Source organism: Abramis brama (genome assembly GCF_963993115.1).
Source record: "Abramis brama genome assembly, chromosome: 15".
NCBI lineage: Eukaryota > Metazoa > Chordata > Actinopteri > Cypriniformes > Leuciscidae > Abramis > Abramis brama.
The window spans coordinates 13,168,702-13,412,494 of record NC_139977.1 but is presented as its reverse complement, the minus strand read 5'-3'; the positions used below and the strand labels follow the sequence as shown (position 1 = coordinate 13,412,494).

Here is a 243,793-nt window from a genome sequence, read left to right as displayed (position 1 = left end):
TGGGTTGAGGAGTTGTTTGTGAGCTATCTCTCCCCTGGCACTGCATCCTCTTTGAAGGCTCCCGCCTTGCCAATGGGAGTAGAGCGAGCGTGTTCATCTCGAGGGAGCTGAATTCACTCACTGTTATGGACGTGGAGAGAGATCTCCGCTCTCGCTTGGCTCTTTTCTTTAGGGATGAGAGTCAAGTGACTGCACCTTGCAATCCAGACCCCGTGTAGGGTTGGGCTCCCTGACAGGATAATGAGCATAGCTCAACAGGTCAGTCTGAATGTGGACTATGTCCATTCTCTCACCTGTCGCCCCCTCCCCAATCTATCAGATTGGGTATTAAAGCAAGGCAATGCTCCTTAGGAATATAAATAAGATTGAGCCTAAATAATCTGTTGCCCTGCCCAGTTCATCAACTGGGAGTTGAAGTAGGGCTGAGCTCCCTAGCATGGACTAAGCACAAGTAGAGCTTGAGTATGGAAATGGAAACTTCTCCTCCCTCACTCCTCCTCACCAGTTTGTTATATTGGGGTTTGAAGTAGGATTATGCTCCTTGTGAATGGGTTGATCCCCAGGCTACTCGAAGGTTGGAACGGGGATTTAACAGAGCAGAATGGTATTTCACGGATATAGATCCCTTCTCTATTGCCTCTCCAGCTCCCTTTGGTACACTACTGCCATAGGCTTGTGTTCAGGTCTGGTTTAGATTAATTGCTGTGAGCAACTCCGTATTTCAACTATTGGTAGAAGCTTGTACAAGCATTTTTTTTTTTTTACAATAATGACCGACTACATTAAAAGTGTTGAATAGTGTAATTATCAAACTGTAATAAGCTTTCAAAATTCTTTTGACCCAAAAGATGAAGATGTGAAAAGATGTGACCGCTCAAGTTTTAGTCATATAGAACAGTAGGCCTACTATAAATAGAGCTGAAACAGGCAATGCAACTGAGCCTAAATTACATAATCAATTTCTCTATTGATCACTGTGCCTGCTTTCCATTGTTGATCCATTGGTCATTCACATGTAATGCGTTCCTATTTTCTGTCCTGGCATCCTTTATGGAAAATGAGAGTGGAAAAGCATGTGTAATGGACAGGACAGTACTACGTATGCATGTATGGATGGATTCGCCACAATTACAGCTTAGATGACACATAATTACCTTGTAATGAATTCCTCTTTCCCTCCTAATCAACAGCTGGGTCCTCATTCCACTTCATCAGTAAGCAGTGATCATCATATTCTCACATGCACACTGACACTTGGTTACAGTGGGCAATCATTGCTCTTGTAGTCAGCTTTGTTTTATGTGCATTAACCAGCCAGCTTGAGGACCAAAGACACATGGTGTCCAGCACAAAAAGCACTAAAACATATCATCACACATCAAATAAAAGATTGTATGCAGAATAGTGAACACTGTTGATTAACTACACACCATGTTTCCAACTCAAAATACAGTACACTTGCAGCCTCTAGTGGCTTTATTCTGCAAGTACTTAAAAAGCCTAGTTACTTCTCACCTTTATAAAGATAGACAAATCTTTTAAATTTAAGAACCTGAAGTATTACAGATGTCAAATTTCATGATATATTACGGTTGATATTTCCATACAAACAATAACTAAGACACAAACACATAAAATGTCCTGAGATTACATAGTTTAGTAGGCACGTAAATAATGCAACAGTTGCAGAGCCTTGCATCTGCTGTTTGGAGAAGCCCAAGGAGAGAAGGAATCGGCTGAATAAATAATACATGAAGACACAGAGAGCGTGCTAAAGTCTAACTTCTCACTGAGAGAATGCAGAATGTGCACTTGATATAAAGAAACTTTCTGAGAAAGTTCATACGGTAGAAATTTGAAAGCATATACGATTTTTGAAACGAATGCAGCTCAGTTAAACATCTGACTGAGGAAGAATGCATGTGGTACAATTATTCAAGTGGATTTGTGTCAATTATATTTATTACAGTATATATTTCACTTGTTTTCTTAATATTTTGTGCTATATTTACAGTGTTTATTCTTTTTTGAAATATCTGATAAATCAAAAATCATTTTCCATTTTCTTTTGTTTAATGAATGAATGAAACCCTAATCAGAATAAAGACTTTAATTTGCATACAAATATTTAAATGTCACAGAAAAGCACACAGATGCGTTCATATTACATAACGATTATGTAAGGATTGCACGGCACTGGCATTAGTGTCTTTATTTCATGAGGCTGTGGTCTCTGTCAAATTCTTATCTTCTCAGCCAGAGACAGCAGCTGCTTCCGTCCTTCAAAGAGCAAAATACTTGCAGCCATGGCCGAGTTCAGGCTGTCCACACCGTGTACCATGGGGATCAGTAATCTCCGCCCACCAGTCCTCTCAGCCACTTGCAAAGCCTCCCGGCTCAGACCGTGCGTTTCTCCACCAATTATGAGGCCTGTGTGCCTAGCAACCCAGTCAATGTAATAATACCGAGTCTCAAGGGATTTGCGACTATCATAATCCTCAAAACCAGACAAATCGCCATCCTCATATTCCACCTTCCTTGGGTGCTGATGGCCTCTGACCCAACCGTAATCAGATGGCTTTTTTAGTTTTTTAGGGGTTACAGTATGGTCATCTTCAGTCATGGTGGTACTGCAGTTGTCGGCTACGTGAATGGTTGCTGTTTTAGGCAGGTGACTTGGAATCTCGTCCCATGTTAGGCTTGGGATTATAGGGAGACGGAAATGAGCGCCCATGGCTGCCCTAAGAACTTTGGGCTCCCAAACATCCACACATCCTGAATTATAAACAAAACATTTTTTTAAAAACAATATCATGTTCCTATTGTTTTAAAATAAAACATTATTATCACTGTAAAATACAATATAAACCATATGTAAACATAGAATGTTTAAGGTCCAGACCTTAAATTCATTGGAAGTCTTTGTAATGTGCTAGGAAGATTTACAGAGTGCTTGACTCTTGCACATAAATGTTGTGATGTTAATTCCATCAAGAAGTGCATAATATTTTGGTCAAGATCTTGTATTGACAATGCAAGAGTCGATCACTCTGTAAAGTCTTCTCCAGCACATCCCAAAGACTTTCAATGATTTTAAGGTCTGGACTCAGAGGTGCCGATTCATGTGTGAAAATTATTCTTCATGCTCCCTGTCAACCATTCTTTCACAGTTTGAGCCTGATGAATCTTGACATTGTCATCCTTGAATATGGCCATGATGTGTCTTCTAACATGGTTGTTTAAGAAATGAAAAGCTACACACTCCATCAATTAGGGTTAGAAGAACTGTTCCCAATATAACATGCTAGAAACATCATAATCACTGCAATAATAATCCAATCATAGACTCTTAAGCATTTGCCCATTTAAATCAAAAGAGCAACTTTTGTATGTATGTATGCATGTATATATATATATGTTAATAACAAAATATGTTATTACTTTTTCTCTCTTTTTTAACATTTTTAGAATCACTAAATTTAAACTTTTGATATGAAAATTGAATAAGGTTTTTCAAAACCATAAGAAAGCAACATGAACACAAAGGGCCTTATCTTGCACCCAGCGCAAGTGACTTTGTACAACGACGCATGTATCATTCCTATTTTGCACCCAACGCACAGCGGACTTCTCCCTCCACAGACGCACGTCGGTAAATTAGGGAATGAACTTGCGCTTCCGGGGGCAGTTCAGCGAAAAGAGGAGGCATGTTCCGGCGCATACGTTCCCTGGTGCTATTTTGCAGTTCCAGAAAACAATTCCGCCACAGACCAGGAAAAACCTAGTCTAAAGTCAGTGGTGTGTTTTCAGTGGCGCGTTCAGATGCTATTTTAAGGGCGCATGTTTGGCCATAATGTAGCGTGTGCACAACGCGCATACACTTTGCTTCTCTCATCTACACAGACGCAGCAGTTGCCATTATTTGCAAACCATACTTACAAGGAAAAATATTCCACATGAGGGAAATCATTGTGGTGTCCATGAAGATGTGAAAAAATAGGCATAGATCTAACTTACACATTTACCCAAATTATTATATGCCTTATTGAGCTTATTTGGGTGGGTTTTCCCATTCCCAATGTCACTTTTCTGTCTTTTATGGCCCTGACGAGAACGTTGGTCTCCTCGGCTGTGAACTGCTCCAAATCCGCCTTTATAATAGCAATCCACCATGGAACAAGCGCGCCTGCTCTTAAAGGGAATGTGAGATGATGCTCTGGTCTGGTTTATTTCACGTTACGCCCAAACCACACCTATGAGTAATGTAGCTACTTCAGACCAACCCATTTTAGATTTGCGTTGGGCGCAAGAGTCATTTATCCTGCCAGTATAATAGCAACAGCGCTGGAGATCCGCCCACAAAGTTACTTGCGTTTCAGATCGTTAAAATAGGGCCCAATGAGTAAATCCCTAAATCTTGCCACGTGTGTTTTAAAGTAAAATTTGAAAAGATTTTTTTATTTTCTTTATCATGGACACTTGTTTGTCATTGACCCTGATAAAACGAGTATGTTTATATACTGTTAGCTGTTATTGTTCAAATAAAGGAATACTTTATGTTAAAGGGGTGGTATAATGCCCTTTTCACAAGATGTAAAATATGTCTTTAATGTCCCCAGTGTGTGTATGTGAAATTTTAGCTCAAAATATCCCACAGATATTTTTATATAGCATGTTACCACAAGTTGTCACTTTTTGAGGGTGAAAAAACATACCATTTTGTGTCTGTTCCTTTAAATGCAAATGAGCTGCTGCTCCCGGCACAGGGGGCGGAGCTTCAACAGCTTGTGTCCTTTTACCTCACACACACGCACTGAAAATGTCTAAAACTTTTAGCCTTTTATGTTCAAACCGGACTCAGATGATGTCAACGGAGTCAATGATGGAGAGACAACATGTAGAAGCAACAGGACATTTCTAGTTTCTAGGACAGGTTAGTTGCTGAATTTATGTTGCTGATGTGTAGTTATCTTCTAGTCATTGATTAGCATATTCTGTCTTGATAATCTATAAATCGCGTTCCCGGGGCCGGGTTTATGTCAATTTTAGGGTTGGTGATGTCACTAACCCAGGAGGAATGTTGTGCAGCCCCTACCAGCCATTTGCTGTAGTCCTTAAAAAGCAATTTATTTTAAAGAAAATATCTCCCTTTGCTTTGAACTTTGAGCATTGTAACTTTGCAGATGTCGTTAATGTTCAAACAGCAACATTACACACTAACTAAAGTTAGAAAAGTGAAATCATAATCAACCACCCCTTTAACTGCCCCTTAAAGAAATCACTCTAATTCTAATCCTTTAATTCTTTGGAAGAGAAAAGTTTCAAAACTTCAGAACAAAAGCTTTGCTGGTACCTTTAGTCAGCAGTACAGTTTGGCACCCTGCGGCAGCGGCGGAGCGTAACACTGCGCCCAGGTTTCCTGGGTCCCTCATGTTGTCACAAATCAATGTCAGAGGCACAGGCTTGCCATACTTTTCTTGTGAGAATGTTAAATGGGAAGCCTCAGGCCGTTTGAATATGGCTGCAATTAGAGAATGTCACGTCACACATGGCTTCTGCAAAAACCATCCTTCAGATTAAGGTGCTGCAGTATAAGCAATACAATTTATTTTTTATTGATAACTAAGTTACATCTTCTTACCTATTATGTCTTGCGAGGTGTCAAGATCAGACCAGATTTTAGGATCTTCCATCCTAACTTTCACAATGCTGGTACGTCTGAGTTTATCTGGGGGAAGCTCCCGCAGTGCATCCACAGAACTGAAATAAACAGTTTGTGCTATAGCCCCTGCATCTAGAGCACTGCAAACAAGACGCTTTCCCTCCAGAACAACTTTACCTTGCTGCTCACGAAGCTTCTTAGATCGAGCTATGTTGACCAACTTCCTGTATATGAAATGGAGATTAAATGCAACATTATTTGTAGTAAATACGGGGACTATAACACTTACTTGCACATTTGTTGCATAAAAACTAGTTACTACTAGTATTATTAGCAACTGAGTCTTTTTTAATTAAAGAATGTAGTATTGCATAAAAACAGGCACCAAAGTCGGTAACTCCAAAGATGGGATTAAACAAACAACAACGGCATTCACAAGATGCCAAATACAGATTCAAAGTACTTTACCATACCTTTTTTCTTTTTCATAACCTTAAAGGGATTGTTCAACCAAAAATTGAAAATGTCATAATTTACTCACCCTCATCAAACCTTTATGAGTTTCTTTTTTCTGTTGAATACAAAAGAAGAAGTTTTAAAGAATGTTGCTTACCAGAAGTTGACGGTAGCCATTGACTTTTATAGTATTTTTCTTTTTCCTACTATGGAATTCATTGGCTACTACCTTCAACTGATTACCAACATTCTTCAAAATATCTTCTTTTGTGTTAAACAGAAGAAAGAAATTCATACAGGTTTGGAACAACGTGAGGGTGAGAAAATGATGACAGAATTTTCATTTTTAAGTGAACTATTCTTTTAAGTGGCTTCATTATAAGAGCAAATTTGTTACATTCTGCATTTATGAATAAAGAATTTGCCATTTAGAATGATAAAGTTTACAAAATTGCCAATACTTTTATCTTCATGCACATAACAAATAATTTACTTAATATTCAATGTTATCTTTAAATTATTTTTTGCAGAAAAAGTAAAAAAAAATATATTTTTTCCAAAAATGTAAGCACAATTTAACATTTTTAAAAAAGTGATATAAAGAATCCTCAATATTTAGTAACTGAGTCAATTGCATGACATTGCTGAACTTGATATCAAGCTCCACGTAGAGCAAAACAGCTTTTTGTGTCATTTTTTTGTTTCATGTAAAAATAGTTTTATATATCATTGTAATGATATTTGTCAAAATTGTTGCTCACTTCTTTCTGTCTTAAACTTTAGCCAAAAACATAATTAGTGCACTTGATATTAGACTAGTCTCTGTAGGCTGCTCTCAGGCACAGGAAGTAACAATATCAATAAAGTCTGATAAAGAGTATCACTCACGTCAAACATTTGTCGCCAGGCTGTGATTTCTCAAACAGCAAACCATCAACTTCTCCGAAACGGGAGAATGTGGATTGAGCAGCGACATGGCGGTCTACATTAATTACCCTTTCCCGACGTAATTGTGAGAACTGAACTGAATGCGAGTTGTTGTCACTTTGGCTGACATTTGTAGCAATCTCGGGTCGTTGAATGCTCGCTTTTTCGGGGTTTCTGAAAATGTTGTCTTTTAACGAATGTTCATTGGTTTGACTGACGACTTGTTTCGATTTTTCTATCGACTCATTCACTGAAATTAATCCAGATACAGATGTGCGTCTACGTACATATCGTTTGATATTTACTGCATTGCATCGCAATGTCAAAGCTGGTTGAAATATTGGATACAAGAATCTCATGCTTGCAATGCGCGTCGCCATTTTGACAACTGAACTTCCGGGATGCGAATTTACAAATATTACTATGGCGAAGGCTGAACGGCGGACGCTTAATATTAATAAGTCACGCATTTGTATTTGAACGACAAGCAGTATTTACCTAATTAATATTCACGAGCCATGCGTTAGCCATAGGAAGGGTATATTGTAGTATTACCTATTCATAAAAAATAGACTAGAACTTGGGCAAAATTTCCTTTAATAAAATATTCTAAAATATCTTCTAATAGAAATGTTTGCTTCATGACATTGCCACAAAACTTTTCACTGATTCGATTCGATTCCCATTTATTGTTGTTTGCTTAGTGGTTTAAAATTACAAGAGTGGGGAAACCTTAATCCTATGCAGGGAAAAATGCAAAGTTTCATAATGTAATATTCAAATTAATGTCATTATTGAAGATTATATATATATATATATATATATATATATATATATATATATATATATATATATATATATATATATATATTCATATCACAAATTGTATAATAAAGCACCTTTTATCCAAAATATTGGAATATTTTGATCTAAATTATTCATTTATTCATGTTTTAGTGTGTATCGTTTAAAGAAATATTGAAATGAAATATCAAGAGTGAATCAGTTAAAACAGCATAGCCTAGGCCCAGTTGATTAAATTTTTGAGTAACAACACTGTGTAAATGTTGCTATTTAATATTTCCTCTGTGCCTCACCTGTGGTCTAAAGGGGCCACATATGGTTGCTCTTTGTAGAAGAATGATTACAGCATTGCGTTCATCATCGTTCATGCATTATGGGCAATTATGCAGCTACTGTTATAATCTGTTATTCTGAAGCATTTGACTTGTGCATGTATTTGTGAACAAGAAAAACAGAGACAGAGAGAGGATTTAAAGCTAAACTGTATCATGAGACTGTGTGACGCATGTTTATTATTTGTCAAATTACCATAAAACTGGTATGTAAAAAAATAAATCAATTGTATTGTCTTTTTTATTGTAGTGTACTACTGCTCTTTTTGTCATCAATAAATTTAAGACAACAAAACATTAAAAAAAATCTAGGCAATGAATCAGAAATAATGTTAAAAATATATTGAAGGTTCATAGACAGCATGTTTTCATAAACTCAGTCATACCAACTGTTCAGTCGTATACCAACAACACAGAGATAATCCAATCCCTTGTCTTATGCAATCTGCTGAACAGATCAGTTGTCACAGGACATGAAAAAAGCATTGTCAGTAACTGACAAAAACGCAAATACAATAATTCAGAACCATGGGTTATTATAGTGATCTAAGTTTAAAACCTAAACATTTTTTTTTGTTAGGTCTACTTGAAATAAATTAACTGAACTAAAATAAAATATTAAAAAATAATTAAACTATAGGCAACATTTTCATATAGGCTTGTTAAACTTGATGTAGCCTACTAAAATAACTAAAACTGAAATAAAGATGAAATAAAGTTTTTTTTAAAAACAAGAACTAATAAGAATTTGAAAAATGCTAAAACTTTAATACATAAAATTTTTAATTAATTCTAAATATTAATCAAATCTTTCTCAATTATACTAAAATAGCAATGTCCATAATCTACTCCTTGAGCACAAAGAAATACATTTCAACATTTATCTTGAGTTTTATACGGCACAATTTGTAGGTATAACTTTAAATAAGCTCGCCAGGAAAGCAACTAAACTGACTAGGGGTGAATTCAGGTTGATTGGGACAATGGCAAAAGTGTCCCAATCCTGTCAAAAAAGATAGACATAAAAATATGCAGTGCTGTGGCTCCCCAGAAACAAGATTAAAAAAAATCAACAAGTAGCTTATACGCTAATGCAATAACAACACAGTCATAAAACTGTAAATTAACTGGAAGCATGATCCTATATTGTTTAATGTTTAATAGCGTCATGTTTCATCACTGGATGTAACTAGGCGTCAATAATTCAGCCCGGACTGCTCCTGATACTATTTTGAGAGGTCGCTCGAGTGGGCGTGGCCTAAAAACTCAGCAAAAAATATGATTGGGTGACAGCAACGCGCGTGGGAGGATGCGCAGTATTCGTCGACTCCATCGGAGATTATCTTGTTTTTGTCGCCATATCTGTCAGACCGATAACGCTTTGATGGAAAATGAGTTCGACTTCATAGTTCAGTGTAAGACACAATGTAAAAGCCATTGCCCTGTCCATACTTGAGCGATTAGAACAGTTATGCACATAGGTAGTGCTGTCACTCACTGTCACTGAAACTACAGGCGACAACATGGATGAACACTAGATTCAACTAATGTTTCACGCTGAGCGACAAATGTGATGGGTGCCGATGCTAGCAAAAACAGCAAGGTTAGTCTTTTTATTATTTTCTTATTATGAATGGTGGAAAAAAGTTACTTTGCTGAAAGAAACCATGTGTTCAGGATGGCTGCTCACTGTGCATGTGTTAGGCTACTTTTATGTTTGATCTCCAGTTGTAAAAGTATAGCAGTGAGTACGTTTATTTTAAAAGCCAAATCTTAATAGGGCAATGTAAGTCACACATTATAGGCTACTGATAAGTATGTCATATAAATGTATATATGTATAGTTATTTTATATACAACTAAGGTCTTATGAAGCTGCAGAAGCTGTTTTTTATTGACAAGCAGGGCATTACAGTGATTTTAAAACATTTATTTACCTACTGTAATGACCAATAAATTGTGTCCGTGTATGAACTGTTTTCTGAATGCACAATAATTTCATGAGTCATTTCACATCTGTGTGGATTTGAACTGAAAGCAAAGCCAAAGGACAAGCTGTGGCATTGGAGTATGACTAACATCCTTTAATTTATATGAATATTAAAGTGATTCCTTTACTATAGGCACTTTTGAATTTATACACACACACACATTTAAATGCATGCCATAATTATCTGTTTCAAACTAACTATACACATTTGTTTTTCTTAAATTCATCATTACAACTAACTACACACGGTCACCGTCAATGATGCAGTAATGACACAATTGAACCTTTTTGGGGTAATACTGACTATTTGATTTTGCCATGGACTGCATTATAATTTTATTATTTAATGTTGTACCCATGAGCATGAGTTTAAAATCATTTTGTTGTGGTAATGATGACAAAGAATAAAACATCCCACGAGGAGGTGGAAATTTTACACAAGCGTATTTTATTCACAAACACACACACACAGACAAACTGGCTTATGGTTTATGGGGACTCTCCATAGATGTAAAGGTGCAATAAGTGATTGTCTACAGAAAACGTTTTTGTTATGCTGGTTGAAATTCTCCTCATATCCTGATAGCAATCACTATGTTAAGCGGTCTAAATGTATTTTTATAAATATATATAGTCTGTGGAAGGCGTAGGACCATAAAATGTACGTTCAATCATCGCATTCGGTCCGAATGAAATGATAGCATGTGTTCTCTATCAGTCAACGTGTGTTTGCATACCACTGCGCAGCCTGTTAACGCAGACATCATACATCATCAGCGCGTTCATGTACGCAATTTGCGATGGCGATTTGAAGTGAGTGGATTGAATGCTAAGTTAGCATTTCTCAGATCACCTATTGCACCTTTAATGATTTTTATACTGTACAAACTGTATATTCCTCCTACACTAGCCCTACCCCTAAACGTACCCATCACAGAAAACATTCAGCATTTTTTTTTTGTAAAAAAAAAACACAGTTTAGTATGTTTTTTAATCCATTTTGTTTTACAAGGGCACATGAAGTGTCCTCATAAACACTTCTGTCTTCATAAACCACATATGCCAGATCACACAAAACACACTAAAATCATTTTAACACTTGTAAATTGAAAATGTAAGAAATGTTTCCATTTTTATTCATCCATAATTGACGGGTGTTGGGACATGAAAAAAACAAAACAATTAATTTTAACCATGAAATATGTATTTTTTCCCTTAAATGATGTTGTTTATAACCCATTATTTTCTCCTAGTACGTTTTTTGTTATTATGTAAAATTAAAGATGGTGATCTATAATGACTGCTGGGATTGCAAAGTGTCCATACAGAAACACCAATGAGCATGTTGAAAAATAGGTCATTGCTGGAATATGAGTAACCATGTAATGATTATTTAATGACATTCATTCACAGCAGAACACAGGGTTGGAGGAGCAATCACAAATATCCAGATGGAGGGGATTTCTCTCTGCTGTGGGTATTTCTCTCCCAGCTGGGCTCTGCAAAATCAACCCATTACGAATCGGATCACATAGAATGATTTGTGACAAGGAGCCATCCATTCCTGAGCACCTGGTCTCCTCATTACCGGGTCCTGAGAAACTCTGCATGGAATGGAGTTTGCCGAGCTTTATCAACATGTTTCTGCCTGAATTCCCCCACCGCAATGTCCCAGGACATGAACATTTTCAGGTGAGAGATGCCAAGGGCAAAAGGTGAAAATAACCTCACTCATTAGTCATAACAGTTTCTTATTTATTTTATATGTTTTCACAGTATTTTATCTTATCGTCCAACCCCTAGGTCCTGGGTTACATAGCGAAAGGATCTTTTGGTCCCATTTTAAAGGTCAAGGATAAGTCGAAGCAAAAGACCTACGCAGTTAAGGTAAAAACTTTGTCTATAAGCCAATCAAACATTTGTACGCACCTACTCACTCATTGTTTCTACTATTTTACACTTTTAAAACTAATAAATATAACAGACAATTACACAAAAAATGTCAAACAAATCAAAACTATCTTATATTTGAGATTATTTTCAGTTGCCAACCTTTAGGTTTATTATAATGTAAAGACATTCATACAAAGGACATACATAGTAATGAAGGGGTAACATCGCTGGTTTTGAAGTAATTAAACTCACAGCTTTATTGTTAATAGGGAGAGACACTGAACAGACGCAGGTAATTCGCACAAGCATCATCGCTCTCTCTCTCCTCTCTCTCTTGATAATGAATTCAAATAAATGTTATAATTCATTAATTCAAATAAATTGTAACTTACGCACTACTTGATCTCTGTGTCTGATTCAAAGCGGGCAGAATGCTAGATGTAACGAGCCGTAACTTACGAAAATAACCATTAGTTTTACCTCTCAAATGACCATGGTATAAGCGGGATAATCCACGGGAAAAAAAGAATATCTTGAAAAAGGGGGGATGTCTTATAATCAAGGTCGTCTTATATTCGGAACAATAAATGCCCTTAAATGCCCTTCGCGTAAGGTGGTTATTTGCTTCCATGTCGTGCTTCCAAAATCTTTTATTGCACAGCTAGCCGTGGATTATCCCTTACTTAAAACTAAACATAAAGTTAAGGCCGTTATTTGAGGGGACAGTCATTTGTGGTGTCCGAAACCATAGTGGACGTTATTGAGTGCACTCATTTAATCCCACATTGTCCTGCAATAACGAGTGTACAACCGATGTACGCTCAACAGCTGTCCGAATTCGCTCATTCGTTTTCATTCACTCCTTCAAGTGAACAGTATTAGTGGACTAACGTTGGGAATAGTGAATGAGGGTTTAGGGGGCGATTTCGGATTCAGCTCTTTGTCTGGTCTCATCAAGAGCAACGACTAACTAACTTACTTTGATACTCACCTTGTGAAGACTTACCTGCTTCAACATAGCAATCTCCAAGTCATCTCAGTGTCTTCTACAAGTGAACTACAAGTGAAGTCTATCCCCATTACTACCTCCAAGATTCCCAGCTTCTCACCTCCTTCATTGGTTGTGTGCATCGTCTTGTCAGCCTGCAACAGATAACGCCTAATTCAGACGGGATTAGTTTAACATGGAGAGGTGGGGGAAAGTAATTATTACAAGAGCTTCTTTGTTATTCTAGTCCCGTTCAAATGTGCCATCTCAGTAATCATTATGGACAGTGTCAATAAAGATTATGGTGACTTTTACCTTCTGTAAAAAGGTCCGGAAAAATTACCTCAGGTAATACTAATCCTGTGCGAACCCGCTGTAAATATGTAAATACTCAGTAAAACAGTAAATATTCCGTCATTTCCTGTTTAGAAGTACTTTTCCGTGGTTTTTCCAAGTATGGAGGTGCTTGAAAAAGCATTCAGTTGCGTTATAGGCGGTGCGACGTCAAGTCTGTGGCAAAACTCAAGTGTTTTCCGCATACCATTCAGATCAAAATAAGGTCGAAAGCACTTGTCAGAGGCACGAAACTTCTTTTAGCTTTAGGTAAGTGCTTATTACCAACAGAACCCAATTAGAATTTAATAAATATAATTAATAAATCGTTCGATCAGACCTTACTGTTATATATATACTTACGGTTATTTAGATTATATGTGTTTGTGCATATTATATCAGGAAGGTGACGGCGGTGCGTAAATCGAGTTGCCCCTCCCACTTCTGCTAGTTTTACTGAGATTTCTTATCCTGGGCGAATTGGCCAATTATATTACAGACGTCCTGTGGTAAAATTACATTACTCCATCTACCCTTGTAAAACTAATCCAGTCCGAATAGGGCTTAAGAAACCCAAATTATCCTGTCAACCATTGCTTCAAACTGCCAAAGTCAATACACACCTGTTCTCCGTTGTTCCTGCTGGATTTCAATAAACTTTCCCGTTGTGTCCATATTCCATCTCTCTCATTTCTGTGTCTGAGTATCCCTGACACTTATGCTCACCAAGGCAGCATTTATTTGATTAAAAAAACAGTAATACTGTAACATATTAAAATTTTAAACTTTTTATTTATTTGAATATAAAAAATGTAATTCATGTGATGGCAAAGCTGTATTTTCAGCATCAATACTCCTGTCTTCAGTGTCACATGATCCTTCAGAAATCATTCTTATATGCTGCTTTGGTGCTTAATTAATTTTCTTAACGTTTTTATTGATGTTGAAAACAGTTTTTGCTGCTTAATATTTTTTTGCAGAAACCATAATACATTTTTCAGGGTTCTTTGATGAATAGGGAGTTCTAAAGAACAGCATTCATTTAAAATAGAAATACTGTCAGTGTCACTTTTGACCAAATTAATTCGTCCTTGTGGGATAAGAGTATACATTTATTTATATATATATATATAAAAAAAAAAAAAAAAACGTACTTACCCCACACTTGTGAACGGTAATGTATATGACCTGGGCCTCATCTTCATGAGAAAGAATAAACAGCCTGTCATAGTAACACAGTAATGGTCATTTGCCATTTGTGATTTATTTTGTCTAATGCAGGTTATTCCAAAATCTGAGATTTTGCGCTTGGGTGTTTTGGAGCAGTCAAAGGAGGAAGTAATAGTCCAGGTGAGCCCAAGTCCTCACTTTTCAACGATGTCCTCATTTTCATTAGGTTAAATGGTCTGTGTCATCTTTTACATGCACTGACTTCTAGCTTATGTCATAAGTACTATGGAGATTGAGGTGGTGTGTGTTTTAGTAGCAACAGAAAGGGAATGAATGCAAATTCACTGAAAGAGAGCTAGGATGAATATTAGCAGGTCTCTTTATCACTCTGGTACATGAAGAGGTCGAGTTCAAAACCCACGGAGGTTTGTGACTCACTGTGCCTGTGCTCTTGTTGTCAAACTGTTACCTTGCAGCGTCAGGTCCGCCACCCTTTTGTCCACGACCTGCAGGACTGCTGGCAGACCCAGCGACACATCTACATTAGTGAGTGAATCAGAACACACCCCTGCCCCAACTCTCCTCCTGCCTTTCCCACCACTAAATCAGTCTTCCCTCACGTAAAGTGCCATGTGGCCCTGTCCCCACCGAGACACGAAAATCTGCCTGGAGCTCTCACAAACTGCCATTCCACTTCAAATCTGTGAGCAGCTGTGAAGAGGACATGTAATCTGAAATGATACACTACTTTTCAAAGTTTGGGGTCGGTGAGATTTTTGAATGTTTTTGAAAGGGGGCTCTTCTCATAAAGACTGCATTTATTTGATCAAAAATAATATTTTTAATTTACTCCTGTGTCATATGATCCTTCATGAATTAATTCTAATATGCCGATTTTTGAGCTAAGAAACATTTCTTATTATTAATATCAGTGTTGGAAACTGTTTTACTTCATATTTTTGTGGAAACCATGATATATTTTATTTTCAGGATTCTTTGATGAATGGAAAAGATCAAAAGAACTGCAATCTTTTGTAACACTGTAAAATCTTAAATATCACTTTTGATCAGTTTAATGCCCCCTTGATAATTCATTTTTTTGTTGTTTTTTTTAAGAAAAACTGACTCCAATATTTTGAACATTTGTGAATGATCCGTGTTAAAATGTTTACAGGCATTTTATTGTAGAATCGATGCACCTAATAATTATTAATATTAAATTAACTAAAGAGTTTAAAAATGCTTCTTGTCAAACAGGGTTACCAAACACCCCCCACCCGACATAATTTGGCCAAACAGGTACTTCCGCCCCCAAACTCAATTGGTTGAGCAAATGTTGCTGTGTCTGGATGCTCAAAAACCAAACAGAACAATAGCCGCGTTTCCACTGTCGGGCCAGTGCGAGCCAGGGCTTTAAACGGGCCGTGCCGGGCTAATAGCCTCGGACTAATAGCACCGGGCCTGCGTTTCCACTGTTGGGCCAGAAGCTCCACAGCGCTTCACTAAAACACGCCCGTAACACGCCTCTCTGGAACAACGTCACACTAACCCATCATTTCACCAACAAATGGAAGTTTTATCAGAAAAAAACTAATCAGAAATCACTGGAAACAGCGTTGAAAACAAACATGATAAAAGCGTCCGTTTGCTGGCATTTTTTTGTTTACTTGAATATTTAAAACCCAAGCATCGATGTTTTACCACAGGTTTACAATAAAAAGTGATAGCCTACATTGATCATAATTAATTAATTTTTGTCAAAATTGCACATTAGTCACTCAGAAATAAATTACAGCGTTAGGTCTATTTCACAAAAGAAAGAGGACACACTTACTTCTTCAGTCGCGTCTGTTTCTGTTTATCTGGTAGTTACAGGACATATTTACATCACATTTAGAAAGAATGATAATTTCTACAAATATATGCCACCAAAAATACGACCTGAGGAGCTTTAGCACTCTCTCGACTCCCATACAGATATTTTCAGTCAGAGAAACAGAGGAAGTTGAAAAAAAAGTTGCTTTATTTTATGATAGTCCGGTATAAAGAGACGAGACGTAGGCTACCGACAGATAAAATAAAAACATGACTGTGATAGCCTTTATGATCTGTCTGATTTCTTCAAGCGTTCACTATTTTTTTTTACTATGCATATCTTCAAGCGTTTACTATTTTACTATGGTAATGGTTAGCGCGCATAGTCTTTTGCATCACAAACAGAAGGCATTCAAACATGAACGCGAGTTAAATCATTTTAAAAGTCTTCAATGCTGACAGAATCATCCGGCGCTGCCGTCTCCCGACTCAGGTGAACTCCGCCTCTGTTCGTAACCACTCCTCTAGCCCGAGCTGGCCCGCTTTGGCCCAAGGTATTCGACGGGCCAGAAATCCTGGCCGTTGGCCCCGAGTAAGCCCCGATCAAGCCCCGGAAGTGACAGTGGAAACGCGACTGGCCCTGGCACGCACTAGCACAGCCCGGCCCTGACCCGACAATGGAAACGCGGCTAATGTTTTGGAAGCGCCACTTTATTTCAACCTTTGGAATGGCTGAACTATAGTTGTCTCAACATACTATGCTGGAGGAGAATGTGTAAAATAAACCATGCACACTTTACAGTTCAATTACATTTCTTACTCTGATTCTGTCTGCCACACTGTCTACAAAGTATGAGACTGAGAACTACCCAAACTACACTTCATGTTGCTGATTTCATGAGGTTCCTGCTCCTGGAAACCCACTATCTCACTAGTCCACTAGTTCCAACATGCAACCTTCAAGTCATCCTGAGCACATTGTTGTGAGGTTAGCTGGTTCAGGTGTGTTTGATTGAGGTTGGTGCTAAACTCTGCTGGACAGTGGGTCTCCAGGAGCAGGATCCAAGACCTCTGCAACCATCTATAGACCCACAGACTGTTGTTTATTAGATCAGTTCGTTTAGACTGGCCAGAATGCTTGAATTCTAGAACGGGTTCTCAACTCTGGCCCTCGAGATCCACTTCCTGCAGAGTTTAGCTCCAGCCTGGATCAAACTCTCCTGCATGTAATGTTCTAGTAATTCTGAAGACCTTGATTAGCTTGTTCAGGTGTGTTTGATCAAGGGTGGAGTTAAAGGTGCGTTCACGCCATGTCGTAATTACGTGATTTCAACTTTTTATAGCGTTCATGTCCTCGAATAGCTTGTAAATACAGCTTGTAAGATGGGAATTGTTTGAGAGCTCCTACTTGGTCGCATAGAAACGCATAATTCAGAACAGCTCAGGATATAACGTCATGTGTTGTCATCTTGAGACCACCCAACTTGGGATCTTGGGTATCAAAATTATCCCAGATCTTTCCAGTGGTAAATACTAATTGAGATACTTTTTATCTAGGAAACTCATATTTACGATAAATCCCGGTAGCACGTGAAGGCAGCATTAGTAACACTCCTATTTTTTAGGACACCTCAATCCAAACCTCAAGTCCTTTTTCCCCAGTGTTTGATTTCCCAGTGATCCTGACTGGATTTGTGAAAGTGAATTTTCTTCTTCTACTTTGATGTTCAGTTCACCCCTTGAATGCTTTCTCCTGGCTAAAGCTACGATGAACGTGTCACTTCCTTACCACCACTTGATTACCACCTGATTCCTTCATTCACAGCTTGCACTGTTTTGACACTTTATTCAGTCTAGATCACTATTGGGATTTGTTTAAATCACTGGGATCTTAAAGCTTAAGATCCTATTTAATAACGCAGATGCTCGGTTTCACAGACAAGGCTTAAAGGCCAATTGAAGTGCAGCATTATTCAATGTGTTGATGTAATTTAAGACAGGGCGGGACATATCCAACAGCTTCGACCCTTTTTTAAAATAGCCAATAGCGTTTAGTTTAGACGGCTCGCTGAGCTCGCTAAAGCTGCAGTTTCCTCCTAATCTCTGGCCGTTTCTCCCCCATATTGCTTTAAAATATAGCATTCTGTGCAGAATTCAAATGGGTCTGATATGTTTGTGGTCTGTGCCGACTCGATCATATGATCCACTGTATCGTGTCTCTGGACTGTGGCGGTTCACGTGACACTAACGTGAAACCAGACTTCATTCGCTCCAGTGTTTACACTGTCTAAATCATTCCCTATCCCTTATATAGTGCACTATGTGCCATTCACCATGTAGAAAATTGTAAAAGTGTGAACAAATGACCGATTTTAGCGATTTTAACTAAAAGCAACTTGCATTGACATATCTTAAACTATGTCAGTGCCATTGTTTTATCTCAAGTAAACGCCAGTAATGTTTTTTTTCTAAGGCATGTTTATAAAAGCTACTTAAATGTCCTAATTGAACTAAGGCCATATCCTGGCTTAATCTAAGCCCTGTCTGTGAAACCAGGCCAGAATGTTCTGTACTTCGTCTAAACCATGATGTTTTACCAGTCAGTGGTCTGGGTGAGGGCATAACTGTTAGAAACAGATGGTCTTGACTGATGTATTATGAATCTGGTCATCTCCCAAAGTGACAGATGTTTACTCTGTGTTCACTTGCCCTTTCCATGTATCAGTTGGATGTTTGTGTTCATGTTTATCTCTATTTGGGATTTGCACATTCAGGCACTGTTGATGTGATTTGATTCTGTTTATTCCCTCTCTAGTGTGTGATTACTGCAGCACAGGAGACTTGTACACATACTGGGTGATGATTGGTCAGTTCAGAGAGGACGTGGTAAAAGTGTTTGCTGCTGAATTGGGTTCTGCTTTAGGTAAGCAATGACGCTCATCTTGGATGCTTAGTGTCATGAACCTTTAGAAATCATTATAATATGCTGATTTGGCGCTCAAGTAACAATTATTCATTTTCTCAATGTTGAAAGCAGTTGTGCTGGTTTTTGTAGAAATCGTTCTAAAGGCGATAAAGTTATAGTTCTAAAAATCATTCTAAATGTAAAAGAATAGCAGAGTCCACACCACAACTATAAAGATACTGAATTAAAAAGTAACGGATATCTGTTGAAAGTTGTATTTTTAAACAGTGAAGTATTGCTAATACAACTCATTGTGTTTTTCCCTAGACAGTTACATGTGGGAAACATGTTGACGTATTGTCTTCCCTTCAAGTTATTCCTTAAATTTTCTTTACTTGATCGTGAAAAGTTCTTTAAAAAGTCTTACATTTACCTTTTAAGGAAACACTTTAGGGTCCAAATCTCACTATTAACTAGTTGCTTGTTAGCATGCATTTTATTAAGATATTGGCTGTTTATTAGTACTTATAAATCACATTATTAATGCCTTATTCTGCATGACCATATTCTACATCCCTTAATCCTACCCAATACCTAAACTTAACAACTACCTTACTAACTATTAATGAGCAGTAATTGGGAGTTAATTGAGGCAAACATCATAGTTAATAGTTAGTTAATAGTGAGAATCGGACTCTAATCTAAAGTCTGACCAAATTTTATATTATATTATATTATATAGATTTTTACTGATCCTGTTAGTAAAATTTTGTGTCAAGCACATAAATACAGTTATTGTTCAAGTACAGTAGTTATGAATGCTCATCACAATAATCATGTTGTATCATCTCTGTTTATAGGGTTCCTTCATGACTGTGCAATCATCCACCGTGATGTGAAGGTAATACACTGTTTTATATAATGATGTAATGATAATAAATATGATCCCTAAAATATCAGAAGAATGTCTTAAAATCATTCACTGTTGTATTTTTAACAGATGGAAAATGTCCTTCTAACAGATCAGGGTAAGGCAGCCTGTGTTCTTTAGTCACTCCAGTAGAGGGCAGTATGTGTCCACTTTTTTCATGTAAACATGGAATCTTCCAGAACATCCAGGCTTCACGCTTTCCGAACAGGCCTAGAGTATTTACACAAATATGACATCGTGATAGCAATACAATATTAACAAATAATCCAATTCACAACATTTCTATTGTAATATTTCAGTTATTTCAATATTTGTTTGTTAAAATGCTGAAGAGAAATATGACATCAAAGCTTATAAAAATTCAAAGGTCATAAGACAAACATCTAATCATAAATATATAATATGATATTAATAATAATAATTAACAGTCTTCTACAACAATAATATTGAAACCTTATAACCTATAATCTTAAATGATCAATAATAAACGTCTGTCTTATTACAGGCCACCTACGACTGGCTGACTTCGGTTTGTCCCGGCGTCTTGAGCGTGGAGGGAGGGCATTCACTATTTGCGGAACAATTCAATACATGGGTAAATTAAATCAAGAAATGAAAACAAATAAAGAATTACTTTGAATTATATGTGGAATAATGTACATGAATGCCAAACGAGTCACTAAATGATATTTATGGCTGAGCAAATGAAAGGATGTTTATGTCTAGCTATGTGTGGAATGTATGCAAGATTCTCATGAAATCTGTCTCTTCAGCTCCTGAAGTCCTTAGCGGTGGTCCCTACAACCACACTGCCGATTGGTGGTCTCTCGGCATCCTCCTCTTCGCACTGGCCACTGGAAAGGTGAGGACAAATGCATATATATTTGCATATTGTGTTTTTTTTTTGTTTTTTTTTGTGGGGGAAATGACACGTTTGCGTGTGTGTGATGTGTCTTTTCTGCCAAGTCATTCTTAACTCCCCCTCCCTCCTCAGTTTCCAGTGTCCCCAGAACCGGATCACTGTTGCATGCTGAGGAGAGTACGCTGCTTCCCTTATGAGATGCCAAAAAACTTCTCTCCTCCTTTTGCTCTGCTGCTTACAGAGGTGAGACCTGGACACCTGATGGGGAGCTTTATTCGCCAAAATGATCTAAGTAGTATCAATTTTGTCTCTGAAATTCCCTAAATATTAAATATTTTTCAAAATCATTCAAAAAATCCCTTTAGAAAATTGATTGCTTAGATTAGTTTTTGATTTGACAGGTTGAACAGATGATTCTGAACAGTTTGAGACTTTGAGATCCCTTCTGAAATTATGGGGGAAACGTATGAGATTACTCTGTATAAAATTAAAATAATTGTTTTAAGATTATTGGAGCAAGTTTTACTATTTCAGTCTTTCTACTTCAAAATGTCATCTTTAATTCAATGTGTTACTTGCAGTTTCTTTTTCATAGCAATTTCTAAGTAAAAAAAAAAAATTCAAATTAAATCCTACATTTTATTTCAGTGTGCTAATAACTTTTTCTCAGGAGATACACTTGAGAAGCAGGAAAGTCTATTTGCTCTCTATTTAAGCTCAATAATTTCTCTTTTTTGTGATTCTTTACAAGTGAGGACCTTTAAAAAATTAAGGCAGAGCACTAATTCCTGGTGTTGAGATGTCACTTTTTAACAAATCACAAGTCACCTTTAAGTAATAACTGCATTACTTCAATCATTTAAACCCATTTTTTCTCTCCTCAGCTTCTTTGTAAGACTCCAATACGTCGCCTTCGGACACTGGAACGCTTCAAGCGCCAAACCTTTTTCCACGGCACGCCATTTGATTCCCACCTGCTCCAAAAGACCCCCATGGAGCTGATCTTGGAGCTGAAGAACCGGCCTGACCGGCCTGCCAAATCCCGTCGAGGCCTGACCCTGGAGCCCTTCGCAAACTTTGACTGCGACTTTCTCTTAACCTCACCCTGCACACCCACAGTCCCAGACCTTTCCCCAACTCTGGCCAACATGGAGCGGGTAGAAGCGCTCATGCAAATCCATGTACCTCAGGACGATGCTTCCCAAAGAGAAGTGTTTGTTTAACGTTTTTAAAAATCACACACTTTAGAGTGTGTTCACACTTGCCAGGTTTGGTTTGATTAAAATGAATTGCTCTGTTAGTGCGGTTCAATTGTATAAGTGTGAACGCTGCCATCCGAACCTTGGTGCGCACCAAAAAGCAGAATCAGACCCCTGAAAAGATGGGTCTCGATCCACTTCCAAACAAACTAAATATGAATGCAACATGGACCAAAGACATGTAAATGAACCAAAAACGGGACATGATGTCATAAACGGGACAAAATATGTCATAAAAGCCATTTATTGTTTTGTTTTGTATCTTTAGATTTGGTGTAAAATTAGTGTGAACGCTAAGCAAACCAGGACTAAATGTCTCATTTTCTTTTTTGGTTTTCTTATCAAAAGAACCAAGAGAACCGAACTACAAGTGTGAATACACCCTTAGCATGTGGGGGAAAGTTCAAACCTTAATTGTAGGTTATTCTTCCGTGAAGGAATATGGTTAAGTGCATTTCATTTTTATTGAGACACTCTAGCTCTTACGTTGAATTCCATACCTTTTGTTGAGACATTTAGTGAAATGTGGTTCATAGTTCCTCATATCCTTTGACGTTATTTGACTATTTTGTCCTTATTAATGAGCCAGCACTGCATTTTCTTTAAACAAACATACCATAAATTCAGTTCTTCTCGGTTTTATGTTTTGAAAGCTGTGCAAACCCTCAGGGATATACTTTAATGCTAAAAGGACCAAATCATCACTCATTTCGTAATTACTAAACCTAAGCCTCGTGAAAAAGCATTGTTAATAGAAAAATAGTAAAATCCCAAAAGTGGACATCTATACTTTTATATGAAAGAATATGCTTAGCACTGTTCATTGTATTTGCATAATGCACTTGGGACTGAATGGAAAAGGAACTGTGGTTATGTTGTTATACTGATTTTCCTATTGGCTTTATTGTTCCTATTGTTGTTTTAACCAATGCTTTGGGCCTGGTTGGATCAATGCCCATGTATGCATGAATAACCTTGTCTTCCTGGGATGACAGTTCTTGTTTTACGCCCAGAATGCCTGACACCAGTGATCCTTTATTAAATACTAAGCAAAGAAAAGGGGAAATAATGTAGTAAAATGTTTCTTTTTTTCATTCAATATTGTAATTGATGCTGTATGTGGTCATTTTTGAAGCTCCGCCCAGCAGGGACACAGCACTGCAGTTTCAGCTACTGCTATTATTGAGCTACAATAAGATATTCCTCAACACTTTTTTTTCATACTAGATAAAATAAGCCTTTTTAAAATATAACCAATCATTAATTGGTTTATCTAATACCTATAGTGGATATTGCATATATAATTAATAGACGTGTTCTGTAAGAAAAAAGAAATGTATGCAAATGTTCTCATTTTCTTTCTTTTTACATTGACTAACTAGCTATTTATTCTGAAATTTTTCATTTGACTTTTTAAAAAGCCTACGTGCTCGTAAACACACCTCAAGCAATGTGATGTCGACGTGCGAGGTCACTTTAAGGGGTCATGAATATTAACTATTATTACAATAAGGTCGTGACCAAAGCCACGCCCCTACGTGGGTTGCTTTTTTTAAGCGGTCACGTTGCGTTGCGGCATTGAAACTGGAGGCTGTCGACATCAGGGCATCTTTTGAATCACTCTCCTTAGCTGGCAAGTGAGTAAATTCTTTCATTTAAATAAATATATAAATATGTGTGCGTGTAATTATAGTGACACTGTAACTTTCATAGATGGCATGTCATTTTATCAGATAATTTTTGATATTGAATATAATTTTGTTAATTCCTTCTGAATTGTACTTAAAACGTATGTGCGTGTGTTTAGATTTACTATTTAAAAAAAAAAAAACGTTTATTTGCTTTGATGTCAAGTTAATGCGTCATCTGACAGGTGGTTCTCATTTCGTTATCAATGGCCTTCGCCATCATGGTATAATGATTAATACGTTTAGCAGATACGCCCAACGTATAAAAGCAGGGTTAATTAATGTCGGTGTGAAATGTTCATTTTTGACTCAAAAAGTAATTATATAAAGAGACAAACATCATCATGTCGACATGCAATGTCATTCTTAGCATGGGTCATCATCGTCACACCATCATCATCTCTCTCTTCCGTATATGTAACGTTAGTATAGCTAACTGACAAACCGAACCCGAACAGTGTTTATTTCACATACGCAAATAAAAACATAGTATTCATGCGTAGGTCTATACCATAGACTGTAAAAAAAAATCTATACAGCATCACGGATGAGACTGGTGTCTGCAGAAGGGAGCGTGGCCGATATGCACGTAGGCATTTCTTACATCAGTGTAGCTTAGCCTAGCGGACGTGAGCTAAAAATAGCGTTTCCTAGTGTCCTTCAGATTTAATACACATCCTCACGAAAGCGCTATTAAAACAATTTTCATCCAATTTCGAATCTGTCAAAGATGTCCATCACTCTAAATGTTCCTCTCGGTCGCTTTAACATCCCATCTACACTGCTAGCGACGCAAGTAGAACGCGGCACGCGCGCATGGCGGTGCGTCACAGCCGTGTGGAATGTTTGAAATGAATCACGCGAGCTGTGTTCTCTCTCATCATCCTGTCGGTGACGTGTATACGTGCTGAGGATGGTGTCTCTCCTCTCTGAGGACACAGGTACATGTATCAAGGTTAAACGAGCTAAGCTGATGATGAAGACTAAGCTCGGGATGTACGGTTCTCTAAACGGTGGCCTTTGACGCTTATTTTTTTCTTTTATGTAATATCTTCTATATTTTGCATGACCATTGTAATTCTCCATGCATAATACATCTGTTTGAACATGTGATACGTTTCTAGGCCTATTGACGCAATAAGCGCATCGTGTCATTTTTCTCCATTTGACAAGTCAGTGTTATTTTTATTTAAAATAAATAGTTTAGTAGTCAAATTACTCTGTAAAGAACTACACTACCCATGCTCCTGAAGTGAAATCCACCAATCAGAGAAGTCGGTGTTAAAATGGAAACTGAAATAGTTGCTAAGGAACTAAGCAGACACTCTTAACTGCTATTTGTAAATTAAGGAATATTTTGCAATATTGAACTTGATGTCAAAATCAGAATCGTCAATTCCTGTTTTTTATTTATTATAAATGATTTATCTGCCCTCATAATCTTTAATCAAAATAACTTCTCACCCTTGCAACGACTTCTCTTCTCTGATGACTCACTTGAGATCGACCAATAGCAAACCATAACCATCCAATAAATTCCAGATGGACAAAATTATGTCCAAATACATATTTTTTTCCTGTATTTTTGTCTGTTCTGGGCGTGACGAATTGTCGCAAAGACTGCCTGTTAGGGTGTGGGGGGAGGGTTAGGGGTTTGTATCTGTTGTGGCGTTTCACCCATTACTCCAACCTGCAGATATCCCTGTCTCGAAAAATGGGCGGTCACTGTTGCGCATGATGCGGTGCAGAGAAACCGATCCTGTCAAAGAGATACAGACTGAAACAATCAGCTGTCACTTATGCCTGAAGTATTTTCTTTGAGAAGCATCTTCTGCAAGGCCACCCAATCCCTAATTTAAAGATTTGTTTGAATAAAAATGTATTTTCTTTTACACTGGTAAAAGAATATTTAAATTTTATTTTCACTGGTAAAAGGTGTCAGCAACAGTCGGAAGGGGTTGTTCTCCACAGCCGTAACTGATTATAGATGGGTTAGCTCCTCCATCCTGCTATTTTTAGCTTGTATATTCAAGCATTATATCAGATTGATGCCTTGATCCACTGTGTGATTTTGTTTAAAAACAGTTAAAAATTAATACTCTAACTAAATGATTTAGAAGCACAGTCAGTGTCTAATAAACAGCGACATCATGACTCATCAAATATATTCACGTGCATAACATACACTGATGACGCTTTGTAATTGAATAGCTAATGTGCTTTTCTGCAGAAGCTGTTGTTTAAATGGAGCTCAAAATGTCTCATAATAAACTGAAATTAGCAAGCAGTCTAAATAATATCGTATAATAATAAAAAAAAGACTTTCTATAGATTCTTTATCTCAAAGCAATTTACAAAAATAAAGTAAAGATGCATAAAGATGCAAAATAAAAACATGCTATCAAGAACTCAACATAAAATAACAATTACAACGTAATCTCATAAAAGCTACCCAGTAGAAGTGAGTGTTAGGACTATGATAATATTACATTTAAATGACAATAAAAAATACAAATAAATGAGAATAAATTAGTTCAAACAATGATCAAATATGTATCAATAATATTTAATTATAAAATAATAATGTAATTAATTAAATGTAATAAAAATTGAAATATGGACCTGTATTGAAGTACAGTTTGCGTCTTGGAAACATGAGGTTTAGTACACAAAGATTATCCCATGCTTTATGTGACAACAATTGTCAAGCAAAGGGCAAATTAAGGTCCCTTTAAATTAGGACCAGTGGACACCTATTCATCATGGGTCATTGACTGTGGTCATACATCAAAATGACCTCTGTTTGTCCTTTACACACAACACATTGCCAATGAAACCAATACAGCCTGGCCTATAGCATTAGCATTGCTCAAACTAAAGCCAGACAGTGAAGTTTTGTACTGAAGTATTACAGAGTGAAGAAGTGGAATGGTAAAAGCGTGCCGTAACACATCCCTCGCAGAACTCAAACGATTTGAAATCGCGTGATGAATGAGGTGAGCGGCAGCCGTAGGCTGTGTTTTCCAGTGGAAACTTCCATTGTTCGACAAAACCAATGAGTTGGAATCATTCACAGAGCTTCAGAGATGTGTGCTTTCCTGTCTCTTCAGTAATGCTGTGATAAACCATCTGCTAGCACAGATATACAGCAGTAGCTGAGATGCTAGATGTAGAGGAACAACAACCGGCTTGAAACCAATAACTGATTTGTTTAGTCTCTCATTAAATCCCACATTAATTCATTTCAGTAAAATCTCAATTAAGGACAATATGTGAAGGGTTTCTCTTTCTGTGTGCATAAACTGGTGTGCTTATAGCCAGAGCGCATCCAACTGTGATTTACATCGACACAGACCAGCCAGTTTGTGCCGGTTTAGGCTCGTTCCATTCAGCATAGAGATGGGGGAGCACTCAACCGGGAAGACTATTAAGACATACAAAGAGATTTAGACAAGAGAGCCGTGAACTGCACAGTCAATTTAAAATACAAGTCATAAATATGGTATGTCACTGAGAGTGAGAAAAGAACCTTTGTGAAAAAGAAGTGCATTCAATTTCATTGAATCTTTGCTTGTAGTGTACCTTAAACCTTAAAAGTATAACTGTACTTGTTGATAAAATAAGTTAAAAACAAAATTATTATTATTAAAAACAATTATTTTCAAGCCTCATTCTGACCCTCTTTCTGAAATGATCCGTTTTTTAGGGGCGGCTTAACCAGAGACTATAGAATAACACAAGACGCGTCACTCGTATTGTTTTGAATGGGGAAAAGTGCAACGCTCGATATAGAGACAGAGCGCGACGCGTCATAATCTGAAGACCACACCCACCGGGGGGGAAAACAATCCAACCGTCTCCATTGACTTTGCATTGTGAGAGGCTGCCTCCTTGTCATTTATGACTTATAACAAAAGACAGAAAAATGCCTAAAAGCTGCTGTGTGACAAGGAGTACAGCAAACAAGCTAAAAAAAAACAGAAATAAGTTTTTATAATCTGTCAACCCCAGAAAAACGAGCGTTTAAGGACACAAAAGTGGGTACAGGCTGGAACGAATGGGTGCAAAAAATGCAGTTTTGTCACTAGTAAGTCAAATATCCAAATGTCAATTTTATATATTATATTTTTGTAAGCTAAGCTATACTGTCACCGATTACGTTCCCTGCTCCAGTGGACGTAGTTCTCAGAGTAATATGACACCTTGCGCTCTGTTTCAATTGCCTGTATCCACTTTTGTGTCCTTAAATGCTTGTTTTTTGGGGTCGACAGATTATAAAAACTTATTTCTGGGTTTTTTAGCTTGTTTGCTGTACAACATAGCAGCTTTTTGACATTGTTTTGTTTTTTGTTATAAGTCAGAAATGACAAGGAGGCAGCCTCTCACAATGCAAAGTCAATGGAGATGGTTGGATTGTTTTCCCCCCCGGTGGGCGTGGCCTAAATACGCTCTGTCTCTATGGTGGAATAAGTCCCGCCTTCTAAATAAGAGGCAATCGCCAATTGTTGAAGTCATCGCGTCACTGCAGCTGCCGTTAGAAGCTCCGGTTCCTATAGAAACAGTCAGATGCGCGCTTCCACCTGAAAAGTGACGAAAAATGTTGAAACAAAATTTGAGACGGTTGTTGTCAGATTTCATTGGTAATTTCAATTATGAAGTTTAATCGTAAGCTTGTCGAACAGTTTTGGAGAATTTGATGTTTCCCCATTCAAAGAGATAGGAGCTGCACTTGCATGCCCGAGAGGCGTTTCAAAGATGGCCGCCGAGTGAAATGACTTGTCTCGAAAAGGACTTTGGCTTAACTCTGTAATGATTGGCTAACATCATTGCATAGTATCAAAGCCCATTCACCATTGCATGCGAGTACGTATTTTGAAAACATTATGTATATAAAACTATAATTTACAAACAAAGCATCATAAAATCATTTACCTACTATTTGCGATGCAGTTGCTGGCGATCCAGGACGGCATTAAAAACAAACCATCTACTTGTTCCTGAAGCTGGTATCCTTCTGAAGTCTGTACAGAGAAGCAAACAAGCTGTTTAAACTGGACACGTCAAAGTGAACAATCCTTTACCCTTCAATATACTCTTTTCCATTTGTCCTGTTGTCGACAGACTCAAGCGCGTAGATCCGTCAGAAAGTGAATGGGCATCTGTATACTGTATCCAGTGTAGACAGAATCAGTGATTATAATGGGTTATATTTACTTTTGATGCAACGCTCATATCCGGTGAAGGCAACTGTCAGCCGTTAAGCGACGGAACGCCAGGGGGCGGGGCTTATGGTGCGATGATGTATAACTATTTGTCGATGTCTTGTTCTGGAGGCAGGCAAATGCATTTGCCCATGTGGCGTCACCCAATATCCAGACGAGCCGTTTTTGGAGCTTGATTAAATAAATGCTTTGTTTATAATGACAATTAGTTTACCACAAATGCTTGTAAGTACATTCAGTAGTACACTTTCAAAGATTATAGAAGCAATTATGATATTAAAGATGCACTTATGTGGGTCAAAAAAAGCACTCAAGTTCAACTAATTGCTTTATTTAAATTTCAACTAGGCCTATAATACAGTTTGCAATTTTTTAATTGCATACAGTTGAGTGTCCGAAAACATCACATTCAGGTCGCACAGTAGGCTATATTATTTAAAATGTATATATAAGTCTTTTAAAAATTATGCTAAAGTAATAATCTGTGCCCTTTAAATGAAATGCTGTGTCTGTCTGTTGCTACTCATTTTTAGAGAGCTAGACTGTCGCAGACAGTGGGGCAAGTCTAATGGGGATTGACAGCAGAGATTAGAGAGCTGTGATTGCATAATCATGGCTTTAGTCTGCATTATGCAATTCAGCCTCACTGAAGAGCTGTGAGGAAGAGTGGGCAGGAATATTAACCAACAGTTTTAGATGGACTGAATAATGGGACACAGATTTGTTTATTCATAGCCAGCAGTTAGATGTTTCCAGGAGACGGATTGTTGTACGAGACTGTTTCTAAGCCGCCGCGAGCGCTGCCAGCCAGTTTCACATTCGAGTCATGTTCTGCTTCTGACTCTCAAATTAAGAGCTGAACAACTGTTTTCCACATCTAAAATAAATGTTTCTTGAGCAGAAAATCAGCATATTAGACTGATTTCTGAAGGATCATGTGACACTGAAGACTGGAAAATTCAGCTTTGCCATCGCAGGAAGAAATTGCATAATTACATAATACATGATTGAAAAAAAGATAACTGTAATTTTAAGTTGTAATAATATTTCACAATATTACTGCTTTTTTATTTACTGATATTTGTTTATTTTATGACTCTACAAGTTCGATTAAATATGAGGAAAATATTAAATGGTTTTAAATTTGAAGGAAAAAGTAAATGCTAAACTTGGTTGATGTATTTATCTGACAAAATTATTTGGCAAATAAAAGTCAAACTACAGCTACAGGTTTTATTTTAAAATAAAATAAAAATGCATAAAAAGCAGCTCTTAGGAAAAAGCATTGACTACAACATAATCAGTTATTAATATTTCGTTGGTTCTCTCTTGTTTTTGCATGTTCATAATTTCATAAATTCTTGAATGACAGGCTGGTCAAAAATGATGTCCATACAATTGATTCAAAACACAACTACATAATATAATTACAAAATATTTAACAAATTGTACTATTTAAATAAAGGATGAAAATGTACATTTTCCTTGGCAGGACATGAGTTTTGGCCACTACTCTGTGTGTGTGTGTGTGTGTGTGTGTGTCTGTGTGTGTGTCTGTGTGTGTGTGTGTGTGTGTGTCTGTGTGTGTGTCTGTGTCTGTGTGTGTGTGTGTGTGTGTGTGTGTGTTCTATATAGACACAGATTTGTTCCAATATGTGAAGTTGCTGGTGAGAAGTGACAGTCGTGTCTCCTCTTCCTCTGTTGCAGGTTGCTTTGAGCCACAGACATCATGACGCACCAATACCCCGCACTCACTACTGAGCAGAAGAAGGAGCTTCAGGACATTGCTCAGCGTATCGTAGCTCCTGGGAAGGGCATCCTCGCTGCAGATGAGTCCACAGGTCAGTGACGGTTGCACCGTATATGAATGTAACGCATTCTGTCATTTTTTGGAAAATGAGACATTCTGCAAACAGTGACTGAAACACCCACGTCTGCTTTCTGCCAGTGCCAGTCTAACACAATGATATGTATGTCTGCGTCTATATAGGTAGTATGGCAAAGCGTCTGAACCCAATCGGCGTGGAGAACACAGAGGAGAACCGCCGTCTTTATCGCCAGCTCCTTTTCTGTGCTGACGAGCGCATTGACAAGTGCATTGGTGGTGTTATCTTCTTCCACGAGACCCTCTATCAGAACGCTGATGATGGCACATGCTTTGCCAAATTGATCAAGGACAGGGGCATGGTTGTGGGAATCAAGGTACAAGAACAATAGCAGTGGTGTGATTAGAACGTTGATTAGTGCGTCACGTGATCAGCTGCTAAATTCAAATGTGCTTTAAATAGCTCACAACTATTCAGTATTTACAACCAAAGATATATAAATACACATAAGTACTAGCAAAAAAATACATTTATAGTGCAAAATGCACACCGTTGGAAGCGGCAATAGTAATCCTTTCAATTATAATTTGACGATGTGTTTTATTCATATCGGATACACATTGTGTTGGTAACTGTAAATTTTACTCTATTCTTCTCCCAGTTCAGTTTTACGTAATGTAAATCCAATTGCAGTGCAATTTAACACATTTTTTATTTATTTTAGCAATGTAACACATCCTTGCTGAAAAAAAGTATTAATTTCTTTCAAAAAAAGAAAGAAAAAGAGTTCTGACCCCAAACTTTTAAACGGTAGTGTGTATTGTTACAAACGATTTCCATTTAGATAAATGCTGTTCTTTTTAAACGTCCAATTCATCAAAGAATCCTGAAGACAGTGTCACAGGTTATACAATTTTTTTAGGAAGCACAACTATTTTCAACATTGATGATAAATCAGTATATTAGAATGATTTCTGATTCTGAAGATCTGATTCAAAAACATTAAAAGTAGTAATGTTTCCAAACTTTTGGCCGTGTGTGTCTGTGTGTGTGTAAATATATTTATATACACACATGTATGAGGGAAGATTTTTAGATAACACGGTAGCAAAGGATTAGGGTAAGATTATCAGGTTAATGGAGGTTATTCATGTTTGCCTCAGCCAAGTATTCTAATTGGTACAAGACCTTATTAGCTGATTGAAGATGTATTTGTGTAAATGTACATTTGAAATATTCTTCCAAATTATACTTCTGTTATTGCTTTGTATGTATAGTTTATAGGTGAATAAAGCAGTTTCAGCAATTTACTTTTTTAGGAGTGGATTAGTAGCAGTGCAGCCATGACAGTTTGATCCTAAAGCAGGTTGTCCTCTTTTTCAGGTTGACAAAGGTGTCGTCCCTCTGGCAGGAACAAATGGAGAGACCACAACACAGGGTAAGCTTACAGTCACCACTATTTTATTTGTTTAAAAGGATGGCAGTTATGGTGTTATGTCAATGGGATACCTGTTTGTCTTAAGGGCTCGATGGCCTGTCAGAACGCTGTGCTCAGTATAAGAAAGACGGTGCAGACTTTGCCAAGTGGCGCTGTGTGTTGAAGATCAGTGAGACCACTCCCTCAGAGTTGGCCATCATGGAGAACGCTAACGTCCTGGCTCGCTACGCCAGCATCTGCCAGCAGGTGAGCTTCTTGAGTCTTTTCTCTTAAAGCAGTGTTGTTATTGTTCACTAAAATTAATACTATTAATGGTTTAGTTCATGTTTAGTTACCCAAAAATGAAAATTCTGTCATTTACTCACCCTCATGTCGTTCCAAACCTGTAAGACTTTCGTTCATCTTCAGAACACAAATTAAGTTATTTTTAATAAAATCGGAGAGATTTCTGTCCCTCCATTGGCTGTCTCGCTAGACAGTACTGGCTTGACGCGTGAGGAAAAACCTCATTGGTTCTTGCAGAAGCTCAAACGTGCTGCGTAACATAAGAATGAACCTCATTGGTTCCTGAGGAAGCTCAGACGTTCTGCATAACATTAAATCTGTTCATCATATAAAGCGATCGAGTCTCTTCAGAAAATTTGGACTAAACCGCTCAATTCATCTGGATTAGTTTAATGTTCTCTTTATGAGCTTTTAGAAGCGTCAAAGTGGTAGTTGCGTAGCTGTCAATGGAGGGACAGAAAGTTTCATTAAAAATATGAATCAAAAACTAACCCTTTAAAAATCGTTATCTAAATCGTTAATTGAAAAATGTTGAAAAAAAAAAAAATATATATATATATATATATATATATATATATATATATATATATATATATATATATATATATATATATATATATATATATATATATCACTAAAAATGTTTCCTTTAACTGAAAATAAAATAAGCTGAAGTACAAAAATTACTAAAACTGAAATAAAAAATAAATTAAAGCCAAATAGAAATATCAGGAAAAAAATGATAATGGCAAAATCAAAAACTTTAACTAAAATGAAAATATAAAACAAGTTAATTAATAAAAATATAAATATATACAACAATAATATATAAATAAAACTAAAATAACACTGAAATACAAAAATACAAGTTACAAAGGTTTAAATGTTTATTTAGATATTTTGTCGAAGCTAATGAATGGATATGAGAGATGTAGTCAGTGGAGTGACGGGCGTTTTGTTTTGTTTTTTACGTAATATTGTCTTTGTTTTTCAGAATGGCATTGTGCCCATTGTGGAGCCAGAGATTTTACCTGATGGTGACCATGACTTGAAGCGTTGCCAGTATGTTACAGAGAAGGTACGTTAAAAAGTGAAATCAGATTATATCATTCAAACCAGACTTGTTTTAATGGGTTGTGGCGTGATACATGGTTACATTTACTTGACCTATTTCCCATGTATTTCCAGGTCCTTGCTGCTTGCTACAAGGCCCTGTCTGACCATCATGTCTATCTGGAGGGAACTCTTCTGAAACCCAACATGGTGACAGCTGGTCACTCCTGCCCCACCAAGTACAGCAACCAGGAGATTGCCATGGCAACAGTGACAGCCTTGCGCCGCACCGTTCCCCCCGCAGTAACAGGTGAGTCTATAGGGAAACTACCAGCTGTTTGATTCACTGGTTTTGAGGCCTAAAGAATGAGGTTGCTGGGTATTTAAGAATACGAAGAGCGCAATACGTAGTTGCTTCTGGAAACATATTTTTAAAAAGTGTGAGCAGTAAACATTATGTGCTGAGATCACAGTCCCATTTTCCTGGCAGGTGTGACCTTCCTCTCTGGAGGTCAGAGTGAGGAGGAGGCGTCCATCAACCTGAACGCCATCAACACCTGCCCTCTGAGCAAACCCTGGGCCCTCACCTTCTCTTATGGACGTGCCCTGCAGGCCTCTGCCCTGAACGCCTGGCGCGGGTCCAAGGACAACGAGAAGGCCGCCACAGAGGAGTTCATCAAGCGTGCTGAGGTCAGTTATTCAAATCATTTCCTCATTAAGGTGTAGTCAAATGACCCAAATTTCACAGGCAAATAAGGTCCATTGTCTGTTGTCAATAGTGTCAATAGAGTCGCTTTCAAACCAAGCAGTTTTCTGTTGGTCAATGTGGCAAATCTGCATTACCAACTTGAATCTGTGGAGAAATCTTTCCCGCTCATGCAAAATTCCTGATTGCTTGGATTCCTATTGAAATAACTGGATTTAGCATTAGTAAATAAAAACAGTAATAAAGTCAAGTATTTGATCTTATTTTATCACAGACTGTTTAATTAAACTACATGCAATTGCACAAATAAACTAACTGCTTTTCAGGTAGATCTAACAGTTAGATCTACCTGAAAAACCTGAAAAGCAGTTATTTAACAGCAGTTAGTTAAAGATTAGGTACAGAAATCGAATAATCAAATGTAAAATAACACTGCATAGTCTCTCTTCACTGTATAAATTAAATATAGATGAATCCTTATTAAAGTTACAAAAAGTATTTTATTTTTATTTTTCCCTGTGAAACTTTGTTCGCTTGCAAAACATTTGTGTTCTTTGCAAGTGAATGCAAATTTTTTCAGGGAAAGCAAAACATTTGCGAGTGAACGCAAAAACGTTGTCATAATTTTCCCTCCCGTCTCATATTTTTTTCTGGGCTGTAAAAAAGCGCTGATGATCTGACAACACCGACAAACATGCAAGTGGAAGTTTAGCCATGTCCATTGTGAAATTCTGTGCGAATGAAAGTGTCATGCGTGTGCGATTTGCTCCTAAACTGTGACGAACTGTAATAAATCCAAACATGAATCTCGTCCATATTGTTTGCGATCATAGTTGGTGAATAAAGGCACTTATGCAACCTCTATGCTACAATAGAAAGTAAAAATGTAACATTTGGAATTATTGGAATTAATATTATGAGCCACAGTTTTTGTATTGATTTTCCGTTTGATGAAGCCATCATAGTCCATGATGTCCATGCGCCACCTACAGGCCGATTAGGTGAAGTGAAATATGAAATGGCCTTTATTAGTTTACCCTTTTTTGTAATAATATAATACAACAATATAATATTATATAATAAGCGCATATGTGTGTTAACTTATCTTTCTCTGAAATAGCTTGATATTATTTAAACTAAACTATTTATCGTGAATAATAATCATGATTGTAATTTTTGAGCACATTAATAATGATTCTCACTTCAACCATTATCGTGTAGCCCTAGCTTTTGACTAAATGAAAACTTTAATTTCTCTTTTGCTGTTTCGGTACAAAATATTGCTATATCACTAATTTAATGACAGTTTTCTAGTAAATATATGGATTGACAAACATGAACTGGAAAATAATATAATAAATGTAATGTATATAATATACAAAATATTATAACAATAGAGCTATGTGAATCTGTTTGTAATTATTGGATTACTATTGTTTTGTTAAAGTTAATGTAAGGCCTGTCTGAAACCGCTGATTCAGGCAGCATAAACTGACCTTTGTGAACTTTCCTCAGGCTAATGGATTGGCTGCTCAGGGCAAGTACGTCTCCAGTGTAACCGGTGCGGCAGCAGGACAGTCCCTTTACGTGGCCGATCATTCCTACTGAACATCCAGCTTCCGCCAGCCAATAGTATAGTGCACAGCTGCTACCCTTCCTGTCACCAACCAATCACAGGCCTGCGCTGTCTTCTGTACTTTAGGGTTGTCATTGCAATGTCTTATATATCTATTTAAAATGTATTACACTTTTGAAACAGAAATGGGGTAAAATAAAGGTACACTTAAAGGTACACAGGAGATTATTTTTGTTTTTGAAGAGCTCTAGGCGTGGTTTCATGCTAAAAACAAGGAAACAGTATTTTTAGCAAATGTATGTCAATGTATGTCAGACTTTTTTTATTATTATTCCAGTTTAAGTCATTCCAATTCAGGCACCAGCCACTCGAGTTGACTTGTCACATTCCTTTCAGTGCAGTATGGCCTCACCGGTCCTCATAATGATGCGTGGATGATGCGAGTACTGGAGTTCAGATCAGTGTACCCAGCAAAGGGCAGTTTATCATATTGAAAATGAAACAAAGTAATATATAGTTGCTAGTTAACATTATTAATTCCTGACTCTGAGGAATATTATTTTGTGTTTTCACATGTAATATTAATGCATTGTCTGGGATGTGTGATTACGGTTCAAGAAATTTAATATAAAATGCTAACAATATTAGTTTGAAAACAAAGACGGTTATTTTAGAATTGTATTCTGTTGTGTTGTGTGCTTGAGTGTATCATGCTCTCCCTTTCCTCCCCATATTTGTGACAATGCTACATGAATAATAAACTTGTGTTGGTTGTAAACGGCAGAGCAGACCAAACTGTGGAGCTTCTGGGAAGGGGAGCACTCCCTTCTCTGTTGACAAAATGTGATATTGTGATTTGATGTTGTTCTCTGAGCACTTTGTCTGTCAGATAGTAAAAACTAAAATAAAAATACTGTAAAACCCCAGATCCTCTTTGTCCATTATTATGGAGATATTTCATACACCACAGTTTACATTTACACATTCTATTTTACAGTTTTCCTCCACATACCCCCAGCAATTTGCTGAATTTTACGCATGTTTAGTTCTAAGTAAAGAGGCACAAATCCAATGTTTGTATGTTCTGAGACCTATTAGATGTTTGATAAAATATTACCTAAAAGAGAATTAACCTAGCATGAAAAGTTTTAAACGCATCATATCCTCCACATTTAAACTGTGATTTGCCACCTGCTCAACTGTATCTAACTGTTCCAACCCCCTAAAAAACATCTTTGGCAGACAAATAAGAGCTTTTTGTCCCTCCATTGACAGCTACGCAACTACCACTTAGACGCTTCAAAAAGTTCTTAAAGAGATCGTAAAACTAATCCATATGAACTGAGCTGTTCAGTCCAAAATTTTCTGAAGAGACTCGATCGCTTTATATGATGAACAGATTTAATTTAGGCTTTTATTCACACATAAACATTCATCAGCTCACATATCAGTTGTGGAAAATGTAAGCTCAAGCATGTTCGCTTGACGTGTGAGAACCAATGAGGTTCATTCTTGTTTGAGCTTCAACAAAAACCAATGCGGTTTGTTCTCGCGTGTCAAGCATGTTCGGTTGAGCTTCTGTTCACTGATCAATGTTTATATGTGGATAAAAGCCTACATTCATCTGTTCATCATATAAAGCAATCGTGTCTCTTCAGAAAATGTATGTCTAAACCGCTCAATTCATATGGATTCGTTTTACTATCTCTTTATGAACTTTTTGAAGCGTCAAAGTGGTAGTTGCGTAGCTTTCAATGGAGGGACAGAAATCGCTCATATTTAATTAAAATAATCTTCATTTGTGTTCCAAAAAAACTAAAAACTTATGACATGAGGGTGGGTAATTAATGGGAGAAAATAATTTTTTGGGTGAACTAACCCTTTAAGCCTTGTCTGTGAAATTAGGTTTAGTATGTATTAATATTTAACCCACGTTTTATGAATGACAAATAATATTTTTATATAGTGAAGCAGACCATTTGTTAATTTAAAGTGATAGTTTACCCAAAACTGAAAATTTTGTCACCATTTACTGACCCTCATGTTGTTCCAAACTTTTATGACTTTCATTCTGTGACTGTAGGAGGCGCTGTTGTCGGGCCTAGCCCAACCTTAGCCTACCGCCACTGCAGCGCATGATACGATCACAGAAATCGGTGTTTTATAACATAAAATAATATATTTTTGCCTCCGTGTTTTTTGTCCATACAATGGAAGTCGATGGTAACCTAAATATATTGGTTGCCAACATTCTTCAAAATAACTTCTTTTGTGATCTGCAGAAGAAAGACATTTATACAGGTTTAGAACGACACCATGAAGGTTCTGATGACAGAATTTTAATTTTGAGGGTGAACTAGCCCTAAAAGTGGATATAATTTATTAACTGCATGCATACCGGAAGAAAAACGAATACGCTTTTTAAGGGAGAGTAAAATGACACTAAACCCGCCCCTTTTAACTCTGATTGGAAGACTCAGTGCCTTCTAGCGTCTGATTGGATAGAATCGACCAATCGCGTGCCATGCGGTAGTCATTTCACACACAGCAATGGCAGTACTGCAGCTTGGTGAGTCTTGTGCATTCATTCAAAACGATTTCCTCATTTTGCTCTCTGTTTTAGTGTTCACGTATTTTTCTCACGAGTTTCCATTTATGAGTACATTACACTAAAGCCAAATGTCAGCGTCTCGTTAGCTTAGTTATGTTAAGCTCTGGTTCATGTTGACATGGCAGTGTTGGGTCACTGACTATGTTTTCTGTGAATGTAAATGGCATGCCTGTGTTTACCACAGTTTGAATGTGCAGTCCCTATTTAGTTTCATTCCCTGATATTTCCTTTTGGTTATACCAGAAAAGCAGCGAGGTCGATATGCTGCTCTTGCCATCGCTGCAGTGGTCACTCTTGTGGGCATCCCACTATGGTGGAAGACCACACAGACCTACCGTGCCTGGCTGCCTTTCTCTGAGATCAGCGAACTCGACAGCCTCCAGGTGACAGACACTGCATCCTTCCTCAAGTCAGAATCAGCAGACAAGTCTTAAAGGGATAGTTCACCTAAAAATGAGAATTACCCCATGATTTACTCGCCATCATAGGTTTATATGACATTCTTCTTTAGTTATATTAAAAAATGTCCGGGCTCTTCCAAGCTTTATAATGGCAGTGAATGGCCGTTTATTTTTTTAAGTCCATAAAAGTGCATCCATCCATCATAAAAGTGCCCCACAGGCCTCCAGGGGGTTAATAAAGGCCTTCTGAAGTGAAGCGAAAGAATGTTTGTGAAAGAAAAATATCCATATTTAAAATTGTATTCAACGATTTACAGCGAAAGTAACTTCTGACCTGACACATGACGCATTGATGAACGCAGAAGCGCCAAGGATAGAGCAAAACAAAACACCACTCACGAATTAGAAATCTAAAATTAGAATTTTTAAATGTCAGAGGAGCTTGAGTTTGTTGCCCAGCCCTGTTTGTTTGAACTGCGAGACACGTCAAAGCTTACGCTACACCTAATATCCTACGTCCTACGTCCTACATCGTCAAGTGTTATTCTTTTGGCGTAAGTCAACTTGCGCAGACCGTCTGCCGGAAGCTGGTTATTTTAGTCGATAAAGCTTTAAATATGGATATTTTTCTTACATGAACGCTTCACTTCAGAAGGCCTTTATTAAAGGTGGGGTATGTAATTCTCTTTTTTGGCCATTTTTTCAAAATCACTTGAAATCCTATTCCTAACCCCCTTACAGCCACTGAGTTAGAAGCACTGAAATGAAAATTAAGCAATTTAATCATCTGTGGAACGGGCAGGACTCGAAAAACTCCAGCCAATCATTTCCAAGACCACCTAGAATCATTGGACAGTAAGTGCGTCAATCAAACGGTCGTACCATACCCCCCTCCCCCCATCCCCCTCATGTTCTTTGAATGGGTGGAGTCAAAGGAAAGAAGGTAGGACCATCTGAGTTGTGTATTTTCAGAATCTGCCGGCCGTTTTGCAAATCACATACCCCACCTTTAACCAGAGCCGGAGCACTTTTATGGACTTCGAAACAGAAACGGCCATCACTGCCATTAAAAAGCTTGGAAGAGCCAGGACATTTTTTTTATATAACTCCGATTGTATTCGTCTGAAAGAATTAGAAGTAAATCATGGGGTATTTTTCATTTTTGGGTGAACTATCCCTTTAACTCTAGTCCCAGACTAAAACGCATGTTTGAGCTGTTTTAACTGAAATCATCTTGCATTGATATAGCTTAAAATATGTCAGTGCCATTGTTTTGTCTCAAGATGCACACCAGTAATGTTTTTTTTTTAAGCATGTTTATAAAATCTACTTGTCTGTGAAACCGGGCCTATAAATTCATAAATTATACATTATCATGTCACGTGTGTATTTAACAGCTCCAGCTAAGTGTTGATATCGAGGTGGTCTTCTCTCGGGGAACACTGACCCCAGAACAGCAGAAAAAGCTTCCACTCAGTCATGTCAATGAAAAGGAGCACCAGATTGATGGTAAGTGATGTGTTTCTGTTCGGAAGCTTCATCATAAAAAAAGCAATAAACACAAAGAACTGAGATTCTGATATCCAAAATGCATTTTTCATCTCCAGCTAAAACAGGTTTGCGGTACAAGTATGAAGCCAGATATCGCACTGCCACTATAATGGAGGAAGACGCCTTGAATCAGCCCACTGCTGCAGGTTGAGTGGATTTATTGTTGCTAGTTATTTCTCTGGGGTGTACAAATAAACACTTTTTGTGTGAGGGTTTATTATGGAAGCTTGCTTTCTGCCACAGAATATCACACAATTGAGACCTTTTTCTTGAAGTTGCGAGTTTACATTTCACAATTCTGACTTCTTTTCTCAGAATTGCTAGATATAAACTGACTTTTTTTTCTCAGAATTGTGAGTTTATATCTCTCAGAATTTTTTCACAAAGAATTGGACATTATAACTTCCACAATTGTGAGTTTATATCTTGCAATTCTGAGAAAAAAAGTCTGAATTGTTAGATAAAAAGTTGCAAGGACATGATTATTATTATTATTATTATTATTATTATTATTTTAAATGTGTGTATGTATATATGTGTATATATATATATATATATGTATATATATGTATGTCGGAGCTGCCCATGATTCTATCATCTCTGACATTTAATCACTTAATTATTTACTTATACCATTTTATTATGTTAATGAGGATATATTGACAGATTACAGAATTAAAAAAAAGAAATTAAGCCTTTATTTTGTTTCAGCAATGCCAACTGAATGAAGAACAATTGTAATATATATTATTATTAATAATAATAATATTTGTTGAGTTATTCTAAACAATGGCTAATTTAATTGTTATTCTATATTGGTCAATATATCACTGAAATTTCTATCCCATTTACTTCTCCCTTCATAGAGGCAGATCTATCCCTACACATGCTCACTGAGAGCTCTTGTGGCTCTGTGGTTGTGTATGTGATCCCCGAGTCCTCCACTTTATTACCAAAGGTAAGATTCAGAGCATTTATATACAGTATTTATTCACAGAAAACCTAAACCGAATCACCTTCAAAGCTCATTCTGGCCTTTTACTTTCAGGATGTGAAAGTGTACGTGGGGCAACGACGCACTGCGTTGCTGCGTTCTGCTCCTTTTAAAACTTCGTGGAGTCTGAAGGAAGTCCTATCAAATCTGGACCCGCGAGTGGAGCAGGTAGTGAGCACCATGTCCTTCAGTCACCAGGATATTGTAGCTGCTCTGAGCGACCGTGTCCGCATGCCTAAAGTGACTAAGGAGAGCATGGCAGACAGCATGAGGGCCATCAAATCTAGTCCAGGTGAGTATTCGCTTTCAGTTTGGCTTGTTTTCTTAATGGCATATACTCATTTAAAGCTTCATAATCTAATTTGGCTTTCTCTTAGGCTACGAGATCACATTCAGTCTGCTCAACCCAGACCCAAAGTCGCACAGTCTTCACTGGGACATCGAAGGCGCCCTTCATAGCTACATTCAGCCTTTATTGGACAAACTTGCCCCTATAGCCAACTTTTCAGTGGACTCTCAGGTACTTGTTGTTTGCCTGGAGGGCTGGGTGATATGACCGTTAGGGTTAGGGACGGTATAACCTCCAACCCATTAGGGCTGGTCCGAATACCATTTTTTGAGCTTCGAAGCTTCGGTAGTAATGAACATCGAATATTCGAAGCTTCGGAGAGAGGGGGCTGAACATATTCTTCTCCCTAATAAAGGCAGGAATCTCTATGTGTCGGTATGTCCGTTTGCATTTTTATTATTTCGAGAACCGTTCATCCAATCGACTTCACAAGGGAGTGCATGCAGAGTCGCATTTGGTGCAATATATGGACACGCGAGACGCGACACATTCAGAATTAATAAACTTTTAATAAACTACAGAACAGCGCGACCGGGAAGCGGCGCACCTCACGCGGCAAGGGAACGGACACTGCACTAGTGCTATAAAACGCACACACACAGGTCTGTTAAATTAAACAATACTTTTAAGGTAGTCTAATATTTTTCTGACTAACAAATTACTGACACAGTAAAGGGTATATATTTTTTTTTATATATACTTTTATATAAAAACGAAATTTAAATAAAGAAAAAACGAAATTTAAATAAAGAAAAACGAAATTTAAATAAAGAAAAACGAAATTATGTTAACTTAAAAACGAGATTAATTTAGATTGATAATAACGGGTAAAAAGGCTAATACATTTTGTTTCTATTATTCTATTTTCCACAATGTCAAAAGCAACGCAGCTTAACCCAAAACACAAGCTCAGGCATACGCGTCGGTTCTATTTCTATCTCGTTTTCCGCGTGGCTCGAGACGCGTGTCTCACGCAGGCAGTGTGCAAACTCCAACCTGTTAACATGGGAGCCGAAATAGGACACGCCACGCAGCTGAGACGCTCACGCCACGCAGCCAGTGTGTCGCCGGCCTTATTCAAGCGCGAATGAGAACCGTTTCGCGGGGGATCCCAGGTGTCAATAATTTTTTTTTTTTAAACCGGATATTCGAATGTCAAATTTTCAAATCGAATACCAACCCACCGAACGAATATTCGGATATTCGAATATTCGGGTCCAGCCCTACCATAGAGAATTTGCTTTACTGTTTATATCACAACGGTTTTATTTTTGCAGCTTTTAGAGCTGCCTTGAGTTTTTTTGAACAATGGAGTAATACAACATATTTATAACAGCTTTAAAACTCATCCAGTCATCATTTAGAGTCAGAAATCAGCATATCAGAATGATTTCTGAAAGCATATCAGAATGATTTCTGAAGGACACTGAAAACTGGAGTAATGATGCTGAAAATTCAGCTTTACCATCACAGGAATAAATTACATTTTAAAATATATTAAAATAGAAAACAATGACTGATATTGTAATATTTCAGAATGTTTGTCTTTTACTGTATTTTTGATCGAATAAATGCAGCCTTAGTGAGTAGAAAAGACTTCTTTCAACAATATTAATCTTAATTATTTGACCAAATCCTTCAAATATTTCACATTTTGCACTGATGCCAGATTTATCATTCCTTTATAATAAATATGAAATAATATTTGTTTTATTTCATCAACTTTCAAATAAACATTAAAGCTTTTATTTATGGTAGCACCTTTTAAAAACAGTGTTCACAGAAGAGAAATACATGTGTGCATGTAAAGAACAACATATGTACACACACACACATAGAAATAAGATCAAACAATTAAATAGAATAAAAAAAATCCATTTGGTTTAATTTCATTTCAATTCATTTACAGCTAATTAAAATATAGGTGTTAACTGTGTTTACATAATGCATAAACATTTTCTTTCCTTGAGTGTCCAGCAAAAATAATTGTCATAATATATATACCTTAATTTATTGTAATTCGTGATATAATATTTTGGACATACCGCCTACCTCAAACTCTCAGCTGCTATTTGTATGTTTGTTCTTTTCAGATTCTGTATTATGCGGTTCTGGGTGTGAACCCTCGTTTTGACAACAGTGTGTCAGCCTATACACTCAGTGCAGACAGCCTGTCACATGTTATCAACCCCGTTGAAGCCAGACTAGGTGAGATTTGACCTTTTCATTGATGAGAAATTATCTTAATGGACAGTTTCTATGCTTATTTACATTTACACAAATTGTTCTTGTCTTTCACGCAGGTTCCAATGCTGCTTCCTCTAACCCTGTCCTGAACTTCCTGCTGTATGTGCCCGATGCCCACCACTCTCCTCTCTTCATCAGAGACCACAGCAAAAAGGAGGTTCCCTCGAACGCCTTTCACAGCCCTCGTTGGGGAGGCATCATGGTACTGTCCACATTAATTCAAGGGGTCATGAAATGCATTTTCATATATTTATGTTTCTGGAGGTTTTTGCATCAAAATGGTTCAAATATTTCTCTCATTTTCACAAACTCTTTATTTCTGGGGTGCATGTGAGACGTGTGTTTTGATGCTTGTGATAGCCAGCGCTGTAATAGAGCCGAACAGAGTCAGATTAAAACGAACCAATGCAACCACAACGATTCCCAGTCGACACTCTTGTGATTAATGAAAAGGCATGAGTTGTTTAGAACACATCCTTTTGATTTACGTAGACATTAAGGGCCGTGTAGAGGACAATTGTCATTTCGAATCTTGACGTTTCAGAAGGGTTGAAAACCTGTGTGATATGAAACTTGTAGTATGTTTGTACTGTAGATTAACCTCTTATATGTGTAAATATCAAGGACATTTTGATTTTCCATTTCATGATCCATTTAAAGTCGGCATGAAACGGAAGTTGCAATAGTCTTTTCTTTCCTATTGTGACAGTAAATATACGAGGGAAACAGCTTCTCGAACAAGAAAAATGTAGGGCGGGACTTGATTTTGTCCATGGGGAATTAATTGGATGGTTGTGGTTTGCTGTTGGTCGATCTGCCCCGCCCACATCATCAGTAAACACATTATCAGAGAAGAGAAGAGATGTCGCTGCAAGATGGAGAGGAAGTTACTTTGATTAAGGATCATGAGGGCACATTGATTTAAAAAAAGAAGGATGTGCATGGATAATAATTTATTATGAAACACTGCAATGTTTCATTAAAAAACGAGTTTTGACTTCATGGTGACTTTAAACATTGTGTTGTTCTTGGAAATATTGTGTGTAAATGTGCTGGACATTGCGAACAGGCCTATATTTCAGGGTTGATCATCTACCTGTCATCTACGTCCTCAGGTGTACAATGTAAATGAAATGTATGGACCTGAATCTGAACGTCCCGTCGATATTACCATTGATATGGCTAAAGTGATGGGTGTGTTCTTGGCACAGTTACGGTTAGTGCTTGACCATTTGACTTTACAAATTTATGTTAAAATGCCTAGTTTGCCAGGTGAAGGTATTGCATTACACTTTCTTTATCATTTTTTTTCTGTCCTTCTGTCCCTTTTCAGGCTCATGCTGGGGCTGCAGCACACTCGTCCTCCCACAGGCTTTGTGCTTCAGAGTCCCGGCAGCGCTGGACTGGCGGATTGGGAGCTGGACCGACTCCTGTGGAGCCGCAGCGTGGAGAACATCGCCACCGCCAGCACCACCATCACCTCACTAGCTCAGCTCCTCGACCAGATCGGAAACATCGTCATCAATGACAACATTGCAGAGCAGGTGCGCTGTCCAGATGTTCATAGTTCTTCACATAATGAAATCATTCCACTGTAGCGTTTGTCCTGAACGGTAGGAATTGAAAATGTGCAATTTTGCGATCATTTCTGCGCAGGTTTCCAGCGCAGTGACGTCGCTCCAGTCTGCCGTTGCCGAGTTAGAGACTGGGAACCTGGCTTTTGCGCTCCAGTACAGCAGGGAGGCCATTTTGGCTTCAGAGAGGGCCTTTTTCGACCCCTCTCTTTTGCATCTTCTTTATTTTCCAGACGATCAGAAATTCGCCATCTACATTCCTCTTTTTTTACCCATGTGTGTACCTATTGTACTCTCGCTGCTGAAAATTGTGAGCGAAGCTAAGCAAAGGCGAGCAGATAAGCAAGCCAAAAGAGACTGAGAAACAAGTGTTATATACACACATTAACGGCTGCACCTGCGTGGCATGTTTAAAAACACACTGAGTCATTAAAAGATGATGTGTGTGTGGTGTATATTTAAATCTTATTTATTAGACCAATAGCCTAGCAGTCATCGAGTGAAAAAAAAAAATGGATGCTGCTTAAATTTACAAAAGCAACTGTACTGAACAATGATTGGATGACATGGTTGAATCTGTCTGAGAGGAATTTATTGTTTTCTATCTGTGCATATTGTGTTGTCATATTGTATTGTCCATATCTTGTTTTAACACTGTAACACTCGATCATGATCTGTTTGTTAGGGTTTATTTGGCATATTCAGGTTTGTTTTTCAATGGGTTCATCTTGAGTGGCACGTTCTTTGGGGCAACGTTCATAACAAAAATAACTTCTACACTGTAAAAAAAAATAAAAAATATTGCGGCATTAACGTTTAAGTCATTTAAATTACATTAAACTTACTTTAAAAAATGAGTTGAAGCTTGTATAACTTAAAGTTGAAAGTTATTTTGATGAGTTAAAGCAATGTAAAAACATGTCATAACTTACTGATCATCTAATTTTTAGATCTAAAAAGATGAGGAAGATGATCTGGGTCTGAAAACCAGTCAGTATCTGGTGTGACCACCATCTCCTTTGCATAGAGTTGATCAGGTTGTTGAATGTGGTCTGTGGAATGTTGGTCCACTCCTCTTCAATGGCTGTGCGAAGTTGCTGGATATTGGCAGGACTTTGAACACGCTGTTGTATATGCCGATCCAGAGCATCCCAAACATGCTCAATGGATGACATGTCTGGTGAGTATGCTGGCCATGCAAGAACTGGGATGTTTTCAGCTTCTAGGAATTGTGTACAGATCCTTGCAACATGGGGCCATGCATTATCATGCTGCAACATTAGGGGTTTGGTCGTGGATGAATGGCACAACAATGGGCCTCAGGATCTTGTCATGGTATCTCTGTGCATTCAAAATGCCATCAATAAAATGCACCTGTGTTCGTTGTCCATAACATACGCCTACCCATACCATAACCCCACCACCACCATGGGCCACTCGATCCACAACGTTGACATCAGCAAACCGCTAACCCACACAACGCCATACACGCTGTCTGCCATCTGCCCTGTTCAGTGAAAACTGGGATTCATCCGTGAAGAGAACATCTCTCCAAAGTGCCAGACACCATCGAATGTGAGCATTTGCCCACTCAAGTTGGTTACGACGACAACGAACTGCAGTTGGGTCGAGACCCTGATGAGGACGACGAGCATGCAGATGAGCTTCCCTGAGACGGTTTCTGACAGTTTGTGCAGTAATTCTTTGGTTATGCAAACCGATTGTTGCAGCAGCTGTCCTGATGGCTGATCTCAGACGATCTTGGAGGTGAAGATGCTGGATGTGGGGGTCCTGGGCTGGTGTGGTTACACGTGGTCTGCGGTTGTGAGGCCAGTTGGATGTACTGCCAAATTCTCTGAAACACCTTTGGAGACGGCTTATGGTAGAGAAATGAACATTCAATTCACAGGCATCAGCTCTGGTGGACATTCCTGCAGTCAGCATGCCAATTGCACACTCCCTCAAAACTTGTGGCATTGTGCTGTGTGATAAAACTGCACATTTTAAAGTGGCCTTTTATTGTGGCCAGCCTAAGGCACACCTGTGCAATAATCATGCTGTCTAATCAGCATCTTGATATGCCACACCTGTGAGGTGGATGGATTATCTCGGCAGAGGAGAAGTGCTCACTAGCACAGATTTGAGAAAAATATTTGAGAGCCTTTTGTGTACATAGAAAAAGTCTTAGATCTTTCTAAGTTCAGTTCATGAGTTCAGCTCATGAAAAATGGGGGCAAAAACAAAACGTGTTGCATTTATAATTTTGTTCAGTGTAAATACCAGAATAGGGACATTGGTTTTAAGAAAACTATTTCCAGCTCATTATATAATGTAAGAGGAGTTGTAAATCCACCCCCTTCAAACTAAATACATAATTAGATTTTAAAAGAATAAATTAATAAAAAATGACATTAAAATTAATTTAACAGAACTATAGTGAGTAGAAAAAAAATCAATAAATATTTTACAAATAGCATGTTAAATTGGTGTAATATAGTACACCAAATAAAATTGGCCTAAATTGGGTCTTTTAACATGAAAATGTATAGTTGCCTTTTAAATTTCAGGAATTTTGCAGTCCCTCGCATCATATCGCAAATCATATTTGGGGGTCCATGGCATCTAAAAGATTGAAACCCCCTGAACTAGATAATAAAGAAGCAGCAGAAATTGACGTGTTTTAATATTTTGCCAGAATATTCTCATGATGGTGTCCAAAAATAAAGCTGTTCATCATACAAAATGATAGAATAGCCGTATCTAGATAGGCTAGATATACTTCATACCAAGGATGAGTTGAGCAGTTTTATCCTTATATAACGTTACATACGCCACACATGGGGTTCCAACCTTGGATTAGTAAGCACGGGTTTATAAACTCGGATAACATTGATGCTGATATACCAATTGTGAAGTCGATCAAATTCGCTCTTTGCAAATGCAATGTAAAATAATCTGCACTTTTAAAAGCTGCCGAATTACTGCCACGCGCTTTTATCCTTCCGCGCGGCGTCGCCCCTCCCCCTCCGCGCAGTCGCGAGCGTGTGGTGAGTGAAGGGACGTCGCCATATTGTTAAAGATCTTATTGTTTTTTTATACTTGAAAAATAATAGTTTTGAAGATAATCTGGCACTTTAGTTTGTGAATTTATATAGATCCAGCAGCGCTAACGGATTTCTTTCATATCACCTGACGGACAAATTATCAACGTCGTTGGCGTAACTTCTGCCTAAAGATGTCTGGCGGTGTAATTCGAGGGCCTGCAGGGAACAACGACTGTCGGATTTACGTGGGTAATTTACCCCCCGATATTCGCACCAAGGACGTAGAGGATGTGTTTTATAAATACGGAGCCATTCGGGATATCGATCTTAAAAACAGAAGAGGAGGTCCACCGTTTGCATTCGTGGAGTTCGAGGACCCGAGGTAACGTTAACGTTAAACACGCAAACCCAGCTTGCCCTGAATCTGCATGTTTATGAATTTGGCAACAACAATACAAGACGATGCTGTCGCTTAACACATCATATGCTTTAAATTCGTGTTTATACGCAAACACTAGTCCTCTAAATTAAGGACTCGTATAAAGCACGCGAACTTGTCAGTCAGGTCATAAGACGGGAAGTATATGGATGGAGGGAGGGTTAAATAATGTATCTAATATCAGCTCAACTAGAATTCTGAGAGGTATGCAAAACTCTCAAGTATCCAGTGTACTTAGAAGTGCTCTGTAGAAATGCTCAGCAATTTTGCCTGAAATACCATTTCCAAATGTGTCAACTGTCAAAATGTTCTGATCCTGTGAGTATTTCTGCGCATGCGCACACGATCTTCTTGCGTGAGAACCATGAGGATTATTTGTGCATAATTTTTCTATCCACTGATTATTTTTTTCTCTTATGTCTGCAGAGATGCAGAGGATGCTGTATATGGACGAGATGGCTATGACTATGACGGCTATCGTCTTCGAGTGGAGTTCCCAAGAAGTGGCAGGGGAGGTGGAAGAGGTGGAGGTGGTGGTGGTGGTGGTGGTGGCGTTGGAGCTCCCAGAGGCAGATATGGCCCTCCATCCAGGCGTTCGGAGTACAGGGTCATAGTGTCAGGTGAGGGAATGGGCAGTACATCTTTGTTATGTGACATAGGGTGCGTTCACACTTGGTTCGATCGCTTGGTCCGAACTTGAGTTTGATTGCTCGCACCCTCTGGACTTCACACAGGGCTCCAGACTGCGAATAAATGATCACATTTTGTGACCTTTTTTCCTAGCGGTGCGACTAAATTTGGTTAGAGTTCGCACTAGCATTGACCAACTGATAAGAGCTGCCTTTTATGTTGCATATGAGAAACACAAAACAACAATCAAAACAAAACTGAAACAAAACTGTGCTACTCGTTTGAGCTGCGCAGCGTGGACCTAGACAGCGCATCGCAAACTCAGAGCCGGTTTACTCACGGGCTGATCTCGATCACGCGACACCGTTACTACACAGCGCTGGGAGATCCAGAGAGAAATTGTTTGAATTCGCCGCAGAATTAATAACATCGCAGCGAGATCTTCCAATTCGGCGCAGAAACAACGCTGATGTGGAAACCAGGAGAAGCATTGTGCCATGAACGAACAAATTATAGAATTATAGAATTATTTATAATAAATGTTTTGGAGAAAAACCTTCATTTTATAATGTGTCATATTTGCCAGGGGTGCCATTAATTCTGACCACAACTGTATGCACTGCAAATGTTATAAAGAACGCTCAAGGTGAGCAGAAATTAGATATACATTCACTAGATACACACTTGAAGTGCGTCAGTCCCGCTTGTCAGGAAAGTGAGTGAGAGAACACACAGGTTTATGAAATCATACGTCATCGGTAGTGGTTTACTTCCACGGTTTAGTACGATTCTATTTAAATAAGTCGTACAGGATTTCAGTTTTTAAAGCAGACTGGTATAGTTCATAAAACAGTGCCAGTGTTCAATTGAAATATTGGCAAGCTTGTTTCTCATGTTTGGCCTTGACTTTTATTTTGACAGCCCAGATTTACGTGAGCTCCCATTCTCCATCTTCATTAGTTTACCGTCTTAGTTTAACAGTTCTGTTTAATAACTGAAAGACAAATGTTTTTTCATATACTGTGAGAATTTTAAACAAATCTTTGAAAAATGTAATGCCATGAACCTCACGAAACTCTGTGAATCCCGCTGATAGATGATCTTGTGTGCATAGCCTGTGTAAAATGTGTGTACTCTGTGCGTGTCGGTCTGTTTGTGTGGAGGATTCAAGCCGTGTGAATTGGATGCACAGGAGAGTTCGGCTGTCACTGGAGATGCAAGAGCAAGCGACTTTAAATCTTTGATTTGAAACTATGCTGTGCTACATCTAGTTTTCTGCTATGTCATATTTACTGTGTACTGTATTTGATTTACTTTTACCTAATCTTTGAGAAAATACAATTCCCAGTGCACACGACTAATTTCATTAGCGTTTTAAATGGAAATTTTGCAACCTGAGGGAAAATTAAATGATTTTGTTTTCCGCTGCAGATATACACTTTACAAAATATGCTAATTTCAAGATGTAACTAACATGACAGTAATTTAAACGTAAAAATATAAAGCAAAACAATAACAAAAAAATGTAAACAACTAGTATAGTCGAGCAGTATCGTAACTAGTCGGCTAGTCTGGCATTCCTAGTGCACACCAGATTACTGCACTTTTGGTTACAGTGTTTACTAGGGCTGGGTTTCGACACACATTCCACAGTTCGATTTCGAATTTTGATTTTGGATATATATCAGGTACAGTACATAGTAAATCTTGTCAAGGGAAAAGGGAAAAAAATCTCTAATGTTGTAAACTATACAGTCAGTTGATACTACATTACTAGAATATTGAAGGTTAAAATGAACTGATTTGTATGCAAACACTTAAATTACACACAAGGAAGTTTTTATAATAATAAAGTTATAATACTAACTTTATAATTACATAATTATGTTTCTACTCCAATTCGTCTTTTGAAATATAAACATTTAAATGGTGGCTGTGACATGATACAGATTTTGGTAAGTTGTACTGTATCTTTCAAGATTTCAACAACCTTCTGATGTTCATTCATGTTTGTTTCGTGCTGTAACTAGTAGTAAAGCTGAAGAGATGATCAGTTCACGTGCGCTCCACGCTGCCGCTTCGCTTGAACTGAGGCGCTACAGCATGACGCCACATTAAAGAGCGCCAAAACGGTATTTATTGTTTGAATTTCATAATAAAATGGACCAAATGTGAACACTGTGACTTTGTTTCATATCAAAAGTAACACAGCATAAAGCGTATTGCGATTTATTGGATGGGAGATGTGCTACAATGTTTTGTTCATTCATCAACTGAAAACAGCATAGACTAAAAGATCCCAGCGCTAGTGTTATGTTTTTCTAGCACTTCTTTATTTGTAAAAAAATACTATTATAGGATTACAGAATCAAGAAGTTGCTATCTAAAATATATATATATATATATATATATATATATATATAATTTTTTATTTTATTTTTACAGATTTTCAAATTATGTATTTGTAATGATTTTTACGAAATATTATGTAAAATTAATATAAATGTAGTTTCAGAAATTGCTACTGTCTTTAAATGAAATAGTGCAACATAATAAAGAACCGATATAAAGCTGATATAGACCTATAAGATATTGGAATTGGGTAAAAAATCCATTTCGGTTGACCACTAAACAGCATTCACATCCAAAAAGAACTGAACGGCGCAGTCAAACAAACCCAGGTGCACAGGAACAAGCATTTCCTGTCCTACTTCCTCAAACTGGTTTATTCTAAACGATTCCCTTTCATTACTGAAGGCAGTTACTTGCGTTATGATTCTTGTGCTGTTCATAAAAAGAAAGATCTACTTATTTAATGGTTACGATTGTCTTTTTTTCCCCAGGACTTCCTCCAAGTGGCAGCTGGCAGGACCTTAAGGATCACATGCGTGAAGCAGGTGATGTATGTTATGCTGACGTTTTCCGAGATGGCACCGGCGTTGTGGAGTTTGTGCGCAAAGAAGACATGACCTACGCCGTTCGAAAGCTGGATAACACTAAGTTCCGGTCACATGAGGTAGGTGTGAGTTTGTAAACATAGACCGCCATTGGACAGGACAGGACAGGGCATAGCTTAAGGATTTGGGAACATCAAGGTAAGCTTGATGTCAGAGACCCATGATGGAGCCACATGGACTAGGAGGATCCATGGAATGGATCTTTTGAATGTAAGTGATTTTGCCAGTGGCCACATATAGAAGGAACTGTAATTTGATGTTGCGCTAAATCTGAAAAAAAAAACTAATCTATCTTAGATTGAGCCATGAATTAGGAGTAACCTAACATCTGGTAGTTCGTCTTTAGAAAGTGTTGCGTTATGTGTTTCTCAGGGGGAGACGGCTTACATCCGTGTAAAGGTGGATGGCCCGCGCAGCCCCAGTTATGGGCGCTCGCGCTCACGCAGCCGCAGCAGGAGTCGCAGCAGGAGCAACAGCCGCAGTCGCAGCTACTCTCCACGCCGCAGCCGAGGATCTCCACGTTACTCGCCCCGCCACAGCCGCTCCCGTTCCCGCACCTAAACATCCACATTCCAGCTAGTTGGCTGGCCACAATCATATACACCCTGTGTCGCCCTCTATTGGACCCACTGTTGTACTTCATTGCTCTCTTGACTCGTTTCGTCTCTCCATTTCCCCCAGTTTGCTATCTCTCATCTTTGGTTTGTTAGCTTTTTGTTTGTTTTTTATTTTTTTATTACTTGACTGTCATTTTGCTAATGACAGCTACATGTAGCTAAGTGGATGTTCCCCTTTCTCTCCTTTCCTCCCGTCAATCTTTTTTTTGTTGTTGTCGTCTCCTATCCCATGACCCCATTGTTTGTTTGTTTGTCTTGCATTCCCATTTTAACTGGATCTTCATACTCATCCCTTGTACTATATTTGACACAAGGGAAATGTTGAAATGCTTTAAATAGTTGTATTTGGGATGGATTAATTGCTACTGTTTTATTTTGTTAACAATGCTTCATTGTTGGCTTTTTCTGGGGTGGGAGTATTTTGTTGGAAAACTGTTCTACTTTTACCTTTTCATGTCTTTCTATAGACAACAGAAGAGCAGGATTAAAGAAAGCTTTGGAATAAAGGATTTTGAAGCACAGTTCATTCATATTAGGATATTTGGAGGAGGAGGAGCAGGCATTTCATTTAAGGAGGCAATGGTATGACGGCAAGCGGCTTTAGTCACCTTCAAAAAGGCAGTTGTTGTTTTTCAACAGACTTCCAGTACCCTGGACTGTCTTAGTTCAGTAACACATTAGTTTTGCTTTGCCATTCTTCCTCTTTTCACGACACTCCCCTTCCCCATTTAATTTACCTTTTCTTACTGGTCATTGCTGCTAAGCATGCATGTGTACTGTCTGGATGTTGCAATGCTTGTGCGTACATTAAGACAGCATTATTTTTTTTGTTGTTGTTTTTTTGGGTGTTTCGTTTTTAAATCCAAAAACATTTTTGCCTGTTGTCCAAAATGTACTGGGATTTGGCCACTATTGATCTCCTATGTAGACTTATCACTAGACAAGATAAAGGCTTGCCATGTGCAGTTGTTCTCATGTAAATTGTGTATTTGTCAAGAGAAAGTGTCTGTTTTAGGTTAGTTTTGCTCGTTTTTTCAATGAAATAAGCACAATTTAATGTGTTTAGGAGGTGCTTTAAATTTCTTCCGGAGCATATCATAGTCTGGTATCCTTTTTTTGTAATTTACACACAAAAAAACGGAAAAATAAATAAATAAAATACCGCTCCTATGATCAATTTATAGAAGCTTTAAATGATAGAAGCTCTTTATTTAGCTGTGATTCTAACTTGTTACCTCCCTCTTTTTGATTTTGCTGGTATTTAAAGGTTTGGATTGGAGGAGGGGCTCACTGTGTCCCGGTCCTTGGAGCCGGATCATTGGATCAGTTCAGGATCAGGAGCAGAATTAGGCTTAGGATAAGGATGGATACATACATGGAGCGGGATCAATTTACCGGGAGCGGGAACCATAGGAGAGGATCCCAACCCCAGCCCCGCATTCCCCCCACCAAACCACAGTTAAAGGATACTTGACGTCGTAATTGGCTTCTCTAGAACCAAATTCATTTTTTTCTTTTTCCGTGGAGCCCAAATGATGCGCGCGCAGAAGGGATCCAGGTGCCTCTTTTGTTTTTGTGAGATGAGTTTTTCGGTATAAACAGGAGCAGAGCAAGGAACCAGAAGGCTGGATCAGTTTGGATGGAATCGGCATGAGGAGCGTGGTAAATAGAGGGGAATTAGTGGGAGGGTGGGATAATAGGCACTTTTTGAGGGGGATGCTGTAGTTTATTTAGGGTTTCAAAAAATTACTTTTCAAATAACATTTGTTGGCATTTGCTGTGTTGGCGGTGGTGTTTCTTTGCCCCCACAATTGACTACTTTATATTTCTAAATTGAAGTGTTTTTTTTTCTCTCTTTAACCCTTCTTTAAATAAAGATTGAATGTTCAATTAAAGTGTTTTGTTCTCTGCTTCATTTTTTCTAGAAATCAGTAACTTATCTTAGCGGAATCAGTAACAGTAACTCTGAAACAATGTAGTATGTAGTGTCTATGAAATATCTGACACACTAGATTGAGGTAATTTATACAGATGTACAGATGGAGTTCCTTTTTTGTCAATAAATTTGATAAATCAAATTCTATTCATATGTGTAGTGGACCAATAAGGGTTTTTCAATGGTAGTACTAAGCTAAAGAGCAACACAACAGCCGATATATATATCGGTACATCTAAGTAGTGCCACATTAAAAAAGCAACATTTTTTAAATTTGTCTTTTCATGTAGCCGTAGAATATGTGCTCTCATAGATGAAATGATGAAATTGTCCTTGATTAATTCCGAAAGTGAACAGTCTACACAATATTTAAGGTAGGGAACGTCACTTAAGTAACCACTAAGTTACATACAAACTTGACCTCATATAGTGTGGCAAGTAAATCCAGTAATAATACCTCACAGGAATCAATACCTTTGGCCCCAGGATGTGGGAGCACTGGTGCATTGTGGGATGAAATAAAATGCGGGCAGTGAGAAGCTAGTGGAAAACGCTCGTAACACGCGGGGAGAGGCTCTACGCGAGCCAATCAGAGAGCCGGTGCAGTGCGGTGGGCGGGGTCACCTCGGGTCTAGTGACGCTAAGTTGGATGTGAGTTACGAGCACAGCCGCATGGGTAGAGTTACTTACGACTGACATAGTGGTTAGTGAAGTCAAGCGTGAACGCAGCGGCTCAAAAAAAAGCCTGAGCTAAACAGTATTCCAGTGTAAAAGCATCAAAAGAGGGTGAGCAGTGTGGATTTATTTACTATGCATGCATCCGACGTGTTGACCATGTAGCTTGTGAGAAAAAGAATGTGTTCAAACATCTAGATGCATGTGGGGAAGTTTAGTAATTAGTACTGTATTCAGATGAAGCATCATCATGGACGCAGCACGAGCCGCTAACTGTACTTTGCAGCAATTCTATTAGACGTTCGCATTTTAAATGATTATTATTATTATTGTTGGATGCGGAGTTCATAGACGCTTTTGAGAGGAAATATTCTACGCAGATTGTTTTTATCGAGAATAATTAGGGCGGTGGCGTGAAATGAAAGTTACAAGTGCTCGGCGTCTGGAGAAAAATATTACGTAATTCTGCCAATCATATGAGAGCAGATGCTGAGGGCACATCACCACCGTATGGCTTTAATGGACTCATCTGTGGGCACCAGAGTCCAGCCAAAGCCTGTTTTATGGCAGCACTTGGGTGAAAGTTACTCCAATTTTGCCGTGAAAAAAATAGCTACAGCTTGCAACAAATATAACAAACCATCAGCCTTCTGTGATTCCCTCTACATGACCTTATCAAAGGCAGACACCTGTGCTGTGTGAATTATTAATTGTGCTTTGCAGCATAATTTACTCCCACTTTCATTCTGCCCAATGAAATTTAATTCTTAACTCATGCATCTTGTTACTTATGCAACTGCTTGGGGCATTCAGCCTTTGTACATTTATTGTTTTAATAGCCCGATAATCGGTTTGGCCGATATTTTTACAGATAATTCACACTTTTCTACTTTGGTTATCAGATCTGCCAAAAAGTAGCAAGTCTCATTACAAGTGAGTTTTCTTTTTTTCTTTTTTTTTATAAGCAGAAATCAAAACTAATTTAAAAATTATACATATATCAGTTACTTGAGACTCAAATGGGCAGATTTTTTTTCGAACATGCCTCCCATGTGCCATTGGCCAGTCAAACAAATAGTCCCGCCCCAAAGGCCCAAACATGTGATTGGTGAGTCACTTTTGACAGTAACAAATTGTTTAAACTGTTGAGGGAAATTAACCTACAAATAGATTCGAGGGTTTACACGGCAACAATGTGCTAAAAACGGAAAAGTTTTTCCTTTGCTTTTTTTTCGCGTACAGGCGACAATGTTGTCAAAACTATCCTGTTCACACAGATCTGCGAAAACGATCACAGTATTCTGCCTGGCCAGTAGTTGGCGATGTCACTTTGTAAAGAAACAATATGCGCCTATCGAGTGAACATATAATGTGCATGCGCTTGACACCGTTTTCACAAATTCGTGTTTTTCGTTGTTTACGTGGGGACGATACCTGTGTTGTTGAACGTGCACTTTGAAACCCATTTTCAAAAGTTAGCGTTTTTATGCCCCCAAAACGCTGTTGTTGCGTAAATGAGTGGCCAAAACGCATAAAGTTTTCCGTTTTTAGTTGAAAAACGGTGTCGTGTAAACGGCTCTTAAGTTTTATCTGAATACTATACAGGGATAGGAGAAAATTAAATTACGCACTTCAGCAATAATTATTATTTTACAAATACTAATGTACAAATTGGTTTTGTTTTTTAGTTATTGTCTAAAAAGCAGAAATGAAACTAATATTTAAATTCTACTTATAGGTTACTGGCCACATTTTTTCAAACACGCCCCCATGTGCCATTGGCCAGTTAAACAAATAGTCCCACCCTAAACTTATGCGATTGGTTGAGACAGTTTTGTTTACTGAATGCAAATGATTTGAAATGTCTCTGATGTATCTGACCTCTCTGTTGCATATGCATTAGGCCTTGGTTTAGTTTATTTTCAGTAAATCGAGCTGGATACAGATCTGTGCTTTCTAATACGTCCTTCTCACTGAATGGATTTCATCAACCTCCACCCTCTCCTGGGCCCAACACTGAGTGCCTGAGAGTCTTTTGTAGAGGGAGCTGATTGAGGTGGCCTCCTTTTTGTCAAATCATGACTGCACGTTTTCATTTTTAGTAGATGCACTAGTTCCTTTATAAGCTGATTGGAAAGATGGATGACTCCGTAAACTCAGACAGGTCCCAGAGGTAGACCGTTTACATCTGTATTTGCCATTAAAAGAACTGGCAAGCAATTATAGTGATTCAGGCCCATTTCTATTTATTTGTAAGTGAAGGCCTTGTGCGAAATATTTCAAATTTTTGAAGTTGCTGTCTTGGCCAAGAATAAGAGCAGAGCTTTTGATGCAAGCGAACATTATGAGCTTTAAAAATAATCATCTTTATTTATCATTATCAAGTTTGTCCTTGTCAACATAAAAAAAACAAGTAATTTTCTGATATTAAAATACTTTCTCATCACAACTTAATAGGCAGTCAACTATAATAAAATTAAACCGTCAAATATTATCCTTGACTTGTATTGTATTTTATCCTTATTTTGTAATCATTATGAGCACAAGTTGTAATTCTGATTAACTGAATACATGACGTTAACTAAGAGCATACATGTATTATTATTATTATTGCTGTATATTACTGCTATATGAATATATTATATAACATTTATTATACACTCATCTCTGGTTGATAACAGAATACTTCCTAATTGTAAGATTTGAAACAAGCATATTCTGTATGCTGCTTTGAAACTATATGTATTGTGTAATAAACTTAAACTATAAGTAAGCCTTTGGTTGGTTATGACAGCATTATGTTCAACCAAAAATGAAAATTGTCATATTTACTCTCCCTCATGTTGTTCCAAACCTGTATGAGTTTCTTTCTTCTATTGAACATAAAATAAGACATTTTGAAGAATGTTGGTAATCAAACAGTTGAAGGTAGACATTGACTTTCATTGTAGGAAAAAAATACTATTGAAGTCAATGGCTACCGTCAACTGTTTGATTACCAACATTCTTCAAAATGACTTCTCTTGTGTTCAGTAGAAGAAAGAAACTCATACAGGTTTGGAACAACATGAGGGAGAGTAAATGACACATTTTTTATTTTTTGGTGAACTAGCCCTTTAAGATTTGTTGACATCCTGAAACCACAGCATTGGCTAAACCAGTTGAGGGGCGGGACTATCTGTTTGTCTGACAAATGGCAGACAAAAACAAGGTGTTGGGAAACCTTTTTTTCCCCAATTCTGTTTGATGATGGTAGGCACTGTTAAACGAGAAAGCTTTTGATTTAAAAGGCTAACTCAGCTTGATGGTCCAGGTTCTTCCTTGTTCTTCTGACTTTATAAGAGATGGTCAGTGAATCTCCTTTGCGTTTTCTCTTTCTTCATATTCACAGCCATCATGACTGACAGGAAGGCAGTAATAAAGAACGCTGATATGTCTGAGGACATGCAGCAGGACGCAGTGGATTGTGCCACACAGGCCATGGAGAAGTACAATATTGAGAAAGACATTGCTGCATATATCAAAAAGGTCATCCACAGAACGTTTATGATTGACACCTCCACAGACTTCATCAACAATATGTTATCTTTAAGATTTCGTTTCCTATTCTGTCTTGCTTCTTAGAAATATTCAGTAAAGCAGGGCTCAGTTATTGTTTGGTCTCAAATTATTTGTATACATCAACGTAAGTTAAACTAGAGTAAAACTTTGAAGCTAATGTTCAGCTAAATGTTTAAATGCCCCTCACATTAAAATGTACTGTCAAATTAAATTTGAATGACAAGTGTATGTACATTATTAATGATTATTTTAATGGATTTGCAATATAAGCACCATAAAGTATGTAGACATTAATATGGTACTATACATGTTATAGATCTGAGCAAGTTTGAAGACCCCTGCGGTCCTTCTAGGGATCAGTGGATCTCAACATTTTACTTGAAGGCCACAACAATAATAGAAAGCTGTATATTTGTTATAAAAAATATGAAGAAATACCTTGATTTTTAGTTGTTTTAGCTTATTTTCATGCTTGTTTTGTCTATCATTTTAAGTAATCTTGGGGCCCGTGATTGAGAACCACTGTTCCAGAATATTAAGTTCTGTTGGTCTTACTAAAGTGTACATTACTGTTCTTGCTTTTCAACAGGAGTTTGATAAGAAGTATAATCCAACATGGCATTGTATTGTGGGACGGAACTTTGGCAGTTACGTGACGCATGAAACAAAGCATTTCATCTACTTTTACTTGGGTCAAGTAGCCATTCTACTCTTCAAATCGGGCTGAGAGGAAAACTGTCGTTTGTGAAAGTTGGACATCAACTCCAAACCTGGACTGTGACGCACTTATGGCTTGAGCCACACTCAGATTACACACACAAACACACACACACACGCGCGCTTTCATTCTCTTTCACATACATGAATTTAGCTATAGAGGCTGTGCATAAATGCATGGACCGTGTACATTTAATTTGTATATGTTGCAATACAGTAACCTTTTTTGCTTTCTGTAGTTGCACGAGATGACGCAACAAGATGACTTTTGTTTGTTTTTTCCAAGTCCAAATTTGTTTTGCACTGAAGTTGTACAAAATGCTTTGACCGCTGCCTTTAAAGTATATTAAAAATTGATATGTCATACATATTTTGGGTAAGACGTGATTTTTAATTTATTTATTTTGTAGATCCAAACACAGGATTGTCTGCATTTGGTTTCAAGTTAATGGCTGTTCCTAACTCCTCAGTTATATGATGTAAAGTTTACCCAACAGGGTTTTTTTGCACCATAATGTAACATGATCAATTGTCTTTATCTGCATCCTATGAAGTGCAGCTGAAGAATTGAACAAACTTCACTATCTCAGCAGACAAGGGCACTCACTGCATGCATTTTTGCTGAGGTAGGGAGTATTCAGGCTGTTCAGTTACTAATGAGCAGACCTGTCTGGAAACAAGGGGCCATTAATGGGATACAGTACCTCTCGAATTTCAAGGACACACATTTACTAAAGGCTTTGCTGCTTTTATGCCCCTCTTATGAAAGTATACATTTAAAAATGTCAATGATCGCCCTCGCAATCTCTTTGTCATGACACAAAAGAGTGGCAGTCCCACTCTAAATATTTTATACAGTGATGAGTGAAGTCTTCTGTAGCTTTGCCTATTGAAGATAATGTGCCGTTGTTCATGGCCAGACTCCTACCACCTTGTTTGTCACTTCAAATGTAGCGATGTAGCCGATCAGAGGAGAGACATGAAGCGTTCAACAACATAAATGACACACCGTCACACTCATAAATTGAACACCGCCGTTCTACAGTACAAACCCATTGAAAATTCCTGAGGGAACCCGTCTTGGCAGTACCATATAGCCTTATATTACTATTAAGAACCCATGTCAAGCTTACTGGTTGTCAAGACATATCAAAGGTATGTCTTTTAAGTTGCTTTTTCCAACATAGGTATTTTTAAAAAGTTTACGTTTTGGAGTTAAAAGCCATTAACCAAATCAATCAGCTACGAGGTCAATCACATTACAAACTTTGATTCTGAAGAAATATTTATTTTGAAAATCTGACAACAAGACAAAGGTCCATGAGGGAGGGAAAGAACTACAATCCCATGAAGCATTGACAATAAAAAAAAAAATTCACAGTGCTTCATGGGAGAGTGTGGGCATAGACAGTAGGGGGCGCTAAAGTGTTCTTTGGGTGCATTTGTTTGACGCGATGGCCTGATTGGTGGAGATTTCTCTGTAGAATCATGGGTGATGTAGTTTTTCACCAGAAATCCCACTTCAATTCCACACAATTGTTTACGTTGAAATAATGATGGCTGATTTTGCCCCCAAACTATATAATTACTAGGAAATTATAACACATGCCACGTGCCAATTACGTGACAATGTGGATTTCGCAGTGTAACGGTCTGGTAGCCTAGAAGATAGTTTCATTGTCAATTAGTTGAATATGTGCGCCACTGTGGTACGAATAACCTGTGTGTATAACGTTACAGTAGTGGAAACGCGTTTTAAAAAAAGGTAGAGAGCAAACTGCCTTGAGAAAGTGCACAACCCAAGTTGTCTTGAACTTCAAAGAGGCTTATTTGGTAGAATTTAATTTGGTGGTCCGCATCAGATGCCGACAGCTGTGGTTGTGCTGTCAGATGAGCGCAATAATATAATTTATGCATTTTCGTGCATAAATTAAATTAAATCATTAAATTATTTAAATCATATTAAATATTTTAATTTATGAACAGTAACAGTCTTAATAACGAGTCACTTATTTACAGGGGGGGAAATATAAATAACATGTTACTGTTGTTCAGATAAGTTGTGTTCCTGCAGAACATTCTGCCTCTGACCTGCTTTACTAACGCAGTTTATTGTAACATTTATACTATACCTTTTTGCCACACAATGTAGAGCATGCAAAAAATTAATTTAGCATGACTGACGAGTAGGGGGAGGCTGCAGACGTGAATGAAATGAATTGATATCTACCTAGCTCTATCAAGCTAATCGTTTATAAATAATAAATGTTGCATCATTGCTAAACAACAATAACTTTAGCAGATTATTTATTATACCTCAATTCGTGTCGCTGTACAGTCTCCCCCTACTGGACGCATCAGGAACAGTAGGGGCGTAAAACTGCCTGGGGCGTAAAACTGCTTGGGGCGTAGATCTACCGGCTCCAGGTCTGCAGCCTCCCCATATAGTGACTGACTGATAAATTACCTATAGATAATATTAGGTACCAGCATAGATGGTATGGGAAGTTCATAGGAAACGTTTGGAATAAATTGTAAAAGACTTTTCATTTAAAAATGACGATTTCCGATTGACCGCGGAAGTGGTTCATGGTTACCATAGTAAAGCCGCTATTTTGACCCCGTAAAGATGGCCGGTAAGGTAACGTTTTTTGATACGAACTTAAGTTTTCCTTCTAATCGCAACACACAGGGATTTCAGTCCGCCTCGCCCGATACATCCAGGTTTGTCCCTCAGTCAAGGTCTCAGCATGAGCTGGACGGTTCTGCGCAGGCGCAGGATCAGATCAGTCGCTGCTATGAGAAACTCCGCTCTCTGAGACCGTCTGACAGCGCGACTCTGAAAACTGAGCTCAATTTACTGTTCGACCAGCTCATCTCAGAAAACTACAGCAGCAGCAAAGATGACAACATTCATCCAGAGGTAGGATCAGACTTATGCTGTTTTTCTTAAAGCTGTCAAGCTCAGACAAGCTCCCAAAACATTGTAAGTCCCCTACATAGACTACATGTCTGGGCATCGCTTGGATGTCTGCTTGAATCTAATGGCCTAGGATGCTCAGACATGCTGCCTAGGTAGACAGGTTTTGAGACACACAGCCTTTGCAAATTATTATTCCAAAATGTATCATTATACAAATAATTACGCAAAACAAGATATAAACTTGCACGTTCGAAGAAATGAGCAGACAGTTGTATATCAAGATAAATATATGCAAATGCATTATTCCTGTGAAGACAAAGCTAAATTTTCAGCATCAATACTCGAGTCTTCAGTGTCACATGATCCTTCTAATAGGATTTAGTGCTCAATTATTAATTAATAATTGTATTATTCTCAGTGCACAAAACATTTTTTTTTAGGATTCATTGATTAATAGAAAGTTAATTGAACAACATTTTATTTGAGCTAGAATGCTTTTGTAACATTATAAAACTATTTACTGCCACTTTTCATTAACTTAATGGATCCTTGCTGAATAAAAGCACACACACCCACACCTATAACATCTATAACATATATATATATATTATTTACACTACCATTCAAAAGTGGGGTAAAAGTGGTTTCTAGTTCAATAAAAATATGAAGCAGCACAACTGTTTTCAACATTGATAAAAATAAATGTTTCTTGAGCATCAAATCAGCATATTAGAATGATTTCTGAAGGATCATGTAACATGGAAAACTGGTTTTGCATCACAGGAATAAAATACATTTTAAAATATATTAAAATACTAAACAGTTAATTTAAATTGTATAATATTTTACAACATTACTGTTTTTACAGTATTTTTTTAACAAAGATAAATGCAGTCTTTGTGAGCATAAGAGACTTCTTTCAAAAACATTATAAACTATTTCAATTTTTATGTATATTTGAACGTGTACATATGCATATTTCCATGCATTAAATAATAGAAGATTTTATAAAATAATAAATATAAAATAATATAAATAAATAAATATGTACAAAAAATAGCTCATTCCTACAATTCCCACTAATCTCAATGAGTCTGTGAGAGGGCATAAATCATTGGTAGTGTTTGTCCAAAATGGCTTTTTAAATGACCACTTATCCTCTTTCACAGGTTGTTTGTGAGATGCTTATGCAAGCAAGCCGTCTGGTTCCTCTCAGCCAAGAACATCTCTTCATCAAATTGTGCCAATTGATTCATCAACTTCTAAACCAGCTACAGGTATTTACACTATCAAGAGGCACACTATCTTATCAAGAGGCACAATCTTCTGAAAAATATCCTGCTTTTCTCCTTCCAGGTAATAGTGGATGAGCATACACTTGATGTGTTGGTGTCGTACTGCTCTCGGGCCCTGCGCACATGCAGCTCATGGACTCACCCGGATGTGTTGCTCGCCCTCTCGTCACTGGTCTATGGCAATGGATCCAAATGTCAACGGGTAGGAGCGACAAAACTCGACAACTCAATTTTTTGTTGATGATGTTAATAATCTAATCATCTTAATTTTGTAATCCTCTCCAGCATCTTCCAGAACTCCTTGGATTGAGTGGTTTTCTGGTGAGCTATGGTGACCCCGTTCAGCCCGACATAGAGCTGCGCCGTTCTGCTGTGCATTGCATAGCTAATCTGTGTCTCAGGTGAGGCATGTCCCGTGTCTTGGGAATGAAATCATGTCATGAATCAAGCCTTATAACTTGCTGCTCTTTAATATCCATTTAAAATGTAAAAGTTCAACTAAAGGCTGGAATACACCACACAACTTTTCGACGCAAGTTGCCGAATGTCAGAGACAGTGTGCCGATTTTGGGCAATCGGAGTCGACAGATTTCACTGAAAAAATGTAATCACATAAACTTAATTGTTTTAGCTTCAGACTATGGTTCCATCCAGTCGGAGGAGATCAAACGTGTTTCATATTTTCAGCTGATTTAAGAACACATTTTGTTTTCACTATTTTACTTTGGTGACTTCTTTGAAAAACATTTAAAAAAATCATAATTATTCCTAACTTCTGACTTCAAAGTCTAGTAGTATGTGATCCTCAGTCGGCAAGTGTATGATACCCAGTGTTTTTCTTTAACCATTTATGAAGTCGACAAGTGTGTGATGTCTAGTGTTTTAAAATCTGTTCAAATTTTAGTTGTGTAGTTTATTCCAGCCTCAAGTTACAAAAGTATTGTGTTTCTATTGGCATTTTCTGTTTCATATTAGTATTTGACTTGTGTTCCTACATACACCCTAACAAGCAAAACATATGCACTGTCTTTAACCTTACATTGGTAAGAAAATGTAAATGATTACTAATGAATTACAGTACACTATTTGGGTTATTGAAAGAGTCAACAGTGTAATTATAGATGTAATTACTGAAATTAATTATAGCTGTGATTAATTACTTGCAGTTATTTTTCAAATATAAGTAGTACATTGTATCAAATGATTCATTTAAATGTTAATACATTTGGGACAAGTGACACTATTTTATTTAAATAAATAAAAATAATTTGTAATTTTTTACATTTAAATATTAATGATGATAAGTGGATATTCATTTTTTAGATTTGCTTTTCATAATATTACATTTAACAGTGTTTAATACTGTATTTAATATTTATTATATTTATTATGTATTATACTGTTTTTTAAATATGAACTTTGAGTGTTAGATGATGGCAGTCTCAATGTAAAAATAGATTAAATGAGCATGCACAATTAAATATTAAGTATCAGCTGATATCAATCAAAATAAATAAAAAATCAGCTCAAATATCAACTGATTACTGATATGGAACCAATATATCATGCATCTGTTCACTTCAGTTTTTTCAACAATCTGTTATTATTGACTATTACTGGTAATACAATTCTAAAAAGCAGAGAGACTCGTCTGCACAGTTAAAGGAATAGATCACCCAAAACTGGGTTGTTCCGAACTTGTATGTTTTTCTTTCTTTTGCTGAACACAAAAGAAGATATTTTGAAGAATGTCTGTAACCAAACTGCTGACGGTAGCCATTGACTTCCATAGTATTTTGGTAACACTTTACAATAACATGAACATGAACTAAAAATGGACAATACTTCTACAGCATGTTTTAATCTTGGTTAATATTAATTTCAACATACATTGTTAAAATCAAAGGTTGTATTTGTTAACATTAGTTAATGCACCGTGAACTAACAATGAACGGCTGTATTTGTATTAACTAACATTAACAAAGATTAATAAATAATGTAACAAATATATTGCTCATTGTTATACATTAACTAATGTTAACTAATGAACCTTATTGTAAAGGGTTACCATATTTGTTTTCACACTATTGAAGTCAATGGCTAACCGTGGAGTTATAATCGTTATTAAAGTCATAATCGTTCTTTGTGTGAACAGGCCTTTACAGTGAAATGTCGATTTGGTTGTGTGCTAGTGTTCCCGGTCAGCCGTATTTAGAGGAGCCCTATAAAGGTGTATGCTATGGAATCCTCCTGCGGACACTGCAGTCTCCCAAACCACCTGATGTGGAGGACATTGTCTTCTGTTCAGTCAGTACTGCATGTTTTCTGACGCTGCTAGAACTCAAGATGCGGTCACATTAGCCAAAGTAGACAAAGTCCAATTTCTATTGTCAATAGTGTAACAGTGTGTGAAGCAAAACTCACACTGTCACTTTCAAACCAAGTAACTTTCTGCTGGTCGATGTGGCAAATTCATGGCAACTTGAATGTGTGTAAAATCTGCGTGCGGAAAATTTTTCGCCCTCGCGCATGGATTCCTATTGAAATTAATGGATTTTCTCTGCAAAATTGTTAATGTGACCACATCTTCACTCAAGCCACTTTGGTTGCTGTAGACAAACTGTTGGTTATTCATCTTTTCTCTTATTTGTGTACTATAAAAAGTTTCCCATTGCTTCTGTTTCAGTTATTGCAGAGTGCTCTGAAGGGAATGCAGTATTTTCTCAATGGTGGAAAATGGAAAGCCGTTCCAAACCAGGATCTGGGCACCTTATTGGCTGTGCTCAAAGTATGCATTATGTTCTATTCATGTTTTAAAGGTGTAGATTTACAGATTGGAAATACAGTTCAAAAGGGAGCTGAGTTGATAAGTGCAGGGAAGCTGATTGTATCATCGCTGATAATTGTCTCATTGTGTCCTTGGCAGAGATTCATGTTCTACGGGCTGCCAGGAGTAAGTGTGGAAATGCCACAGGTGTTGTACCCCGCTCCTCTCCCTCAGTACGAGACTGTTTCCGCTGCGAAACCTGAACCCTCACAAGACTCAGCCGTGCAGAAAAAAAACGCAGGGGTAGGTGGCAAGAACATTCGGGTCGTGTACGTGTGTCAGACTGCAACTGTATGATCTACCATAAAAGAAAAACTCTAAAATTCTACTTTAGTCCCAACAGAACAAGAAGCGTAAGTCTCGTGGGAAAGGGAAGAAAGCTGGAGCCGAGGGAAAGAGAGATGCTGAGGAAGGAGAGGGTGATGAAGTTAAATCTGCGGGAGGTGGAGGAGATCAGAGCGGTTGGTCTCTCGGCTCTCAGTCCTCGAGTGTTACTTCAGCGTCAGGAGTGACTCCGCAGCTCTACCCTTCCTGGAAGAAAGGGAGCTCTGACTCTGAATTCTCCGACCCTGAGGGAGGAATGCAGTCCAAACTCAGGTATGACTCTCGGACCACTAATGCCAGGAAACTGTTTTTACATTATTAGGTCAAATAATACATTCACAGGTGGTAAATGACCTAGAAAAAGACACAGAAATGTGTCAGTTCTTCTTTTTTTTTTACATGCCTTATGAAGAGAGGTTTTTTTTTTAAGACTAATACTGATTATGTGTATGTGATTTAGTGTCCAGTAACAGATATGCTGATTTTTCTTGTTTAATTTTGTATGTATGTATTTATAATTATTAATTTAAAATAGACAATTTAATTAAATAACAATGCATAAGCTTTTAATTAATGTTTAATAATGTATAATTCACATTAGTTATCATATTACATTATTATTACTATTAATTATGGTTGTAATTATATTAACTTTTTAATTGTCCATTAACTGATACTGTATTTGTGCTCTGACACAACTGTAATAGTAATTGAAAAACTAAATAGTACTTACAACAATAAAAACCTATGCATTTATGATTTTTTTTTATGATTATGCAATTGTATATTGTACAACAAATCATTACCATTTTATTATTAATAATTAAAATAGGCCATTTAATAACAATTGAATCATTAACAGTAATTGTAATCAATATTATTTTATTATTGTTGTTATTATAAATAATTACTTTTTTGCATGTCTTAAGTGTCTGATACTGTGTTTCTTCTCTGACTCAACACTTTTTTGACATGGATGTGAATGTGTACGTGTTTATGTTGGTCACTCTCTCTCGTCTAGGTTGTATCAAGCACGTGTGCGGCAGAGTGCGCTTCAGTGCTTCCTGGCTGTGGTCAAATGTGTTGAGAAACGAATCCTCTATGGCTACTGGTCTTCCTTTGTTCCAGATGCTCCTGGGATTGGAGGCCCTCCTTCTCTTACCCTGCTGACCATAGCCCTAAAGGACCCCTCCCCAAAGGTAAAACGCTAGTCAACTGCTGCCCATTTAGTTTCTGACATCAGCCATATTTGGCTCTTGACGTACTCCATTTGCTCCTAGGTGCGAGCAGGCTCTCTGCAGGTTCTGTCTGCTCTTCTGGAAGGTTCTCGACAGTTCCTTTCCACCGCTGAAGACACCAGTGCACCGCGCCAGGCCTTCACTCCTTTCTCGGCCACATTAGCTGCCAGTGTCAGAGAGCTGCACCGCGGCTTGCTGCTAGCGCTCGTAGCGGAGTCCTCCTGTCAGACCCTCACACAGGTCTTAAAGGTAACAGAACACACACTCATGCCAGTGTTGTTAACTACAAATAAAATGATTAACCCTGTACAGCCGGACATAAGAAATAACAGTTTGGAAATGTAACAGTTTACTGAAACTTGGAGAAAAAAAAAGGTTTTGTAAGGCTCTTATAGTATGATATAGGAAAATATGGAGGTCATACTCGAGGAGGAAAGAAATACCTCAGTATTTTTCAGAGGCTCAAACTGAGCAAAAATATGCTTGTTGATATTTATTCAGCCAAAAAGTAAGATCTTTATAACAGTATTGCATAAAATGCATGTAAATATCAGTTGTCACTATATCTTCCCAATATTATGTTTAATAAGATGATATTTAAATGCTTAGTTTTATGATCAAAGCTCTGTAGTTTTTATTGTTGGGGGCAAGGCATATAATGCAGTGCAATGCAAAATAATAATGATTGAGAGATGTACAAATAAACGTTCCTCAAAAGCCTGATATATCATATTTGAAACTCACATTTTAACATGAAAAAAAAAAAAAAAAAAAATGATGTATGGATAATCAAGCAAACCTAATTTGGTTCAGTCCAGTAAATGTTCACATTCAAAATTTCCTTTATAAAAATCAGAAAAGATTTCACAGCAAAAAGGCACGTGTACCACGACCTGGCGATGGACAGTTTTAAAATGACACTAAAAGGTCTTTTACTTGCTAAAAAATGTATAAACTGTCAATCAGACGACAGAAGGCATGTAGTAGATTATGTACAACAGGATTTTCAGCAAAGGTTTGATTATGTTAGAATTGGCCTTAGAAATGTGTGTATCAAATTATACAGTAGACTTAATGGGGTTTAAAATCACTTTCAGTAATTGAAAGTATATTAAATATTAATATATGAAAATAAAAATATTAAATGAAAAACTTAAATATGAATTGTTGCCTTGGCAACTAGCGGGAATAAGTTGAAGTACTGAAATTATTAAAGCTAAAACTGAAATAAAAATAAAGCTATATAGAAATATGAAAAAACCTATTAATAATGACAAAAGGACATAAAAATTACTAAAAAATTAAACTAAAACTAAAAGAAAAATACAAATATTAATAAATACTATAAATAATAATATAAAATACAGACCGTATACAGTGCCCTCGGAACGATGCTTGAACTGAAAACTTACTTCAGCCATCTTGCAATTACCAGTTGCTCCCATATTCATTTGACACAGATCAACTACACCTAAAACATCACAACTATATCATTACTATGAACATGATCCATACAAAAATATTCCATTGGAGGAATATAAGGTGGTTTGGTCAGCATTTGCTGTTTTCCCAGGGCATGCAAGAGTTTTTCCCCACAAAGAGTTTGTGAACAGGGTTTGTGTTTTGTCTTCCAGTGTCTTGCACACCTGGTGTCCAACGTGCCCTATAACCGTCTCAGGCCGGGCCTGCTGAGCCCACTGTGGAAACAGATCCGTCCATATATACGCCACAGAGGTACTGTTACAAGACGCTTCAGTTGTACTATTAAAGGCTTAGTTCACCCAGATTTTCAGACCAGAGTCTTGATTTTGTTTTTGGGGTGTACTAGAGTACTTTTTCATGCTTGATTGTTCAAAAAAACCCATTCTTTTTCACATATTTGACATTATTACGGCCTCTCTCCCCAGTCTGGTTGATTGTCGTTTACGATGAAGCCAAAATACTAAATCTGCTGTGATTGGTTAGCTTTTAAGCGCGTGTTCGGGAAATGTCACGGCCCTTCATAACCGCGAGCTCTACTCAGATGTAAATATTAACGATGGCGTCAATTTCAAACCATCTCGAGCACGATTCAGACCCTTACAATGTTAACGAACAGGAGGATTGTGCTGAACGGATTTTAAGCACTGAGTTTGCAAGCACTGATTTCACAGGACGTTTCAGAGTGGTATGTTTTTTTTGTAATTTTCTTTTAGATACGAATACGGTGTTATCCACCATTTAATCCTATTTGTCGGAAAACTATAATAATACAAACAGTAATCGATCACAAAATCATGGATACTTTTCCTAAGGGCCAGTGAACAGTCTTACAAAAGCTAAAGTAAACACTACATCAATACTGTAATGTTAGTTAGCAGGCTATCGGAGACAAAGCTTAGACCTTTGTTTACATCTATCATAGCAACTACATAAAGCTTATAATTGGAACTGTTAAAAGAAAGCACAACTACAAATAATAAGACATACTTACAAGTTGTGATCCGTAAACAACAGATTATCCCGACAAAATGTGAATGGCTCCATCTTTCAGGAGAAGCTTTTGTGCGTATAGCCTGCATTATACTCTCTTCTGGAAGCTGCTCTCCGTAAAATGTGCAGCGGACAGACAAACGTTGAGGTTATAATATTCAGGAACAGTGTTAAAAATAAATGTTAACTTCTCTAAGTTTATAATCCTTAGGACAAACTTTTTCCGACAACAACAGCTATTCCTCTTCTCTAAAACAGCCCAACATGGCCTCACCCCCTTTGTTGCGTGTTTACCGGGAGCAGGGTTTATGTAAATTTTAGGTTTCGTGATGTCACCAACCCGAGAAGAAGCTCGTTGTAGTCCCTACCAGCCGTTTGTTGTAGTCCTTAAAAAGCGATTTCTGTAAAAGAAAATATCTCCCTTTTCAATGAACTTTGAGCGTCATAACTTTGCAGATGTTGTTTATGCTAAAACCGCAACATTACACACTAACTAAAGTTAAAAAAGTGAAATCATAAGCAACCACCCCTTTAACCAAAGTCTTATGGGTTTGGAACGACATGAGGGTGAGTAAAATTTTAATTTAGGGGTGAACTAACCCTTTAAAACTGTCCAGATGTTGAGTGCTTTCCCTGATAATTGTTAAAAATCCAGCCAATTCAAAGCTTCCCGTCTCTTCCTCTCATGTTAGATGTGAATGTCCGTGTGTCCTGTCTCACCCTCTTCGGTGCATTGGTCTCAACACAAGCCCCCCTCCCTGAGATCCAGCTCCTCCTCCAGCAGCCCGGATCCACATCGGCCCTCAACACCCCCGGCGTCAGGACCCCGCAGGAGCTCTCTCACAACTGGAGACGTCCCGGTACCTCGTCTCCCGGAGGAGGGGTCGAGGGGGGTCCGGAGGGGCCGTGCTGGCTGTTACAGCTGTGCGTGAGTCTGGTCACGCAGCCTCGTGAGGAACCGTACTCTGATAGTGACGCGGGGGGGTCTAGCGGAGCATCGCTGGAGCCTTCACCTGTTCGACTTGAAGCCCTGCAGGTGAGTGGTCCGTTCGTGGAGATGTGAAGCATTTGTGCTTCTTGAAATTTTTATCTTTGATTGTTCACCTGTGGTTTATTTCAGGTTTTGGCTCATCTGGTTAAGGGTTACTTCTCATTGGCTCAGACGTCTCTGTTGGAGTTGGGGCAGCTCAGCGCCCGCTGTCTCGCAGAGCAAGAGCCATCCGTGCAACTTCATGGCGCTAAAGTACCAGATCTTTGTCTTTGTCATTTCCTGTTTCATAACTGGTGCTTGCTAAGGGAAACATTGCTATTATTATTATTATTATTATTATTATTATTATCTGTTCCTTTCTCAAGCTTCTGGAAGAACTGGGAACAGGCATTATCCAGCAGTACAGAGCTGATGCCAACACTCCACAAAGTGCCAAACTTGTGCCCGTATGCCAGGTAGTAAAAAAAAAATTGTTTTAAACGGTTTATGTGATGTGGTAGAAAACAAAACTGAATTCAAAGATCATTATCTTGATGATTTGCAGGTGGTTCAGTTCTGGTCGGAAGTCTTGAGTGGTCCACTGATCAGTGCCTTACAGAACGAGCAGCATCCCACCCTACAGACCAGTGCGTGTGACACCATCTCCTCCATCTTGCCACAGGCTTTCAGCCAGCTGCCCGTGAGTGTGTTTGACCTCTTGAGTTTCCAGGTGTTCAGGAAGTCTTTCGATGGAACATGGAGTTGAGTTATAAAATGTGTTTGTGATATTCATGTATATGAATACCTGCAGGATAAGACACAAGTGCTGTGTATCACGTTACTGCTGGGACTGACGTACAGCGAGAACTCTCTGGTGAAGTCGGCAGCGGTGAGAGCTCTAGGTGTCTACATCCTCTTTCCCTGCCTGAGAGAGGTACAGGATCAGCCTACTCGTATAATCAGAGCTTCACTTCTCATTTTTAATTATTTATTTCTGTATCATTCATTTTTATTTATTTTTATTTTTTTACTTTATTTTTAATAATATTTTTATTTTTTACAAATCATTCACCCTCATCCTTCCCTCGGGTCACTCCTAGACCTTTAGGACTTTAGTCGCACTTGAACCACGAATACACACACACAAAAAAAAAAATGGATTTGAGGAGTTTTGTAGTTGAAATTTAAAAAAGTAACCAATCCCTCCCTCGCAGGTCAATTTGACCCCCTTAGGAATGAATGTAATGCGAGGAATGCTTCAGTACACAATTCAAACTAAAAATGCTAAAACTTTAGCAAAAAATGATTTTATAATGTCTACATGTGTATCTGAATGCATACTGAAGAGAAACTGAATTTAGGACCCAGCGGAAGAGCTCATTTGCTCCAAATACATCTATAAGGCCATATCTACTGGATAGAGTCATGAAATATGATGTAATATTTATTTATTTTCCACAAGAGGTCAGCAAAAACACCCAATGTAAGATATTTTGAGCTGAATTAAAAGGGTTGTGCATGAAATTGAGTTATTTTGAATTTAAGTTGAAATAATGTGAGGAATGTGCTTAAATTACTATTTATTTATTATTTATTGATCAGATCTAGTAATGTAACGGTAAATAAAAGAAAAAAGAACAAAAATCTCCAAAAGAAATTGCATTAAAAAATTAAGTATAATTTAAGGGCTTCGGGTCATTTTGACCCGCGAGGGAAAGATGTGTTACAAAGTGAGAGGGAAGGATGAGGGCTAAATGTATACATTTACAAGTTTAACTATAAATAAATCCACCTTCATCCAACTAAAAAAATAGTGGGCATCTCAAAAGGATGATTGATTAAACTTTATTTTTTTGACGACCACAGGATGTGATGTTTGTGGCAGACACGGCTAATGCCATCCTCACCGCTCTGGATGACCGCTCACCTAACGTCCGTGCGAAGGCGGCCTGGTCTCTCGGCAACCTCACCGACACACTCATTGTCAACATGTGAGAGCGGTCACGTCTGTGTGTATGTGTTTGCTCCATAAACCTCGCAGACTGATGGTTTTCCTTTGCTCATCTGTTGTTCAGGCAGTCGGTGGGGCTGGAGTTTCAGGAGGAGTTCTCTGATATGCTGCTGCTGAACATGTTGAGATCTGCCACTAAAGCTTCAGGAGATAAAGACAGGGTGGGTACTTGTTTTCAATTTTTTATTAGTGATGCCAAACAGTCTTTTACACGTACTTTATGTTTAACTTTCTACAAGTATCAAGGCCAAATAAACTTTGTGACTATGCTAAATGATACAAATTTAAGATTTTGGGACTAGGACTGCCTGACATATACTGGGTTTGGAGAGAGTGAGACATTTGTTAAATTAAGATGTTTTATTAGGGCAGATAATATCAGATAAAATAACGTTCTTCACCTTGAAAGTTATCAAATTAAATGTCAAATATATTTAGTTGCTTAAGATGAATTTCTTATTATTATCATCACAGTTGTTTTTTTGTTTGTTTTTTTTCCGTCTGGATTCTTTGATGAAGAGAAAGTTCAAAAGATCAGCATTTATATGAAATATTATCTTTTGTGACATTATAAATGTCTTTACTGTCACTTTTGACCAATTTAATGCATCCATGCTGAGTACAAGAATTCATTTATTTCAAAAACAAAAACTAATTCTTACCCAAACTTTTCTCCAGTAATGCATATTTACATATAGTTTAAACGGCTTGGCTATTGTTGTTACTTTTAGTGTAGAAAACTTTCAGAAGAGTAGGTTGACTACAGTTAAACTACTTTAAATTATGTGTAGCTTTTAGCTTTCCAAAGTGTTTTTTATTGTCATTATTTTATCAGTTGATATTGGATATGTATTGTTCGATTTTATTGACATTTAACTGGACATTTACCTAATTTAACCCATTAAAGACCACCTTTCCTTGAAGATTGCTTGCTCTGTTATAACACTGTCCCTTTAAGAGTTGTTTTGTAAATGTAAATCTGTGCATTCATGCATAAAGATGAGTTTAAAGGAATAGTTCACTTAAAAATGAAAATTATGTCATCATTTACTCTCCCTTAAGTTGTTTCAAACCTGTATGAATTTCATTCTTCTGCTGAACACAAAAGAAGATATTTTGAAGAATGTCTACTATGGAAGTCAATGGGGTCCATCAACTGTCTGGTTACCGACATTCTTCAAAATATCTTCCTTTGTGTTCAGCAGAAGAAAGAAATTCATACAGGTTTGAAACAACTTGAGGGTGAGTAAATGATTTAAGTGAACTATTCCTTTAAATTCATCACTTGAAAGAACTTTACTAATTACTTCTGTAATTAAAACACATTTCAGTTCTTAATTACTATTCTAATGCTCATTTATCGCTCTATGGTGTTATCAGCCATAACATTTACTTATCAGCTTATCAGTTACATTTTGAATATTGCTGCATCCTCATTAGGGGCAGAAACAAAAGCCATCTTTTCATAATGTACCGTAGAGTAATGCTGTACAGTAAGTAGAATGAACTCCTAGAAGATAAGAGTCTCCTGTGTCGCAGGTAAAGAGCAATGCTGTCCGTGCGCTCGGGAATCTGCTTCACTTCCTGCAGCCGGTGCACCTGGGAAAGCCTGTGTTTGAGCAGCCTCTGCAGGAGGCCATGACGGCACTGATCGAGACGGTTAGAGGAGATGCTACCATGAAAGTGCGCTGGAACGCCTGCTACGCACTGGGCAATACCTTCAGAAATCGCAGTCTGCCTCTAGGTGAGTGAACACACCAAAAAAAATCATTTTGCAATGATTAGTGGTGTTTTCTAAGGAAGAAGTCACAATTATTATCGCTTATTCTTGGGTTAAATTTCAGGAGGCATACATTTAAAATATGTCAGGGTGCTGTAACTAACTGTCCTTGAAATCAGAATGAAGAAAAAACATTTAAACTAATCAAATTCTTGAAAGGAAAGCATTTAGTTAACTCCTTCACTGCTTATTAATATTTGTAAAACTTTTGTCCACCCTGTCAAATGATTTTTTTCCCACTGAAAACAAAATAATTGTGAATTAATAATACATAATAAAGTTTTTGCCTTGAAAAATATACATAAACATGTTTTTTGAAAATAATGATAAAGATGTGTACAGTCACATGTTTTCAAAGTGTAAGGAAGAGTGTGTGTTACTTTTTACTTGGTTATATCACATGATATTGAATTAGTTTTTTTAAAAATGATCTAAAAAAAAATCTAAACGTTTTAATAAAAAAAGTACATTTACTTTTTTATTATGGCCACTCTTAAGCCCAAAGTATACTATTTTTACCAAATGAATTAGAGCTGCACAATTAATCGTTAACCGATCATAATCTCGATTCAAACACCCACCTGATCATATTCATAAATGACAGCGATTCTGCTATGTCCATTAACCATTAAGCGGAACATTCAGATCTGTGTTCATGCTGCCGCTGATCCAGAGAGAACATTTGTCATGTGTAGGTATGGCTGTTTCTGACACAGGTTCACAAAAAGTCTTTTCAACCTCACAGTATCATTATTTCTGTGTTAAAATAATGAAAATTATTACAGAAGTACTGTTTATAAAAGTTTATAGTTCAGATTGAAACAGTAGCGATCAAATTGGAGCAAATCACCTTTTGAAAGTAACTTGACGCATTAAATAAAGATTGTATCAATGACATAGTTACACCAGTAGGTGGCTACAAGTGACTTAAAAATTTTTTTTAAATAAATAAATTGTGATTCTCAATTTATCCAGAATCGCGCACCTGTAGTAAGCGTACAGTGTGTGTGGCGTAAATTTTGTCCAAAGCATAGTATGTGCGCATTGTTCACCAATTTTCTAACCGTGCAAACTCTTCTGCATACTCTTTTCGCTTAGCTTACACGTGCAATAATTAGTTGGTCCACAAGGTGGCACCCCTGACCCGGCCCATTGTTTCATGGTTAAAAAATCAATGGAGAGAAAAAAAACAAAAAACTACTGGAGACTGCAGCAACAGTAGACGCCCGCGTTGAGCACTTGTGTTACCCACAACTCTAGTTTAAACGAGGACAATTTTTATCATTCATAATTAATAATTGAGAAACTGGGAAAAACTGAGATGAAATTTTCTAGTGTGCCCTTTCAAATGAAGTAAACATTTAAAGGTTTTGCATTCAACTGTACTTGTATGCTAAGTGTTTGCGTGAAAATTGAAGTATACTTTGGGCTTTATTTGTCAATCATCATCTAGAGATCAGAATATCATAGAGGATTGGTGTTGGGTTCATTTAGCCAAGTAAGTAACCACATGACATTGAGCTAATGCTGCGGTCATGCCATGTCATAATTACCGTAATTACGAGATGACAACATGATTTTCTACTCAGAACCGTTGTAACACATTCTCACTCCCAACTCGTCACATATTGACGGTTGGTCGGGACCCCTCGGCATCACTTTTTAATGCACAGGGAACCCCTTTAGTGCCATTTTTCAATGAGAAACCTGGTTTCTGGTTACGGTCATAGAAAACAATGTGTTCGAATTTTAAGGAAGTGGCGCTGCGCAGCTTTTCTCTCGGTGTGCGACCCTTTTTACACATTGTTTTGCTAATGTTTGAGGCTCCTTTTAAGGAACATCATTTACGAATCACAACCTGAACCCACCAAATTGGCAAGTGTGATGATATGCGTTACCCGCCACTGTGGACTTTCGCCCGCATTTGGCATGTTGGCGGGTGTTCATTTCAAACCTTGGCTGAAAATGATCCCGTTCCATGAACGCACGCAGTTATATATAATTCAAAAGATACACCCGGCTCTTTAGCATGATGTAATTGGTCACGAGACACACAAGAGCCAATGCCATTTCACAATCAAAGCTTCTTCGAGCGGCAACTTTTTAATGTGTGCACTGGATCTATGGCGGATGGACACAGTGACCACTTTTGAGCCTGTTCTTCACACAAATCAGTTGTTTTGGCCTCAGAACACTTTGTACTTTTCGCACTGGGTAGTTCTAGGAACTTAGTTATAGTAACTAGCCACCAGGGTGGTTCCCTGATAACTAAATGTTTCATTTTCCTGGTTGCATTCCCACTTCCAGTAGGAACTCTGAAGTGATGTAAGCTGCACTTGTTGTGACTTTTATTTTGACGGAGCAGCAGACTTTTATTTTGACGGCACTGAGAACGCCAGAGCCTGAGCACACAGTACTCACATTCTCCGTGTTCATTGGTTTACTATCTGTCTAACAGTCCACATATCTGTGTGTGTACACGGCTTTTTTTTTTACAAATGGCAGGTGCCGGTGTTTCCTATGCGTTCATCCAATCAGCATACACTAACGTCACTGGTAGTTCCTATTGTTTTGGGTTCGACCAGTGGTTCCCAATTCCAGTCCTCGTGACCCACTGCTCTGCACATTTTGTATGTCTCCCTTATTTAACACACCTGAACCAGATCATCAGCTCATTAGGAGAGACTCCATGAACTGAACTGAGTGTGTCAGATAAGAGAGACATACAAAATGTGCAGAGCAGTGGGTCACGAGGACTGGAATTGGGAACCACTGGGTTAGACCCCACTCTGAAGTAGGTGCTAATTAAATTCCCACAAAAAGCGTTCCTAGAATTAAAATCATTCCTAGTTCCTGCAGTGCGAAAACGCCAAAAAGCGGGTACTTCCACCAATAGTTCTAGGAACTATCCCCCTTATTTGACGAGTTGGTAGTTAAGTCAGAATCTGGTAATTACAGTAATTCTGACATGTTGTGAACGCACCTTAACACACACCACTTCCCTCGCAGGTTCTGCTGTCTGGTCTAAGGAAGCTTACTCTGCCCTGTCCTACGTCGTCACTTCCTGCAAGAACTTCAAAGTCCGCATCAAATCCGCCGCTGCACTTTCTGTTCCCTCAACGCGAGATTGCTACGGTGATGTTCACCAGTTTGCAGAGGTGTGGCAAGCTTTGGCTCAGGCCCTGGAACACAGTGAAGATACGGAAGACTTCCTGGAGTATCGATACTGTGCTAGCTTACGCTCGCAGCTCTGCCGTGCTCTCCTGCACCTCCTGTCCTTATGCCAGCCTGAGGACCTTCCAGCGCTGAGGTCATCACTGAGCGACCAATCCAGGCCAGTTCTACAGGACCTCCTGGTTCGTTACCTTGGTGATAAGGACGTGGCTTTGGTTGCCGGAGTTGACGGTCCTGCAGGGGAGGAGGCGGTGGATCACGCTGCGCCTGAAGATGGGTTGATGGTGCTCAACGAGACACTGATCAGGCTGAAGGCACCGTTAGAAGAGACTGTGTTGGACCACAGTGAGGATCTGAAGACTGTGCTGAGTTTCCTTGAGGATGTAGTGAGGAACGTTGAGGAGATAAAAGAATCGGACTGCAACGAATCCTCCCTTCAGCTCAGCAAATCACCTTAGTGAAAGTAAAAATGCACCGATGAAGCCATACGGATTGACTGTCTGACGTTATAACCAACCTTTATATTTTATTCAAAATGTATATTTTAAAATATATTATTAAAGTATCATAAACAAATTCCTGTTGAGTCTCAAGTTACACTATAAAACTAATTTCACTTGAACGATTTGACGCAAATAAAAACCCGCTTGCAGTATATGAGTGAACAAATAAAACAGTTTTTGTAAACTCAAGTGTTCCTTTTTTCAAGTTCTTGATATGAAATATTCATTTCAGAAGGAGATCATCGTTCTGAATCAAGATGGTGAGAGCATGTCTGCACAGAGTAGGAAGTGATTAAAAAATTGCTTTAGTGTGAGTGTTTGTTTCGCATTATACAATGTTCATTTAAATACAGTGTTATTACTGTATATTGGACTAATGCAGATATTCAGTTAGCAAAATACTGTACATGCATATAGCATTTAAGAAACGTTTCAGACATTTTTTTTATTTGCACATATCCCATTGTAGCAATTTTGCAACGCTTTGCTTTGCATCTTGACAATCTCATGGTTACAACCTCTAAAAGTAGTGCTCAACATTTTCTTTCAAAGCAATTTACAGTCAGTAGCTCCTGTCCCTTGTGGCAACTTTTACTTAGTCTTCAGTTATACACATATAATTAAGAGGAACTGGTCTTACTGTAACTTCCATTCCTAAGTCTGTCATTCTTGGGATTGAATCAGTAATTTGTATTAGCAGCCATTTGCTTAATCATTAGGTTACCACTACATCTCGTTATTTTTTTATAAACCAAGAATATGGACACTTTCTGGATGTCAAATCACACAAATTATGATTTTTCTAATCCCGCTGGCAGATATTTGTTCTTGTTTAAAACATAAACTCACTTCATTTTCATCAGTTTCACAGAAAACAAGACTTCATATTTTGTCAACTTGCACCTCCAGTAAATGCATCTAGATTTAATAATCTTGAGACGTTTTCACTGGGAAAGACAAAAATACCTTCACTTTTGTGCAGTGTGATCAGAAGGTACAGTAAAATACATTTTCATATTCTAGTGGTTGGGAGCAGAGCGATTCAAGCTACTTTTTCGACGAATGAAACGGACAACTGTTGGGAGTTGTTTTTCAAACCATGAACTGTTTCTAATACAACGCATTGTGTTTTTCCATAGACAATTACATTTAGAGAACATATTGAAATATTGTGTTCCCTACAAATAATTTCTTTAGTTGGACTTTTTGTTTGTTTTGTGTTTGTAGTTATGGGACGATCTTAAATTGTCAACCCAGTTACTATGATATTGTATAGTAAATAATTTCTTAGTTTTGGATCAGAAGTGAAAATTTACAGGAACAATGGGATCAAATAATCTTTATAAAAAGCACATATGATAGATAAGGTAGGTATGTACGTAGGTAGGTAGATATACGTAGGTATTTATATATGTACGTAGGTAGGTATACTTGTGTAGATGGGTACGTATACGTACATAGATAGGTAGGTACTTACATAGGTACACTGAAAAAAATTATATGATCAATAAGTTATGACAACATACGTTTTTTACATTGCTTTAACTCATCAAAATAAGTTAAGCAATTTTCAACTTTTTATACAAGTTATACAAAATAAAATAAAAAAAGAAAGAAATTTGGTAAGTTTAATGTAATTTAAGTTGAAATGACTGAAACATTCAAGTTGATTGTACTTTAAAAAAAAATTAATCAGCAACTTTTTTTTACAATGTAGGTAGGTATATACTAGGAAGGAAGGTATGTACGTACATTCAAATGTCCCCACAACATGGCATGACATTTTTTTGGTCCCCATGAGGCAAACAGATTTTAAATCACATTAAATGATTTTTATTTTTTATTTTTAAATGTAAAACTGCAGAGTTTTCTGTGACGGGATAGGTTTGGGGATATAGTGTTAGGAGATAGAATGTACAGTTTCTACAGTATAAAAATCACTATATCTATGGAATGTCCCCATAAAACATGAAAACCCAATGTGTGTGTGTGTGTGTGTGTTATATGCATCAATTTAGCTTGAGTGCAACAACACCTAATTGCCAGGAAGACCGTTTTGAAATCTTTTGCATTTTTAAAAATGTTCAATAACATATTTTGAATTATTATTATTGGATATTATAAAAATTGTGTTTACATTGTAGAAAAGTAACATTAAATGGCTAGAGCAATGACAGCGACTAAAAAGCTGTAACGAAATTAGCTGTGAGTTTTAGATTGACCTGATACCTTGATTGACTCTGGCCCTCTGGGGCCCCGGGGTCACTGAGGCATGAGAGAGAAAAGCGGCAGGAGGAGTGCAATCAGGATGAAGAAGAGGACGAAACGTTTGATTCCTGCGAAGAGCAGAGCAAGCGAGCATGAGGTTCAGCGGGGCAGAGTCCACTCATCTCTAACAGGAGGGAGGAACGCTGATTCAGGCACGTCTGTCCCTGAGCGCTCACCCTCATCCCCCCTTCACACTGGGGGTCCCGAAAAATGAGGGACAATTAAGATATAAAGCACAATAAAACCTTTCTGAAAGGGTTGGATGAGTCTCTCCAAAAGTCTAATGAATGTTAAAGTAAATAATTTAAATACTTATCTTTATTTTTAAGTCTTATGTAAAAAAAAAAATAGAAATACTACACTTTTACTTTAAAATGCTTTTGTATATACATATTGCGTAGAAAGATAGTAGATGTTAACATGATGTTTGTGTTGGTTGAAAGATTTGCAGCGCGTTAAGCAATACCTGATTAACCCAAGTAACCATTTAGCTAAACGACTGTCGGGATGGGTGAGCGATGGCCCTCCTATAGAGAGTAATGAGTGAAAGACAGAAAAAGCTGAAGGACATTTTTGTGATGTTGAATCCCTGCTGAATTTAAAGAGTTTACTTCAGATTTGCTGTAGATTTAGATGGCATACATTTGCAGTGTCTGGTCCTGTGCCAGCATCACATGCTCTGCCTGTATTTATTCTCCTCCTTACATTTACGGTGGCCATTTCTTCAGATTTTGACCCCTCGTGAGGAGCCATCAAAGTCTTCTTTTGAACGTTGTATCCATAAAAAGGTCATGAAGTCTTTACTGTGTTGTAAAAGCGCAGTACGGCATCATAGCTGTTGGCTGATATGTGTTGTAATGCTGTTAATTGTTCTGCGTGTGCAATTTAAACGAAATGTCAAGTGATTTTTGCAAACTCTGAGTGGGGCGTCAAAAGTTTGTAGATTGAAAGGGATGGCGTTCAGCATAATCATGTAAATGTTATAAGTTTGCTTGAAATTAATGATGAAAAGTTTGGGAAAATTGAAAAGTGGGAAATCAATCTAATCTATTTATTGTACTCCTGAGACCCAGAAAAAAAAGTTTTTTGAATTTAGTATTATTCGTCATTACATAGAGTTTAGACCATAATAAACAAATTGGAGAAAAATATATATTTTATTATGTTATGCTATGTCCACTGTAGTCCACCAGGATTAAAAAATAAAATGAAAAAACAATGGGATTTTTGTTTTATTCACCAATTAATTTTTAGGTTTCAGGATTTTTTTTTTTAACCAGACTTTGTAAAAAGATGATTCTCAACTTTATCAAATATATAACAGAATGAACTGATATATCATTTTACTTTATGCAGTATGTGGGTAAAATGGCCATGTGTTGTCCCATTCAATACAATGATACACTGTATCTAATCTGCATAATGTGTTCTTGGGGCATCATGTAATGAATAAAGACGTGTAATAATGGGAGTAATAATTGGCAACATATTCATAACGATATCTAATATTTCATAGGAATATTGATATATAATTTCTTTCCCTATTCACTTGGTGTGTCTCCCAAAATGCCTGATAAACATGCTTGGTGTCCTCTACAGTGGACATGTATGAAATCAATGCCCTGTTCTGTAACAGCAAGTCATATTTTGATTAGAAACCCCATAACATTTTCCTGAGATGTTGATTTTTAACAAACTATTTGAAAAGTAGTCAGATTTAAATTATATTTACAAAATGTCATATTTCCATAAGAGTGCTAAATTTGATCACTAAATCTATCTATCTATCTATCTATCTATCTATCTATCTATCTATCTATCTATCTATCTATCTATCTATCTATCTCACTGTAAAAAGTGATCAGTTGACTTAACTTAAAAAAGTGAGGAAATCTGTTGCCTTAATAGTTTTAAGTAAATAAACCTCAAGCATATTGAATAAATTAAGTTATGTGAACCTGAACCTGACAATTCCACATAACTTTACGCATGAAGTTTATTTACTTAATTTTAATGCAACAGGTTTGCTCACTTTTTTAAGTTAAGTCAACATCACTTTTTACAGTCTATCTGTCTATCCATTATCTATCTATATGTCTATTTGTCTATCTGTCAGAGAGAGAGAGAGAGAGAGAGAATCTTAGACTGTAGAGTTGAGAATAAAGAAGGCCGTTGTGTGAATATGAGATCTCTGTAAGGGGGATGTTTAAATCAGCGGGGGCTTCAGAGCTGCAGTCGGTTCTGGGAGAGTAGCTCCACTCACACTCCTTATTTCCTCTACCACTGATCTCATTTGCTCCTCTGCCTCCTTAAAGGAAATGAGTGTGATGTCTTTCAGTCACTTTAATTTTGACAAATGCGCGGAGCTTGCGGTCAGTTGTAGTATACCTCACGACTCAATCAATAATATATAATGTCAATTATATGAAATTAGTCAAAATTATTGTAAAATTTCTAATCATTTCTCCATCCTTGAACATGGAAACAAGAATGACAATAATTAGTTAGTAAAAATAAAAAAATAAAATAAATGATGGTATAGCTTTAACAAAAAACATCTGCATGCATTTTAAAGTAGTTTCTAATCCTTAAATTGGTCTAATTCATAGCTTGTGCAAAAGATATAGGGAAATGTGTTGTGTGTATATTCACACACCTAGGCTGTTTTATAACACAATCATAATCATTGCGCATCATCATGAAAAGGAAGCTCGTGAAGGTTAGATTACTGTGGTTAATGTCTAACAGGGTGATCAACGGAGTCTTTATATGCGTAACACCTGTGGCACAGTTCTGTCACGGCAAACACAGACAATAAATGCCTCGAGACCTTACCTATCTCTCAGAACATGACAGAAATAAACTCTGTGTGTGTGTGTGTGTGTGTTCTTGTGTTTATGTGTCCTTTTGAGTCCAAGTCAAGGTCCAGCTTACTGACCGGAACTCATCTTTCTGGTCACTGATTCCCCAGCTTACCCATCATCTCTAAAATGTGCGTGTAAGTATAAAATTTTTACTAAATGCACCTTTTTAGCATATTTTAGCCATACTTATAAAAGTTTAATATATCTGTAAACGCCTCATTTAAATCAAATATCTATATGGATGCCTATCGATCAACACCTTTTTGTTCAAACTGCAGGCAAATTAGCCACATTTACAAAAAGAAAAAACATTCCAGTGGTGGAAAGGGAAGGGGCTTTGATACACAGACAGCAGAGCCTTTCATAGTGTGAATAAACCACATACAAAACCTGGAAGAGAGAGAGAGAGAGAGAGAGAGAGAAAACTAACAAATTATTCATCCGATACAGTCACACTCCAGTGCAGCTTTCACAACAGAAGTAGTTTCACATCCTGGAAAAAAATATGTAATTTCTGTAAGTTTGTTATTAACTGCTGTTAATGATTGAGAACTGACCAGTCCCCAAAATGTGTGAGAAAGGTTGAAATGCAGCGCGCATTAAAATTCTGTTCCAGCAGCAGATTTGATCTTGAAATACTCATATTGTGTCTACGATTTTACATTTTCATAATGATTCTTTTTATGTAGCATTTTGATTTCAGTCTATTTATGAAAAACATGAATGCTGAATTTTCACACACATTTACTGTTGATGTGCATCTTATCACTGATCAACATTTTTGCTCATTAAAAAGTCACATTTTGCTTTTCAGGATCAAATAAATGAGAAAATGATTATATACAAAGAAGAAAAGAGGGGTCTACGAATGATGAAAAATGAGGTGTTTTTCTACACTGTAAAAAAAAAAGTTGCTGCCTTAAATTTTTAAGTACAATCAACTTAAATGTTTAAGTCATTTAAACTTAAATTACATTAAACTGACTTTATAAAAGTATTTGAATCTTGTATAATTTATAAAAAATATAGCAAATGAAAATTGCTTAACTTATTTTGATGAGTTAAAGCAATGTAATTGTCATAACTTATTGATCATATAATTTTTATTACTCACATTTGAGTAATGATTATCTCATAATGAAGGCATTATGAACACAACAAAAATTAACCAATTATAACAAATATAACGATTACTAAATTATATTTTTTATCAGAGGGGGGTGCCACCTTTCATTCTCAAGTAAAAAAAGAAAAAATAGAAGTAATTTAAGCTTATAACAATATAAGACATACAAAGCAAATAAATGAAATGAAGAAGTAGAAATAGATTTGTGACTATTTAAATCACTTTTCAGAAATGTAATGTAAAATGTATTAACCCATTGTTATTAAATGTTAGTAAGTTCGTATTAATTTATTTATAAATACATTTTAATTACAATCAACTTGGATGTTTAAGTCATTTCAACTTATATTACATTGAACTGACTTTAAAAAATGAGTTGAATCTTGTATAACTTATTTAAAAAAAACTTATTTTGATGAGTTACAGCAATATAAAAACATATGTTGTCATAACTTATTGATCATATAATTTTTACAGTGTACTATTAATAAGCTGTAGGCTAATAAGGAGTTTATTGAGGCACAAGTCGTAGTTAATAGTAAGAATTGGACCCTAATCTAAAGTGTGACCCAGAAGTAGACTAATACAGAATTGTATTCCTCCAAATTTCTCATTTATATTAGCATTATTCATATAAATGTAAATCATTTGCATAAGGTGCAACAGCCAATGACCATGCAGTCAGCTCCGCCCACCGGGAACGTGGAACGACTTCCTTCAGCAGGTGCGCTCGTGCACTGGACAACTGCAAAACTTTGCGTTAAGACACTTTAGTCTCATGTGCTTGCGTCCTTAAAACACTCTTCGTTTCAGTTAATTTCGCACGTCTATTTACCGAGGCCGCGAGGATTTTAAACGAGACCGGATTGATGTTTACTGACATGGTGTCCAAGTTGACATCGCTTCAGCAGGAGCTCCTGAGCGCCTTGTTGGACTCGGGGGTCACTAAGGATGTGCTGGTCCAGGCGCTGGAGGATTTATGCCCGTGTTCCGCCGAATTCGGAATAAAAATGGAAAAACCCTTGTCCCCGTCGAGCGTCAACGGCGGCAGCGACTCCAATGATTCAAAGCCGGTGTTTCTGACTCTGACCAGCGCGCAGGGGAAAGGCGGTAAGCTGTCCGGGGATGAAGGCTCTGATGACGGGGATGACTTCGACACGCCGCCGATCCTGCGCGAGCTGCAGTCTCTCAACACGGAGGAGGCGGCGGAGCAGCGCGCGCAGGTGGAACGCATGTTATCGTGAGTTATTCACATACGGATACTTGACTTTTCAGTTCATTACTTAAATGTCACCTTATTAAAATATTATATGCAAACAATGCAACATGTTAAATTACAATGTAGGCCTACATACTTTTTTTTTTTCAGTCGCAATAAGAACAGTGCGCAATAATGAGCAGCTCTATAAAATAACCGTGAGCCTGTAGGCTAGTTCTTCTAAATTTTCTGTAGAAACTTGTCTAATTTTATCCTATATAATTTATTTATTTTCTTTTATTAATGATTTTTTTTTCTTTTTGCTTGCCCAATTTTTTTTAAATAAAATTATCTAACGAAACCAATACCAAAATTAACCTATTGTGATGAAGCAATTTTTTTTTCTTATTTCAGTATTATTTTAGTATTGTTTTAATTAGCCTACTTAATTATGCAACTTTAGGCACAAAAAAAAAATCGAATACATTTTAAATTTAGGCAAAAAATATAAAAAAATAAAAAAATATCGAAATGTTCCTGTGCAAAAGTATAAAGAGGACAAGATATGTATATTGACGTAAAGTCAAAACGAAACCACGTGTAGTTGTTATTAATTTATTTCTATAAATCATCAACAGAAAGATACACAATGTCGTATGAATAGAGGGAAAAGATATCTAGTTATTCATTGTCCAAAGTTATAGTCTTAAATCAACATCCTCGAGCACACTAATGTGAGGGGTTATTTCCCCAAACAAACATTAGCGGATCCGTCAGACATTTTCATTTGCTTTTTGCTTTTTTTGTTTAAACGTAGGCTATTGAACCGATCACAAGCGTTTTACTTGTATGCTGATTGCTGTTTTTGTTTTTGTTTTTTTCTTCACAAGAGGCCTACAATTAACAGATTTATTATGGCATTTTGTCGGCTACGTCAAATTAGAGACATTTAAAATGATATAGGCTACAACCAATGTCATGCAATGGGGCCTATTATTATTAGGCCTATTTATTATTTTATTGTATGACTATATACAGTTCGTCTATACAATTATTATTATAGCCTACAGTTATTTATCGCATATAATCAACTCAGTATCGATAGGAGGAAAATATATTTTGGGGGGAAATTAGCTAAACAAAATTAACCTATGAGAGTAGGCTACTAATACTCATTAGACATCATTAATTGTTTTGATTATGTCTGAGTTACTTTTGAAATATTTGTTTTTTTTTATGTTTTCAATTAATATTAAATTAATATTAAATTTTCATGTGTCGAAGTGTTATGTTAGGTTGTGTAAAAGTATGCCTTTTGTTTTGAAAAGCCCAAATATGAAAAAAAAAAAGGCTGAAACGTCTAAATTGACATGACATGCAATAAGCATGTCATGTCAATTTAGATGTTTCAGCCTTTTTTTTCATATTTGGGCTTTTCAAAACAAAAGGCATACTTTTACACAACCTAACATAACACTTCGACACATGAAAATAATGTGGAGTTGCTGGTGAATCTGCTGATGGTGTGTGTGTCGTTGTCAGCGAGGACCCGTGGCGCGTGGCTCGCACTGTGAAAGGCTACATGCAGCAGCACAACATCCCTCAGCGCGAGGTGGTGGACGTGACGGGCCTCAACCAGTCGCACCTGTCCCAGCACCTCAATAAAGGCACGCCGATGAAGACGGCCAAGCGAGCCGCGCTTTACACCTGGTATGTCCAGAAACAGCGCGAAATCGACAGACGTAAGTCAGCATCTCAATACAGTCTATAGCATATGTAGACTGTTTTGTTCCCTTTGCAAGCTTAAAAGTAAATTCATCTATTTGCATTATTTAACAAAATATCATACAAGTGACATTTATTTTTAAGCTTTATTATTTATTTCATAATCTCTCGTTTATTTATTTATTTTTGCATCTGGTACTGATTTTTTGTTATATAAAACAATGCAGTGAATAATTTTTTATATTATTACATTTGTTTACATATTATATTACATACTTGTAAGACATGTATTGTAGCCTTTTGGTGTTTGTTTTTTTATTACAGTTCAATTCAATTCACGTTTATTTGTATAGTGCTTTACACATCATTTCAAAGCAGCTTTACAGAAAGTGCATGAGTCCGTATTACAATTTAGAGTGATCTGTTATTTGAGATAAATGTCTAAGTTAAGTATTTCGGAAATGTACATTTACAAAGATTCAGTGTTTGCGCCATCTGAAATCTTCGCAGAAATCTTCACAGCGCATGTAAAATAGGGGAGAGCGGGGCACAACCTAACACTTTTTGACTTTCTCAGTTTGTGTAAATTCACTTGGGGTTCAGAGTATTTATTTCCCCCCCTCAATTAATTCCACACGTCTAGTACAATAATGTGGTTTTATTTCATTAATACAAATAAAGTGTATCCTTTTTCTTGATTTCCCACGAAAGAATGGAAGTGAAATGTGACAACATGCCCCATAGGTGGGGTCCATTGTAACTTGACCATATGACCGCTTCAAATGTTATCTGATCAAATAAAAAAAAATATACAAGACACACTAAAATATTTTGTCAATAAAATACAATTCTTAAATTTTTCAGATAAAATAATGGCATTTTGTTGTGTGTAATTTTTGAGTTTGACAACAAACACACCACAAAACACAGTTATACAGCATAGTTCAAAACATAATAATAAGTAATGACTCTCAGTCTTTATTCACCTTTTTCTCATGGTTTCTCAATAGATTTCTTAAAAGTAAAGAATAGAATAGCATAGTTCTATAGAAGCACATTGTAGCGCAGTAACAACATTGCCCCATCTGCGCAACTGAAACCCGAAGCATTAAAGAACTATCTCAACTGTTAAATAACAGATATAAGATTCAAATAATTTCAGATTTGTCTAATTTTAAATAAACACAATAAACAGATGAAAAATGAACTTTTTCTATGGTTAAAGTAATGTTCAGTGATATCTTCCAAAGATTTTTGCATTTTGGCAAAAAAAAAAATAAATCTATATGTGACCCTGGACCACAAAACCAGTCACATGGGTCAATAAAAAAAAGAAAGCTGAATAAATAAGCTTACCATGATGTATGGTTTGTTAGTATATGACAATATTTGGCCGAGATACAACTATTTGAAAAGCTGGAATCTGAGGGTGCAAAAAAATCTAATCATTGAGAAAATCTCCTTTAAAGTTGTCCATTTATGTTCGTGATTATGCTGCATTCACTCACAAAAATAAATGTTTTATATATTTACGGTATGAAATTTACAAAATATCTTCATGGAACATGATCTTTAATTAATATCCAAATGATTTTTGCCATAAAAGATAAATCGATAATTCTGACCCATACAATGTATTGTTGGCTATTGCCACAAATATACCCGTGCGACTTATGACTGGTTTTGTGATCCAGGGTCACATATAGTGTTGATATGGCAACTAGAAAATACAGTACATTTTGTCATGCTGGCATGTGTGGAAAGTTTTAAACCATGTGTGTTACAACAAGTAGCCTCGTGTTAGTTTGTGCCCCGCTCACCCCTACACTGTGTCTATTATAAATGACCTACAGCACTTTTGATTAAATCTATATAAAAAGCCTCTTTTGTGAATGTTTTTATCTTGTCAATTGTTATACACTCTTGTTTCTCAAACTTTGGTCAGATAATTTAGAAGATCATTTATTCATATTTGTAGACTGCATAATACATGTTCTTTACTTGCTCTGAATAGCCTACATTTATGAAGGACATTCATTTTTCAAGGTCAACATGTTAATTTTCATATAAATTGGTGCTAATTACTTATGTATGTATGTATGTATATATGTATGTGTATATATATATATATATATATATATATATATATATATATATATATATATATATATATGTGTGTGTATGTGTATGTGTGTGTATACTGTATGTACTTTCATACAAAGTGTAATTACTTGTGTCTGTGTGTCTGTATATATATATATATATATATATATATATATATATATATATGTATATATGTGTGTGTACAGTGTGTGTGTGTGTGTGTGTATACACATATATATACATACTCCGTTCTGTAAGCCCCATACTTGGATCTATTATTATTATTACCACCATGGGCCTCCCCATCCAACACTATCTATCATGATTCTGCCTTACTCTGCCCCAATCGTGTCCCCCTCTTATTTTCGCAGAGTTCGACCGTGTTCAGGGCTCTGACCTCAGTGACTCAGGCAGTCAGGATCAGGTCCTGTTTTTTTTCCCAGAATTCAATCATAACGGACACAGTTCGGGCGCTCCGGGAGGTTCTGGAGGACCAATCGGAGACGAGGGGGAGCCAGGCTCTAAGAGGATGAGACGAAACCGTTTCAAATGGGGTCCGGCATCTCAAGAGATACTTTATCAGGCTTATGAACGCCAGAAGAATCCCAGCAAAGAAGAGAGGGAGGCGCTCGTGGAGGAATGCAACAGGTAATGCTCTCTCGCTCTTCCGTTGCTGTGCGTTTCAGTGAAATTACAACTTGAACAACTGCATTCACAGACATCTATTTTTATGTTTTGCATTTTATTATATTACATACAATATATACTATATCTTTTTTTAAATTACCGACACCACATTAATTTTCATGTTTATAAAATCTATGTATAAAGTCTTTTGTTTTTATTTTTGCTCAATTTTCATATTCTCTTGTTTCTCAGACTTTGGTTGGATACTTATTTATTTTATTTATGCTTTAAAACACAGTGGCACTCATGCATTCGTTTTAGTTTTATTAAAAATATGTTTAATTTATCTGTTAAATTACATTTAATTAATTACATCATCTGTTTCTTTTTTTCTGTTCGACATTATAAGATAGATATTTATTTGAACACATTTGATCTATAGCGGTTGGTTATTTTTGGGGATGTTCTCAGGGCAGAGTGTGTGCAGAGGGGTGTGTCGCCCTCTAAAGCTCATGGACTTGGATCTAACCTGGTCACGGAGGTTCGTGTGTACAACTGGTTTGCAAACCGGCGGAAGGAGGAAGCCTTCAGACAGAAGCTGGCTATGGACACATATCCACCCCACAGCATGAACCCCCTGCTGTCCCATGTGTCTCCACACACCCAGCACCATCACAGTGCCTCTGATTCAAGTAAGTGCATGTAACAATCACACAGAAAACAGAAGCGCAGACTCTGTTCACACCTGCTATTAACATCTGTCTCAGACGATCCGATATCATGCTAACCGGAAAAGTTGGAAGTGTTATTTTAGTATTATTTATATGCTATAAATAATGCTAAATCGATCTTGGCAACGATTAATTGCATCCAAAATAAAAGTTTGTGTTTACGTAATATATGTGTGTGTACTGTGTATAATTATTTTGTATATATAAATACACACACATGCATGTATATATTTAAGAAAATGTGTTATTTATATATACAATATTTATATTTATATATAATATAAATTATGTATAAATATATATACACAGTATATACATGCAAATGTTTCTTAAATATGTACATGCATATGTGTATATTTATATAAAAAAAATAATTATACACAGTACACACACATAATTACCTAAACACAAACTTTTATTTTGGATGCGATTAATCGCGATTTATGTTATGTGCTTTTGTCACTTTTATTATTACTTATTAATATTGCTATTTAGGTTTAATTTAAAGGTTAAAGATTTTAGTTCAGTTTTTGTTTTTAATGATTTATTTTTGCAGTTACTAATTTCAGTGTTTCAACTTAAACTTAAGACAGCATTTCAGATTTTCTTTCAGTTTATTTATCTAATATTTATTTCAGTGAACACAACTGTTTTTAATAGTTTTAGTTAACGATAATAACCCTGGTTTATCGCTGTATTTGAGCGTTATGGCCTGGTTTCACAGACAGGGCTTAGATTAAGCCAGGATTAGTTCTTAGTTCAATTAGGACATTTAAGTAGCTTTACTGACTAAAAAAACATTACTGGTGTGCATCTTGTGACAAAACAATGGCACTGACATATTCGAACACAGTTTAAGATATGCCAATGCAAGTTGCTTTCAGTTAAAACAGCTCAAACATGCATTTTAGTCTGGGACTAGACTTAAGCCGTGTCTGTTAAACCGGGGTATGACGAGTGTTAGTATCAGGTGTAAACAGGGTCACAAAAGCAGTAAGAGCGTGTTTGTTTCATTGGAATTCTTCCCTCCCATTGGTGTGTGAACAAAACACACAGCCACACCCGCAGACACATGTGAGATACAAGGACATAAAATCTTTAGGGTCAAACCAGGGTCAAGTCAAGGTTCGAGCTTTGTGTCTGGGAGGGTGTGTTTTGCTCCCTCAGAAGATCGATAGCTTGTTGGGAAAAAAAGTGTTGTAAACCCAGAAGGATCATGCAGTGGCTTAAAACGATCATATAATAAAATCAGAATGCTTCAGCTTAACTTTTGGCAACTAGAAAAGGGCACTTTTCTGTGGAAAAGCCGTAAACTGTCAGCCTGTGAAATGGACCGAATTCCGCAGAATGTTTACAAATGGATTAATATTACGTCAAGAGAGTGAGTCAGAGGACAGCGTGTTTGCTCAAGCTGTGTGTTCTGCTACAGTCACTGACCTCCAACGGTTCAAAAGCTCTTTGATTGTATTTGTTTGCCCCGGAGCAAGAAAATGCACAACATTTAGCATAATCAGTTTTCAGGTATGTTTACGAGAACGCGTTTAAGGAATAGACGGCCTCATAAAGGCCTTTCAGTGTTTGGACTGCATACTCTTATCATTCGAGCTGCATTTACAGCTCCGCAACTAGGTCAAATAAAGATAGACGGTATCAGGTCAGCATGTGCCGACTAGCAGCTTTCTCTTTTTCCCAGTTTGACAACACAACAAATCGCACATTTTTGTCTTCAAAGCATTAACTGCACAATACTACAGAAGTGTTTCTTGTGTTTTTCGGTGCAGAGCTCAGGTACAGTCAACAAGGAACCAGTGAGGTCACTTCCTCCACAACCATCAGTCACCACGGCAGCAGCCAATCAGTATTGCAACAGGTGTCTCCGGGTAGCCTGGACCACTGCCACGGCTTGTTATCGCCGGACGCCAAAATGGTAAAGAAAAAACCGTCACGACGTGCACGCTTTGACAAGTACGGGTCTGCCGGCCCTTTTTTTCAACCGTGTAGTCGCAGAGATCAATGTACATTTTACAGACATGATTGATAAAGTCGCCTTTATTTGGAAACTGACTCAACTAGGTCAAAGAGAGCATTGATCTAGCATGTGAAGGCAGTATGTTCAACACAGAAACCCTGCCTTTATTCACTTTCATTCACTTTTATGCTCCCCCCAATAAACATTTGTAATGTTATGTTAGTGCGCTCTCACAGTTCAAAAACGACGTTTTTCACCAGAGGAAAGGAACCACGTCCTTACTTGCAAAGTGTTTGTGTACCTTATATGTATTGACATTGTGTGTGTGCGTGTGTGTCCAGATCTCGGTCTCTGGTGGAGTCTTGCCTCCTGTGAGCACTTTGACCAACATTCATAGTCTGTCTCAGTCGTCTCATCATCATCATCAGCAAGCACAGAGCCTCATTATGAGCCTGGCCGCTCAAAGTGAGTGTATCGCCATTTTTATTTACTCCTCCTTCTTCATATCTTACATCGTAAACTGTGGTATGTACTGTACACTGTAAAAACATCCTATTAAATTTACGATAAAAACTGCTGCTGTGGTTGCCTAAAATAAATACAGTGACTACATTTCAGGTATTTCTGGATGGCATATTGGTGACTGTATATATTCTTATTTTCCACTGTAATTATACAGCACATAGTTTTTCTGGCAAAAACTCAAATGCAGTATTTATTTACATATAATTGCTATGTTAAACCATTTCCAGTTTTTTTTAACGTATATGTAAGGTATCTTACAGTTAACAATACAGTTTTACTGTAGCATTTATTTTTTCATTTTTATCACACATTTTGACATCTGCGGTATTATTAAAACTATTATGTTTTTCTGATGTGATGAAAGGTGGTATTTGGCCTGAAACGTTTAAAAACCACTAACCTACACTGTCATTCATTTTTTTTATCAAATGGAATTTCAAAAATAATTCAAACAGGTTCTCTCAACACTCCCTCCTCTTTCTATTGGTCAGACAAACAGATACCCACGCCCCCAAACTCATGTCATTGGTTGAGACACTGCATTACTGGTAGGGATTCTTAAACAGAGCAATGTTTTGATAGCAGGAGCAACAGCATCTTGCTGATCTAGTTAGATCATTAAAAAAACGTTTATAGCTAGCTACCTGAGTGATAACACATCTGGTTTAATGACATTTGAAGGTCACTCTATCGCCCTCTTGAGTGCTGGAGTGTCTGACTGCCACAGTAACACTAAAACAGGGGTGCCCAATCCTGCTCCTGCCGATCGACTGTCCTGCACAGTTCATCTCCAACCCTAATCAAACACACCTGAAGCAACCAATTAAGGTCTTTAGGATCACTTGAAAAGTAAAGGCAGGTGTGTTTGATTAGGGTTGGAGATGAACTGTGCAGGACAGTCGATCGGCAGGAGCAGGATTGGGCACCCCTGCACTAAAACATTTGATGAGTAGGTCAAGCATTTGAGTCCTTGTTTGCACACTTGCCTAAGCCAGTAAACATACGACAAGCTGATCCTAACAGAGTTCATTTACAGGTTAATAAGGTACAATAGCAAAATCATCCTGTTTAATTCTAAGGATCAGATTCAAATCATCATGTAAAACTAAAATTTGACAGTTCTGGCGCAAAAAGAACATTATAAATGGACTTGTGTAGGATGTGGCCCCTTTAATTCTTTACATTTTTTATTGCAACGTAACGTAACACATTTTTACAGAAATATTGGAGAATGTAAAAGAATACTAACCGGACAAAAAAAACATAGATAGACGAACATTTCAAAGAAATTCCATATCATCTCTATATGTGAAAAGTACTGTGTGTGCGGTCATAAATATCAGTGTTATTTTAGTATAACTGAGACTATTATGACAACTATTACAACTATTATAGTTGTATTAATATTTTCAATTAGTTTTTATGTTAATATTTTTCATTTTTATGTTAGTTTAGTGCTAAAATTGTAGTAATTTAGTTGTGTATTTTTGCCAGTAAATTTTTTCTATATGTCTATATGATCTTTATTTAAAAATATAGTCTATAGTGTCTATATATAATTTTTATTTCAGTTTTAGGTTTAGTTTTTTTTAGTACATCAAGTTAAACTAAATAAAAATAAGAAAAAATGAAAACAGTTTAAGTTTTTTATTTGATTTTTGTTAACGATTATTTCATTTTAAGTAACAAAAATGTTTTCTTTTATGGTTTTAGTTTTAGTTAACTATAATAACCCATGTGTGTGTGTGTGTGTGTGTGTGCGTGCGCATGTGTGTGTGTGTGCATGTGTGTGTGTGTGATTTTAAATAATATATATAGTCTAGTATAAATTATTATTATTATTTAAATTATTTTCATTTTCAAATCTTTTAGAACAATTTGAACAACAAGTTCTGACTTTGACACGTTTTTTTCGTTTCGCCAGGTCTGGCGTCGCCTCAGTCTCAGAGCGTGCCCGTCATCAACAGCGTGTCTGGCCTGGCCACCCTGCAGCCGATGCAGTTCCCACAGAACACCAGCCTGACGCAGCTGACCACAGCTCACCTCTCCCAGCAGCCCTTCTCACAGTCGCACAGTAATAACCCCTGCTCATTAATGCAGAACGTTCTGTGATTCTGAACGACAATGTGCAAAAGTCACATTTCGCTTGTCTTTTTCAGTGTACTCGACCAAACAAGAAGCCGCCCAGTTTTCCCATCCATCTCGATATACGACCATGGACACCAGCACTATCACACACCTCGGCTCCAGCAAGCAGGTCAAACTTCAGTTTCTTGTATTTTCTATCCACCTTACTTCTAATGTAAGAGCGGGTGCAGCCATTTGTAACTTGAATGTGCGAGTTTTTTTTTTTTTTTTTTACTTATTGTATACATAAACACTGGTTTGTAGTGTAAATAGTTGTACCGTTTATTGCACTTTGTTATTTTTCTAGTTATTTACCTATAGGCCCTGTTTACACCTGGTATTAAGATGTGTTTTGGTCGATCGGATCACAAGTAGATGACGCTAAATACAGGTGTAAACGGGGTCTAAAACGTTTTGAGCTTGTCCACTTTTGACCACTTCCAGAGGTAGTTGAAAACACATTTGACCGGATTGCTTTCGTTGTGTAAAAGCCACAAAAGACCGTCTACTCTCCGCTTACTGACCTAATGCGTAAACATTATGGGAAGAGCTCTATCCAGACTGGATTTAAACTTTGTCGGCTGAAGACCCAAGTTTGGTTTGAAGATGAAAAATGTACCAAGCACAATGTTCTCTCTCACCATTCCTGATTTCTAACACACACTCACAGCATTCATCGTGTCTTGCGTCTGTCAGAGCAGAAACCAAAGCTGATGCTCTCCGTATGTTTTTCCATCGTCTCCGTGAGCTTATTTTGTCCATTAGAACGAAAGATCTGAAAAAACACATAGACCCTGGCCTCAAAGAAATCAGGACAGAAGTGGTTGAAAGTGGACAAAAGAGACAGATTAAAACACCAGGTGTAAACGGATATGTGTCCCTCGTCTACTCGTGAAGCGATCAACCAAAACGCATCTTAATACCAGGTGTAAACAGGGCTAATGAATCTGAACAGAAAGTAACTTACTTCCGCATTGCAAAATTAGGTGTATAAATTTTTATAAAGTGGTCAATGTTGATATTTCTCTCTCTGTACATAAACAGTGCCTATCTGTATTTGCGGTCCTGATGGATAATCGTTACTCTCTGTTGTCACTGCAGTGTCCATTGCAGGCCTGGTGAACAAACGCAACCGAAGCGAGAACTTCCTCGGCAGCTTAGCAACAGCGGTCCGTGACCTCTGCGTTTCTCAGTTACGCTGGTAACCTGTCAGCATGGAGAAACAATAGGAGCAGAACTGCCTCTGGATTCTGCAACAAATGAAGAATAATGATTGATATATTACAGCTTTAAGCCATATGACAGAACAAACTGGCGGAACTTGCTAAGACGATTGAATACTGAGCCGAAGCTTTCACACCCATCGGTTTTAGGGGATGAAATCTTCAATGATACTGTACATACGATTTAATGAGGAAATATGGTTTGTTATTAAATACAAGGTCAAGTCTTCAGGCAAAGCAGCAACAACAACAACAACAAAAATAGTCAGTCGATCACGGATGAGATTTTGTTTTCCACACGCATGTTTGAGATTTGAAATGTATCCCGTATTCTTAAAGAAAATCATCACATTACTGTGTAAATTCACAACATCAGAGTGGTCTTTCCATTTCAACGCATGGACTTGCACATAAAAGTAATCCCAAAAGATGCTACAATTATAATTGCTTCTCAGGGATTGATTTCACACTACTCCATTGTAGCTAATATTATGAGAATGTGTATAACTGCCTAAAGGCTTTGCTATTTTTTATATAAGTTTTGGAATCACTTCAATCATATTTATATTTGTGTAAATCGATAAATAATACATTTTTGAAGAATACCTCCTGGCTTTAGTGCTCATTTTTATTAGTTTATGCCAATGATGTGTTTATTTCTTTGAGGATTGTTTTGTCAGGTAATGTGCCATAGCAGAAAGCAGGGCCACACTTTGCATTTATAATGTGTTCACACACTAATGGAAAGTCAGAGGTGTGAAGGAGGGGTGGAGACAGGACAGAGATGGGCAATAAAAGGGTGTGTATTTGTTTTCCATGCCCCATTAGGCCTATTTCCCTTGTTGTCTCACTGGTCAAAGGGCATGAAAGTATCATCTGAGTTTACTTTTAGGAAGTGAACAGGTGAAGTCATTTCCTTTCCTCTTCTCACATGACTTCTCTAGCATGTGATTACAGTTTTTTCAGTTTTTCCCCATGGAAACTAAACTAAACTAATTAAAATAGCACCCTGGGGATTCGTTTCTTAATGAAGCAAGTGCATGACTGCAAAAGTGAACTGTATCAGTCTTTGACAGAAGAAAACAAGTACTGATTTATTACTGAAATTGGCAGTGGTTCTGAATATTTACGAAGTCCCGTTCAGGTTCAGAAATGAAATGATAGGAAAATATGCAATAAATGAATGTATTAACGTGTAAAGTATTGCAGAGTATTGGATCACTTGTGCAAAGTGAAGATAAAAAAATGTTTCTTGAGCGGCAAATCAGCATATTAGAATAATTTCTGAATGATCATGTGACACTGAAGACTGAAGTAATGATACTGAAAATTCAGCTTTACCATCACAGGAATAAATTACATTTTAAAATATATTTATATAGAAAACAGTTATTTTAAATTGTAAAAAATATTTCACAATATTACTATATTGTATTTTTGATCAAATAAATTCAGTCTTGTAATAAATATATAATATACAAAAATTCTGCTGTGCTAGGCAGATGCTAATCAAATGGCTTTTCATTTTTTAATTCAACTTTTAAGTGTTTTTTTTTATGATTCCAATGTAGTTTCTAATAAAAATTATTTAGAAAAAAATTAACAAAATACAATTGTATTTCCACTAGTGGTTTCAGACATTTGAACTACTTTATATCAGATTTCAAATGGAGGACAGTGAGGGAAGAATAGACTATAGCAAGTAAAAGTTAAATTATGTATCAGTCATAACATTAAAATAACAGTAACATATTTTACATTCCCTCATTAAAGTCTAAAAAACACAAAAACAAAGCCTACAATTATGTGACTGTCCATACATGTTTAGATAAATGTTGAGACTGAGATGTTCTGAAGCACTCATGTTCTGGCTCCTTCATTTAACAATACCAACAACAAACATATTATCGGTAACAAGTTTATTGTAATAGCTATGCTAAGGTTCTGGGCTGGTCTGTTCATGGACAGAATCAATATTGTAATTGTAACATGTTAGCGATTAGCATACTAGCTTCTCCTGTAAAATCCAGAGGCAGCAGAGGACACATGCTGGGACGTGGACAATAGAGGACAACGTGGAGGCGTGGAGCAATGAATGTGCAGACGTCTTTCAGAGCAGGTCGGCAGAAGTGATCTTATGTCAGCTACTGCTGGGGTCAAAGGTCAGAAAGACAGGAGACAGAAAAGCTGACTTTTCCCCTGTAACCCTCTGTTCTCTGCCCACACTGCCATAGCTTGTGTTGAAGGAATGTTCCAGATTCAAAACAAGTTGCTTTATCAACAGATTACCACAGAAAAATAATGTTTGAAGCATTCCTTATTTTGTAGAAGCACACTTTTGTAGCCTAAATTTTATTTACAATAATGCATTTACATGAGGCAAGACATTCTGGAGTGTTTAAAAGCATAAATATGATGCGTATTTGTGTTTTTGTTGACAAACTGATATATTATTATTAAACTTTATTTTCAGACCCAGAGGGATCCATAATACAATACATAGACACATACATAGCAATACATAAATATATAGCATAAATATAGCTTCTTCTGTTTAAAAATGTGGGTTTTTTTAGCTGTAAGGCTTCAATGGTGTTCTATGTGGTCGATTTCTGGTCATGCATAACCAACATAACTCTTGTGAGAGTATTTTTCTCTATTTTTGCACCTGTCATGCAAAGGTTACATACTTTACCTGCTTTACATGGACATCACAGAGGATCAAATATGATGATGGCTTGATGAAATTAGAGAAAGGGCCATTATCCCTTGACCATTTCCACCCCCGTGTCCAGCTATCAGGGGTCAGTGTGTGGGCCGAACATCAGCCCAAAGTGACCCCATACCGAGATCTTCTTGACTTGTTGACTTAGTTTTTAACATGCTGACTAGGGATATTGTTCATTCATTATGGTATTCATACACAATCCAAAAAAAACACATATATACACTCTATTCAAAAGTTTGGGGTTGGTGTGATTTTTTTTTTTTTTTAAGAAACTGTTAGGCTACTTTTATTCTACAAGGACGAATTAAATTGATCAAAAGTGACAATAAAGGCAGTACATTGTACATTACAAAAAAAATTGCCAAATGCAGTCCTTGTGTACTTTCTATGAAAATTCAACTTTGCATCACAGGAATAAATTACATTTTTCTATCTATCTATCTATCTATCTATCTATCTATCTATCTATCTATCTATCTATCTATCTATATGTATGTATTCCACAATGCTACTATTTTCACTGTATTTTTGATGTAGCCTTGGTGAGCATAAGAGACTTCAAAAACATAAACAATTCTTATCCGCCCCAAACTTTTGAACAGTTGTAGTCAGTAATAGCGCATTGCTCATTTCACCAAGCAAATAGCTGAATACTGTGAATAAAACGCATGATAATCTACTAAAAGCCAACTTTACATATAATGGATTCATTTACACTTCAAAGAATTACAACAAAATGTTATTCCAGTGAATTCGCTCCACAGAGTCTTTTGGGAGAAAAAAAAAACTTTTGCAGGAAAATACCCATAGTTTTCTCAAAGGTGATAGTGTACTGTACCATATTGTTATAACATCCTTGTATAATTGCTTTCTGATTTATGACCCTCTTTGGTTTCTAAAGCCATTTTTAGCTTTTGCCAGAAGATCTTAGTATCTTCTCCAGGTTTGGGCCAGCGGAGGTAAGTTCGTTTCTTTACCAGCTTCCGCATCCTGTGGTACGGAGAAAGCTGATGTGCGGGAATATCCTCCAGGAACACCAGAACCAGCACATCCTTCTGCTCATCGAAGAGTCTGAAGCTCGCCATCTGGACCTCACTTGAACACCAGTTGCTCTTCAGGTAGTTCCTAGTGATCAGGCAGATGGTCTTGCGGCTGCTGTATATGCCATCAATGATGTTGTCTATTATTGGCCTTCCTGGTTCAAAGTCTCGGTGGTGAAGGCACAATCTCCAGCCCTGTTCTCCTTCTAATTTGGGAATGAGTTCCTCCAAGACCCAAGGCTCATCTTGGGTGTTGTAGGAAATGAAGGCGTCGTACTGGAACCTTGAACCGTTCCGCTTCTTCTTGCTGTCGTAAAAGAAAGCTAAGAGGAGGTAGTAGGCATAAATCACCTGATAGCGCAGAAACTGCCAGACAAACGAACAGACGAGGGTGAGAACGACCACAATACTGCTGCAAAGAAAGCAGATGAAGTCGATTTTGAAGGTGCAGGTATCGGCGTCGAAAACGGACAAGCTCATGTCTCGTAAGGAACGAGGATAGCTACACATGTACTTGTTGAAATAAAACACCTGAGTAGAATTACTTTTCACGGCCCACTCAAAGAAGAACTCATTGTGACAGTCACAAGTGAACGTGTTTTTCCGCAAGTCGAGGACTTCTAGTCGAGGCAGTGACTGAATCAGAGTTTTGTTGATCGCGTCAATCTCATTGCCCTGGGCTCTTAAGGTGGAGAGTCTGGAGAGATTCGCATTCAACAGGAAGTTCAGTGAGCGAAGCTGCGTTCTCGAAAGGATGAGTTTGGTTAGCCTCGAAATGGGGTGGAAGGTCTCGGCCGGGATGGAGTTGTCTTCAGACAGTGCGTTCTTGGAGAGATCCAAGAACCAGAGCTGGGGGCTGAACTTGAATGTATCAGGATTTAGATGACAAAGATTTGTGTTTCCAGCGTAAAACATTTCCAAGGAGGATAAACCTTGAAGCAGATTTGAGGGTATTTTGCCGATTCCACGGCGTTGACTGTGAAGCGTCAATACCCTGAGTTTCTTCAGCTCCTTAAAAGGAGGGTGTCTCAATTTATCATCTGTAAATAAAATGCTGTTGGCATATAAATCCAAATTTTGGAGGTTGGGCATGCCTGAGAACACATTCAGGTGTCTGATAGTTCTAGCTGTTATTTTGTTTGATGACAGAAGCAGAGAGGTCAGGTTCTTCAGTTCTTCAAAAGCATGGGCCTCAATCTCTGAAATCTGATTATCTTGTAAGGTCAAACTGGTTAACTGTGACAAATTTCTAAAAGTGTATTTTTTTATTTTGCTTAGCTTATTAAAATTAATTTGCAGATGCTTCAAGGAATGTGGCCCTTTGCTGAAAGCATCGCCGATGCTTAAAATATTATTTGTTCCAAGCTTTAGGACTTCAAGACTCGTGAGGTCCTTGAACAAACAGGAATTAATGAGTGAAATTTTATTACTATACAAGTACAGAGTCTTCACCTGTGTTAAATTGGCAAAGTCATCACAGGTGAGCTCTTTGATGCGGTTTCTACTGAGATCTAGGAACTCAAGAGTGGAGAGAGTTTGAAAGGAGTTTGTTATTCGAGTCAGATTATTGATTTGCAGAAGCAGTTTTTTTAGTTGGGTAAAACCTCGGAACATGCTCTTCGATAACTCGGATATTTCATTTTCTCCTAAATCCAATTCCGTCAGGTTAGAACAGGGATCAAACATGTGGTCGGCGAGGTGTTTTATTTTGTTAGCATTTAGCCGTACAACTCTCAGCGTTGGAGAACATGCGTTCAGCAGAAGCTTGGTCTTGTTGAGCTCAACGTTTCTATTAAGTCTGATTTTATTCAATGAATTCTTGAAGCTCAGAAGCACATCATCAACACTCTGGGGTGATATATGAACACCCATGAAGTATAATGTTTGCACTGAGGTCAAATATATCTTTTCTGTAACATTCCATGTCATGGTCCCATTTTGACCGCAATAGGATAAATCAAGGTGATCGAGGGATGGAAATATATTGTCAGTGAGCTGAAATGTTGTAAAAGGGTTGTTGGACAAATCAAGCCTTTTTAACGACAAGGGCTTTGTTGCCATCTCATACGAGTTGAAAACATCAAAATGGTTGCTTCCGATGTATAGTTCCTCCAAACATGGTGGTGCAAGAACCGGCTTCACTCGGTCTATGTAGTGGAGGTGGTTTTGTGTTAGGTTTAACACCTTTAAATTCTGAAGCGTGCTGAAAGATGACTCTTCAATGTCTTTGATATTGTTGTCATCCAGACGTAGCACTAGCAGGTTGCTAAGGCCGTGCAGCATCCATCTTGAGACTGCTTTCAGTCTGTTGCGGGCCAGATTGAGATGGGTCAAGTTGGAAAGATTGTCAAGTGCGCCCTCTTGAATTTGTGAGATCTTATTGTTGGATATGTTCAAGTCCTGTAAGTTTGACAAATGCCTGAAGTCTCCAATCTGGATCTCTGCAAAAGCATTGAAGGAAATATCTAAAATCCGGGTCTTTAGGGGTAGGCCTACCCACGGAATCCTGAAAAAGCCCATGTTGTAGCAAAGCACTTTCGGCTGCGTGTCTTTAAGGGGAGTGCTGATAGTGCAGTTATTTAAGGAAAATGCACTACATGGGGAAATGAAACCACAGAAGGCAATATATAATGTGATTTGTTTTAGTGTTCCCATGTTTTTTCTTGTTTCTTTTTTCATGTCAAACAGGAGATACATTGGATTTGCCTTGATTTTTTATTTATTCTGTGCTCTTCACGCAGCAGTGTTTGGCTTTGAATTTCCTACAAATAAAAAATAAAAAATTAATTATTTAAAATTACTACATAAAAAAAACAAAATAAAAAAAAACAGTGCTGTCAAACCGATTAATCGCAATTAATCACATCTAACATAAAAGTTTTTTATATGAGATATATGTGTGTATATATATTATTATAATATGTATACCCAAAAATTCTTCATACAGTGGACTACCAGTAAAATTGATACAAATTTGGGACCAAAAATTATTCAAACACTTTGACCTGACCATGTTTTTCTTACGTGTTTTTTCTTGAATTGCTAGTGCGACCTTTTTGCACAGACTGAACAAAATGAAGCATTGCTTTTGGTAATTTGTTCACCAAAATTGGTATTATCTAATTGTGTAGTTAAATTTAACAGCTGACAGCTATTCAACCTAATTCATTTGTAAGACAGTCTTACAGAAGGATTGCCAAATCCAGTGAAATATCAACTAATTTGATAACTCTGAGATCTTGCCATATTTTATTACCATTTTCAAACTATAGCGAATAAACTGTGATAATGTGAGAAATGTTTAAGGTGTCTGAATACATTTTGGGTTTGACTGTATATTCACACACATATATTATGTAAACACAAACTGTTATGTTATATGCGATTAATTGCGATTATTCGATTTGGCAGCACTACAAAAATTACATAAATGATACATTTAAAAGTAATACACAGTAGTAAAAACTGAAAGATAAGTTAACTTTTGCATATATAATTGTGAGAAATTACAATGAAGTGAATCAGTAAATAAACCCCAATCTATCAAATTATATATCAAAAGGTTGATGTTATCATATTTGCTGTAAAATGGCAAGGCAACCTGAACCTCTCGCAAATATAACAGAGAAACACAACCTGCAATACTTCATTCCATCAGCATAAGCACAAGAGAAAGTCTAACTCTCTGTTTCCTGCAGTTTTACTTCAGTTTACTTGCAGTTTTCCTGCAAAATTTATCAAAAACACACCAGTCTGTGATAAATATAGCCATATGGAATATAATTTACTTACCAAAATCATTATAATCTATAAAATCAATGCCTTCATTCATTCCTATGAAGGTTAATAGAATAGAATAGAATAGAATAGAATAGAATAGAATAGTAAACTTACAAACATGCCTCCAACCGTACTGATATACAGAAATAAAACATTGTACTCACTCACAAAGGTTCATCTCTTCATTGAATTCTTGTCTGCTAAAACCCAGAAAAACAACAGGCTGATATTGTGTGTTATGTTGTCTAGCAGGAAGTAAAGTTATCTGTGGGAGGGAAAAAAAGCTGAAGTAAACCCTTTATATACATCCACACACCTAGCTTCACACCTGCAACACCTGTGGCATATGAACCTAACTGGATTCTAATCAGACAAGTGTTTCATATCATTTGATCATGGTTTGAGTGCTTCTGTGTTGTCTTATGGGATACCCCACAGCCAGTGTTATCATGTGATGTCTCTGTTGTCAGTCATGAAATAGTTATGCTTTGGATGTGACCAACTTGAAGACAATGAGTCACACAAACAGTGAAGTGAGTAATAGTACTTATCTCAATCACATGAGAAGTTGTTCTCTCTACTCTATTTCCTCCATGTTATAGGAAGAGTTTTATTTAAGTTAATGATTTATTACACTGGAATGTTGTGTTTAAACTCTCTTTTGCTCACACTCTTCTTGACGGTCATTACAATAAAATCGTCTCAGGGTATTGCAACACACCTTTTGTTTTGGTGCCCAGCAACATAAGTTTAGCCTAATTTTAGATAAGATGATCTCCAAAGAGAATAAAAAAACAAAATCACCTGTTCAATGCTTCAATTAATTTGTTACAAGATCATACAATTTTACCACCAAAATAATTGTAAAACAAACACAGACATCTGTATTAATATTGTTAAATTTATCTTTGTACTATTATAATAATAAGAACTCACGTATTATATTGTCAATTTATTATTTGTAAAAAAAAAAAAAATAATAATTTGTTTTATAAATAAATGCATATTCTTACATTTGTTGATTTATTTATTGGTTGATACTGATTCCTGTTACATTGAAATGTATTATAATTGTACAATAAATGTAGGATTTATAGAAGATTTACACACAAAAAATGGATGTTTAAAAAAACTTTAAAAAAGGAAACAGCGCTCTCTTGTGATAGACTAAAGAAACAAAAAAGGCGTAATAGTTGAACGCCGAGAGCGTGTTAGTTAAATCTAGATCGATTATTCACGTCTTTCACTGTATCAATGGACGCCGTAGACTTGTTTAGAAAGCTTGGGTCTGGAGCAAAGTTTGATCTGAAAAGGTTTGCTAAAGATGCAGAGAGGTTTAAGGTAGGTTTTGATGCAAAGTACATAATAAATTTAACGTATGCTGGGCTGCTGTTTTATAAAACAAAAGAAATACGTAAATTTCGACTTGAAATGCTGCCACATGGCTAACATGTGTTTCCATTTCCCATTGAATGTCTCTGGAAGTGCTAGTGCTAATCCGAATGAACCCAAACAACGCTAATAGAGTGCTTTAACAAGTAGTATGAGATAGTAATGGATATTTTCCACATTTTAAACGTCATTAGTTTAGTTACTGCGTTGCACAGCCAGTAGAAACAGGAATGTTGGTTGTTACTGTACTGCAGTACTAAATAAACACGTTCATTTGATCACTAATTATTGTGCAACTCTCCTCTCAGGTAGTGAAGTCTCAGAGCAAGAACAGCTCACAACAGCTGGCTGAAACCAGCTTTTTTGGCACAGAGACACAAGAGAACGCTTCTCTGGAGTCCAGACTGAGTGAAGATGACGGTGAAGAAGAGAAAGAAGGGAGTGATGAAGAGCAGGCCTTTGGTAAACGGAAACGTACTGAAGTGGATGAGCCAGTGAAGGCTGCACGCAAGAAAAAGAAAGGAGCTAAGAGAACATCTGAAGGCAAGTCATCTTTCAATCTCTTCAGATTGCTAGCATGTCTATTATGGTTTTCCGACAGTTCTCTCTTTTTGTGAAACAGACACAGAACCTGAAAAAAGCGGGGAAGAGGGGATCCAGTGGATGTCATCACAAGACACTGTGAAAGACCCCAAGAAAGAGTCGAAAGACAAGCTCTCTTTGAAAAGACTAAAGCAGCTTCATCAGGAGAAGGTATAATGTGTTAATATTAATCTTCTGTGGTCAGTCACAGTTGAATATTTTTGTTTAATACGGCTGATTAAAGTTCTGACCGATGCTAATAATTTTCATAATATGGACAGTATTAAAATTTTAAACTCTTTTGTCTAAATAAATTAAAACACTAAAATCTAAAATCATTTTTAAATGCTAGAGGTGAATTTAGACATCACAACATTATAATGTGCAGTATTAAAAATGGATATTCATTTTTATATTTGCATTTAACAGTGGCTTTAAATAATGAAGCGGTATTATTATTATATATAGTAGAGTAGAGAAATATTTACTTTGTGAAATATGGGGAATGAACATAAAAATTTTATATATATATATACACTCACCTAAAGGATTATTAGGAACACCTGTTAAATTTCTCATTAATGCAATTATCTAATCAACCAATCACATGGCAGTTGCTTCAATGCATTTAGGGGTGTGGTCCTGGTCAAGACAATCTCCTGAACTCCAAACTGAATGTCAGAATGGGAAAGAAAGGTGATTTAAGCAATTTTGAGCGTGGCATGGTTGTTGGTGCCAGACGGGCCGGTCTGAGTATTTCACAATCTGCTCAGTTACTGGGATTTTCACGCACAACCATTTCTAGGGTTTACAAAGAATGGTGTGAAAAGGGAAAAACATCCAGTATGCGGCAGTCCTGTGGGCGAAAATGGCTTGTTGATGCTAGAGGTCAGAGGAGAATGGGCCGACTGATTCAAGCTGATAGAAGAGCAACTTTGACTGAAATAACCACTCGTTACAACCGAGGTATGCAGCAAAGCATTTGTGAAGCCACAACACGCACAACCTTGAGGCGGATGGGCTACAACAGCAGAAGACCCCACTGGGTACCACTCATCTCCACTACAAATAGGAAAAAGAGGCTACAATTTGCACAAGCTCACCAAAATAGGACAGTTGAAGACTGGAAAAATGTTGCCTGGTCTGATGAGTCTCGATTTCTGAGACATTCAGATGGTAGAGTCAGAATTTGGCGTAAACAGAATGAGAACATGGATCCATCATGCCTTGTTACCACTGTGCAGGCTGGTGGTGGTGGTGTAATGGTGTGGGGGATGTTTTTTTGGCACACTTTAGGCCCCTTAGTGCCAATTGGGCATCGTTTAAATGCCACGGCCTACCTAAGCATTGTTTCTGACCATGTCCATCCCTTTATGAACACCATGTACCCATCCTCTGATGGCTACTTCCAGCAGGATAATGCACCATGTCACAAAGCTCGAATCATTTCAAATTGGTTTCTTGAACATGACAATGAGTTCACTGTACTAAAATGGCCCCCACAGTCACCAGATCTCAACCCAATAGAGCATCTTTGGGATGTGGTGGAACGGGAGCTTCGTGCCCTGGATGTGCATCCCACAAATCTCCATCAACTGCAAGATGCTATCCTATCAATATGGGCCAACATTTCTAAAGAATGCTTTCAGCACCTTGTTGAATCAATGCCACGTAGAATTAAGGCAGTTCTGAAGGCGAAAGGGGGTCAAACACAGTATTAGTATGGTGTTCCTAATAATCCTTTAGGTGAGTGTGTGTATGTATATATATATATATATATAACACAATATCAATACCAGCCAATCTAGATAAATAAATAAAATCTTTAATAAAAAATATGTCAAGTATAATTGGACTTTTTTTTACCCCCGCAAATAAAGGATGTGTCTTATCTATGCCACTGATTTGATGTGATCGTCTGATGATTAAATTAAAACCCATTATTGTTTTAAACTGGCTGTGTGCGTTTTAGGTGAATCGGGTACGTAATCAGAACCGGATTAACGTGCACGGGACAGACATTCCAGATCCCGTTTCCACTTTTGAGGAGCTGCAGAAGGAGTATGATCTGGACCCGCGAGTCATTCAAAACATCAAGACAGCGGGTTTCCAAACCCCCACACCCATTCAGATGCAGGCCATTCCCCTCATGATGCATGTATGACACGTGTCTGTTGGGTCAGATATAAATGTGTTTGTTTTCCTGATCCTAATTTGAGTGTTTTGATTCCATTGATCTGTTTGGTTTAGAAAAGGGACATCCTGGCATGTGCTCCTACAGGCTCTGGTAAGACTATGGCCTTCTGTCTGCCCCTGCTGGCCCACCTTCGCCAGCCCCTCAACAAGGGTTTCAGAGCCCTCATCATCTCCCCCACCAGAGAGCTCGCCACTCAGGTAAACGCTCAATAAGTTAATAATTGCTGTATACCACATCAAATAATCTACATGTCACCGACTGTTTAAACAGATTGACTGACGTACTGACTGCGATAAAGACTTGCATCTTTTTTATCTATAGACTCACAGAGAGTTGCTCAAACTGTCAGAAGGAGTGGGCTTCAGAGTACACATGATCAATAAAGGAGTTGATGCTGTGAAAAAATATGGGCCCAAGTCAGCTAAGAAATTTGGTATGTTTTGGCACAAAGGCTCTATGAATTCTCATATTTATGGTATATTTCTATCATTATAACTCTCGGAAGAGTTTAGTCAAGTGACAAGTCAATGTTAAAATATAAAAATGTAATTAATGTAAAAGCTTTATGTGCAATTTACATGTTTGCATACTTTTTTTTTTTTAGTGTTGATTATTATACATAAAAACTTTTAATAAAAAAAAAAATTTAATAGTTGGGCTTTGTTGTTAATTGTAGCCTTTATTATAATCATCTGCAAGTAAATGTGCATATACCTATATAGTTTACAGCATTAGCTGAGAGATTTTTGTTTATCTTTAATTTTCCTTTTTAATCATTTTGTTTTCCAGATATATTGGTTACGACTCCTAACAGATTGATATATTTATTAAATCAAGACCCTCCTGCGATCAACTTAAGTAGGTGAGTGATTTGCAAAAGCTCTGTAGTTTAAGTAAATCTCTTCAAAATAAATACATTAATAAAGTATTAATTCTGTGTGTCGATTTTCAAGTTCACCATCAAACACAGAAAACCAGTAGCTTCCTCTCTAGCATGAATGTGTGTTTGCTGTCTGTAGTGTGGAGTGGCTGGTGGTGGATGAGTCTGATAAGCTCTTTGAGGATGGGAAGAGGGGTTTCAGAGAGCAGCTCGCCACCATCTTCTTGGCCTGCTCTTCTCCCAAAATCTGCCGGGTTCTCTTCAGCGCAACCTTTGCCATAGACGTAGAGAAATGGTGCAAACTCAACCTAGACAACCTCGTGTCTGTCAACATTGGACCCAGGTATCGAAACACATCATGTCATTTGCGTTGAGTTACTAGCTGAAGTTTTAATGCTTATTTTGTAGTAAAAGTTCTAACTATTTTGGTTGGAAGCTTGTAAAGACAGCGATAGGACAAAATACATCAATAAATAACAACATGTTGAAATGAAACTAGTAGGGTTGAATTAAACGCATACCTGATTGTCTCCGTCCACAGAAACTCTGCAGTCGATACTGTGGAGCAGCAGCTGCTGTTTGTGGGCTCAGAAAATGGAAAGCTACTTGCCATGAGAAACCTTATAAAGCAGGTCAGTGAAGTTCTCACTTCAGTTATTTGGATGAGCAAATATCAGGTCTTACCTCATAGCAAAAAATAAATAAAGATCCTGAATTTCGTCAGACGCATCATAAGGAGAAGTGTTTTTTTTAGCACTACGATCGTCATAACCTCACAGAATTTCCTTTCAGGGTTTTTTGCCGCCAGTGTTGATCTTTGTTCAGTCTATTGACCGTGCCCGAGAGCTCTTCCATGAGCTGGTGTACGAGGGGATAAACGTGGACGTGATCCATGCGGATCGTACACAACAGCAGGTGATTAAACCGAACCAGATTTTCATTCAAATAATGGCATTATTAATAATTTATTAAAATGTTAACATTAATTATGCATCATTTGCTGTTTCTACTATAGGAAGTACATGTAACAAAGACACTATAAAATAAAGTGTTACCTAGGGCTGTCAGTAACAAATTTTTTTGGTAATCGATTATTTTGACATTTGACTTGAAAAATGACTTAAAGTGCCCCATTATGCTATTTTAAAGTTTCCTAATGTTGTTTTGGAGTCTCCTACAGGTTTACATGCATCAAAGGTCAAAAAACTGTTTAATTTTCTCATAATATACATTTGCACATCACCACATTTTCAATGATTCTCAAACGACTCGTCAGATGAATCAATCTCTCTAAATCCCTTATTTAAAAAATGCCCATTGCCATAACAACGTCAGCTCTGCTTATCCTGAGGCTTCCTACACCGTAAACTAAAGACAGCAACAAACAATGATGTTGATTTTACCATATGCGAGTCCGATGATGAAGCATTGGAAGAACTAGTTATTCAACCCGAACCTCCCTTGCAAGGACGACTCGAGCAGGACGTTTCTCAGTGATTCTCAGAAATGTCTCAGTTTCTCAATTTGAGCCACATTATGAGATGTTGCAACTCCTCACCATCAGCATTAACAAGTGCATGTCCATCAACAAACCGACTATTTTACTTGTACTTATTTATTTTCTGAGTATTTTTCTAATTTATTGCGGTGAACACGTGGAAACCGTATCAATAACAGTGCATACATTAGCCGAGCTCTAGCGTGAATGACTGATGTAACATAAATGTTGGTAAAACAAATATTGCTCCATACTTAATCTTTCCTCAAAGTAGTGAGAACGACAGACAGTCTGCATTAATAGACGGTTATAGGTAATAGTGGCCCACAACTGATTATCAGAAGTATTTCAGTAAGACTACAGTAATGTGAGTTAACCAGTTAGCAGGAGACCTACACAAAACTCAAAACTAAGGATTTTGAACACCATCTTTCAAGAGTTTGTGAATCCTGCATTGAACTGAACGAGATTTGAGAAGCAGTCGTCAGTGAAATAAAGGGAACACCGCTAAAGTTTAGGATTATACTGCTGTGATATCATGGTAAAGATGAACTTTAACCACTGATTCTTCACATGCTTGTCCTTAGGCAGTGAAAAAAAAAAGGCTTTACCTTCACACTGTAGAGCACAGCGCCGTCTTCTCGACATGATGCAATACAGTGTCCACAGGAATCAGCTGTTGGCTTGAGGTTCAAGTTTTCTCTGATGTCTGCGCGTGCAATAAGTGGGCGGGCAATATGCTAATGTTTCGTCTTGATGTCACAACGAAACGGCTTATGACTCGTTTGAAAAACGATTAATTTCATTAACTCAGAGTCGACTCTTACTTTTGAAAGACAATAACTTTATATACGGTGCACTTTCAGATTTAAAACTTTGCAGGATGTTTTCATTCACTATGTTACACACTACATGAAAGGTAATTTTCAAAAATCCATAATAGGGGCACTTTAAAATACATATATTAACAATGAGGCAATAATAGATGGTTCAAATAAAGTATCAAAAGCAAGTAATCATATGGTTTAATTGAACAACACTGTTAAAATACATAATGTAATATACATGTAAACATAATCAACTTTACATATGATAACAAATGCCTGCAGAGGGCGCAAATGGCTTGGTAATTACTTTTACACTTTACAGCATGATCAAATCCTTGTTTAATTTTGGCTAAACAACATTTAATTCAAATGTTCACGCAATCTTTAATATTTGGCCACTACTTTATGATAGGAATAGCCACTGTAATTTCTTGAACAAGAATATGTGGACATCAAAACTTTCGAAAACTTTTTTTTAACTTTTGAAATCGCAATAAACAACAATTTGTATATTTAGAAACATATTGATGTATGTGTTGATGTATTGATGTATCTCCTGTGTTGGCATAGGTTTATAAATGCTTTACGTTACAAATCTGTTGAAATGGCGCACGTTGCGTTCCCAGATGAACGTTATAAGCAACCCAAACTCACAGCATATGCAGAGATGGAGTTTGTTAACTGAGCTGCTCCACGCTCGTAACAGTGCAACACTTGAAACACAAAGCGCGACTGACTTTATATGCGTTTTCAAATGCACGTTATTGAAAACCCAAACTCCAGCACATGCAGAGACATCAGAGAGCATTTACTGTGAATGGAGACGCTGGAAGGAAACTCGTAACCTGCAAGCATGTAAATAATAAAGCATAATAAACCCGCCATGCATATTTATTTAATTGAATCACAGCCTTTGTAATTTCACAATAGCACTGTTATATTATGATTTTTAAATGTTTTTTATACATCATGCAGTTTTATAGGTCTAATAATGCGTTTCATGGATTCTTATCTGTGGAATGCGGCTCTCCCGGTTAATCGACGGAAAATTGCAATCAACTATTTTGTCAAATTGAGCACTCAAATTTAATCAAGGAATCATGACAGTCCTATTGTTACTGTTGGTTCATGTTAGCTCAGGTCTGTTAAATATTAACAGATACAACTTTTGATTTTAATAATGTATTTTTTAATAATGTATTGCTAAATGTTAAAATTAATAATAAATGCTTTAGAATAATTTTTCATTGAGTTTAACTTGCGTTAACAAATGGAACCATATTCTACTTTGTTACCTATAGATATATACATTTTAATTTCTCTATTTAGTTTATGGCCATTGTCATGACATAAAAAGTAATGTTTCTCCTTGTGTTTCTCATCAGAGGGACAATGTTGTGAGCAGTTTCCGTTCTGGGAAGATCTGGGTGCTGATCTGCACGGCTCTGCTGGCTCGTGGAATCGACTTCAAGGGCATCAACCTGGTTGTCAACTACGACTTTCCTACCACTGCTGTGGACTACATTCACCGGATCGGTGTGTGTCTGAGTAGAGGATATGAATTCATGTTGTGGAACTTTATTATACTCAGCTCGGTGCTTTTTCTTTGTAGGGCGAACAGGAAGAGCAGGACACAAAGGAAAGGCAATAACTTTCTTCACAGAGGATGACAAGCCTCTCCTTCGCAGGTAATAACAGCACTGTTGAACTAGTTATTACAAGGTTAAATCATCATTTGACATTTCAGGGGCATCAGTTTTCTTATGGCAAATGATGCAATAACTTCTCACTTTTTTGTTGTTATGGATCAGCATTGCTACTGTCATAAAGAAGGCTGGATGTCCTGTCCCTGACTACATGATCGGGTTGAAGAAAATCAAACGGTGGGGTTACGCCGTTATATTATAGGCTATAGGCGTGTGTTTTCAGTTTATTTACCACCACATACCACTTTCAAGAATCTTTCTACTGTCAGTTCCTTATTCATTACTGTGGTTTGGAGATAAAGCATGTTTAGCACGCCATCAAACATCACACTATCATTTTTCACCACACAGGAAATTGAAACGTCAGCTCGTGACAAAACCACCCAGACGCTCAACTATTCGCACAACGCCTCGCATGCTCTTCGAGAAAAAGATCGGCAAGGGAAAAAGGTTTGTTCAGGATCACGGTGCAGATTGTGAAAAGAGTTTGTTTTAGCCTCACAGAATGAAAAGAACAGGACCAGAATGTAATTGATTTAATTATAATGGTGATTTTTGTTCTTTTACTTTCACTGTTCATTTTCAGGAAAAAAAGAAAAGTTGCAGACAAAGAAGCAGAAGCAAAAGGCAAAGCATCAGAAGTTGTTTCTAACAGCTGATGTGGCACACCGTACAGACTGCTCATTTTTTCTATCCATCTTATTGTCTTTAATAAAATGAATGTTTACCAGTGTGTGTGAAGATCTTATTGTTGTGACATTCTGAAGTTGGAACAGAGCTTATTGAAACCTGTAGTGCTACCAGGTTACAGCACATACAACATTTCCACGAGGTACTGAAAGAGGGTCCATTCAGAATGATTTGGTGTTTATCAGATGAGACAGGCTTTTAAAAACAGGCCAGAGTCATAGGCCTGGTTTCACAGACAGGTCTTAGATTTAGCCAGGATTAGTTCTTAGTTCAATTAGGACATTTAAGTAGCTTTAATAAACATGCCTTAGAAAAAAACATTACTGGTGTGCATCTTAAGACAAAAGATATGCAAGTTGATTTCAGTTAAACCAGCTCAAACATGCATTTTAGTCTGGGACTAGACTTAAGCTCTGTCTGTGAAACTGGGGGCTAATGTCTATCTCTGATTTTTCATACTTGATTCAGAGCCAGCTCAGAGACTTTATATCGATTTCGTCAAAACTATGTATGGCACGTTTAAGCATAGAGTAATTCTTCTGTTCGCAGCGAATCAGATGTTGAGTGGGATTTAGAACAGTGAACTTTTCATTGCATTCATGTGTCCATTAGGACCCTGTTCAATGAAAGCATGTAAAACATTTTAACTAAAACCATATTGTATCTGATTAATAACTTTATTAACTGGTGAATGCACAAAAAGTTTAAAACTTTTGTAACTGTGTTATAACCCTTTTATTACTACATTTCCCCTGTTTTTCTTTAAAGAAAAAAAATTACATGAAATGTCAAATTTTAAATAAACTACAGAAAAAAAAAACAGTGTTGGATAAAAACTTTTTGTTTTTCAAAATTTATGAGAAATTCTTTTTGAAATGTATAAGATGTGCAAATTTGTACAAACATACTATCTGAGAATTACATTGATATCAATGGATTTAATTAAATTCATTTGACTGCTCAAAAACTAAAAAAGTGAATAACATCATGTGTAAATCCTCAGCCTGGACCAAATGGACCAGAAAAGTAATATCTTATTTTGATAGTTTTGGTTCATTTGCACTAAAAACTATGCAATAAAATATGCATTTCATTGGTTATAGGGGAACTCCCTACTTTGTGTGTGTAGCAAGACCATATGCTGGGCTGCGTTCAGCCCCGACAAAACGTTGCACAACGTTTTTTAAACAGAAACGGTGATGCGTTGAACACACTGTTCTGATGACGCAAGAGTTGCAATGGCAGCTGAGAAGGCCATTCTTTGTGTTCTTTGTGAAGAATTTTCGGAGCCTGATGAAGTCGGTATAAATATGTGTTTAATACTACAAAATATGCCCGATGTTACAGTTACTGCACTTGTCGCCCAGAACAAAAGAGAACATCCCAATCGAGTGAAGGGATTGCTGAAACTGAAATGGAAGCACACATCTTACCTAATTCAGACTAAAACACATCTATTTAGCCTCACATACTGACTTTATTTGTATTTCATACTGTTTTTTCTGTATCCCTGTATTTTCTTTCTCATTTTTAGAAAAAGCACTTAATTGCCATTGTTTATTTCTATACCAAATGTCATACACTTGCAATGAAACTAAAAATATAAACAACTACATCATTATGTTGATATCCTATATTTTTACAATAAAACTTACGACAAACATGTCTTCTAATATCCTCAGTTGTTGCGTATACCGAGCTGCATCGAACACATTTGTAAATTACTTTCCTTGAACCCATTGTGCGAGTTCACTTTAATACCGCGTGCTTTATATACATGTTGCTGCTGATTGGACGGCAGTTCTGACACACCCACCAAACAAGAGAAAACGTATCTCAAACCCCGTTGCACACCGGTGCACGCCGTTTCCAGGAAACAGAACGTTCAACCCAGAAACCGTAGCAAAACGTTGCGCACCGTTTTGAACTTGAATGTGCCCCTGGTATTGAGACACTACTACACTCACTCACCTAAAGGATTATTAGGAACACCTGTTCAATTTCTCATTAATGCAATTATCTAATCAACCAATCACATGGCAGTTGCTTCAATGCATTTAGGGGTGTGGTCCTGGTCAAGACAATCTCCTGAACTCCAAACTGAATGTCAGAATGGGAAAGAAAGGTGATTTAAGCAATTTTGAGCGTGGCATGGTTGTTGGTGCCAGACGGGCCGGTCTGAGTATTTCACAATCTGCTCAGTTACTGGGATTTTCACGCGCAACCATTTCTAGGGTTTACAAAGAATGGTGTGAAAAGGGAAAAACATCCAGTATGCGGCAGTCCTGTGGGCGAAAATGCCTTGTTGATGCTAGAGGTCAGAGGAGAATGGGCCGACTGATTCAAGCTGATAGAAGAGCAACTTTGACTGAAATAACCACTCGTTACAACCGAGGTATGCAGCAAAGCATTTGTGAAGCCACAACACGCACAACCTTGAGGCGGATGGGCTACTACAGCAGAAGACCCCACCGGGTACCACACATCTCCACCACAAATAGGAAAAAGAGGCTACAATTTGCACGAGCTCACCAAAATTGGACAGTTGAAGACTGGAAAAATGTTGCCTGGTCTGATGAGTCTCGATTTCTGTTGAGACATTCAGTTGGTAGAGTCAGAATTTGGCGTAAACAGAATGAGAACATGGATCCATCATGCCTTGTTACCACTGTGCAGGCTGGTGGTGGTGGTGTAATGGTGTGGGGGATGTTTTCTTGGCACACTTTAGGCCCCTTAGTGCCAATTGGGCATCGTTTAAATGCCACGGCCTACCTGAGCATTGTTTCTAACCATGTCCATCCCTTTATGACCACCATGTACCCATCCTCTGATGGCTACTTCCAGCAGGATAATGCACCATGTCACAAAGCTCGAATCATTTCAAATTGGTTTCTTGAACATGACAATGAGTTCACTGTACTAAAATGGCCCCCACAGTCACCAGATCTCACCCAGAATTGCATTATAGCTAAATTTATGTTAGAATTTAACATATTACATTTAAACAAGCCAAAAATGGTTTGCTACCATGTTCTTATTGACTCTTGGGGCAGAATCAGACCTTCACTTTAGTGTTGGACTGTTCGAAAGGCACAACGTTTCAGGAAAGAAACAGTCTAGCAAATAAGTCAGAATTCCTGAGTGGCTCTTTATTTTCTTAATTTATTTTCTAAAGTCATATTAAAGTTAAAAAGGCCTTTGTATTATTTTTTTCTCATGTAAGACAATAGAGAATTGAAAAATGATATCTACTCAATTCTCAGAAGGAAATGATACAAAATATAATAATTTCAGTTTCAGCCTCTGCTTGAAATGAAATGTTTAAAATGGGTTTAGCTGTTAAACTGAAATAATTATAATGTAATAAACCTACAGTTAATCCTCCATTTGCTGTTATAAGGTTATTATATCAGAAGTAACTGTTCAGATGTTGTTTGCTTGGTCATTCGCAGTAGGTTGTGCAGTGGGTTTTGGTTTTGCTGATCAGGGAATCCTGCATCCTGTGTTTTTGCAGGCTTGTCACAGTTTCATTTACAGCTAGATAACCACCACAGATGCATTTCATGGACCAATCAGTCATTTATTTTTTACAATGTTCACATTTGTCACGGTGATCTAGAGACCAAAAATAATGGAAGAAAATTCAGAAGACCCTTGAAGACCAACTAAAGGACTGAAGCCTCTTCCCTCATTGAGTTCAAGAAGAAAAGACATAAAACAGCAGCAAACTGTGGTGAGACTGACTGGAAGTGATCGACACCGAAGACGAATCACAGATAAGTTTGATTAAATTAAACATACAGCTTTCATTCATTTCTTTATTGTACCTGTAATAGGCATGTAATAAATGTGTTGTTACAATATTAGGCTAGTTATTTTAATAAAAGTTTGTGGCTTTTATTATGATTATATTAAGGAAAAACTATAATATATACATTCATTATATAATTAAACAATATTTGTATAATTTAAAAAGTAGCATAATGATTATTTTTTATTTGCTAGTCCTGTATTTTTTGTTTTTGTTTTATTAGTCTTTGGAGGACCTTCGTTAGGCGGCGCACTTGGCGTGATTTGTGAAACAGCACCGTTGTCATGGTATGTATAAATATTGCTCACGAAATAGTTAATATTTCCATCAAAATCCATTTTATTATTCCATTTTTACTAATAAAGCAGATATTGATAATATTGGGTAATTACTGAAGCTTTTATTGTATGTGACAATGAGAGCAGCGCTATGTTTAGGTGACTGCAGAAAACAAAATGGGGCTGTTGCTACACTATTAGCCTTGTGGCTTTTCTACGCCGCGTGTTACGTGTGTGTTTAGAGTCAGTCTGGCAAAATCTTATGTTTACTGTCATTATTATTTATTTAGTTGCAAATTTTTTGGATTCTTTTATTGTTTCTTGGACACTTGTTCATCCTTCAAGGGCATCAAATGGCTTTAACCACTTAAATCAAGGCCTAGTGATGCCCTCTCAATATTACAGTATTGATTTTTTTATTTTGAATATTACTTTATAGCACATGCAGTATCAAACATGCTTTTTTTTAACTTGTGGTGTAAGGGTTTAAGTTCTGGTCTGAACACTGAAGGCTGGAAACCCACAAAGCCCGATGCACAAGCTATCGCCATTGCATATGATAAATTAAATAATATTATAATAATTATTACTTGAGCAACGTGTTTTTTTAAGTCTTAATTGCCTTTTAACTTCCTTACAGTTCTCACTCTGAATTTGGGTCCTGCTAACTACAACATGTGTTTCATTTGCATTTGTCTGCAGGGTTTGAAACTCAGTTACCCCCATCCACCCACAGTGCGTCAAATTAAGGTACTGGAACTTTTACGAACTTTTACAGTATAGTGATTGTTTGTGAAATGGTTCATGTTTTTATATGAAGTCAGCAAAATGGCATAAATCATTATTTTAAAAAAATATAACAGATCTGGCAATTGTTACACTCCTTATTAGTAATAATGTTATTATTATAGAAACCATAAAACCATGGCAATGAGGTAATATAATAAAACTCTTGTTTGTACAAGAACTATGGTTACTTTTATTTTGGGCAACTATAGGATAATTTATAAGCTTTTTAGCCTGGATCCCATTAATGTGTGATGAAGCTATGACCTTCTTCTTCTCTGTAGATATGTTCAGTTGTAATAAACTAAAATAAAGTAAAATATTAATTCAGAAATGAAGAGCCTGCAATATTATTATCATTTAACACATTTGCAGTATATTCAAGAATATAGTTTATTTTAATTATATTTATTATTTATTCCAACTGAAAGGCGTGGCCGAGAGAGCTCAACACACTGAAACTGAAGAAAATTCAAATTCAAACACCAGCAAACAGAAAACATTTTCATCAGTTTGACAACACGAGTGTTGCAAATACTCACGATGCAACCAAATACAGAAACGCTCTGCAAATACTCAGAAAATAACCAAATACAGAAACGCTCTGCAAATACTCAGAAAATAACCAAATACAGAAACGCTCTGCAAATACTCACAACACAACCAAATACAGAAATGCTCTGCAAATACTCACAACACAACCAAATACATAAACGTGCTGCAAATCCTCACAACACAACCAAATACAGAAACACTCTGCAAATACTCACAACAAAACCAAATACAGAAATGCTCTGCAAATACTCACAACACAACCAAATACATAAACGCTCTGATAATACTCACAACACAACCAAATACAGAAACGTGCTGCAAACTCACAACTCAACCAAATACAAAAACGCTCTGCAAATACTCACAAGGCAACCAAATATATAAACATGCTGCAAATACTCACAACTCAACCAAATACAGAAATGCTCTGCAAATACTCACAACTCAACCAAATACATAAACATGCTGCAAATACTCACAACTCAACAAAATACAAAAACGCTCTGCAAATACTCACAACACAACCAAATACAGAAACGTGCTGCAAACTCACAACTCAACCAAATACAAAAACGCTCTGCAAATACTCACAAGGCAACCAAATGCATAAACATGCTGCAAATACTCACAACTCAACCAAATATAGAAATGTGCTGCAAATACTCACAACACAACCAAATACAGAAACGTGCTGCAAATTCTCACAACTCAACCAAATACAGAAACGTGCTGCAAACTCACAACTCAACCAAATACAAAAACGCTCTGCAAATACTCACAAGGCAACCAAATACATAAACATGCTGCAAATACTCACAACTCAACCAAATACAGAAACGTGCTGCAAATACTCACAACTCAACCAAATACAAAAACGCTCTGCAAATACTCACTAATCAACCAAATACAGAAACACACTATGAAGGACTGAGAATAACAGGGTCTTTATTAAAATATATATACACAAAGAAGTAAAACACTGAAATACAGCACTCAATCACCTTAACTACTACTAATAACTAGCACTGTGTGGGAAAATGTAGTCATATGCTTTTCAAAAAAACAAGTGGTTTGTTTTATTTATTTTAAAGCTTAAGCTTGAGTAAACAAACTGTACTTTTTATGTAATGTATGTAATAAATAGAATAGTTGTGTGATTATTCCAGCAGTTAGGACATGGACATCCAAGATTTGTGTCAACATAGAAAACATTTCATCACTGTATAGTTTTATTTCGTTTAATTAAAGTGTTGTTTTATGTCAGCTGAATGTCCGGAACGCTTTTCAGAGAAGATAAGGCAACTTATTTAGCACAATTCACACCCAGCCCAGCGGTAATTCAGGAAAAAAAAAAATCTCAGAATGCTCCACATGAAACTTTTGGTCTTCCGACCTTTTACCACCGTGTCGATTTATTTTGATTAATATATGCGAGGGAGAGAGAGCAACACAGCGCCTAGTTTGGAGACGGTGAAGTCTTGTTTACACTTTCGCCTGGCTCTGAAGAGAGAGAGAGTGCGCGCGCGCGACCGGGTCTCCCTCTCTCTCTGCTCGTTCTTTCAGTTAAACATGCACTGTGACTCTGTCACAAGCGCGGCAGTTCATCTACATTACTCACCGATCAAATAAGACTTTGGCGGGGACAAAAATTCACTTTGGCGGGCGCTAAAACAAGTTCAATGCAGGAAAATTCATGCGTGAATTTAACTGAGTAGTACATGACCATGTACTCGCACAAATGCGACCACATAAAATTTTAACTCGCACATTCTCAAAAAATGGTCGCAGTCTGCAACCCTGATGATGATCGTTCGTTTGTTATACATCACAAACTCACCTTTTCCGACAACGTTGAGTCGTCTCACCCGACAACCGTGACAATCTCCTTCTAGGGCCGCTCATGCAGGCTCAGCGCAGGTGCGCGTGCAGCGCAGCAGCCAAACAGAGTTTGCCCTTTCCCTACTGACTTTCACTTTCGGTGCCCGAATGGAAGTGAATGAGGCTTTGCGATTTTTTTTTTATCTAGGCCTACGTGAAATTCTGCATCCATTGTAGGCTATTTTTTTTTTTTTTTTTTTTTTCTCGGAAGGGCAACGTGAGTCGAGAAGGGCATATGGGCAGTTGCCCGGGCAACCTGAGCAACCCCTCTGTGCACGTCCCTGCTGCAAATACTCACAACACAACCAAATACATAAACGTGCTGCAAATCCTCACAACACAACCAAAATCAGAAACACTCTGCAAAAACTCACAACAAAACCAAATACAGAAATGCTCTGCAAATACTCACAACAAAACCAAATACATAAACGCTCTGCAAATACTCACAACACAACCAAATACAGAAACGTGCTGCAAACTCACAACTCAACCAAATACAAAAACGCTCTGCAAATACTCACAAGGCAACCAAATACATAAACATGCTGCAAATACTCACAACTCAACCAAATACAGAAACACTCTGCAAATACTCACAAGGCAACCAAATACAGAAACGCTCTGCAAATACTCACAACGAAACCAAATACAGAAATGCTCTGCAAATACTCACAACACAACCAAATACATAAACATGCTGCAAATAATCACAACTGAACCAAATACAGAAATGCTCTGCAAATACTCACAACTCAACCAAATACATAAACATGCTGCAAATACTCACAACTCAACCAAATACAAAAACGCTCTGCAAATACTCACAACACAACCAAATACAGAAACGTGCTGCAAACTCACAACTCAACCAAATACAAAAACGCTCTGCAAATACTCACAACTCAACCAAATACAGAAACACACTGCAAATACTCACAACGAAACCAAATATGGAAACGTGGTACAAATACTCACAACCAAATACAGAAATGCTCTGCAAATACTCACAACAGAACCAAATACAGAAATGCTCTGCAAATACTCACAACGCAACAAAATACAGAAATGTGCTGCAAATAGCACAAAGCTCAACGTGCTGCAACTGAAGACAACACATGCAAATAGAAAGAAAACAGCAAATGAAGAAAACATCTTCATCAGTTTCACAAAACATGCACTGCAAATACTCACAACACAACCAAATACAGAAATGCGCTGCAAATACTCACAACACAACCAAATACAGAAACGCGCTGCAAATACTCACAATGCAACAAAATACAGAAACACACTGCAAATACTCACAACGCAAACAAATACAGAAATGCCCTGCAAATCCTCACAATGCAACAAAATACAGAAACGCACTGCAAATAGCACAGACCACAACGAAAATGTTTCAAGGGGACCCCAACAACATGTGACGTGTGAGCCACTGTACCTAAACCTATTAAAACATTAATGGGGAAACATATAAGCCAGATGGGCTGAAATGTATCCCCAGGCCAGCCCTGATTCTCCTCTTCTAGGGCCAGCATGAATACTAATGATAAAACTATTTAAAGAAAACCTTGTATGCACAAAAGTTGTTGCTGTGTCTGGACACCTGTTTGCTTTGATTTTTTTTTAAATACCAATTATTCCTGTGGTAGAAAATGTTGTGGCACCAAGATAGGCTACAATGAAGGGGGCCCTTGGGTTTGCTATAGCCTCAGGGCCCTATGTGTTCTTAATCAGGGGCCTGTGAATAACTCACAAACATAATTTGGATTTCTATCATACTTCTTTTGTAACTTTTGCATTTTACTTAATGTTTTTACATTAACATGATATTAACAAATAAAACTATATATTTAGACCCCTGTCCAAAGTGTGGAGAACCCTAAAGGATTTGGTGGCATGATAATATACGATCAAGAGACATTCACCATTAACAAGCCACACTTGGTAGGTTAACATGCTTTACTGTATTCACTCCTAATATTGAATGACTAGCGACTTAGTAAAAGACTTGTTTTGTCTTCTGCAGGTGGCAGTTCCTGATCATAGAGCCATGATTAGGTGAGATATTATATATACTGTATCTCTTTGTAATATATATATATATATATATATATATATATATATATATATATATATATATTTCTGAAAAAGACGTTATATTAAATGTATTAAAAATGTACTTGATAATGTTTTTAGTACAATACAAATATACTTTAATGCAATTTTATTACATTTAACAGTGAGTACACCCCTCACATTTTTGTAAATATTTTATTATATCTTTTCATGGGACAACACTTAAGAAATGACACTTTGCTACAATGTAAAGTAGTGAGTGTACAGCTTGTATAACAGTGTAAATTTGCGGTCCCCTCAAAATAACTCAACACAAACCGCTGGCAACAAAAGTGAGTACACCCCTAAGTGAAAATGTCCAAATTGGGCCCAAAGAGTCAATATTTTGTGTGGCCACCATTATTTTCCAGCACTGCCTTAACCCTCTTGGGCATGGAGTTCACCAGAGCTTCACAGGTTGCCACTGGAGTCCTCTTCCACTCCTTCATGAGGACATCACAGAGCCGGTGGATGTTAGAGACCTTGCACTCCTCCACCTTCCATTTGAGGATGCCCCACAGGTGCTCAATAGGGTTTAGGTCTGGAGACATGCTTGGCCAGTCCGTCACCTTTACCCTCAGCTTCTGTTTGGGGTCGTTATCATGTTGGGCCCAGTTTCCTTGCTCTGCTTCAGAATGTCACAGTACATGTTGGCGTTCATGGTTCCCTCAATGAACTGTAGCTCCTCAGTACCAGCAGCACTCATGCAGCCCCAGACCATGACTCTCCCACCACCATGCTCGACTGTAGGCAAGACACACTTGTCTTTGTACTCCTCACCTGGTTGCCGCCACACACGCTTGACGCCATCTGAACCAAATAAGTTTATCTTGGTCTCATCAGACCACAGGACATGGTTCCAGTAATCCATGTCCTTAGTCTGCTTGTCTTCAGCAAACTGTTTGGGGGCTATCTTGTGCATCATCTTTAGAAGAGGCTTCCTTCTGCAGACCAATTTGATGCAGTGTGTGGCGTATGGTCTGAGCACTGACAGGCTGACCCCCCACCCCTTTAACCTCTGCAGCAATGCTGGCAGCACTCATACATCTATTTTGCAAAGCCAACCTCTGGATATGATGCTGAGCACTTGCACTCAACTTCTTTGGTCGACCATGGCGAGGCCTGTTCTGAGTGGAACCTGTCCTGTTGAACCGCTGTATGGTCTTGGCCACCGTGCTGCTGCAGCTCAGTTTCAGGGTGTTGGCAATCTTCTTATAGCCTAAGCCATCTTTATGTAGAGCAACAATTCTTTTTTCAGATCCTCAGAGAGTTATTTGCCATGAGGTGCCATGTTGAACTTCCAGTGACCTGTATGAGAGAGTGTGAGAGCAATAACACCAAACTTAACACACCTGCTCCCCATTCACACCTGAGACCTTGTAACACTAACGAGTCACATGACACCAGGGAGGGAAAATGGCTAATTTGGCCCAATTTGGACATTTTCACTTAGGGGTGTACTCACTTTTGTTGCCAGCGGTTTAGACATTAATGGCTGTGTGTTAAGTTATTTTGAGGGGACCGCAAATTGTACAAGCTGTACACTCACTACTTTACATTGTAGCAAAGTGTCATTTCTTCAGTGTTGTCCCATGAAAAGATATAATAAAATATTTACAAAAATGTGAGGGGTGTATATATATATATATATATATATATATATATATATCATAGGACAAATAATTTTCAGCAGTTTTCACAATAACAATGTTAAGTTTTATATGACTTTGCTTCTATTTGCTGCTTGTAATCATACAACTTTACTAGTGAATAAAAAAATCTTCCCTTAGGGAGAACAGCTCTGTCAGACCAGGTCTGTTTTAAAGGCAAGTGAAGACAAGCGAGAAAAATGCCTTCCAAGACATGAACATTTCCGCTTCCTTTATACTTCAAATAAAATAATTGCATTTTCACCTGTGTCTGTTAATAGTAATTTCCCACTGAATTTAAACTGTCCATATTTGTCTTTCAGGACGTAGTTCTCAACTGGTGGGTCATGACCTAAAAGTGGGTCGCAAGACCGTTGTGCAGTCAAAGAAACAACAACAATAAACAATTCTAATTTTCTTTTCTTTTGATGAGAGACTTTTATTTTAAAAGACGTGTGTGAATGCTGTTGACCCTTCTGGGGCTACTTAGGGAAACGTTGCCATTTACCACAATGCAAAAAATGGTAAAAAAATAAAAATAAAAATCTATAAAATTATGATTTTCTTTTCTATTTAAATGCATATTTATTTTAGAAATGTATAGATTTATATACTTGGAACTCATGCAAACCAAAAATAAGTAGATCCCTATCATTTAACCTTCAAAATGGCTAACTCCATAGTTCGAATTACAGAAATTTCGGGACAGAAATATCAGTTTTGGGGGGGTCAGATAATTTTTCTGATATTGTGAAAAAATATAATTACAGTTACAATACAAGTCAGCTCCTATTTTCACTGTAGGAACATTTTAATGTAAAGCGATTTCAGACACCCCTATTGTGGACTGTACCATTTTTAACCACCGTGGCTAGAAGCAACGGAGATAGAGAACGACTTCAACTTCTCAAGCAAGTGTCAACGCTGAATGACAAAATGCTAGTTTCATAAAGTATCATTCTTTTCAACATTCCTTATTTGTATATTTAAAATAATCTAATTTAATACAGTTATAATTTTTCAATGTAAATTATTTAATTTTATTGGTAACAGCCTAGTGTCTAATTATTTTAATTGAATATATTTATCAAATTTAAGAATTTGAAATGAAAGATGGAGCATACATTTAATAAAATTAGGGGAAAATGCCCTTTATAAAGGTACAAAAAATTATTCTGAGTGTTTTCAAACAGTGATGTAATGAAACATTGACAATTTAAGCTTGAAGAGAGTAAAGCCTCTGTTTAGGCTATTAAGGAAATGTAATTTTGCCAAAAGAAGAACTTTTATTTTAAATAAATGTTCATTTTAAATCAGCCTACTTCAGTGTGATATGTTACCATATTATCATGCTTAACACTAAGAATTTGAATAATTGTAATGTGATGATCAGATGCAGATATCTAAATCAAAGAATATGGGTGGTTTGCGGGTGGATTATTTATTTTTAATAGTGGATTTGGGTGACTCAAAGTGCACCAGATTAATGAATTTATCTTTAAAATGTAAAAAAAATTCCAAGCTCCACCAACAAAAAAATGTGGTAAACACATTAGGCTATATGATGATCTACAAAAAAATACAAATTTAATTATCTTATTATTAAAATACATTATTATGATTTTACCACCTCCGCCTCATTTTGAGCCAGGGAAAACCCTGAAATAGGCAATAGGCTTCTTGTAAAGGTATTACTTTTACTAGTAATTAGAATGGTATTTCAGTGCACTTAACTTCTAACTTTTGGGAGTTGATCAAAACAGTTCTCTTTTGGATATATAATAACAATGAGATATTCTGTAGCCTACTGATTATCAGTTTGTCGCATGTTTAGACCTTGTATGTGTGTTGCACAACACATGTTGCACTTGGCGATCACGGTGGGGATTGATATGGTAGTGGACCATGATGGTCATAGAAGAAGTGAAGGGGCAGTACCCCCCAATTATGGTGGGGTAATTCGCACTCTGGCTAACTCATCCTCACTCTCATCACATTGAAGAGCTAAATCTGCACTCTTCCTACTGCCCTTACTGTAAAATGTTGCTGTATTCATTTTCTGAAAAGAATAGGCCTAAATAATTTTGTCATTTATACATAAATACAACTATACTACAATAAAACACTTCAAATAAATAAGTAACTGCAATCATATTATTGTTGCTACTATATATATAAAAAAAAAAAAATCCCAATGGGGAAATACATTAGGCTACTGCAATTGCCGTGCAATTGCCGTATGGCAACAAACCTATTTTTCCGTAGTGGTACAGCGTTGCCATATGAAAACATTGATATTTTCTCAATTTACAGTAAAACTATGTTAGACAAAGTTGATTTGTGAATAAAAATATCAAATTTACTTACCATAGAAGTTTAGAAATTAGGTTAAAGCTACAATATGTATATTTTTTTCGCTGCTAGGGGTCGCTAATGTAAGACTGAAAATACTGGTTGAGGCCTGGTCTAGGACAAAAGGGCCCTGCTGGCTAATTAACATTCGACCTCCCCCATCCAACCTCACTTCTTCTCAGAAACAACTAAGAGCTCACACAAGAACATGGTTTAATGTGAATGTTTATCATTGACTGTTATGTTTTTGGTGTCATTTGAAATGTCTCAAAATGAGTGGTACAGATATCTCATATCCAGATAGATAAAATAAAAGGAAATAAGGTTTATAGAAGTTTAGAGAAAACTGGTTAAGCCATTTGAGGGTGGTCTCCCCCATCCCCCATGTCACCTGGTCAAACAGGATAAAGGAGGGTGTTCGCCCTCTCTCTGGCCTCTTCTTTGCTGGACAGGAATGGAATAGGTGGTCGCTCTCTCCCTCTCTCTCTCTTTCCCTTTCTCTGTCTCTATCTCAGGTACAAGCTGGGTAAGATTATTTGGTGTAACCAATGTATAACCATGTTCTAGATATTTGAATTGATTGTGGAATTGATCTCTGATATCTGAAATATTAAATTGTTACATGTGATTATTCTAACTGATTTTGACATTGTTCATTTAATAGTTAAAAGGAATAATCAAACATTCACTCACTTTTAGTGAAACACAGATATTATTAAAACCTTTAATTTATGGAGTCAGATGAAATAACGAGAGAATACATGATTAATGTATTGCAAATTTAACCAACCAATACTTTGCATGAGTGAGGACAGAACACGTGATAACCTTCCCCATGTATTGGCGAACCGGCTTTGGACCAATATAGCGGGCCTTACACTAACCTCTTACAATAACAAAAGCGTATATTGATGACGCGTAAGCGGAATTATGGAGCTATATAACATTGATGAGTTTTATGTACATTTGCGCGTCTCTGTCAAGTCGAAGTTTATCATGCACGTGGAGCTCTCGGCATCTTTAAAACGCCGCGCTGATATTGATCCTCGTTTTAGTTCTCCTTTTGTCCCAAAGTCTGCTTGCCATAGTCCATTATGTTTGAACGAAACAACAACAGCGTGAGCGTGCTGCTAGACGTAACGCAGTTGTCCATGTATGTCGCCATGGTTACTATGGCAGTACGAGCGGAAACCAGGAATAACGCGGATATTACGTTGTTGACTGGACAAGTGGGACAGGGTCATGTTACTTAAAGGGGACATTTCATGAAAAGCTGACTTTTTCCGTGTTTAAGTGCTTTAATCGGGTCCCCAGTGGTGCGTCTACCAACCCAGAAAACGTGAAAAGTGACCCAGTAACTTTGTTTTGTTAAGCCTTTCCCTGCAAGCATGAAAAAAAAAAATAAGCCAATCAGATTTCGCTCCACTTCTGACGTAGGAAGGGGATCTTATTATAATATTACCGCCATTTGGTTTTCGGAAGCGACAACAGTGTAACCAGTTCTAACACAATGGCAAAAGTTTGAACAAAGCAAGCAAACTGTTCTGTCGTCAGCTGCACAGACGAGCACAGAACACTATTTGACCATAAAATGTCACAGCTGTTTTATAAAGACCAACTTTCAACTTGTGTAAAAGTTCAACATGAAGGTTCATGCAAGTCGATGAGATGAATCAATGTAACTCCACAACAACAACTGCATACAGTACATGTATCCACTAACCATTCAGAAACGTCCAGGTTCAGTCTAAAAGTTGCAACCTCTTCCTGAGTCTCTCCATCAGGCTGCACTCCGCTACTGGTTATTTTTTAGATTTTGGATGAGTGAGATTCGCGTGTTATGTTATTGCCGGAGTATCCGAAGCTCGTGGAAAGGATCGACCCTCTTCTGAACAGGGGTGGGGAGCAGCAGCTCATTTGCATTTAAAGCAACACACAAAAACAGCTTTTGTTCACACCCAAAAAGGGGCAAATTTTACAAGCTATAATAAATGATCCGGGGGGTACTTTGAGCAGAAATTTCACAGACACAGTCTAGGGACACCAAAGATTTAGATTACATCTTGTGAAAAGGGGCATAATATGTCACCTTTAAAAACAGCACATCATTGGCTACCTTAAGGCTTGCCCTTTTAATTCCCATAGTGCAATATATTGTATTTTTTTCTGAATAAGAAGGAAATTAGTAGAAATTAATTCTTGCCATATGGCAACTCTGTTCCAAGATGCGTTTGGTCGATCTGATCAAAAGTAGATGAGGCAGACATATGCCCGTTTATGCCTGGTGTTTTAATCCATCTCTTTTGTCCACTCTCTGTCCTGATTTCTTTGAGTGGAGGGTCTATGGGTAGGTAAATGTATGGTTTTTGTTAGATCTTTCGATCTAATGGACAAAATAAGCATGCGCAATTTACATATGAACGTGATCAGAGACTAACCAAATTTGGGTCTCCAGTCAACAAAGTTTAAATCCTGTCTGTTTTGTTTAAGCAAAAGGTCAGTAGGCCGGAGAGCAGGCAGACTTTTGTGGCTGTTCGAACACATTCGGCAACATGAGCGTTTACACTACGAAAGCAATCCGGTCTAATGTGTTTTTGACTACCTGTGGAAATGGTTGAAAGTGGACAAGCTCAAAATGATTTTGACTTAGTTTACACCTGTATTTAGTGTCGTCGACTTGTGATCCGTTTGGCCAAAACACATCTTAATTCTCTGTGTAAACAGGGCTAAAAAGATAAGGTGCTGATGTCAGCTCTTATGCAAATGACCGATGACTTCAAAGTGAAGTGAGAGATTACCAAAAAGTACTAATAAATTATGTAACTGGTACGTTGTGTGTCTGCTGGGAAGGATTTACATGCAGGTATGATGTTCATTCTGTTCATCAGGATCAGTGTCCATGTTTTATTAACAGTTCACGAGTTCATACGTACACATAATTAATTAGACTAAAGGTTATGCATATTTGGCGTGCTGTCCGAGGGGAGGGCTCCGAGTTTGGAATTTGGCCTGAACCCAGAGTACTTCCCCCATCCCAGGTTGGGATATGAGTTAGAAGTGAGGAGATGGGGTGGTAGCGGGATGCTGGAAAACTGTCATGGAAACGAGGTAAGTTTGCTGTATATATACACCTCTTATTTTGCTAATTGAGTTGATTAACTGAATGTGCTCCTCCCATGTTAATTAGGTTGATTATCTGAACATGCTTCTCCCAAAAATTGTTAATAAAACATCATTTCATGTTAGTAGTTTCCATAACCTTAACCCAAAATACCACTTTATTTTAACTTTGTGTGATTTTCTATATTTTTGATGACTGTGGTGGATCATACCAGCTTTATTGTAATAATAAAAACTACTTTGGGACTGCTGTTTAATAACTTAACCTTATACTGTTTATTCATCAGTTTTTGTGATATTCTTTCAATTTATGTTTATGTTAAGTAAAGTGGGATGGTACTTGTGTGTGATGCAATTTTTGAGAAATAAATTAGCTTGGTCCCAAGTCCTAAAAATTTGGTTCGCAGCTTAATTATCATGGAAAGAAATGTGGGTCCCTCTCCAAACCAATTGAGAACCACTGACCTAAAATAAATCATGTCCCCTCCCGAATGAAGGAACAGTAGATCAGAAGAAATTAAACATCCAACACTCAAACCACACTATCAGTACACTATATAGTCCAATGCACACAAATATAGAGCAATAGTGAGTACACTACAAAATGCACCAAGAAGCAGAGAGATTCCTGCTTGCTACATGCTAACACTCTTCATTAACCCACTTACCTTACTCTAAACAGGGAGTGTAATGTAATGTAATTTCTATTGAAACTTGTACGTCATGTATTTAAAAATATTTTGTAATTACACATAATGATAAAGTTGCAATTTAGAGCATTTAACATACTTTGGGCCCTATCTTGCACCATACGCATGTATCATTCCTATTTTGCACCCGACGCACAGCGGACTTTTCCCTCGACAGACGCACGTCAGTAAATTAGGGAATGAACTTGCGCTCACGGGGGCAGTTCAGCGAAAAGAGGAGGCGTATTTTTCTTCCGGCGCAAATGTTCCCTGGTGCTATTTTGCAGTTCCAGAAAACAATTGGAACCACGTTCAGATGCTATTTTAAGGGCGCATGCACTTTGCTTCTCTCATCTACACACAGACGCAGCAGTTGCCATTTTTGCAAACCATACATAATTACAAGGAAAAATATTCCACATGAGGGAAATCATTGTGGTGTCCATGAAGATGTGAAAAAATAGGTATAAATCTAGCTTACACATTTACCCAAATTATTATACGCCTGTTTAACCAAAGCTAATTTGTGTGGGTTTCTCCCATCCCCAATGTCACTTCTCTGTGTTTTACGGCCTTGACGAGAACGTCGGTCTCCTCGGCTGTGAACCGCTCCTGGTGTGCGCCTGGAAAATCCGCCGTTATAATAGCAATCCACCATGGAACAAGCGCGCCTGCTCTTAAAGGGAATGTGAGATGATGCTCTGATTGGTTTATTTCACGTTACGCCCAAACCACACCTATGAGTAATGTGGCTACTTCAGACCAACCCATTTTAGATTTGCGCCCGAGATCCGCCCACAAAGTTACTTGCGTTTCGTGTTTGATACAACGTTTCAGATCGTTAAAATAGGGCCCATTAACTTTAAATGTAGTATTGAATAACACACTACAGTTCAATTATAATCAAGTATTTTACATGTGTCTTAGTATGTTATTCAACACATCGAAATAAGTGTACTTCTTTAAGTACACTTAAGTTGTATTTTATTTCATTAATATTATATTTGGTGCAATTACAGTTTATTTTAAAATATACACTTAAAGTTGGTATAAAACGGATGTTGCGATAGTCTTTTTTTTTCATATTGTGGTGTATATCCGTCATTCTTGAACAAGAAAATGTAGGGCAGGACTTGATTTTTTTCATCGGGTATTGATTGGATGGTTGTGGTTTGCTATTGGTTGATTTCATGTGAGTGACAGGTTGTCCCGCCCTTGCGACAGTAAACACATTATCAGGGTAGAGATGCCACTGTAGGAGGGAGGGGAAATTATTTTGATTTGAGATGACAAGGACACATGATTTAAAAATAAATAAATACATGATGTGTATGGATAAATAATTGGTTATTAATTTGATAAATTATTTGATTATTTGATATAATTGGTTAGCATGGTAAGGCCTTTTGTAGTTTTGCCACATCATTGTGAATCAGTGACAGCTGTAAACATTTTCACGGGAAGGCAGTTTCATCATGGTAAAAATTCCCAAATACGCCATTCCCATAATAGCTTTCTAAAAAGGGAAATGTAACTTTTTTGTGCTTGTTTGTTGCTTAGGAAGTTGTTCTGTCTTACAAAATTATGAAAAGAGGGAGTTTGACCAAAAAAAAAGAAAAAAAAGAAAAAACATAATTGGAGTCATAATGACTTGATGACACTAGGACATTTGAACTGATGTTGTACAATTTATTGGTTCTTATAACTTTCTAAAGGAAATTGTTGGCTTGTTGGAGCAAGTTCATACCAATGAATTACTGAATCTTTGGGAGGAGTCCTGTTTGCTTCCAGATCATTGGGTTGGGATATAACTGAAGTCTGTCAGTCTTTTCCAGGCAGTGACACAGGAAACACAAATCATTTTTCTTTGATTTGCTTTATTTTTTATTGTACCATTTTCATTTCTGTATTGGATTACTTCTGTATCTTTTTGGCAATGGCACCACTCCAATATACAGCTGATCACTGCAATGAAGGTTACGGGTGATTCGAACATCAAGCTCTACAAGGTTAACCAAAGTCCACGAGGACTTAAAAGGTAATGCAAAACTCAAAGTGGTTTGTTTAGCATGCTGAATATTCATTGGAAGCAGTGTATGAATTGAGAAGACAATCTTCAAATTACACATTGCCACATGCAGAAAGACAAACATGTACAAACACTTCAAGCTCTCTATCGACATCTGTGGTTGAAACTTAAAATTGCATGTTACTTCACAATAAAGTATAACATGCAGAGGATAAACAAATTGCTAAATTTGCTAAAATCACAACACTGGGGCAGTACCGTCAAATGCCCACCTTTCTGTCGTAGTGGCAATGTAATTTTTGAAAAATGTTCTCACAATTTATCAGATCTCACTAGCTATACCAAGAAAGCCCTACAAGATCTATACATGAAATATATGCTTGAAGAAGTAAGTAGCATAATCTAGCGGACATGACATAAGCACGCAAGGACAAGATCCACGTCTTTTACAATTTTGGCGCCGAGTTGACCCGGAAACAAGGAAGATTTCCAAGATTTAGGGAGATTACAATCACAGATTTGTAAAAGTAGAATAGATGTGAATTACAAAGAGGTAAAGTCGGATACACCCATTTTTGAGATCCAAACACACCTGTTCATCTAGTTTTAGTTGGTTCTTCGACATCTCCGTCACTGAAGCCATGGTATGTGAATCATTAAAGAAACATCTTTAAATCATTGTTGGATGTATTATAGGGTGTGACACTAGAAGAAAACAGTTCACCCTGAAGTCAGTTTTGATAATACAAACTCATCCGGATTTAGTAAATAATACCTATTGTTAGTTATACATGCTATTATTAGATCACTGTTATTTGTTCTGTTATTATAGTTAGAGGTTGCAGAACACTGATAGCCAACTCAAAAGTTTAATTAAAATTCATTTGTATTTGCAAAAAGTTTGTGAAATGTTGTGATTTTTTTTTTTTCAGTTCTGTTGTTTTTTATTTTAAGGGTTCTTTCCGATATGTGGACAACCAAGAGGGGAATTCTGAAGACACATTTGAGGAGGCTAATATATTAATTGAACCTACTGTAAAGGTAATGAGGAGAGAGCATGGATCATGATTTCTCTAAATGATTTAAGATTCATTACAAACAATTACACATTTTCAGCTTTCAGTGCAGTGCGTGGAGAACCAGAGAGGCTTTTGTGGGCAGATTGTGTATGATGATGTGTCATACTCCATCAATCTCCAACCTCAGCCAGATATTGATGATGAAGGCATTGTAATCGACATGGGAGAAGATTGAGGCCAGAAGTTGGATTAATGTGCACCTGATGTCAACTATATCATGAGGACGATCAGGGGAGTAAAAGCATGAAGGGCTTTTCACACTATGCAAACCACTGGTTAACTGCTTTCAGCATAATTTCACAAGTCATGCAGGGCTGGACTGGGACAAAAAATCGGCCCGGGCATTTTGGCCCAGACCGGCCCACTATATGATCATAAACACCAGCCATCTTTGCACGCCCTTAAATATATACAGGGTGGGCCATTTATATGGATACACCGTAATAACATGGTAATGGTTGGTGATATTAAAGTCCTGTTTGTGGCACATTAGTATATATTAGTACACACCACCCATCTTGAGGAGTTTGCCCCCTCACATATACTAATGTGCCACAAACAGGACTTTAATATCACCAACCATTCCCATGTTATTATGGTGTATCCATATAAATGTCCCACCCTGTATATAGATCTCGGTGCTTCTAGGGGGGTTCGGGGGCATGCCCCCCCGTGAGAAAATTTTGTGCATTTTAATGTTAAATTCATCATTCTGGTGCACTTTCAAAATTAAAAGCTCACCCATATTCAGTGTGCAAATTAAACAAAGAAAAATTCAAAACTCTTTTAGTTACAGTGTCTATTTACATTACACCTACTACATAATAATAGTTATAATATTAATCCAATGACAGTAATTGCCATATTTTGTAAAAAAAAAAAATGCAATAAAAAATAAAAGAAACTTTCATAATTAGTTTTGTACCAATTTCTATACTTGAAAGAGATACAGTAAGCATATGATCTTTTATTTTGACACAAACTGCATCAAGCTTTTATTTTGGCGGAAAACATGGTTCTCATTAGATTTCTAGTGAATTGCGGTAATCGTCAACTATGCAGATGTGGAAATAATCTGTAACTGGGTTATGGGTTCCTACACTCATGACATGGCCGAAGTGTTTTGAAAGTAGTTCTACTTACCGCGGACTCTACACTCTCTCATCTCTCTCCTGATCCTCCTCCTCACTATCATCATCTGCCACTGGAGCTGATGAAGGTCAGAAAACATATATTTTGACACATAAAGTGTCTGCTTTAAGGGCCTGGTTCTATTTTTCACGCTATTTCTCTGCTTATTCCTTGCGTTTCTTCTCCATCTCGCTGACTATTTTGACAGATACACACTGACACTGCTGCACGCTCGCTCACTCGTTTAAAGTTGTGATTGGGCCAGCCCAGTGTCAATCAAGAAAATAACCAATGGGCCGCTGATCTACGTGTTTCATGTGCTGGTCTGTCAGAAAAAAAAAAAACTAACGCTGACTTTTTTGGACCAATGCATTAAACAGGTGTTACAATATATTCGGTTCCTGAAATATTTGGTTCCAGTGGGTGGAGCTACCATGAATATTCACGAGACCATAGCGTGGGCGGGACGACAAATACAAGCGAGTGGAACGGAAATTATTATCGTGAGCGCCTGCTCGTTTTGTTTTATGGATTATTTATTTAAAACAGGTAATAAAGTTGAACGAAGTTAATCTTAAACTACTCCTATATATATTATAAATAATTCATCGTTTTGTAGCATGCGTTTCAGTACTCTGAGTTTACCTGAACTGAACTAATCCTGTAGGAAGCGTTGCAAGACCTACAATAAAGGCATATTTCTCCAAATTTTCCCAGATTAGTTGTTGCTGACATTATAGAACTGTTGGGGATTTTTAAAGGTGTGTGATTGATGTTTAAATAAATATTTACAAATATATTCTTGTGTTTTTATTCTGTCTTCCAAAGTTGTCTGCATATTATTAAAATAGCCTTTAAATTATAGGCGACATAAGAACTTGGAGTTGCATGCTGTATGCTTTGGATGTTGCTTTATACTGACTTAACTGAAAATCTTTTTGATACACAACCTTTACTTTATCAAAGGTTGTCATAAATGTTAAGTTTCTGATGCATTAACAGTTGTTTTCTATAGCAATGCTTTAGAACAGTTGTCAAATTAATTGATAATAATGACTAACCATTAATCATAAAAATTAGGCCTACATCTTATCAGTTTAGTAATGTTATCATTCTTATGTAATCTTTTTGTAAACATGTGAACAGAAAATCACACTGGTGTAGAAGGCATGGGTATACCAAAATGTATATTTATAAATACATATTTAAATAATATAGTAAATATTTTATTAGTCCTGCTGTATTAATTTTGTCCTTGATCCCATTTTTTCTCTTATCTAACATTCTTGTTTTTACAGCTGAATATGAATAAAATATGTAATTTTAAGACACTGTATCTTACTATAAAAATAATTCCGAATTAATGAATGAATGCTTTAAAAAAACCAGATGTTTTTGTTAATCAAATTTAAACAGTCTAGATCATATTTAGGATAGGTATAACTTTATGCATATAGTTTTATATTATGAAAATTATATGTATTATATTCTTTAAATGAGAATACTTTTTAATTATATGTCCATATCCCACCACACCTGAGAAACTTCTTTTCTGACCTCTATGTCTGTGCAATTTACTATTGTACACATTTTTGGCCAATAAATAATTGGTTCAGTACATATAGTTTGTGAAGCATTCAACATCCAATTAGATATGGTGATGTTTTAAAAGAATAACGAGTCTCAACACTGTAAAAAAAAAAATCAAAGTCAAAAATTTCTAGTGACTGGTCACATCTAAATTTTTCAATTAGTCTGATGTATTATTTCTCATTGAGCCAATGTTAACAGACTATTGCAACAAGAATTGCACTTGGGCCAATTTAAAAATTTAGATGTGACCAGTCACTAGAAAATTTTGACTTGGAGAGGATAGATTTTTTTTACAGTGAACCACAATTCATATAAATAAACCTACCCATCTTTGTTGAATTTGTCACTTGGGCTGTCAATATAGATAAGGAAATGTTTAAAACCTTGTATGAATTGAAAAAATCTGGAAAGGTTCCTCATGGTGTTTCTAAAATAAATGAAAGATATGTCCTTCTTAGAAGGGCACAGAACTTCACAATGAGAGGTGAGTTATTAAGTAACACTTAGTGATTTCTGTCTCTTCATGATCAAAACATACTACTTTTAAATGAGGTCTTATAATATATTATAGTGAGGTTTTTATTTGCCCTAGATGCAAACACCCTTAATTTTGTACTTCCATGCATGATATCAATGAAAGAAAATTTGAAATTTTGAAAATAGAAAAAACTAAATTAAATGAATCAATTTGCTAGAGTTTTGTCTCTGTTTTATTACAATTAAGTGCACTTACCTATGGAATGGTACATTCAAAACTACAAATAGCGCAAACTGAGTAAAAAATTACTTTAGTTGGACCTTGCTATGTATACATCAATACAATTGAAATAATTATCACTTAATTTGACCACTGTTCTAAAGCATTGCTAGAGAAAACAACTGTTAAAGCAACTGAAACTTAACATTTATGATAACCTTTGACAGTTGTGTATCAAAAAGATTTTCAGTTGAGTGTAAAGCAACATTCAAAGCATGCAACAACATGCAACTCCAATTAGCCTATGTTGTCTTGAGCTATCATCCTATAAAAGCTATTTAAAAGCAATAATATCCTACAGACAACTTTGAGACAGAATCAAAACACAATAATATATTTGTAAATATTTATTTAAACATGCAATAATAGACATTTAAAAAGCTTTATCTCAGAAAACGCGATCTGAGGCGCTCACGCTAATAATTTCTGTTCCACTCGCTTGTATATGCCCCGCCCATGCACGCTATGGTCTCGTGAATATTCATGGTAGCTCCACCCATTGGAACCAAATATTTCAGAAACCGAATATTTTGTAACACCGGCACAAACCCAGCGCCGCCAATTAGGCAAAACAAAACCAAACGAATGGGCCGCCGATGTACAAATTTCATGGGCCGTTAAAAAAAAAAAAAAAAAAAAAATGTATATGAGTAGCCTATGAGATGTATCGGCCCAAAAAGCACGTCGGCCCACCGGGAAAATGCCCGGTATGCCCAATGGCCAGTCCAGCCATGACGTCATGGCACCTCTAGGTTATGAAGTCCTGCATCAGAGTAAAACTAACATGGAATTGAGATCAGGATGAGACTGATTCCTGGGATTGACTTTGGTAATCCATGTTCAGTAGTGTTGAAACAAAATATTTCACAGACACTTTTATGTACAATTGTAAATAAACTGGACAGTGCAATGTATATAAAAAAAACATATAGTGCAAGCATGCATTACTTCAAATGCATCAGCACCACTATAAATGGTAGAAAACAATATTTGCATGAAGTCATTACTCCTCCTCGTGGCAACAAACGGGATAAATGTGCATGTGATGACAAGACGCTACTTCTGAAATGAACCAGTAGGCCTATTACTGGTGTAGTGTGTTATCTAGTCATCTTCTGCTGTCTGTAATATATCTCTGTGTTTTTTGTTTTACTGTTGCATTGAAGCATTTGAATGTTTTAGATTGTTTTGTTAGATGATTTAAAAAAAATAATGTTTTCACTCTCCTGTTGTTCCAAAACTTCTCTTTTTCTTAAGTCATAAAAATATTTATGAGAAATTTAGTCTGAACAATTTGTAAGAACATATCTGAGAATTACCAGTATCATTATTTATATCAATAGATAAAAAGAAAAAGAAACAAACAAAAAATAAAAAGTCTTTAAATCTTATTTTAAGAGTATTGGCTCAAAAATTATGCAGTAAAATATGTATTTCGTTGGTCAGGGAATATCCCTAATTAGGGAAAGTCCCTAATTTTGAGTGTGTAGCAAGACCGTATGCTGGTATTGTGACATACAGCTATGTCTTGAAACCACGTACACGGTTGCAAGTATTATAGCTGAATTTATTGCATTAGAATTTAACATATTACATTAAAACATGGCAAAAATGGTTTGTAAACATGTTCATACTCAAATCCTTTATAGCTTGACACAGCAGCTCTAAGTATTGGGGCAGAATCAAGACAGAATTCCTGAGTGGCCATTTTCTCCTATGTATTTATTAGCCATATCACCACATAGCCCAAGACTGGTTGCCCACTGAACGGACCTATAGGCAGGGTTGAGCCTGGTCAGTGCCTGGATGGGAAAACCCTGTGGTCTGTGTGTGTCCTAACACCCCAGTAAAGTGACTGGGACACTATACTGTAAGAAGCATTGAACCAAGGTCCTGACACTGTGGTCATCCCATGGTACTTCTCATGAAGATTAGGGGACTTCTCTGTTGGAAATGTGATGTTTGACTGTTGAAAATGGGCGTAGCTCAGGGGTGCCTACTCCTGTTCCTGGAGATCTACCTTCCTGCAAAGTTCAGCTCCAACCCAGATCAAACACAACTGAAGCAGCTAATTGAGTTCTTCAGGAGCACTTGATCATTACAGACAGGTTTGTTGGATCAGGGTTGGATCTGAACCCTGAAGGTAGATATCCAGGAACAGGATTGGGCAACCCTGGCTTAGCTGTTTAAATGAAATAATTATTGTAATAAACCTTCAGTTAATCAGGCAGTTGTTGTTATAAGGCGATCATTAGCATATTAAATGTTATTTAATAGGAACTAATCAGAAATGTTCATATGTTGTTTGCATGGTCATTCACAGTGGGTGTGCTGTGTGGTTGGTTTTGGTTTTGCTCATTAGTGCGTGCATCCTGTTTTTTTTGCAGGCTTCTAATAGTTTCATTTACAGCTAGATCACCACCACAGACGCATTTCATGGACCAGTCGTTTACTTATTATTTACAATGTTCACGTTTGTCACGGTGATCTTGAGACCAAACATAATGGAAGAACCTTCAGAAGACCCTTGAAGACCAAGTAAAGGATTGAAGCCTCTTCCCTCATTGAGTTCAAGAAGAAAAGACATAAAACAGCAGCAAACTGTGGTTGGACTGACTGGAAGTGATCGACACAGAATACGGGTCACAGATAAGTTTATTTCAATTAAACTTTTTGCTTGATCAGTTTTCATGGTTGTTTATTTATAATGCCTGTAATAGGCATGTAATAAATGTGTTGTTACACTTTTAGACTATATTAGTTTCAATAAAAGTTTGTGGCTCCTAATTATTATATCCAGGAATAGTCATATATAATTATATAGGTAAACAATATATGTATAATTTAAAAAGTGGTGTAATGACTATTATATTTTTACATTACATAGTCATATATTTTTATTCGTATAGACTTTTATTGTTAATCTTTTCTTTGGAGGACCTTCGTTAGACGGCGCACTTTCTTGTTGTCCTTTGTTGAACACAAAACACGGATGTTATGGTACGTAGAAATATTTTTCATGAAATAGTTTATATTTCCATCAAACCTATGTTCTTATTCTGGTATTAACAATAAAGCAGATATCGATAATATTGAGTAATTACTGAAGCTTTTATTGTGTGACAATGTGACAACATTTATGTGACTGAAAAAAATAAGGCTGTGCTGCATTAGCTATTAGCCTTGCGGCTTTGTAAACCGCTGTATGTTGCGTTTGTGGTTATGTGTTTAGATTCTATAAACTAGCAAAACAATTTCTGCCTTTATTATTTATTATTATTATTATTATTATTATTTAGTTGCATTTTTTTGATGACTTTTTTTTATCATTTCATTGACACTTGTTCATCAAGTTCAGGGGTGCCCAATCCTGCTCCTGCCGATCGACTGTCCTGCACAGTTCATCTCCAACCCTAAACTGCTTTGACCACTTAAATCGAGGCCTTCTTAATATTACAGTATTGATATTATATTTTGAATATTACTTTATAGCACCTGCAGTATCAAACATGCTTTATGTCAAACTTGTGGTGGAATGGTTTAAGTTCTGGTTATGAAACCGAAGGTTGGAAACCCACAAGGCCCGATGTACAAGCTATCGCCATCACATATGATAAATTGAAAAATATTACAATACTAATTACTTGAGCAACATGGGTTTTCAAGTCTTAATTTTCTTATAATTCACACTCTGGACTACATCATCTGTGCTTCATTTGCATTTGTTTTCAGGGTTCGAAATGCAGCCACCCCCTTCAATCCACAGTGCGTCAAATTAAGGTATTTGTCCTTTGACAGTATAGTGTCTGTCTGTGAAATGGTTCATATTTTCAAAATGGCTGAAATCATACATTTTATTATAGTGCTTACAGCATCTAACAGTTATGGCATTGCGTTATCCCTAATGAATAACTCACTATTAAATAATCGTTTTTGTCACAGTGCATCACATTTAGTCCTTGTTTCACAGATGGGGCTTAGATTAAGCCAGGATTAGTTCAATTAGGGCATTTAAGTAGCTTTTATTAAAAACAAAACTAAAAAAACATTACTTGTGTATTTTGAGACAAAACAATGGCACTGACATATTTTAAAATATGTCAGTGCGAGCTGCTTTAAGTTAAACCAACTCAAACATGCATTTTAGTCTGGGACTAGACTTAAGCCTTGTCTGTGAAACCGGGGGTAAAGTTTTAAGTTTTTCAAAGCCTTCCTTTATTCATGACATGCTCTCATGACATTAACAAATAAAACTGCATATGTAGACCCCTGTCCAGTGTGTGGAAAACCCTAAAGGAATAGGTGGAGTGATAATGCATGATCAAGAGACATTCACCATTAACAAGCCACACTTGGTAGGTTAACATGCTTTACTGTTTTCACTCCTAATGAATGACTAGCGACTTAGTAAAAGACTTGTTTTGTCTTCTGCAGGTGGCAGTTCCTGATCATAGAGCCTTGATTAGGTGAGATATTATATATATATTATATTTCAGCCATTTCAAAGCCATTTCAGCAGTTTTCTCAATAGCAATGCTTAAAGGGATACTTCACCATTTTTTCATATTAAACTATGTTATTCCCTTAACTAAGACGAGTTGATACAAAAAGTCACGTTGGTTCTAATGACAGAAGTGAGAGGATTTTTCAAGCGTGACTTTTTACTGCGCCGAGTCGAAGTGCTTCCAACTTCAAGTGCTATTCCGCCATACATTATAGTTATCCTTTTTACCCGCTTAGAAAAGCGCCACGTTTTATTTTCTGTCACCATACTTGGTCGTGTAACTACTCGTGTAACTGTATTTAAATAGGGAAAACGTGGAGGTGTTTGGTCGCTTCTAACTTCATCTCAGTTTGGACCCTAATGAATGAACTGGGCTAAGCTAAGTGCTATCAAAGTGACACCGCGCGCTAGAGCGATTGAGTGCACGCACTGAGACGAGAGAGGTAGCCTATGTATCAACTCGTCTTAGTTAAGGGAATAACATAGTTTAATATGAAAAAACGGTGAAGTATCCCTTTAATTAATTTTGCTGCTGCTATTTATGTCTTGTAATCATATAGTACAACTGCACTAGTAACCATATCTTCCCTTAGGGGGAAAAGCTCCGTGAGACCAGTTCTGTCTTAAAGGCAAGTGAAGACAAGAAAGACAAATGCCTTCCAAGACATGAACATCTCTGCTCCCTTTATGGCTCAAATAAAGTCATTTCATTTTCACCTGACCTGTGTCATCTGGTTCCCATCATTCCCACAGAATTGAAAAGTGTCCATATTTGACTTTCAGGAGGTCTACAGTGCATCCGGAAGGTATTCACAGCATTTTTTTTTTTTTACATTTTGTTATGTTACAGCCTTATTCCAAAATTGATTAAATTCATCATTTTCCTCAAAATTCTGCAAACAATACCCCATATTGAAAACGGAAATAAGTTTGTTTTAAATCTTTGAAAATGTATTAAAAATAACAAACGAATGTTGTCATTATGGGGTGTTGTTTGTAGAATTTTGAGGAAAATAATGAATTTAATCAGTTTTGGAATAAGGCTGTAACATAACAAAATGTGGAAAAAGTGAAGCACTGTGAATACTTTCCAGATGCACTGAATGTAGTGACCTAGAATATGTCATGTCCTCTCCTGAACTGAAGGAACAGAAAATCAGTCACAATTAAACATCCAATATTCAAGTACACAAAACAGTCCAATGCGCACAAAAATAAAGGGCAATAGTGAGTACACTACAAAATACAGGACATCAATGTTTTTGATGAGATCATCAAAAAATGAGACACTTTACATTAAAGGGTTATCAGTCCTATCTACCCTTGTGAAAAAAGTAGCATACTTTTACAAAGAGTAGCCTACTTATTACAGAAGCAATACACTGTAAATAAATCAACTTATGTGCAAACTGAATTTCAGTTTACATTTATAATAAATACAGTTAGGTGAAATTAAGGGGGCTTTTTGACCCACTTATAGGACTTAATTACATCTTTATATTTAGTTTCTAATTACTTATATTGTCTGAAGTATGTTTAAGTGTACTGTCGAATTAAGTGACAAACATATATGGTAAACAAAAATATACTTTAATATAATTTCTATTGAAATTTGTATGTCATGTATTTAAAAAAAAATATTACACATTTGTAGTGATGAAGTTGCAATTTAGAACATTTAACATACAGTATATTAACTAAGTTAACTTTAAAGGGTTAGTTCACCCAAAAATGAAAATTCTGTCAGTAATTACTCACCCTCATGTTGTTCAGACCATGTAAGTCTTTCGTTCATCTTCGGAACACAAATTAAGATATTTTTGATGAAATCTGACAGAATTTTGACTCCTCCATAGGCTTCCAGTGTGACCGAAACTCACCGGCCCAGAATAGTTATTAAAACATCGTTAAAATAGTCCAAGTAACTACAGTGGCACTACATTAAGTTTATCATGCGACGAGAATACTTTTTGTGCACAAAAACAAACAAAAATAACGACTTTATTCCACTTTTCATTTCCTTCTCTCTGGGCCTCGTAGTGTTTTTGCGCTGCGCGTCTGTGTTGCACGTCATCACGCAACACACACATGACCGGCGTCGACCAATAGTGAGCCTACGTGGTGACGTGTAACACAGACGCGCTGCGCAAAAACACTACGCGAACCAACTAGAGGTCGAGAGAGAAGGAAATGAATAGTGGAATAAAGTCGTTATTTTTGTTTGTTTTTGCGCACAAAAAGTATTCTCGTCGCTTGATAAACTTAAGATTGAGCCACTGGAGTCACTTGGACTATATTAACGATCTCTTTAATAACTTTTCTGGGCCAGCAAGTTTCGGTCACATAGAAGCCTATGGAGGAGTGAAACATGGCTCAGATTTCATCAAAAATAGCTTAATTTGTGTTCCGAAGATGAACGAAGGTCTTACGCGGTTGGAACAACATGAGGGTGAGTAATTACTGACAGAATTTAAATTTTTGGGTGAACTAACCCTTTAATATCAAATAACACACTATAGTTAAATTATAATCAAGTAAAGTGCAAATTCAATACAATTAAGCACACAAGGGGAACAATACAATTGTGTTTTTTCACAAGGGTAAGAAAGACCTCTGTTCACTACATTCACATACTTTTATATTGCTTCATTTGGTTAGCATGGTTACCTTTTGTAGTTTTGCCACATCATTGTGAATCAGTGACAGCTGTAAACATTTTAATTTAACCAAATGCATGGAAAGATAGTTTCCTCCTGGTAAAATAATTAGAAATTTCATTTCCTAAACACACCATACCCATAATAGCTTACTAAAAATGCAAACTTTTGTGTTTATTTGTTGCTTTGGAAGTTGTCTTACAAAATAACGAGTTTGGCCAAAAATGTTAGTGAAGTCCTAATGATTCAATAAAACTAGGACATTTGAACTGATGTTGTGCAATTTCTTGGTTCTTATAACTTTCTAAAGGAAATTGTTGGCTTGTTGGAGCAAGTTCATACCAATGAATTACTGAATCTTTGGGAGGAGTCCTGTTTGCTTCCAGATCATTGGGTTGGGATATAACTGAAGTCTGTCAGTCTTTTCCAGGCAGTGACACAGGAAACACAAATCATTTTTCTTTGATTTGCTTTATTTTTTATTGTACCATTTTCATTTCTGTATTGGATTACTTCTGTATCTTTTTGGCAATGACACCACTCCAATATACAGCTGATCACTGCAATGAAGGTTACGGGTGCTTTGAACATGAAGTCAAGCTCTACAAGTCTATGAGGACTTTAAACATTTCAAGTTTACATGCAACCAAATAATCCATTCTTCCTGTTGAATAAAGTGTCATAAATATATATGAGTGTCCCATCATCCTAAAATTCTCCTTTCACTCTGTGAAGTGGAGCAGGACAACGTCCCACCAGTCCTTGTTTCGGATTCTCATCCACAGACGACTGCTTTAGGCACGGGGAGGGGCATTTTTACTGTGTGATAAATATAAGCAGCACAGCACAACGGTTCATATGCTCACTGTCTCCAAATTATGACCAGAAATGGATAAATATTAAGTCTGCTGTTTAAAACAAATAAAGAACCAATGTTGGAGAATAGTTAGTATGCGCAAACAGCGGGGAACTCTGTATTGTAACGACTGAGACAAGTCAGACACAAGTATTTGTTATAGTTTAACAAATGATATTTAAAACTTGTTCTGGGATCTGTGGCCCCATCCCCCAAAACAGGGCAAGAAGGTCTTAGTTACCATGACCACGATCAGATAAGTTGGTTGTATGACTCTTAGCATTGTGAACAGGGCCTCTGCCACAAGACCTACAGATATTAGAACAGACTCAGTACTTTGAAGATCGAAATGATTGTGTACATGATATGCCGATAGCTGCGCAACATATTAGTATTACAAGAATCTTTCTTAGTTTTGTCATCAGAAACCAATCCAGCTGCATATGCAAATGAGCACGCTTAGAACAAAGATTCATAAATCAACCACAGAGGAATTTTCCCGCTTGGAAATTCCTCCCTTCTCATTGGTCAAGCAAACCCACAGAGGTGGGGCCTTTCTCAGGCTTTATTAGAGACAAATCCACAGTGACCCTCCTCTCTCTTCTCTTCTGGCCTCAACTGCTGCTTCTTCAGGTTGATCTTGTGGGGACTCCCTTTTCCATAGTTCCATTTCCTGCTTCCAGTTCCATATCACTTACCATTTTACCTATGCATGTATGTATGTATGTATGTTTGTTTAGTTTAGTTATGTTTGTGATTTAGTTAATAAAACTTGTGCACAATATGTATTTGGTCTATTTTACGATCTTGATCTTGTTACATGCTCTAAGCGCTGAACATGCTAAGAAAAAAATATTTTTCGGTGGCCATGAAAGATACGCTTTTCTTAGAATAAATGAATAATCAAAAGAGTTTGCTGGACGAACTGATTAATTGATTGTAATATTAATTTAGCTACATCAAGTTAATCCAATTAACTGACCCAAATATTAATAATTAATCATAAAAAGTTATGAGTTATTATTAATATTTCCCTTTTGAGCTAACTTGTTACATAATTGGTGGAGAATGCGGGCATCGTATTAAACATTGTATGCAAGCAGACAGTAATCATATGTTGTCCCATACGTTTTTATTAACATTGCATACATGCACGTACAAGTTTCTGATAAACTATAGCTTTAATATGCCTTCCTACGAATGGCAGAATGTTTCTCAATGGTATAATGCATGTTTAAATCATACGATAAGAAACTCCTGATATTAGCGAAGAAATCCTAATTTCAGTTCTAAATTGAGCGTAAGCCTTCTCTGGCAAAGAAATCTCAGATTAGCCGCATAAATACGCATAAATGGTACCAGAACAAATTATTCTGATCATTGGGCGAAGAAATCCCAATTTTCAGCATTTTTGAAGGTGATCTGAGCGATGCTCTTCAGTCACTGATTAAGGCCTTATTATTCGTTACGTCATTGTATTCATATTGAACCGCTCATATGAAACAATCGCGTCGAATTAGTGGTATAAATTCTAGCCTAACTAACTAATTTGCCATTGTCTGTGAAAGGACTGTGCTGTTTTGATTTGTGAAAGAGTTGCATCACTTGCATGCAACTTCATGTGTTTAAACTGGAGTTCTCAATGCAAAGTTTCAGCACAACCCGATCGCTGCTCTATTCGATTTGTGTTGTTGGTTGGCATGGGTCTCTTAGCAACACATGACACCGGGAAGTGCGAGCAGGCACTTCTGATAATCTGATAACAGCACCAACCTCACAGACCCTTGTGTAAAAGTGATTGCGTGTAGCCAAAGCTAGCTCCCTAGCAACCCTACACACATACAAGTTAAAGCCCTTTACCTCAACTGATATCTTTTAACGCCGGCTACAACTTAAGACACGTGTGAGCGTAAAGTGTAACCTTTAAACCAAAGACTATAGACTTTGGGCCTTGGGCCTTGGCCCTTGAGACAAAGGGATAGTGATTTGAACACAAGTAATGAGAGTCAAAGCTCCTTGAGGCTTTGAATCAAAGGAGTCAATTGCTTCACAAATGATTCTTTGTTTTGAAGCGCCCTCGCTGGTGACCCCTGCTGGTCAGAACAGTGTAAGTGTAGCAACAACTCAAATCAATGAAACACCTTTTACAAACCAATTGCAAATGTTTTGTCAAAGGTGTAATCAAGTAATGGCAATCCACAAACCATCTAATACCTTTTAATATGAGGTGTCTTTCAAGGCACGATCTCTTAGTAACCTGTAGGCTAGGACTCGTTTTATGAAAGCTTGGTCAACCAAACCAATAAGAGACTATTAAATTCACCTCTTCCCTTTATCAAATGCGTCATTAAATGTGTACGAATCTATAAAAGTGATACAAGATCACATAGAAACCAGATACACACTGGTTCACGAACCGTTGAAATTTTAAATAATTTCGAAACAGCTATGACACGTAACAAAGCCCCGTTTACTGAAATCACGTGACTTTAGCAATGTGATACACGCTTAGAATCACTGATTTGAGACGAATGATTCACACTGGTTTCAGAGCTTCACGAAGCATGTCTCATAGGCACCCATCACTGGGTTAAACCACTCTCTTCTCTCTCTCGACCCTGTCCCTCTTGGTTTCACTTTCAGTTGAAACCCAGATACTTTGGTTTTTATTTGTGTTTCTTTTATTTCGACTTAAGTCTACCACTATTTTATTTTGTGTATTTACACCTGTTGAGCCTGAATATTCCTATTCAGTTAAGTTGAATTTAATTAAATTTGGAATTTAATTAAATCAGTTTACTTGTTCAATTTCCCTTTTAGTTACCAGAGCTATGAGGACATTCCACGTTTACTCTTTATTTTGATTTGATTTGATTTATTTTATTTTGTTTCAGCCTGAATTTTCCTGTTCAGCTACATTGAGTTTAATTAAATTAGAAATTTAATTAAATCAATTGGTGTGTTTCTCCTTCCTTTTAGTTTTCTAGAGCTATAAGGACCTTCTACCTTTACTTCTACCTTATCTTAGATAGTTACTATCCACATCTCCTCTCTCTCTATAGGATTACAATATCCAGCGACTGTTGTTTCCTTAGTGAGCTACACAGGTTATTAGTCTCCTAATTCCTGCCAGTTAGACAACCCTCCTCACTCCTTAGCACAAAGCTAAGTACATGAAGTACGGTTAACGTTAAATGCACTGTAGTACCCAGACAGAACTGGAAACACTTCCGGTTGTTTCTTCTTCTTTTGACCTTGATGTTTGATGTGTCCCTGCTAGCTTAGTCTAACAGCAGCATAACCCATAAGTGACACCTGTTTACCTATGTCTCCTAGCTAAACTTAAATAGGTAAAACACTCCTTTCTTCCCTTTCCTTTCTGATTTCATCTTATTGTTTTATTTTGGTTTTGCTCTATTTGTTACTCTCGTAGTACAACATGTGAAAAGAACCATCAGTATTTTGAGTAATACTTTTATGACATGTAAAAGCCCAGTCATCAGTTGAGCACGTCAACTAAGATACTCAAAACCTTTTTGTTGTGTGTGCTCACCAACACTAAATTTTAGCTGATCCACATCAGCTATTCACACCTTACATGGTCCACATAGCCGTTCTCCCACACAGATACTGTAGCTTACCACCTCTGTAGAAACTTTGCCTTTGCCATTTCTCTCTCTTGTTCCCACAAGTGTGCCAGTAGGCCTCAGACATCCAGCCCTGCCACCCACCAGGACCACCTGGAGACTCGGCAGAGCAGTGTCATGGACATCCTTCAGCCCGAAGCAGGCAATGACCTGCCACGGCAGTGAAAGGAACAGTTAGACGACAACGAAATAGAGCCCGACCGATAAAGGATTTTTAAGGCCGATACCGATACAAATATTTGGTGATTTAAAAATCCGATATTCCGATATATCGGCCGGTATATTTTTTTTTTACAAATCCAGAAACGTGTAACAAAACATGAACAGATTTTCCCTAACATTAGTTATTTGTAGTTATTTAAGAGTCCTCAGCCTTACTAAAATAATATAATGCAGTTTAAAAATAAACTTATTTTTTTAAAAATGAACTTTTTCACAACAGAACAGAATATATTAAAGTTCTGATAAATATAATGTATATTAAAAATACAAACTTAAGATATGAAACTTAAAGTCCTTTGAACAAAAAAAATCAACTATTATTATTAATATTGACAGTAATAATTTAAAAAAATCAATGATGATGATATTATTATTATCATCATCATCTGTATTATTATTAAACAAGACAAAGGTCACTCCTAATTCTATCCATCTATTCCATCAAGCTACAACAAACCATTTTCAATCATCATTTGCAGCATGCCTTCTAAAGTCTACGACTTAGTGATGCACTAAATACATTATGTGAGGTAATTAACACATGGTTACCGAGTCGATCGTTCCCTGGGATGCGTTTTCATGAAAATCGAATGTAAAGAGTTTTATCTCTAAAAACAGATTAACGTTAGCTTATAACGCTAGTATATAGGGTACAGAGTAAGTAAAAGTAAATCGCTAGTTAATACCACTAGCAAGGCTCGACTAATCGAGTCACGAACGCCGTGCTACGTTAGATTTCACAAACGTAATTCCTATCGACCAGCTCACTTAGCACGGCGTTCGTGACTCGATTAGTCGAGACTGTTTTCCAAGATGACGAATGCCTGTAAACGCGTAATGTACTGTCTTTATAAAGTCTCTTCTTATTAAACTGTCTGTACACTTACAAAGTTCTCAATGCTTCGGTTTGCATGTAGGGACCCTCATTATGCTACCGTGTTAGTGTGAGGCTATTTTGAGCCTTGTTAGTGGCATTAACTAGCGATTTACTTTTACTTTGGTCGGGTAAAAGTAAAAGTATATATCGGTCGGGCTCTACAACGAAAGCAGACGTCTGACACCCAGCCTGAGCCACCAAGAGCTGACCAGCATCATCTTCTCCTTGGCAATGCTCCCGCAGGCCTCAAACAGGAGGTAGCCACAGAATTCCACAGAGAACGAACCCTGCTCAGCGTGAGAAGGCACAGGACAGATGCAAAGACCCTGACAGAGTGGAGCAACTGAAAGAGATCACCAGTCTTCAGGCGGCTGACAGCTGCTGAGCACCTGCCAACAGACGGGTAAAGAACTGTTTCACTTAAAGAACTTAAAGAACTGGTTGAACTCAAAGAGAGACGCTAAAGCCATCAGTGTTCAGCCAGAGCTGAAGTCCAAACACTGACTCAGCAATGCTGTAACATTATAGATAGGGCTGGGACGGTATGGATTTTTTCTTACTGCGGTTGAAAAGCAAGAAATTCCCGCGGTATTGCGATAAACTGCTTTAAACCTCAACCCCCCTCCCCACCCTCCCCCAGTTTTTTTTTTCTGCGACGTTGCGGCTGGAACAACAAACAAAGTGTGTCAATGATAATCTCAGGTAGTGTTTATGTGCTTTATTTAATGTTAAAAGCATGCAATGTGACTTTGAATATCGTTTAGTGCTAAACTAGATAATTCACCTCAGATCTTGAAATTAAACAAATGGAAACAAGAACGTTCAAACTGTGAACAAGTGTATTCTTTGACAAATATTGTTTTAGTAACTCATAGCCTATGTATTTTTAATAATGTTTAAATGGTGTAATATTTGTGAATTTGATTATGTAGCCTACTTATCCATTTTCTTGCAAGTGCCGTCAAGATTACTCTCTGGTGCTGTGAGTGTGCACTTGCCGCGACTCCGCGAGGGTTGACAAATGCGGTCTTCATGTGAGAGAATTGTGTTAAATAAGCACGTGCAATTAAAAGCTGAGGTCCTGCTTTTACTTTTTTTATTTATTTACGGTGCGGCTTGGACGCGGCGTCCGTCGAAAATAGACTAGGCGCCTATCTTTAGCGAAGCGGCGCGGAGAGACGCTTCTGAAACGCGCCACGTCGTGGCTGTTGTAAACACAGAGTGAGCGCGATCAGCTCCGGTAGCCGCGTCGCAGCCGTAACGCGCCACAGAGTGTAAATAAGGGGTTATAGTCAATAGCCTACGAATGGAATGTTATTATGTGTCATGAAACAACTTGCTAACTTGCGAAAGGTCGGATTTGCTCCATCTTTTGATGATAAGTTTTGTTTAGAAAACCTTGAATCCATGTAAGACACAATGTTATTAGACACAATCCATGTCATTAGAATCAATGAATCCATGTCATTAGACACAACGTGAACACATGTGAAGGCCAGTGTTTATTTATTTTATTTTTTTATTTTTATTTTTATTTTTTTTATTTTTTTGCGGTGATGACGGTGACGAGCTCAGACCGCGGTAGGCGTCACGTGACCGCGGTATTGCGGTAACCGTCCCAGCCCTAATTATAGACAAACTCAATGTGGTCCTGAACAGAACTGGAACAGTCCACCCAACTGCAAATGGACCCCACAAGAAAGATGTACCCTGCTAAACTTAAGCTTCCCCAGCCCTGCACAAAGGGGGGAGGAGCCAAACCCTCAGCTTAACACTTCACCAGCCAGTGCCCTGAGAGCCTCTGCAGCCGCAGGAGGAAAAGGTTTAATTCGAACAAACCCTGAAACGGCACATGAAGTGACACTCAAAGATCTCAAGCAAATGGTCAGAAACATCCCTGCATTCACACCAGAGCTTGCAGGAAACCACGACGTCCCTGCCAATCTACGAGACATTGATTTTCACCTGCAGTCTTCAACTGGTGTGACACCAAGACAGATTCCATCTACTCTGGATCACATCCAGCCCAGAGTGGCGCCACGTTCTGGCTTTGGCTGTGGCACTACCAGCAGCTGGAACAAGCCATCCTAACAGGACTCTCATACTTTAAAAAAAATCTGAATGCAGACTGGGCGCTGCCCCAGACACCAAGCAGGGCAGACCTAAAAGTGCCTGTGTTTCTACCACAGACTTCGAACGAGCTTACCTTGAAGCTTGCAACGAACCTGTGACGAAGACACCAGCTCCAAAAACCTTTTCCTCCAAAACCAGTTAGTCACCATTTTTGTCAGTATGGCCTGCCCCCACGCAATGCCCACTCAACGGTGTGTGACCTGACGCAGAAGGCCTTTAACACACAAGGCCTCGTCAGAAAGGGTTCATAAGACCCCATTGACTCTGAACTGCAAAAACCAGAAGGCACACAGCATGACCACAATGCAAGACTCTGCTACAAGGTTCCTAGTCAGCATAGGACATAAAACTTTTAAAGTAGATGAAAATGTGTACTCAAAGAGAAGCAAGAGGCTGCATTAGTAAAATTTGAATTTTACTGATTTAAAGAAATTCTTGAATGCATGTGTAAGCCTCACATGCCAACAGATTATGCACTACTTTTTGAAACGTACAGATATTTGCCACCTGCTGGTTGAAATTGGCACTGCTGCACATTAGTTTCCATGACAATGACTTGTTACAGGAAATATTAACTTCAAATAGGGCATTCGTCACCCTGACGCCAGATAGAAAGCAAACCACTGGGTAAACTAACATGACCTAGTGCCCCTTTGTTTAAACTACTGTTATCCTAAAAGTGTGCATTTGATCATTCCGATCCAAATAGGACACAACATGCGATACGCATTTTGATCACTAGTTGTTGGCTTGTTTGAATGCAGATAAAACGATAGCTGGAATTGACATCTCTACTATAAGTGAAAGAGTCTTAGATTTTTAACTGGTATCGATAATTTCAGCATTAAAGCGTAAGTCTGTTTGACAAAGGAATCTCATATTAACGGCATGTAAACTGTACCGGTATTTATTATTCTGCTTTGGTTGAAGAAATCCAAATTGCAGTATTGCTTAATCTGTTTCTGACGAAGAAATCTCAGTACAGTGTTATATACACGTAGACTTGGGTGATGCTCCCTTTTCTACAATGTAAAGGCCTTACAAATTATTGTTAGATTGATGTAATTCATCAAAATTTTGGCTGCATCTACAAGCAGAGATACCTAGTGATCAAAATTGTTTCATTTGCTGAAAAGTCAATATTTATGCATGAGATGGACGTAACCATGTATGCTTAGACAAGCTTCGACTGCAAATCTATTTCCTTACTCTTTAAACAAGTAGAAGAAGTTGTTTAAAGTAACATGAGTTACATGAGTAAAATTTGCGAATGCCAAACCACATTTGCATTTTACTGAATGTAACATTTTGAAAGACTTATTATAGGCGCCATATTTTAACTTGTTTAAACATGCATAACTCGTTTAAAATGCGCAGACATTCTTCATGGACTGTTGAATTGCTCTGACATGCACTGGTTCCCATGACAACGACTTGTCACAGGAAGTGCTAACTTGTGACGTCATATTGTAAACAAACCAGCCTAGGTGGCTAAGCTAACCTAACCTAGCGTCCATTCTTCTTCTTCTTCTTTCTTGCTTTTTACGGTGGATCGCAGACAAATATGTGCATTACCGCCACCTATAGCGTCCATTCAGCTTAGGCTAAGCTAAATAATAAGCTAAGGCTAAGCTTCTACAGTTAGCGGTTAGCATCATTTACTTGAAGCCTTTAACTACAGCTTGTGTGTATGCAGTGTAAAGTGATCTAAAATACTTTTCCTTTAACCCAGTTAGGGTTCTGATTTTTTCACTTTCTCTTTCCTTACTTTCAATTCTTCTCAACTGAATTTCACCTTTATTAGTTTAGGCGTAGTCCTTGCCGAGTGCTGTCGGCTAAATTTGCAGTTACTTTGTCAATTAAACCTAAATTGAATTACATGTAAACTGTGTAGCGAGAGAATAATTCTTATAGTAATGAGAATTTTCATCAGCATGTTGACTGAACTTTTGAAGGGACACACACACACAGTGTGGTCTTGAACACACAGCAGCTGTGACCCACTATGGATTGTTGGTCCAAGCAAATCAAAAGGTCAGTCACTAGTGTTACTGATTATTCCCAATTTCAGATCATTCCTGCTGTTTTGATCACTTATTTAGTCCTTTTTTATTTTATTTTACTTTGATAATAATAGCCGTCAGCTATTCACATTTAGATGATTTATTTACATTTCCCCTCTTGTTCTAATGTGGTTCCATTTCCTATAGGGCCCAGAAAGGAACCAGAGACACCTTTATTTGTGGTTTTGTTTATTTTCAGCAAGTGCACTCATTTTTATGACCCTGCAACACAAGTAATCTCAACGATTACTAGGGCATAACTATGGTCCTGAGGATTGATAATAAGCATAATCTGAATAGGAAAGCTGTCCTTTTTTTCCTCCTATCCTTCACTTCGTCAAGCCCGTTGTGAACCACCAGTTAAGTCCAGAGAAATAATTTAGCCATAAGAACCATCTTATGTCATTTATTTCCTCCCGGCTGATGCCCTTTCCAGAAAATATTCTCGGAACCACACAAGTCTTAGCCTACTAACATCCACAGCTAAGATGATAAGGATACAAGACCCACTTCACAAGCTACACATGAACACCTAGCTTTATGCAACATACCTACTAGCTAACCTATTTAAACCTTAGCTCTGAACTCTTTAGGGTCATGCATTAGTCTCTCACCACTATGATGTGGTGCCAAAATGTCGCAGATCCCCTGTTTAACCTGACCTTAACCAGACAGGAGGCCGAAAGCACTGACAAGCCATCGCGAGGAACACTGTTCCACCAAGGCTGCTGACATCCTACAGCACCAGAGCCAAACGTAACTGCACCATGAGAGAAGAGGACCAACGACCCATGACCCAAGCCAGAGTTACAGCCACACCGGGCTGATCAAGATTATCATCTCCTTACCCCAACTTATGGGTATGAAACAGAAGGTAAACTACCTCACATAACAGATCACAGCGTCCCACAAGGAGCGGACCTGTGCTCAAAGCCTCACATACCAGCTAGAGACTGAGGTTCAAACCAGATTCAATGCAGCTGGACTGAGCAAGCAAAGGACCAGCACAGAACTGTCACCATGGCAACAACCCAGGGCCCCAGCAGGCCATGACCACCGCCTGCTATCTTTTCACTCTTCCAAAGGAGTCAGACTGTCTTTTCTTCAATTCAACTCATAAGAAAATTGTAACCTTACCATCACTGAATGGACAACGATCAACTCTTGGCCTTCTCGGTAAGTTCAGGGTGCTGCCATGTGCTCATCCGGAGAGAGAGGACTCTCTCTCCACCACAACAGAATCAAGGACAACCTCAGGAGTTCAACGTCTTCATTCAATGCAGAAGAAGTCCATCGCAACTCCCACCATTTGCTCTGCATGTCCTCTCCGGCCCAGGGCCGGCAGGCCACAATCTGCACTCCAGCCATGAGAACAGCGTCGAAATCATAGGCGTAATTTGCGGGTGGGACGGGTGGGACATGTCCCCACGACTTTTTGCTAAGGTCGATATTGTCCCCACCACTTTTGAAACATCTCGCGGCACGAATGTACCAATACAAATAAATAAAAAATATTCAGTTAACTAGCAGAGCATTCATTTCGTTAGTTTGTTAAATAAGAGGCGATCTAGCGCTGAAATGTGTTGTTTTGAAATCAAGTGATCAAAGTGCTCGTTGCCGCTGCGATCAGTGGCGCGGATACTGTGTTCTCTTGTGGCTCGCGCACAATCTTCACTCGGACGCGCACTTCAATCTGTTGTGGAGATTCTCTATTCGTTCCGGTGAAATTACAAAACAAAATGCACACAAATGTGTCCCTGCCTGATATTCAACCACTGATAAACAATCGGTTTTGATGAAAAAAAAAAAAAAAAAACCTTTTCGAGTGTGGATTAGAACCCAGAACCTCTGACACGCTTGGCAAAAGTTCTGCCACTGGACCATTTAAACACATACAAATGCCACTAACAACATATATTAGACCTCATTAAACGACAAAAACCCAATGTACTATTTAAATATCGATTGCTGGACATCGTAATGTTATTGTACATACATCTGATTTATTATCATTGTGTTAGCAATGTCCCACCCACTTTTTAAAACAAAGTTACGCCACTGGTCGAAATAACCATGCAAGTTCATCATATCTTCTCCATCCAGCGGAGAAGAAAATGATTGCAACTTGTACAGTAACATTTGGCACTCACAGACCCATCAACAAATTCAATTTTCAACCACTTCAAGAATTGTGTCCACTGCACAGACCATGCAAGTATCAATTTAATGAGGTGCTCTGAAAATGATAAGCTGATGGTTCTTTTCTCTCTCTTCTCTTCTGGCCTCAACTGCTGCTTCTTCAGGTTGATCTTGTGGGGACTCCCTTTTCCATAGTTCCATTTCCTGCTTCCGGTTCCATATCACTCACCATTTTACCTATGCATGTATGTATGTATGTTTGTTTAGTTTAGTTATGTTTGTGATTTAGTTAATAAAACTTGTGCACAATATGTATTTGGTTCTGATTCTCTGCTTGCAACAAAGTCTATTTTACGATCTTGATCTTGTTACATGCTCTAAGCGCTGTACATGCTAAGAAATAATTATTTTTCGGTGGCCATGAAAGATACGCTTTTCTTAGAATAAATGAATAATCAAAAGAGTTCATTGGACGAACTGATTAATTGATTGTAATATTAATTTAGCTATATCAAGTTAATCCAATTAACTGACCCAAATATTAATAAAGAGGACCCAAACATGATTTACATTTTAAACTATCTAAGAGCATATAACTCTCTAGTATGTCATTGTGTGCTGCACTGATCGTCATCGTAGAAATTAGTGCAATAACTAAGCCCTTATTAGAAAGGGAGGACCACATATTTTTGGCTAAATAGTGTACAACCTGCTAACTAACAGCAATAGCATGTAGAAAACCATGGCTCATGGCTGTGACAAAAGCAAAGGGTACTAGTTAAAAAGGGACAAGCCCTTATATGTTCATCCTCAATTTACAGTTTCAATAGGAAATTCGTCAGCACAGGAAAAAAACCTGAAAAGCCATTACATGGGAATCTACATAGCCTACTGAAAAAAAAAATAGATAGACATATCTTGAATCCCCAGAGACATTTCAGTGCTAAACAGCAGCACCATCAAAAAAATCAGCACCTTATTCTTTGCAAATAAACTGGACAGTGCAATATGAAAAAAAAAAATCTTTGCATGAAGTCATAACTCCTCCTCGTGGCAACAGACGGGATAAATGTGCACATGATGATAAGACGCTACTTCTGAAATGAACCAGTAGGCCTATTACTGGTGTAGTGTGTCATCTTCTGTTGTCTGTAATGTATCTCTGTGTTTTTTGTTTTACTGTTGCATTGAAGCATTTGAATGGTTTAGATTGTTTTGTTAGTTGATTAAAAAAATATATGTTTTCACTTTCCTGTTGTTCCAAAACTTCTCTTTTTCTTAAGTCATAAAAATATTTATGAGAAATTTAGTCTGAACATATTATATGAAATTTGTAAGAACATATCTGAGAATTACCAGTATCATTATTTATATACAAAAAAATCATTAGCGTATTAAATGTTATTTAATAGGAACTAATCAGAGATGGAAATGTTCAGATGTTGTTTGCTTGCTCAGTCACAGTGGGTGTGCTGTGTGGTTGGTTTTGGTTTTGCTCATTAGTGCATGCATCCTGTTTTTTTTGCAGGCTTCTAATAGTTTCATTTACAGCTAGATAACCACCACAGACGCATTTCATGGACCAGTCGATTACTTATTATTTACAATGTTCACGTTTGTCACGGTGATCTTAAGACCAAACATAATGGAAGAACCTTCAGAAGACCCTTGAAGACCAAGTAAAGGATTGAAGCCTCTTCCCTCATTGAGTTCAAGAAGAAAAGACATAAAACAGCAGCAAACTGTGGTTGGACTGACTGGAAGTGATCGACACAGAATTCGGGTCACAGATAAGTTTATTTCAATTAAACTTTTTGCTTGATAAGTTTTCATGGTTGTTTATTTATAATGCCTGTAATAGGCATGTAATAAATGTGTTGTTACACTTTTAGACTATATTAGTTTCAATAAAAGTTTGTGGCTCCTAATTATTATATCCAGGAATAATAGGAATTATATAGGTAAACAATATATGTATCATTTAAAAAGTGGTGTAATGATTATCACATTTTGAAATTTGCAATAGTCAGATTTTTACTCGTAGACTTTTATTGTTAATCTTTTCTTTGGAGGACCTTCGATAGACGGCGCACTTTTGTTGTTGTCCTTTGTTGAAAACAAAACACTGTTATGGTACGTGAAATATTTTTCTGGTATTAACAATGAAGCAGATATTGATAATGTTGATTAATTACTGAAGTTTTTATTGTGTGAAAACATTTATGTGACTGAAAAAAATAAGGCTGTTGCTGCATTAGCTATTAGCTATTAGCCTTGCGTCTTTGTAAACCGCTGTATGTTGCGTTTGTGGTTATGTGTTTAGATTCCATAAACTGGCAAAACAATTTCTGCCTTTATTATTTAGTTGCATTTTTTTATGACTTTTTTTATCGTTTCATTGACACTTGTTCATCAAGTTCAGGGGTGCCCAATCCTGCTCCTGCCGATCGACTGTCCTGCACAGTTCATCTCCAACCCTAAACTGCTTTGACCACTTAAATCGAGGCCTTCTTAATATTACAGTATTGATATTATATTTTGAATATTACTTTATAGCACCTGCAGTATCAAACATGCTTTATGTCAAACTTGTGGTGGAATGGTTTAAGTTCTGGTTAGGAAACCGAAGGTTGGAAACCCACAAGGCCCGATGCACAAGCTATCGCCATCACATATGATAAATTGAAAAATATTACAATACTAATTACTTGAGCAACATGGGTTTTCAAGTCTTAATTTTCTTATAATTCACACTCTGGACTACATCATCTGTGCTTCATTTGCATTTGTTTTCAGGGTTCGAAATGCAGCCACCCCCTTCAATCCACAGTGCGTCAAATTAAGGTATTTGTCCTTTGACAGTATAGTGTCTGTCTGTGAAATGGTTCATATTTTCAAAATGGCTGAAATCATACATTATAGAGCTTACAGCATCTAACAATTATGGCATTGTGTTATCCCTAATGAATAACTCACTATTAAATAATTGTTTTTGTCACAGTGCATCACATTTAGTCCTTGTTTCACAGATGGGGCTTAGATTAAGCCAGGAATAGTTCAATTAGGGCATTTAAGTAGCTTTTATTAAAAACAAAACAAAAAAAACATTACTTGTGTATTTTGAGACAAAACAAAATTGAGACAAATTTTAGTTTGGGACTAGACTTAAGCCTTGTCTGTGAAACCGGGGGTAAAGTTTTAAGTTTTTCAAAGCCTTCCTTTATTCATGACATGCTCTCATGACATTAACAAATCAAACTGCATATTTAGACTCCTTTCCAGTGTGTGGAAAACCCTAAAGGAATAGGTGGAGTGATAATGCATGATCAAGAGACATTCACCATTGACAAGCCACACTTGGTAGGTTAACATGCTTTACTGTTTTCACTCCTAATGAATGACTAGCGACTTAGTAAAAGACTTGTTTTGTCTTCTGCAGGTGGCAGTTCCTGATCATAGAGCCATGATTAGGTGAAATATTATATATATATTATATTCCTTGATAATTATATAGCACAAAGCCATTTCAGCAGTTTTCTCAATAGCAATGCTTAATTAATTTTGCTGCTGCTATTTATGTCTTGTAATCATATAGTACAACTGCACTAGTAACCATATCTTCCCTTAGGGGGAAAAGCTCCGTGAGACCAGTTCTGTCTTAAAGGCAAGTGAAGACAAGAAAGACAAATGCCTTCCAAGACATGAACATCTCTGCTCCCTTTATGGCTCAAATAAAGTCATTTCATTTTCACCTGACCTGTGTCATCTGTTAATAGCATTTCCCACAGAATTGAAAAGTGTCCATATTTGACTTTCAGGAGGTCTACAGTGCATCCGGAAAGTATTCACAGCACTTTACTTTTTTTCTTCTTTTTTTTTTACATTTTGTTATGTTACAGCCTTATTCCAAAATTGATTAAACTCATTATTTTCCTCAAAATTCTGCAAACAATACCCCATAATGTTGTCATTATGGGGTATTGTTTGTAGAATTTTGAGGAAAATAATGAATTTAATCAATTTTGGAATAAGGCTGTAACTAGGGGTGTGACGAGACGCTTACTCCACGAGACGAGACGAGACACGAGATTGGGTTCATGAGAACGAGACAAGACGAGATTTTTACACAATTTTTAAGAAATCCTCAATGATGAAATATATGAATGGAAAATAGTCTTTTTATTCAACTGAAAATCACAAAATGCAAAACAATTTATGTGCATTTTGAAATCAACTTGTAATGAATGTTATTTTACTTCTATTTTAATGAATTCTATGCAGTAAAGGACATGCAAACACTGCAAAATGTTTTGCTATAAACTCTACTTCTCCCTGTACGATTTCACATGAGAAATCTAACTCCTTTCCACAAATCGAACATAAAAAAATAAAACAGTATAAATAAAATAAATATAAATAACTGAAATAACACTTTAAATGCAAACAGTAAGTGTGTATCCATAATCAAAGTACTGCTCTCTCAAAACTACAAGTTCAAACAGAAACAATTTTTTTCTTCAAGCATGAAAAAGAGATAAATTAACTAAGATAAGCCTAAGATATGGTCATGTTCTTTTTCAAGAATATAAGCATGTCGACGATTTCTGGCAGCAGTTGAGACCTTTGGGCAGTAACTAGGGCTGCACGATATGAGGAAAAGCTGCGATGTGCGATAACATTGATTAATATTGCGATGTCGATATGACTTTAAGCTATACTGTTCCCATGTATTAGTGCTTTAATAGGTTCTTTGCGTGATAGGTCAAATGTTTATTACCTGCCTGGTTCAGATTACACTATTTTAGCGCGATTTTGGCACGATCCGTTTCGTGGAGACTCGTAAAGGACAACGGGCGTCGGGACGCAAGATTCGATCGTTTCATTTCGTATAGTGTGTCATAGTGGGCGACAACGCGTCTGTGATGCTTCACGACATCACGACAGAAAGACTAGCATGTTTAATTTTAACGGTCCTCCACGACGGGTTGAGTGTGAGCGAGAGTGAGTGAGAGTGCGGTTACAGTGAGTGTGCGTGTGTGCGCGCGCGCGAGTGATCGTGTGTGTGTGTGTGTGTGTGCGCGCGAGTGAGTGAGTGAGTGAGCGAGGGACAGTGAGTGTGTGTGTGTGCGGAGTGTGTGTGTGATTGGCCCGGCACACAAATGATTTAAAAGTGGCAGGGGCATCTTCAATACAAATTTCACCCTCACGCTCCATCACAACAACTCACGAGACAAAGTTTTTTTTTTTTTTTTTTTACTCACGAGACAAAGTTTCACCTCGACGAGAAATCTCGTCGCGTTTTAATCTCGCGAGATCTCGTAACACGAGATCTCGTCACACCCCTAGCTGTAACATAACAAAATGTGGAAAAAGTGAAGCACTGTGAATACTTTCCAGATGCACTGAATGTAGTGACCTAGAATATGTCATGTCCTCTCCTGAACTGAAGGAACAGAAAATCAGTCACAATTAAACATCCAATATTCAAGTACACAAAACAGTCCAATGCGCACAAACATAAAGGGCAATAGTGAGTACACTACAAAATACAGGACATCAATGTTTTTGATGAGATCATCAAAAAATGAGACGCTTTACATTAAAGGGTTATCAGTCCTATCTACCCTTGTGAAAAAAAGTAGCATACTTTTACAAAGAGTAGCCTACTTATTACAGAAGCAATACACTGTAAATGAATAAACTGATGTGCAAACTGAATTTCAGTTTACATTTATAATAAATACAGTTAGGTGAAATTAAGGGGGCTTTTTGACCCACTTATAGGACTTAATTACATCTTTATATTTAGTTTCTAATTACTTATATTGTCTGAAATATGTTTAAGTGTACTGTCGAATTAAGTGACAAACATATATGGTAAACAAAAATATACTTTAATATAATTTCTATTAAAATTTGTATGTCATGTATTTAAAAAAAATATTACACATTTGTAGTGATGAAGTTGCAATTTAGAACATTTAACACAGTATATTAACTAAGTTGAATTTATTATGAAATAACACACTATAGTTAAATTATAATCAAGTAAAGGAATAGAATAATATAATCACATGGAATAGATGTTGATGCCATTGAAATTCTGCAGCAGAGCGATGACATCTCAGATCATTATCTAGTCTCGTGTAAATTACATTTAGCCAAGGCTGCAAAGCCGACTCCGTGTTTCAAATATGTTAGACCTATTACTTCTGCCACTAAAGATTGCTTTATTAATAATCTTCCTGATCAGTTTCATCATCTCAGCATCCCAGATAACTTAGAAGAACTAGATATTGCAACAGAAACTTTTAACTCTCTCTTTTCCAGCACTTTAGACACAGTTGCTCCGTTGCACTTAAAGAAGATTAAAGAAAATAGTCCAACGCCGTGGTACAACGAGCACACCCGGGCCCTTAAGAAAGCAGCCAGAAAAATGGAGCGCAACTGGAAGAAAACAAAAGGTATTTCGGATTTCATTGAAAGAGAGCTCGATAACGTACAGAGAGGCTTTAAAAGCTGCTAGATCTGCTTATTTTACAACCCTATTAGAAGAAAATAAACATAATCCTAGGTATTTATTTGAAAAGGTGGCTAAACTAACGAAAAAGAAAGCTTCAAGCACCGAAGTTTCCAAGCAACACAGCAGTAATGACTTTATGAACTTCTTCACTTATAAGATTGATAATATCAGGGACAAAATTATAACTACACCTATTCAATTCATGTCCAGCCAAGAAGAGAGCCAGAGAGAGCGAGAACACCTTCCTTTATCCTCTTTGACCAGGTGACATGGGGGATGGGGGAGACCACCCTCAAATGGCTTCTATCCAACAAAAGGGGGGTGGCCTTATCTGGCCTTATGTCTGAACCAGTTTTTCTCTACACTTCTATAAACCTTATTTCCTTTTATTTTATCTATCTGGATATGAGATATCTGTACAACTCACTTTGAGACAGTTCAAATGACACCAAAAACATAACAGTCAATGATAAACATTCACATTAAACAATGTTCTTGTGTGAGTTCTTAGTTGTTTCTGAGAGGAAGTGAGGTTGTATGGGGGAGGTCAAATGTTAATTAGCCAGCAGGGCCCTTTTGTCTCATAGACCAGGCCTCAACCAGTATTTTCAGTCTTACAATCTCAACCAAAATTATGGTTTGGATCAAAACTCAACATTGTATCAATGTCCCCATGCTATCTGTACGATTTATTTCAACACTTTACTTACTTTGAAAATGAATGTATGTTAGTAGATTTAGTAACAATAAATAAAATGCAAGTAAAAAGCATGCTAAAAACAGAAATACATTATATGCACCATTGTATTGAAACTCAGAGAGTTCATGCATGTCAAACACACAAGACTTCTGTATAGGACACACCTTGTGTTTTCTCTCTAATAAGGAAGCATCAATTAACTACTGAGAAGCCCACATGAAAAACCAAAATGGGCGTATACCAATTAGTGCCAATTTTCAAACTACAATTGGTGTTTTTCAACCATTTTTCAAAAGACTTGCTAAAATCACGAGGGCCCACCCCTAAACCAAACCCCCAGTGTATTAGAGCAAATGAGGTAACACCACTGAAAGTGCCCATCATGAACTGAAACGTCCCACTGATTGGGAAACACCCAGTAGTGTTTTGCACAGATACATGCCTGCAAGATCTTGTGCTCATAAACTAAGACTCACTGTTAGTTCAATGTCACCCCAGTCTTCACCCATGTGTGCTGTTCCCTTTCATCTAAATTTCAATGCTGATCCAACACACTTTAAACATTGAAATTTTGATGTCAACCAAAATGATGGTTTGGATCAAAACTCAACATTGAATCAATGTTACCATGCTGTCTGGGAAGTGATGTCTGATTCATGAACGAATCATTCAAATGGGTTTGTGAAAAGAAACCAAAAATTTTAAAACTCAAATAGTTTCAGTGTTTTTCTCACTGTAAAAAAAAAAAAAAAAAAAATGCTGCATTCAATTTTTTAAGTACAATCAACTTGGATGTCTAAGTGATTTCAAATTAAGTTACATTAAACTGACTTTAAAATTTTTTTAAAACTCTTGTAGTCAATAACTTATTCTTTTAATGGCTTAACTTATTTTGATGAGTTAAAGCATGTAAAAAACATATGTTGTCATAACTTATTGATCATATCATATTTAAATTTTACACTGTAAAAAAGTTGCTGCTGCTTTAAATTTTTTGTACTTTAAAGTACAATCAACTTGAATTTTTAAGTCATTTTAACTCAAATGACAATAAATTGACTTAAAAATATTAGTTGAATATATTAGTAACATAAAAAACATATGTTCTCATAACGTATGGATTATAGAATTTAGTACATTTTACCATGATTAAGTCAGTTGTGTAGCCTGACGTCGTCATACTCAGATTCTGGTCAGAATCTCCCCACCTAAAAATGTTGTGGGCGGGGCTAAGTTCGGCTGGCATCCAGGCTATCAATTGTGTTGTCGGGAAACAAATTTTTTTATAATTTTGTAGTGATTAGTACTAGATTGGGTTATTGTAAGTAGTTCAGGTTTTTAAACTGATCCTTTACCAAGAATTGAGAACTGATGACTGCTGACTTTCTAGGTCATGTGGAACTGGCAAAATTGCATTTATCGGTTGAGGTTTTCCTGTTTTTGACCTATATGTGATTGCTTCTTCTGTAATTAATCATCACTTCATATGTAAGATCTGAGCAATTTTGATTTCATGCCTTCTCATGATGAACGTGATGCTATACAGAAGATAATCAGTATGCAGTAACATGCTTTTATTTTGAGACCTACATTCAAATAATTTCAAGTCATCGTAGAAGAATGTCCTGTAGACTTCATTTTGATTGTTTTATAGGGTATGTATATATTTCACAAATATATATATATATATATATATATATATATATATATATAGCCTATATTAAATCTAATTTCACTATTGGAACATGTGGATTTGATATAAAATGAACTCAATGGACTACTATTTCAAATTCAGAGACGACAACTAATGTACAGCATCTGCTGTGATGTTTGGAGGTAAATTCTTTTTTCTTCTTGCTATTTCAAATAAATTAACATACAAATGATTGTATATTAAATAGCAGATTTGATTAATCAGTGATACAGAGAAGTATCAGTGTTTTAAATTGTGTATTAATAAGATGTTTTTACAGCAATTTAATGCTGTGAAAAAAAGCTTTTTTAGAAAACAGCAACAAGTGTAAGACTGAAAATAAAATAAATGTTTGAAATTCTTGAGACAGGCCTTAGTTTATTAATTTGTTTACATAAATTGAAGGGATGTACAGTGCCTTATCTGTTTAAAGATGTACAGTAAGCCAGGGACATACATGATATTCCCAGATAAAGCCGCACATCTCACAGTATTGACATGATGTTTTCTAGGAGTAAAGTACCTAAAGGTAAAATGCTCAATCTTGCCAAACTAAGCTCTGTTAACTTCTATATTATTGTGATTTAAAAAAAAAAAATCCCACCATGGATTTCTCCCTTTTTAAAGCTTAACAATAACAGGAATATAATTGTTCCGTATCACAAGGATTTGCTACTTGTTGACTGGTATGTTTTAATAGTTTCATTTAATTTACATGCCATATGTAATACTTAATACGTTCAGACGCTGAAGGTACAATAAAGCCCAATGACACTTGTAACTTTTTCTGTTCATTTTTTTATTTTTATTTTATTTACCTTTTATGATTATTTTTCATTTCTTTTATGTAAAGCACTTTCGATACCATTTTGAATGAAACGGTATTACATAAACGTTGCTTGCTTTGCCTAGTTTTGCTGTTGATGCTTTTATATGTTTGGAACAGTAGCTGATGAAACATATTAAATCATCAAATTCTTTTGACAAGTATATGAAGGTTTTGGTGATATGTACGAATGTGCGAATCCACAAAAGGTCGCGATTTAGTCACATGGGTAATTACCCGGAAGAATAAAATTTATATGCAGTTGGTCAGTGATTACGATTGTTGAAAGACAATCCACAAAAAAAACACCAAAAACTGTTAATCATAATATTTCAGTAATTCACTGTGTTTATACATCTTTATTCGACAACTTGGCTCAGATTGTCAACATAATGGTAAGGCAAATGGTGAGTGCTAACACTGTGCTAATAAGTGCTTTAAAAAAAGCGCAAAGATTTGAGTTAAACATTACATGTTTTATATATTCTAAACTGTAATATTTGCTTTCCTTTTAAAATAGTAATAATGTTTTTCATTACATAAGGGTACAACTTGCTGCAAATACACTCTCTTGCCGGAAGATGATGTGACTGATGAAGCTCAGGTATATAATTCATAAAGAGACAGAATTATTTTAGGATTTTAGATAATCTCTACAAATGCCTGCATGCATCTTTCAGATTTCTGTCCAATGTAAGGAGAACCCTGAGGGTCAAGACGGAATGGTGGTATTTGACATGGAAGCCTTTCCGATGGTCAACATCCTCTGTGTAGAAGATCTTCCTAAAGTCAAAATAAAAAGCAGTAGCTCAGCAGATCGGAATTTGAAAGCTTCACATCAATTTTGTCATGGAAATGTCTTGAAATTTTGAATAATTAAAAATTTTAAACACCAATAAAATGTAGTTATTTTTTGTATTTCAGACGTTTTTATTCTGTTCTCAAGACTATAGAACTGATATAAGACCACACACTTGCTATACTTCTAGCTAATACCATCAAACTGGTCTTCTATCTTATTATAATATTACCGCCCCTTAATCTGCATGTTTCCACCCACAGCGCTGCCATTTGGTTTACAACAGTGTTACCAGTTCTAATCAGGGGGGTAATCCAGCATCCGAAAAGCGTACCATCCCCGGGGGCTGCCATTGGCTAACAAGCCATCACCTGCTGTTAGCATTCCATTGACTCCCGTTCATTTTGGCGTCACTTTGACAGCGAATAACTTTACATCTGAGGCGTTTAAAGACTCTATTTGTCCATTGTTTATTTCTAAAGAAACACGACAATGTATAAAAGGCTCCATTACCTTGTATCTTATGGCCCCGTAGAAGCAGTTTTTGTAAAAATAGGCTAACGATTGCATCATAACCACGCGACACTGGAAATTACCATATAGACAGGAGGAGAAGCTTGCAGTCAATCGGGGGGACGTGGAGGCATAAAATCCGATAAAGTCAAGGGAGAAGCCCATAGAGAGTCATAAAGTTGCTCCTGCTCCTAGCTCATGGACAGCTCCTACTCATGCTCTCCGTCTCTGCTTTTCTGAATAATAAGGAAATTAGTAGAAATGAATTCTTGCCATATGGCAACTCTGTTCCAAGATGCGTTTGGTCGATCGGATCAAAAGTAGTGGTGTTTTAATCCATCTCTTTTGTCCACTTTCTGTCCTGATTTCTTTGAGTTGAGGGTCTATGGGTAGGTAAATGTATGATTTTTGTTAGATCTTTCGATCTAATGGACAAAATAAGCATGCCAAATTTACATATGAACGTGATCAGAGACTAACCAAATTTGGGTCTCCAGTCAACAAAGTTTAAATCCTGTCTATTTTGTTTAAGCAAGAGAGCAGGCAGTCTTTTGTGGCTGTTTGAACACATTCGACAACATGAGCGTTTACACTACGAAACAATCCAGTCTAATGTGTTTTTGACTACCTCTGGAAGTAGTCGAAAGTGGAAAAGCTCAAAACGATTTTGACTTAGTTTACACCTGTATTTAGTGTCATCCACTTGTGATCCGATTGGCCAAAACACATCTTAATTCTCTGTGTAAACAGGGCTAAAAAGATGAGGTGCTGATTTCAGCTCTTATGCAAATGACCGATGACTTCAAAGTGAAGTGAGAGATTACCAAAAAGTACTAATAAATTATGTAACTGGTACGTTGTGTGTCTGCTGGGAAGGATTTACATGCAGGTATGATCTTCATTCTGTTCATCAGGATCAGTGTCCATGTTTTATTAACAGTTCACGAGTTCATACGTACATATAATTAATTAGACTAAAGGTTATGCATATTTGGCGTGCTGTCCGAGGGGAGGGCTCCGAGTTTGGAATTTGGCCTGAACCCAGAGTACTTCCCCCATCCCAGGTTGGGATATGAGTTAGAAGTGAGGAGATGGGGTGGTAGCGGGATGCTGGAAAACTGTCATGGAAACGAGGTAAGTTTGCTGTATATATACACCTCTTATTTTGCTAATTGAGTTGATTAACTGAATGTGCTCCTCCCATGTTAATTAGGTTGATTATCTGAACATGCTCCTCCCAAAAATTGTTAATAAAAACTTAATTTCATGTTAGTAGTTTCCATAACCTTAACCCAAAATACCACTTTATTTTAACTTTGTGTGATTTTCTATATTTTTGATGACTGTGGTGGATCATACCTGCTTTATTGAAATAATAAAAACTACTTTGGGACTGCTGTTAATAACTTAACCTTATACTGTTTATTCATCAGTTTTAGTGAAATTCTTTCAATTTATGTTTATGTTAAGTAACGTGGGATGGTACTTGTGTGTGTCGCAATTTTTGAGAAATAAATTAGCTTGGTCCCAAGTCCTAAAAATTTGGTTTGCAGCTTAATTATCATGGAAAAAACTGTGGGTCCCACTCCAAACCAATTGAGAACCACTGACCTAAAATATGTCATGTCCCCTCCCGAATGAAGGAACAGTAAATCAGAAAAAAATTAAACATCCAACACTCAAACCACAAACCACACTATCAGTACACTATATAGTCCAATGCACACAAAAATAGAGCAATAGTGAGTACACTACAAAATGCACCAAGAAGCAGAGAGATTCCTGCTTGCTACATGCTAACACTCTTCATTAACCCACTTACCTTACTCTAAACAGGGAGGCTAGTATACTCATTTTTAATAGTAAGCCTTGGAAAATTCATAACTAGCTTCAAGAATGACAATAAACAGGCTTAGAGCTTTCTGAACACTAACCTAGTGTACTATTTTTGAGGAACATGCAACAGTTTGTTTGCAGTTGATGTTAAAAAAAAGTCACGCTTTATATCTAAAGGTAATCAGTCCTCTCTACCCTGGTGAGAAAAGTAACTTTAGCATACTTTTAAAAAGAGTATTATTACAGAAACAATATACTTTAAAAGAATAAACTTAAGTGCAAACTGAATGTAATGTTTTTGGACACTTAATCACATATGTTGTTAATGCAATTTAGAGCATTTAACATACTTTGGGCCCTATCTTGCACCATACACATGTATCATTCCTATTTTGCACCCGACGCACAGCGGACTTTTCCCTCGACAGACGCACGTCAGTAAATTAGGGAATGAACTTGCGCTCACGGGGGCAGTTCAGCGAAAAGAGGAGGCGTATTCCGGCGTAAACGTTCCCTGGTGCTATTTTGCAGTTCCAGAAAACAATTCCGCCACAGACCAGGAAAAACCTAGTCTAAAGTCAGTGGTGTGTTCAGATGCTATTTTAAGGGCACATGCACTTTGCTTCTCTCATCTACACACAGACGCAGCAGTTGCCATTTTTGCAAACCATACATAATTACAAGGAAAAATATTCCACATGAGGGAAATCATTGTGGTGTCCATGAAGATGTGAAAAAATAGGTATAAATCTAGCTTACACATTTACCCAAATTATTATACGCCTGTTTAACCGAAGCTAATTTGGGTGGGTTTCTCCATCCCCATACAATGTCACTTCTCTGTGTTTTACGGCCTTGACGAGAACGTCGGTCTCCTTGGCTGTGAACCACTCCTGGCGCGCGCCTGGAAAATCCGCCGTTATAATAGCAATCCACCATGAAACAAGCGCGCCTGCTCTTAAAGGGAATGTGAGATGATGCTCTGATTGGTTTATTTCACGTTACGCCCAAACCACACCTATGAGTAATGTGGCTACTTCAGACCAACCCATTTTAAGATTTGCGCCCGAGATCCGCCCACAAAGTTACTTGCGTTTCGCGTTTGATACAACGTTTCAGATCGTTAAAATAGGGCCCATTAACTTTAAATGTAGTATTGAATAACACACTACAGTTCAATTATAATCAAGTATTTTACATGTGTCTTAGTATGTTATTCAACACATCGAAATAAGTGTACTTCTTTAAGTACACTTAAGTTGTATTTTATTTCATTAATGTTATATTTGGTGCAATTACAGTTTTTTTTAAAATATACACTTAAAGTTGGTATGAAACGGATGTTGCGATAGTCTTTTTTTTTCATATTGTGGTGTATATCCGTCATTTTGAACAAGAAAATGTAGGGCAGGACTTGATTTTTTTCATCGGGTATTGATTGGATGGTTGTGGTTTGCTATTGGTTGATTTCATGTGAGTGACAGGTTGTCCCGCCCTTGCGACAGTAAAAACATTATCAGGGTAGAAATGCCACTGTAGGAGGGAGGGGAAATTATTTTGATTTGAGATGACAAGGACATATGATTTAAAAATAAATAAATACCTGATGTGTATGGATAAATAATTGGTTAATTATTTGATAAATTATTTGATTATTTGATATAATTGGTTAGCATTGTAAGGCCTTTTGTAGTTTTGCCACATCATTGTGAATCAGTGACAGCTGTAAACATTTTCACGGGAAGGCAGTTTCATCATGGTAAAAATTCCCAAATACGCCATTCCCATTATAGCTTTCTAAAAAGGGAAATGTTACTTTTTTTGTGCTTGTTTGTTGCTTAGGAAGTTGTTCTGTCTTACAAAATTATGAAAAGAGGGAGTTTGACCAAAAAAAAAAAAAAAAACAATAAAAAAATATAGCTGCGAGCAGCGATTGCGGGCCCAAGCCGGTGGCACCGCCACCCTGGTGCCTTTAGTTACACTAAAGCCAGCGGGGTGGCGGTGTCACCGGCTTGGGCCCTCCATTGCTGCTCGCAGCTATATATATATATATATATATATATATATATATAACAAAAAAAAAAAATATATATATATATACACATTATATATATATATATATATGTATGTAACAAAAAATAAATAAATAAATAAAAATATAGATATATATATATAAATACAATAGGCCAACCTGACTTTGAACACAAGAGGGCAGTATAGCACTATGAATGACATAATTTATTTATTTTTTGGACTAAAAAAATTCTGGATGTTTTTAAATTTAAACAATTATAATTGAAAAAAAAAAAAGAATAAAATGGGTTTAGTTCTGATATTTGTATAATTTTATATAGAAATAAATGGTGTATAATTACATTTTTAGAAGATAGGAGGTTTTTAGTGTTTCCTTTTTTGACATTACTTTAATCCCTCGCCATAGCAAAACCGTTTGAGATATTTATTATCTGTTTACAATTTAGCATCTTTAATGTATTTTCATCATGTTGAAAAAGTTTGGTAGTAATAAAAATGAACACACTGCTGAAGTTTCTTCAAGATCAGTTAATGTGTGCAGAAGTTATACCACTTCGTGTTTCTCTTTTCTCGCCATTAATTTGTTTCCTCGCCACGACCAAACCATTCGAGATATCAAAAATCTGTCCGCAATTTAGCATCCTCAATGTCTTGAATTCATGCGGACCGAATTTGGAGGCGATTGGATGAATTCTCTAGGAAGAGGACATCAAATTCCACAGCATGCGTTTTTCAAACAACCCATAATAGCGACTTCCTGTTGGGCTGGCGTAAAACTTGACCAGGGAAAGTTGTTCGGCCCGATGAGATCTATATGTGTACCGAGTTTCATATTAATTCATGCAAGCGTGTTTGATATTTGGACCAAATTTTCAGACCCCGTTCAAGGGGGCGCTGTTGAGCCCCCCTGCCACGCCCGTTTCTGAAACTTTTCACATGTCTACTGGCTATTAAGTGTTATGTGTCTGACGAGTTTCATCCAATTTGAAGCATGCTAAGAGTCTCAAAAGCATCCGAAAATAATATTAAAGTTTGATGGGTTGCCACGGCAACAGTATCTAAGATATCAATAATCCTTTCACAGGTCTACATCTGCCGTGTGTCTACATTTATACACATAAAATTTGAAGCAAATCAGGAAAAAATAAGAGAGTGACTTCAAAGCATTTTGAAAGTGACAAACTTCCTGCAGCCAGTTGGTGGTGCTATAACTTTGACTCACAATAGTCACATCCATGTGATCGGCCTCTTACACCGAACACACTGCTGAAGTTTCATCAAGATCAGTTAATGTATGCAGAAGTTATAACACACTTCCTGTGTCCCATTATTCGCCATAAATTTGTTTCCTCGCCACGGCCAAACCGTTCGAGATATCAAAAATCCGTTCGCAAGAATTCATCCTCAATGTCTTGACTTCATTCACACCGAGTTTGGCGGCGATCGGATGAATTCCCTAGGAGGAGTATTTCACATTCCATTGTATGCGTTTTCCAAACAACGTATAATAACCGACTTCCTGTTGGGCTTTTGTAAAACTTAGAGCACGAAAGTTGTTCGGCCTGATGAGATCTATATGGCCCCATTTACACTGCATGGTTCAAGTGACCCAATTCCGATTTTTTCCTCTCATGTGGCACAGATCGGATATGACCAGTGAATGTGTAAGCAGGAAAAAACCACATGGATTCCGATTTTCTCAGATCGGATTCAGGCCTCATTCATATGTGGTAATAAATCGGATATGAATCGGATACGTGCATTTGCGTGTGCCATGTAAGCAGACAAATCGGATATTCCCCAGTAAATGCGAGTCGTACGTCATTAAAAAAGGGACGTCAACTCAGGTGGACCCCACCAACTGCGATCACATGACTTATTAATGGTGCGATGGAGGACGAAGGCTCAACACAGTGGAGTATTTTTTTCTCCGCCTTACGAGAGCAATGTTTTGCTGATTTTTGAAAATAGTGCGGAAAGCAAAACACTGAATAATTAGAAATGCGCAGATGAGCTCCAACTTCACCCGAATCCGCAGCCAAAAACAAATCATCCACCCGCACCAATCATTTTCTCAGATTTAAGTATCCGTACCCAATGGTCAAATTATGTATTCGTATGTGTTGTTACCATAGACTGTAAAAAAAGATGGACGACGCCCCTTCGCTCTCTTCCATTGATGAGAACTGAAGCCGCCAGAGTCCCGATATGGCGCTGACATATTGGAACTTGAGTCTGCGCAGTAAGCGATCTCGGGACCAGACCTGCGCAGTAGTGAGCAGGAAGTAAAGCCGCAAAATCAACGCTCCGCCCTCACTCTCGCAGAATGCACTCAGGGAGAGTGCATTCTGCACACTTTTTTAAAAATTGATTGCAGTACGTCGAGAGGCTTGTTAAAATAAAGTAAATACAATCTCCTCAGTCCTCTGAAGATCCCGAAAAAAATGTCTGTTGGTGCTTCAGTGACTACTTCGCTCAGAGAACCTGTCAATCACAGCTGTCAATCATGACGTTACACCACCGCATCACGTAACTAACTAAAAAACAACTTATTTTTGAAACAGACACTTGAACTAACATCAGCGTGATAAAAACGACAGCAAATGAAAGAAACCACCTTTGGAAAAAATATATTTGAACTGTAATTTAATTGTTTAGTTGGTCTCACGTCCCGTTGAATAACACGGGGAGGCGGGGCTTATGACCTATACTAGGACCAGTCACCGGGGGGCGATCGAGACGTTTTGGCTTCACTTTTCAGGGCTTGTGCGGCACGCTTGGTTGTTACGCGTGAGGATAGATGATCGTCACCTTCAACAGCGGACTCGACGGTTGATGCGCGCATCTAATATGAATGAGCGCTGCTTTTAAATGAACATTTCTTTAAAACAAAATTTATTTGACAGAATTTAATTTTCTTAATTGCATAAACAGGCTTTACTCCCTTGAAACTTAAACTGGAATGGAACATACTCATATTTTAGAGAATGTAGTTAATATTTTCGTTAATAATGATTTATCATATCCACTCGCGACCCACCCGAAATTAATCAGAATGTTATTTTTATTAGCCTACTTGACCCGCCCGATCCGCGGATTATCCACAGGATATAACTGCGATCCGCGCATCACTATAATATTTTTGTCTGCTTCTGCATCCATTGCATATCGAGCTGTTTTACTTCATTTTCCGGGCCAGAACGTCTACATTTGGTTGTTTTGGCAGTGTATAGTGTAAATGCAAATATCGGATACGGGTCACTTTTAAAAGATGATGTAAGCGGGTCGTCAAAAAAATCGGATATAGTCAGCAAATCGGAATTGGGCATCAAGACCTGCAGTGTAAATGCAGCCTATGTTTACTGAGTTTCATATTATTACATGCAAGCGTGTTTGATATATGGACCAAGATTTCGGACCCCATTCCAGGGGGCGCTGTCGAGCCCCTCTACTACGCCCGGTTACCAGCTTCAGTCCGGCCCTGATGGCCGCGGGTTCTGACCTGTGTGCAAAGTTTCAAGAGTTTTTGAGCATGTTAAGGGCCCCAAAAGTTGCAAAAAGGCACACAAAAAAATAATGAAGAAAAAATAAAATAAAATAAATAATCCTTACGAAAACAATAGGGCCTTCGCCCTTTCAGGGCTTGGGCCCTAAAAAAACATAATTGGAGTCATAATGACTTGATGACACTAGGACATTTGAACTGATGTTGTGCAATTTCTTGGTTCTTATAACTTTCTAAAGGAAATTGTTGGCGTGTTGGAGCAAGTTCATACCAATGAATTACTGAATCTTTGGGAGGAGTCCTGTTTGCTTCCAGATCATTGGGTTGGGATATAACTGAAGACAGTCAGTCTTTTCCAGGCAGTGACACAGGAAACACAAATCATTTTTCTTTGATTTGCTTTATTTTTTATTGTACCATTTTCATTTCTGTATTGGATTACTTCTGTATCTTTTTGGCAATGACACCACTCCAATATACAGCTGATCACTGCAATGAAGGTTACGGGTGATTCGAACATCAAGCTCTACAAGGTTAACCAAAGTCCACGAGGACTTAAAAGGTAATGCAAAACTCAAAGTGGTTTGTTTAGCATGCTGAATATTCATTGGAAGCAGTGTATGAATTGAGAAGACAATCTTCAAATTACACATTGCCACATGCAGAAAGACAAACATGTACAAACACTTCAAGCTCTCTATCGACATCTGTGGTTGAAACTTAAAATTGCATGTTACTTCACAATAAAGTATAACATGCAGAGGATAAACAAATTGCTAAATTTGCTAAAATCACAACACTGGGGCAGTACCGTCAAATGCCCACCATTCTGTCGTAGTGGCAATGTAATTTTTGAAAAATTTTCTCACAATTTATCAGATCTCACTAGCTATACCAAGAAAGCTCTACAAGATCTATACATGAAATATATGCTTGAAGAAGTAAGTAGCATAATCTAGTGGACATGACGTGAGCACGCAAGGACAAGATCCACGTCTTTTACAATTATGGCGCCGAGTTGACCCGGAAACAAGGAAGATTTCCAAGATTTAGAGAGATTACAATCACAGATTTGTAAAAGTAGAATAGATGTGAATTACAAAGAGGTAAAGTCGGATACACCCATTTTTGAGATCCAAGCACACCTGTTCATCTAGTTTTAGTTGGTTCTTCGACATCTCCGTCACTGAAGCCATGGTATGTGAATCATTAAAGAAACATCTTTAAATCATTGTTGGATGTATTATAGGGTGTGACACTAGAAGAAAACAGTTCACCCTGAAGTCAGTTTTGATAATACAAACTCATCTGGATTTAGTAAATAACACCTATTGTTAGTTATACATGCTATTATTAGATCACTGTTATTTGTTCTGTTATTATAGTTAGAGGTTGCAGAACACTGATAGCCAACTCAAAAGTTTAATTAAAATTAATTTGTATTTGCTAAAATTTTGTGAAATGTTGTGAATTTTTTTTTTCCCAGTTCTGTTGTTTTTTATTTTAAGGGTTCTTTCCGATATGTGGACAACCAAGAGGGGAATTCTGAAGACACATTTGAGGAGGCTAATATATTAATTGAACCTACTGTAAAGGTAATGAGGAGAGAGCATGGATCATGATTTCTCTAAATGATTTAAGATTCATTACAAATAATTACACATTTTCAGCTTTCAGTGCAGTGCGTGGAGAACCAGAGAGGCTTTTGTGGGCAGATTGTGTATGATGATGTGTCATACTCCATCAATCTCCAACCTCAGCCAGAAATTGATGATGAAGGCATTGTAATCGACATGGGAGAAGATTGAGGCCAGAAGTTGGATTAATGTGCACCTGATGTCAACTATATCATGAGGACGATCAGGGGAGTAAAAGCATGAAGGGCTTTTGGTTTAGCACCTCTAGGTTATGAAGTCCAGCATCACTGTGAAACTAACATGGAATTGAGATCAGGATGAAACTGATTCCTGGGATTGACTTCTGGGATTGAATCCATATTCAGTAGTGTTGAAACAAAATATTTCACATGCACTTTTATGTATTATTGTAAATAAAGGAATAGTATTGTAAATAAAGGCAGTATTTGTTTGAACATGTGTATACGTGTAGATTCTGTTGTTCTGTTGAACTCAAACTTGAACTCAAACTCAAAGTCAAACTCTTTAGCTTAATATAACTAAAACATATTGATGTCTGATGAGACTATTAATTAGAAAGGGAGGACCACATATTTTTGGCTAAATAGTGTACAACTACACTAACAGTAATAGCATGTAGAAAATCATGGCTCATGGCTGTGACAAAAGCAAAGGCTACTAGTTAAAAAGGGACAAGCCCTTCTATGTTCAGCCTCAATTTACAGTTTCAATAGGAAATACGTCAGCATAAAAACCTGAAAAGCCATTACATGGGAATCTACATACTGAAAAAAATTAAATAAACAGACATATCTTGAATCCCCAGAGACATTCCAGTGCTAAACAGCAGCACCATCAAAAAATCAGCACCTTATTCTTTGCAAATTAACTGGACAGTGTAATATGAAAAAAAAAAAAAAACGAAAAAAAAAAAAAAACCCATAGTGCAAGCATGCATTACTTCAAATGCATCAGCACCACTATAAATGGTAGAAAACAATATTTGCATGAAGTCATAACTCCTCCTCGTGGCAACAAACGGGATAAATGTGCATGTGATGATAAGACGCTACTTCTGAAATGAACCAGTAGGCCTACTACTGGTGTAGTGTGTTATCTAGTCATCTTCTGCTGTCTGTAATATATCTCTGTGTTTTTTGTTTTACTGTTGCATTGAAGCATTTGAATGGTTTAGATTGTTTTGTTAGATGATTTAAAAAAAATTATGTTTTCACTCTCCTGTTGTTCCAAAACTTCTCTTTTTCTTAAGTCATAAAAATATTTATGAGAAATTGAGTTTGGACATATATGAAATTTGTAAGAACATATCTGAGAATTACCAGTATCATTATTTATATCAATAGATAAAACAAATATATTTATATCTTTTAAAATAAAAAGAAGCAAACAAAAAATAAAAAGTCTTTAAATCTTATTTTAAGAGTCTTGGCTCAAAAATGATGCAGTAAAATATGTATTTCGTTGGTCAGGGAATATCACTAATTAGGGAAAGTCCCTAATTTTGAGTGTGTAGCATGACCGTATGCTGGTATTGTGACATACAGTCTTGAAACCACGTACACGGTTGCAAGCATTATAGCTGAATTTATTGCATTATAATTTAACATATTACATTAAAACAGGGCAAAAATGGTTTGTAAACATGTTCATACTCAAATCCTTTATAGCTTGACTCAGCAGCTCTGAGTATTGGGGCAGAATCAGGACAGAATTCCTGAGTGGCCATTTTCTCCCATGTATTTATTAGCCATATCACCACATAGCCCAAGACTGGTTGCCCACTGAACCCAGAGGTGGACAGTAACAAAGTACATTTACTTGAGTACTGTACTTAAGTACACTTTTTGAGTATCTGTACTTTACTTGAGTATTATCTTTTCTGGAAACTTTTTACTTTAACTTCACTACATTTGAAAGACAAATATCATACTTTTTACTCCACTACATTTCTGTCAAGGTCCTTGAGTAGAAAGTAGTAACGTCAGTCAGGGGATGATTTTGGTTTGGAAATGAAAGTCGGGTTGACGTCAAAACCCAACGTCAGATTTACGTCAGAACCCGACGTCGGACAGACGTTGGATTTTGGTTGGAAATGAAAGTCGGGTTGACGTCAAAGCCAAAAAACTAAGCCAAGGGCACTATTTGAGGGAACAGCCATTTGTGTGTCCGAAACCATTGTAGACGTTATTGAGTGACTTATTCAATCTCATATTCAATCCCACTACTGGAACTGTGTTCTAGAAATAAATGTGATATTGATATGAGGGTAGGCAGGCATAGATTCAGAGGCATACGGTACTGTAAGTATTACATTCAACAATGCAACAATAATAAAACAATGCATTGACATTTACTTTTTACTTTTGATACTTAAGTACTTTTAAAAACGAGTACTTCTGTACTTTTACTTAAGTAATAATCGGTCTTTACAACTTTTACTTGTAACGGAGTAATATTTGACCAGTAGTATCTGTACTTTCACTCAAGTAAGGAAGTTGTGTACTTTGTCCACCTCTGACTGAACCTATAGGCAGGGTTGAGCCTGGTCCAGTGTTCGAATTGAGGGGGGGCTGGGGGGGTCCGGGACCCCCCATAAGCATCAAGGGACCCCCCATAAGGCCCAAAAAAATTACCTCGGGGGGTCCCCTGATTTTTCATTAAAACTAAAATAATAGAAACATAATTTATTAGGTAATATAATTTTTAATCAAAGTATTGCGCTGCCGCTCCCATTAGAAAGTAATTCAAATTAGATTTGCGTCTGAAAAGACGCTCAAATTTATAAACGGATACATTTTATTGATCGTGCCATTTATACGCCAAATTATTATTATTTTTTTTGCGTGTAAATGATACATACTGCAAACCCCTTGGGTAGGATTAGGGGTGTGGAGTACGTGTATATTACACGCCATAAAGTGCGTATCATATGCACGCAAAAACTATTTTTGGCGAATAAATGGTACGAGAAATAAATTTCGTGCTAGCACTTTCACGAGAGTCTGGTAGAGTGGATCCTCATTTTCACCTCACGATGACGGTAAGATAATATTTCTTTCTTTTATGATTGTTCGGTAATTTACTGATCTGAATAGAATTTCGACATTAACGCTTGTCCGGGACACGTGCATGTGTTTTTTAAGGGACAAGTGAAAGAGAATTGTACTTGCCCAACCTGACAAATGCCCTGATTAAAACAATTTTCAATATCAAAAAAATAAAATAAGAAATAACGTAGCCTACTCGGTTACTAACGTAACCTCAGTTCCCTGAGAGTAGGGAAAGAGTATAGAGAGTAAAAATTAAACTTTTATTTTAAATAAATCTTAATTTTAAATCAGCCTACTTCAGTGTGATATTTCATCATATTATCATGCTTAACACTGAGAATTTGAATAATTGAAATGTGATGATCAGATGCAGATATCTAAATCAGAGAATATCATATAGGTTCGGGAGGTTGGCGGGTGGATTATTTATTTTTAACAGCAGATTCGGGGGACTCAAAGTGCACCAGATTAATGAATTTATCTTTAAAATGTACAAAATTTTCTTCCGGGGGGGCATGCCCCCGGACCCCCCTAGAGGTACCGAGCTCAACCCACAAAAATACTGTGGGAAACACAGTAGGCTATATGATGGTCTATGAAAAATACACATTTAATTATCTTATTAAAACATGATCGGGATTTTAGCACCTACACCTCATTTTGAGCCAGGAAAAACCCGGATTATTACATAGATTTTGGGTGGAGAAAAGTCTTTGTTCATCAATTATGCACAGAGTTAATGCTCAGCTGCAAAAACATGTTCTGAAACACGAAAAAGTTAAGTAAATGAAATTATAGTATTATATGAAATCAATAAATGAAATGATGTATATTATTACGTTTTTTTTGGGGGGGGGACCCCCCAAGAGCTTTGACACAATTCGAACACTGGCCTGGTCAGTGCCTGGATGGGAAAACCCTGTGGTCTGTGTGTGTCCTAACGTCCCAGTAAAGTGACTGGGACACTATACTGTAAGAAGCATTGAACCAAGGTCCTGACACTGTGGTCATCCCATGGTACTTCTCATGAAGATTAGGGGACTTCTCTGTTGGAAATGTGATGTTTGACTGTTGAAAATGGGCGTAGCTCAGGGGTGCCTACTCCTGTTCCTGGAGATCTACCTTCCTGCAAAGTTCAGCTCCAACCCAGATCAAACACAACTGAAGCAGCTAATTGAGTTCTTCAGGAGCACTTGATCATTACAGACAGGTTTGTTGGATCAGGGTTGGATCTGAACCCTGAAGGTAGATCTCCAGGAACAGGATTGGGCAACCCTGGCTTAGCTGTTTAAATGAAATAATTATTGTAATAAACCTTCAGTTAATCATGCAGTTGTTGTTATAAGGCGATCATTAGCGTATTAAATGTTATTTAATAGGAACTAATCAGAGATGGAAATCTTCAGATGTTGTTTGCTTGGTCATTCACAGTGGGTGTGCTGTGCGGTTGGTTTTGAAACAGGTTTTGCTCATGCAGGCTTCTAATAGTTTCATTTACAGCTAGATAACCACCACAGACGCATTTCATGGACCAGTCGTTTACTTATTATTTACAATGTTCACGTTTGTCACGGTGATCTTGAGACCAAACATAATGGAAGAACCTTCAGAAGACCCTTGAAGACCAAGTAAAGGATTGAAGCCTCTTCCCTCATTGAGTCATAAAGTCACAAAGACATAAAACAGCAGCAAACTGTGGTTGGACTGACTGGAAGTGATCGACACAGAATACGGGTCACAGGTAAGTTTATTTCAATTAAACTTCTTGCTTGATCAGCTTTCATGGTTGTTTATTTATAATGCCTGTAATAGGCATGTAATAAATGTGTTGTTACACTTTTAGACTATATTAGTTTCAATAAAAGTTTGTGGCTCCTAATTATTATATCCAGGAATAATAGTCATATATAATTATATAGGTAAACAATATATGTATCATTTAAAAAGTGGTGTAATGACTATTATATTTTTACATTACATAGTCATATATTTTTATTCGTATAGACTTTTATTGTTAATCTTTTCTTTGGAGGACCTTCGTTAGACGGCGCACTTTCTTGTTGTCCTTTGTTGAACACAAAACACGGATGTTATGGTACGTAGAAATATTTTTCATGAAATAGTTTATATTTCCATCAAACATATGTTCTTATTGTGGTATTAACAATGAAGCAGATATCGATAATATTGAGTAATTACTGAAGCTTTTATTGTGTGACAATGTGACAACATTTATGTGACTGAAAAAAATAAGGCTGTGCTGCATTAGCTATTAGCCTTGCGGCTTTGTAAACCGCTGTATGTTGCGTTTGTGGTTATGTGTTTAGATTCTATAAACTAGCAAAACAATTTCTGCCTTTATTATTTATTATTATTATTATTATTTAGTTACATTTTTTTGATGACTTTTTTTTATCGTTTCATTGACACTTGTTCATCAAGATCAGGGGTGCCCAATCCTGCTCCTGCCGATCGACTGTCCTGCACAGTTCATCTCCAACCCTAAACTGCTTTGACCACTTAAATCGAGGCCTTCTTAATATTACAGTATTGATATTATATTTTGAATATTACTTTATAGCACCTGCAGTATCAAACATGCTTTATGTCAAACTTGTGGTGGAATGGTTTAAGTTCTGGTTATGAAACCGAAGGTTGGAAACCCACAAGGCCCGATGTACAAGCTATCGCCATCACATATGATAAATTGAAAAATATTAAAATACTAATTACTTGAGCAACATGGGTTTTCAAGTCTTAATTTTCTTATAATTCACACTCTGGACTACATCATCTGTGCTTCATTTGCATTTGTTTTCAGGGTTCGAAATGCAGCCACCCCCTTCAATCCACAGTGCGTCAAATTAAGGTATTTGTCCTTTGCAGTATAGTGTCTGTCTGTGAAATGGTTCATATTTTCAAAATGGTTGAAATCATAAATTTTATTATAGAGCTTACAGCATCTAACAGTTATGGCATTGTGTTATCCCTAATGAATAACTCACTATTAAATAATTGTTTTTGTCACAGTGCATCACATTTAGTCCTTGTTTCACAGATGGGGCTTAGATTAAGCCAGGAATAGTTCAACTAGGGCTTTTAAGTAACTTTTATTAAAAACAAAACTAAAAAAACATTACTTGTGTATTTTGAGACAAAACAATGGCACTGACATATTTTAAAATATGTTTTACAACTCAAACATGCATTTTAGTCTGGGACTAGACTTAAGCCTTGTCTGTGAAACCGGCTTCAAAGCCTTCCTTTATTCATGACATGCTCTCATGACATTAACAAATAAAACTGCATATTTAGACTCCTGTCCAGTGTGTGCAAAACCCTAAAGGAATAGGTGGAGTGATAATACATGATCAAGAGACATTCACCATTGACAAGCCACACTTGGTAGGTTAACATGCTTTACTGTTTTCACTCCTAATATTGAATGACTAGCGACTTAGTAAAAGACTTGTTTTGTCTTCTGCAGGTGGCAGTTCCTGATCATAGAGCCTTGATTAGGTGAGATATTATATATATATTATATTCCTTGATAATTATATAGGACAAAGCCATTTCAGCAGTTTTCTCAATAGCAATGCTTAAATACTTCACCATTTTTTCATATTAAACTATGTTATTCCCTTAACTAAGACGAGTTGATACAAAAAGTCACGTTGGTTCTAATGACAGAAGTGAGAGGGAGAGGATTTTTCAAGCGTGACTTTTTACTGCGCCGAGTCGAAGTGCTTCCAACTTCAAGTGCTATTCCGCCATACATTATAGTTATCCTTTTTACCCGCTTAGAAAAGCGCCACGTTTTATTTTCTGTCACCATACTTGGTCGTGTAACTACTCGTGTAACTGTATTTAAATAGGGAAAACGTGGAGGTGTTTGGTCGCTTCTAACTTCATCGCTGTTTGGACCCTAATGAATGAACTGGGCTAAGCTAAGTGCTATCAAAGTGACGCCGCGCGCTAGAGCGATTGAGTGCACGCACTGAGACGAGAGAGGTAGCCTATGTATCAACTCGTCTTAGTTAAGGGAATAACATAGTTTAATATGAAAAATCTGTGAAGTATCCCTTTAATTAATTTTGCTGCTGCTATTTATGTCTTGTAATCATATAGTACAACTGCACTAGTAACCATATCTTCCCTTAGGGGGAAAAGCTCTGTGAGACCATTTCTGTCTTAAAGGCAAGTGAAGACAAGAAAGACAAATGCCTTCCAAGACATGAACATCTCTGCGCCCTTTATGGCTCAAATAAAGTAATTTCATTTTCACCTGACCTGTGTCATCTGTTAATAGCATTTCCCACAGAATTGAAAAGTGTCCATATTTGACTTTCAGGAGGTCTACAGTGCATCCGGAAGGTATTCACAGCACTTTACTTTTTTCTTTTTTTTTACTTTTTTTTTTTACATTTTGTTATGTTACAGCCTTATTCCAAAATTGATTAAATTCATTATTTTCCTCAAAATTCTGCAAACAATACCCCTGTCACAGTCACCATCTGTCATCGTCCTGTCTTCGTCTTCACTACAGTTCCCAGAATCCTCCTTGTCTCCTCACCTGAACTCACTCCCTTCATTACCCACCTGTTCATCATCATCATCATTTGCATCACCTGTCTTGTGTTCATCTGTCTGTGTATTTAAGTTCCTGGTCTTCACTTGTCTTTTGTCGGTTATTGTTTGTGCACCAGTTTGTTTTACCATTGAAATAAAACCTCTGTTATTTGTAATTCGAGTTCATCATTCCTTCATTCATCTTCTTCATCTTCTTCATCATCTTCATCAACCCGGTAACCGTGACAGAATAACCGACCCAAAACAAAATGGAGGAACGTCTCAAGTTCATCCTTGTGGCCCAGGAGAACCACGACGTCCTAGATTTCTCCCGGAAGTTTTTTCAGCTCGCCCTCACAAGTTCTTTGGAGGATGAAACCCTCAGCACACTATTCCTGATCGGGGCCACTTTCCATCGTCCCCTCAACCTCCCAGACACCACTGGACTATCCTGGAAAGAGACGGTAATTCGGTGTCTGGAGAGTGTTGCGCCCCGGTCAGGAATGTCATCCAACCCAGCACTTCACGCCAATCCAGCCGAGCCTGCACTTCACGCCAGTCCAGCCGAGCCCGCACTTCACGTCAGAGCTGCCGAGACCAAGGCAGTAGGCGTCGTGCCCGCCGCCCCTGAGTCTATGAGCGTCATGCCCGCCGCGCCTGTGACTGACAGAGTCGCCTGCCCGCCAGAGCCAGAGCCAGTCGCCAGCCCGCCAGAGCCAGAGCCAGTCGCCTGCCCGCCAGAGCCAGAGCCAGTCGCCTGCCCGCCAGAGCCAGAGTTTTCAAAGCCCTCATCGCTGGTCCCGTCCAGCTCAAAGCCCTCATCGCTGGTCCCGTCCAGCTCAAAGCCCTCATCGCTGGTCCCGTCCAGCTCAAAGCCCTCATCGCTGGTCCCGTCCAGCTCAAAGCCCTCATCGCTGGTCCCGTCCAGCACAAAGCCCTCATCGCTGGTCCCGTCCAGCTCAGAGCCCTCTTCACCGCTGGTCCCGTCCAGCTCAGAGCCCTCTTCACCGCTGGTCCCGTCCAGCACAGAGCCCTCTTCACCGCTGGTCCCGTCCAGCACAGAGCCCTCTTCACCGCTGGTCCCAACCAGCACTGAGCCCTCTTCACCGCTGGTCCCGTCCAGCACTGAGCCCCCTTCACCGCTGGTCCCAACCAGCACTGAGCCCTCTTCACCGCTGGTCCTGCCCAGCCCAAAGTCTACACCGCTGGTCCTGCCCAGCACCAAGCCTTCACTGCTGGTCCTGCCCTGCACAGAGCCTTCACTGTTGGTCCCATTCAGCTCAATGCCCTCTTCACAGCTGGTCCTGTCCAGCTCAACGCCCTCTTCACCGCTGGTCCTGTCCAGCTCAACGCCCTCCTCACCGCTGGTCCTGTCCAGCTCAACGCCCTCCTCGCCGCTGGTCCTGTCCAGCTCAACGCCCTCCTCACAGCTGGTCCTGTCCAGCTCAACGCCCTCCTCGCAGCTGGTCCTGTCCAGCTCAACGCCCTCCTCGCAGCTGGTCCTGTCCAGCTCAACGCCCTCCTCGCAGCTGGTCCTGTCCAGCTCAACGCCCTCCTCACAGCTGGTCCTGTCCAGCTCAACGCCCTCCTCACAGCTGGTCCTGCCCAGCACAGAGCCCTCATCGCTGCCCAGCACAGAGCCCTCATCGCTGCCCAGCTCAGAGCCCTCTTCGCCTCTGGGTCCGCCCAGCTCAGAGCCCTCTTCGCCGCTGGTTCCGCCCAGCTCAGAGCCCTCCTCGCCGCTGGTCCAGTCCAGCTCCAAGCCCTCTTCGCCGCTGGTCCCGCACAGCTCAAAGCCCTCTTCGCCGCTGGTTTTGTCCAGCTCAGAGTCCTCTTCGCCGCTGGTCCTGTCCAGTCCAGAGCCGCCTTCATCACTGGTCCTGTCCAGCCCAGAGCCGCTTTCGCCCCCTGCCTCTTCCAGTCCAGTGTTAAAGCCTGATATTTCCCCAAAGGAATTTTGGGGGGGGGGGCTATCAGTCTTCTCCGCCATGGCCACCCGAAGGGTCTTCTCCGCCATGGCCACCTGAAGGGTCCTCACCGCCGTGGCCACCCGAAGGGTCTTCTCCGCCATGGCCACCTGAAGGGTCCTCACCGCCATGGCCACCCGAAGGGTCCTCACCGCCGTGGCCACCTGAAGGGTCTTCTCCTCCGTGGCCACCTGAAGGGTCCTCACCGCCGTGGCCACCTGAAGGGTCCTCACCGCCGTGGCCACCTGAAGGGTCTTCTCCGCCATGGCCACCCGAAGGGTCTGCACCACCATGGTCCCCTGCTCTGCCTGCACCACCATGGTCCCCTGCTCTGCCTGCACCACCATGGTCCCCTGATCAGCCTGCACCACCATGGTCCCCTGTTCTGTCTGTACCGTCTTGATCACCTCCTCCTCTGTCTGTCCTGCCACCATCCTGGAGTCCGTACTTCTGAACCTGTTCCACCTTCCCGTCACGGACTCCAGGATGCCCACCCCCCCTCCCGTATGCTGCCTTCTTCGGCGCGGGTCGCGCCTTGCGGGAGGGGGGAGTAATGTCACAGTCACCATCTGTCATCGTCCTGTCTTCGTCTTCACTACAGTTCCCAGAATCCTCCTTGTCTCCTCACCTGAACTCACTCCCTTCATTACCCACCTGTTCATCATCATCATCATTTGCATCACCTGTCTTGTGTTCATCTGTCTGTGTATTTAAGTTCCTGGTCTTCACTTGTCTTTTGTCGGTTATTGTTTGTGCACCAGCACTCTGTTCAGTTTGTTTTACCATTGAAATAAAACCTCTGTTATTTGTAATTCGAGTTCATCATTCCTTCATTCATCTTCTTCATCATCTTCATCAACCCGGTAACCGTGACAACCCCATAATGAAAACGGAAATAAGTTTGTTTTAAATCTTTGAAAATTTATTAAAAATAACAAACGAATGTTGTCATTATGGGGTATTGTTTGTAGAATTTTGAGGAAAATAATGAATTTAATCAGTTTTGGAATAAGGCTGTAACATAACAAAATGTGGAAAAAGTGAAGCACTGTGAATACTTTCCAGATGCACTGTAGCCTATGTAGTGACCTAGAATATGTCATGTCCTCTCCTGAACTGAAGGAACAGAAAATCAGTCACAATTAAACATCCAATATTCAAGTACACAAAACAGTCCAATGCGCACAAAAATAAAGGGCAATAGTGAGTACACTACAAAATACAGGACATCAATGTTTTTGATGAGATCATCAAAAAATTAGACACTTTACATTAAAGGGTTATCAGTCCTATCTACCCTTGTGAAAAAAAGTAGCATACTTTTACAAAGAGTAGCCTACTTATTACAGAAGCAATACACTGTAAATGAATAAACTGATGTGCAAACTGAATTTCAGTTTACATTTATAATAAATACAGTTAGGTGAAATTAAGGGGGCTTTTTGACCCACTTATAGGACTTAATTACATCTTTATATTTAGTTTCTAATTACTTATATTGTCTGAAGTATGTTTAAGTGTACTGTCGAATTAAGTGACAAACATATATGGTAAACAAAAATATACTTTAATATAATTTCTATTGAAATTTGTATGTCATGTATTTAAAAATATTACACATTTGTAGTGATGAAGTTGCAATTTAGAACATTTAACATACAGTATATTAACTAAGTTAACTTTAATATCAAATAACACACTATAGTTAAATTATAATCAAGTAAAGTGCAAATTCAATACAATTAAGCACACAAGGGGAACAATACAATTGTGTTTTTTCACAAGGGTAAGAAAGACCTCTGTTCACTACATTCACATACTTTTATATTGCTTCATTTGGTTAGCATGGTAAGGCCTTTTGTAGTTTTGCCACATCATTGTGAATCAGTGACAGCTGTAAACATTTTAATTTAACCAAATGCATGGAAAGATAGTTTCCTCCTGGTAAAATAATTAGAAATTTCATTTCCTAAACACACCATACCCATAATAGCTTACTAAAAATGCACACTTTTGTGTTTATTTGTTGCTTTGGAAGTTGTCTTACAAAATAACGAGTTTGGCCAAAAACGTTAGTGAAGTCCTAATGATTCAATAAAACTAGGACATTTGAACTGATGTTGTACAATTTCTTGGTTCTTATAACTTTCTAAAGGAAATTGTTGGCTTGTTGGAGCAAGTTCATACCAATGAATTACTGAATCTTTGGGAGGAGTCCTGTTTGCTTCCAGATCATTGGGTTGGGATATAACTGAAGTCTGTCAGTCTTTTCCAGGCAGTGACACAGGAAACACAAATCATTTTTCTTTGATTTGCTTTATTTTTTATTGTACCATTTTCATTTCTGTATTGGATTACTTCTGTATCTTTTTGGAAATGACACCACTTCAATATACAGCTGATCACTGCAATGAAGGTTACGGGTGCTTTGAACATGAAGTCAAGCTCTACAAGTCTATGAGGACTTTAAACATTTCAAGTTTACATGCAACCAAATAATCCATTCTTCCTGTTGAATAAAGTGTCATAAATATATATGAGTGTCCCATCGTCCTAAAATTCTCCTTTCACTCAGCGTCTGTGAAGTGGAGCAGGACAACGTCCCACCAGTCCTTGTTTCGGATTCTCATCCACAGACGACTGCTTTAGGCAAGGGGAGGGGCATTTTTACTGCGTGATAAATATAAGCAGCACAGCACAACGGTTCATATGCTCATTGTCTCCAAATTATGACCAGAAATGGATAAATATTAAGTCTGCTGTTTAAAACAAATAAAGAACCAATGTTGGAGAATAGTTAGTATGCGCAAACAGCGGGGAACTCTGTATTGTAACGACTGAGACAAGTCAGACACAAGTATTTGTTATAGTTTAACAAATGATATTTAAAACTCACTCTGGGATCTGTGGCCCCATCCCCCAAAACAGGGCAAGAAGGTCTTAGTTACCATGACCACGATCAGATAAGTTGGTTTTATGACTCTTAGCATTGTGAACAGGGCCTCTGCCACAAGACCTACAGATATTAGAACAGACTCAGTACTTTGAAGATCGAAATGATTGTGTACATGATATGCCGATAGCTGCGCAACATATTAGTATTACAAGAATCTTTCTTAGTTTTGTCATCAGAAACCAATCCAGCTGCATATGCAAATGAGCACGCTTAGAACAAAGATTCATAAATCAACCACAGAGGAATTTTCCCGCTTGGAAATTCCACCCTTCTCATTGGTCAAGCAAACCCACAGAGGTGGGGCCTTTCTCAGGCTTTATTAGAGACAAATCCACAGTGACCCTCCTCTCTCTTCTCTTCTGGCCTCAACTGCTGCTTCTTCAGGTTGATCTTGTGGGGACTCCCTTTTCCATAGTTCCATTTCCTGCTTCCGGTTCCATATCACTTACCATTTTACCTATGCATGTATGTATGTATGTTTGTTTAGTTTAGTTATGTTTGTGATTTAGTTAATAAAACTTGTGCACAATATGTATTTGGTTCTGATTCTCTGCTTGCAACAAAGTCTATTTTACGATCTTGATCTTGTTACATGCTCTAAGCGCTGTACATGCTAAGAAAAAAATATTTTTCGGTGGCCATGAAAGATACGCTTTTCTTAGAATAAATGAATAATCAAGAGTTTGCTGGACGAACTGATTAATTGATTGTAATATTAATTTAGCTACATCAAGTTAATCCAATTAACTGACCCAAATATTAATAATTAATCATAAAAAGTTATGAGTTATTATTAATATTTCCCTTTTGAGCTAACTTGTTACATAATTGGTGGAGAATGCGGGCATCGTATTAAACATTGTATGCAAGCAGACAGTAATCAATCATATGTTGTCCCATACGTTTTTATTAACATTGCATACATGCACGTACAAGTTTCTGATAAACTAAAGCTTTAATATGCCTTCCTACGAATGGCAGAATGTTTCTCAATGCTATAATGCATGTTTAAATCATACGATAAGAAACTCCTGATATTAGGGAAGAAATCCTAATTTCAGTTCTAAATTGAGCGTAAGCCTTCTCTGGCGAAGAAATCTCAGATTAGCCGCATAAATACGCATAAATGGTACCAGAACAAATTATTCTGATCATTGGGCGAAGAAATCCCTATTTTCAGCATTTTTGAAGGTGATCTGAGCGATGCTCTTCAGTCACCGATTAAGGCCTTATTATTCGTTACGTCACTGTATTCATATTGAACCGCTCATATGAAACAATCGCGTCGAATTAGTGGTATAAATTCTAGCCTAACTAACTAGTAATTTGCCATTGTCTGTGAAAGGACTGTGCTGTTTTGATTTGTGAAAGAGTTGCATCACTTGCATGCAACTTCATGTGTTTAAACTGGAGTTCTCAATGCAAAGTTTCAGCACAACCCGATCGCTGCTCTATTCGATTTGTGTTGTTGGTTGGCATGGGTCTCTTAGCAACACATGACACCGGGAAGTGCGAGCAGGCACTTCTGATAATCTGATAACAGCACCAACCTCACAGACCTTTGTGTAAAAGTGATTGCGTGTAGCCAAAGCTAGCTCCCTAGCAACCCTACACGCATACAAGTTAAAGCCCTTTACCTCAACTGATAGCTTTTAACGCCGGCTACAACTTAAGACACGTGTGAGCGTAAAGTGTAACCTTTAAACCAAAGACTATAGACTTTGGGCCTTGGCCCTTGAGACAAAGGGATAGTGATTTGAACACAAGTAATGAGAGTCAAAGCTCCTTGAGACTTTGAATCAAAGGAGTCAATTGCTTCACAAATGATTCTTTGTTTTGCAGCGCCCTCGCTGGTGACCCCTGCTGGTCAGAACAGTGTAAGTGTAGCAACAACTCAAATCAATGAAACACCTTTTACAAACCAATTGCAAATGTTTTGTCAAAGGTGTAATCAAGTAATGGCAATCCACAAACCATCTAATACCTTTTAATATGAGGTGTCTTTCAAGGCACGATCTCTTAGTAACCTGTAGGCTAGGACTCGTTTTATGAAAGCTTGGTCAACTAAACCAATAAGAGACTATTAAATTCGCCTCTTCCCTTTATCAAATGCGTCATTAAATGTGTAAGAATCTATAAAAGTGATACAAGATCACATAGAAACCAGATACACACTGGTTCACGAACCGTTGAAATTTTAAATAATTTCGAAACAGCTATGACACGTAACGAAGCCCCGTTTACTGAAATCACGTGACTTTAGCAATGTGATACACGCTTAGAATCACTGATTTGAGACAAATGATTCACACTGGTTTCAGAGCTTCACGAAGCATGTCTCATAGGCACCCATCACTGGGTTAAACCACTCTCTTCTCTCTCTCGACCCTGTCCCTCTTGGTTTCACTTTCAGTTGAAACCCAGATACTTTGGTTTTTATTTGTGTTTCTTTTATTTCGACTTAAGTCTACCACTATTTTATTTTGTGTATTTACACCTGTTGAGCCTGAATATTCCTATTCAGTTAAGTTGAATTTAATTAAATTTGGAATTTAATTAAATCAGTTTACTTGTTCAATTTCCCTTTTAGTTACCAGAGCTATGAGGACATTCCACGTTTACTCTTTATTTTGATTTGATTTTATCAATGATTTTTTATTTTGTTTCAGCCTGAATTTTCCTGTTCAGCTACATTGAGTTTAATTAAATTAGAAATTTAATTAAATCAATTGGTGTGTTTCTCCTTCCTTTTAGTTTTCTAGAGCTATAAGGACCTTCTACCTTTACTTCTACCTTATCTTAGATAGTTACTATCAACATCTCCTCTCTCTCTATAGGATTACAATATCCAGCGACTGTTGTTTCCTTAGTGAGCTACACAGGTTATTAGTCTCCTAATTCCTGCCAGTTAGACAACCCTCCTCACTCCTTAGCACAAAGCTAAGTACATGAAGTACGGTTAACGTTAAATGCACTGTAGTACCCAGACAGAACTGGAAACACTTCCGGTTGTTTCTTCTTCTTTTGACCTTGATGTTTGATGTGTCCCTGCTAGCTTAGTCTAACAGCAGCATAACCCATAAGTGACACCTGTTTACCTATGTCTCCTAGCTAAACTTAAATAGGTAAAACACTCCTTTCTTCCCTTTCCTTTCTGATTTCATCTTCTTGTTTTATTTTGGTTTTGCTCTATTTGTTACTCTCGTAGTACAACATGTGAAAAGAACCATCAGTATTTTGAGTAATACTTTTATGACATGTAAAAGCCCAGTCATCAGTTGAGCACGTCAACTAAGATACTCAAAACCTTTTTGTTGTGTGTGCTCACCAACACTAAATTTTAGCTGATCCACATCAGCTATTCACACCTTACATGGTCCACATAGCCATTCTCCCACACAGATACTGTAGCTTACCACCTCTGTAGAAACTTTGCCTTTGCCATTTCTCTCTCTTGTTCCCACAAGTGTGCAAGTAGGCCTCAGACATCCAGCCCTGCCACCCACCAGGACCACCTGGAGACTCGGCAGAGCAGTGTCATGGACATCCTTCAGCCCGAAGCAGGCAATGACCTGCCACGGCAGTGAAAGGAACAGTTAGACGACAACGAAATAGAGCCCGACCGATAAAGGATTTTTAAGGCCGATACCGATACAAATATTTGGTGATTTAAAAATCCGATATTCCGATATATCGGCCGGTATATATTTTTTTTACAAATCCAGAAACGTGTAACAAAACATGAACAGATTTTCCCTAACATTAGTTATTTGTAGTTATTTAAGAGTCCTCAGCCTTACTAAAATAATATAATGCAGTTTAAAAATAAACTTTTTTTTTTTAAATTAACTTTATTGTCACAACAGAACAGAATATATTAAAGTTCTGATAAATATAATGTATATTAAAAATACAAACTTAAGATATGAAACTTAAAGTCCTTTGAACAAAAAAAATCAACTATTATTATTAATATTGACAGTAATAATTAAAAAAAATCAATGATGATGATATTATTATTATCATCATCATTTGTATTATTATTAAACAAGACAAAGGTCACTCCTAATTCTATCCATCTATTCCATCAAGCTACAACAAACCATTTTCAATCATCATTTGCAGCATGCCTTCTAAAATCTACGACTTAGTGATGCACTAAATACATTATGTGAGGTAATTAACACATGGTTACCGAGTCGATCGTTCCCTGGGATGCGTTTTCATGAAAATCGAATGTAAAGAGTTTTATCTCTAAAAACAGATTAACGTTAGCTTATAACGCTAGTATATGGGGCACAGAGTAAGTAAAAGTAAATCGCTAGTTAATACCACTAGCAAGGCTTGGAAAACAGTCTCGACTAATCGAGTCACGAACGCCGTGCTACGTTAGATTTCACAAACGCAATTCCTATCGACCAGCTCACTTAGCACGGCGTTCGTGACTCGATTAGTCGAGACTGTTTTCCAAGATGACAAATGCCTGTAAACGCGTAATGTACTGTCTTTATAAAGTATCTTCTTATTAAACTGTCTGTACACTTACAAAGTTCTCAATGCTTCGGTTTGCATGTAGGGACCCTCATTATGCTACCGTGTTAGTGTGAGGCTATTTTGAGCCTTGTTAGTGGCATTAACTAGCGATTTACTTTTACTTACTCTGTGCACCATATACTAGCGTTATAAGATCATCTGTTTTTAGAGATAAAACTCTTTACATTCGATTTTCATGAAAACGCATCCCAGGGAACGATCGACTCGGTAACCATGTGTTAATTACCCCTACAGTAACGCACACTTGGATTTCACACACGTGTAAAAGAAAAGCTAACTTTTATGCACAGGCTATGTTTGATACTTTTTCTCTATGTCTAAATGTTCACTCCTTGCGTGCCTAACTTACATTTTACAATGCAGAGACTGGAACTACAGATATGCTAGTTATAAATACAGTAATCATTACTTTATTTAGGCAGAATAAGTTTGTTGTGATTTCCAAGCTCATTGATGTTAGCAGTCTTCCTTGTAGAGTGCGCTCTGGTGGACAAACTATGCAGCGCCAACACTCATAACATGGTTGCAGGGTGTTTCGTCCGCTTTTATTTTATTTTTTAAATATTCATTTATCGGCCGTTATAAATGCCGATACCGATAGTTTGGAAAATGCCTAATATCGGCCCGCCGATATATCGGTCGGGCTCTACAACGAAAGCGGACGTCTGACACCCAGCCTGAGCCACCAAGAGCTGACCAGCATCATCTTCTCCTTGGCAATGCTCCCGCAGGCCTCAAACAGGAGGTAGCCACAGAATTCCACAGAGAACGAACCCTGCTCAGCGTGAGAAGGCACAGGACAGATGCAAAGACCCTGACAGAGTGGAGCAACTGAAAGAGATCACCAGTCTTCAGGCGGCTGACAGCTGCTGAGCACCTGCCAACAGACGGGTAAAGAACTGTTTCACTCAAAGAACTTAAAGAACTGGGTGAAAAGAACTTAAAGAACTTAAAGAACTTAATTTGCGGGTGGGACATGTCCCCACGACTTTTTGCTAAGGTCGATATTGTCCCCACCACTTTTGAAACATCTCGCGGCACGAATGTACCAATACAAATAAATAAAAAAATCTTCAGTTAACTAGCAGAGCATTCATTTCGTTCGTTTGTTAAATAAGAGGCGATCTAGCGCTGAAATGTGTTGTTTTGAAATCAAGTGATCAAAGTGCTCGTTGCCGCTGCGATCAGTGGCGCGGATACTGTGTTCTCTTCTGGCTCGCGCACAGTCTTCACTCGGACGCGCACTTCAATCTGTTGTGGAGATTCTCTATTCGTTCCGGTGAAATTACAAAACAAAATGCACACAAATGTGTCCCTGCCTGATATTCAACCACTGATAAACATAATCGGTTTTGATAAAAAAATAAAATAAAATAAAAACCTTTTCGAGTGTGGATTAGAACCCAGAACCTCTGACACGCTTGGCAAAAGTTCTGCCACTGGACCATTTAAACACATACAAAATGCCACTAACAACATATATTAGACCTCATTAAATGACAAAAACCCAAAAATCGATTAAATCGATTGCTGGACATCGTAATGTTATTGTACATACATCTGATTTATTATCATTGTGTTAGCAATGTCCCACCCACTTTTTAAAACAAAGTTACGCCACTGGTCGAAATAACCATGCAAGTTCATCATATCTTCTCCATCCAGCGGAGAAGAAAACGATTGCAACTTGTACAGTAACATTTGGCACTCACAGACCCATCAACAATTCAATTTTCAACCACTTCAAGAATTGTGTCCACTGCACAGACCATGCAAGTATCAATTTAATGAGGTGCTCTGAAAATGATAAGCTGATGGTTCTTTTCTCTCTCTTCTCTTCTGGCCTCAACTGCTGCTTCTTCAGGTTGATCTTGTGGGGACTCCCTTTTCCATAGTTCCATTTCCTGCTTCCGGTTCCATATCACTCACCATTTTACCTATGCATGTATGTATGTATGTTTGTTTAGTTTAGTTATGTTTGTGATTTAGTTAATAAAACTTGTGCACAATATGTATTTGGTTCTGATTCTCTGCTTGCAACAAAGTCTATTTTATGATCTTGATCTTGTTACATGCTCTAAGCGCTGTACAGGCTAAGAAAAAAATATTTTTCGGTGGCCATGAAAGATACGCTTTTCTTAGAATAAATGAATAATCAAAAGAGTTCATTGGACGAACTGATTAATTGATTGTAATATTAATTTAGCTATATCAAGTTAATCCAATTAACTGACCCAAATATTAATAAAGAGGACCCAAACATGATTTACATTTTAAACTATCTAAGAGCATATAACTCTCTAGTATGTCACTGTGTGCTGCACTGATCGTCATCGTAGAAATTAGTGCAATAACTAAGCCCTTATTAGAAAGGGAGGACCACATATTTTTGGCTAAATAGTGTACAACCTGCTAACTAACAGCAATAGCATATAACATATCATGGCTCATGGCTGTGACAAAAGCAAAGGGTACTAGTTAAAAAGGGACAAGCCCTTATATGTTCAGCCTCAATTTACAGTTTCAATAGGAAATTCGTCAGCACAGGAAAAAAACCTGAAAAGCCATTACATGGGAATCTACATAGCCTACTGAAAAAAAAAAATAGATAGACATATCTTGAATCCCCAGAGACATTCCAGTGCTAAACAGCAGCACCATCAAAAAAATCAGCACCTTATTCTTTGCAAATAAACTGGACAGTGCAATATGAAAAAAAAAAAATCTTTGCATGAAGTCATAACTCCTCCTCGTGGCAACAGACGGGATAAATGTGCACATGATGATAAGACGCTACTTCTGAAATGAACCAGTAGGCCTATTACTGGTGTAGTGTGTTATCTAGTCATCTTCTGCTGTCTGTAATATATCTCTGTGTTTTTTGTTTTACTGTTGCATTGAAGCATTTGAATGGTTTAGATTGTTTTGTTAGTTGATTAAAAAAATATATGTTTTCACTCTCCTGTTGTTCCAAAACTTCTCTTTTTCTTAAGTCATAAAAATATTTATGAGAAATTTAGTCTGAACATATTACATGAAATTTGTAAGAACATATCTGAGAATTACCAGTATCATTATTTATATACAAAAAAATCATTAGCGTATTAAATGTTAATTAATAGGAACTAATCAGAGATGGAAATGTTCAGATGTTGTTTGCTTGCTCAGTCACAGTGGGTGTGCTGTGTGGTTGGTTTTGGTTTTGCTCATTAGTGCGTGCATCCTGTTTTTTTTGCAGGCTTGTAACAGTTTCATTTACAGCTAGATAACCACCACAGACGCATTTCATGGACCAGTCGTTTACTTATTATTTACAATGTTCACGTTTGTCACGGTGATCTTGAGACCAAACATAATGGAAGAACCTTCAGAAGACCCTTGAAGACCAAGTAAAGGATTGAAGCCTCTTCCCTCATTGAGTTCAAGAAGAAAAGACATAAAACAGCAGCAAACTGTGGTTGGACTGACTGGAAGTGATCGACACAGAATACGGGTCACAGATAAGTTTATTTCAATTAAACTTTTTGCTTGATCAGTTTTCATGGTTGTTTATTTATAATGCCTGTAATAGGCATGTAATAAATGTGTTGTTACACTTTTAGACTATATTAGTTTCAATAAAAGTTTGTGGCTCCTAATTATTATATCCAGGAATAATAGTCATATATAATTATATAGGTAAACAATATATGTATCATTTAAAAAGTGGTGTAATGATTATCACATTTTGAAATTTGCTATAGTCATAGATTTTTACTCGTAGACTTTTATTGTTAATCTTTTCTTTGGAGGACCTTCGATAGACGGCGCACTTTTGTTGTTATCCTTTGTTGAAAACAAAACACTGTTGTTATGGTACGTGAAATATTTTTCTGGTATTAACAATGAAGCAGATATTGATAATGTTGATTAATTACTGAAGTTTTTATTGTGTGAAAACATTTATGTGAATTAAAAATAAGGCTTAAAAATATTATTAAAAATAAGGCTGTTGCTGCATTAGCTATTAGCTATTAGCCTTGCGTCTTTGTAAACCGCTGTATGTTGCGTTTGTGGTTATGTGTTTAGATTCTTTAGATTAGACTTTTTTTATCGTTTCATTGACACTTGTTCATCAAGATCAGGGGTGCCCAATCCTGCTCCTGCCGATCGACTGTCCTGCACAGTTCATCTCCAACCCTAATCAAACACACCTGCCTTTCATTTTAAAGTGATCCTAAAGACCTTAATTGATTGCTTCAGGCGTGTTTGATTAGGGTTGGAGATGAACTGTCCAGGACAGTCGACAAACATGCTTTATGTCAAACTTGTGGTGGAATGGTTTAAGTTCTGGTTATGAAACCGAAGGTTGGAAACCCACAAGGCCCGATGCACAAGCTATCGCCATCACGTATGAGAAATTGAAAAATATTACAATACTAATTACTTGAGCAACATGGGTTTTCAAGTCTTAATTTTCTTATAATTCACACTCTGGACTACATCATCTGTGCTTCATTTGCATTTGTTTTCAGGGTTCGAAATGCAGCCACCCCCTTCAATCCACAGTGCGTCAAATTAAGGTATTTGTCCTTTGACAGTATAGTGTCTGTCTGTGAAATGGTTCATATTTTCAAAATGGCTGAAATCATACATTATAGAGCTTACAGCATCTAACAATTATGGCATTGTGTTATCCCTAATGAATAACTCACTATTAAATAATTGTTTTTGTCACAGTGCATCACATTTAGTCCTTGTTTCACAGATGGGGCTTAGATTAAGCCAGGATTAGTTCTTAGTTCAATTAGGGCATTTAAGTAGCTTTTATTAAAAAAACATTACTTGTGTATTTTGAGACAAAACAAAATTGAGACAAATTTTAGTTTGGGACTAGACTTAAGCCTTGTCTGTGAAACCGGGGGTAATGTTTTAAGTTTTTCAAAGCCTTCCTTTATTCATGACATGCTCTCATGACATTAACAAATCAAACTGCATATTTAGACTCCTGTCCAGTGTGTGGAAAACCCTAAAGGAATAGGTGGAGTGATAATGCATGATCAAGAGACATTCACCATTGACAAGCCACACTTGGTAGGTTAACATGCTTTACTGTTTTCACTCCTAATGAATGACTAGCGACTTAGTAAAAGACTTGTTTTGTCTTCTGCAGGTGGCAGTTCCTGATCATAGAGCCTTGATTAGGTGAGATATTATATATATATTATATTCCTTGATAATTATATAGGACAAAGCCATTTCAGCAGTTTTCTCAATAGCAATGCTTAATTAATTTTGCTGCTGCTATTTATGTCTTGTAATCATATAGTACAACTGCACTAGTAACCATATCTTCCCTTAGGGGGAAAAGCTCCGTGAGACCAGTTCTGTCTTAAAGGCAAGTGAAGACAAGAAAGACAAATGCCTTCCAAGACATGAACATCTCTGCTCCCTTTATGGCTCAAATAAAGTCATTTCATTTTCACCTGACCTGTGTCATCTGTTAATAGCATTTCCCACAGAATTGAAAAGTGTCCATATTTGACTTTCAGGAGGTCTACAGTGCATCCGGAAAGTATTCACAGCACTTTACTTTTTTCTTTTCTTTTTTTTTACATTTTGTTATGTTACAGCCTTATTCCAAAATTGATTAAACTCATTATTTTCCTCAAAATTCTGCAAACAATACCCCATAATGACAACGTGAAAGAAGTTTGTCTGAAATCTTTGAAAATGTATTAAAAATAACAAACAAATGTTGTCATTATGGGGTATTGTTTGTAGAATTTTGAGGAAAATAATGAATTTAATCAATTTTGGAATAAGGCTGTAACATAACAAAATGTGGAAAAAGTTAAGCACTGTGAATACTGTGAATACTTTCCAGATGCACTGAATGTAGTGACCTAGAATATGTCATGTCCTCTCCTGAACTGAAGGAACAGAAAATCAGTCACAATTAAACATCCAATATTCAAGTACACAAAACAGTCCAATGCGCACAAAAATAAAGGGCAATAGTGAGTACACTACAAAATACAGGACATCAATGTTTTTGATGAGATCATCAAAAAATGAGACGCTACTGCCGCTCTGCTGAAGCAAAGTCCCAGAAAACGGCACAGGTTTTGTGATTTTGGCTAAAAACGGCATAATCATCATTTAAAGACCACTGAGAATGTTTAAAAATAGCTCAAAATATGATCGGAGTGGGACTTTAAAGGGTTATCAGTCCTATCTACCCTTGTGAAAAAAAGTAGCATACTTTTACAAAGAGTAGCCTACTTATTACAGAAGCAATACACTGTAAATGAATAAACTGATGTGCAAACTGAATTTCAGTTTACATTTATAATAAATACAGTTAGGTGAAATTAAGGGGGCTTTTTGACCCACTTATAGGACTTAATTACATCTTTATATTTAGTTTCTAATTACTTATATTGTCTGAAATATGTTTAAGTGTACTGTCGAATTAAGTGACAAACATATATGGTAAACAAAAATATACTTTAATATAATTTCTATTGAAATTTGTATGTCATGTATTTAAAAAAAATATTACACATTTGTAGTGATGAAGTTGCAATTTAGAACATTTAAAATACAGTATATTAACTAAGTTGAATTTATTATCAAATAACACACTATAGTTAAATTATAATCAAGTAAAGGAATAGAATAATATAATCACATGGAATAGATGTTGATGCCATTGAAATTCTGCAGCAGAGCGATGACATCTCAGATCATTATCTAGTCTCGTGTAAATTACATTTAGCCAAGGCTGCAAAGCCGACTCCGTGTTTCAAATATGTTAGACCTATTACTTCTGCCACTAAAGATTGCTTTATTAATAATCTTCCTGATCAGTTTCATCATCTCAGCATCCCAGATAACTTAGAAGAACTAGATATTGCAACAGAAACTTTTAACTCTCTCTTTTCCAGCACTTTAGACACAGTTGCTCCGTTGCGCTTAAAGAAGATTAAAGAAAATAGTCCAACGCCGTGGTACAACGAGCACACCCAGGCCCTTAAGAGAGCAGCCAGAAAAATGGAGCGCAACTGGAAGAAAACAAAAGGTATTTCGGATTTCATTGAAAGAGAGCTCGATAACGTACAGAGAGGCTTTAAAAGCTGCTAGATCTGCTTATTTTACAACCCTATTAGAAGAAAATAAACATAATCCTAGGTATTTATTTGAAACGGTGGCTAAACTAACGAAAAAGAAAGCTTCAAGCACCGAAGTTTCCAAGCAACACAGCAGTAATGACTTTATGAACTTCTTCACTTATAAGATTGATAATATCAGGGACAAAATTATAACTACACCTATTCAATTCATGTCCAGCCAAGAAGAGAGCCAGAGAGAGCGAGAACACCTTCCTTTATCCTCTTTGACCAGGTGACATGGGGGATGGGGGAGACCACCCTCAAATGGCTTCTATCCAACAAAAGGGGGGTGGCCTTATCTGGCCTTATGTCTGAACCAGTTTTTCTCTACACTTCTATAAACCTTATTTCCTTTTATTTTATCTATCTGGATATGAGATATCTGTACAACTCACTTTGAGACAGTTCAAATGACACCAAAAACATAACAGTCAATGATAAACATTCACATTAAACAATGTTCTTGTGTGAGTTGTTTCTGAGAGGAAGTGAGGTTGTATGGGGGAGGTCAAATGTTAATTAGCCAGCAGGGCCCTTTTGTCTCATAGACCAGGCCTCAACCAGTATTTTCAGTCTTACAATCTCAACCAAAATTATGGTTTGGATCAAAACTCAACATTGTATCAATGTCCAATGATCAATGCTATCTGTACGATTTATTTCAACACTTTACTTACTTTGAAAATTAATGTATGTTAGTAGATTTAGTAACAATAAATAAAATGCAAGTAAAAAGCATGCTAAAAACAGAAATACATTATATGCACCATTGTATTGAAACTCAGAAAGTTCATGCATGTCAAACACACAAGACTTCTGTATAGGACACACCTTGTGTTTTCTCTCTAATAAGGAAGCATCAATTAACTACTGAGAACTAGCCCACATGCAAAACCAAAATGGGCGTATACCAATTAGTGCCAATTTTCAAACTACAGTTGGTGTTTTTCAACCATTTTTCAAAAGACTTGCTAAAATCATGAGGGCCCACCCCTAAACCAAACCCCCAGTGTATTAGAGCAAATGAGGTAACACCATTGAAAGTGCCCATCATGAACTGAAACGCCCCACTGATTGGGAAACACCCAGTAGTGTTTTGCACAGATACATGCCTGCAAGATCTTGTGCTCATAAACTAAGACTCACTGTTAGTTCAATGTCACCCCAGTCTTCACCCATGTGTGCTGTTCCTTTTCATCTAAATTTCAATGCTGATGCAACACACTTTAAACATTGAAATTTTGATGTCAACCAAAATGATGGTTTGGATCAAAACTCAACATTGAATCAATGTTACCATGCTGTCTGGGAAGTGATGTCTGATTCATGAACGAATCATTCAAATGGGTTTGTGAAAAGAAACCAAAAATTTGTTGAAAAGAATGAACTCAAATAGTTTCAGTGTTTTTCTACACTGTAAAAAAAAAAAAGCTGTCTTCAATTTTTTAAGTACAATCAACTTGCATGTCTAAGTGATTTCAAATTAAGTTACATTAAACTGACTTAATTTTTTTTTTTTTAAATCTTGTAGCCAATAACTTATTCTTTTAATGGCTTAACTTATTTTGATGAGTTAAAGCAATGGCAAAAACATATGTTGTCATAACTTATTGATCATATCATATTTAAATTTTACACTGTAAAAAAGTTGCTGCTGCTCTAAATTTTTAAGTACAATCAACTTGGATGTTTAAGTGTCACATGCCTGTCCTGTCTCGGGTAGCACATGTGGTGTTTGTGTTCCTGTCTCTGTTTTGACCCCACCCTCCTTGTTATCTCATTATTGGTTTCATTTGTCCCACCTGTTGTTCCCTCATTATCTGCCTGATTTGTCCCTTTTATAAGATCCTTAGTGTTTGCAGTCTTTGTCGGATCGTTGTATTGTTTATGTCTCCTGTTCTCCTGTGACCCAGTGGTATGTTCATTTCATAGTTGTTGTGGTGTTTATATATGGTTCTCCCCCCTCGTGGGTGTTTGTTTTACTTTGTTCTTTTGATAATAAATCATTCTTTCTGCACTTGAGTCTTCACTTAGTTTTCTTAGTTATCCCGTCACATTAAGTCATTTTAACTCAAATGACAATAAATTTACTTAAAAATATTAGTTGAATCTTGTATAACATTAAAAAAAAATTGTTAAAGCAATGTCAAAACATATGTTGTCATAACGTATGGATTATATAATTTAGTACATTTTACCATGATTAAATCAATTGTGTAGCCTGACGTCGTCATACTCAGATTCTGGTCAGAATTTCCCGACCTAAACATTTTGTGGGTGGGGCTAAGTTCGGCTGGCATCCAGGCTATCAATTGTGTTGTCGGAAACTAATTATTGTAAGATTTTGTAGTGATTAGTACTAGATTGGGTTCTTGTAAGAAGTTCAGGTTTTTAAACTGATCCTTTACCAAGAATTGAGAACTGATGACTGCTGACTTGTCATGCGGAACTGCCAAGATTGCATTTATCGGTTGAGGTTTTCCTGTTTTTGAACAATATGTGATTGCTATCTTCTTCTGTAATTAATCATCACTTCATAAGATTTGAGCAATCTTGACTGCATGCCTTCTCATGATGAACGTGATGCTATACAGAAGATAATCAGTATGCAGTAACATGCTTTTATTTTGAGACCTACATTCAAATCATTTCAAGTCATCGTAGAAGAATGTCCTGTAGACTTCATTTTGATTGTTTTATAGGGTATGTATATATTTCACAAATATATATATATATATATATATATATATATATATTAAATCTAATTTCACTACTGGAACATGTGGATTTGTTATAAAATGAACTCAATGGACTACTATTTCAAATTCAGAGAAGACAAATGTAATGTACAGCATCTGCTGTGATTTTTGGAGGTAAATTCTTTTTTCTTCTTGCTATTTCAAATAAATTAACATACAAATGATTGTATATTAAATAGCAGATTTGATTAATCAATGATACAGAGAAGTATCAGTGTTTTAAATTGTGTATTAAGATGATTTTACAGCAATTTAATGCTGTGAAAAAAGCTTTTTTTTAGAAAACAGCAACAAGTGTAAGACTGAAAATAAAAGAAATGTTTGAAATTCTTGAGACAGGCCTTAGTTTATTAATTTGTTTACATAAATTGAAGGGATGTACAGTGCCTTATCTGTTTAAAGATGTACAGTAAGCCAGGGACATACATGATATTCCCAGATAAAGCCGCACATCTCACAGTATTGACATGATGTTTTCTAGGAGTAAAGTACCTAAAGGTAAAATGCTCAATCTTGCCAAACTAAGCTCTGTTAACTTCTATATTATTGTGATTTAAAAAAATAATAATTAAATCCCACCATGGATTTCTCCTTTTTTAAAGCTTAACAATAACAGGAATATAATTGTTCCGTATCACAAGGATTTGCTACTTGTTACTTTTGACTGGTATGTTTTAATAGTTTCATTTAATTTACATGCCATATGTAATATTTAATACGTTCAGACGTTGAAGGTACAATAAAGCCCAATGACACTTGTAACTTTTTCTGTTGTTTTTATTTTATTTTTTATTTTATTGACCTTTTATGATTATTTTTCATTTCTTTTATGTAAAGCACTTTCGATACCATTTTGAATGAAACGGTATTACATAAATAAATGTTGCTTGCTTTGCCTAGTTTTGCTGTTGATGCTTTTATATGTTTGGAACAGTAGCTGATGAAACATTAAATCATCAAATTCTTTTGACAAGTATATGAAGGTTTTGGTGATATGTACGAATGTGCGAATCCACAAAAGGTTGCGATTCAGTCACATGGGTAATTACCCGGAAGAATAACATATGCAAAAAAAAGACAATCCACAAAAAACCCACCAAAAACTGTTAATCATAGTATTTCAGTAATTAATTGTTTTTATATAACATCTTTATTCGACAACTTGGTCAGATTGTCAACATAATGGTAAGGCAAAACTAGCACTGAGTGCTAACACTGTGCTAATAAGGCGCAAAGATTTGAGTTAAACATTACATGTTTTATATATTCTAAACTGTAATATTTGCTTTCCTTTTAAAATAGTAATAATGTTTTTCATTACATAAGGGTACAACTTGCTGCAAATACACTCTCTTGCCGGAAGATGATGTGACTGATGAAGCTCAGGTATATAATTCATAAAGAGACAGAATTATTTTAGGATTTTAGATAATCTCTACAAATGCCTGCATGCATCTTTCAGATTTCTGTCCAATGTAAGGAGAACCCTGAGGGTCAAGACGGAATGGTGGTATTTGACATGGAAGCCTTTCCGATGGTCAACATCCTCTGTGTAGAAGATCTTCCTAAAGTCAGCCTAGCTCGGCAGATCGGAATTTGAAAGCTTCGCATCAATTTTGTCATGGAAATGTCTTGAAGTTTTTAATAATTAAAAATTTTAAACAACAATAAAATGTGGTTATTTTTTGTATTTCAGACGATTTTTTTGTATTCTGTTCTCAAGACTATAGAACTGATATACTACTATAGAACTGAAGACCACACACTTGCTATACTTCCAGCTAATACCATCAAACTGGTCTTCAATCATCTCCTCCATTGGCTTCCTGTAACTGCCCACATCAAGGCCTCTGGTATGTAGAGGGAATTTTAAAACTAACATTTTTAATGTTTAAGTGCTATAATCGGGTCCCCGATGTATCTACCAACCCAGAAAATGTGAAAAGTGACCCAGTAACTTTGTTTTGGTAAGCCTTTCTCTGCAAGCATGTCAAAAATATAAGCCGATCAGATTTCGCTCCAAAAAAGCATTTTTTTGCAAATGCATGGATTTTTTTGGCAAAGTTGCACATCAACCTCTACAGTGGACTCTTGTGCATCATCCTATACATTGCCACCAAGTGGCAAGCCGTTGTGTGTCGATTTTTTCCCCCTCCAAACCAAGATGTCCAATGGTCAGTCAGAAATGCCAAATTGCTCCAGAATATCCACCCATTCCTTCTATCCTAGGAGACTCTTGTAGGTAAAAAAAATATTGCAGCATCAAGCAATATCTAATGAGTCATATCACAGTTAAACTTTCCAAGTTTTGATTTTAGACTGGGAGAAAATTCTGATTAATCATCTGTCCACTGACCGCAATGGCTATATTTCAGCTACAATTCATACTGTGAATGTTGTTTTTGAAAATACTTAATCTGCAGTAACTTTTTTTGACTGTAAATAAATGTATTTGTGTATTATTAGAATGTAATTTTCATTTACATCAAAAAATGTATGTGATTACATAATGTATGTGACTTGTAATGCATTACTTGTTAGATCAAAAAGTAATCTGATTTCGTAATGCACGTTACTTGAAATGCGTTTCTTTACTCGTAACATCAAAAAGTAATCTGATTACGTAATGCACATAACTTGTAATTGATTACTTTACTTGTTAGATCAAAAAGTAATCTGATTACGTAATGCACGTTACTTGTAATGGGTTTCTTTACTCGTAACATCACAAATCTGATTACATAATGCACATTACTTGTAATTAATTACTTTACTTGTTAGATCAAAAAGTAATCTAATTATGTAACACGTGTTACTTGTAATACATTACTTTACTCGTAACATTTAAAAAAAATATGATTACGTAATACACGTTACTTGTAACGCATTACTTTACTTGTAACATCAAAAAAGTAAGCTGATTGCGTTATGTATGTTACTTGTAATGCGTTACCCCCAACACTGCTCATTTCAGATGAGATTGAAAACACCTGGGCCCGTATCCCTAAAGATTCTGAGAATCCTCTCAGAGAGCTCCTAACTTAACCTAAAAATTCCTTGCCAGGAGTTTTAGCTTAGAAGTGATTCCAGAACATTTTCAGTGAACTCTGAGCAAGGAATGAATGGAAAATCCTATCTTAGTGAGGAGGTGTGGTTGACCCCGTTGCTAGGTATGAGTCATCATTTCAAAAGCCGTGATTGGTTGATCCTACAAGTTTGATGAAAATGAACTTTTGGTGATAATGAGCAAAGGATGTACCCTCAAATCAATAAACATAATTATACACTCTAATCTTATGCAGACTGTAATTGTAAATAATATTTCACATTCAAGAAAATATCTGGAAAATGAATAGTAAGCTGTAGGGGTTATAGCCTAACATTAGAATCTAAAATATGTGAAAACTTAAGCTCATTACACCCTGTTCAAATAATGATTCGTGTCTTATTTGCTCATATTAATATCCTAGCTGGCATATTTTGTACTTTCACTCCCATATGGACCCCATTGAAAACAAGATGGCCTATCTCAAGGGGCTGTCCTTAATGAAGTAGAAATTGCAACGTTACAACTCAGTGTGGTCTTAACGAGGGTAACACGGCTCAGCTTTTATCAATGTCTGTGATTGCTGGCTGGTCTATTTATGAAGGCTTGTTAACAAATATCCTACAAACACAGAAAATGGAGTAATAGTAATATTCTTCTCCGGTGTAATAGCGTTGTGGCGTCGAGTTGAAGTAATTGCATCTCTAAGGAGATCCACCACAAACATGATTCCTGCACGATCCAATCTGTAGCGTCTCAATAATTCCCTGTCATCCAGTGTTTGCAGGACATCTCTCCTGCCTCCTCTGTTGGCCATTTTGTGCAGCTGCTTAGGGGAACTCCTAAGCCACTAAAAGTCCTCTTCCCTGCTCTTAGCAGATCTTGCCTTAGGAGCCCTTTTAAGCGCTAGGAATCTTGAGGAATAGCTTTTATATTAACTGGGATTTTCGTGTCACTTTTAGGGGAAATTCTAAGAAAACGTCATGACTCTGAGAATTTTCTTAGAATTTGGCCGCTAGGAGCCACTTTTTGCACAAAAATTCTTTAGGGATACGGGCCCTGATCTCTAGGTTTTCTCAGAGGAGGGCTATGCTAGAAATGTGTCCATCTTGAACATAATCAGAATTATCAGCTAATAAAGGTAAAAAGACATACTCTGGTACACTGGAGGGAGCATCTGAGTGGTTTCCACAGTTGTACCTTGACAGGCTGTAGAAAATTCTGATGGAATCACGTCCTCATGTTCTGATATCAAAGATACGCTTCAACTTTGTATGAAGTATTCAACTTGTATGAAGTTCAATTGCCTTTGCAATATTTCGCATTTATATTTTTTGTATATATATATTTTCACATGATTTTATATAATTTTATTGATTGGTTTGTTAAATACACACACTATATCTGTTGATTATTATATTATATTTAATACAGTATCTCTTCAGTTTAAACCATAAACGCATGCTGTCCACTCAAGTGGACATCTGAAAATCTCTTTGAAAAATTTGTAATAAAAAAAAAAAGAAAAAAAAAAGAGCAATAAAAACACAGGAAAAAAAAAATCCTGACTGAGGTTATCATTACGTCATTACGTATCAGCACGTTTCCACCCAGAGCACTGCCATTTGGTTTACAACAGTGTTACCAGTGCTAATGCAATGGCAAAATTTCCAGCAAACTGTTCTCTCTCGCTGCACAGACGAGCATAGAACACTATTTGACCAAAAAATGTCACAGCTGGTAAGACCTCATGGAACTAACATTGTGTAAAAGTTAAACATTACAGTTCATGCAAGTCGATAAGATGAATCAATGTAACTCCACAACAACAACAACTACATAAATGTATCCACTAACCATTCAGAAACGTCCAGGTTCAGTCCAAAAGCAACCTCTTCCTGAATCTCTCCATCAGGGTGCACTCCGCTTCTGGTTATTTTTTAGACTTAAGATAAGTGAGATTCGCGCGTTTTGTTATTGCCAGATATCCGAAGCTCGTGGAAATGATTGACCCTCTTCTGAACGGGGGGCGGGGAGCAGCAGCTCATTTGCATTTAAAGGGACACACACAAAACTGCTGTTTTTGCTCAAACCCAAAAAGAGGCAAATTTGACAAGCTATAATAAATGATCTGGGGTCTGGGGAGTATTTTGAGCTGAAATTCTGGGGACACCATATATTTATATTACATCTTGTGAAAAGGGGTATAATAGGCCAAACTAGTTAACCTTTGATTTCTCTTTACAGGCCTTACATTTAACATTTGAAAATAATAATGTGTCAGCAGTATTTTTTAGCCAAGGTTGTAGTTTTAAAAACTCTGAAGATATTCTGGCTAGACAGTTATTCTACATTTAATTGTCCCATGATATACTGAGTAATCAACGATGAACAATGAACCACCAAACCCATGATTTTGTTGATTTTGATGATTCAGATGATTCCAACATCTAAATTTGCTTTACCGGTAACAGAAAGGGTGGATGCTTTTTTGCACCGATTGAACCAATTGTAAAATCGCGCTCGATCGGCCCAAAGTCCGGCATCCGACCAGCGCAGAAGCTCTCTACGTGTTACTGTCTTTTCTCGAGGCAAAGTATTTTTTGATTAAATGAAATACATTTGAAAATGTATTCTCTCGTTATTTCATCTGACTCCATAAATGAAAAGGTTTTAATGATATCTGTGCATCATTAAATGTGAGCGAATGTTTGACTATTCCTTTTAACTCTTTAATGAAAATAATGTCAAAGTCAGTTAGAACAGTGGTTCCCAACCCTGCTCCTGGAGTACCCCCAACACTGCACGTTTTCTTTGTCTCCCTAATCAAACACACCTTATTCAACTCATCAGCTCATTAACCCATGTGATAATGAGCTGATGAGTTGAATCAGGTGTGTTTGATTAGGGAGACAAAGAAAACGTGCAGTGTTGGGGGTACTCCAGGAGCAGGGTTGGGAACCACTGAGTTAGAATAATCAAATGTAACAATTTATTATGTCAGGTAAATGTATCATGTCAATTTCATAATCAATTCAAAGATAATCGATACAAAACATAAAAACATGCTCTGGTATAAAGAGAAGAGATGCGAACCCAACATTATACATGAAGCTGAGAGTTTTGCTCTCAGCCTCACAGGCTAATCTGAAATACAGAAAGGCCCTGATCTTCTCTTTGCATTTCCCTATATAGACAGAAACTTCTTTCACATGGAAACATCTGCTAACAATGGGAATTTACATTCAGAGTTGACACCTTTTGGGGTAGGAGACCATTTGTCTAGAGACCACCTTCCTTTGTGTGCCAGTTATCCCTAAACTCTTAAAAACCTTATTACCTTTTGTTTTACTTATTTGGAAATGAGACATTTGTACCAGTCGCACTGAGACATTTCAAATGATACTAAACATGTCTAATACTCGGTGATAATCATTCACATTAAACTATATATTTTCTTGGGTGAATTCAGGTGATCTGAGCATGAGAGAGAGAGGGTGAGGGATGAGGGAATGAAATGTAGATTAGGATGACTCGGAGGTGAGACTTTCGTCTCGATAGTGCACATGGGGGAGTTCAAATGTTAATTTCCAGATAGGTCCTTTGTCCTCTCAGGGTCTGGTCGCTCTTCAACCAGACTGTCCGGCATTTTCTAATTTCTCAATTCTTACAGTTTTCCCTCCTTGACTCTGTGGGTCAAATTCAAATGAGTCCCTATGGAGTCACAGATAAATGTTTGTTGTAATCCTTGAGATGTAACCCAAAAATAGTTTTTTCAATGTTAGCATCTGTAGAAGCTTGCAGAGGGCTGTGTTCACCTGCAGAACACCTGGTATCACCAGGTGTATGTACACTGTAAAAAATGTGCTGTAGTTATGCAGCTGTTTGCCAGTAACTTACTGTAGATTTAAATTTATGTTATTTACTGGCAACAGTTTGTTCAAAGTTAAATGAACATTAAACATTAACAAGTCTTTGTCTTTACAGAATATAACTATAAAATAACAATCTAATGCAAAGCATTCTGGGAACCAGAAATCTTCATCAACCTTTTTCTGTTTTTTTTCCTTCAGATTTTGGTTCCCAGAATGCTTTGCATGAGGCTGTTATTTTAGTTTTATTCTGTAAAGATAAAGACTTGTTAATGTTTAATGTTCATTTAATTTTGAACAAATTGTTGCCAGTAAATAACATCAATTTAAATCTACAGTAAGTTACTGGCAAGTAGCTGCCAGTAATACTGTAATTTCTACAGATTTTTCTAACAGTGTAGCTTGAGTTCAGCAGGTGGATAAATGTGCTCAGGTTTTCTTCCTGTGATGTGAGTAGAGTTCATAGAGTCAATCTGGACCTTTGTGACTTGTTCAGTTGATGTGCCATTCCTTCATGGAGAAACTTCTGCTTCTCTGGCACCTTCCCCATGCTGATAATCTGACCCTTCTTGACCAATCCTGTCACCTTCAGTGGTGCGGTTGTCTGGGCAGACCTCAATGGATGAAGGGGTTCTCCTTTGTTCACACTGCTTTGTGTGAGACACCCGAGAAGCATCTTAAATGTCCACTTCACGATTGAGCACTTATGAACATAAAGCCGTAAGGAAATGCATAGGAACACATAATGCAACAAAACAAAATCATGTCATGTTCAATATAAAATATCATGTTCATGTCAGCAAGTGCGAATGGTACATCTGGTCTCAAGTGTTTCTCAAGGTCATGTATGGTAGGGTGGTCCCATTTTAAATATCCAATTCTTCACTACCACTGTGATGATGTTAAATGGTAGTGGAATTTAAATATTCTTGGTCTGAATTACTCAAAGGAAATGCAGCAAGAGGTCGGTGTAATCTAAATAATCAAATCAATATATATATAAACATTTTGAAATTTAATAGCAGGTCTGTCTCTGCTTTATAATTTGCATCATTGACTTGTGACTGTAGCCATTCATATGTATATTACAGTGTTTTCCCATGATTTGGCAGTGTGTTGTGAATAGCATATTACCATCCTATGTGTGTGAAGCTATCTGGATCTGTTAGTGTGACGATGGACAATAGATCTTTAGTGAAGTGACACTTTTGGACTCTATGTCATCTTTATCTTCTTATGATGTGTAGTGTTCAGCCTGGATAGACTTGATCTATTCCAGGTGATGATGCTGTGAGGCTGTAGTGATGGAGGTGTGTGTTCAGTGTTCATGTCTATGAGATGGGTGGAATATAATCTATAACAATTGTGTTGGAAATTTAGTTCCAGTTCTATACTGGGAGGCCAAATTTATGCAGTGACGTACTATTGTGAGATGTGAATGGCCTCTTGAAGTGTCTTTTCACCCATCTCCCGAGTCTCAGGTTATGTTCAAACAATTCCGCTGTCCTGGCTTTGATCCAGGTGGGGTCCAGCCCATCCTGGCATCCTCCGAGGAATTTGCAGAAGTAAACCTGAGACAGAAACAAATGCAGAGAGAACCACAGTTAATTCCGATATTTTCAACAACATCAAATTCAGACGTGGAATTCTTTTACTTGTTCCATTATCATGTCCATTGCAATTTTAATTCCAGTTGTCACATGAAACCGAGTTTCATTGACCAAGTCTGAATTATTGCTGTTGTTTCAGCGCAGTGTGTGACACCTAAAGCTGCTCTTGCAGTTCAGCCTTCACAGTCTGCTGTGTCATATGAGCATTAGAGGCCCCAGTTCTGCTGGGGAAATTTTTGGGGAGAGTTTTTATCACTCGTAGTGTCATGAGCTCATGGCTTTACTTCAAGTTGCTCTCATTACAGCCAGATCTGTGGGCAGAAATCATTTCACCTGTTTCGGTGTTGCCTGCTTAGCATTTGCTGTTTTATGGTGTCATTCACACATTTAGTTTGTGCAGATCTCTTGTGACTTGCAAAAGGCTGTGGTACTTCTGTCTGATGTTTATCATTTCACAACCTCCTTGTAAATTTACTTCTCTGATCAGACTAAATTTTAGTTGGTGCACCCCAGTCAATGATGATTTGGTTTGTGCCACCTGTGCCACACTTCTAGACACTCCTAGCCGTGTTTTTTAAATGCAAAAAATAAAAGCACACCCCTCCCCCTTTGGCACTGGGTAGCACACCAATGAAATTGAATTTTAAGGATTAATGTCACACTTCTCCAATTAATGCCCTGGGCTGAGTTTCCCGATAATGTTGTCTCTTAGCGCGCTACGAAGACTACGAAGAGGTATAACTTAACTGAAGGTATACCATTTCTAGGCGTGTTCCCCGAACTATACCTTAGGAAGCTGCTTAAGATATTCCTTCTTACGTGCGACGTTACCGGGTGCTGTCCGTGGTGATGGTGCTGAATTGGTTGATATCGATGGCTCGAGAATCAATTATTCTCTCGTGCAGGGGCTGTTTATGTGAGAAAGCGGTGTTCTTTATAAAAGAAGCACTTCAGAAATAGTTGAAATTGCATTTATTAGGACTGATGGGATATTATAAAAAATAACCCAAACTATAATAGCCTATAATAGCCTTGCCTACATATTTTAAAATTGTATCATATATTGCTGCCATAATAACCATTTCAATTATTTATGTGCTTCTCTTTCTCATTTTTGTTCGCTGAGGTTGAGCTGTGATGAAATACTGTTCTTGTAAATACTTTCCAGTAAAATACTTTTACTTTTTCAGTGTATGTCATGTACGGTGCTCGGCAGTGATCAAAAAGGATTTAAACAGTGGATTTTGAATCTCTTCTTGTAAACTCGGAGATGTGGATTCAGACGGCAATTAAATTACCACACGACCTGTTTGTCAAAAAACAGTAGGTACTAATTTGGCCAGGGATTTTTACGCGGGTTGGGTGAGAAAAAACACTGATACTATGGATTCGGACGGCACTAAAATAACCGACTTACTGTACGAGCCCATGAGAAACAATATTAGCGTCCGAATAGGACTTAACTGACAGTAGCCTATGCTTTCACTGGCCTTTAAAAGCGCTCTTTAATTAAAATAAATGTATACCATTGTATTATATATAATAATATAATTAAAAATCTAACAACAATCAGTGTAATGACAATTTTATTCTTTGCATGAAGACACTTGAATTAGCCTAACTGAACACTGTCTGGGTGTATTAAAACTTCAGAATTATATTCATATAGATCTGCAACAGTGATAAGGTAAAGCTAAGAGTGGTCCAGACCAACCTTCCGAAAGTATGACTTACAGAAGGTATACTTAACTAAGAACGTTTCGGGAAACACGTATTAACGATAAGGTACAGCTTAAGGTGTAACTTAAGCACAACGTAGCGTTAAGAAGGTTTCGGGAAACCCAGCCCTGCTTGGTGATTATAATATAATGTATATTATAATTCGAGTTATAATACAATTATATTATATTTAAGAATATAAATATAATTATATTGTTTCTGGTCTCTGAAGTGTATCTGGAACAACTTATTTGTTAAAGTGTTTTCAAAAGACGATTTATTTTAGATTTGGCCCTGTGGTCGCAGCCGTACTGGCCAGGGCTGTGTTTCCCAAAAGCATCGTAAGCCTAAATTGATCGTAAAAACTATCGTACGACTGATCTTAATATTATGGTCTGTTTCCCAAAAGCATCGTAGCTTAAGTAGCACTTGAAAATCTTCGTAGAACTACGAGTGCTCTGGAGCAGTGGTTCTCAACTCCAGTCCTCGGGACCCGCTGCTCTGCACATTTTGGATGTCTCTCTTATCTGACACACTCAGTTCAGTTCATGGAGTCTATCCTAACGAGCTGATGATCTGAATCAGGTGTGTTAAATAAGGGAGAGACACACAATATGCAGAGCAGTGGGTCCCGAGGACTGGAGTTGAGAACCACTGCTCTGGAGTAATCGTACATCCCAAAGTGCATCGTAAGAAGACAGATTTATGAGGACACCTGCAGGACAACCGGCAGATTACACCTTTAACTTTATTCAAATGCAATGTGATTATAATATAAGGTTTTGATTGTACTTTATTGTACACTTTATTACTCTTTTTTTGTTGTTGGTTAAATTAATGTATAAATTAAATAATTAAAAAGGTCAGAAAACAAAACAAAAAATAGAAATAATTTAATCTAATAATTTTAATCAAAATTAAATGAATGAACAAAAAAATAAATAAAATAAATCCTTTAAATCTGTTAAAAATAACATCTTTGTTTCGCTCTATCTCCTCTAAAAGGACATTAATTTCATCTTTTTGAAAGGTATCTTTTCTTTTTTTCATTTTTTTTTTCAGCCATTTTGTCAGTGCCTCCGCCTGTAGGTGCTTTATATAGACTTGTCTTGATTGCTAATCCACAACAGATGACAATTATTAGGTTAAACGTTCAGAATACGATTCCATATAAGGTTATATTTCGCGAATGGACAGCGACTCTTAAGTAGCACGTAGAACGCGTTCTTGCGCGTTCATGTTAAGTGCATTTTTGGGAAATGCTCGTGGAATTGCTGCGAGCGTTCGTAACCTTGCACGTAGAAAGCGTTCTTAAGAGCTAAGATACATCGTTATTGGGAAACCCGGCCCAGTGCATTGTATGCACAACAAAGGTCAGGCTGAAAGCCAATGAGGGACTCTGTTGTTGTTAACACTCAATGAACCGTATGCTAAACGCATGGTCAAATCTCTGCTCGTTCTCATGTCAGTACATTTGAATATGAAAAGGTTTTTTGGCTCAGGGCTGATGAGATGCACATTCGCTGTTTCTCTTTTTTCTTTGTTAGATTTCAAATGCCTTTTCGTTTCGTTTACTCTTTTTAAAGACTATATGAAGGCAAAGTGGCCATTTTAACGTTTGATTATTCTATTTACTCTTTACTTTATTTTTTACCCGTTTTAGATTAGGAAACTATGTCGCTCAGAGGTCCTCACGTTTTCTGTTTAACGTTGGTCTCACGATCACAATCCGCCAGTTTCGGTCACTAAACAGAGGTAATTGGCTACATATCTGAGATTTGAAGTACACAATCAAATATACTTTGGTATAGCCCCATGGAATCGCATCTACCTGAATTTAATTTAATCGTTTTACCTCAGTAGAGGTTTTGGTCACCATTATAGACGTTCGTCGACCAACTTTACTTCTCTTATAATGGCTTTGAATTGGCCAAGCCCGTGGTGTCAGTCCCACGTACACTTATCTTAAGTAAAACTAAATTAAAACAGGTAAAACAGACGTACCCAAATTTAGGTTGGTCAAGCAGCATTTTGCTCTTCTAAACGGAAATTAACCCGTCTTTGCAAACCAAGTACACTTGAATCCGTGCCGAATATTAGTCGTCACTAATCTGGCGCAAAAACTGCAGTAACATACGAATCTGTTTTTACTTGGGAAAAATAATTGCAGAGTAATTCAGGATGAATTCAAACGTAACAATTTATAATTTTTGTTCAAAGTTCAGAGTTACTGCGTTCTCTGACGCGTCTCTGGAACATTGAATATGAAAAGGTTTTTGTTTCAGGATTGATGAGATGCACGTTCGCTGTTTCTCTTTTTAGATTTCAAATGTCTTGTAAATCACATTGTAGCCCCATGGCAATCCTATGCTCCTGTTATGGTTTTACTGCAGCTATATCAAAAATAGCAGAGTTTTCCACCAAGGAGACAAACAAATTCAACATAAACACACAAGATATTTAATCCAGTTTACACAAGATACATGGCCTAGAATGCATGGCATCTACAACCTTTTGCCTAAGTGTTTCATACAACACATACAGTAAAGCAATCTTGTGTTTTAAAGAATAAACTTAACTAGCCTATGTGCATTGTAGTAGCACAAACAACTATAAAGTGTGTTCTATGGGCACAACTTCAAATTTGAAAATCCAAACAGAATCATTGCAAACATGCTTTTTAGTCAGATCGCTGTTAAGCGTTTTGGGAGACGCATGGACATAGCATTTAGCTTAGCCTTGAGATCTGATTTTTAACCTGCACATCATATCATCCTGTTTTTCTCAACCTTGCTTTTCATAAACAAATGCATCGACTTGTCTTTTCGTTTATCCAATTACATGTTTTCCGATCGTTTACAAACTTAGAATTTTCTTTCTGTCCTTTGTTCATTCTCATCACGTGTTGCTAGTTTGTTGCAACAAAGCCAATACAACAATGGCTGATTTTGTCTCAGCACTTCTAAAAAGGCAAAACGAATTGACTTACCACAATGCCAGAAGAAAGAGAAGATGTTCACACCTCTTGTTCATTTTAAAATCCCAATACTTTGCTGGAAAGGATGTTGCTCGCCTGTGTTGCGAGATCACGTCGGGGTCACCACTTGTAAAAAAGTCAAAGTATTTTTTGATTAAATGCAATACATTTGAATATGTATTCTCTCGTTATTTCATCTGACTCCATAAATGAAAAGGTTTTAATGATATCTGTGCATCATTAAATGTGAGTGAATGTTTGACTATTCCTTTTTTACTCTTTAATGAAAATAATGTCAAAGTCAGTTAGAATAATCAAATGTAACAATTTATTATGTCAGGTAAATGTATCATGCCAATTTCATAATCAATTCAAAGATAATCGATACAAAACATCAAATGCTCTGGTATAAAGAGAAGAGATGCGAACCCAACATTATACATGAAGCTGAGAGTCTTGCTCTCAGCCTCACAGGCTAATCTGAAATACAGAAAGGCCCTGATCTTCTCTTTGCATTTCCCTATATAGACAGAAACTGCTAACAATGGGAATTTACATTCAGAGTTGACACCTTTTGGGGTAGGAGACCATTTGTCTAGAGACGACCTTCCTTTGTGTGCCAGTTATCCCTAAACTCTTAAAACCTTATTACCTTTTGTTTTACTTATTTGGAAATTAGACATTTGTACCAGTCGCCAATGTAGATTAGGATGACTCGGGTGAATATGGGTGTTTCATATATACAGTATATATGAAACACCCATATTCAAGTGTTGAAAAAAAAAAGAAAGTTTTGTGAAAATGGTTTTAAAAAAATGCTGGTGCTATGTTGCAACTTTAAAAGAAAATGTCATATTATATAGTTATTATTGTGATCATTTGTAGCGCAAATAATTTTACCTTTTACTGCATTGATGATTTTACCTTTTATTCTTCTAGTTATTTACTATTTAATGCCACTATAGGTACACATTCACAGAAAAAAACTTACTTTTACAGTGTAAGTATCATTCCCTATGGGGCAAACAAATGGAAAAGCTCATGGGAAAACGTAACTATTTTAAGAACATAACCATCACTTACTGGGGCATATAAAGATGATTGTATGAAAATGTACAAATTAAATCCAAATGTATTAGCCACCAATTTGCCAAAATGTAAGGTAGTTACTAGTAGCCATGAGATTGTGTTGGTTTCCCATATTTAATGTTCTTTATGTGCATTAATCATCGTTTAAATAAAATGATGTAAATAAAAGCCTAAAAGTTAAATATCATAATTTAAAGTGATTGTGCCTCTTCAAAAAACCTTGATTAAACAGTTTTATGGTCTTTTTTGGAAATTTACAGCCCCCAGCCACCAGTTGCACTAGTAACTTCAGAGTAATTCTCATTTTGTGCTCCACAGAGGAAAGTCGTATGAGTTTAGAACGACACGAAGGTGTCTAAACAATGACCGTATCTTCATTTTTGGGTGAAATATTCTTTTGAAGAGCATGGTTATTCTCAAATCTGAAATTGATGCTATAAATTCTCCTCCCCCTTCACATCTGTCACAATAATTATAATTTATGTTTTACCTTTACAGTTTAGATAATCCATACATCTCACATTGTTTAGCAGGGTATCTTGCTTTATTATTATGAATTTCTTAAACAAACTTAACAACAACATAAGGGCAGATTCCGTCAGAGCAGCTGATGACACTTTTAAGTGATGCTTGAGTGATAAAGAATATTCCAAAATACAAGTAAGATTTCCTTTGATTCCTCCATCCTCATTTTCTTTCCTCGCATCCTTCCTTCTCATCTGAGGGGGTGGAGCTGAGACGTGAGGATAGGAAATGAGGATTCACAAATAAGAAATGAAAAGCACCCCTGTCTTTTTTTCAATGGACCAGATGGGTGGTGCATAATTGATTTTTTTATAGGGTTAAGCACTACACACACAGAACATGAACATTCACTGTTCATTAAAAAAGAGTCATAAGACATTTTAAATGTCACATTTTTTATTTATTTGAAAACTAACATATTCCAGATAATACATGCAAAAGACTAAACCTTTATGAACCTTCTTATAACTAAAAAATCCTTCATTTGTGGTAAAACCCTGATTTAGCAAAAAATTATGCATCTTCATTTTTAATATAAGCAAAAAGGGCCACAAGAGATATATTTTCAGATTATTTAACATTTATTCCAGAATTCAAGAGTTCAATATCTTCTGGACCACATCTATGGAGGCTTTAATGAAAATAGCGTTGTCTCTGATATAGTTTCTTTTCTTCATCTCCTCATGGGTGACAAACTTTGGGTAACCGAATCCCAGCATGCTCTCATCCAGACATCCCCCACGAACACTTCCCAGAGCTCCAGGCCGCGGCCTCTGGAAGTTCTTCCAGGTGGGATCCGGGTTGAAGGTCTCTGTGATGTGCTGGGGTTTGGTGAACGCCGGGTCGCTCTGATCCAACAGTGAGAAGGAAACACGACAAGGGAAAGGCCACTCCAGCAGCCCATCGTACTCTCCTGGTAGAACTCGAATGTAGACTGATAAATGAGAGCCCTCGCCACTGCCATTCCCATTGGGAAAGGCAGACACTTGCAGACGGTAACCATAGGTATGGGAGTAGAAGGCAGGACTAAACAATTCCAAACTCCCAGAAGTCCTGACCTTAGCTTCTTGAAGTCGCTGGCTGTAGTCTGTGAGCTTCCAGAGCAGTGTGCCATCTCGACTTCCAGAGAGTTCCTCCACCCCACGCCGCAGTTCCCTGAGCTCCAGCCTCTGACGATTTACTAGACCACACAGAAGAGTGAGGTGGGTGTGGGTGCCCTCCTCAAGGTGTTGTGCCACTCCAGTCTTAGGGCACTATGAGTAAAACAGAGAGAAAGACGTGCTAGATATTTTGATATTAATTTCTTAGTAAATATGGCTAAACAAATGAGAGATACTGTGGTCCCAAAACATATTTCATGTCATTTTGGAGCAGCCCCAATTCCTATTCACTCCTATTCACAAGTGCCTTGATGAGTCCAAAACAAAACCTTACACAGTACAGCAATTCCCACTAAAGTCTGCTTTGTAAATAAACTTCCTGATCAATTTCAGCTCCTCAGCATACTATACAGCTTTGAAGAACTTGATGTTGCAACAGAAACTATCTCTTTTTCAGAAATTTAGAGACATGGATTAAGGAAAATAGTCTGACGCCATGGTATAATGAGCACACTCGCCTTCAAGAGAGCAGCCCAAAAATGAAGCGCAGCTGAAAGAAAACAAAACTATAGGTATTTCGCATTTTGTGGAAGGACAGTGTTACTGCATTCAGAAAGGCCTTAAAAACGGCTAGATTTGATTACGTTTCAACTCTCTTAGAAGAGAACAAACACAACCATGGGTATTTATTTGATACAGTGGCTAAATTAATGAGAAATAAAACTTGAATTTCTTTACTTGCAAGATTGATACGATTAGAGAAAATTAGAACCATTCAACCGTTTACTACAGTATCGCATCAGACGTTGTGCTAGATCCCCTGAGGAACAATTCCATTCATTCTTTGCTATAGGAGAGGAAGAATTGTCTAAACTTGCTAAATCATCAAAATCAACAACATGTATGTTAGACCCTATATAACAACTAATGGCGCTTTTCCATTACCAGTACCAGCTCAACTCGAATCGGCTCGGCTCGCTTTTCGCTCCATTTTCCATTGCAGATAGTACCTCCACAATAGTACCTGGTCGTCATAGCGACGCCGCAGGAAACTGCCGTGACTTAATCTTCTACGCGAGACACACCCTCTACCCACAAACACAGGACAATGGAGGAAATCGAGTGTATGCTGTTTTTGGATGTTTTTGTTTTTGCTGTTTTTTATTCAGGATACTCCGTCTGGCGCGTGCAATGATGACGCAGTGAATAGTGACGATTCTCTCTGACCAATCAGCAGTCTGCCGTGTTTTCACGTCACATTTTAGTAACGCCTCAGAACCTCACCGGAGGTGGTATGAAAAAAAGTACCTGGAAGCAGGTACAGGTACAACTTTTACACAGTGGAAAACCAAACAAAGGCGAGTCGAGTCGAGCCGAGGCAAGCTGGTACTGTGTAGTGGAAAAGCGCCATAAGCTACTGAAAGAAAAGTTCCAAAAGTCATAGATCCTCTTTTTAATATTATTAATTAATCATTGTCATTAAGATACATACTAAGAACCTTTAAGCTGACTGTTATGGCGCTTTTCCATTACCAGTACCAGCTCAACTCGACTCGACTCGTCTCGGCTCGGCTCGGCTAGCTTTTCGCTCCGTTTTCCATTGCAGATAGTACCTCCACAATAGTACCTGGTCGTCATAGCGACGCCACAGGAAACTGCCATGACTTAATCTTTTACGCGAGACGCGCGAGACACACCCGCTACCCACACACACAGGACAATGGAGGAAATCGAGTGTATGCTGTTTTTGGATGTTTTTATTTTTGTTTTTGCTGTTTTTTTATTCAGGATACTCCGTCTGGCGCGTGCAATGATGACGCAGTGAATAGTGACGATTCTCTCTGACCAATCAGCAATCTGTCGTGTTTTCACGTCACATTTTAGTATCGCCTCAGCTCGCCTCAGCCCGCTTAGAACCTCGCCGGAGGTGGTACGAAAAAAAGTACCTGGAAGCAGGTACAGGTACAACTTTTACACAGTGGAAAACCAAACAGAGCCGAGTCGAGTCGAGCCGAGTCGAGCCGAGGCGAGCTGGTACTGTGTAGTGGAAAAGCGCCATTATTAAACCTCTTATACTAGAAAAGGCTGTATTCTCACAGCTATGTTCCTTTTTTTTTTTTTAAATGGTATTTGCAAGGATGTATCTTAGTACTAAGACTGCTCTCATTAGAGTTACAAATGACTTGCTCTGATCATCCGATCATGGCTGTATCTCTCTATTAGTGTTACTGGATCTTAGTGTTGCATTTGATACTATCGACCACTTTTTTTTTAAAGACTCAAAAATTACTTTGTCATTGCATTTTGAAGTTGCATTGGCATGGTTCAAATAATACTTATCTAATCGGTATCAATTTGTAGCAGTAAATGAAGAGGTATCATATCGATCACAAGTTAAGTATGGAGTACCGCAAGGCTCAGTACTAGGACTGTTGCTTTTCACCCTGTACATGCTACCCTTGCGAGATATCATTAGGAAGCATGGTGTTAGTTTTCACTGTTATGTGATTATACTCAACTCTATATTTCTTCGCACCCTGATGAAACATACCAAGTCCAATTCACAAAATAAATGGTTGTATAAATTCACATAGTTGATATAAAACAGAGGTTTTAATCATTGGACCAAAGCATGTAATTGTCAGGTTTGGCATAGACGAAGCAGACAGAATGGTAAGTTAAATGCTTTAATTTGCAGAATGGATCGGTACAGCGAAACAGGTGAGTAAACAGTAAGTTGAATTTCAGATGATAGCTTAACTGAAGTGTAACCAAGTCTCTCTCTCTCTTTCTCTTACAGATGATGAGGAAGGAGTTCCTTAGAAGACGGAATGGTGACTGGCTGAGAAGATCGGGATCGAAGGTAGGTATACAGGTAAGTATGGCAGAGAGTCTGTGTCATGTGTAGACGAGATCAGACAATGACTGAATGTTTGTAACAGGTATATATGGGTGAACTGATGATGAGGTCCAGGTGATGGTGATTAGTAATCAGGTGACAATGAGCGTGTGAATGACTGAGTGGGCGGAGTGAGGGAATGAGTGGAAGGAGATGGTGATGGTGATGGAATCCTGACAGTAATGACCAAGAATACTGTCTAACACTTGACGGCTGCTCTGTCAAGTCTTTGTTGTAAGTTAGGAACCTGGGTGTGCTCTTTGATACCTATCTTCATTTGAAAGCCACATTTCTAGCATCCGTAAAACCACATTTTTCCATCTTAAAAATATATCTAAATTACGACATATGCTCTCAATGACAAATGCAAGAAAAGTGAATGCGTTCATGACCTCAAGGCTAGATTATTATAATGCTCTACTGAGTGGTTGCCCTGCACGCTTAAAGGAATAGTTCACCCAAAAATTTACATTTTCCATAATTTACTCACCCTCAAGGCATCCTAGGTGTATATGACTTTCTTCTTTTAGCCTAACACAATCAGAGTTATGTTAAATAATATCATGTCTCTTCCCAGCTTTGTAATGGCATTTAATAGTGCCCAAGTTTTTGAAGCTCCAAAAAACACATCCATCCATCATAAAAGTAATCAAAGCTTTATAAACTTTAATCACTGGCTTCCGGCAATGGCAGTATACGCATTCACAAGAGAGTCAAGTTCCGGCGAAAGAGTGACCTCTGACCCGACATATGACGTAGCGTAGCGCAAGCTCAGGTGAGAATAGTCGCCTCTCGCGAAAACCAGGTAACTCTCTTGAGAATGTGCGTATGGCTGTTGCCGGAAGCCAGTGATCAAAGTTTATAAAGTTTTAAATATGAATATTTTTCTTATAAAAACCCATCACTTCGCTTCAGAAGGATTTATTAACCCACTGGAGTTGTATGGTTTATTTTTTTGATGGATGGATGTGCTTTTTGGAGCTTCAAAAACTCTTCAATGTCATTACAAAGCTGGGAAGAGCCAGGATATTAATATAGCTCTGATTGTGTTTGGCAGAAAGAAGAAAGTCATATACACCTAGGATGGCTTGAGGGTGAGTAAATTATGGGATTATTTTGGGTGAACTATTCCTTTAATAAAAAAACTCCAGCAGGTCCAAAATGCAGCAGCAAGTTTTCTTACTAGAACCAGGAAGTATGACCATATTAGCCCGGTTCTGTCAACACTGCATTGTTAAACATTATACATTTTAAAATCTTGCTAATTACTTACAAAGCACTAAATGGTTTAGCTCCACAGTACTTGAGCGAGCTCTTAACACGACCTCAAAATTCTGGCCAGTTGATAATACCTAGAATATCAAAATCAACTGCAGGTGGTATATCCTTTTCGTATTTAGCACCCAAGCTCTGGAACAGTCTTCCTAGCCTACTTCGGGAAGCAGACACACTCTTTCAGTTTAAATTAAGACTCAAAACACCTCTCTTTAACCTGGCATACACATAACACATTGTCACATTTCTATAATTCACATCTGTTAAAGGATTGTTAGGCTGCATAAATTAGGTCAACTGGAACTGGGAACACTTCCCATAACACCCGATGTACTTGTTACATCGTAAGAATGGCATCTACTCAAATATTAGTCTCTCTGTTTATCCCGAGGTTTACCATAGTCGGCCGTATCCAGTCCGTATCCAGATCAGATGGTGGACCTGCACCTAGACACGACCACAACGCAGCCCTGAATGTCAGCAGACTGTCAACTAGCCAATCCCCTATGAAGGCCCTGTCGACACAACAGCCATCAGCACAGATCCTCGACAAACACCACAAGAACCAGACAAGTCCTCTGCACAGACCCTATGGCCAGCTTCGTCTCCATACTGGCATGATGAATCCGATCTTCAGGCAAAAGGAATTGGATGAAATATTTAAATGCTACCGATCCACAATCTGATTTCTGACTTGTAATCAGCCTGAATCACACTGTGATTCGTTCACAAAAGGAACTCTGTTTGCATCACTGAATCTTTTTCCTGTTATCACTGATTTGAAGCAATTTGTATTGTACCAAGCGCTATATAAAGGTGACTTGACTGGGCCCACTTTTTTAGCTGCCTTGGTTCCTGGAGTAATTTTTCTATTTATTTTTCTCATAGGAATTAAAAAAAAAAAAGTCTTTGTTAAAGAGTTACCAGTCATGAACCAAACCAACCAACGATGAGATGAATCACCGAATTATTTACAATTACAAATCAAAAATGTATTTGAAAATCAGACAAAAAGAAAAAGCTTTTAAAATTGATATTTCTTATTTTCTTATTCTTTTTTTAATGGAATATTGCAGTGTTTATTATAAATAATCTTTCAGTGCACAAAAAAGAAAATGGTTAACTATTAGCAGGCGGTACCAAACTCGGCCACCAGACGCCACTATACAGACCTCAGGGAACTGTGTCAACTTGTGTAAAAGTTAAACATGACGGTACATGCAAGTCGATGAGATGAATCAATGTAACTCCACAACAACAACAACTACAACTACATAAATGTATCCACTAACCATTCAGAAACGTCCAGGTTCAGTCTAAAAGTTGCAACCTCTTCCTGAGTCTCTCCGTCAGGCTGCACTCCGCTCGCTACTGGTTATTTTTGAGATTTTGAATGAGTGAGATTTGCATGTTTTTTTATTGCTGGAGTATCCAAAGGATACTATGTAAAGGACCGGCTCTCTTCTGAACGGGGCAGTGAGCAGCAGCTCATTTGCATTGGGACACACACAAAAACGGCACGTTTTTGATCACACCCAAAAGGGGGAAATTTGAGAAGCTATAATAAATGATCTGGGGGGTATTTTGAGCTGAAATTCCACAGACACATTCTGGGGAGACCATAGATTTATATTACATCTTGTGAAAAGGGGCATAATATGTCACCTTTAAAGGAATACCACCAGTGTTATTTTGTTATCTAATACAATGACAAGCAAACATTGTGCCAAATACATTTTGGGCCATCTGTACTTCTCAAATACAAGATATGACGTCTAGTATTCATCACAGAGTTATTATATATGCATAACTGTAGATCATACCCTATGTTTGCAGCCAGCCTCCTTAAATGGGCAAAGCACCATAGCAGTGTTGCATCCTTCCTTTACATGTGCCATTAAAGTCTCTCGAGTGATACCCGGTGTGCCGCACCTGTTAGGGCACTGCACAGGGAAGCGTGGACACTGCTGCTGATGAGGCTGTGAATACAAAACACAACAATGAATGCACTCCCTTTACCACAAACAAAACAATACATTAAGAAATGTAATCTGAAAAGTGTGCTGTGTGTGTAAATAAATGATGAAAATGTAGGATGGTAGCATAAAGTCCACTGACCTGAATAGTGTCATAGAGGAACTCTTTTCTGCAGTATCTGCAGGGCAGTTTGCGTTTGGGACACTCTGACACAGAGTGCTGGGCCAACAGTCTCCGCACCATACGAGCACCACATTTATTCTCACAGTACACACTCTCCTCAGGACATTCACCCTGGTGACTCTAAATGAGGACAGGGAGGGATGTGTAAGAGCTGTTGTGCGGCGTTGAAACAAGATGGATTTTGCAAACCATGTCTTTTGTGATTTGTGTGTTGAATTACTAGCCACCGAATTCATCAAAATGCAAGAGACATTAAAGTAATAAATCAGATGTGTTTTTTTTTAAAGTTGTTCACATTAATATTAATACATTACCATTTCTAAATCTTTACAAATATTAGTAAACTTAAATGGGTTGTATTTGTACGATAAAGTGTCAGAAGTGTGTCTGACCTCATATGCCTCCCCGGTGAACTGGTCACCACAGTGATCACAGTGTAGTTTTCTCTTAGCGCAGTCATGCTGCATGTGCTCGGGCAGTTCACGTCGCAGCAACTTCACAGAGCAACGGTTTGGACACGACACCACGTTAAACTCACACATGGACAAATGGGCCTGGAGGGGAAGCGAGAAACACAGTGTGAGAGTGAGATTTGGCTGTTTATTACATGTCTTGCCTCTGCGTTTGGGGTCGGTAAGACTTTTGAATGTTTTTTGAAAGAAGTCTCACCAAGGCTGCATTTATTTGATCAAAAATACAGTAAAAACAGTAATAATGGTAAAATATTACTACAATTTAAAACAATATATTTCATATAATTTAAAATGCAATTTATTCCTGTGATGGCAAAGGCATCATTACCCCAGTCTTCAGGGTCACATGATCCTTCAGAAATCAATCTAATATGCTGATTTGCTGCTAAATAAACATTTCTTTTTATTATCAATGTTAAAAACAGCTTCTTCTTTTTTTGGAAACCGAAAGTTCAAAAGAACAGCATTTATCAAATCTAACAATTTCTTTCAAAAAACAAAATCTTACTGACCCCAATCTTTTGAACAGAAGTCGATAGTCAGTGTGTTTTTGCATGTAGTGCACACTGCAATAAATAGACACTGTAACGTACAATAGCAGCCTACCAACATACTGGCAGCATCTAAAATGCAATTCTTAACAGGATTTCAAAAACTATAAAGAAATCTATTCAATCCTACAAATATGCATGTACAAATATCTACAAATATGAGTGAGATTTGAGTTTGTGTGCGCATGATATGCCGTTTGTTGACCTGGAGAAGCTTGTTCTGCGCGGTCCAGCGGCAGCCCTCCTCACTGTGGATGCAGCGGATGGGCAGGGACAGAATCTGCTGTTCCAGTTCCGCATCTGGAAAAATCTGCAGAGAGAATTACACATTTATAACACTGTACTGGAGTAGAACATGCAAGAACATTTGAAAAGCATAGCTATTTAAGAAATGATTATTTGAACAATTGCTTTCATACAACTGTTCAATAAACAAGAAGTTAAAGGGTTAGTTCACCCAAAAATGAAAGTTCTGTCATTAATTACTCACCCTCATGTCGTTCCAAACCCGTAAGACTTTCGTTCATCTTTAGAACACAAATGAAGATCTTTTTGATGAAATCTGAGAGCTTTCTGTCCCTCCATTGACAGCTACACAACTACCACTTTGATGTTTCAAAAAGTTTATAAAGAGATTGTAAAACTAATCCATAAGAATCGAGCAGTTTAGTCCAAATTTTCTGAAGAGATATGATTGCATTATTTGATGAACAGATTAAATTTAGTCCTTTATTCACATATAAACATTCATCAACTCACTCATCAGTTGTGGTAAACGGAAAATCAAGCATGTTCGCTTGACGTGTGAGAACCAATGAGGTTCATTCTCGTGTTACGACATGTTTGAGCTTCAGCAAGAAACCAGTTAGGTTTGTTCTGCTTATGTTCGCTGATCAAAGTTTACATGTGAATAAAAGCTTAAATTCAATCTGTTCATAATATAATGCAATCATATCTCTTCAGAAAATTTGGACTAAACCTCTTGATTCAATAATGGATTAGTATTACGATCTCTTTATGAACTTATTGAAGCATCAAAGTGGTAGTTGCGTAGCTGTCAATGGAGGGACAGAAAGCTCTCAGATTTCATCAAAAAGATCTTCATTTGTGTTCCAAAGATGACCATAGGTCTTACGAGTTTGAAATTACATGAGGGTAATTAATGAAAGAATTAAAATTTTATTTGAATGAACTTTAAATTTCAGTAGCTTATATTTTAGACAAAAAATTGCCAGTAATTTTGTTGATTTTTGCTCTGCCAAATAAAATATTTCCAAACGAACTCAAAGCTGAATCAACTGTAACTCACAACAGTGGCATTCCTGAATCAATTAGTTTTGATGAACAAATCACTTGAATGAATGATTCAATGACTCACTCATAAAGAAAATAATTTGTTTCCACTTACTGGTGTAACAATTTAAAAGTGTACATCCCAGTTGGACAGTGAATCAGCGCTCAAATTTGAGAACAAAAACTGTTGTATGCCAATTTAATATATTCAGGACTGGCTTATGTAAGAATTATAAGGTGAAGCGTGTATTTTATTTCATGATAAAATATGGTCTGTATAGTCTATTGAATAATTTCTGTTAAAACATCAGAGGAATGATCATCCTTGGATAAAATCAGAAGGAATTTGAAACTTTTGTATGTTATGATACACTCACTTTGGCATAATCCAGTGGCAGATGGTCCTCTGGGCACTTGAACACACCTTCACTGTTAAAAGCAAAGTTGCATGTTATTCAATAAAGAATCACCATGATGAATTTGTCTTGTTCACGTGTTTTTACCACATGAATGTGTTAGAATTTCATTTGCATTCGATTTATTTCTACATTATATGTTGTGGGTTGAAAAGCAGTTCACAACTGCCTCTGACTGATGCCTCCATGTTATAAAGCCTAAATGAATCACGGCCAAACTGATTTGACAGGAACTTCAGAATCACCTCCCACACCACAAACTGACGGAGAGCCTTCGATGTGAGTGAATCATCCATCTGGGATGGTGACGACCCCCAGCATACATAATATGGGGAAGCAGTACAATCAACACATCCCATATTAATAGAGCTGTGATCTTTCCATTACGTGTGACACTGAAGCACATCATCATTTCAAAATCCTATGGGGAATTTTCCCAAAAGTCCCAAGCGGCTTCATAAGAAGGTGGAAAATGTGATAGCTGCATTTTTTAGGCAAATCAAAAGTGTCATACATGTGCCCACTCAGATTTTTTAATCAAATGGATGCAACTTTACCAGCTGCGCAACCACACAGACAAATGTCACGCAATACTATAACTTTCTATACTGTCTGTTACAAGCACTGCTATAAGCAAACAGATTTTTCCATCAGTGACAGCACAAATTATATGGATTTAAAGACTGCGAATTGAGAAAAGTCTCAATATAGGTGCAGTAAGTGGTGTGTGAAAATAAACGCGAAACTGTATAGAACATGAAAGGGCGTTAAACTTGAAGAAATAAAGCCAGCAGACACAACATTAAATATCATCTGCAGAATGTTTTCCCCTTTTACCTCACATGATCTTTCATTAACGCTGCAGGAAGCAATTGCGTAAACTGGCATGATATTAGTTTTATTCTTCTGCATGCACTAAAACACAGACAGTTCTCTTCGTTGGTGGAGGAATGTGAACGAGCAGAACTGCTTGTGTTTCAGTGCGTGCGGACGGAATAAAACCACCCGTAAAATTTCTATGCCAATTGTCGCTTCAACTCTCAAACTACACAACTGCTCCTGAGGTAAAACGCAATTAAATGATTGAAATGATGAGTCTCGCATTATGCTGCGGATTTAAATGTGAGGCATGAATTGAAATGATTTGAATACATTTTACATTGTTACTTTTCATGCAGTTAATGTTTCTGAATTTATTTGACATTTTCACTTTTTGTGTAATTTTTGAGGACTGGTCAGGATAATTTTAATAATTTGTTATTAATAATTCATAATATTTTGACAGCCCAAAGGGCTGCAGTCCACATTTCAAAGTGCAACGGGCCATTAAAGTAGCATTAATGGGAAAAGTGTATTACAGTAGGTGCATTGGAGTGTATCAGGAATACACTAAAGTACTAAAGTACGGAAGCTAGTTATTTTAGTTTATAAAGTTTTAAGGAGAAAGTGTGGAGAACTTTTATTATGGATGGATGCACTTTTTTTGGGCTTCAAAATCTCGTCCTCCATTCACTGCCATCATAAAGCTTTTTTAATATATATCCGATTGTGTTGGGTGAACCTTTAAGTATATCTTTAGTTGGACCTCAGCACTATTTTCGGATAACTAAAGTACATCAAGTACAAAATTACTTGTTCCAATTTAGCAGACTTTAAGTATACCAGTTTAGTATAATTATATAGTATAAAATAATAATATAATTGATATTAAGTGCATAAATATGTAAATGTATTTGTAGTATACTATTTCAAATACATTTTCTCTCTCTGCTGAATGCTCTCTTACCACCACAACCAAATAATTACAATGCCCTTCAGGCAGATGCATGCTATATCATGTTAAATGTTGCATTGAGCCTGTATGAAACATACTGTTCCTAACAGTATTGCTATTAAGAGAGCAGATCATACATTGACTCTTTCTTGATCACATTTTAAACCACTGACTGGATGAAATTCAATCCATGGATTTACATTTTGAATAAGTAATTCATTTAAAATGAATAGTCTAATTGAAAAGCATGTGTTAGTCCGATAGAATGTGAATGGACGAGACTGTCCATCACTGTGATAACATCCACAAGATAACACAGGACAATGAATGTGATTGTTTCAGTCTGTGAGCAACACAACTCTGCATTATGACTATGAGAAGACAAGGTATGGAATGCAAAGAATGGGTCATAACCCAAAACTGCGCTAGCTTACAGTTGAGTAATACTACCAAATAAACTGACTCACTGCATACTTTCATTTCACATTAATTACTTTTGGCTGTGTTCAAATGGGGATCACAAAACTTCTCAAATACCGAAGCATTCTGCAGTATTTTGATTATGCTATAATCTCTTACATTTTAAAATGTAAAAAACATGTAAACATTATACTTTGTAAAACTTCTATTGACAGAAAGACTAAGAGTCTGTAGCCTGAGGGATTTTGTGTCACTGTCATCTTGCTTGGCCAGTTTGGTGTTTGTTTATTACTACACTGTCATAGGAGTAATTATTTTTAAGTGATACTTCATATAGACAAAGAAAAGTGTAATAAGAACACGGACAGATCTATTAAATTATTTAAAAATACATTAAAAATGCAGATGGTGACTAAAAATACGCCTGAATTTCTGAACCTGCTTAATATTTTTGTGGAAACCTTGATAGCTTTTTTTCAGGACTCACAAGAACAGCATCTATTTGAAATACAAATATTTCATAACTTTAAAAATGTCTTTACTTTAACTTAATGCAACCTTGAATAACTCTTACTGACACAAATGTTTTGACAGTAGTATATACCTTAAAAAATTATTAGAATGATTCTTATTTAGCCTAATTGTTATGAATTACTCACGTCAACAATGATTTACACTTAACATTCATGTATTAAATATGTATGAAATATATTGTGCTGCATTTCATGATTAGGCTATACCATATTAGACATTTTAGAGTCAAATTGTATTCTTTTTTAAACTAATGTCATTATACTTAACGCTACCCATAAAATAAAAACGTTTGAACGCAAATAAAATGAAAAATTAACACAAATATTACATTTCTAAGAAAGATTTCTCTTTTTAATTGTCTGTTGTTTTTTATTTTTACTTTTCTTTTCATTATTCACCCAGAAATATCATAAATATTATTATGACCCAGATAATATTATGATATGTTATGTCCATTTAGTGTTTTATAAATGCCACACGTCAATATCTCATCACGCTTCACATTACAGTGTGCATGTTATGTGCATGGCATATAATTAGATTAAAACGCAAGCGGCCACAGTTTGAGCTTTCTTCTTTCGTCGGACAGGTGTAACCTTAGGTTGAGAAGTTTCAGCGTTACCTGAGATACTCCTGCAGGCAGGTGTCGCAGAATCTGTGTCCGCAGGTGGACACCTGCACAGGGTCCCTCATCGGCTTATCACACAGAGGACAATAAAACCTCCTCCTCGGTCTCTCCAGAAACTTCAAATCTAAACCTGGCATAATAGCCTACCTTTGTTTGTGGATATCAACTTCAGACTGCAAACTGATAAACTGCCGCAATAAAACTTTACAAATAAGCTTAATGCAAAGATGAAGAATCCTATTGGTAGGTTCAAATCCCACAGTAAAACAGATTCGATCTATCATGACATTTCCGTCTTCTTCTTCAGTCAGTAAAACGCAGGGGAACGTTTACTCTTTCCAACTGTCCGTCTGCTCTTCTACCCCGCCCACAGGAGCGAGAGGAGGAGGAGCCACGAGCAGTGCTACTCTATTCTTATTATTCCTGACTATAGCCTTTTGTTTTAGCCTATTAATATTTCGAATTAGTTTTAATTTGTAAAAATTGTTTTATTTTTGTATGTTAAAGTTTTAGTCATTTGTATTATCATCATTATTTGTTTTACTTACTTTAGTACATCGAATAAAATGAGAAATGTTGGCAACTATAACAATATGGCCTGTGTTATTGAGATAGGCCTACTATTAGCCTATTGTTTTCATTAATATTTTGATGCAGTTTTTATTTTAACTTTTTCGTTTTCATTTTAATGTTTAGTCATTTTGTTGTGTTTTTTTATTAGTTATTGTTTTTTTTTAATAGTGTTTTTTAAAGTTAAGCTATATATATATATATATATATATATATAAATGCACATACACACATATATACAAACTTTTGTTACATGCAATTAATCACAATTAATCTGACAGCACTAACACACACACACACACATACATATATATATATATATATATATATATATATATATATATATATATATATATATATATGTACACATATATACGTTTTTTATTATTGTTTTTTTTAAAGTGTTTTTTAAAGTTAAGCTATATATATATATATATTATTCACAGTTTACGTTTAAGTAACTAAATATTTTTTTTATGGTTTTAGTTTTAATTTCCTATAATAACCCTGAATATAGTGTTCCCAATTTAAGTTGAATTGAAACAGTTTGTCATGCTTAACGAAAACAACGAGACCAAGACACTGATGAACAAAAGATCTTTCCTCCTCCCCCGGTCACCTGTTTTACAGTATTAGCAAAACAGCCTCAGTGTTGATGTTGATATTTGATACCTCAACAAGTCCATAGGGCTCACAAGTCAAATGGTATGAAAAACATGTCTCAACAGAGAGAAGTATTCATTTATCACATGCACTTTTGATTTACTATATATCCATATTTTAAAACATCCCAAACACCCTCACAGTCAGTGGGTTACTTAAAGTGCATCTTCAGTACCGAATCTTGTCCTACTAGAGTGTGTAAATGTAGAAGCTTTTCGACAGTTTCATCGAAACAGGTTACAAGCTGCAGAACCAGTTTTACTTCCTCGTTCCACAAAGCAATATTGGTTGACCTTAGAATCCTTGAATAGGCCATGTCAGCAGTAAAAAGCACAGAGCGTGTTCAGTTGATCTGCGTTAAACTCCATGTTAATGCCTCGTCGTTAAAACACATGACGCATTTATGCTAAGCTATTGTGACTCTTGTACAACCCTTCACAGAAAACTATGACGAGTGACTGAAAAAGTGCTTTTGTTTGCGTTTAAAAATGATTCATTTTAGTTAATGTGTCAGTGTGTCGATTTAATTGGAGTCATCCACAAGAAGGAGTACATGTGAGCATTTGTGTATTTGTGTAGGAGGACAACAAAGAGCCAGATAAAGGAAAGAAGAATACAACGCAAACAGAAGCCATGACAAACATGACAGACATTCTTCCACCTGCTACACAGCCAGTGAGATGCCAGAAGCTACGCAATTAAACCAGAAAGCCCACATGCAGCTGTGTAAAAACAAGTTTATTGTTACATTAAAAATTATGTCTGTGTCATAAAAGTATCTCAAAATCTATGGCATTACTATAAGGACTAAAAATGCTTTGATCCGTCAGATACACAACATACAAATTTTAGCATATATTATTAGAGTGAAATGGTTGTCAGGTATATTGTAGAAATATTTTTAGGAACGCATTACATATATGGTGCAGTTGGTCTGCTTTCTTAAAGATATAGTTCACCAAAATCACCCTCACGCTGGTGCAAACCCATATTGCAGTCCCCATATACTTGCATTGTGTGGAAAAAGAGCAGCGTAACTATTATTCAACATTCCTTCATTTGTTTTTCAGAGAAAAAGGAAAGACAAACTGGTTTGGGGCATCATGCGAGTGAGTGAGTGAACTATCCATTTTAAAATGAAACATTCAGGATAACTATGTATTCTGTATTATATTAATACAATAATACAAAATATTATTATAATTATTATAATATTTTCATCATATGAAACAATCCTTCATAAATAAATCTGGCCGAACCACATAACTGCAGCACAAACCGCTTGTTAAGCCTTCACAAAACTCACAGTTAGACCTGAAATGTGCATTTCTTTAAAATGCTGGACATCTTATTCAAAATACATATAAACACATAATTAGTGTGTTTATATATTGTTTAAGAAAAAAAATATTATTAAATCTACTCTGAGTGACCTTAATTTCCTTCATTAAAAATATCCCATACATGGACAGGATGGCGAGCATCTGCAGAAAAAAAGGTGTATTCTAAAATAAACACTGATTAAAGTGCTTCAGATATCATAATTAGCATTAAAACTGCATGTTAGTTTAAATGACCTAAAATGCATCATTGTCATAATGATGGAAATGAATCATGGCCATGATAATATAACGAAGGCAAAGGAGAGAAGCAGCACTTCTGTAGGAGTTTTCATCTGACCCAGGTCTTCTGAGTGGAGGTAAGATTTCTTCATATTGTTCATTATTAATCAGTAAAGTTTCTCTGTAAAAACAAAAGCAACAACAAGAAGAGTCTGTCAGGAATCAAATGTTCATGAGGGACTTCAACCAAAAACTGAGAGTTTTAGCTCTGACATCTGATTGGATGAGCCATGAAATTCTGTTTTATAAAAGTTTCTCTTTACAAAAAAAAAAAGTGTAATATTATAAACGTTTATATGTACAGTATAATAACATACTATGATATAATATAAAAATATATTTGATCATGTTAAATCATATATATATAAATGATTAAAAATATTTTTATATATATATATTTATTCATTTATTTATATATATATATATATATATATATATATATAGTAGGATGTTAATAAACTATACCACTTGTTTATTTTGATAATTATTAATTATACATTTTATTCATTGAACACTGGTGTCTTCAATCATACTGGTATATCCGTTGTATAAAAATATTATATCATATATATTTAATTCTATAATTAATTATTATAATATAATAATATACTATAATATAGAATAATATAAAAAATATTACAAAATAATATATATAAATCATGTTTATATAATAATATATGGAAACAATTTATACTAATAATATGTTAAAAAAAACATTATCAGTTGGTGGAAGAATTGCTTATTTTGATTATTATAAATTCTATTGAACATTGGTGTATTCCATTACTAGTGGTATTAGTATTGTTTTATAAAATATATATATATATTATCACTATATTTTATATGTATAATAACATCTATATAACATATAATACAGTATATTAAATATTACAAAAACATATTTTTGTAATAATATTTTTTATTTATATATATAAAAAATAAACCTTGTATGCTTATTTATATATACAAAAACAAATCCATGAAAAACTAAATAATATCAAATGACTTAAATAAAAAATCTATGATGATAGTTTTAAAAAATCTTATTTCACATGATGCTCAGTTACCTGTAAAATCACTGCAACAAAGACCGCCAGCAGAGCCAGCAGCGCCATGCGGCCCAGACTGCCAAAGTCGACGTGTTTGAGGATGAAAAAGCGTGCCCAGCCCAGCTTATCTGCTGTATGTGGTGGATAACGCATCTTATTCACCCCCTCCATCTTCAGCTGTTTGATCAGACAGCCGCGCAAGTGGCTCAAGTGGTCAAAGCCGTACTTGCCATGATAGCGGCCCATCCCACTGTTACCTGCAGGGGGAGTCCAAGAGCTGAGCTACAGTACACATCAAAACATCACATGCATGCTTCTGCAGCTTCTTCAGAGACTCTCCGAAAAAACAAAAGAAGTTTACTTTGAAAAAAAAGAACTCACCAACTCCACCAAACGGCAAGGAGCTTACAGAGAAGTGCATCAAACAGTCATTGGCCAACACTCCACCACTAGAGGTCTCCGCTATCATGCGCTTGATCAGCTGTAATGAAAGAACAGATCTGTACCATTGTCTTAAGCAGAACATGATTTTTCTCTATATAATGAATGAATGATCAGTTTAAACCTTGTTGTCTGAAGAGAAGATGTACAAGGCAAGGGGCTTCTCTCTCTGGTTGATGAATTTGATGGCTTCATCTGCACCGCTCACTGTCAGGACGGGCAACAGAGGCCCGAAGATCTCATCCTGCATCACCTTGGCATCCGGCTTCACGTCCCTTAAAACTGTAGGAGCTGTGAAGAGATGCATGTTGAATAAACACCTTATTCTGCAACACGGAAGTACGCTGTTTTCTGTTAGTGACTTAGCATTAGCAATGCAGCTAAAGTTTACCAATGTAGCACTCTGACTCGTCGTTTTCACCCCCCACAGCGACGCTGCTGTCCTCCAACAATGCCATCAGTCTCTTGAAGTGGCGCTCATTGATGATGCGTCCATAATCCAGACATTTTTTGGGGTCTTCGGTATAGAATTCCTGATCATCACAAATGAAAGCATGTATTAGCTCATTTGACATTTTATATTTGTAGAATAGTGATAGATTTCATATATACATGAAATTTAAACATTTTCATCAAAATAAAATCTTTTTATTTGCTTATTTGCACTTTTTATTTAGACACCACTAACTGCTTAAAGGGACAATGTGTGGGAATTTCTCCCATCTAGTGGTGAAATTGTATTTTGCATTCAAACGAATTGTGCTCTACAGCGCCTCACGTTTTCAAATGCGTGTTGCATCTACGGTAGCATTTATGTACCAAAAAGCTATGACAGGTTGTCTTCTACAGAATGCCTTCTTTATTCGTTATATTTTTTGAAGTACGTGCATTGTTAGAAAGCATCATTATCAGCGCCTTCTCTACTTTACTCAATAGCTGCTATTCATCAAAGAGCCTGTTTAACTTAACTATAAATGTTCTACTGTCTATATAATAAAGTTCACAACCAAGCAATGAAAAAAAAGCTTGTAATTAAGACCGTAACATTGACTTACCTGTCGAGAAGAAAGCAGGCAACTTCAGCGTCTCTTTTGAAAGCTTTCTCCTGCATTAGCTATCTAACTACATTAACCCTTGTTTTGTAATCTCCGGTCACGTTTCCTTCTACGGTCTATTTTGGACTTTTTCGACGACGAGGACTCCTTATCCTGTGACTCAGCATATGTATGGTCCTCCATTATAAATAACCGTGCAGTGCAGCCTTTTAAACTTGCCGAGGCAGTGACAAGCGCCTCTCACTGCTCTGCTCCTCCGCTTCTGCTGGTTTCAGTCATGTGATGCTGGTTCTGAACGAAAACGCGTTGTGGAAACGCGTTGGCTTAGTACTTTTTGTCCCTCTCTGCTATTATAGTTTTTCAAGATGGCGGAACTACATGGAAGCCTCCGTGGACCTACCCGTCCCATGTATATAAAGATAATAAATTCTTCGTTTACGAGGATTAGTCTGATCATTGGCAGTGGTATTTGTGCACCATTGAGGACATATTTATGAATAAAAATATTGATTTTAGATAATAAAATACCTAAAAAGCTACACATTGTCCCTTTAAATTCCAATCCGTTCATATGAATGAATATATATATATATATATATATATATATATATACAGTCTTTATATGTATATATATGAACAGAGTGGAATTTAAGCAATTATGGCCCACCACTCCAAATATAGAAATTGACAGCAAGAATAAATCAATTGAATCAGCTTCAGAATCTTTCAAAATTTTCCTAACATATATACTAGTAATCCATACCTCAAACTTTTCATTGTTAGCCTTCTAAATCAATAGAATTATTGGTAACACTTTACAATAAGATTCAATATTTTAATGATAGTTAATGCATAAGATATCATTAACTAACTATAAATAATTTATCTCAATAAAATATTTGTTATCACATTTAATTTAAAAATATGCTATTGTTAGTTCATGTTAGTTTAAAATGCATTTACTCTTAACATTTGCACACTGAAATGCTGAACTGTATCAATATAAATGAACTTTCATTCACAAATAACCTACATACATACTTTAATATTCTTCTTGATCTCTTCAATCACTCTGTCTTGTATACTGGGGTCACACAGTATGTAGTCCGGAGCAATGCAGGTCTGACCACAGTTTGAATACTTCCCCCATGCAATACGCCTGTAATGTCACAGAGAACATGTGTTCAAAATCATTTCACAGATTCATTGCATACAAACATTCAAGATTAATAGAGTGCATTAGTGTCCGCCCACTTTTTCAGCGGCGTTGGTTCCGGAAGTATTTTTTACATTCATTTCTCCCATAGGCATTTCACAAAAGTCTTCGTTAAACCGTTAAAAGCCATGAACCAAGCCAATCAGCTACGAGGTGAATCATAACATATCAAACTTTTGATTTGAAGCAAAAGTATTTGAAAATCAGACAAAAATTCAAAGGTAAAAGACTGTGTACTTAACGACTTTAGTGAAAGAAAGAACCACAATCCCATGAAGCATTGCGAACAGCGAGCAAATAAAAACGAGAAATAAAAAAATACCAATTGAAAATGCTGATTATATATAACAATATATTTTAAGTTAATTGCAAAATATGCATATATAATCAAATATTCAAGTATTTTGAGAGCATAGGAAGAACGACTTGATTACGTCATTTGCGGCGCATCATGGGAGTGGGCGGAGCTAACGAGATCTTTTGGTGCGTTTTACTTATTTCGACTCTGATAGGTGGAATTTTCTGTACAGCATCATGGATAATGTAGTTCTTACCCACGAATTTAGCTGTTAAAGGAATAGTTCACTTAAAAACACAAAGGAAGATATTTTGAAGAATGTCGGTAACCAAACAGTTGATGGACCCCATTTGGTCTCGTTTGGTCACTGGCATTCTTCAAAATATCTTCTTTTGTGTTCAGCAGAAGAAAGAAATTCATACAGGTTTGAAACAACTTGAGGGTGAGTAAATGATGACAGAATTTTCATTTTTATGTAAACTATTCCTTTAAACACGATTATTTTAAAACTAAGTTTATAATAATGTGGGCTAACGGCTTCAACAGAAGCAAATACTATCGATTAACAACCTCATAGCTCACAGTACAACTGTCTTTAAAGGTTTCTAAGTTGTCGTCAAAATGAAGAGCTCATTTAAGGATTGTCGTTTTACTTCCGGAGTCCGACTGTTGTGAATGGACTGACCGGCATGCGACGGCGAGGTCACAGTTGTTGTCGATGTAGCACGGGCTCTTTCCGCCCAGCTCCAGAGTGGACGGGGTTAAGTGTTTCGCAGCAGCCTCCATGATGATTTTAGCCACTGTACCGTTCCCAGTGTAGAAGATGTGATCAAACCGCTGCTTGAGCAGCTCTTGGGTCTCTGTCACCCCACCGGTGACAACAGGGTACAACTCCTGAGATCAGCACCATCATATAAATAAATTACACTGTATACTGATTCAAATGTATAGTTAGGGTTACTATCCTTTTAATTTGGTTAATTTAAATTATAAACCAATTTGTAATAGAAATGTATGAAAGAAATCTTACTTTGTCCAAGTACAGTGGTAAGAGATCCTCCATTACTTTGGAAGTGTGAGAACTGACTTCAGATGGCTTGATCACAGCTGCATTACCTGTCAAATTACATAGTATTAATTCAAATATGACAATATTATTATCAATTTTCTTAAATATTGACAGGCGTTTTGTATCTCCACATGTTAACTTAGTAACACCCACTGATCTATATAAATTATAGACTATAAAAAAATATGATCTGTAATAACTTTTAACACAAACACTTCAAATTTATCTCTGTTTTGCAAACCTGACTTTTCACTTAGTAAACGGTGACTAACAGTCTTCAAGACAGATAACAGACAGAGGGATAAAAGCTGAAGCTATCTCTGTATATAGTGAGAGTTCAAACGAGTTACAGCATTTTCAAAAAACTTGCAAATAATGTGCATAAGTTAATTCATGCATTATTCTTAAAATGGGACAATAAATAAATAAATAGTTTTAAAATCTAAAGTATTTCTAGGGGTTATTTTTGCAAGTGCTGACATTGTTGATAGTGACTAAGGGAAAGGGACAGTACTGTACTTTGGTCTGTTGGCACAGGGCAGTTTCACATAAGTAGGACAAAGTACAGAGTAACACAGTTATCCTTAAATGAGCTCTTCATTCATGTTACTAAAATGTTTTTTTCCCGTCTACAGTATAAAAACTGAGGAGGAGAAGATGTAAAACCGATTGTTCAGACAAATGCCTCATATTTAATGTTTTAAAGTGGGTGGAGAACGTACAGTCACATACACTGGGGTTCATAAGTCTCAGACCACAATGGTCAAATGGTCACATCTGGTATTCAAAATCTAAATTAAACACTTTTGACATTTTAAAAAGTTATGATGTAAATAATTAAGAAATATTTAAAATGCTTGATTATATTTAGATCACTAATTAAATCAGCAAATTTAATCAGTGCTGATGAATAACACAATTATCAGGCTTTGCACATTTTTGTGGTTCATGCAGCTCTAGTGCTGCTATTATTAAAGGTGCAGTATGTTATTGCTCAAAGTCGTTGCTGAACATAGTTGATATTTAAAATCAACACAAACAAACACACCCCTCTCTTCATTGCTCAGCCTCTAAAGCTCATCCTCCAATGCTAACCGCCCAAGTCGGTCTCGAACCCCGATCGCTGGCATGCGAGGCCGATGAAACAAGGACAAGGACGCTAAACAGTAAACACTGCATTCTCTAGCAGTCATCAGTCTGCACAGCTCTCACTAGCTGGCCTCCTCACACATGCAATGCAAGAGTGGAAGTCTGTTTATCGTAGCAGAAGTGCAACAAAATAATGCTTCGCGGAAAATAAAGCGAAGATGATGAACGAACGACAAGGAAGCACAAAAAATTAACATACATACACAAGAGTAAATACAAACAAGAGCTGGTTGTTAGTTGTGTGATGGATTTTTAATAGATAAGATAGTAAACTAAATTTTAATCTAACCATGATATTAAAGGATTAGTTCACTTTCAAAAAAAATGTTGCGGATAATTTACTCACCCCGATGTCATCCAAGATATCCATGTCTTTCTTTCATTAGTTGAAAAGAAATTAAGATTTTTGAGGAAAACATTCCAGGATTTTTCTCCATATAATGGACTTCAATGGCAACCAACTATAGCAATGTTCAAAGAAGGTTCAAATGTCCGTCTGAATGCAGCTTCAAAGTCTCGACACGATCCCAG

The 243,793-nt window shown here is 37.2% G+C and overlaps 12 protein-coding genes and 7 long non-coding RNA genes across 32 annotated transcripts in view; 15 read left to right on the top strand and 4 right to left on the bottom strand.

Annotated features, from left to right (window-relative positions):
- Positions 1–2,095: 2,095 nt before the first annotated feature.
- Positions 2,096–7,444, bottom strand: mrm3b (mitochondrial rRNA methyltransferase 3b). Its single transcript, XM_084136642.1, has 4 exons — positions 7,007–7,444; positions 5,642–5,886; positions 5,354–5,521; positions 2,096–2,775 (listed from the first exon to the last, which is right to left on the bottom strand). Exons 1-4 carry the CDS (start codon positions 7,423–7,425, stop codon positions 2,237–2,239), a joined length of 1,371 nt encoding a protein of 456 aa, XP_083992768.1. The 5' UTR covers positions 7,426–7,444; the 3' UTR covers positions 2,096–2,236.
- A 2,078-nt stretch (positions 7,445–9,522) lies between these two features.
- Positions 9,523–23,432, top strand: rskrb (ribosomal protein S6 kinase related b). Its single transcript, XM_084136550.1, has 12 exons — positions 9,523–9,784; positions 11,585–11,863; positions 11,975–12,058; positions 14,667–14,735; positions 15,032–15,101; positions 19,186–19,293; positions 20,136–20,176; positions 20,276–20,303; positions 20,712–20,801; positions 20,980–21,068; positions 21,201–21,311; positions 21,953–23,432. The coding sequence occupies exons 1-12, from the start codon at positions 9,755–9,757 to the stop codon at positions 22,289–22,291; spliced, it is 1,338 nt and encodes a 445-aa protein (XP_083992676.1). The 5' UTR covers positions 9,523–9,754; the 3' UTR covers positions 22,292–23,432.
- Positions 23,433–23,843: 411 nt separating this feature from the next.
- On the top strand, positions 23,844–37,047 carry aldocb (aldolase C, fructose-bisphosphate, b). 2 transcript variants are annotated; one of them, XM_084136551.1, is made up of 9 exons: positions 23,844–23,964; positions 30,945–31,078; positions 31,228–31,439; positions 32,447–32,501; positions 32,587–32,747; positions 33,781–33,864; positions 33,975–34,149; positions 34,330–34,529; positions 36,061–37,047. In XM_084136551.1, exons 2-9 carry the CDS (start codon positions 30,967–30,969, stop codon positions 36,151–36,153), a joined length of 1,092 nt encoding a protein of 363 aa, XP_083992677.1. In that variant the 5' UTR covers positions 23,844–23,964; positions 30,945–30,966; the 3' UTR covers positions 36,154–37,047. The 2 variants fall into 2 exon arrangements, with proteins under 2 accessions (XP_083992677.1, XP_083992678.1); XM_084136552.1 differs by having other exon boundaries at positions 23,910–23,960.
- A 1,514-nt stretch (positions 37,048–38,561) lies between these two features.
- Positions 38,562–46,657, top strand: pigs (phosphatidylinositol glycan anchor biosynthesis, class S). Its single transcript, XM_084136284.1, has 12 exons — positions 38,562–38,690; positions 38,976–39,115; positions 40,531–40,642; positions 40,741–40,830; positions 41,551–41,642; positions 41,733–41,970; positions 42,056–42,198; positions 44,121–44,235; positions 44,331–44,476; positions 45,390–45,490; positions 45,608–45,818; positions 45,931–46,657. Exons 1-12 carry the CDS (start codon positions 38,672–38,674, stop codon positions 46,207–46,209), a joined length of 1,686 nt encoding a protein of 561 aa, XP_083992410.1. The 5' UTR covers positions 38,562–38,671; the 3' UTR covers positions 46,210–46,657.
- Positions 46,658–48,852: 2,195 nt separating this feature from the next.
- srsf1b (serine and arginine rich splicing factor 1b) lies at positions 48,853–55,430 on the top strand. Of its 3 annotated transcripts, XR_014609401.1 has the most exons (5): positions 48,866–49,274; positions 49,758–49,951; positions 52,805–52,977; positions 53,291–54,117; positions 54,803–55,430. XR_014609401.1 is itself a non-coding variant. In XM_084138260.1 (4 exons), the coding sequence occupies exons 1-4, from the start codon at positions 49,084–49,086 to the stop codon at positions 53,477–53,479; spliced, it is 747 nt and encodes a 248-aa protein (XP_083994386.1). In that variant the 5' UTR covers positions 48,853–49,083; the 3' UTR covers positions 53,480–55,430. The 3 variants fall into 3 exon arrangements, 2 of the variants coding, with proteins under 2 accessions (XP_083994386.1, XP_083994387.1); XM_084138260.1 differs by having other exon boundaries at positions 48,853–49,274; positions 53,291–55,430; XM_084138261.1 differs by lacking the exon at positions 54,803–55,430 and having other exon boundaries at positions 52,805–52,991; positions 53,233–54,042.
- Positions 55,431–56,002: 572 nt separating this feature from the next.
- Positions 56,003–60,794, top strand: dynll2b (dynein, light chain, LC8-type 2b). The gene is made up of 3 exons (XM_084138031.1): positions 56,003–56,257; positions 59,538–59,674; positions 60,297–60,794. Exons 2-3 carry the CDS (start codon positions 59,543–59,545, stop codon positions 60,432–60,434), a joined length of 270 nt encoding a protein of 89 aa, XP_083994157.1. The 5' UTR covers positions 56,003–56,257; positions 59,538–59,542; the 3' UTR covers positions 60,435–60,794.
- A 2,213-nt stretch (positions 60,795–63,007) lies between these two features.
- Positions 63,008–80,125, top strand: heatr6 (HEAT repeat containing 6). Of its 2 annotated transcripts, XM_084137543.1 has the most exons (20): positions 63,008–63,347; positions 64,517–64,624; positions 64,704–64,844; positions 64,928–65,043; positions 66,835–66,949; positions 67,329–67,430; positions 67,569–67,712; positions 67,804–68,066; positions 68,815–68,992; positions 69,074–69,280; positions 70,666–70,765; positions 72,196–72,539; positions 72,624–72,746; positions 72,860–72,949; positions 73,039–73,173; positions 73,285–73,407; positions 74,340–74,464; positions 74,549–74,645; positions 76,024–76,228; positions 79,274–80,125. In XM_084137543.1, exons 1-20 carry the CDS (start codon positions 63,054–63,056, stop codon positions 79,894–79,896), a joined length of 3,633 nt encoding a protein of 1,210 aa, XP_083993669.1. In that variant the 5' UTR covers positions 63,008–63,053; the 3' UTR covers positions 79,897–80,125. The 2 variants fall into 2 exon arrangements, with proteins under 2 accessions (XP_083993669.1, XP_083993670.1); XM_084137544.1 differs by lacking the exons at positions 63,008–63,347; positions 64,517–64,624; positions 64,704–64,844 and having other exon boundaries at positions 64,927–65,043; positions 66,798–66,949.
- Positions 80,126–86,935: 6,810 nt separating this feature from the next.
- hnf1bb (HNF1 homeobox Bb) lies at positions 86,936–99,691 on the top strand. 2 transcript variants are annotated; one of them, XM_084137414.1, is made up of 10 exons: positions 86,936–87,439; positions 88,940–89,139; positions 91,597–91,873; positions 92,324–92,544; positions 94,365–94,510; positions 94,894–95,017; positions 95,569–95,625; positions 97,002–97,151; positions 97,237–97,334; positions 98,306–99,025. In XM_084137414.1, exons 1-10 carry the CDS (start codon positions 87,069–87,071, stop codon positions 98,324–98,326), a joined length of 1,665 nt encoding a protein of 554 aa, XP_083993540.1. In that variant the 5' UTR covers positions 86,936–87,068; the 3' UTR covers positions 98,327–99,025. The 2 variants fall into 2 exon arrangements, with proteins under 2 accessions (XP_083993540.1, XP_083993541.1); XM_084137415.1 differs by lacking the exon at positions 95,569–95,625 and having other exon boundaries at positions 98,306–99,691.
- A 1,184-nt stretch (positions 99,692–100,875) lies between these two features.
- tlr22 (toll-like receptor 22) lies at positions 100,876–113,163 on the bottom strand. 3 transcript variants are annotated; one of them, XM_084137142.1, is made up of 3 exons: positions 113,136–113,163; positions 106,140–106,240; positions 100,876–104,957 (listed from the first exon to the last, which is right to left on the bottom strand). In XM_084137142.1, exon 3 carries the CDS (start codon positions 104,890–104,892, stop codon positions 102,001–102,003), a length of 2,892 nt encoding a protein of 963 aa, XP_083993268.1. In that variant the 5' UTR covers positions 104,893–104,957; positions 106,140–106,240; positions 113,136–113,163; the 3' UTR covers positions 100,876–102,000. The 3 variants fall into 3 exon arrangements, with proteins under 3 accessions (XP_083993268.1, XP_083993267.1, XP_083993266.1); XM_084137141.1 differs by lacking the exon at positions 113,136–113,163 and adding an exon at positions 111,548–111,640; XM_084137140.1 differs by lacking the exon at positions 113,136–113,163 and having other exon boundaries at positions 106,140–106,384.
- Positions 107,171–115,790, top strand: ddx52 (DEAD (Asp-Glu-Ala-Asp) box polypeptide 52). Of its 2 annotated transcripts, none has more exons than XM_084137143.1 (15): positions 107,171–107,320; positions 107,680–107,910; positions 107,990–108,120; positions 109,922–110,107; positions 110,200–110,343; positions 110,468–110,579; positions 110,936–111,008; positions 111,166–111,369; positions 111,568–111,658; positions 111,819–111,941; positions 114,737–114,887; positions 114,964–115,039; positions 115,163–115,234; positions 115,409–115,507; positions 115,644–115,790. In XM_084137143.1, the coding sequence occupies exons 1-15, from the start codon at positions 107,230–107,232 to the stop codon at positions 115,714–115,716; spliced, it is 1,857 nt and encodes a 618-aa protein (XP_083993269.1). In that variant the 5' UTR covers positions 107,171–107,229; the 3' UTR covers positions 115,717–115,790. The 2 variants fall into 2 exon arrangements, with proteins under 2 accessions (XP_083993269.1, XP_083993270.1); XM_084137144.1 differs by having other exon boundaries at positions 107,209–107,316; positions 107,676–107,910.
- A 3,477-nt stretch (positions 115,791–119,267) lies between these two features.
- LOC311097979 lies at positions 119,268–127,242 on the top strand. The gene is made up of 6 exons (XR_014609346.1): positions 119,268–119,845; positions 120,539–120,586; positions 124,916–125,005; positions 125,088–125,119; positions 126,967–127,002; positions 127,149–127,242. It is a non-coding gene; the product is annotated as an uncharacterized lncRNA (long non-coding RNA).
- Positions 127,243–141,977: 14,735 nt separating this feature from the next.
- Positions 141,978–144,800, top strand: LOC311097231. The gene is made up of 5 exons (XR_014609213.1): positions 141,978–142,575; positions 143,308–143,355; positions 143,841–143,930; positions 144,010–144,041; positions 144,673–144,800. It is a non-coding gene; the product is annotated as an uncharacterized lncRNA (long non-coding RNA).
- A 15,416-nt stretch (positions 144,801–160,216) lies between these two features.
- LOC311097310 lies at positions 160,217–162,429 on the top strand. Its single transcript, XR_014609233.1, has 4 exons — positions 160,217–161,517; positions 161,944–162,033; positions 162,113–162,144; positions 162,302–162,429. It is a non-coding gene; the product is annotated as an uncharacterized lncRNA (long non-coding RNA).
- Positions 162,430–166,952: 4,523 nt separating this feature from the next.
- On the top strand, positions 166,953–169,309 carry LOC311097230. Its single transcript, XR_014609212.1, has 4 exons — positions 166,953–167,551; positions 167,692–167,732; positions 168,960–169,019; positions 169,096–169,309. It is a non-coding gene; the product is annotated as an uncharacterized lncRNA (long non-coding RNA).
- Positions 169,310–183,583: 14,274 nt separating this feature from the next.
- LOC311097764 lies at positions 183,584–186,099 on the top strand. Of its 2 annotated transcripts, XR_014609319.1 has the most exons (5): positions 183,584–183,905; positions 184,632–184,679; positions 185,126–185,215; positions 185,298–185,329; positions 185,972–186,099. It is a non-coding gene; the product is annotated as an uncharacterized lncRNA (long non-coding RNA). The 2 variants fall into 2 exon arrangements; XR_014609320.1 differs by lacking the exon at positions 183,584–183,905 and having other exon boundaries at positions 183,912–184,679.
- Positions 186,100–199,109: 13,010 nt separating this feature from the next.
- On the top strand, positions 199,110–201,325 carry LOC311097241. The gene is made up of 4 exons (XR_014609217.1): positions 199,110–200,418; positions 200,840–200,929; positions 201,009–201,040; positions 201,198–201,325. It is a non-coding gene; the product is annotated as an uncharacterized lncRNA (long non-coding RNA).
- Positions 201,326–201,666: 341 nt separating this feature from the next.
- Positions 201,667–207,544, top strand: LOC311097240. 3 transcript variants are annotated; one of them, XR_014609216.1, is made up of 4 exons: positions 205,518–205,713; positions 205,841–205,883; positions 207,096–207,155; positions 207,232–207,544. It is a non-coding gene; the product is annotated as an uncharacterized lncRNA (long non-coding RNA). The 3 variants fall into 3 exon arrangements; XR_014609214.1 differs by lacking the exons at positions 205,518–205,713; positions 205,841–205,883 and adding an exon at positions 201,667–202,919; XR_014609215.1 differs by lacking the exon at positions 205,841–205,883.
- A 13,072-nt stretch (positions 207,545–220,616) lies between these two features.
- Positions 220,617–234,493, bottom strand: traf4b (tnf receptor-associated factor 4b). The gene is made up of 7 exons (XM_084136936.1): positions 234,125–234,493; positions 230,736–230,787; positions 229,271–229,375; positions 228,434–228,595; positions 228,000–228,161; positions 227,705–227,860; positions 220,617–221,860 (listed from the first exon to the last, which is right to left on the bottom strand). The coding sequence occupies exons 1-7, from the start codon at positions 234,265–234,267 to the stop codon at positions 221,201–221,203; spliced, it is 1,440 nt and encodes a 479-aa protein (XP_083993062.1). The 5' UTR covers positions 234,268–234,493; the 3' UTR covers positions 220,617–221,200.
- Positions 234,494–236,080: 1,587 nt separating this feature from the next.
- aldh3a2b (aldehyde dehydrogenase 3 family, member A2b) overlaps positions 236,081–243,793 on the bottom strand; it is a 16,054-nt gene continuing 8,341 nt past the window's right edge. For 2 of the 3 annotated variants that reach the window (XM_084136935.1, XM_084136934.1), the window contains exons 4-11: positions 242,075–242,160; positions 241,730–241,938; positions 240,572–240,689; positions 238,867–239,008; positions 238,600–238,766; positions 238,416–238,515; positions 238,053–238,291; positions 236,953–237,106 (exon numbers count right to left, since the gene is read on the bottom strand). In XM_084136935.1, the coding sequence (XP_083993061.1) occupies positions 237,089–237,106; positions 238,053–238,291; positions 238,416–238,515; positions 238,600–238,766; positions 238,867–239,008; positions 240,572–240,689; positions 241,730–241,938; positions 242,075–242,160 (1,079 nt within the window). In that variant the 3' untranslated portion in view covers positions 236,953–237,088. Of the gene's footprint in view, positions 237,107–238,052; positions 238,292–238,415; positions 238,516–238,599; positions 238,767–238,866; positions 239,009–240,571; positions 240,690–241,729; positions 241,939–242,074; positions 242,161–243,793 lie in introns of all 3 variants that reach the window. The other variant, XM_084136933.1, reaches the window with a different exon arrangement.

Excerpts from the sequence above, each read along its gene's own strand:
- rskrb (XM_084136550.1), top strand. The coding sequence starts at position 9,755 with ATGGGTGCCGATGCTAGCAAAAACAGCAAG. Across the intron at positions 9,785-11,584 it reads ATGCTAGCAAAAACAGCAAG|CAGAACACAGGGTTGGAGGA; the intron begins GTTAGTCTTTTT and ends ATTCATTCACAG. Across the intron at positions 21,312-21,952 it reads TTGCTCTGCTGCTTACAGAG|CTTCTTTGTAAGACTCCAAT; the intron begins GTGAGACCTGGA and ends TTCTCTCCTCAG.
- heatr6 (XM_084137543.1), top strand. The coding sequence starts at position 63,054 with ATGGCCGGTAAGGTAACGTTTTTTGATACGAACTTAAGTTTTCCTTCT. Across the intron at positions 73,408-74,339 it reads TCTTTCCCTGCCTGAGAGAG|GATGTGATGTTTGTGGCAGA; the intron begins GTACAGGATCAG and ends TGACGACCACAG. Across the intron at positions 76,229-79,273 it reads AAATCGCAGTCTGCCTCTAG|GTTCTGCTGTCTGGTCTAAG; the intron begins GTGAGTGAACAC and ends CTTCCCTCGCAG.
- aldocb (XM_084136551.1), top strand. The coding sequence starts at position 30,967 with ATGACGCACCAATACCCCGCACTCACTACTGAGCAGAAGAAGGAGCTT. Across the intron at positions 31,440-32,446 it reads GCATGGTTGTGGGAATCAAG|GTTGACAAAGGTGTCGTCCC; the intron begins GTACAAGAACAA and ends CCTCTTTTTCAG. Across the intron at positions 32,748-33,780 it reads ACGCCAGCATCTGCCAGCAG|AATGGCATTGTGCCCATTGT; the intron begins GTGAGCTTCTTG and ends TTTGTTTTTCAG.
- pigs (XM_084136284.1), top strand. Across the intron at positions 40,643-40,740 it reads AAAGGAGCACCAGATTGATG|CTAAAACAGGTTTGCGGTAC; the intron begins GTAAGTGATGTG and ends TTTCATCTCCAG. Across the intron at positions 45,819-45,930 it reads ATGACAACATTGCAGAGCAG|GTTTCCAGCGCAGTGACGTC; the intron begins GTGCGCTGTCCA and ends ATTTCTGCGCAG.
- mrm3b (XM_084136642.1), bottom strand. The coding sequence starts at position 7,425 with ATGGCGACGCGCATTGCAAGCATGAGATTCTTGTATCCAATATTTCAA. Across the intron at positions 5,887-7,006 it reads CCTGGCGACAAATGTTTGAC|GAAGTTGGTCAACATAGCTC; the intron begins GTGAGTGATACT and ends TTTCATATACAG. Across the intron at positions 2,776-5,353 it reads AACTGTACTGCTGACTAAAG|GATGTGTGGATGTTTGGGAG; the intron begins GTACCAGCAAAG and ends TTTATAATTCAG.
- ddx52 (XM_084137143.1), top strand. The coding sequence starts at position 107,230 with ATGGACGCCGTAGACTTGTTTAGAAAGCTTGGGTCTGGAGCAAAGTTT. Across the intron at positions 107,911-107,989 it reads AGCTAAGAGAACATCTGAAG|ACACAGAACCTGAAAAAAGC; the intron begins GCAAGTCATCTT and ends TTTGTGAAACAG. Across the intron at positions 115,235-115,408 it reads GGGTTGAAGAAAATCAAACG|GAAATTGAAACGTCAGCTCG; the intron begins GTGGGGTTACGC and ends TTCACCACACAG.
- srsf1b (XM_084138261.1), top strand. The coding sequence starts at position 49,084 with ATGTCTGGCGGTGTAATTCGAGGGCCTGCAGGGAACAACGACTGTCGG. Across the intron at positions 49,952-52,804 it reads GTACAGGGTCATAGTGTCAG|GACTTCCTCCAAGTGGCAGC; the intron begins GTGAGGGAATGG and ends TTTTTTCCCCAG. Across the intron at positions 52,992-53,232 it reads CATGAGGTAGGTGTGAGTTT|GAGTAACCTAACATCTGGTA; the intron begins GTAAACATAGAC and ends GCCATGAATTAG.
- tlr22 (XM_084137142.1), bottom strand. The coding sequence starts at position 104,892 with ATGTATCTCCTGTTTGACATGAAAAAAGAAACAAGAAAAAACATGGGA.
- hnf1bb (XM_084137414.1), top strand. The coding sequence starts at position 87,069 with ATGTTTACTGACATGGTGTCCAAGTTGACATCGCTTCAGCAGGAGCTC. Across the intron at positions 89,140-91,596 it reads ACAGCGCGAAATCGACAGAC|AGTTCGACCGTGTTCAGGGC; the intron begins GTAAGTCAGCAT and ends TTATTTTCGCAG. Across the intron at positions 95,018-95,568 it reads TATGAGCCTGGCCGCTCAAA|ACAAACAGATACCCACGCCC; the intron begins GTGAGTGTATCG and ends TCTATTGGTCAG.
- traf4b (XM_084136936.1), bottom strand. The coding sequence starts at position 234,267 with ATGCCAGGTTTAGATTTGAAGTTTCTGGAGAGACCGAGGAGGAGGTTT. Across the intron at positions 229,376-230,735 it reads TGCCACTGGATTATGCCAAA|ATTTTTCCAGATGCGGAACT; the intron begins GTGAGTGTATCA and ends TTCTCTCTGCAG. Across the intron at positions 227,861-227,999 it reads TCCTCTATGACACTATTCAG|CCTCATCAGCAGCAGTGTCC; the intron begins GTCAGTGGACTT and ends TTGTATTCACAG.
- dynll2b (XM_084138031.1), top strand. The coding sequence starts at position 59,543 with ATGACTGACAGGAAGGCAGTAATAAAGAACGCTGATATGTCTGAGGAC. Across the intron at positions 59,675-60,296 it reads TTGCTGCATATATCAAAAAG|GAGTTTGATAAGAAGTATAA; the intron begins GTCATCCACAGA and ends GCTTTTCAACAG.